Source organism: Hemiscyllium ocellatum, chromosome 28, assembly GCF_020745735.1.
Source record: "Hemiscyllium ocellatum isolate sHemOce1 chromosome 28, sHemOce1.pat.X.cur, whole genome shotgun sequence".
NCBI lineage: Eukaryota > Metazoa > Chordata > Chondrichthyes > Orectolobiformes > Hemiscylliidae > Hemiscyllium > Hemiscyllium ocellatum.
The window spans coordinates 610,964-899,321 of NC_083428.1; the positions used below are offsets into that span (position 1 = coordinate 610,964).

The window sequence follows — 288,358 nt, forward strand, 5'->3', positions numbered from 1 at the left end:
GTCTTGCCTCTGGCCTGTGTGTGGGAGGATCATCTCAAGCGTTAGGGTCAATTTGTCATGCTGGGTGGGTTTTGTTTTGTTTTGTTTTACACAGGATCTGAGTAATTTTGAATTTATAAAGAACAACAGGACCAAAGGATCTTGGGTTTCCATGCTGTTAAGCTCTGACTTAGGTCAGCTTTAACTGGAATATTGTCTAATTTTGGGCACCACACTTTAGTAAGAATATAAATGCATTATAGAGGGTGCAGAAAAGATTTTCAAAAATAGTTCTCCCAACCATTGAGGTTCCCTGCCTCAGCTAACCCTCCCTGCCTCAGCTAACCCTCCCTGGTAGTGCATTTCTGAAGCCTTTCCAATCTCTGGATGAAAAGCCATTCCCTCAAATCCCCTTTAAACCTCCTGCCTTTCATCTTAAAGTTCTTACTGACCCTTCAACTAAAGGGATCAGCTGCTTTCTATCATCCTGCTCATGTCTTTCATAATCTTATACCACTTCCAATGGCTTCCTTGTCAACCTTCTGTGCTCCAAATAAACCTGAACTCTCTAGCCTCATAGCTGAAGTGCTCCATCTACATCAATTTACCCGTGAGTCTCCTATGCACCTTCTCCATTGCAAACACATCCTTTCTATCTTGTGGCAACGAGAAGTGCACAGATATTCCAACTGTTCTGTAAACTCCAACATGACTTGCCTGCTCTTCTACCCCTAAATGCAAGTACTCCGTTTGCTTCCTTAACTATTTATTAACTTGCCCTGCCACCTTCAGGTATTTGTGAATAAGCTTGCAGAAGGTCCAGAGGGAATTTAACAGAGCTGTGCAAAATCTTGAGCTTGATGAGAGTATGAGGAGAGTGTTTCCATTGGCAAAAGGATTTATTCACAGCTAATTAGACAGATGTTGATTTCCGTGGAGATTTGCTGGAAGGCTTGACAGAGATAGGAGCGAAGGCCATCCATGATCTGACTGAATAGCACAACAGGTTTGAGGGACTGAATGGCCATACTCTTTCTCCTATTCCTTATGAAGCAGGTAAGGTTGATTTGTGGTGATTATCTTATTTGACAGTTAAAAATCACACAACACCAGGTTATAGTCCAACAGGTTTAATTGGAAGCGCACTCGCTCTCGGAGCGACGCTGTCTTATTTGACAGTGGTGACATGCAGAAAAGGGTTTTTTTTTGTGTTGCTTCTGGTTAGGATCCAGAAATCTCTGTCGTAGAGAAGTGTTGATGCGGATTCAGCAGTGGCTTTCAAAAAGAGTTGGATTATTTTCTTGAGAGAGAAAGGTTTGCAGGGCTACAAGAAAAGGCAGTAGAGTTGACAGATGGTGGGATTTGAATTCAGAAAATATCTGGAATTAAGAGAATAATGATGACTGTGAATCCATTGTTGACTGTCAGAAAAATCCATTTGGTTTGCTAATGTCCTTTAAGGGAAGAAACTGCCATCCTTACCTGGTCTGACCTACATGTTACTCCAGACCCACAGCAAGATGGTTGACTCAATTGCTGTCAGGGATGGGCAATAAATGCAGGTCTGGCCAGCGATGCCCTCATCCTGTGAATGAAAAGGTTGAACTGGTTTGAGGTATGCTTGCAGAGAGTCAGCATAGGTCAAATGGGCTGAATGGCATCCATCTTTCCTGTAAGTGTTCTCTGATTCACACTTTAACATGAACAGGAATATCGAGAGAACAGCTGAACAGAGTGCAGAGTTAAAGTCAGCAACTCAGCTGGATTTACTATCCAAATGCTGGACACCAATCTTGAGGAAGGATGTCGGGGTTCTGAAAATAGTACAGAGAAAATTCACTAGGTAGGGGAATAAAAAATAAAACTGACTTGAAATACTCCCAGGTCTGGCTACATCTATTGATGATAGAAACCATGCTAACATTTCAGGTCTGTAACCTTTATGAGAACCCATGTTCTGTTTTGATTTCCCACAATTGCAGTATTTTGCTTTTGTACGGGGTGCAGAATGTCAGTTATGTACACGACATTTGAGAAACCTGGATTTTCTCTATGGAGCATAAATTAAACAGAGTTAATTAGTTGTAATGCAGGAAATCTGTAGCCAGTTTGTACACAGTAGGATCACACATGACCATTGTGATAAGGACAAGATAATCCGTCTATTTGATTCCTGTGTTTCTTCCATCTCTAGGGCAATGTTCACCGGGGGAATGCGGGAAGCAGGCCAGGATATCATTGAGTTGAAGGGTGTGTCTGCCAGGGGCCTGAAACACATCATTGATTTTGCATATAGTGCTGAGGTAACCTTGGACCTTGACTGTATTCAGGATGTGCTGGGAGCTGCAGTCTTCCTGCAGATTGTGCCTGTGGTGGAATTGTGTGAGCAGTTCTTGAAGTCAGCTATAAGTGTGGAGACTTGCCTTAACATTGGACAGATGGCCACCACTTTCAGCCTGTCCTCTCTGAAAGAATCAGTGGACGTTTTCACTTTTGCTCACTTCCTGCAAATTGCTCAGGAGGAGGATTTCCTACAGCTGCCCCTTGAAAGACTCATCTTCTTTCTGAAAAGCAACAAACTGAAAAATTGCAATGAAGTTGACCTGTTCCATGCTGCCATCAGATGGTTGCAGTATGATGAGTCTCGACGAGCCAATGCCCACCTGGTTCTGTCTCATATCCGCTTTCCCCTGATGAAATCCTCTGAACTAGTGGACAATGTCCAGATGCAGGCTGTGATGGTGGAAGATCCTTTGTGTCGTCGCTACCTGTTAGAAGCCTTCAACTACCAGGTCCTGCCATTCCGCCAGCATGAGATGCAGTCAGCTCGGACCAGAATCCGCTCAGACACTGTCTCCCTTGTTGCCTTTGGTGGCACTCCATACACTGACAATGATCGGACAGTGAGCCGCAAAGTCTTTGCTCTTGCTGATGGGAATGCACGTCAGTTCACAGAGAGACCAGAGATGGAGATAGGCTGTAGTCATGCCTGCATTGCTGTCTTGGATAACTTTGTATATGTGGTGGGAGGTCAGCATCTGCAGTACAGGAGTGGGGAAGGAGCAGTCAGCTGGTGTTTCCGTTACGATCCCCATCTCAATTACTGGCTACGGATTCGGTCTATGCAGGAAGGTCGCATTCAGTTCCAACTGGATGTGCTGCAGGGAATGTTATTTGCCACTGGGGGCCGTAATCGATCCGGGAGCCTGTCCACAGTCGAGCGTTACTCCCCACGACGAAATGAATGGACAAATGTGTGTTGCTTGAAACGGCGGACTTGGGGACATGCGGGAACATCCAGTGGGGGCAAACTCTATATCTCTGGAGGCTATGGTATCACCATTGAGGATAAGAAATCTCTTCTCTGCTACACTCCTGAGACTGACCTCTGGGAATTCAAAACCCCAATGAATGAGCCACGGGTCCTTCATTCAATGGTTGGAGCGAATGGACGGATTTACGCAATCGGTGGCCGTATGGACCATGTTGACCACTGTTTTGATGTCCTAGCAGTTGAATATTACATTCCTGAAACTGATCAGTGGACAAGTGTCAGTCCAATGAGGACCGGCCAGTCTGAAGCTGGTTGCTGTGTGTTGCAAAGAAAGATTTATGTGGTGGGAGGATATAACTGGCACTTGAACAATGTGACCAGTATTGTGCAAGTCTATAATATTGGCACAGATGAGTGGGAGAGGGACCTGCATTTCCCTGAATCATTGGCTGGTGTTGCCTGTGCCCCCCTTGTTCTCCCATAGCTCATAGGGCAATGATAGCAGAGACACTGCTGCAGGACAGAATGGAGGTGCCAGGGACCTTCACTGGTGGCTATTCAAGTAACCATACAGTGACCTGTTTGATTTAAAACATATTTGAACTCATCCATTCAACTGTGTTCCATACAGCTGTACTAAAAACCTATGTTGACGCTTAAATATTTGAATCCTCTCCATATGGCTTCAAATAGTGAAAGCAAAATGAAGCATATCAGAATTGCAGATAAAAGACTCCAGCCAGCTTTCATTCTGCATGCAGTATGGTCCCCCCCATTCCAAACCATTGGTCCCATATGTGTACAGTATTCCAGTACCCCTGTTGTCATGCATGGATCTAATAATCAAGCCTTGATACGAGTTTCTTGCCTTCACTGCTAAAACTGGCAACAGTACAGTGTACTGAGTTGCTGAGCATTGGAATCTTTTGTAAAAGCAAACCCTCCCAAGATCCATGAGACATTCAGTTCCAACAATGATTCTGTTGAATGTGCATTGAAAGCAAAGCTGACTTTTCACGCTCAGCATATGATGAACTCTTCAAGTCAGGACAGTAGCAAAATGCAGATGCTGGAAATCCTGAATTTAAAGCAAAATTGCTAGGATACCAACAAGGTCAGACAGCATCAATGGAAGGAAACAGTTAAGGTTTCAGGTCAAAGACCATTCATCAGACATGCACCGCCTTTCAATCTTTCTTTCTGCAATTAAGTTTAAAGTGATCACTGTATTCCTAAATGTTATTTCTGCATGAAGCCTCTGTGATGAACATTGCCGAAAGCACCACCATTGGTTACAGCCATCCTCAAGAAAACATGCTTGGACCCCAACTATTCACAATATACATGATTTAGATAAGGCAACTAAATTTTGTTTCCACATTTGCAGACAGTACAAAGCTGGGGGGGTGAACAATGAGGAATTTGCTTGAGTGTGATTTGGACAGGTTGAGTGGGTAGACAGGCGCATGGTAGATGGGTATAATGTGGATAACAGTGAGCTTATTCACTTTGGTAGCAAAAACAGGAAAGCAGATTATCTGATTATAATAGATTGGGAAAGAGGGAGATGCAATGAGACCTGGGTGTCCTTGTACATCAGTGGCACGCAAGTGGTACATTGGTCTGCATAGGGAGAGGAATTGAGTACAGGAGCAATTGTACATGGCCTGAGTGAGACCACACCTGGAGAATTCTTGTACAGTTTTGGTTGCCTTATTTTACCAACCAATGAATTATCGATTTTCCTGTGACGTCACAATTTGTTTTGTGCTAGGCCCTTCTACCTGGTCTTCAATTTATCCTGTTAAAAAGACAACCAAAACTAAGCCAAAAAAAAGCAAGCAGAAAGCATTGCTTCTCATGTTGCCCTTTAAAGTCCCTGACCTATATATTCACTTGTGCCATGTCTCATTTCCAGATGTGATCTTTCCTTTGCTTACTGATTGTGAGCTTTCAACAAGCCCTCTCTTAAATAGAGCTGAGATGACCCACATTAGTTAAGTAATCAACACCTATTGAAACTCTGTTCTGTTTTCAAGTGATTGACTGATGACTGTCCCTCAGCCAGCTGAGTCAGTTATCTTTACTGCCCTTTTAGCTAGACCTCTGAATTTTAAACTTTTAAAATAGAAAAAGAAAAGAAAGATTTACTGTTCTCTTCCATACTGCGTCCAAAGTCCCCAAGGTATGTACTCAAGCTGTGTCTAACTCTGGATGTGATCTCCTCTCCCTGACTGTGCAAAGCTTACTGATTCAAATGGAACTAGACAGGGTAAACACAGAAAAAATGTTCCTGAAGACTGGGGAATCCAGAACCTGGAGCTCACAGTTCAAGGATATGGGGATTAAAAAAATTCTTCACCCAGACACCAGTGAACCTGTGGAATTCTCTGCACAGATAGCAGCTGAGTCTGAAACAGCCACTTCTAAATCTACAGCAGAAGAATGAGAGGTATTCAACAAGAAATCAGGGAGACCACATGACCCCATTAGAGTGAAATGTAGGAGCAACAAGCCAAGAGAATCCTGAATGTCAAGGAATATTCCACACTGGATAAAAAGGAAGAGATAGGTAAAGAACAAGGACAAAGGGGTCGAATCAACGGAGGCCCTTGTGGGGGATAGGAAGTGGCGGGGGAGGGGTTGGATTCTTAAGAAATCCACAAGGAGTGCAAAGAGGAAAATTGGAAAAAAAACATTGGCAGGAAAGATTAGGGAGAATCCTGAGATGTTCCCTTTCCCTTTGTATACTTGTAGAATAAGGGGAAAGGAGGGACCAAGGGGAAAATTTGTACATGGAGCCAGATGAATTTGATAGTGTTATGGATCAGACCAAACCCCCTCAAAATATATTCAGAAGATGGTCTAGACACCAACCTTTTCTTTTCTTAAAGATAACTGTAAGGTGTTGCATTCCAGATTGAATTCAATTGGTCAAACTACTTGATGTTAAGCAAACCACATTTCATTTTTGCACTACGGTTAAAATACAAACAAAAATACCGAAATGCTTAACAAAATAATAGATATATTAACTACTAATTAACTGTTCCAATATAGTAACATCTTATAAACATTCTTGGCAAAGGCAAATTCAATAAAACTGATTTATCTCATTTGTAATTCTAGCAGCAGGAGGAGAACCCCAGATTTCAGCTGTAATAGAGAGAGGAGTAACAGCTTCCACATTCAACTTCAAGACTTCAGCACTTGCTACTGAGAAAATAAATCTAAAAGGCCTAGTTCTGTGGGAACTTGATCCCACCCATTCAGGCTGCTTCTTTGTTCTAACTTTTAAAAAAAAACCCAAAGTGCCTTAAGCTGTCTATTGGATTCAAATAGGCAATTTGGTACCTCTGCCTTAAAACCTTCCTTCAAAAAAGCCAGGACAAAACATGGTCACACTTCACATTCCTCCCTCCCCCCACCCCCCTCAAAAAAAACTTTCACCAATGTACAAAAATGGATTCATTTTTGAAAACCTTGAGTCTTATGCTATTATTTCACTACAATTCATTACATTGATGCTCAGCGTGAAAACATCACTGCTACAGTCCATTTCAGTCAGTATTTTTCTGCCACCAAACCCCTTTATCTTCCTTCATCAAAGTCATGATAATGCATCAGCAATTATGTTTTCTCGTCCTACCACATGTATAATTTTCAAATTGGCTGTAATAATAAGCTCCATCTAAACAGTAGAATTTTTGTCCTTAAATTTCTCCAGAAACTTTAGTGGGTTATGATCAGTATATACAGTTGTCTCAGACCCATTGCTGGCAATATAACGTTGAAATATTGTAACACCATCACCAAGCTCAAAGTCTCCTTCTCAACTTGGAAAAATTACCCAGTAGGTCTTTCGATCTTCTCGCCTTCTTGCAAGAGTACAGCACCGTCACCCACATCACTAGCATCAACAGCCACCTTGAGTGGTTTTGCATGATTAATTGTGGCTAACATTGGAGCAGTGGTTAGCGCAGCTTTCATGCTGTCAAGTGACTTCTGACAATCTTGCATCCACTGAAATTTTCTGTACTTCTACAATCAGTCAGTAGTGCAACCATACTGCTAAAATCTGGTATGCACTTCTGATAAAAGCCACTCAATCCTAGAGTGCTAGTACTTCCCTCTTCGTCAGTAGTATAGGAAACTCCCAATAACCTTTGTTTTCAAATTATGGGGCTACCTTTCCATTTTCAATGAAATGGCCCAGGAGCATAATTAGGCTTTTGTGAACTCACTCTTAGCCAGGTTTATCACAAAGCTCAACTCCTGAAGTTGATCAAATATTTCTGACAGATGCTTCAAATGTTCCTTACATGTGTGACGAAAATCACCAAGTCATTGATGTACACCATACCATTGGGTAATCTCAAAATGACTTTATTGGTTAGTCTTTGAAATGTGTCTGGCCCATTTTTCATACCAAATGGCATGACTTTGAATGTTACGGTCCATTCAGTATTGCAAAAGTGGAAATTTTCTTCATTCTTTCGGATAAAGGTACCTGCCAGTATCCTTTTGAATAAGTCCACAATGAAATATAAGTTTCTTCTCCCCCCTTCTCAATGCAGTCTTCCAAACGCGGAATAAGGTATGAATCAGACTTTGTAACTGCATTGACTTTGCAATCATCTGCACGTAATCATTGGGTACCTCCAGGCTTGGCAACTTTCCTATGAGTGAGTTCCATCTGCTGTAACTCACTTCAATTATATTGTCTTTGAATACGTGTTCTAATTTTTTTTAAACTATGCTAAATTTACAGGGTTAAGTCTATAAGGATGTCGCTTAATTAGAACAGCATTTCTTACATGTACATAATGCATAACCAGTACTTTCCAGCTTATTCCCACATATCTCCCCATGTAATTGTAATATTTCTTTCAGGTCATTTTGATTTTTCTCTGGAAGGTAAATCAATATTTTATTCAAATTTTTGAGATATTCCTCATTGTCCAATTTAATTGGAAGAATGCCTGGTTCAGAATCATGAGCTTGGTTCTTTACTCTGTTACTATCAGAAACACATTCTCCATTTACTTTCCTTCCCTATCAAAATACCTTTTGAGTATATTCATATGACACTGAGAGATTTCTTTCTATCTGGCGCTCTGAACAAATAGTTTACCTCACTCAATTTTCTTTTGATTTGATAAGGCCCACTAAACTTCACCTTTAAAGGTTCACCTGCCATTGGAAGTAGCACTAACACTTTATCTCCACTAGCAAAAGTACGATTATTTTGATTTCTTGTCAGCTTCCTGTTTTATCACCTGCTGTGCTACTTTCAGACTATTCGGTAGGACAGACAGGAATGTAAGGAAGGTGGTATAGCTCTCGCATTCAAGGACGACATCAGGACAATGCTGAGAGATGACAGGTTCTATGGAGCACGAAGTCGAATCCATCTGGGTGGAAATTAGGAATTCCAAAAAGAAAAATCACTGATAGATGTAGTTTATAGGCCACCAAATAATAACATCACATTGGGACAGGCAATAAACGAGGAAATAATTAATGCCTACAAAACTGGTACGGCTGTTATCATGAGGTATTCTAATCTGCATGTAGATTGGTCGAACCAACTCGGTCAGGATAGCCTTGAGGAGTTTGTTGAGTGTATACATGATAGTTTTCTTCAACAGTATGTAATAGAACTGACACGGGACCAAACTGTCCTAGATCTGGTCCTGTGTAGTGAGACAGGAATAATTACTGGCCTCATAGTCAGGGATCCTTGGAAGGAGTGTCATAGTTTGGTTGAATTTAAAATACAGCTGGATAGTGTGAAGAAAAATCCAATACCAGGGTCCTGTGCTTGAATAAGGGGGACTATGTTAGAATGAGGGAGAATGAGGGTCCTGTGCTTGAATAAGGGGGACTATGTTAGAATGAGGGAGGCCCGGCCTAAAGTAGACTGGAAACAGAGACTTTATGGTGCGACAGTTAATGAGCAGTGGAGGACCTTCAAAAATATTTTTCAAAGTGCTCAGCAAAAGTATATTCCGCTGAGAAGGAAGGACTGTAAGAGGAGGGGTAATCTGCCATGGGTGTCGAAGGAAATAAGGCAAGCTATCAAAGTGAAAAAGAAAGTTACAAAGTGGCCAAAAACAGCAGGAATCTAGAAGATTGGGAAAACTTTAAAGGTCAACAGAAAGCCACAAAAAGACCTATGAAGGAAAGTATATAGATAGAATATCAGAAAAAAACCAGCACAGAATATAAAGGAAGCAAAAGTTTCTATAAATATATAAAATGAAGAAGAGTGGCTAAAGTAAATGTTAGTCCTTTAGAGGATGAGAAAGGACAGTTAGTTATGGGATATGGTGAAATGGCTGGGGCATGGAACAGGTACATTGCATCTTCACAGTGGAGGATACTAAGAGACAAAGATAGGTGAGGACCTCGAAACAATTATGATAACAGAAGAGATAGTGTTGGGTAAACTAATGGAGCTAAGGATAAATAAGTCTCCTGGCCCTGATGGAATGCATCCCAGGGTACTAAAAGAAATGGCGGGAGAAATAGCAGGTGGACTGGTGATAATTTTCAAAATTCACTGGACTCTGGGGCAGTCCTAGCACATTGGAAAAAAGCAAATGTGACAGCGCTGATTAAAAAGTGAAGTAGACAAAAAATGTGGAGTTATAGACCAGTTAACCTCTGTAGTAGGGACAATGCTCGAGTCTATTATCAAGGAAGAAACAGCAGGGCATCTCAAGTGAAATTGTCCCGTTGTACAGACACAGCATGGGTTCATGAAGGGCAGGTCATGCTTCACAATATTTTTGGAATTTTATGAAGACATTTAAAGCAAGGTTGACAATGGAGACCCACAGTGGATGTGGTTCACCTAGATTTCCAAAAGGCCTTCGAACAAGGTGCCGCACATGAGGCTGCTGCATACGATAAGGATGCATGGTGTTAGGGGTAAAGTATTAGCATGGATAGATGATTGGTTGACTTAACAGGAAGTAAAGAGTGGGGATAAATAAGTGCTATTCTGGCAATCGGTGATTAGTGGTGTGCCTCAGGGATAGGTGTTGGGATCGCAATTACAGTAGTGCCTTGACATACGAATAATTCCGTTCACGAACAAATTAGTTTACGAACAGGATTGTAAGTAAAATTTTGCTTCAAAGTATGTACGAAATGCAAGGTATGAATGAAGGTACGAACACACAAAGCCCGTGGTTTCATTGTCATCGTTCTGCTTTTCTACGCGCGCTTTGAATGCAAAAGCTCTTGGACCTCATTCAGTTCGTCTCATCCAACCCATGGACCGGAATGTCATTGCAAATTTCAAAAAATTATACATGAAGGCTCTGTTCGCCAGGTGTTTCCAGGTCACCAACGACACAGATTTGATCCTTGGTCAGTACTGGAAGGACCACTTCAATATCCTCCACTACATAATGGTCATTTAAGCGGGCATTGGATAGGCATTTGGAAGTTATTGGGCTAGTATAGGTTAGGTAGGATTCAGTCGGCGCAACATCGAGGGCCGAAGGGCCTGTACTGCGCTGTATCCTTCTATATGTTCTATAAGTCTCTTTCCATACGTTGCAGTCAGTCTGGGGGAAACTTTGGCCAGAGTGTGTACCTGAGAGAGACTTCGAGGGGTTTGAGGAGGAGACATCAATAATTGTAGTGAACGAGATAGTGACCCTGGGCCAATATATGGGCTTGGAGGTCGATGAGGATGATGTGGCGGAGCTGGTGGAGGACCACAGACAAGAACTCAGCACAGAAGATCTTGTTGAATTGCAACAGGAGCAGGTGAAGGTTATGCAGCAGGAGCATTCTGGGGAGGTGGAAGATGAGAGGGAAGATGTATCAAGTTCAAATCAAAGACATTTGTAGCAAATGGAGTGAAATGCAGGCTTTGTTGAGAGGCATCACCCTAACAAAACTGTGACCAACAGAGCAGTGAACATTTTAAATGACAATGTGATGTCTCATTTTCGGAAAATTCTGCATCAAAGGAAAAAACAAGTTTCTCTGGATCGTTTTCTTGTGGCATCACCAACCTCCAAGAGACAAAAAGAGAAAAGACTCCGAAAATATCCGAACAATGGGAAAATTGATTCAGTTCGCGAACTGGGTCCCGGAACGGATTAAGTTCGTAAGTTGAGGCGCTACTGTATTAACAATTTATATAGATGATTTGGAGTTGAGTACCATGTCAAAGTTTGCAGATGGTACTAAGATGAGTGGCAGAGCAAAGTGGGCATTGGACTGTGAAACTGCAGAGGAACATAGATAATTTGAGTGAGTGATGGAATACAATGGTAATAAATGGGAAGTCATCCATTTTGGTAGGAGTAATAGTAAAAAGGATTATTACTTGAATGGTAAAAGGTTGCAGCATGCTGCTATACAGAGGGACCTGGGTGTCCTTGTGCATGAATCGCAGAAGGTTGGTCTACAGGTACAAGTAATTAGGAAGCAAATGGAGTTTTGTCCTTCATTGTTAAAGGGATTTAATTTATCAGCAGGGAGGTTATGTTACAGCTGTACAAGGTGCCGATGAGGCCACATCTGGAGTCCTGTGTGCAGTTTTGGTCTCCTTACTTGAGAAAGGATGGACTGGCCCTGGAGGGGATACAGAGGAAGGTCACTAGGTTGATTTCGGAGTTGAGGGGGTTGACTTATGAGGAGAGACTGAATAGATTGGGATAATATTCATTGGAATTCAGAAGAATGAGGGAGGGTCTTACAGGAACATATAAAATTATGAAGGGAATAGATCAGATAGACATAGAGAGGATGTTTCCACTGACAGCTGAAGCTAGGGTAAAAGGGCATAGCTCCAAGATTAGAGGGAGCAGATTTAGGACTGAATTGAGAAGGAACAACTTCATCCTGAGGGTTGTTAATCTATGGAATTCCTGCCCAGTGAAGTAGTTGACACTACTTCAGTAAACATTTTTAAAGCAAAGATAGAGTTTTTTTGAAAAATAAAGCAACTTAGGGATACAATTAGAGCGTGGGTAGGTGGATCTGAGTCCACGAAAAGATCAATCATGATCTTATTAAATGGTGGAATAGGCTTGAAGGGCCGGAGAACTGACTCCTTCTCTGAGTTCTTATGTTCATCTCCAGCTCCAACATTTTAAGTTGACTTTTAGTTTTCAGTTCCATCCTCTGATATTCAAAAACTCTTTCTTTGTCCCTTTCTTCTGCTAGGGGCTTCCTTTCCTTTCACTTTATTCCTCTCTGTTTTTAATCATATTACAAACTTTTCTATTTTTTTATTCCACCAGGAATATTCTTTCTTTTTCTTTTGCCATTGCCTGTAATTCAAGTTACTTCATTTGCAATTGAATTTTAGCCATTTTCAAAGATTCTGATGGTATTCCTGGCAATTATAATTGCTGTGCAATTACCAAATTATCTACCCTTTCCTTACAGACATAGGCAACCCCAACTCCAACTTGTTTGCTAATTCCGAAAGGTTTGCTTTGCTTAATTTCAGTAAAACTCCTGTTTTGACTTCTTCCACACACCCGCCACCCCCCCCCCCCCCCCCCCCCACACACACCAAGGAAACTCTTAGTTACTGAAAGGACAATAATTACATAGGGCATACCCTGTTTAAACCAACCAAATTCAACACCTAAAATAATAAAGACCAACATTCACCACTCACTGCTTTTGAGTCCAACAATGCTAAACCGAACCCAGAATATTAGTGATTTTGATCCTGAAAAGAAACTCCAGTTTGTTGTGGACTGGACCAAAACCACTCAAAATATATTCAGAAGATGGTGTAGATCCTGTTTTTCTTTCCTATTTTAAAGGTAAACGTAAAGTGTTGTGATTTGATTGATCAAACTTCTCAACATTAAGCAAACACACTTTATTTTTGTGATGTGGGGATAATAGACAATAGGTGCAGGAGTAGGCCATTCTGCCCTTCGAGCCTGTACCACCATTCAATATGATCATGGCTGATCATCCTTAATCAGTATCCTGTTCCTGCCTTATCTCCATAACCCTTGATTCCACAATCCTTGAGAGCTCTATCCAACTCTTTCTTAAATGAATCCAGAGACTGGGCCTCCACTGCCCTCTGGGACAGAGCATTCCACACAGCCACCACTCCAGCCCAGTCGTTCCAGTCTTTCAATGTAAGGTAGTCCCACCGTTCCAGGAATTGACCGCGTGAGCCTACGCTGCACTCCCTTAAAAGCCAGAATGTCTTTCCTCAGATTTCGAGACCAGAACTGCACACAGTACTCCAGGTGTGGCCTCACCAGGCCCCTGTACAGCTGCAGAAGCACCTCTTTGCTTCTATATTCAATCCCTCTTGTTATGAAGGACAGCATGCTATTAGCCTTCTTCACTACCTGCTGTACCTGCATGCTTACCTTCATTGACTGGTGTACAAGAACACCCAGATCTCTGTTTACAGTCCCTTTACCCAAATTGATTCCATTGAGGTAGTATTCTGCCTTCCTGTTCTTGCCACCAAAGTGAATAACCATACATTTATCCACATTAAACTGCATCTGCCATGCATCTGACCACTCACCTAACCTGTCCAGGTCACCCTAAAATCTCCTAATACCATCTTCTATATCATTAACATATATTGTAAAAAGCTGCAGTCCCAGCACGGATCCCTGCGATATCCCACTTGTCACTGCCTGAAATTCCAAAATGGAGCTGTTTATCACTACCCTTTGTTTCCTATCAGCCAACCAATTTTCAATCCAATCTAGTACTTTGCCCCCAATACCATGCACCCCTAATTTTACTCTCTAACCTGTGTGGGACTTTATCAAAACCTTTCTGAAAGTCCAGGTACACTACACCTACTGGATCTCCCTTGTCCATCTTCAGGGTTACATCCTCAAAAAATTCCAGAAGATTAGTCAAACATGATTTCCCCTTCATAAATCCATGCTGACTGACCTATCCTGTTACTACTATCCAGATGTGTCGTAATTTCATCCTTTATAATAGACTCCAGCATCTTTCGATGTGATAGGTGCCAGAGAACTGGAGGACAGCTAACACGTTTTCACTTTTTGAGAAAGGTGTTGAGAGATAAACTAGGGAATTACAAATCATTGAGTCTCACATCAATAGAAGGGAAACTTCAAGAAGATTCTTCATTTTTTTTCAATTCTTCAATTAATTTTCATTTAGAGAGGCAAGGATTGATGAGAGATTGCATGGTTTTGTCATTGGGAATCACCTGAATTTTTTTCATAGAGATGAACAAGTGCATAGATGAGAGTATGAAGTTGAGTAGTTTACAAATATTTCAACAAGGTCCCACATGGGAAACTGATAAAAAAAAGTGAAAGCACATAGGATCCAGGGTAACTTGAATTGAATTTATTGTCACGTGTACCGAGGCACGGTGAAAAGCTTTGTCTTGCGAGCAATGCAAGTGGATCACAGAGTTAAGTAGCATAGCTAAGTAAATAATAGGTAAACAGCAGCAGAAACAAAAACACAGGTACAGATGCATGTTAAGAGTTTGAGAGTCCATTCAGTATTCTAGCAAGTTAGCAAGTTGGATGCAAAATTGGCTTTCAGAGAATGTTGTGTGACTGGAAGTCAGTGTCTAGTGGCATTCCATGGGGATCAGTGCTGAGTCCCACAATATAGAGAATTTTTCGTCATGGTTGTGGTGGGGAGGTTGGTGGGAATATGACTAAGTTTGCCACTGACACAAAGTTGGTGGCCAGGTGGTTGACGGGAAGGAGGTCTTGAGTTACAGGAGGATATATCTGATCATGTAGACAGATCAGTGGCAGTTATAATCATAGAGATGTACAGCATGGAAACAGACCCTTCAGTCCAACCTGTCCATGCCGACCAGATATCCCAACCCAATCTAGTCCCAACTGCCAGCACCTGGCCCATATCCCTCCAAACCCTTCCTACTCATATACCCATCCAAATGCCTCTTAAATGTTGCAATTGTACTAGCCTCCACCACTTTCTCTGGCAGCTCATTCCATACACATACTGTGCGAAAATGTTGTCCCTTAGGTCTCTTTTATATCTTTCTCCTCTCACACCCTAAACCTATGCCCTCTAGTTCTGAACTCCTCAACCCCAGGGAAAAGACTTTGTCTGTTTACCCTATCCAAGCCCCTCATAATTTTGTAAACCTCTATACGGTCACACCTCAGCCTCTGATGCTCCAGGGAAAACAGCTCCAGCCTATTCAGCCTCTCCCCATAGCTCAAATCCTCCAACCCTGGCAACATCCTTGTAAATCTTTTCCGAATCCTTTCAAGTTTCACAACATCTTTCTGATAGGAAGGAGACCAGAATTGCACGCATTATTCCAACAGTGGCCTAACCAATGTCTTGCACAGCCGCAACATGACGTTCCAACTCCTGTACTCAATACTCTGACCATTAAAGGAAAGCATACCAAATGCCTTCTTCACTATCCTATCTACCTGCGACTCCACTTTCAAGGAGCTATGAACCTGCACTCCAAGGTCTCTTTGTTCAGCAACACTCCCTAGGACCTACCATTAGTGTATACGTCCTGCTAAGGTTTACTTTCCCAAAATGCAGCACTTCACATTTATCTGAATTAAACTCCATCTGCCACTTCTCTGCCCATTGGCCCATCTGGTCAAGATCCTGTTGTAATCTGAGGTAACTCTCTTTGCTGTCCACTACACCTCCAATTTTGGTGTCATCTGCAAACTTACTAACTGTACCTCTTATGCTCACATCCAAATCATTTATGTAAATGACAAAAAGTAGAGTACCCAGCACCGATCCTTGTGGCACTCCACTGGTCACAGGCCTCCAGTCTGAAAAGCTACCCTACACCACCGCCACTCTCTGTCTTCTGCCTTTGAGCCAGTTCTGTATCAAAATGGTTAGTTCTCCCTGTACTCCATGAAATCTAACCTTGCTAATCAGTCTTCCATAGAGAACCTTGTCGAATGCCTTACTGAAGTCCATATAGATCACATCTACTGTTCTGCCCTCATCAATCCTCTTCGTTACTTCCTCAAAAAACTCAATCAAGTTTGTGAGACATGATTTCCCACGCACAAAGCCATGTTGACTATCCCTAATCAATCGTTGTCTTTCCAAATACATATACATTCTGTCCCTCAGGATTCCCTCCTAGAACTTGCCCACTACCGACGTCAGGCTCACTGGTCTATAGTTCCCTGGCTTGTCATTACCACCCTTCTTAAACAGTGGCACCACGTTAGCCAACCTCCAGTCTTCCGGCACCTCACCTGTGACTATCGATGATACAAATATCTCAGCAAGAGGTCCAGCAATCACTTCTCTAGCTTCCCACAGAGTTCTCGGGTACTCCTGATCAGGTCCTGGGGATTTATCCACCTTTATGCATTTCAAGACATCCAGCACTTCCTCCTCTATAATTTGGACATTTTGCAGGGTGTCACCATCTATTTCCCTACAGTCTATATCTTCCATATCCTTTTCGACAGTAAATACTGATGCAAAATACTCGTTTAGTATCTCTCCCACTTTGTGTGTCTCCACACATAGGCTGCCTTGCTGATCTTTGAGGGGCCCTATTTTCTCCCTAGTTACCCTTTTGTCCTTAACATATTTGTAAAAACCCTTTGGATTCTCCTTAATTCTATTTGTCAAAGCTATCTCATGTCCCCTTTTTGCCCTCCTGATTTCCATCTTAAGTATACTCCTCCTGCCTTTATACTCTTCTAAGGATTCACTCAATCTATCCTGTCTATGCCTTACGTATGCTTCCTTCTTTTTCTTATTTTCTTTAGTCATCCAGCATTCACTATACCTACTAGCCTTTCCTTTCACACTAACAGGAATATACTTTCTCTGGATTCTCGTTATCTCATTTCTGAAGGCTTCCCATTTTTCAGCCATCTCTTTACCTGCGAACATCTGCCCCCAATCAACTTTCGAAAGTTCTTGCCTAATACCGTAAATACCAGAAACTTGGCTGTTCGTGCTATGTTCCCCTGAGAATCCATCACCCCCTACATTTTCCAAAACAGCATACTTGTTTGAAATGGGTATATCCACAAAAGACTCCTGCACTAGCTGCCTACCTCTCTTACCCTTCCTGGAGTTAACCCATCTATGTGACTGTATCTGAGACTTTCACCCCTTCCTTTTACTGCCATCTATCACAAACTGTTGTAGTTGCAAATTCTTCATTGCATCTAACTGTCTCTCTAACCGATCCAATCAATCTGATAAGATTTGCAACCAACAGTATTTATGGCAGATATAATCCACTGTAATCCTTAAACTCTCTTTAAACTCCCACATCTGACAAGAAGCACATATCACTCTACTAAAGGCCATTTTTGCTTCTTCACAATCTACAGATCCAGAAAATAACACTGTCTTATTCCTCTACAAACACTGCCCCAGGTTAAATTAATAGTTATGGCTTATATTTTAAGTTTAATCAAGAGACATATCTCCAAAAACATATAATCAAGAAAGAACCCACTCTCAACTCACTACTGCAGACTTTCTGTAGTTCACTCTTAAAACAACAATATACTTATCTGCTTCTGAGCTGTGAATTTTACCCAACAGTTCCTCCAAGATCAGTTGTGAATTTCACTTTTTCAATTTTCCCTGATGCACTCCAATGTCCATGAATTCAAACAGCCAAGGCAGTGTCAGTTTTTTTCTTTCTCTCTCTCCTGCACTGTCCTCACCATTTGCTTCATTTGTCTGCTCTTCTCCCTTTTAAAACTGCTGTTGTTTTGACTTGTTTCCCCAAAGTTCCAAAACAATGCAACAGTAATTGTTGCTCGTGGAATTCAAGGAAATTACCTCCAGCACCTAAAATACCTCAAAAAAGGAACAGCCTGTTACAGCCAGAAATTTTTCCCATCCTCCATCTTGGATTACCCAGAATCCAACTTAACCCTGATAAGTAAGAGGTGATGTACTTTGAAATAAGTAACAAGACCAGGGTAGGAATGGTAAGACATTTGGTAGCTTAGGAGAACAGAGGGACCTTGGGGTGCTTGTCCACAAATCACTGAAGATGGTAGGGCAGGTTAATGAAAAGCATATGCTTGAAATGTCGACTCTCCTGCTCTTTGGATGCTGCCTGACTGGCTCTTTTATCCATGCTCCTCAAACTTTGTTCCAGTGCACCCCATCCTGTGTGATAGCTGCAACAGCCAACTGCCTGACAGTTTTGGCGGCACAGACTCCATGGACTAAAGGGCCTTTTCTGGACTGTAAGATTCCAGATTAGAGGCGCAAAGTCTGTAGAGTGCTAATAATACCGCACTTTAACACCCACTCTAACACAACTTGGGATAGCAAGGCTGTGCAGAGCAGAAAAAGGAAAACAGCTTAAATATGATCATAGAAACTAGAAGATTGGAGCAGAAGGAGGCCATTTGGCCCATTCATCACGATCATGACTGATTGTCCGAACTCAATAGCCTAATCCTGCTTTCTCCCATAACCTTTGGTCTCTTTCGCCCCAAGTGCTATATCTAGCCACCCCTTGAATGCATTCAGTTGGCATCAACTGCTTTCTGCGGTAATGAATTCCACAGGCCCACCACTCCTTGGATGAAGAAATGTCCCCTCATTTTCATCCTAAATGGTCCACCTGAAACCTCAGAGTGTGATCCCTAGTTCTGGAAGCACCAACCATCTGGAACATCCTCCCTGCATCTTCTCTGTCTAGTTTTACAAATGTATTCAGGAGAATTTTTCAGAAGTTTTTTTCTGACCAATGAGGAAGGAGACATTGCTGGATCTGATTCTGAGGAGTGATATGATCAGGTGTCAGTAGGGGAATATCTAGTTGGGGGCAGTGATCAATGCATCCTAAGGTTTTATATTTTCTATGGAAAAGAACAAGAAGTATTTCAGAGTGATATTGTTAATTGGGAGATGGTAATTTCAATGGGGTGAGAATAGATCTGTCCCAGTTAGATTACCATCAAACATTGGTAGATGAACCTCTCCTGGTATAATGGATAGCATTTAGAGGGGAGACAGTTTATTACAGTCGAGGCATATTCTCACAAATGGGAAAGGTAAGGGAAGCAAAACCAGAGCAACCTGCAGGAAAGGGATGAGGCAGGAAAGAGGACACATATGACAAGAGAAAATACTTGAAATTCTCAGGTCTGACGGCGCGTGAAGAAAAGCAGAGTTAACTTTTTGTGTTTGTGACTTTTCATCAGAAAAGGTGTCCAATCTGAAACATAGTGCAGTTTCTCTCTACACTGACGGTACCTAGCCTGAATATTTCTGCCATTTTCTAGTTTGATTTCAGTTTGACAATATCTGCAATCACATTAGTACTGGTATATGTCTGATTCCAGTTTGATAAAACAATTAATCAAGCTGAACAATGAAAGTTCATAGTAATAAAAAGGCAAACAAGAGGATCAAAGAGTAGATTAGAAGGTAAATGGAATCCAAAAGTCTTCTGTAGCTAAGAAGGGAGGCAGGAAGCAGGAGGATGGAGTCAAATAAGGACCAAATTGAGATTTACACATCGAGGCAGATGGACATGACTGAACAATCAAATGAATACTTTGCATCGTTTTTTTACCAAGGAAACAGATGCTGTTGAAGTGTTTGTGAAAGAGGAGGTAGTTGAAATACTAAATGGACCAAAATTTATAATAGGGTAGTAGTATTAGCCTCAATCCCAAGGATCTGTAAGGCTGCTTTTTCATTAAAAATAGATGTGGTGAATTTAAACTGAGGGTCACCAAGCCTTAGGCAAGATCGAGAAAGCCTCAACTGATGCGAGAATTGAACCCATGCTTTGGCACTACTCTGCATCATAAATTAACTGTCTAGGCAACTGAACATTGATAAGTCATCAGGAGTGGGTCAAAAATCCAAGGATACTGACATAGGAAAGGGTGAAAATTGCAAATTACACTGGTGGTAATCTTCCAATCCTTGAATACAGGAATGGTGCAAAAGGTCTGAGTAATTATAAATGTTACATCCTTGAGGAAATAAAACAGTTACTAATATAAATCCAGCAACTGCAGACCAGTCTGTTTAACCTCAGTACTGAAAAAGCTTTTAGAGATGATATTTCAGTAAACAATTAACTTCTTGGAAACTCTGGATTAATTAAAGGAAACCAGTACAAATTTGAGTGCAAGTTGTGTTGAATTTGATTTAGGTTGTTTGAGGTAGCAGAGGAGTTCATATAGATAATATGGTTGATGAGATGTACATGTTTAATGAAGTGCTAAAATGCTGCATAATTGGCAAAAGTGGTAGGAGAGTGGCATTGCTAATTAGGGATAGTGTCACAACTGCAGAAAGGGAGGTCATCGAGAAAAGTTTGTCGACAGAGTCCGTATGGGTGGGAGTCAGAAACAGGAAAGGACAGTCACTTTATTTGGCGTTTTCTACAGACCCCCCAATAGCAACAGAGACACAGAGGGGCAGATTTGGAAATGTGCAGAAATAACAGGGTTGTTGTCATGGGTAACTTTAACTTCCCTAATATTGATTGGAACCTCTTTAGTTCAAATAGTTTGGATGGAGCAGTTTTTGTCAGGTGTCCAGGAAGGATTCCTGACTCAATATGTAGATAGACCAGCTAGAGGATATGCCATACTGGATTTGGTGCTTGGGTCCGGACCAGGCTAGGTGTCAATGGGAGAGCATTTCAGTAATAGTGATCACAACTTCCTGACCTTTACTATATTAGGGAGAGGGATAGGAGCAGAGTTTATGGGAAAGTGGATGTAAGTTTGCTCGCTGAGCTGGAAGTTTCATTTTCAAACATTTCATCACCATACTAGGTAATATCATCAGTGAAGTACTGGTGTTAGTGACCCACTTTCTATTTATGTGTTTATGTATAGGCATATATATTTCACATAAATATGTAAGCATATTAATCGAAAGCGGGTCACTAACACCATTGCTTCACTGAAGGCCTGCTGATGATTTACCCAGTATGGTGACGCAACGTTTGAAAATGAACCTTCCATCTCAGTAAGCAAACTTACATCCAGAACCTCAAACTGAGCTATAAATCTTCTCAAAATTCAGTATGGAAAGTATTTAATTGGGGGAGGAGGAATTGAAGTGCTTTTAAGCAGGAATTGGGGCATCTAAATTGGGAACAGATGTTCTCAGGAAAGTGCATGACAGAAATATGGAGGTTGTTTAGGGAGCACTTGCTGATAGTGCTGGGTAGGTTTGTCCCTCTGATGCAAGGAAGCGATGTTGGGGTGAAGGAACCTTGGGTGACAAGGGATGTAGAACATCTAGTCAAGAGGAAGAAGGAAGGGTGAGGAAGCAAGGATCAGACAGGGCACTAGAAAATTACAAGGTAGCCAGGAAGGAACTGAAGAATGGACTTAGGAAAGGAAGCAGGCATTAAAAAGCTTTGGTTGGTAAGATTGAGGAAGACCCTAAGGCATTCTACACATATGTGAGGAACAGGAGGATGCCCAGAATAAGGATAGGAACGATCAGGGAAAGTGGAGGGAACTTGTGTCTGGAGTCGGAAGAGGTAGGGGGGAGATCCTTAATGAATACTTTGCTTCAGTATTCAATAGTGAGAGAGACCTTTGTTGTTTGTGAGGACAGCATGAAACAGGCTGAAACGTGCAAATAGGTTGATGTTAAGAAGGAGGATGTGCTGGAAATTTTGAAAAATGTAAGGATAGATAAGTCCCCTGGGCCAGAAGGGATATACATCAAACATTACAGCGCAGTACAGGCCTTCAGCCTTCAATGTTGCACCGTCCTGTGGGACTAATCTGAAGCCGAAATATACTACACTATTCCATTTTCATCCATATGTTTATCCAATGACCATTTAATTCTTTGAGGAGGTGACAAAGTTGATTGATGGGGGAAGGGCTGTTGATGTCATGGACTTTCAGTAAGGCATTTGAGAAGGTTCCCCATAGGCTGACAGAGAAGGTGAAGTCGCAAAGGGTCCAGGGTGTTTTAGCTAGACAGGTAGAGAACTGGCTGGGCCACAGGAGACAGTGAATAGTAGTGGAAGGGAGTTTCTCAAAATGGAGACCTGTGACCAGTAGTGTACCACAGGGATCCGTGCTGGGACCACTGTTGTTTGTGATATATATTAATGATTTGGAGGAAGGTATCAGTTGTCTGAATAGCAAATTTGCAGATGACACTAAGATTGGTGGAGTAACAGATAGTGAAGGGACTGTCAGAGTATACAGCAGAATATAGATAGATTGGTGAGATGCTCGCTGCTGAAAATGTGTTGCTGGTCAAAGCACAGCAGGCCAGGCAGCATCTCAGGAATAGAGAATTCGACGTTTCGAGCATAAGCCCTTCATCAGGACTGATGAAGGGCTTATGCTCGAAACGTCGAATTCTCTATTCCTGTGATGCTGCCTGGCCTGCTGTGCTTTGACCAGCAACACATTTTCAGCAGTGATCTCCAGCATCTGCAGACCTCATTTTTTACTCAAAGATTGGTGAGATGGGCAGAGAAACGGCAGATGGAGTTCAATCCAGGCAAATGCAAGGTAATGCATTTTGGAAGATCCAATTCAAGAGTGAACTATACAGTAAATGGAAAAGTCCTGGGAAAATTGACATACAGAGAGTTCTGGTCCATTGTTCCCTGAAGGTAGCAACGCAGGTCAGTAAAGTGGTCAAGAAGGGATAAGGCATGCTTTCCTTCATTGGACGGGGTATTGAGTATAAAAGTTGGCAGGTCATGTTGCAATTGTATGGGACTTTGGTTCGGCTGCATTTGGAATGCTGCATACAATTCTGGTCGTCACATTACCAAAAGGATGTGGATGCTTTGGAGGTTCACCAGGATATTGCCTGGTATGGAGGGCACGAGCTATGAACAGTGGTTGAATAGATTAGGATTATTTTCATTAGATGGACCTTGAGGGGGGACCTGATTGAGGACTACAAAATTATGAGCGGTATAGACAGGATGGATAGCGAGAAGCTTTTTTCCCAGAGTACGGAAGTCAATTACGAGGGGTCACAAGTTGAAATTGAGAAGGGAAAGGTTTAGGGGAGATACGCATAGAAAGTTCTTTCCGCAAAGGGTCGTAGGGGCCTGGAACGCATTGCCAGTGGAGGTAGAAGAGGTGGGAATGAATGGGCAGGGAGCAAAGGGATACAGATCCTTAGAAAATAGGCAGCAGGTTTGGATAGAAGATTTGGATCGGCGCAGGCTTGGAGGACGGAAGGGCCTATTCTGTGCTGTAACTTTCTTTGTTCTTTGTTAAATGCCCTTAAAGTTGGCAAGTCTACTACTATTGCAGGCAGGGTATTCCATGCCCCGAATACTCTCTGATTAAATAAACTACCACTGACATCTGTCCTATATCTATCACCCCTCAATTTAAAGCTATGTCCCCTCATGTTAGCCGTCACCATCTGAAGATAAAGGCTCTCAAAGTCCAACCTATCTAAACCTCTGATTATCTTATATGTCTCAATTAAGTCACCTCTAAACCTTCTTCTCTCTAACGGAAACAGCCCCAAGTCCCTCAGCCTTTCCTCATAATACCTTCCCTTCATACCAGGCAACATCTAGTCAATCGCCTATGAACCCTTTCCAAAGTTTCCACATCCTTCCGATAATGCAATGACCAGAACTCAATGCAATACTTCAAGTGCAGCTGCACCAGAGTTCTATATGGCAGCAACATGAAAACAAATACCCAAGGTTTCTCCAGGAAGTGAGGGAAGAGATTGCTCCCCTTTGGTGATGATCCTTTTTTCATTCATTTATGGGACTTGGGTGTCGCTGGCTGGCCAGCATGGATAGCCCATCCCTATTTGCCCTTGAGAAGGTGGGGGTGAGCTGCCTTCTTGAATTGCTGCAATCCACTTGCTGTGGGTTGACCCACAATGCCGGTAGGAAGGGAATTCCAGGATTTTGATCTAACGACTATGAAGGAACAGTGGGATATCTCCAAGTTAGGGTGGTGAGTGGCTTGGAGGGGAACTTGCAGGTGGTGGTGTTCCCAAGATGGAAGTGGTTGTGGGTTTGGAAGGTGCTGTTGAAGTATCTTTGGTGAATTTCTGCAGTGCATCTTGTAGATAGTACACACTACTGCTACTGAGCACCGGTGGTGGAGGGGTTGAATGTTTGTAGATGTGGTGCCAATCAAGCAGGTTGCTTTGTCCTGGATGGTGTCAAGCTTCTTGAATGTTGTTGGAGCTGCAACCATCCAGGCAAGTGGGGAGTATTCCATCACACTCCTGACTTGTGCCTTGTAGATGGTGGATAGACTCTGGGATGTCAGAAGGTGAGTTACTTGCCGTAGTATCCCTAGTCTCTGGCCTGCTCTCATAGCCACTGTGTTTATGTGATAAGTCTAGTCGAGTTTCTGGTCAATGGTAACCCCAAGGATGTTGATAGTGGGGAATTCAGTGATGATAATATGGTGGTTAGAATGCCTCTTATTGGTCATGGTCATTATCTGGCATTTCTGTGGTGCAAATGTTACTTGCCACTTGTCGGCCCAAGCCTGGATATTGTCCAGGTCTTGTTGCATTTGAGCACAAACTGCTTCAGTATTGGAGTAGTTACAAATGGTGCTGAACACTGTGCAATCATCATCGAACATCCCTACTTCTGACATTATATCAGAGGGAAGGTCATTGATGAAGCAGCTGAAGATGGTTGGTCCTAGGACACTACCCTGAGGGACTCCTTCAGAGATGTCCTGGAGCTGAGATGACGCAATCTCCACAACCACAACTATCTTCCTTTGTCCCAGGCATGACTCTAATCATAGAACATAGAACATTACAGCGCAGTACAGGCCCTTTGGCCCTCGATGTTGCGCCGCCCTGTCATAACAATCTGAAGCCCATCTAACCTACACTATTCCATGTACGTCCATATACTTGTCCAATGACGACTTAAATGCACTTAAACTTAGTGAACCTACTGTCGTTGCAGGCAAAGCATTCCATACCCTTACTGCTCACTGAGTAAAGAAACTACCTCTGACATCTGTCTTATACCGATCTCCCCTCCCTTTAAAGTTGTGTCCCCTCGAGTTTGCTGTTCCCATACTTGGAAAAAGGCTCTCCCTGTCCACCCAATCTAACCCTCGGATTATCTTGTATGACTCTAACCAGTGGAGTGTTTCCCCTTGATACCCATTGATTCCAGTTTTTCCAGGGCTCCTTGGTGCCATACTCAATCAAATGTAGCCTTGATGTGAAGGGCTGTCCCTCTCCCTCCCCTCTGGTATTCAGCTCTTTTGTCCATGTTTGAACCAAGGCTGTGATGAGATCAGGAGCTGAGTGACCCTGGCGAAACCCAAACTGGGCGTCACTGAGCATCTTCACTGTCCACTGGAGTAGTACCAGATGATTGAGGGTGGCAAATATTATTCCCTTGTTCAAGAAAGAGAATAGGATAATCCTGGGAATTTAAGACCAGTCAGTCTTACATCGGTGGTGGTTAAATTATTGGAAAGGATTCTGAGAGACAGGATTAATGATTATTTGATTGGAGATAGTCAGCATGGCTTTGTGAGGGGCAGGTCATGCCTCACAAGCCTTATTGAATTCTTTGAGGATGTCACAAAGCACATTGATGAAGGTAGAGCAGTGGATGTGGTGTACATTGATTTTAGCAAGCTGTTTGAGACGGTTTCCCTTGGTAGGCTCATTCAGCAAGTAAGGAGGCATGGGATACAGGGACATTTGGCTGCCTGGATACAGACTTGATGTGGAGGCGCTGGTGTTGGACTGGGGTGGGCAAAGTTAAAAATCACAACACCAGGTTGTAGTCCAACAGGTTGGTCCATAGCAGACAGAGGGTTATAGTGAATGGAACGCCTTCAGCCTGGAGCTCAGTGGCCAGTGGTGTTTCGCAGGGATCTGCTGTTGGACCCCTGTTCTTTGTGATTTTTACAAATGATTTGGATGAGGAAGTAGAAGGGTGAGTTAGTAATTTTGCCGATGACATGAAGGTTGGTGGAGTTGTGGATAGTGTGGAGGGCTGTTGGAGGTTGCAACAGGACATTGACAAGATGCAGAACTGGGCTGAGAAGTGGTAGATGGAGTTCAACCGGGAAAAGTGTGAAGCGATTCATTTTGTAAGGTCAAATTTGAATGCAGAATACAGGGTTAAAGGCAGGGTTCTTGGCAGTGTGGAGAAACAGAGGGATGTTGGGGTCCATGACAATAGATCCATCCAAGTTGCCACCCAGGTTGATAGGGTTGTTAAGACGACGTATGGTGTGTTGTCTTTCATTATCAGGGGGATTGAGTTTAAAAGCTGCGAGGTTATGCTGCAGTTCTACAGAGCCCTGTTTAGACCACACTTGGTATATTATGTCCAGTTCTGGTTGCCTCATTATAGGAAGAATATGGAATCTTTAGAGAGGGTCCAGTGGAGATTTACCAAGCTGCTGCCTGGACTGGAGGGCATGTCTTATGAAGAAAGGTTGAGGGAATGAGGGTTTTTCTCATTGGAGCAATGAAGAGTGAGAGACAACTTAATAGAGGTGTACAGGATGATGAGAGGCATAGATAAAGTGAGTAGTCAGAGACATTTTCCCATGGCAGAACTGTCTATCACAAGGGTACATAATTTTAAGGTGATAGGAGGGAGGTTTAGAAGAGATGTCAGAGATCAGTTCTTTACGCAGAGAGTGGTGGGTGTGTGGAATGCACTCCTCGCAATGGTAATAGAGTCAGATGCATTAGGGACATTTAAGCAACTCTTGGATAGGCCACATAGATGATGGTAAAATGAAGGGTATGTAGATTAGTTTGATCTTGGAGTAGGATAAAAGGTTGCTACAACATTGAGGGCTGAAGGGCCTGTACTGTTCTGTGATCTTACAAGCAAAGTTGAATCTCGGAGTTAAGTGACATCACGTAGCCATCTCTGTATCCAGGCTGAGAAAGAGGAGTGGCGAACAGTTTATTTTCCAACTGGAGGAAAGCATAGAGCAGGGTTCCACAGGATTTGATATGAGGACCATATTTTTGTTTACAAAATGAGCAGATCTCAACTGGAATGTACTGTCTGATTATATGAAGGAAGCCAATTCAATCTTGACTTTCAAAAGAGCACTGAAGGACAAGTACTGAGAAAAATGTGCAGGGTTATAGGGAAAGACCTGGCACCTGTCATTATTTAGAGCCAGCACAGACACAGTGGGCTGAATGCCCAGCTCTGTTTTCTATACATTCTATGGTTCCTTTATATATGACCATAATTTTGGATTCCTCAGAATTAGAAACCTTTTCTCTGCATCGCCCATTTCAAACCCCATATAATTTAAAAGATTTCTATCGGGTTTCCCTGGAAAAATTGAGTTGTGGTGTCACTATCAAAGCCAATATTTTTATCTCCCATCTGTGATTTGCCTTGAGAAGATGTTAGTAAGCTGCTTTCTTTTACCAGTTGTATGTGGTGAAGAATCTCCACACTTGTTATGGAGGGAGTTACATGTTTTTGCCTTGGAAATTAACTAAAAACAGCATTTTTATCTTCTCCAAGTCTGCTACTCTTATTATTCTAGATGATAGAAGTCACAGATCCTGAAGGTGCTATCAAAGAAGCCTTGCTGATTTTCTGCAGTGCATCTTTAATTTAGTGCACACTGCGGTCACTGAGCAGTGATGGTGAAGGGAATGAACATTTAAGGTGATGGATGGGTTACCAATCAAGTGAGGCTGCTTTATTTTGTATAGTTTCAAATGTCTTGAGTGTTTTTGGTACTGAGATTACCAAGACAGTAGAGGAAATATACCATTTAGAGGATTAGGAGGTGACTTAATCACCACTGAATTTCCAATGTCTGACCTTTTCTGATAGCCATATGTGACTAGTCCAGTCATGTTTATAGGGAACAATAACTCCGAAGATTTTGATGGTGGATGCTGTTAATTGTCAAGGGACTTTCTTTGGCGATGGTGTCACCTTCCATTTGTGTGATGTGATTGTGGCTTGCTGTTGTAAATCCAAGCCTGACTAGGGATCTTAATAGGAAATAATATCATGATCCTGATGGGAGTAAAGTTTGTTGGTAATCAAGCCTCACGATTCCACAAGACATGTCACACATGTATAAATAACTAATTGAGTCACTAAGAAGGTTAATTTGACAGATTTAGATCACTATGATAAAAGCAACTCACCAGGTTTTAATCCATAAACAAAATTTATTTTAAAAAACTAATCTTAAACAGGGAGCAAAACATTATTATCTGCTACTATATAAATTATATTCTCATGAAATCCAAAGACGCATGTATTCATTCACAAACAAGATAAACAAGACACAATTCTGCAGTGATAGAACGCATGTAAAACAGGCAAAAAGGAACAAATTCAGTGGAACAACAGTCAAAACTGTGAAGGTGAAATTGGGTGATCTTCTCCAACTTTTGCCAATCATACTTTTTGGCAACTACAGAAGATACTCAATATCGCACTTGGTCAGTTGAACCTTCGCCTTTGTTTGAAGTCAGGAGTTTTAAAATATTTGTTAGATTCCAGTCATCAGCGGGATGGGGTCTGTGTGTGGGGGGGAGGGTGGGGGATGCAGAATCGGCTTGCAACCTCACTGAAGATTGGGGTATAATTGCTGCCTTTCAGATCTGTGAAAACTGCAACTTAAAATTCAATATTGTTGCTGGACACTTTTTCACCCTAAAATTGTTGGTGTTTGCTTGTCTCAAGAGTATCAAATCTAGTTTCACTAAAAGTTACAGGATCTTGAGTAACCATTAACTGGAAATCTCACAGTTCAACTTTGGACCATTCACCTTCTTGGCAACATGATGCCCAAACTTCTGTTTTCCCAGTAAATATTTGCTATGGGAGATATAACCATATAACACTTGTTTAAAAAAAACAAGGACAACAATGTAAAATGTCAATGGGAAACATTTTAAGTAGTATTCAGGAGCATGGTAGAAAAAATATGTCCTGTCAAAGGGAAATTACAATCTAAATATGAGTGAATCTCTGTAGCTAATAAAGAGATCATGGAAGAATTGAGGGTTCGGAAAGAGACAAATGTTAAACACAAGCAGCAGCAGACGCTGCGATCAGAGAAAATATAAATTGAAAAATAGTTATGACAAAGAGGAAGAATGAAAATTATCAGAAATAAAATGAAATAGTACATTTTACAGGCGTGCCAACCAATAAAAGGTTGGAAGAGGAATAGGACTGTAAATGGTTTATATCACAAGTAATGAGAGCAAGTAGAAATATTTAAACTTATTTGCTTTGGCATTTCTGGGTGATTAGTAGACATGACATTAAATAATAATTGCCTTAAATAATATACGTTTGAGAGAGAATCTTAGATTGAAGGATCAAAAGTAGATGCAGTTTGAGTGGAGCATCCGAGGAGCAGGAGAGTCGACGTTTCGAACATATGCTCTTCATTCAGGAATGAGGGAGGTGTCTGAGGGAGTTGCCTAAGGGAACTGAGAGATAAATGGAAATGGGCGGGGTTAGGGGGAAAAGTAGGTGGCAAGAGGATTGGTAAGTGGTGGTGGGTGAAGGTAAGAGGTTGGAAAGAAGGGTGAAGTGGATAGGTGGGAAGGAAGATGGACAGGTAAGACAGTTCAAGAGGGCAGTGCCAAGTTGGAGGGTTGGAACTGGGAGGGGGAGGTTAAAGTGCTCGGCCACAGGGCAGTGGGGTTGTTTAGTGCGTGTGTCCCAGAGATGTTCTCTGAAACATTCCGCAAGTTGTCCTATCTCCCCAATGTAGAGGAGACCACATTGGGAGCAACAGACACTGTAGATGATGTGTGTGGAAGTACAGGTAATTTTCTGTCGGATGTGGGAGGATACTTTGGGGCCTTGGACGGAGGTGAGGGAGTAGGTGTGGGCGCAGGTTTTGCACTTCTTGCGGTGGCAGGACAAGGTGCCGGGATGAAGGGTAGATTGGTAGGGGCCATGGACCTAACAAAGGAGTCACAGAGGAAATAGTCTCTGCAGAACCTGGTAGATGTGGGAGGAAAATATATCACTGGTAATGGGGTCTGTTTGTAGATGGTGGAAATGGCAGAGGATGATGCTTTGTATGTGGGGGTCGGAAGGTGAGGACCAGGAGGATTCTGTCCTTATTGCAATTGGAGGGGTGGGATTCAAAGGCAGAGGTGTGGGAAGTGGAGGAGATGCGCTGGAAAGCATCATCAATTATGTGGGAGGGGAATTGCGGCCTTGAAGAAGAAGCCATCTGGAATGTTCTGTGGTGGAATAGCTGTGGGAGTTGGTGGATTTGAAGTAGATTTCCGTGTTGAGTCTGTCATCGGAAATGTAGGTGGAAAGGTCCAGGAAGAGGAGGGAGGTGTCCAAGACTGTCAAGATGAACTTGAGGTGGGGGGTGGAGGTGTTGGTGAAGTTGATGAACTATTCAACCTCCTTGCAGGAGCATGAGCTGACACTGACACAGTCATCAATGTAGTGGAGGAGAAGGTGCCAGTATAGCTGCGGTAGATGGATTGTTCCAAATAACTGATGAAGAAGCAAGCGGAACTAGAGCCCGTGTGGGTGCTGATGGCTATCCCTTTTGTCTAGAGGATGCTGGAGGATTTGAAGGAGAAATTGTTGAGGGCGAGGATCAGTTCAGCCAATCAAATGAGCTTGTCATTGGGGCAGGAAGAAGTGGAGGACTTGGAGGCTTTTGTCATGGTGGATGAATGTGTACAGAGATTGGATGTCCATGGTGAAAATGAGGTATTGGGGGCCAGGGAAACGAAAGTCATGGAGGACAATTTTGTACATTGTCGAATAGATGTCAGTGTTAGAACTGTACTGGTTCATACTTTTCACTCCCGGCGCCATTCCTTACCGCTGCAATAGGTGTAAAACCTGCATCCACGCCTGCCCACTTAACCCCCGTCTCAGGTCCCAAAGGATCCTTCTACATCTGACAGAGATTCTTCCTGCACATCAAAACACCTCGAGTAAAAAATGAGGTCTGCAGATGCTGGAGATCACAGCTGCAAATGTGTTGCTGGTCAAAGCACAGCAGGCCAGGCAGCATCTCAGGAATAGAGAATTCGACGTTTCGAGCATAAGCCCTTCATCAGGAATAAGAGAGAGAGAGAGCCAAGCAGGCTAAGATAAAGGGTAGGGAGGAGGGACTAGGGGGAGGGGCGATGGAGGTGGGATAGGTGGAAGGAGGTCAAGGTGAGGGTGATAGGCCGGAGTGGGGTGGGGGCGGAGAGGTCAGGAAGAGGATTGCAGGTTAGGAGGGCGGTGCTGAGTTGAGGGAACCGACTGAGACAAGGTGGGGGGAGGGGAAATGAGGAAACTGGAGAAATCTGAATTCATACCTTGTGGTTGGAGGGTTCCCAGGCGGAAGATGAGGCGCTCCTCCTCCAGCCGTCGTGTTGTGTTCTGCCGGTGGAGGAGTCCAAGGACCTGCATGTCCTCGGTGGAGTGGGAGGGAGAGTTAAAGTGTTGAGCCACGGGGTGATTGGGTTGGTTGGTTCGGGCGGCCCGGAGGTGTTCTCTTGCGGAACGCTTCAGAGAACACCTCCGGGCCGCCCGAACCAACCAACCCAATCACCCCGTGGCTCAACACTTTAACGCTCCCTCCCACTCCACCGAGGACATGCAGGTCCTTGGACTCCTCCACCGGCAGAACACAACAACACGACGGCTGGAGGAGGAGCGCCTCATCTTCCGCCTGGGAACCCTCCAACCACAAGGTATGAATTCAGATTTCTCCAGCTTCCTCATTTCCCCTCCCCCCACCTTGTCTCAGTCGGTTCCCTCAACTCAGCACCGCCCTCCTAACCTGCAATCCTCTTCCTGACCTCTCCGCCCCCACCCCACTCCGGCCTATCACCCTCACCTTGACCTCCTTCCACCTATCCCACCTCCATCGCCCCTCCCCCTAGTCCCTCCTCCCTACCCTTTATCTTAGCCTGCTTGGCTCTCTCTCTCTCTTATTCCTGATGAAGGGCTTATGCTTGAAACGTCGAATTCTCTATTCCTGAGATGCTGCCTGGCCTGCTGTGCTTTGACCAGCAACACATTTGCAGCATCAAAACACCTCATCAACTGTGTCTGTGGCTCTCGATATGGTCTCCTATCGCCAACTTGCAGAAAGTTTCTGGGAAAACACTGGAACAGGGGTGATGTTTTTGTATGGCTTGTGAATTAATCAAGAGATGGAAATAAACAGGTTATTCTCACGGGGGCTGGCTGTAAGTCATGGGGCAGAAGTGGGTACTGCAAATGCTGGAAATCAGAGTCAAGATTAGAGTGTTGCTGGAAAAGCTCGGCAGGTCAGGCAGCATCCGAGGAGCAGAAAAAAGTCCTTCATCAGGACTGAATCGTCGATTCCCCTGCCCCTCGGATGCTGCCTGACTTGCTGTGCCTTTCCAGCACCACTCTGATCTAGACTGTAACTCATGGGGTACCACCAGAAACAGAATGTCAACAATCTGCATAAATCATCTTGATGCAGGAACCAATTGTAATATTTCCAAATCTGAGTTTGACAAAACTAGTCGGGAGCGTGAATTGTGAGGAGGGTTTGGACAGAGAACATCATCTGGGAATAACGTGGATCGATACATTGGCGGGGGCGGGGGCGGGGGCGGGGCTGACGGCCCGGTGATTGCGTGCACACGTACGCAGTGTGCGCGATGACGTAGGGTGAAGGAGGCGCTGCAGGAAAATGGCGGCATCGAATAACCCGCGGAAATTCAGCGAAAAGATCGCGCTCCACACCCAGAAACAGGCCGAGGAGACGGCCGCCTTCGAGGAGGTGATGAAGGACCTGAGTATCACCCGGGCAGCAAGGGTGAGTCAGCGCCTCCGCTGGGCTGCACCGGGCCGGCTGCAGCTGTCAGCTTGGGATGCAGCGGGGACTCCAGGCTCAGGCTCCAGGCTCCGGCTCCAGGCTCCGAGCCGTGTTTACAGGCAGCAAGGGCCCGCGCTTCTGAAGGTGTTCAGCCGCAGTGGAAAAGCCTGGGCCCTTTCCTGAGAGCTGTGGCGGGATTGAGTCTAGCGGCCCTCCAGCCAGAGCTCGTCCCCTTCATCTCCCTCCGGGAGCTGGGCTCTCTGCTGCCCTGGCCCTGGCCCTGGCCCTGGCACTCCGCTCTGGAATGGGCTTTAAAAACCTCTCCGTGTTTCAGTGCTCCTTAAAGCGACTCCTTACACCAGCATCAATATTTCTTTGTGGATCTCTGTCAAACCTGATCTCTGTATTTGACATCCTGTGAAGCGCGTTGGGCAGTGTTGGAGTTTGCAGGATGATTGTACGAATGAGTTACTGATCCCGTTTTCAGGGCTGTTTCATTCAGAGGTTCCGTATGTGTCTGCACCAAGGGTCTGCATTGTAATTCGCTCACTCTAACAAAAGGGCCTCACTTTGCTGATAGTTATGCTATTTTTCTGAAGTTAAATTTCTTGTTTTTATATTCTAAACTCGTTATTAAAATGATTGTAACTAATGCATTTGGATTTCTAGGTATGGTCATTGGTTTGTTTGATTGTATTGAACGAAACAGGTTGCTTTATCTCCAGATGGAAGGATACAATAAGATGTGTAAACACAGTCTCGGATCTAGTGATTGGTAGAGTTTGTTGACAGTGAAAGAGATTGTACTGTTTTCCTGCAAACCTGCCACCCAGTGAGATAACAGATTTTGTTTGTGTCAAGCATTAGTTCGATTTTTGGCTTTGCGTTTTCAGAACTTCCACATTTCTGAATGGTCGTTTGTATTTCATCAACAAACAAAGTTTGCATTATAATAATTGATTTTGAGCGTGTAATGTATCCAGTATGATCATAGATGATTAGTTTATCAGTCCTAATGATAAACCATGATGGGTGTAGAGAATGGAATAGGCAGAGTGGGTCTTATTCGTTCTGTGAACGGGCATTGACAAGCCACATTTTAGGATAAGTGCCCGAAGAATGTCAGGGACAGGTGGAGGAGGCCATTCAACTCTTCAAACTTTTCTTTTTGTTTACATGGATCGCAACTGATCTAAACTCAACACTGTTAATCTGTCAAGCTCAATCAGTATATTTTTAATCAACTCCAAGCAGAAGTTTATAAGATTGTAAATGGCATGGATAGAGTGGAAAGTATGAAGCTTTTTTCCAAGGTGGAGAGATCAATTATTAGCGGACACAGATTCAGTGCATGGGTGGAAGGCGATGTGTAGAAGGCAAATTTTTCAAATGAGGTGATGAGTGCCTGGAACATTCTTCCCGAGGATGTGGTGGAAGTAGGCACAACAGCAGATTCAAGAAGCAGAATGGACGAATACTTGAATAGGAAGGGAATAGAAGGATACGGATCCAGTAAGTGAAGACGGTTTTAGTATAGAAGCGCAGGCTTGGAGGCTGAAAGGTCTGTTCCTGTGCTTTCTTTTGTTCCAAACCTCAACAGATTTTTGTGGAGTGAATTGGAGATTTCCAATCCAATTTGTTTGAAGAAATCCTTCCTGACAACACCTCAGAAAGGCCTACCTCTAATTTTACTATTTTACATCTGACCCCTTGACGAAATTGTGTTCGTCACTCCTTTAAGAGTCTTAACACCTCAACTGTTCAACGCGAATAGGCCATTCCGCCTATCAAGACTCTTGTCTATCAGTGAGAGAAAATCCTACAGTAGTATAATACAAGAAACCATTTGACCCATTGTGATTGTGCCGATTCTTTTGTATAGTTATCCATATTTATCCAGTGAATCTCACTCTTTGCCCCATTGTCCTATAAAGTTTTAAGCTTCGTGTGTTTCTGCAATTCAATTTTCAAAGTTACTATTAAAACTGCTTCTACTGTCTTTTCAAGTAATAAATTCCAGACCTCAGCCTTCTATCCATTTTTTAAAAAAAGCTTTAATTAAGTTGTATCTGGGTTTTTTTGCCGATAACATAAATCTGCCAAACCTTCTACCATGAGAGAATATTTCTTCCTATTAACATTATCAAAATGTTAGGTGACTATGAGCGCTTTTATTAAGTCTCTGACCATTTCTATTCTAGGTAACCTTGACATATACAGTGCTTCAACATAACTGCAGTCTCTCATCATTGGTGTCATTCTAGTAATTTTTTTTTGCTGCATCTTCTCTGAGGCCTTGACAGCTTTGGTAAAATCTGTGTCAATTCATTATTGAACATAGTCCTCCAACTGAGGCCGAACCAGTGATTTATAAATATTTTGCATAACCACCTTTTTGTTGTCTAATCCTGTATTAATAAAGCCTTCTCAGCTGGTCTCCTGCTACCTTGAAATATTTATTTATAATTCCTCCAGTTTCTGGATCCCCATTAGAACTATAATATTTAGTTTTGAATAAAATAAAAATTGCTTGAACTACTCAACAGGCCTTGTATCGTTTGTGGAGAGAGATTGTTTCAATCAGTGATCTTTCGACAAAACCTGCTGAGCATTTTCTGGTCTTAATTTTAAATCTCCCACACTTGTATTTGTTTTAACCAGTTATACAACCAATCCTTATTCCGACTGTTTCATAATCCTTGCATTAAATTCATCTTCTATGCTTTATACTCTGTCTACTTTCTAAGATATGATAGGAGCAGAAATTAGGCCATTCAGCCCATTGAGTTGATTCCACCATTCAATCATAGCTGATAAGTTTCTCAGGAGAAAGTGAGAACTGCAGATGCTGAAGATCAGAGTTGAGAATATGTTGCTGGAAAAGTACAGCAGGTAAGACAGCATCTGAGGAGCAGAAAAATCGACGTTTCGGGCACAAGCCTTTCATTTTCCTGTTCCTCGATGCTGCCTGACCTGCTGTGCTTTTCCAGCAACATAGTCTCAACTCTGATAAGTTTTTCAACTTCATTCTCCTGCCTTCTTCCCCTAACCCTTGATCCCTTTGACAATCAAGAACCTATCTATCTCCGTCTTGAATATACTCAATGACCTGGCCTCCACAGCCTTCTGTGGCAGTGAATTCCATATACTCACCACTCTCTGGCTGAAGATGTTTCTCCATCTCCATTCTAAAAGATCTTCTCTTTACTCTAAGGCTGTGCTGTTGGATCCTGGTCTCTTCTACCAGTGGAAACATCTTCCCAATGTCAACTCTCCAGGCCATTCAGTATTCTGTAAGTTTCAATTAGAACCCCGCCCAATCCTTCTAATATCCATTAAGACCCAGAGTCCTCAAATGTTCCTCATCTATTAAGCTTTTCATTCCTGGCACCATTATCATGAACCTCCCCTAAACTTCAGGGCCAGTGCGTCCTTCCTGAGATATGGGCTCCAAAAATGTTTACTGTACTTGAAATGTGGTCTGACTAGAGCCTTATAGACACTCAGAAGTACATCCCTGCCTTTATATTCAAGTCCTCTCAAAATAAATGCCGACATTGCATTTACCTTCCTAAATACTGACTCACCTGTAGGTTTACCTTGAGTGAATCCTGGACTAGAATTTCCAAATCTCTTTGCACTTCAGGCTTCTAAATTTTCTCCCCATTTAGAAAATTGTCCATGCTTCTTTTCCTCTTAGCAAATTGCATGACCTGTCACTCTTACCGATTGTACTCATTCTGTCGCTTCTTTGCCCACTCTCCTAACCTATCCAAATTCTTCTGCAGCCTCCCCGCGTCCTCAGTTCTATTCAATGTTATTTAGTCCTGAGACTGTTGTTTTCCTTATTGTCTGCTATATTTGAGTTTCTTTAGAATTCACAAACTTTGAAATTATATTATGTCCTATATAAGAAATAGGCTCACTCCTGATCCTAATCAGCCCATCAAGCCTGCACCACCATTCAACAAGATCATGGCTAATTACCCAGGCCTCAAATCCTGTTTCACACCAGTTCATAGCAGCTGTTAAATCACAGATATTTCAAATATTTGTCTACCTCCTCTTTAAATATTTGTATAGATCTAAACCCCATTACATCAGGAATTCTAGATATTCAGTATTCTCAGTGAGAAGAAATTTCTTTTAACTGTAGTTTTAGCTCCTTATTCTCTAATAATATCCCCTAGATTGGGATTACAACACTAATGGAAACATCATCTCAACATCTACCCTGTCAAGCCTCTCACAATCTTATATGTTTTAATAATATCATACCTCATTCTGCTAAACCCTAATAATGAAAGTTTAACAAATTCCTCATAAATCATCTCCTTTAACCTAGCTTAGTGATTCTAGATTAGATTACATTACAGTGTGGAAACAGGCCCTTCGGCCCAACAAGTCCACACTGACCCGCCGAAGCGCAACCCACCCATACCCCTACATTTACGCCTTACTTAACACTACGGGCAATTTAGCATGGCCAATTCACCTGACTGCACATCTTTGGACTGCGGGAGGAAACTGGAGCACCAGGAGGAAACCAGAGCACCCGGAGGAAACCCACGCAGACACGGGGAGAACGTGCAAACTCCACGCAGTCAGTCGCCTGAGGCAGGAATTGAACTCGGGTCTCAGGCGCTGTGAGGCAGCAGTGCTAACCACTGTGCCACCGTGCCGCCCACGATTCTCTTTTGAACTGTCTCAAATGACAGTATGTTCTTTCTTAAATACAAAGTCCCAAGCTGTTCACAGTTCTCCAGTTGTGACCTTACCCTGTACATTTTTAGCAAGGCTTCCTATTTTTAAACTGCAACCTCCTAGTAATTCTATTTGCCTTAATTACTTGCTGAACCTGAATGCTAACATTTTGTGATTCATTAATAAGAACACCCAGACTCTACTGCGCTGCACCTTATAGGAGTCTCTCCACCTAAATATTGGTCACCCTGTTGTTCTACCAGAGTGCATGATCTTTCTTTCCTGTGGTATACTCTGTCAGCCAATATTTCTGCCCACTCACTCAACCTATCCATAACCTCTTTCAGTTTCCTACATCTTCATTGCCACATGCCTTCCCACCTATTTTTGTTAGCATCATACTTTGCACTCTGTCCCCTCCTCCAAGTTGAGTGAGTGGTGCTGGAAAAGCACAACAGGTCAGGCAGCATCCGAGGAGCAAGAGAATCGATGTTTTGGGCATAAGTCCTTCATCAGGAATCTTTCTCTTCCCCCCAACCCCCCCCCCCCCACCCCAAAGTTACTAAATAATTGAGGCCCAGGACAGATCCTTGTAAACAAGTGGAGCCACATCTTTTTCAGTTCTCTCTTTTGTGTGTATTTACCAGTCCTCAATCCATGTTAATGTTGTTCCCAGTACCTGTTTTGTGCAAAACCTTTTATGTGGCACTTTATCAAATGCTTTCTGTAAATCCAAATACATTACATCTATTGGTTTCCCCTTTACCAACCCTGCTTGTTATATTCTCAAAGGACTCCAGCAAATTTGTCAAGCATGGTTTCCATTCCACAAGCCGTGTTGATTTTGATTGTGTTAAACTTATCTAAACATTCTGCTATTTCTTACTTAACCGTGGACTGTAGCAATCTTCAATGACTGATATTAGGCTAACTGGCCTATCGTTATGAAGTACGTTATCCTCGTGACAGATGTCGTTTCAAGATCTTTCCTCTCATGAGCATTTTGCAAAGCTGTTATCTTTGGGTGTTCATTGTGACCTCTACCATGAAGACTGATGCAACATATTAGTTTAAAGTATCTCCCATACAAATCCAGTCTAATAATTATATCAAGGAAGAGCAGACATCAACCGCTGGGGAACACCACTTGCCTGAAGCCTGACAAACAACCAGTTACTGCTGGTTACCATCTCTGGTAATTTTGGAAGTCAGAATCTTTTACAATTTCTACCCTAACTTCTGTGAATAATTAAAGGTGTCACCCTTCTGGACCCAGTAACTTTTATACTTTGCCTACCATTTTATGTTCCTCAACTTTCATATATTTTTATCCTACTTGATTTTTGTACTGCTTCTTTCTTTACAACTACTTCTGGAATTCCTTTACACATGAGTCACTCATCTATTCTCATGCTTTCTCTTTGACACTGTTTCTTCAGCTTAGCACTGTATTGAATTATGAATTATGTTATACATTGTCCGTATCTATCATGGATTGGCCAGAAACTGAACAGGACTAGCTGTTTCAATACTCTGACTACAAGAGCCAGTCAAAAGTTAAAAATTCTGCAACAAGTAACTTGTCTCCTGACTTTGCAAAGCCTGTCCAGCATCTACAAAGCACAAGTCAAGAGAGTGATGGAATACTATCCACTTAGAGTCATAGAGCACAGAAACAGACCTTTGGTCCACCTTGTCAGAGCTGACTAGGCATCCCAATCTGACGTAGTCCTGTTTTCCACCATTTGGCCCATATCCCTCGAAACCCTCCTTATATACAGTATATAAGCATCCAGATGCCTTTTAAATGTTGTAATTGTACACACCTCCACCACTTCCTCTCGCTGCTTGTTCCATACATGCACCATTCTCTGTGTGAAAAGGTTACTCCTCAGGTCACTTTTTAAATCTTTCCCCTCACCTTAAATTTATGCCCTCTAATTTTGGACTCCCCCACTTTGGCAAAAAAATAATATGGCTGTTCACCCAGTCCATGCCTTTCATAATTTAAGGTCACCCCTCAGCCTCTGACACTCTGGGGAAAAAAGCTGTAGCCTGTCCTTGTAAATCAAGCCTTCCAGTCCTGGCAACATTCTTCTAAATCTTTCTGCAGCCTCCACAGAAGGGCAACGCAGTAACTCAGTGGTTAGCACTGCTGCCTCACAGTACCAAGGACACAGATTCGATTCCAGCCTCTGACAACTGTCTGTGTGGAGTTTGCATATTCTCCCCATATTTGTGTTGGTTGCCTCCAGGTGCTGTGGTTCCCTCCCACAGTCCAAAGATGTGCAGGTGAGGTGAATTGGCCATGCTAAATTGCCTGTGGTGTTTGGTGCAGTAGTCAGGGCTAAATGTCAGGAAATGGATCTGGGTGTGTTACTGTTCGGAAGGTTGGTGTGAACTTGTTGGGTCAAATGGACTGTCCCAAACTGTAGGGAATCTAATCTAGATTAGAATTTATATTAGAATTGAAAGCAATATTCTAACAGTAGCCTCACCACTGTCCTGTAGAGCTGCAACATGCCATACTAACTCCTGTGCTCAGTCTTCTGACCAATGAAGGCAAGCATGCCAAATACCTTTGCCACCCTGTCTACCAGCTTCTCCACTTTCAATGATCTATGCACCTGTGCCCAAAGGTCTCTTTGTTCAGCACACTCCCCAGGGCCTGAATGGTATAGTTCCAAGAACACTCAAGAAACTACGGGTTGTCTAGGGCAAAGCAGTCATTTGATTGGCAGCCGATCCACCACTTGAAGATTTCTTTCCTTCACTACCAATGTACACTGTACCATCTACAATATTAAATGCAGCAGCCCTGCAAAAGTCTTCCAGCCTACAACCTCTACCATCAAGAAGAAATGAGAATCAGATACATGATAACTCTTCCTGTAAGCTGCCCTCCAAGCTACATACCATCTGTCTTAGAACTGTAACACTGTTCCTTCGCTGTCACTAGGTCAAAATCCTGGAGCTCCCTTCCTTTAGCATATTTCGTGGTCTAACCCCCAAAGACTATTGGATTCAAGAAGGCGGCTCATCATCATCTTCTCAAGGACAGTTAGGGATGAGGAAATAAATGCTGATTTAGCCAGTGATACTCATTTATCATAAATTAATAAATAAAAGTTGATTTAAACACATGTATATCAATACTCATCTAGGGCGCTGCAGCTTTTTTTACAATTAGAATCCCTACATTGTGAAAACAGGCCCTTTAGCCCAGCAAGTCTACATCGACCCTCCGAAGAGTAACCCACCCAGATCCATTCCCCTGCCCTATGTTTACCCCTGACTAATGCATTAAACGTACACATCCCTGAACTCTATGGGTAATTTAACATGGCCAATTCACCTAACCTACACATTTTGGATTGTGGGAAGAAACCGGAGCACCCAGAGGAAACCCACGCAGACACTGGGAGAATATGCAAACTCCGCACTGACAGTCGCCTAAGGCTGGAATTGAACCCGGGTCCTGGCTAACCATTGAGCCACCGTGCCAACCCCCTTTTGATGCTTGCCTTTGCACTTCATGGTAATATGTCAACTTTATACCAAAATTGTCGACTTTTAATTCTTCTATTCATCAGTTTCTGGGTTTGCTTACCAATTTTTGATATCCATCTGTAACTATTCTAAATCTGGTACCTAGTCCATATTTCAAACATGTTTCAATCATCTGTGCTACTTAACTCTGGCTGAAATTGAAAATGCTCCACTATGAGTAGTTGCTTATGCCCTGCACTCTGTAATTCTTTCCACCTTCCTTGCAACTCTGTACTTTTCTTCCTATTCCACATGTTAAAATAAGTCTTACTGCATAAAGACAGACTGCTTTATTATCTGAGGTGTCATTAGTGGTGCTAAATGTTGTGCAGTCATCAGCAAATATCCTCTCTTTAGATGAACAATGGGTTGTTGATGCAACAGGTGAAGACAGCTGGAACTAGCCACTACCCTGAGGAACTCCTGAAATGATGTCCTGGCACTGAAGTGATTGACCTCCAGAAATCACTGCCATCTTTCTTTGTCCTTATGAATCTAATATTTGGAGAGCTTTGTCCCTGATGCCCCAGGACTCCAGTCTTGCTGGGATTCCTTGATACTGTATTCAGTCAAATTCTGCCCTGATGTCAAGGGAAGTCACTCTCACCTCTGCTAGAGTTCAGCACTCTTGTCCAAGAGACAGTTGGATGAAGGACAGTTACTGCCTTGCTGATACCTTTTTATAGCACTGTTTGCAACCTCTTCTGTCACTTTGATCGCGAGCAGGCTAAGTAATTGGTCAGGTTGGATTTATACATTCTGTAACTTAGTATGCTGTATTTGCTGATTGTAATAGGATTTATGGTATACTAGGGAGATGAAAAACAGGTTGGATGGCCACTTTGTGATCCCAAACTTCCAGTGGTATGACATTTTAATGCAGCACTTCACTGTCCCAATGACTCCTCTGTTGTTAGTCTGCTGCACGTTTTCGATGCAGATTTGAGTATTTGCACCTCATTTTTATTTTGCTTAGGGACTTTGCAGTCTTCCAGATTCAACATTGAATTCAACAATTTCAGACCATCACCTCGATCTGCAATTTGTTTCTCTTCCCTTTGACAATTATAAATTTATCTTTCCTTTTCTTTTGGTTTGACTTCTGGGTGGCAATTGTTTATTATTTTGCGTTCACATCTCTTCGGATGTGCATTTTGCTTCTTTACTTTCCTTTAATTTCAACCTTTTCTATTTCTGATGCAGGTATAATCAATCTGAAATATTAACTCTGTTTCTTTTTCCATACATGTTGAGTACTTAGAGCATTTGCACTTTTTATTTGATTTCCAATGCCAGTGGTTTGCTTTTACTGGAAAATTTACTTTGCAGTAAAAGTGTTCTGGCTGTTAATTTAATGCTTCTTTGAGGAAGGAAAAATATGCAGGACTAAGTTGAAATGGTGAGGACAGGGGATGAACTGATTTGTATCTACAGAGCGCTAGCATAAAACGTGATGTGCTAAATGGTCACCTCCTAACTAAAGAAAACTGAACTGGATGATGTTTGCAGACTCCAGGATAATATATATCAGCAGTTCACAGTCCAGTACGACAGAATCCTACACTGGTTGGAAATATTGCAAAGTGAAAGCAAAGACCTTTGGAAAAAATTTTGATGTGTGTCACTGTGAACCAAAAGACATTTTTCTCCTTGCTGGTGAGCAAACTCACTAGTGTAGGTCTTTGACTTGAAGCATGAACTCTTTTTTTTCTCTAAAGCTGCTGCCAGATCTGCTGAATAGTTCCCAAGTTTTCTGTTTTATTTCTAATGTTCCATTATCTCCAGTATTTTCCTTGTATTTTAGAAACTTAACTTTTCTATAAGCTGTAGAACATTTGTCAAAAACATTGCATTTTCAAATAATCTTTTGTAGCACATCAGAAACACGCAAAAGTAGCTGTGAGTTTAGGGAGCCAGTTATTGTTTACGTGGGCATAATAAGGGACTTGAGTGTTTTTAATTGATAGAGAACTACATTTTAAGATGGCCATTTCAAAAAAAAATGCCAAGAACTATTGTTGCTGGTAACTGGAAAAGTCTGGCAGGATCTATAGATTTCATAAGTACTTAGGTGTACACTTGCAACACCAAGGCATACAAGGCTATGCGCCAAATGCTAGAAAATGGGGTTGCAATAGCTGGGTGGTTATTTTTTGACTAACACAGACTTGATGGGCCTTTTTCTGTGCTCTAGATCTCTATGATCCTGTGGTAGTAATTAAAGTGAAGCTGCATCTACTGGCAAGCTGATGGGACACTACTGTCTGTAAACCCAGACTTTGAAATAGTTTCCAAAACTAAAATGAGTTGAAAGAGGGGAAGAAATTGTATGCATAGCAAGTTATCATCTGTATTGCAATAGCCTAAAAGGATAATGGAAGTTAATGTAAAATCCTTCAAAAAAGAGCAGGATATATCCTTGGAAAGGAAAATTTGCAGTATTGCAGAAGAGCGGGTAGAGCAAATTGGATAGTTTTTTTTCAAAGAGCTGGAACAGGTATGATTTACAGAAAAGCCTGCTGTGTTATGTGATTCTGTGTTGGCATCACTGTATAGTTTTTCATCAACTTCACCAACACATTCCACTCTGACCTTAAATTTACCTGGACTATCTCTGACACCTTCCTCCGCTTCCTGGACCCCTCCATCTCCATTAATGATGGCCAACTTGACACCGACATTTTTTACAAACCCACCGACTCCCACAGCTACCTGGATTACGCCTCTTCCCACCCTACCTCCTGCAAAAATGTCATCCCATATTCTCAATTCCTCTGCCTCCGTGGTATCTGCTCCCAGGAGGACCAGTTCCACCATAGAACACACCAGATGGCCCCCTTCGTTAGAGACTGCAATTTCCCTTCCCATGTCGTCAAAGATGTCCTCCAGTGCATCTCATCCACATCCCGCACCTCTGCCCTCAGACCCCACCCCTCCAACTGTAACAAGGACAGAACGACACCCCCCCCCCCCCTGTGCTCACCTTCCACCCTACCAACCTTCGCATAAACCAAATCATCTGACAACATTTCTGCCACCTCCAAACAGACCCCACCACCAGGTATATATTTCCCTCCCCACCCGTTTCCGCCTTCTGCAAAGACCGTTCCCTCCGTGACTACCTGGTCAGGTCCACACCCCCCAACAACCCACCCTCCCATCCTGGCACCTACCCCTGCCACCACAGGAATTGCAAAACCTGCATCCACACCTCTTCCCTCACCTCCATCCAAGGCCTCAAAGGAGCCTTCCACATCCATCAAAGTTTCACCTGCACATCAACCAATATCATGTATTGTATCCATTGCCCCCGATGTGGTCTCCTCTACATTGGGGAGACTGGACGCCTCCTAGCAGAGCGCTTTAGGGAGCATCTCTGGGATACCCGCACCAATCAACCCCACCGCCCTGTGTCTCAACATTTCAACTCTTTCCCCCCCCCAACCCCCCACTCAAAGTGTATATTTAGTTGGTCAATCGTTTCTTTGTTCTCCATTATAAATTTCTCTGTTTCTGACTGTAAGGGTATTACATTTGGCTTTACCAATCCTTTTTCTCTTCACATACCTATGAAAATTTGCCATGTTCCCTGCAAGCTTATTGTATATTGTATATTCCCTTTTTTAATTAATCATTTTGTCCTAATTTGCTGAACTTCAATCTGTCCCCACTCCTCAGGTCTCTTTTTTGGGGCCAATTTATATGCCTCTTCCTTGGATCTAATACTCATTCTAAAATCCTTTGTAAGCCATGTTTGGCTATCTTTCCTGCTTTACTTTTGTGCCAGATAGAAATGAATAAGTAAAAATTGAAAGAACTGCAGATGCAGCAAATCCAAATCGAAAATAGAAATTTCTGGAAATGTTTAGCAGGTCCAGCAGCCATCTGTGGAGAGAAATCAGAGTTAACGTTTCTGGTTGAGTGACCCTTCCTCAGAACCTGGTTGTACATTCTCTCCATGTTTGAGTGTGTTTCCTCCAGATGCTCTGATTTCCTTCTATAGTCCAAAGATGTGCAGATTTGATAGATTGGCCATGCTAAATTGCCCATAGTATTCAGGGATGTGGGCCAACCATAGGAGATGCAGGGTTACAGGGATAGCAAGGGGAGTGTATCTGGTTGAGATGCTCTTCAGAGGGCCATTGTGGACTCACTGGACCAAATGGCCTTTTTCCACACTGCAGGGATTTTATGACACCACTGATTTTAGTACTTTCTGGGTTTCACCATTTATGGTGTAATCCCCTGCCATGTTAGCTCTCCTTTTTATTGTGTATTACCTCTCATTTTACTGTATTGAGTTCTATTTGGCAATGCTGTGCCCACCTGACCAGTCTACGAATATGGTCTTGCAGATTACAGTTATCCCCCTCACTGTTTACTACCATACTAATTTCCAAGTGTTTTGTTCACTTCTCAATCAAACTCCCTACATTTAAGTTCAAATCGTTATTGGACATCACAAGCATCTGTGGCCTCTGCACCAAGTCCTGCATAACCCCACATTGCTTTTTAATTCACTCATGGGGCATGGATGAATGGGCCAACATTTAGTGCCCGACCTGCTCACCACTTTCTTAAACAATTGCAGTCTATGTACTGTTGTACGTTGAAACACAAGCTGTTAGGAAACAAATTCCAGGATTTTGACCCAGTGACATTAAAGCAATAGTGATATATTTCCAAGTCAGAATGGTGAGTGGCTGGAGGGGAGCTTGTAGCTGGTGCTCTCTTGCATCTGCTGTCTTTGTTCTTCCAGATGGGAAGTGGTCATGACTGAGGGTATTGTTCAAAGATCTTTGGTGAAAATCTGCAGTGCACCTTTTAGATAGCACACACTCCTGCACAGTGTGGAGTGACTAAATGTTTTGTGGATATGGTGCTAGTGAAATGGCCTTCTTTGTCCTGGACATTGTCAAGCTTCTTGAGTTTTGTTGAAGCTGAACCTATCTAGGCAAGTGAGGAACATTTACACACTCCTGCCTTGTACCTTGTAGATCGTGGATAAGCTATAGGGAGTCAGATACTGACTGCAGTATTCCTAACCACGGACCTGCTCTGATAGCCATTTTATTCCTATGACTAGTTCAGTTTCTGGTCAATGGTATCACACACATTCTCCCCCCTCCCCCCAAAAGGCAGGTGGATTGAATGATGGTGATGCCATTGTGTGTCAAGTAGCAATGGTGGTTGTATAGTCTCTTATTGGAGGTGATCATTGCTCTGCATATGTGTGGCATGAACTTTTCAGCACATACCTGGATATTGTCCAGATCTTGCTGAATTTCACCATGGATTTCTTCCGTATCTGAGGAGTCATGAATGGAGCTGAACATTGTGCAATCGTCAGTGAGTATTCCCACTTCTTACTTTATGATGGAGGGCAGGTCATTAATGTGAAGATAGTTGATCCTAGGATGTTACCCTGATGAACTCCTGCAGAAATATCCTGGAGCTGAGATGACTGACCTCTAATAACCACAACAGTCTTTCTTATGTGCCAGGTATGTGTCTCAGCTGTCAGAGAGTTTGTCTCTGATTCCCATTGATTGTCGTTTTGCTAGTGCTCCTTGATGTCCCACTGGGTCAAATATGGCCTTGATATCGAGCGCTGTTACTCTCACCTCATCTCTGGGATTTAGCTCTTTCATCCACAGTTGAGCCAAGGCTCTAATTAGACCAGAACCAGAGTGGCTCTGGCAGAACCCAAACTGGGTGTTGATGAGTATTGATTAGATTACTTACAGTGTGGAAACAGGCCCTTTGGCCCAACAAGTCCACACCGAACCGCCAAAGCGCAACCCACCCAGACCCATTCCCCTACATTTACCCCTTCACCTAACTCTACGGGCAATTTAACATGGCCAATTCACCTAACCTGCACGTTTTTGGACTGTGGGAGGAAACCGGAGCACCCGGGGGAAACCCATGCAGACAGGGGGAGAATGTGCAAACTCCACACAGTCGCCTGAGGTGGGAATTGAACCCTATTGCTGAGTAGATCCTGCTTAACAGCACTGTTGATGATATCTTCCATTGCTTTACTGATGATCAAGAGTAGACTGATGGGATGATAACTGGCCAGGCTGGAATTGTTCTCCTATTTTGCATGCATGACATATCTGGACAATGTTCCATATTTTTGCTAGATGCTACTCTTGTAGTTGTACTGAAATAGATTAGGTAGGTTGGTATCAACGAGGGCCCACAAGGTATGGTATGAATTCAGATTTCTCCAGCTTCCTCATTTCCCCTCCCCCCACCTTGTCTCAGTCGGTTCCCTCAACTCAGCACCGCCCTCCTAACCTGCAATCCTCTTCCTGACCTCTCCGCCCCCACCCCACTCCGGCCTATCACCCTCACCTTGACCTCTTTCCACCTATCCCACCTCCATCGCCCCTCCCCCTAGTCCCTCCTCCCTACCTTTTATCTCAGCCTGCTTGGCTCTCTCTCTCTTATTCCTGATGAAGGGCTTATGCTCGAAACGTCGAATTCTCTATTCCTGAGATGCTGCCTAACCTGCTGTGCTTTGACCAGCAACACATTTGCAGCTAGTATCAACGAGGTAAAAACAAAGACTGCAGATGCTGGAAACCAGATTCTGGATTAGCGGTGCTAGAAGAGACAGCAGTTCAGGCAGCATCCAAAGTGCACTGGAATTGACGTTTCAGGCAAAAGCCCTTTATCAGGAATGTGAAGGACTTTTGCCCGAAACATCGATTTCGCTGCACTTTGGCTGCTGCCTGAACTGCTGTGCTCTTCCAGCACCATTAATCCAGAATTAGGTAGGTTAGTGGCAAGTTCTGGAGCGCAAGTTTTCAATAGTAGTGCTGAAATATTGGCAGGACTTGTAGCATTTGCCGCATTCAGTGCCTCCAGTCATTTGTTGATATCATATTCAGTAAGTTGAATTGGCTGAAGATTGATTTGGAGATGCCGGTGTTGGACTGGGGTGTACAAAGTTAAAAATCACACAATGCCAGCTTATAGTCCAACAGGTTTAATTGGAAGCACACTAGCTTTCGGAACGTTGCACCACGTGATGAAGGAGCGACGCTCCGAAAGCTAGTGTGCTTCCAGTTAAACCTGTTGGACTATAACCTAGTGTTGTGTGATTTTTAACTTTGGCTGAAGATTAACATCTGATTCTGGGAACTTTAGGACAGCGCTTAAAAATGTGTTGCTGGAAAAGCGCAGCAGATCAGGCAGCATCAAAGGAGCAGGAGAATCGACGTTTCGGCAGCAACACATTTTTAAGCTCTGATTTCCAGCATTTGCAGTCCTCACTTTCTCCCAACTTTAGAACAGCGCCTAGATGATCATCCATTTGGCACTTCTGGCTGAAGATGAATGTGAATGCTTTAGCCTTACCTTTGGACATACGTGCTACACTCTCCCATTATTGAGAATGGGGATATTTGTGGATCCTCCTCCTCCTTGTAGTTGTTTAACTGTTCTCCACCATTGACAGGATGTGACAGGACTGCAGGGCTTAGACCTGTTCCATTGGTTGTGGGATTGATCAGTTCTGCCCATCACTTAATTGCTGCTTGTGTTGTTTGGCAGTCAAGTAGTCCTGCTTTGTAACTGGAAATAGCCATCTCCCTCTTCATGCTTCCCAGTCAATTTTGGTTTGAACATGCCATTTTTTTTTTGGATCCCTTGGACCCTTACTTTCTTGACGAACATTCCTTGAGTGACCTTATCAAAAGCTACGCATTTCTGCTCTTTAATTACAAAGTCTAATGTTCCACTATCCTTCCTGGTTTTTTTTTCTGTAACTGTTGCATTTTAATGAGCTGTGTCAGACATCTTTGAATCTATTTGGGCATTCACTGCCGAGCTTTTCACAAATTAAGTACTTTGAGTTTTGTCCAAAATAGATGAGCCATACTTGCCTGTGCTGAAAGTCAGCTGCCTCATCTTTTCATTTTTGTTTGCTTTTTGGCTGTAAGTATCACTTGCAAACCCAGCACTTAATGACTTCCCTAAATGCTGAAAAGGAGTGACATCCAAGATTTCACCCAGTGAAGGAACAGCAATATATTTTCTCATCCGGATGGTGAGTGGCTTAAAGGCAAATTTGCAGGTGATGCATCTAATGCCCTTGCCCTTTTAGTTGGTGCAGTTTACAATTGCTGAACAATGTGTTGCTGCAAAAGTGCAGCAGGTCAGGCAGCCTCCAAGCAGCAGGAGAATCGACATTTCGGGCATAAGCCCTTCTTCAGGAATGCAGATTGAAGAAGGGCTTATGCCTGAAACGTCGATTCTCCTGCACCTTGGATGATGCCTGACCTGCTGCGCTTTTCCAGCAACACATTTTTCAGCTCTGATCTCCAGCATCTGCAGTCCTCACTTTCTCGCAGTTTACAATTGGAAGAGCTGTCAGACGAGCCTTGGAATGTTGCTGCGGATTTTGCAAATCCTGTATCTTCTAGGTGCTGTAACTGCTGTCACTCTGTGCAGGCCATGGATGGAATGGCATTTAAGTTTTTTAAATTCATTCATGGGATGAGGGCCTCGCTAGCTAGGCTAACATTTATTGCCATCCCTAATTGTCTACAACGCAGTTAAGAGCGAACTATATTGCTGTGGATCGGGAGGCACATGTCGGCCAGACCAGGAAAGGGATGGCCTAAAGAACATTTGTGAGCCTGATGTTTTTTTTCTGACAATTGACAATGGAGTCATAGTCATCATCAGACTCTTAATGCCAGATTTTATAAAATTGAAGTTGCATTACTCCAGCTGCCAAGGTCTGTGGGTTAGCAGTCCAATGATAATATCAGTAGGCCATAACCTCCCCTTCTTAATTAGTCCACTTTATGTTGGATGTTGTTGGACTTGTATCCATCCAGGCAAGCAGATAGTATTCCATTACGTTTCTGTTTTTTTTTGTCTTGAAGGTAATAGATAGACTTTGGATAATCTGGAGATGAATTACTTGCTGTAGAATTCTTAGCTTCTGACCTTCATCTCTGGCCACAGTATTTATATGGCTGGTCGAGTTCTGTTTCTAGTCCACAATGCACCCCAAGATATTGACAGTAGGCCATTAAGTGATGGTAATTATGTTGAATGTCAAAGGGCAATGATGGTTAGATTCTTTCTTGTTGGAAATGGTTGGCACCAGAGTAGTGTGTATGTTTCTTGCCACTTAGCAGTTTGAGCTTAAATGCCTTATTGCTTTCAAGTACGTTACTGCATTAATATTTGGGATTGAAATGGTTCTGAACACTGCAGTCATTGGTAACTATTCTTGCCTCTAATGTTGACTTGGAAGAAACGTTATTGAATAAAGGTTTGAAATACTCAAAGTGAGGTTCTGGAGCTGAGGATTTTCTTCATGAGTCTTCTTTTAAGCTAGTTATGAATGTAACCAGTGAGGAGTTTTCTTTCCTGATTTCCAGTGACTTAATTTTTCCTTGGGCCACTTCGAAACCATATAACCATAGAAGTGATACAACACACAAGGAAGTCATAGAGTCATTGAGATGTACAGCATGGAAACAGACCCTTTGGTCCAACCCGTCCATGCCTACCATATATACCAACCCAATCTAGTCCCACATGCCAGCACCCAGCCCATATCCCTCCAAACCCTTCCTATTCACATACCCATCCAAATACCTCTTAAAAGTTGCAGTTGTACCAGCCTCCACCACATCCTCTGGCAGCTCATTCCATACACATACCACCCTCTGCGTGGAAAAAGTTGCCCCTTAAGTCTCTTTTATATCTTTTCCCTCTCACCCTAAACCTATGCCCTCTAGCTTTGGACTCCCCGACCCCAGGGAAAAGACTTTGACTATTTATCCTATCCATGTCCCTGTTCAGCCTCTCCCTGTAGCTCAGATCCTCCAACCCTGGCAACATCCTTGTAAATCTTTTCTGAACCCTATCAAGTTTCACAACATCTTTCCGATAGGAAGGAGACCAGAATTGCACGCAATATTCAAACAGTGGCCTAACAATGTCCTGTACAGCCGCAACATGACCTCCCAACTCCTGTACTCCATACTCTGACCAATAAAGGAAACATACCAAATGCCGCCTTCACTATCCTATCTACCTGCGGCTCCACTTTCAAGGAGCTATGAACCTGCACTCCAAGGTCTCTTTGTTCAGCAACTCTCCTGAGGACCTTACCATTAAGTGTATAAGTCCTGCTAAGATTTGCTTTCCCAAAATGCAGTACCTTGCATTTATCTGAATTAAACTCCATCTGCCACTTCTCAGCCTATTAGCCCATCTGGTCCAGATCCTGTTGTAATCTGAGGTAAACCTCTTCGCTATCCACTACACCTCCAATTTTGGTGTCATCTACAAACTGTATGCTAATGCTCTTATGCTCACATCCAAATCATTTATGTAAATGGCAAAAAGTAGAGGCCCCAGCACCGATCCTTGTGGCAATCCACTGGTCACAGGCCTCCAGTCTGAAAAACAACCCTCCACCACCACCCTCTGTCTTCTACCTTTGAGCCAGTTCTGTATCCAAATGGCTAGTTCTCTCTGTACACATGAGATCTAACCTTGCTAATCAGTCTCCCATGAGGAACCTTGTCGTACGCCTTACTGAAGTCCATATAGATCACATCTACTGCTCTGCCCTCATCAACCATCTTTGTTACTTCTTCAAAAACTCAATCAAGTTTGTGAGACATGATTTCCCACGCTCAAAGCCATGTTGACTGTCCCGAATCAGTCTTTGCCTTTCCAAATACATGTACATCCTGTCCCTCAGGATTCCCTCCAACAACTTGCCCACCACCAAGGTCAGGCTCACTGGTCTATAGTTCCCTGGCTTGTCTTTACCACCCTTCTTAAACAGTGGCACCACGTTTGCCAACCCCCAGTCTTCTGGCACCTCACCTGTGACTATCGATGATACAAATATCTCCGCAAAAGGCCCAGCAATCTCTTCTCTAGCTTCCCACAGACTTCTCAGGTACACGTGATCAGGTCCTGGCAATTTATCCACCTTCAACTGTTTCAAGACGTCCAGCACTTCCTCCTCTGTAATCTGGACATTTTGAAAGATGTCGCCATCTATTTCCCTACAGTCTATATCTTCCATATCCTTTTCCACAGTAAATACTGATGCAAAATATTCATTTAGTATCTCCCCCCTTTCCTGTGGCTCCATACAAAGGTAGCCTTGCTGATCTTTGAGGGGCCCTATTTTCTCCCTAGTTACTCTTTTGTCCTTAACATGTTTGTAAAAACCCTTTGGATTCTCCTTAATTCTATTTGCCAAAGCTATCTCATTTAGCATATATGAACTCAAAGATATCCAGACATTCTTTCTAATCCAATTTTCCTGTACATGGCCCATAACACTGCAGCTTAGAGCACTTAAGGTGTAGATGCTGAAACTAATTAAGAGTTTAGGGTATATGCCTCCACCACAACTCGGGCAGTGAATTCCAGATACCCACTATCTTCTCCTCGAAAATATTTTTCTTCACATCCCCTCTAATCCTTCTGCCATTCACAGTCGTAAAGATATACAGCACAGAAACAAATCCTTTGGCCCATATCCCTCTTAAGCCCTTCCTATTCATATATCCATGCAGATGCCTTTTAAATGTTTTAATTGTACCAGACTCCACTTCCTCTGGCAGTACATTTCCATAAATCCTTGTAAGTCTTGTCTGAACCCTTTCACAACATCCTTCCTTTAGGAGGGAAACCAACATTGCACACAATATTCCAAAAGTGGCCTGACCTAGCTTGAATCTGTCATCCCTGATTTTGAACTCTCTGCTGAAGGAAGCATGCTCTTCCTGTTTACTCTGTCTCTGCCCATCATAATGTTGTGTACTTTAATGTCACTTCTCTATTCCAAGGAAAACAACCCAAGCCCTTCAATCTTTCCTCGTAGCTACAAGTCTTCAGCCTTGGAAATGTTCTGGTAAATCATCTCTGCATTCTCTCCAGACCACTTGCGTCCTTCCACTGCGTATTGCGGTGACCGAAATTGCACACAACACTCCAGTTGTGACCTGATAACATCTTGTATAATTTCATCATTACCTCCCTACTTTTGTATTTTACACCACTGCCAGTGAAGGGGAACGGTCTGAAGTCACATGACATCCGACTTCACCTGATGAAGAAGTAGTTTTGCATTTCACATGGAGGCGCCCACACCTCCCCCCTTACTTCCCTCCAAGACCCCAAGCGATCCTTCCATATCCACTACAAATTCACCTGCACCTCCACACACATCATTTACTGCATCCGCTGCACCCGATGTGGCCTCCTCTATATTGGGGAGACAGGTCGCCTACTTGCAGAACGTTACAGAGAACACCTCTGGGACACCCGGACCAACCAACCCAACCACCCTGTGGCTCAACACTTCAACTCCCCCTCCCACTCCACCAAGGACATGCAGGTCCTTGGACTCCTCCATCGCCAGACCATAGCAACACGACGGCTGGAGGAAGAGCACGTCATCTTCCGCCTGGGAACCCTCCAAAGACAAGGGATGAACTCAGATTTCTCCAGTTGCCTCATTTCCCCTCCCTCCACCTTGTCTCAGTCAAATCCCTCAAACTCAGCACCGCCTTCCTAACCTGCAATCTTCTTCCTGACCTCTCCACCCCCACCCCACTCCGGCCTATTACTCTCACATAGAACATAGAAAGATACAGCGCAGTACAGGCCCTTCGGCCCTCGATGTTGCACCGACCGAATCCTACCTAACCTACACTAGCCCAATAACTTCCAAATGCCTACCCAATGCCCGCTTAAATGACCATAAAGAAGGAGAGTTCACCACTGCTACTGGCAGGGCATTCCATGAACTCACAACCCGCTGTGTAAAGAATCTACCCCTAACATCTGTCCTATACCTACCACCCCTTAATTTAAAGCTGTGTCCCCTAGTAACACCTGACTCCATTAGCGGTAAAAGGTTCTCAGTGTCGACCCTATCTAAACCCCTAATCATCTTATACACCTCTATCAAATCTCCCCTAAACCTTCTCTTCTCCAATGAGAACAGCCCCAAGTGCCTCAGCCTTTCCTCATAAGATTTTCCTACCATTCCAGGCAACATCCTGGTAAACCTCCTCTGCACTCGTTCCAATGCCTCCACATCCTTCCTATAGTATGGCGACCAAAACTGCACACAATACTCCAGATGAGGCCGCACCAGAGTCTTATACAGTTGCAACATGACCTCAGGACTCCGGAACTCAATTCCTCTACCAATAAAGCCCAGTACACCATATGCCTTCCTCACAGCACTATTTACCTGGGTGGCAACTTTCAGAGATCTGTGTACATGGACACCAAGATCCCTCTGCTCATCCACACTACCAAGTAGCCTACCATTAGCCCAGTAATCCATCTTCTTGTTACTCCTACCAAAGTGAATGACTTCACACTTAGCTACATTGAATTCCATTTGCCACATTTCTGCCCAGCTCTGCAACTTATCTATATCCCGCTGTAACCTACCACTTCCTTCCTCACTATCCACAACTCCACCGACTTTTGTGTCATCCGCAAACTTGCTTACCCAGCTTTCAAGCCCTTCCTCTAGATCATTTATAAAGATAACAAAAAGCAATGGTCCCAAAACAGATCCTTGTGGTACACAGCTAGTAACTGCACTCCAAGATGAACATAGTCCATCAACTACTACCCTCTGTCTCCTTCCAGCCAGCCAATTCCTAATCCAAACCTCTAATGTATCCTCAATGCCAAACCTCTAATGTATCCTCACCTTGACCTCCTTCCACCTATCGCATTTCTAATGCCCCTCCCTCAGGTCCCTCCTCCCTCCCTTTTATCTTAGCCTGCTGGACACACTTTCCTCATTCCTGAAGAAGGGCTCATGCCCGAAACGTCGACTCTCCTGCTCCTTGGATGCTGCCTGACCTGCTGCGCTTTTCCAGCAACACATTTTCAGCCCTTGACCATGACCCCACCTCCCACCACCAAACCATCATCTCTCAGATCATCCATAACCTCATCACCTCAGGGGATCTCCCATCCAATTCCTCCAACCTTATAGTCCCACAACCCCGCACCGCCCGTTTCTACCTCCTGCTGACCCGTTGTCTCAGCCTGCTCCTGCCCCATCGAACCCATCTCTACATACCTTGACACGGTCCTGTTCCCCTTAGTCCAAGAACTCCCCACCTACGTTCGGGACACCACCCACGCCCTCCATCTCCTCCATGATTTTCGCTTCCCCGGCCCCCAACGCCTTGTCTTCGCCACGGACATCCAGTCCCTATACACCTCCATCCCCCATCACGAAGGCCTCAAAGACCACCGCTTCTTCCTTTCCTGCCAACCCAACCAGTACCCTTCCACTGACACCCTCTTCGACTGACTGAACTGGTCCTCACTCTGGACAACTTCTCTTTCCAATCCTCCCACTTCCTCCAAACCAAAGGAGTAGCCATGGGCACCCACATGGGCCCCAGCTATGCCTGACTCTTCGTCGGATATGTGGAACAGTCCATCTTCTGCAGGTACACTGGCACCGCTCTCACCTTTTCCTCCGCTACATCGATGACTGTATTGACGCTACCTCGTGCTCCCACGAGGAGGTTAAACAGTTCATCCACTTTACCAACACCTTCCACCCCAACCTCAAATTTACCTGGTACATCTCAGACTCCTCCCTCCCCTTCCTAGACCCCTCCATTTCTATCTCGGGCAACCGACTCAACACGGACATTTACTGTAAACCGACTGACTCCCACAGCTACCTAGATTACACCTCCCACCGTGCCGCCTGTAAAAACGCCATCCCATATTCCCAATTCCTTCGCCTCTGCCGCATCTGCTCCCAGGAGGACCAATTCCAATACCGAACAACCCAGATGGCCACCTCCTTCAAAGACTGCAATTTCCCCTCAGACGTGGTTGACGATGCTCTCCACCGCATCTCCTCCACTTCCCGCTCCTCTGCCCTTGAACCCCACCCCTCCTATTACCACAAGGACAGAACCCCACTGGTCCTCACCGACCACCCCACCAACCTCCAGATACATCGTATCATCCTTCATTTCCACCACCTCCAAACAGACTCCACCACCAGGGATATATTTCCCTCCCTTCCCCTATCAGCGTTCCGGAAAGACCACTCCCTCTGCGACTCCCTTGTCAGGTCCACACTCCCCACCATTCCCGGCACCTTCCCCTGCAACCGCAAGAAATGCAAAACTTCCTTCCATGGCCCCAAGGGATCCTTCCATATCCGTCACAAATTCATCTGCTCCTCCACACACACCATTTACTGCATCCGCTGGACCTGATGTGGCCTCCTCTACATTTGGGAGACAGGCCACCTACTTGCGGAACGTTTCAGAGAACACCTATGGGACACCCGCACCAACCAACTCAACCGCCCCGTGGCTGAACACTTTAACTCCCCCTCCCACTCCGCCACGGATATGCTGGTCCTTGGCCTCCTCCATCACCTGACCATGGCAACACGACACCTGGAGGAAGAGCGCCTCATTGTCTGCCTAGGAACCCTCCAAAGACAAGGGATGAATGCAGATTTCTCCAGTTTCCTCATTTCCCCTCCCCCCACCTTATATCAGTCCCAACCCTCGGACTCAGCACCGCCTTCTTGACCTGCAATCTTCTTCCCAACCTCTCCGCCCCCACCCCCTCTCCGAACTATCACCCTCACCTTAACTTCCTTCCACCTATTGCATTCCCAGTGCCCCTCCTCCCTACTTTTGATCTTAGCCTGCTTGGCACACCTTCCTCATTCCTGAAGAAGGGCTTATGCCTGAAACGTCAATTCTCCTGCTCCTTGGATTCTGCCTGACCTACTGCGCTTTTCCAGCAACACGTTTTTCAGCTACCATCGCAACAGCCAATTTAACAGCAGAATGGGAGCAGAGGTAGCAATGAATGCTGCATACACCTAGCCTGCTGCTGCTGCTGTACTGCACACTCAGATGTGCTGGTAGCCTCCATCTGAAGCATCTCCAGAAGGCGGCACGGTGGCACAGTGGTTAGCACTGCTGCCTCACAGCGCCTGTAGACCCGGGTTCAATTCCCGACTCAGGCGACTGACTGTGTGGAGTTTGCACGTTCTCCCCGTGTCTGCGTGGGTTTCCTCCGGGTGCTCCGGTTTCCTCCCACGGTCACAAAGATGTGCGGGTCAGGTGAATTGGCCGAGCTAAATTGCCCATAGTGTTAGGTAAGGGGTAAATGTAGGGGTAGGGGTATGGGTGGGTTGCGCTTCGGCGGGTCGGTGTGGACTTGTTGGGCCGAAGGGCCTGTTTCCACACTGTAAGTCTAAGTCTAAGTCTAAGGCTGGAAGTCTCATCAGTTTTGAGAAGCACTTAACTGCCCTTATCGAAGATTTCAGATTTCTCTGTGGAGTGATGTGCAAGGACAGACTGGGTTTTGTTTTCAATTGGCCTTGACTGAAGGAGATTTTGGAGAACTGGCTCACTTCCACTCGACTTGGCGGGGATGGAGTGGTCACTGAGGACCGTGGATTTAAGAACTTTACTGATGGTTTTTCTTACACATGAGGATTCTTCAAATTCTGTTTACTGTAACGGACTAGTTTGCTTTGTTATAATCATTGTATGCAGTGTGTCAATAACTTGCTTAAATACTGGCTGTCAGTCTTATGAAAGCTGGTAGTGCCATTGGTTATCATGAAATGATAAAAGAAGGGAATGAGAATGTGTATAGGGTATAAGCAGGCAGGGAAAGAGTTAAGTTCTGAGTTTTGTGAAACAAGAGGTTCAGTTGAGCATAACTCCGATCAGGTAAGAACTTAATGGGTATGGAGGCAAGGGTAATGGGTTAACACAGTGGAAAAACATTTATTATGTAGAGCCATTTAACAATATTGGAAGCATTCAGTATGTGAGGTGAGTTTAACAGGGTGAAAATTATTCATTATGTGAAGCCGGTTATTCATTGTGTAACGGCAGATGACTTAATCTTGACTATTGACACTCGCTGATTGTAATGGGCACCCAATCAATATGAATGCTGCCATATCTGGATGCTCCTCCCTGTAAAATGAATCAATAATTCATGAAGAAACTACTGTTCCAGAGAAGACCGAGAACTCATGTCTCTGTGCACATGGGCGATCGTTCTCTCTCCCTGCAGGGATTGGAATAAAGATGAAGGAGGTAAAACTACACTGTCTCTCTGAGCGTTTTGCTTCCACTGAATGGGTTAGGGTTGGGGGAGGGGGCAGGACAACAGCTGGAGAGGACTGTTTGCTCCTTAACTCCTTGGTCCATGCCTTGAGCATCACAACACTGCTTCTCCTTCATGCAGCACTTCCCCATGCAGACAATGCACTGTCTGCTCCTTATTCCCCTTGTCCCTTTCTTGCTGTTGCAGGATCCCAAAAATACCTTCCATGTGAAACTTAATTTAGCTGTATTTTCAATTTGATCTGCTGTATTCACTGCTAATAATGTGGTCTGTATGTTAGGGAAACCAAACACAGATTGGCTGACTGCTTCATGGAAGATAGATGTGCTTCCAATTGCCTGTCATTTTAATTGTCTTCCTCATTCCTGTTTTGATCTCTTTCTCCTTCGCTTCCTAAACTTTCCCAGTGAAACTCCATGTAAGCTCAAAAGACATGGAGCTTTCAGTTGTCAACATCTTTCCTGTTAAAGACTGATAGATCTCTTAGTGCTCCTAGTTGTGATGAAAAGCCATCATGCTGGAAGACTAACCCCTGTTTTCCTTCTCAGTGGATCCTGCTGGTTGATTGTTTCCAACATTTTCTATTTCAATCTAGTCCCTATAATCTGTCCCCATAATTTTAAGCTTTTGACCAGTTTCTTTCCTAGTCTCTGTGCTGTTCAAAATGATAACTTTTTATCCAATTTTAGTGTGAGACATCAGCAGCTGAAGGCATTGGTATGTGATGACGATTGCCCTGGTATTGTTAGAGAGGTTCCAGAAGGTTCTGTGGCAGGTGTCTCAACTCCAGTTTGTTTGTAACAGGCCTGTTTTTCTTTGTTCTCAGTTACAGTTGCAGAAATCTCAGTATTTACAGTTGGGACAGGGTCGGGGTCAGTACTATGGAGGCTCCCTTCCCAACGTCAACCAGATTGGGAGCACCACTCTGGACCTCCCTTTTCAGGTGAGTTTGTCTCTAGGTTAAAAAAGAAAATCGCTATAAACAGGATGAAACAAGGATTAAAGTAAACATGCAACAGATCCCTTAATATTGTGAAGGAGATAGTACAAAGAGCTGAATACTTCACAAATTGTTGTCCTGATTATTTGTGCCATATCATCTGAGCTTAGACTGTGATCAGAATTCACATATAATTAGATTAGATTAGATTAGATTACTTACAGTGTGGAAACAGGCCCTTGCGGCCCAACAAGTCCACACCGACCCACCGAAGCGCAACCCACCCATACCCCTATATTTACCCCTTACCTAACACTATGGGCAATTTAGCATGGCCAATTCACCTGACCCGCACATCTTTGGACTGTGGGAGGAAACCGGAGCACCCGGAGGAAACCCACGCAGACATGGGGAGAATGTGCAAACTCCACACAGACAGTTGCCTGAGGCGGGAATTGAACCCGGGTCTCAGGCGCTGTGAGGCAGCAGTGCTAACCACTGTGCCACCGTGCCGCCCATTATTTATGTGGTAAATAATGTGATTAAGATTAGTGCTTTATTTTTAATGGTTATAAATGCTAACTAGAGAATTGACTACAGTGTCTTATTCACTTAGTGTTAAAACAAGAGGAATTAGGGTTGGGATAATCCTGTTTATAATTCCTACTGATCTCTGACAGATACAATGTGTCTCAGAAAAATGAGAGTTGGTGTTGTTAGGCTTCAGGTGCCACTATCCTGGATTACTTTTAGCTTTGTACCCTTCTGTGGCCAAGTGGATCATGAGCATCAGCAAGTTACAGAGATGTCTGTTTGACCATTTGTAAGGAACTGCCAACGTGAATGTTGTTTCTCATAACATGTATTGTCTATGATAAGTTCTATCCTTAGTGATAAGAAAAATGATTTTATTAAGAATTAACAAACTGTTCACTGTACATTTTAATGGATACAAGTGTATTGAGGAGCTGGCTCATTCTCTGCTAGCTGTTAGCTATGTGCATGTCTCCCAGTTTCCTCTCTGGTAAAGCAGCAGAATAAGAAGAAATGAAGAAATATACAATTTTTATTGGGGTGGGAGGTCAGGTTGTGGGGGGAACGCGGATTCTGTCCAATATTGTTTTTTTGTCTCCTGCTCAACATGCTATTGTTTAATTTGCTGCACTGTTACCTATTGGATAAATTAAATCAGGTCTTGGTGAGCGTTGCTGTAGATCACGTTGAGAATCTTGGATTCTCAGGCACTGAGAACAGTGTTCCTACCTACAGGCTTGATATTTCTCTGCTTGGTGTCTCTCCTGAGATTGTGTTTAGTGGTATGTAGAATAGGGTTATTCATGCATCAAGATATTGTGTTGCTCAGGCTGAACTGATAATTGCTCATGAATTCTATATTCTGACCAACACATTGATGCCTGCTAAAATCACCCATTTCCAAGTTTCAGTTCTGAGACAGAATTTGTATTTCTATTCAGTAATACACAAACATGAGATCAGAGTGAAGTTAGTGTTGTGAAACACTAAGTGAATTTCTCTGTACAGAGATTACTTGTAAGTAGCTTGCTTTTTATCCTAGTCAATTGCCTGTATTTCTTCACTTGTTTCCTGGGCCGCTCAGCTGTCAGTACCATTGCAGGGCATCATCATCGCACTCTCAACAGACGATGCCTCAAGTTTATGCTGTCTTTTTGTGCTTGTAAGAATTAATTTTTTTTTACATTTGATCTCTCAGTCACAAGGTAGGGACACTTGCCTTTTCTCTGAAAGAAAGACTATACAGCAGGAGTCAGTTCATTAATATTATTGAGTAGAGATATTGTTGAAGACCAGGAACAGCAAGAAATGGTCCTGTTAATATTGGATATATATTTGGCAGAGTTGACATGTAAATAAGTTGATCAACTACAGTGCAAGTAAAATACAATGGATGCTGAAAGTTTGAAATACGTGCACTCAGCGAGAAACACTCAGCAGGCAAGGCAAGATCTTCATAGAAAAAAAGCGTTAATGTTTTATATCAGTGAGCTTACCTGCAATTAAGACTTGGATTTAAATTGAAAATCCTTCATTACATCTTAGTGATTCTCAATTTCTTCTTCAATTTCCCCTCTTGACCAGACATCAATATAGCAGGCAGGGGTCTCAGTCCAGTTACATGCTATGTCCAAATACTGGCAATCTGCTTACTTTTTACAGAAACTTTGCCATGAGTTTATCTCATGCCATTGAAAACTTTGTAGCTTTTGTTCAATCGATTGCAATGTAAGCAGGTTAAGAAATGAGAAAACGTCATTATTTCTGTCACTAATCATGATGCGTTGGTCTACCTGTCTATCTCTCCTGATGGACTTAAATGTGTACCGTACACAGCCCAACACTGACTGAGGATGTGCTGCAGGAATCTAATTAGTCTGTAGTAAGCTTTTGGGTTAAAGTAAAAGTTTTCCTCATTTATAGTTAACTGTTAACTAGATTAAATAAACTCCAGTCTTTGGCAATGAATCCCATGATAAGCCTAAAACTAGTTGCCAAGGGGCAAATTTCAGGCAAAATATATGATCTAAATCCTTCACTTAGTCCTTTAAATAAGGAGGAAACTAAAAAGCAATTCAAATTTAAATGTAGTGCAGAATACTGAAGGACTCCCCTGCATTTATGTTGCAGACTCCGTTCCAGTCCTCTACCTTGGATACTAGTAGATCAACCAGGCATCACGGCTTGGTTGACCGGGTCTACAGGGATCGAAATCGACTGGGATCACCACACCGCCGTGCCATTCCTATTGACAAACATGGGCGCCAGATATCCTTCCTCTGTCAATGTGGGTGTGGACACTGAAATATTATCCAGAACATGAAGGATTGAGGACAATGACCTTTGGTGAGGATCTCTCACCAGTACTGCCAGGTAAAATCATGTTGCTTTGATATGTTTGGGTCTAGTGCTGAAGATCTCTTTGATAGGTGCTGTCCTAGCTCTGGATCATTGAGAAATTAGTTATTCAACAGGGAATGTTTTCATGAGAAGTACTTATGCTTTGTCATACCATAATTTTGCTCTCAAAGAAACACAAGCGGTCTTTTTGCTCAGTTATTACGCACTAATTAGGAAGTATTTTATTGTATGTAACACCTTGATATGCATTGTTTTTCTTAGAAAATATTAATCTTGTTTTCTGTTAAATATATAATGTCGCTACCCACATGAAATTAACGCAGTGTTCACATTTAATGAGTATTGGTTTGATAATATTTATGATTATAGTTATACTGCATGGAAATAGACTCTTCGGTCCAACTCATCCACGCTGCCCAAGTTTTCCAAACTAAACTTGCCCCATTTCCCTGAGTTTGGCCCATATCCCTCCTAAATCTTTCCTATTTACCTACCTGTCAGATTTCTTTTAAGTGTTGTAATTGTACCTTTCCCGCACTTGGTCTGATAGTTCATTTCACATACAAACCACCCTCGTGTGAAAAAGTTACCCATTAGGTACTTTTAAATCTGTCTTCTGTCATCTTAAAATTATGCCCTCTATGGAAAAAGGCCATTGCTATTTACCTTACCCATATCCCTCATAATTTTATAAACCTCTCTTAGGTCACCTCTCAATCTCCTATGCTCTAGTGAGAAAAGTCCCAGTCTTTTCAGCCTCTCCTTATAGCTCAAACCTTCCAGTTCTGGTAATGTGCTTGTAAATCTTTTCTGCACCCTCCCCAATCAATAATATCCTTCCTATAGCAGGGCACCCAGAACTGTACATAGTACTGTACATCGATTCCTGAAGAAGGGCTTATGCCCGAAACGTCGATTCTCCTGTTCCTTGGATGCTGCCAGACCTGCTGTGCTTTTCCAGCAGCACATTTTCAGCTCTGTACATAGTACTCCAAAAGTAACATCACCAATGTCCTGTGCAACCCCAACATGTCGTCCCAACTCCTATAAAGTGTGTGTGTGTGTGTGTGTGCGCGCGCACGCGCATGCATGCATGTACGTACACTAGATGAACAGCAATAATTTGAGAAGGCAGCTCACCATCACCACCTCGGGAACAGTTAGCGATTGGTATCAGATGGTCACCTATCAGTGATGCAAACATTCTAAGACAGACAATTTTAAATAAATAAAGATTCTCAACTTGACATCGTCAAAAACTTGCCTTTATTGTATCGTAGGGTAGGAACACAGCTGGAATAGGCCATTTAGTCCCTTGAACCTACTCCATCATTCTAAAGCATGACTGATCATCTAACTCAGCGTCGTATTCCCGTATTGTCCTCTTTAGAACCATAGAATCTCCATAGTGTGGAAACAGGCCCTTCAGCCCAACAGGTCCCTTTTGTGTCATTGGAGGTCTAACAATCTATCTTAATTTGCCAAATAACTGAGCTTCCTTGGTCCTGAGTTAGAGAATTCAAATGACGCTCTAGCTCTTCCTCATGTGAGACCTAAATGATTTGGTTTTTATTCCGGGCTGTCATCTGGTTCTAGACCCTATAGCCAGGAAAAACATATTTTCTACGTCAACTCTGTCTATACCTTTCTGAATTTTGTAAGTTTCTGTGATCAGGGAATACAGGCCCAGTCTCCTCACTCTCCTTAGAGGACAGTTTCACCATCAGACAATGGCCTAAGCAAAGGAATTGACAATGGCAAACTGAGCCTTGTCAACCTTGCAGGAGATTCTTATTAACATCTGGAAGCTTGTGCCAAAATTAGAACAGCTGTCTCCGACTAGTTGAATAGTAGTTTACGGATAAGACACGACCATCACTTCTGGGTGTAACTTGCCCCACCAATAAACCAGACCCAGCAGAGTTGATGGTGGCAGAGTTGGGAGGGGTGTTGACCTGAGAGTCCTTGACATTGATATCTCATGAAGTCAAGACAAATATTGGCAAAAAATGATTCTTTTGATTACTATGTAAGACCCCAGCTAATAAATCAGTACTCCTCAATGCTAAATCCATCTTAGAGGAAGCAGTGAAGGTGACAAGGGTGCAGAATATAATCTGGTGTGAAAATTTGATCTTTATTACCAAGGCAGCACCATGATTTACGTAGCTATTGTATATTGCTATTTTGTGTCTGGGGTAGCTTATCAGGGAACCAACGAGGGGTAAAAAGATACTCCATTTTATTTGCAGCAGGTAGGCTGGTGAGGGTGCATCTTTTTATGATAATGCTGGTAAGAGTGTCACAAATCTTTTGCAAATGTGAATACGCCACGTTGACAGGCTCCACCTTTTCGATCTGATCACCTCATTCTCAAAAACTAAATCAAACATGATTTCCCCTTTGAGTCCCCATGTTGATGCTGTCCAATCAGACAGTACTTCTTAACTATCCAGTAATGGCAGCATTTACAATAAGTGCTAGTATTTTCCCTTCTAACATCACATTACCAGGCCTATAGTTCTCTGGTTCTCTCTCACTCTTTGCTTGAACAATGGGGTTACATGTGTAACCTTCCGATCTGTGGACATCATTGCAGAATTAACAGAATTTTGAAATCTCTTTCAGAACTTCAGGGTTAAGGCTATTGGGTCTGGTGGATCTGTCAACTTTCAGTCCCACTAATTTCTCAGTACTACTTGTATACTGCTACTAACAATACTGTCAATTTTCCTGTTGTGTGTTGTCCCTTAAAGGAATTGTGTTTTTTTTCAAAACCAAGCAGTAATTCTTTGGTACCTGATGTCATTTGTCTATCTTTGAATCATTAATGCATTTTTTAAATCAACAGCAGCCACCTTTCTTTTCATAACTTCATAATGTTCTTGTTAAGATTCAACACCCTGGTTTCAAATTGATCACGTATTTTCAAACATTGGGAAATCGTAATGCTATGGCCACTAATGATGTTTTTTACAGCAAGTTTATTAATTAGCCTTTTCTCCTGATGGTCTACTGTGTGGGCGGCACAGTGGTTAGCACTACTGCCTCACAGCAACAGAGACCTGAGTTCATTTCCCGCCTCAGGTCTGTGGAGTTTGCACATTCTCCCCATATCTGCGTGGGTTTCCTCTGGGTGCTCCGGTTTCCTCCCACAGTCTAAAAAATGTGCAGGTTAGGTGAATTGGCCATGCTAAATTGCCCATAGTGTTAGTTGAAGAGGTAAGTATAGGGGAATGGGTCTGGGTGGGTTGCTCTTTGGAGGGTTGGTGTGGTTTTGTTGGCTAAGGGGCCTGTTTCCACACTGTAAGTAATCTAATTTAATCTAGGTCTAGAGTAACCTATACCAAACTTGGCTTGTCAACAGGTTGCTTGAAAATAGTGCCTGAATACATTGCAGGAATTCTTTGCCCACAGTACTGGTGGTCTTTAAAATTCTCCAATTCATAGCAAAATTGAAATCATCCATAATTATTGCATTCCCTTCTGCTATAAGCACTTCTAATTTCCTGATTTATACCATGACCTATGTAACCACTACTGTTTAGATCATAGAACAATACAGCGCAGGAACAGACCCTTTGGCCCACCATGTCTGTGCGGCTCACAACGCCATTTTAAACTAATCCCATCTGGCTGCATGTGGTCTGCATCCCTATATTCCCTGCTTGTCACGTATCTGTCTAAATGCCTCTTAAACTTTACTAACATATCTGCTTCTACCACCTTTCTGGCAGTGGATTCCAGGCACTTGCCATCAACTGTGTTAAAAAAAAGCTTTCCTCGCATCACTCCCTTAAATTTGTCCCCTTTCCACTAAAACCTATGCTCCCTGGTATTTTACTTGAAAAAGATTCCGACATCCACAATAGCCACGCATCTCATAATTTTGTATACTTCTATCAGGTTATCTGTCAGCCTCCAACACTCTTGTGAAAACAATCCAAATTTGTCCAGTCTCTCCTTATAATGCGCTCTTATCCAGGTATCATCTGGTAAACCTCTTTTACAACCTCTCTAAAGTCTCATCATCATTCCTATAGCGTGGGGACCAGAACCCCACACAATAAAAATGTTATCCAACTAAAGTCTTAGCTGCAAAATGATTTGCCAACTTTTATCCTCAACGCCCTGACCAATGAAGGCAAGCATGTTGCGTGCCTTCTTTATCACCTTATTCACTTGTGTTGTCATTTTCAGGGAGCTATGGACTTGCACCCCAAGATCCATTTGTATGTCAGTGCTATTCAGTCCTGCAATTAACTGTACACTTTCTTCTTGCATTTGACCTCCTAAAATGCATCACCTTACAGTTTCCTAGATTAAACTCCATCTGCCATTTTTCCACACAACTTTCCAACTGATTTATGTCCTGCTGTAATTTTGATAATCACCATTATCCATATCTTCACCAATTTCTGTGTCATCTGCAAACTTACTAATCGGATAACCTACATTTTCATCTGAGTCATTTTTATATATATACCAGCACTGATCCTGGTGGAACATGACTTTCAGTCAGAAAAGCATCCATCCAGAGCTACCTTCTGTCTCATATTTGTCTATTGCGTATCCAGTTTGCCAACTTAGCATGGATCCCATGTGACTTAATCTTCTGGACCAGCCTATTATTAGACCTTGCCCAATGCTTTAGTAAAGTCCATGAAGGCAACATCCACTGCCTTACCCTCCCCTAATCATATTCATCACTTTCTCAAAAACGAAAATCAAATTTGAGAGACAAGATCTCTCCCTCATAAAGCCAGGCTGACTATCCCTAATAAATCCATTCTTTTCCAAATGCAAATAAACAGTGTCCTTAAAAATCTTTCCCAATAACGTTCCTACCACTGATGTGTGGCCTATAATTTCCTGGATTATTCCTGTTGCATATCTTAAACAAACGATCAGCACTAGCTATTCTCCTCCCTTGCTCCTTCACTATTCAGGGATTGATCTCATCTGACCCCTAATCGACTTTAATATTTTTCAAGATGCCCAAAACTACCTCCTCTTTAATATCAGCATGCCCGAGAATAGCAACAAATAGCATCATTCATGTCCTTCTCCTTTGTGAATACCGATGCAAAGTACTCATTAAGGACCTCATCAGCTTCCCCTGGTTCCACGTATATATTCCCTCCTTTGTCCTTGAGTGGACCTACCCTTTCGCTAGTTATCTCTTGCTCCTAATGTATGTATAAAATGCCTTGGGATTTTCCTTAATGCTACTTGCCAGGACATTATTGGCCTTTCTAGCCCTCCCAATTTCTTATTTTAAGTTATTTTCTGTTGCCTTTATATTTCACAAGAGTCTTGTTTGATTTCAGTGCAATGAGTGCTACCTTTCTCATTGACACAACTTTCTCAATATCTCTTGTTGTCCAAGATTCCTGAATCTTACTATCCTTCTCTTTTATCCTCACAGTAACTTGCTGGTTCTGAATTCTGAGCAATGGCCTTTAGAAGACTCTCATATGTCAGATGTGGATTTACCCACAAAACATCCACCCCAATCTAATTTCTCCAATTTAGCACTTTCACCTGAGGACCAGTCTTATCCTTATACATAATTATCTTAAACTTTAAGACAATTATGATCACTGTTCCCAAAATGCTCCCCCACTGACACTTCAATCTCTGAGCCAGGCTCATTCCCCTGTAAAAAGTCTATGATCCCATACCTAGTTGGACTATCTACATATTGTTTGAAGAAACCCTCCTGGATGCATTTGTAAACAACAACTTCCAAATTTTCCTACTCCTTGCTGTTTCTTAGACTTGCCCAGACTGTACACTTCTTTCCAATCTGAGTGTCTTTCTCTAATCCACTAATCCCATCCCTCCTTATCAGTACCTCCTTTTTTACCTACCCTCCTAAATGTTGAATATCCTTTTATATACAGTTCCTAGTTTTGATCACCCTGCAGTCACCTCTCCACAATGGGAACAAAATCATGTTTATTTTGTTGTAAAGCATGCAAACAGGATTTAACTGTAGAAACTGAGCAGATCTGACAACATCTGTGGAAAGAAGGCAGAGTTAACATTTCAAGTCCAGTGATCCTTCAGAGCTGATAGCATCTAGTTAAAGGTACTATTTATGCTGATGACAAGGATTGAGAGACAAAGGACTGAACAGCTGGGGGAAAGGGAGCCAGAAAAAGCAGGGGTGGGGTGATGGGGGGTGGAGGATATGGTTGGGGGGGGGCAGTGAGTGAGGTGGACAAAGGGATGAAGATGGTGAGCCCTAGTAGAAAAGAATCTTGATTGGTGATAATGCCTGAATAGGTGAAAATGAGTTGGCTGTTGGATCTAAGAAACCCATTTCATTGGCAGACTCTAAGATGTAGGGGTGGGTAATAGACATGATCCAGCTTTGGAAAGGTCCTGAAGAAGGGTTACTGGATTCCGTGTTCACTCTGGTTTCTCTCTGCAGATGCAGCTAGACCTTCTGAATTTTTCCAGCAATTTTCGTTTTTGTTTCAGATTTCCACCATCCACAGTTCTGATTTTATTTTACTGATACATAAATGTTGGCCAGAGTACATAGTGGTATGTTGAAGTGGCAGGCAACTAAAAGTTCAGGTTGTTTTTAACAGCAAAGTGCAGAAAGCCACAAAGTATTCACCCACTCTCCCTTTCATCTTCCGAATATAGAGGATGTACAAAGTTAAAAATCACACAACGCCAGGTTATAGTCCAACAGATTTATTTGGAAGCACTAGTTTTCAGAGCGCTGCTCCTTCATCAAGTGGTTGTGGAGTATAAGATCGTAAGACACGGTGAGCTGCACAATAGTTCAGTGGTTAGCACTACTGCTTCATGGTGCCAGGGACCCGGGTTCAATTCACCCCTCCCACAGTCCAAAGATGTGCAGGTTAGGTGAATTGGCCATGCTAAATTGCACATAGCGTTAGGTGCATTAGTCAGGGGTAAATGTAAGGCAATGGGTCTGGGTGAGCTGCTCTTCAGAGGGTCGGTGTGGACCTGTTGGGCCGAAGGGCCTGTTTCCACACAGTAGGGAATCTAATCTAATCTAATCAGAATTCATAGCAACATTTACAGTGATGTAACTGAAATTATATGTTGAAAAAGACCTGAATTATTTATAAAGTCTCTCATCGTTTGGAATAAACATGTTGGTTTCAGTTCTTTCATGTGTAAATGGCAGAACTTTTTTAAAGTTACATTCTCGAGTGAACTTAAACAATTGGTGTCTTGTCGTCCCAGATAATGCATTGAAGGTGTGAGGTGCCCTGTGTGAGACTGTCTGTGCCAAATGTTCATATTCTAATCTAAGAAAACAGATTTACAGAATCTTACATGGATTCATGCAGTATTGTGAACAATGAATAGACTAAATTAGGTGAAGTACATTCTATTGAGCTATTGAACTGACCGAAATACAAAATGGCAAACCCACTTTTGATTAAGTGGTATCTCAAGGTATTCACAGGAGGATTCCAAACAACTTTTGACACCAAGTCACAAAAAGATATTGCCACAGGGAGATAATGAAAAATTAATTTAACAAAGCTGGTTATAAAAACATTTTGATTGTAGAAAGGAGATGGTGAGATTTCAGGAGAGAATTCCAGAACCTATGCCCTAGGCGGTTGCATTCATGGTCCTGATGTCAGAGGGTTGTGGGATAGATTGCGCTTATAAAAATAAGTATTGGTAAGGCCATCGATTTTTGAACATAAATATTTTAAAATTGCAGAGTTGCCAGATTAGGAGCCAATTTGGACTAACTGAGTGGTGAATGATTTTAAGAAATAAGGATTCTTCTGCTGCCAGAAGAAACAGAATTGATGTTTGTGGCGAAATCTGTAAAGGAAATAAGACAGATTACAAAAGCAATTAATTAAGCAAAGAGGATCCTTGGCTTTATAAATTGAGGGATGGTGTGTGAAAGCCAGAAATTTGCAGTAAGCCTGCATAAAACTCACTTGAGGAGAAAGTGAGGACTGTAGATGCTGGAGATCGGACCCGAAAATGTGTTGCTGGAAAAGTGCAGCAGGTCAGGCAGCATCCAAGGACCAGGAGAATCGACATTTCAGGCATGAGCCCTTCTTCTTCAGGAATCCATTCCTGAAGAAGGGCTCATACCCGAAATGTCGATCCTCCTGCTCCTTGGATGCTGCCTGACCTGCTGCACTTTTCCAGCAACACATTTTCAGCTAAAACTCACTTTAGTCCCAGTTAGTGTTGTGCGTATTTTTGAACACCATGCTTAAAGAAGTAAGTTAAGGTACTGAAAAGAATTTCTAAAATAGTTCCAGAAATGAGAACTTACACTTAAGGTGGATAGGCTGGACAAGCTGGGGGTACAGTCCTTAGAGTAAAATGTCAAAGGGGACAAGGGTTTTGGCAGAAGAATCAGAGCTGACATGAAGAAAGCAAAGTTTGCAAACTCGAGTCAGAGTTGGGATGTGATGCTGGCTCAGGTGATGGAAGCAGGTTCAGTAGTCGTCTTCAAAGGGTTCTTGGAGGAAAATAATTTCAGGGTTGTGGGAACAAAATGGGACAAATGTTCTGACATGCTTGCTGTTTGAAAGAGTGTAGAATCTCGCTGGGCCCCTTCAGGGCTGTTTATTCCATGATTTCAGAGATAACAACGGCATGAATTAGGATCTGAGCAGCATATGCACTGAGGCAGTGACAGAGTTGAGTGATGCTAAGGAGATTGAAACAGGGTTGCTTGGTGAGGGAAGGTTTTAATTGGGTTATTATTGCAGTAAGTATTGCTCCAAAGGAGAGGAGCTCTGTGTAAAATGTTTAATTTTCTGCGCAGTGAACAGTTTGTTGCAGAATTCGTTCTGTTCTCTGAAGTTTCCTTGACTCCACAGCACGCAGACAGCTGTCCATATGGTTCGGTCTATCTGTCGCCCCCAGCTGACACCAGCTGGCGAAGGTGAGTGACACTTTTCCTAAATTAAACTTCCAATCTCCAGTCTATCTGTTGCAAATGATGTTATATTGATGAAAAGTTCATGTGATCTGAGCTTAGAGTTTAATACCTTGCTATATTTAGACTTTAACACCAACTGCAAAGATGGGGGTAGTTAGGCTGTTCCCAGGGACAATGAGAAAAAGTGGAAGAGTCGCTCCCATTTCAGGGGAACAAAAGCAGGTGGATCATCAAATACAGGTAGGAGGAGATAGAGGGGACAGAGAAAAGCCATTGGGACAAGTGGGGTGATAAGAGGGAAAAACTGGCAACTGTGTGCAGAAAGATCAGATGTATTTTATTATTGACTTTACAAGCATGTAGATACTTGGATGTGTAGTGCTTTATACAGTATCTCATTCACCTTTTCATTGTCTCATCTGTTCTGAGCATTAAACTGATCTGCATTCCTCCTCCCAGAAAGCAAGACTGAATGACATTTTGTAGGATGTCGACAAAGAATTAAAAATGATGGCAGGACTGTTGCTGTCCTGCAAAACGTGGACTATACAGAAGTTTCTCCTTTTTAGAATTAAGCTTTTTAAACCAACATTCACTGTTGTTTTCTAATCTTTCTGGTTTACTCAATCTGTCACACTTGCAGCTGATTGTCACAAATGATCCATATATTTTAATTTCAGGACCAATTCAGATTCTGCTCTGCACCAGAGCACGATGAATCCCACTGCACAGGATCCATTTAATGGGGGTTCCCAAGAAACACAAGAGCAGCACAAGCGAGGTGAGGTCATGTTCAAATGAGGGTGCTGACCCTCCAATCATAGGCCTTTCATACAGAAAATTAATATTTCTAACAATTTTTCTCGAATGCACACACTGACAACACAAACTTGCAGGCTCTTCATTCAAAGCCTCAAACTCTTGAGAGTGGCACCTTTTGAGGAAGGAGAAATGGCCCAGTAATATTGCGGATATTACTGCTGTGTTTTTGTCTATTTTAATGTATGAGTAGCAGAGTCAGATGTCATATCACTTTTTATACCCTGCTAGGAGCAATAACGAGCTTATTCCATAGAAAATTGTCTTGCTAAAGTTTGAATTATACTAAATATAGACTTTTCTAGAAAGCTGGTTGATCGAGGCACTGGTGAAACCCAAACTGAGCATGTGAGCAGGTTATTGCTGAGTAATGCTGTTTGATATCACTGTGATGAATACGCTGTATCACTTTGTTGATAAGTGAGTGTGTTATGTTCTTTTTTCCTGAGATTCTTACACACTTGATGCAACTGCAACACGCCAACTTCTGTGAACAACCAAAAGTCTATTAAGCACAGTACAGTACAAGCTTTCTGGAGAAACCCTTTAACGCACTTCACAGGGCTTATGGATCCGTGTCAAAGGATCTCTCTGAACAAAGGAACCTGTTCTTCCTTTATATAAAATCTTTACTTCACAGTCAGTAATGCCCACAAGACAAACCCCAGCCACTCCCCCACAGTCAAGACACACTGACCTGATCATCTCCAGAAACAATGTACTATAAATCATCCCTCAATGGCTAAATTTGTTGAGAATTTTTTTTAAACTGCAGGGAGTAGTCAAAATTCCAACTGCAATGTTACTGTTGATTTCTGAATGGGAGATGATAATGTAATTCCTTTACTCTGAATAATTGGGAAATGGCCATGCAAATTGCTCTGAATGGCAAGGGATGGGAATGTAAATTTCTTACATTCTACCTGTAAGACAGAGACATCCCACCCTAGCCTCAGGACATCCAATTTCCTGCAGGTCAGCAGAGCAAATTAAATCTAATATCTAAAGTGGGCTGATCAGCTGATAATTGACTAACTTGAATTTATCCTGCTTTTTAGGACCAGGCACATTATCAGGTTGATACCAAATTTGCAGCTGTGCTGGAGCAACTTGCCTACAAGAATGACAAGTTCTACATAAGTCTTTAGCATGAAGCAAGGATGTCATCAGGGCCCCATAACCATTTCTGTTTGCTGTGTACTAAGCCATATCTTGATATCGTGGGGTAAATCAAATTGGCTGAAGGTTAGCATCTGAACTGGGATCTCAGAAGGCTAAGTGAATCATCCACGTGACTGGCTGAAGGTGGTTGCAAATATTTGCATCTTGTCTGTTACATTGTTGGGTTCCTACGTCATTCAAGATGATGATGTTTATGGAGCCTGTTCTTCCATTGCCAACCATTAATCACAACAAGGTTTGCGAAGACTGTAGACTTGATCTGATCTGTTGTATGTTAGAATACATACTTCTGTTAGTAGCATGCTTCTTCTGTTTGCTATGTAATGCTAGAAAACAGAACGAATTGCAAGGTTGGTTCCTCTCATACCTCAGTTTTATGTATGCCTGACACTGTTGCAGGCATGGTCATCTACACAGACCGTAAGATAGAGGAGCTGAGAGCACCATACATCCCCCTGAGGTTACTCTGTTATTCAGCTGGTTATGGCTAATCTTCTAACTCAACATTTTTGTGTCTGTTCCTTATATTCTTTAATTCACTGAGTAAGCAAAAATCTGCCTATTTTAGCTTTAAGCTTATTTAATCATGAAGCATCCTCAACCTTCTATGGGAGCGAATTCCAGCCATTCATATCCTATTGAATGAAGTCAATTCTCTTCATCATAGTCCTAAATAATCAGCCCTTGACCCTGAGACAGTGCCATCATGTTCAGTATTCCCCAGCCAAAGGAAACCAACACTGTGTCTAACTTGTCAAGCCATTTCACCAACTTATGTTTCAATGAGCCCACCATCGTTTTAAACTTGAGTGTATCTAGACCCAATTTATTCGGGTTCTCATCCTAAGATAACTCCTTCATCTCAGGAACAAATCCAGTGAAGGTTTGCTGTTTTGCCTCTAATGCTAGGATATCATTACTCTGGTATGGAGCACAAAACTGCTGGTGTGTTCTCATCAAAGTCCTATGCAACTGTAACAAGGCATACACTTGTACTCTAATCCTTTGAAATCAAGGCTTTTCTAATTGTTTGTTTGACGCACCTCCATGCTAACTTTGTGATCCTTCTATATTTAGATCCAAGTCTGCAATAAGAGTGGCTCAGTGGTTTGATTTGACCCTTGGCAGACTGCACATTTTTGAGTTCCCCTGTGTGGGTCTTTTCCAGGTGCTCCAATTTCCTTCCACACTCCAAAGGTGTGCAGGTTTGGTGAACTGGCCATGCTAAATTATCCATAGTGTCCAGGAATGTGCAGGCTAGGTGGATTAGCCAGAGGAAATGCAGGTTTACAGGGATTAGCATAGAGTGGTGGATCTGAGTGGGATGTTGTTCAGAGGGTTGGTATGGACTAATTGGGCTGAATGGCCTGCTTTCACACCAGAGTGACCTCTGATTCAAAGAACAATATTTAAGAGTTTAACATCTTTTTACAATATTTGCCACCAATTTGAGTAAGCTCTCAATTCCCCACATTACACTCCATCTGTTTTGTTTCTCAGTCAATTAGCCTATGTCTATATCTCTTTGCAGCCTCTTTGTGTGCTCCTTACAAATGTAATTCTTTTGTATGAATAACAGACATTGATGTACTAGTTTCAGTTGTAAACAAAAGGCGCGATCAGTGTTGGAAACACATCTTAATATAATGTTTCTGTTGGGAACTGGAGATCTCCTTTCGATAATCCAATATTCAGATAATTGATATTTGGATAATCGAGGTTCCTCTGAATACTACATCTGATTCCTGTTTATAAAGAATAATACAGCACAGGAACAGGCCTTTCGACCCTCCAAGCCTGCACTGACATAATATGCCCTTCCATATTAAAACTGACTTTCTTTATAGAATCCATATCCCTCTATTCCTTTCTTGTTCATAGACTCATAGAATTAGAATCCCTAGAGTGTGGAAACAGACCCTTCAGCCCAGCAAGTCCACACTGACCCTCTGAAGAGTATCTCACAAACCTATTCCCCTCCTCCAATACTCTACATTTACCCCTAACTAATACATGCCTGAACACTACAGGCAATTAAGCATGTCCAGTTCACCTAACCTGCATATCTTTGGATTGTGGGAAGAAACTGAGGCACCTGGAGGAAACCCATGCAGACACAGGGAGAATGTGCAAACTCTACACAGACAGTCGCCTGAGGCTGGAATCGATCCCAGGTTCCTGGCACTTTGAGGCAGTAGTGCTAACCACTGAGTCACCGTGCTGCCATATCTTCGTCCAGGTGCTTCTTGAAAGCTGCTTTAGTGTCTGCTTCCACCACCACCTCTGGCATTGTGTTCCTGGACTTTCCACCCTTTGTGTGAAAACATACCTCGCACATTTCTTTCAGAACCTCCCCCCCCCCCCCACACACACACACACACACATTGAACCTGGCCACCTTGAGGAAAAAAGCCTTAGATTTTACACTCTATTTATGCCATTTACAATCTTACAAACTTCTATTAGGCCGGTCCTCAACCTCCTGAGTTCCAGTGAAAATAAACCCAGTCAATCCAACCTTTCTTCACAGCTAAATCCCACAAACCAGGCAATGTCCTGGTAAACCTTTTCTGTACCCTCTCCAAAGTGCCCACGTCCTTTGGGTAGTGTGGTTACCAGAACTGTAAGCAACATTCCGAGTGTGGTCTTACAAAAGTTCTATAAAGCTGCAGCATAACTTATCTATCCTTATACACAATGCCACTCTCAATGAAAGCAAGCATGCCATAGGCCTTTTTAATTACTTTATCTACTTGCGCTACCACCTTCAGTGATCTCTGGAACCGCACACCCAGATATCTCTGCATATCAATCCATCTAAAGGTTCTGCCATTCACTCTATAATTTCCATTGCACTTGATTTTCCAAAAAGCATCACTTCACATTTGTCTGGATTAAACTCTATCTGCCATTTTTCTGTCCATGCCCCCAATTGATCTATATCCTGCTGTATCTTCTGACAGTCTTTCTTGCTATCCACTTCTCCACCAAGCTTTGTATCATCCGCAAACTTACTAATTAGGTCAGCTACATTTTCTTCCATATCATTTATGTAGACTACAAGCAGCAGAGGTCCCAGCACTGATCCCTGTGGAACACCACTAGTCACAGCCCTCCATTCTGAGAAGTATTCGCCCACCGCTATCCTTTGTCTCCTATGACTGAGCTAATTATGTATTCATCTTGTCAGCTCACTCCTGATACCATGTGTCCTCGTCTTTTGTACCATGTGGGACCTTGTCCAAGGCTTTACTGAAGTCCATATAGACAGTGTCAACCGCTTTTCCCTCATTAATCATCTTTGTCACCTCAAAAAACTCAGTCAGGTTAGTGAGGCATGACCTCCCCCGGACAAAACCATGCTAATCAGTCCACTTGCTTCTAAATGCTTATACAGGGGCACCTCGATTACCCAAACGAGATAGGCGGGCTCTATTTCGTTTGGATAATTGATTATTCGGTTAATCAAGTCAATGCCTTTCCTCTGGGGCTCGGAGTTTTCTATTAAGTCTGCTCCCTGTTCAGAGTAGGCAGCAGCACACTGCACGTGAGCCTCTGCCCGCTCCCAATACCCCCAACCCTTTCAACATCCCCCCACCAAGACCGCCCCCCGACACCCATAACAAGACTGCTACTGCCTTTTGGTGGGGGTGAGTCTCTCGCGTGCACAACTTTTTACTGCAACTTTTTGATAGGTTCCACCTTTGCCCTGTGCAGGACCATGTTTGAGAGATTATCTGGGGAAGGGGGATTTAGGGTACACCGTTGTTTAGAACTCCATGGAATGTTTGGGAAGTGAGAGAGTGCAGGTGGGAGGTTTGTCATTTAGAGACATTGCCTGTTCTCTCATCAGTCCAGACTGTTCTCGGCAGCACTTTTAATCACTGTAAACAAAAGATGCGATCAGTGTTGGACACACATCTTTGAGATGATGTTTCTGTCAGAACCTCGAGATCTCCTTCGGATAATCTGATTTTTGGATAACCGGTATTCGCATTATTGAGGTTCCCCTATAAATCTGCTCCCTGAGAATCTTTTCCAATAATTTCCCTACCACTGATGTGAAGCTCTCAGGCCTGGAATTTGCTGGATTATCCCTCTTATCCTTTTTAAACAATGGGACAACATTGGTTCTTCTCCAGTCCACTAGCCAATGAAGATACAAAGATCTCTGTCAGTGTTCCAGCAAGTCGTTCTCTTGCCTTCCTCAATGTTCTGAGATAGATCCCATTAAGACCCGGGGATTTAATTATCTTAATATTTATTAAGATGCTCGATACCCCTTCATTTTTAATAGCAATTTGGCTTAGAAATTCGACCTTTCCCTGAGATCGTTCTCCACCAATTCCTTCTGTTTGGTGAATACTGACACCCAAAAGTATTTGTTAAGGATCTTGCCTTCCTCTCCGGGCTCCCCACTTGGATTCCCACCTTTGTCCTTGAGTGGGTCAGCCCTTTCCCTGGCTACCCTCTTGCTTTTTATATTTGTATAAAAAGCCTTGGGATTCTCCTTAATCTTGTTTACTAATAACTTTTCATGACCCCTTTTAGCCCTTGTAATTCTTTGCTTAAGTTCTTTCCTACTTATATACTGCACAGGCCTTGTCAGTTCCCATCCTCCTCAACCTTATATATGTTCCTTTATCTTTTTGACCAAAATCATAACATCCTTGGTCATCCAAGGTTCATGTAATTTACCATACCTATCCTTCTCGCAGAACATGCCACTCCTGAGCTCTTATCAACTGCCGTTTGAAATCTATCTACATTGCTAGAAAAATCCTCAACAAAATCTTAATTGTTTAAACAGATTTTACCCTTGTAAATCTATGTTGATGTTGATCATGCTGTAAATTTTAAATATGCCTTAATAATCTCAGGTTTTGCATTTTTTCCGGTTGCAGGGGAAGGTACCTTGGGGTGGGGGGGGAGTGGGTGTGTGGGTGAGTGGGGAGAGCGGTTGATGGGGACAATGTTGCAAACCAAGGACTGTAGTAGGGAACAGTCCTTGTGGAAGGCAAAGAACCCCCAGGTACCTTCCTTTGCAACCGGAAAAGATGCAAGACCTGCCAGTATGCTGACCCCTCACCTCAATCTGGGGCCCCAAACAGTCCTTCCAAGTGAGACAGAGGTTCACTTGCCTTGCTTCCGGTCTGGTTTACTGCTTCAGGTGCTCCCGATGTGGTCTTCTCTACATCGGGGAGACCTAATGTAAACGTAGGGAACAGTTCACCGAGCATTGTAGCCAGGCCTGTAGAGAGCTGACTGGACCTCCCAGTCACCGCCTGTTTCACTTCCCCATCTCACTCTTTTCAACATGACCATTCTTGGCCTCCTCCATTGCCACAGCGAACCACACTGCAAATTGGAGGAACATCTCATTTTCCACTTGGGCAGCCTACAGTCTGAAAGACTCAACATTGCATTCTCTAATTTCAGATAACTTCCCTCCCCATCCCGACTCTGTTCCTAGCCCCTCCTCGACCCCTTTCACTCCTTACCACCAGCTGGATTCGTTTCTCCCATTGACCAATCGGGTTGTACCCTCTACCTGTCTTCATGTATCTCCAGCTGAAAATGTGTTGCTGGAAAAGCGCAGCAGGTCAGGCAGCATCAAAGGAGCAGGAGAATCGACGGTTCGGGCATGAGCCCTTCTTCAGGAATGAGGAGAGTGTGCCAAGCAGGCTAAGATAAAAGGTAGGGAGGAGGGACTAGGGGGAGGGGCGTTGGAAATGTGGTAGGTGGAAGGAGGTTAAGGTGGAGGTTCATGTATCTCCACCTCACCACCCTGCCCCCACCACCCCCTTTATCTGCAGCTCCTCTACACCCACCCCCAGTCCAGAAGAAGAGTTACACCCCAAACGTCGACTTCTCCACCTTCTGATGCTGCCAGGCTTCCTGTGTTCTTCCAGCCTCCTTCCTGTCTATTTTGGATTCCAGCATCAACAGTTTTTTTTGTCTCGAGTCAACACCCATGTGTCATACACTCTGAGGAATTTAGTAATTTTCAGAGAAGTCACCTCTGATTCTTTTGAAACTCTTGAGAATAACTGTCTGGTTTTCTCAGTTTCTCCTGTTATGAGATGTTCTTCCCGTCCCAGAGATTCATCTGGTGAATCTCTACTGTAGGCCCTCTATTCAAATATTTATTTCCTGAGAGAAGAAGACCAAAATTGTACACAATATTCAGGTGCAGTCTCACCAATAAACAGATGCTGCAGGGCTCTTTTCTTATATAGTCAAATTCTTTGCCCTGAAGATCTACACACCTTGTAATTTTTGTGTAATCTGTTCAAGGACCACTTTCAGATTTATACATATCTTTTCTCTGTAACAACTTTTCGGTTGTTCTTTTGCTAGGTTATCTTCTTCTAAATCTTAGGGTTCCTACTTTCCTCTGTGGAAAAGTTAAAGCCTGTTTTAATCTATTATTTATATTAATTTCCTTAAAGTACAGATGAACCAGTCACTCGGTTTTTGTTTTTTTTTATTTTGATATCTTGTTGTTTGAATATTTTGACTTGCTTTTGCTTCTTTAAATGTTTACCACTGTTTATTTTCTAACATTCCTTTAGTTTGTTTACCCCCCCAGCCCTAGTTGACTTTTCCCTCATACACATGTAATTTTGTTTCATTGTAGGTTTCTTGCCTTCGTCTGGAGAATGTTACTCTGAAATATGAAATTTACTTGTATTGTAATTGGCTTCACATTCAATAAGACTTGGTCCCTGGTTTCATGATAATAGAGTGAGGAATACCCTAGGTCATTATTTTTCTTTATTCGCTTGTGAGATGTGGTTAGATTGTCTTTTAATGGAGGTGGTCATTGCCTGGCATTTGTGTGGCACAAATCGTACTTGTCACTTTTGAGGCAAAGTCTGAATATTGTCCAGATCGCTTTGCATTTGATCATGGACTGCTTCAGTAACAGGTGTTGTGAATGGCTTTGAACATTGTGTAATCATTGGTGAATGCCACTCAGTAGGCCAGCATTTGTTGCCAGGCTCTAGTTGCCTTTGTGGAGATGATGGTGATATATTTCCAACTGAGGATAGTGAGTGGCTTGGATGGAAGTTTGCAGGTGGTGATGTTTCCATGTATCTGCTACCCTTGTCCATCAAGACAAAAGCAGTTGTGGATTTGGAAGGTACTATCTAAAGAACCTTGGTGAATTTCTCCAGTCCATCTTGAGCTGTGAATGGTATAGCTAACTAGTTGAAACAACATAATTACTGGTTGTGAAGTTTCCATTTCGGCAGTGTGCTGGTCGATCTGTCTCACTATTGCTACAGGGTGATGAAGATTTTGCATTCTCAGTTACACACATTTGCCTGCTAAAATCATTTTGTTTCTGCTGAGTAGTGCTGTACAGAGTGGCTTTTTGTAAATGTGATGCCATTCAAGCGGGCTGCTTTGTCCTAGATGGTGTCATGCAGCTTGAGTGTTGTGTGGACCATTCCATGACTCTCCTGACTTGTGCTTTGGCAATGGTGGACAGCCTTTGAAAGTCAGGAGGCGAGTTACTCACTGCAATATTTCTTTCCCCTGACGTTCTCTAAGAGCTATGCCACTTATATGGCTAGTCCAGTTCATTTCTGGTCAATGGTTATACCTGGTTTTTGGTACTCAATGGTTCAGCACTGGTAACGCCATTCAATTTCAAGGAATGGTGGTTAGATTGTCTTTTAATGGAGATGGTCCTTGCCTGGCATTTGTGTGGCACAAATAGTACTTGCCACTTTTGAGGCAAAGTCTGAATATTGTCCAGATCGTGTTGCATTTGATCATGGACTGCTTCAGTAACTGAGGTGTCGTGAATGGTTTTGGACATTGTGTAATCATTGGTGAACATCCCCACTTGGAGGGAATGTCATTGATGAAACAGCAGAAGATGGCTGGGCCTAGAACACTACTCTGAGGAACTCCCGCAGAGACTGGAGCTGAGATGACTGAATTCCAACAACCATGACCACCTTCCTATGTACCAGATAAGATTCCAGCACTGGAGAGGTTTCCCCCCAGTTCCTATTGACTGCAGGCTGCTAGAACCCCTTTATGCCACACTTGATATGAAGGACTGTCACTATCTCCTCCCCTCTGAAATTCACCTTATTTGTTCATGTTTGAAACAAGGCTGTAATGAGGTCAGGAGCTGAGTAGCCCTGGTCGAACCCAAAATGGGCATCACTGAGCAAGTTATTGCTGAGCAGGTGCAGTTTAGTAGTAAGTCCTGGCCATGATTTGGCATGGCTCCCTACACTCTTCTTTGAACCAGGCTTGCTCCCCTTGCTTGATGGTAATCTTGACTTGGGGGATATATCAGGTCATGAAGATTTATAGTATATTGGATTGTGACTCTGCTGTTACTGGTGGCCCACAGCACCTCATGGATACCCACCTCATGAGGTGCAGGATCCATTTTGAATTTCTCCCTTTTAACACACTGTTGCTAAATAAAAATGAGAGATTGTTGATGACACCTTCTATCATTTTCCTGATGATCAAGAGTGGACTGATGGAGTGGTAATTGACCAGCTTGGATATGACCTGGTTGTGTGTGCAGTGCACTCCTCGGCAAAGTTCCAGTAGGTCTACAGAAACAACTTGACTGGCGCGTGCAGGTAGTTCTGGAGCACAAGTCTTCTTCATTACTGTTGCTGGAATAAGAGCAGAATTAGACCATTTGGCCCATCAAGTCTGCTCCACCATTCAGTCATGGCTGATATGTTTCTCAACCCATTCTCCTACCTTCTACCCTTAACCTTGGATCCCCCTACTAAACAAGAATCTATCTCTGCCTTAAAGGCACTCAATGACTTGACCTTCACAACGATCTGCAGCAACAAGTTGCACAGATCACTATCCTTTGGCTGAAATAATTTTTCCTTCTCACCTATCCAGCACTGCAGAGTTTAGGTCTGATCCATTTGATTATGGAATCACTATTTTCTGTCTATCACTTGATGCTTATGCTATTTGGTGCACAGGTTGTCATGTTTTGTGCCTTCACCAATTGATACCTAATTTTTAGATATGTCTGGTGCTGATTTGGCATGGCCTCCTACACTTTTCATTGAACCAGGCTTGCTCCTCTTGCTTGATGGTAATCATGGTTTGGGGGTTATATCAGGTCGTGAAAATTTATATTGTGTTGGACCGCGACTCTGCTGTTACTAGTGGCACACAGCACCTCATGAATACCTACCTCATGAGCTGCAGGATCTATTCTGAATTTCTCCCTTTTAGCACACTAATGTTGCTAAATAAAGATGAGAGATTTGCTTAATGTTTCCACAAAAACTTTGCAGTGGTCATTCCTGCCAGTATAGTTGGATATATGTATCTGTTAAAAGTAGGTCAGTGAGGATGACTGAGCTGAGGTTGGCTGATTTACCATGGAGCAGATAATGATCAATTGTTTAGCGCCTGCCTGAGGTAGGTATTGATCAGATGAGCAGATATTGATGAGGTTCTTAAGACAATATTATCCGTATAGCATGTATTGTGTACACTTCATTATTTTAATCATTGCTGTGGTGAAGTTGTCGGATTGACACCTGCTGTTTTGTTGAAAATGGAGTCATGATGGGCTTGTTCCTGATGGTGTAAATGCAATATTAACATCATGTTGAATGTTCTTCAGTATGCAACTGTCCATTGTGTCTTTGGAAGAACTTAAAGTTAGATCTGTTTGGATTTCCCATCTGAAATTCAGGAGTACTGGCTCTTGAATTGTACCTGGATTCATTGGTGAACTTGATGCAAATCTAAATAACATTGTATACTTTTCCCTATCGGCCTTTGTGTCCCACCTTCAAAAGTCTGGTATTTAAGTAGTTGTGAAGAAGAGCTGAACTCAGTCATTGAGCCTGGTCTGTGCATGCATGTAGCCTTTATGGCTCTACACTTAATCTCAACACTCTATCCCTCGGAAGGGAGGAAATTCAAACCTTATCCCTGTTTGTCAGCAATGCTGAAAAAGTGCATGAGAAGATCAGATTGTTTAGGTTGAAGGGAGAATTAGAAAAGAGGTGAAAGGAGAAGAATTCTTATACTACAGTTGTCAGGAGCCAGGCGCAGGATATTGAAGAAACATGAAACCAATGCGACCACTAAATGGGTTATAAAAGATCAAGTTCTCATTTTGTGCTTAACAGGTGGCTCAGGTTTTCTGAATGATTATTTCATCTAGAACACTCCTCACTACAGTGTTTGACTCTTCACTTTAAGGTATCTTGCTTCAAATCAGTCCCAACTGATTTTGTTGGCATTTGGTTAATCAATTACCACGAGCCTCACTCTGTTACCAATGTCCACCCCTTGACTAAGAGCAGCCAGAGATGAACAGAAGTCCCAGAAAACATCTGACAGTATTGAATAGTCTTAATGTGCATAAGAGACACAGGTGATAGTGAGAACAGTGTTTTATTTTGTGTCTTGTCCAGTTCTTCAATCATTTATTGTGTACATATCTCTTTTTATTCCTCTCTCTCTTTCTTTCTTTCTTTCTTTCTCTCTCTCTCTCTCTCTCTCTCTCTCACACCGCTCAGTGTTATTACTAACGGTTCCTGGGATGGAAGAGACTACGTCTGAGACTGATAAATCACTATCCAAACCGCTGTGGGACAACAAAAAGGTACTGTAGGATATTTAATGTTTAATTTGTTTGAGGGGAATTTGGAATTCCTGAAAATGAGTCAGATTACCCATCTCAAATTAATTGAGAGTCCGTTACATACTCCAATTCTATTTTGATACTTCACCTTTCATTAGTGTCAGCAGCAAGTTCTCTTCCTTTCTTAAGCCTTTCTTGCTTTCTTATTATTTGTGATGCTTATCAATCTTCTTCATATTTTTGTGGAAATTTTAAATGAAAAAAGCTCAATGTTCTCCCTTTTCACAAAGTGCTGCTGGCTGCACTGGGTTGTGCTTCAGGAAGGAAGAAAACACTCCTATTTTTACAATGCCTTTCACGCCTAAAAGGCATCTCAATGTTTCACCTCCATTGCTTAATTTTAAATTTATGGTTCGTATTAGTAATGGTTAGGTAAACACATCAGCCAGTTTTATCACCACAAGATCCTCAAATAGCTAGATAACGTATTAAAATGTTTTAATGTTCCTATAACACCTGTTTGGAGGATTCACGTGCACACAACGTGAGGATAGGACTGGGCTGGGCTGAGACTGGGGCTATTATTGAACAGTCTACTTTTGCCAGTTTTTTCAGTAAGGAAAGCCAATCAGGTGACTACTGCCCATCAGTTGTGGCTTAGTGGTCTCACTCTGCCCTCCAGTTAGAAGGTCGTATTTTCAACTTCCATCAAGAGACTGAAGCTCAGAAACCTGGTGAATGTTTTGGTGTGGGACCAAAAGCATGTTGCATTGCTGGAGATGCTATCCTTTAGATCCCAAGGTGAAGTGGCTGATCCTGAAAATAATGTCTTAAATCTGAGCAAAGAAAACAAAGGGTCACTCGATGCAAAATGTTAACTCTGATTTCTCTATGCAACTGCTCTTGGCTTGTTGAGCTTTTCCAGCAATTTCTATTTTTAAGTAGTTAGCACTGCTGCTTCACAGCACCATGGACCCGGATTCAATTCCAACCTCAGGAGACTGTCTGTATGGAAATTTCACCTGACCTGCGCATTTTTGGACTGTGGGAGGAAACTGGAGCACCCAGAGGAAACCCACGCAGATACGAGGAGAACGTGCAAACTCCAGACAGACAGCCGCCCAAGGCTGGAATTGAACACGCGTCCCTGGCACTGTGAGGCAACAGTACTAACCACTGAACCACCGTGTCTCCCTGGACTGCTCTGGTCTCTTCTCTCAATCTAGAGACATGTTAGGTGGATTGTCCATTGTAACCAGGGGTGTGAATGGGAAATGCCAGGTTACAGAAATAGGGTAACGGGATGGGTACGGTGGGATGCTTTTCGGCAGGTTGGTATGACTCACTGGACCGAATGGTCTGCTTCCACACTGAAGCGATTCTATGATTTTAATTATTTAGTTTCTCTGCAGTTTGCTCAATTCTCCTTGTAAATTCACCTGACTCTGAACATAGGACATAACAGTACAGTACAGCCCCTTCGGCCCTCGAAGTTGCGCCAACCAGTGGAACCAATCAGAAGTCTATCTAACCTACTCTATTCTGGTTTCATCCATATGTTTGTTCAATGCCTATTTAAACATCCTTAAAGTTAGCAAGTCTACTGTTGTAGGCAGTGCATCCTACACCCCAACGACTTCTGAGTAAAGAAACTACCTCTGACATCTGTCCTATATCTATCACGCCTCAATTTAAAAACTATGTCCCCTTGTGCTAGCTATCGCCATCTGAGAAAAAAGGCTCTCACTGTCCACCGTATCTAACCCTCTGATTATCTTATATATCTCAAAGTCACCTCTCAACCTTCTTTTGTCTAACAAAAACAGCCTCAAGTCCCTCAGCCTTTCCTCATAAGACCTTCTCTCCATACCAGGTAACATCCCAGTAAAACTCCTCTGAACCTTTTCCAAAGATTCCACATCTTTCCTATAATGCTGTGACCAGAACTGTAGACAATACTCCCAAGTGCAGCCATACCAGAGTTTTGTACAACTGCAACATAACCTCATGGCTCTGAAACTCAATCCCTTTGCCAATAAAAGTTTACACGCCGCATGCCTTCTTTACAACCCTATCAACCTGGGTGGCAACTTTCAGGGATCTATGTACATGGACACCAAGGTGTCTCTGCTCATCTACACTACCAAGAATCTTACCATTAGCCCAGTACTTGTATTCCTGTTACTCCTTCTAAAGGGCATCACCTCGCACTTTTTATCATTAAACTCCACTTGCCACCCCTCAGCCCAGCTCTGCAGCTTATCTAAGTCCCTCTGAATTTGCAACATCCTTCGGCATGGTTCACAACTCCACCGACCATCATGTCATCCGAATCTTTACTAATCTGTCCGACTCCCAATGACTCTATACTCCCTAATCAGGTAATTTATAAAAATGACAAGCAGCCAGTGACCCCAAAACAGACTTTGCGGTACACCACTAGTAACTGAACTCCAGGATGAACATTTCCTATCATCTACCACCCTCTTTGCTCTTTCAGCTAGCCAATTTCTGATCCAAAGTGCTAAATCACCCTCAATCCCATGCCTCTGTATTTTGTGCAATAGCCTACCGTGGGAACCTTATCAGACAACTTACTGAAATCCATATACAACACATCAACTGCTTTACCCTCATTCACCTGTTGTCCAAGAACTTGTCCAAGTACCTCAAATTTGGTGGTTTACCTACTAAACCAGTTCTCCAGCTACCTTTTTGAATTATCAATCCTCCTCTTATTTTCACGAACCGCACTGCACTGGGAATAATCCTAAGATTTATATTTTCGAGATCCTGCATTTTAATTTCCTTCCTATTGTTCCTCCATTCTTCTCCACTCTCCATCTGCCTACTACTGAAATGCCGTTGGAAGCCATGGCCTTTTACTGCATTCCCCTGAGGAGCAATCGCCTTCACTAGTTTCCACAATGTGCACTACTTGCCTGGTTTTCTTAGAATTACCAAGTTTTCCCTCTGCCTAATGCTTCTAATCTGCAGTGTGATTACCTACTTATCTCTTTATATCCAGCACTGAACCCAGCTGTTGCTCAAATTTTGAAACCCAGAGTTCCAGCTTCTGCAGCTGGTGATTCTTCCTGCAGATGTTGTGTCTGGGCCACGTGGTGTGTCCATAACTTCACACATACTGAAAGGTGTGTATTTCACTTACATGCTGTAACTGTGAAAACTATTTGTCATCTTTAGATTAAGTTTAACCTTAGTTCAAAAAGCTTCACTTACATGAACTTTATTTTCATCAATTTTACTTTATTATTTTGTTTTACTTTGACTTGATTTAGTTTTCTATCTCTTTTGCTGGAGTTCATACTTTGAGTAGCTGCTGCTGATTTATAAATCATATGATTTGCATTTAGTCTAAAGCTATTTAGACTCCCTCCCCAAAACCAGATTTTCACCAAAAAATTGAGATTTCCTCTGACATCACTGTGCATTGTTTTTTGCACTCAGCCCCTCTCTTGACGCCATGTTCGGAGCGAAGCCACTGCTTGATCTCCAGTTTCTTTTTAAATTTGTTGAGTGCTCTCTTGGCACTCTGTTCAGAATCATGAATGATGTGAGGCTTGATTGAATAGCACTATATTCACTGGAGTTTCAAAGAATTGGAGAGGATCTAACAAACCTGTAAAATTCTAACAGGACAAGAAAGGGGAAATGCTTCATCCAGAGAGCGGTGAGCCTGTGGAATTCCCTGTGACAAAAAACAGCGAAGGTCAAAACATTAAGCATTTAAAAGTTGTCACATTTGGAATATTGTGTACAGTTCTGATTTCCTCATGACGAAAAGGATATGGAACCGTTAGAAAGGATACAAAAACATTTTACCAGATGGTGTCTGGTTTGAAGCGTAAGGGTATAAAAGAGAGATTGGACAAACTTGGTTTGTTTTCAGTTGAACATCGCGGGACCAGGGGCGACCTAATCAAAGTTATCAAAATTGAGGCATGGATAGGTGGAGCATAGGACAATACTGTGCAGTAGAGGTCTTCGATGTTGCACCGATCTGAAGCCCATCTAACCTACACTATTCCATTATCATCCATATATTTATCCACTAACCATTTAAATACGCTTAAAGTTGGCAAGTCGACTACTATTGCATTCCACACCCTTACTACTACCTCTATCTGTCCTATATCTATCACCCCTCAATTTAAACCTATGTCCCCTCACACTAGTCATCACTATCCAAGGAAAAAGGCTGTCACTGTCCACCCTATATAATCCTCTCATCATTTTGTATATCTGTATTAAGTCACCTCTTCACCACCACCTCTCTAAGAAAAACAGCGTCAAGTCCCTCAGCCTTTCCTCATCAGACCTTCCCTCCATACCAGGCAACTTCCTGGTAAAACTCTTCTGCACCTGTTCAAAAGCTTCCACATTCTTCCTGTCATGTGGAACGAATGCACTACACCAATTGCGGCCACACCAGAGTTTTGTACAGCTGCAGCATGACCTCATGGCTTTGAAACTCAATCCCTCTACCAATAAAAGCTAACACACTGTACGCCACCTTAACAACCCAATCAACCTGGGTGGCAACTTTCAGGGATCTATGTACATGGACAACGAGATCTCTCTGCTCATCTACACTACCAAGAATCTTATCATTAGCCCAGTACTCTTTATTCCTGTTGCTCCTTCCAAAGTGCATCACCTCACACTTTTCTGCATTAAACTCCATTTGCCACCTCTCAGCCCAGCTCTGCAGCTTATCTATGTCTCTCTATAACCTACAACATTCTTCAGCACTATTCACAACTTCATCGACCTTAGTGCCATCCGCAAATTTACGAACCCAGCCTTCTATGTCCTCATCCAAGTCATTTATAAAAATGACAAACAGCCAGTGGCCCCAAAACAGACCCTTGTGGTACACCACTAGTAACTGAGCTCCAGGCTGAACATTTCCCATCACCCACCACCCTCTTTCTTCTTTCAGCTAGGCAATTTCTGATCCAAATTGCTAAATCACCCTCGATTCCATCCCTCTGTATTTTGTGCAATTGGGCAACCTTATCAAATGCCTTAATGAAATCCACATCCACCACATCAACCGCTTTACCCTTATCCACCTGTACGGTCATCTTCTCAAAGAACTCAATAAGGTTTGTGACTGCCTACCCTTCACAAAACCGAGTTGACTATCCCTAAGCAAGTTATTCCTTTCTCAATGATTATAAATCCTATCTCTTAGAGTCATGGAGAAGAACAGCACGGAAACAGACCCTTCAGTCCAACCTGTCCATGCCTACCAGATATCCCAACCCAATCCAGTCCCACCTGCCAGCACCCAGCCCATATCCCTCCAAACCCTTCCTATTCATATACCCATCCAAATGCCTCTTAAATGTTGCAGTTGTACCAGCCTCCACCACATCCTCTGGCAGCTCATTCCTTACCACCTTCTGTGTGAAAAAGTTGCCCCTTAGATCTCTCTTATGACTTTCCCTTCTCATACCCTAAACCTGTGCCCTCTAGTTCTGGACTCTCCGACCCCAGGGAAAAGACTTTGTCTATTTACCCTATCCATGCCCTTCATTATTCTGTAAACCTCTATAAAGTCACCCCTCAGCCTCCGACGCTCCAGGGAAAACAGCCCCAGCCTGTTCAGCCTCTCCCTATAGCTCAAATCCTCCAACCCTGGCAATATCATTGTAAATCATTTCTGAACCCTTTCAAGTTTCCCAACATCTTTCCGATAGGAAGGAGACCAGAATTGCAAGCAATATTCCAACAGTGGCCTAACCAATGTCCTTTACAGCTCCTAACTCCTGTCCTCAGTACTTTGACCAATAAAAGAAAGCATACTAAATGCCTCTTTCACTATCTAGCTACCTGCAACTCCACTTTCAAGTAGCTATGAACCTGCACTCCAAGGTCTCTTTGTTTAACAACACTCCCTTGGATCTTACTATTATAATCCTTTACAACACTTGACCCACAACCAAAGTAAGGCTCACAGGTCTATAATTACCACGATTGTCTCTACTCCCCTTCTTGAACAGGGAAACCACATTTGCTATCCTCCAGTCTTCTGGCACTATTCCTGTAAACAATAATGACATAAAGATCAAAGCCAAAGGCTGTGCACTCTCCTCCATATTTTCCCAGAGAATCTTAGGATAAATCCCTTCCAGCCCAGGGGATTTATCTATTTTCACACTTTCCAGGATTGCTAACTCCACCTCCTTATGAACCTCAATCCCGTCTAGTCTAATAGCCTCTACCTCTGTATTCCCCTTGACAACATTGTCTTTCTCCTGTGTAAATCCTCACGAAAAATATTCATTTAATGCCTCTCCTATCTCCTCTGACTCCTCGCACAACTTCCCACTACTGTCCTTGATAGGCCCTAATCTTACTCTCGTCATTCTAGGGTTTTAGAACAAAGAACAATACAGTGCAGAACAAGCCCTTTGGCTGTCAATGTTGTGCCAACCTGTGAACTATTCTCAGCCCGTCCTCCTACACTATCCCATCATCATCCATGTGCTTATCCAAGGATTGTTCAAATCCCCCTAATGTGTCTGAGGTAACTACATTGGCAGGTAGGGCATTCCACGCCCTTACCACTCTCTGAGTAAAGAACCTGCCTCTGACATCTGTCTTAAATCTATCACCCCACAATTTGTAGTTATGCCCCCTCGTGCAATCTGATGTCATCAACCTAGGAAAAAGACTTTCACTGTCTACCATATCTAATCCTCTGATCATCTTGTATGTCTCTATCAAATCCCCTCTTAGCCGCGGCCTTTCCAATGAGAACAGATTCACGTCTCTCGGCCTTTCCTCATAAGACCTTCCCTCCAGACCAGGCAACATTCTGATAAACCTCCTCTGCACCTTTTCCAATGCGTCCACATCCTTCCCAAAATATGGCGACCAGAACTGTACACAATATTCCAAGTGTGGCTGCACTAGCATTTTGTATAGTTGCAGCATGATATTACGGTTCCAGAATTCAGTTCCTCTACCAGTGAAAACTAACACACCGTATGCCTTCTTAACAGCACTATCCACCTGGGTGGCAACTTTCAGGGATCTATGCACATGGACTCCCAAGATCCCTCTGCACATCCACACTACCAAGAATCTTTCCATTAATCCAGTATTCTGCCTTCCTGTTATTCTTCCCAAAGCATCACCTCACATTTAGTTGCGTTCAACTCATTTGCCACCTCTCAGCCCATTCTGCAGTTTATCTAACTCCTCCCGCAACCTGTAATATTCTTCCAAACTATCCACAACATCACTGACTTTATTGTCATCAGCAAATTTACTAATCCATCCACCTATGCCTGCGTCTAAATCATTTATAAAAATGACAAACAGCAGCAGTGGTCCCAAGGCAGATCCTTGTGGCACACCACTAGTAACTGGACTCTAGGCTGAATATTTTGCATCAACCACCACTCGCTGCCTTCTTTCTGAAAGCCAGTTTCTAATCCAAACTATTAAATCACCCTCAATCCCATGCCTCTGAATTTTTTCCAATAGCCTACCATGTGGAACCTTATCAAAGGCTTTACTGAAGTCCATATATACCACATCAACTGTCCCACCCTCATCTACATGCTTAGTCACCTTCTCAAAAAATCAATGAGGTTTGTAAGACACGACTTGCGCTTGACAAAACCATGTTGACTATCTGAAATCAGATTGTTGCTTGTTAGATGATTATAAATCTTATCTCTTCTAATCTTTTCCAAAACCTTTCCTACAACAGAAACAAGGCTCACTGGTCTATAATTACCTGCGACAAGGGCACAACATTTGCAATCGTCCAGTCCTCCGGTACTAAACCTGTAGACAATGATGACTCTCATATCAAAGCCAAAAGCTCTGCGATCTCCTCCGTAGCTTCCCAGAGAATCCTCTGATAAATCCCATCCGGCCCAGGGGACTTGTCTACTTTCACTCCTTCTAGAATTGATAACACCTCTTTGTAAATAACCTTGATCCTTTCTAGTCTAATATCACATAGCTCATTCTTCTCGTCTACAATATTCTCCTTTTCCTGAGTGAAATCTGATGAGAAATGTTTCTTTAGCACTTCTCCGATTTCCACAGGATCCATACTCAACTTCCCACTTCTGTCTTTGATTGGCCCTATTCCTACCCTAGTCATCCTTTTATTCCTCACATACCTATAGAAAGGTTCTCCTTTATTCTATTTGCTAAAGGTTGCTCAAGTCCTCTTTTTGTTCTTCTTAACTCTCTCTTTAAATCCTTCCTAGCTGACCTGTAACTCTCCATCCCCTCATCTGAACCATCTTACCTCATCAGCACATAAACAACCTTCCGCTTAACAAAAGATGCAGTTTCTGTCGTAAACCACGGTTCCCTTACCTAATCACTTCGTCCCTGCCTGACGGGACATACCTATCAAGGGCACGCAATATCTGTTCCTTAAACCAGCTCCACATTTCCGTTGTCTGCATCCCCTGCATTTTGCTACCCCATTCTGCGCATCCTAATTCTTGCCTAATCGCATTATAATTGCCCCTGCCCAGTCAATAACTCTTGTCTTGTGGCATGTACCTATCCCTTTCCATCGCTAAACTAAACGTAACTGAATTATGGTCACTCTCTCCAAAGTGCTCACCCACAACTAAATCATTACCAAGCACCAGATCCAGTGTGGCCTCCCCTCTTGTTGGCCCTTCTTGATGAAGGGCTTATGCCCGAAACGTCGAATTTCCTGTTCCTTGGATGCTGCCTGACCTGCTGCGCTTTTCCAGCAACACATTTTCAACCTTCAACATACTGTGTCAGGAAACCCTCCTGTGCACATTAGACAAAAACTGATCCATCCAATGTACTAGAGTTATAGCATTTCCAACTTGATCGTACCTGCCAATGACTTCTAATATCTCCTCCTGACTCTTCTCAGCTCTCTTTTTCCATCCTTCCTGGCTAGCTTGTAACACTCAAGCATCCTAACTGAGCCTTCACGGCTCATATTTACATAAGCCTCCTCCTTCCTCTTGACAAGAATTTCAACTTTTTCAACCACTTCTTGCCTACCTGACAGGTACATACTTATCGAGGATCTGCAGTAGCTGTTAGCTCCACATTTCAATTGTGCCCATCCCTGCAGTTTCTTTTCCCATCCTACGTATCCCAAATCTTGCTTAATTGCATCAAAATTGTCTTTTCCCCCAACTGTAACTCTTGCCTTGTGATATATGTCTATCCCTTTCCATCAGTAGTCTTTTTCCCAGGGTAAAAATATCAGTAACTTCGGGACAAGGATTTAACATTCACTGGTAAGTTTAAAGGAGATGTGAGAGGCATTTGTTTTTAAACACAGAGGGTGGTAAGCACCTGATATGTGCTGCCAGAGGAGACGGTGATGACGGATACAATAGCAACATTAAAAAGGCATCTTGAATGATGTATGAATCTGTAGGGAATAGAGGGATACGGACTGTGAGGCTGCAAAAGGTTTTTAATTTAGAAAGGTGTCATGTGTCAGCACAGGCTTGGGCTGAAGGGCTGTTTCTGTGCTGTTTTGTTCTTTGTTTTCAGGAAAGAGATAGGTATAGTTTGTACTGAGTTGGATGATCAGCCATGATCACATTGAATCTCAGCGCAGGCTCGAATGGCCTACTCTTCCTATTTTCTCAGTTTTAAATGAAGCCACACCTTGCTCTTAATATACATTTGAAACTTGTTGCGTCCTCTCTCAGTGCTTTGTTCAGGATGAAGCCACTTCCTGCTTGCTCTGCTTTTAAAATCTTGCTGCCTCCTCTCTGTGTTGCCATTTGAAAGCAGGTGGGCAATAGCGAGGCAAATGTGAGGACTGCAGTTGCTGGAAATCAGAGTCTAGATGAGAGTAGTGCTAGAAAAGAGTCCTGATGAAGGCTTTTGCCCGAAATGTCGATTTTCCTCCTCCTCGGATGCTGCCTGATCAGCTGTGCTTTTCCAGCACCACTCTAATCTGGGTAATAGCTAGGATTTAAAGAAACACTACTAGATCTACAGCAAATAAACATTTGTCTAAGGAACAAACACGCAAATAGAAAGGTGAAGCTCGTGGAGGAAGGATTGTATTAGATCAAAGGAAGTGGCTTAGAAGAATACCTGAAAGTGTTAAGGGGAGCAATTTAGAGCCCAGCAAAGGAGGACAAAGGAACTAATCAGGGAAAAGAGAGTGTGAGCTGAAAATGTGTTGCTGAAAAAGCGCAGCAGGTAAGGCAGCATCCAGGGAACAGGAGATTCGACGTTTCGGGCTTAAGCCCTTCTTCAGGAATGAGGAAGGTGTGTCCAGCAGGCTAAGATAAAAGGTAGGGAGGAGGAACTTGGGGGAGGGGTGATGGAGATGTGATCGGTGGAAGGAGGTCAAGGTGAGGGTGATAGGCCGGAGTGGGGTGGGGCGGAGAGGTCAGGAAGAAGATTGCAGGTTAGGAAGGCGGCCTCCAACCTCATAGTCCCACAATCCCGCACCGCCCATTTCTACCTCCTGCCCAAAATCCACAAACCTGACTGCTCCGGCCGACCCATTGTCTCAGCCTGCTCCTGCCCCACCGAACTCGCCTCCGCGTACCTCGACACGGTCCTGTCCCCCTTAGTCCAAGAACTCCCCACCTACGTTCGGGATACCACCCACGCCCTCCACCTCCTCCATGATTTTCGCTTCCCCAGTCCCCAACGCCTTATCTTCACCATGGACATCCAGTCCCTGTACACCTCCATCCCCCATCATGAAGGACTCAAAGCCCTCCGCTTATTCCTTTCCCACCGTGCCAACCAGTACCCTTCCACTGACACCCTCCTTCGACTGACTGATCTGGTCCTCACTCTGAACACTCGAACTCAGCACCGCCTTCCTAACCTGCGATCTTCTTCCTGACCTCTCCACCCCCACCCCACTCCGGCCTATCACCCTCACCTTGACTTCCTTCCACCTATCACATCTCCGTCGCCCCTCCCCCAAGTTCCTCCTCCCTACCTTTTATCTTAGCCTGCTGGACACACTTTCCTCATTCCTGAAGAAGGGCTTATGCCTGACACGTCGAATCCCCTGTTCCCTGGATGCTGCCTGACCTGCTGCGCTTTTTCAGCAAAACATTTTCAGCTCTGATCTCCAGCACCTGCAGACCTCACTTTCTCCTCAAAGAGAGTGAGAGTACAAGGTACTGGGGTAATAAAGACTAGACAGTGTAAATTTTTTTCTCCGTGTGTAAGGGAAAAAGCTCGCAAGGGTAAGTGTGAGCTGATCTAGAGTGGGTATAGGAGAATTTATCGTGGAGCACATAGAAATGGTAGAGAAACTAAACAGTTACTTTGTATCTTTCTTCATGGAAAAAGATACAGAAAAATCTACCAGAAATGTTAGTCAGCCGAAGAACTTAAAACTGAGGAACAAAAAAAATTAGCATTATTTATGAGCTATTACCTGAAAACGTAGGTTTTCTGCAGAGTTGTGAATGCATGGAATGCGTTTCCATCAGCGGTGGTGGTGGTGGAAGCAGAGTCATTAAGGACATTTAAGCGACTGCTGGACATGCAGATGGATAGCAGTGAATTTAGGAGTGTGTAGTTAGATTATCCTATTTTAGATTAGGAATAATCCTTGGCACAGCATCGTGAGCCGAAGGGCCTGTTCTGTACTGTACTTTTCTATGTTCTGTGTTCTAAAAATTTGCTAAATTGAGGGTTGATCAGTTTGTACTCAATGACCTTCATTTTAGGGTATTGAAGGAAATAGCTATAGATATGGTCAATACATTCCTGGCTATCTTTTATAATTCTACAGATTCTGGAAAGATTTCTGTAATCTGTTAATGTTTGAATGTGGGGAAGAAATTATAATCATTCCAAATTTGCTGATGACAACAAAATGGGTGTGAAGGTAAACTGTGAGGAGACTGCAAGTGGGCTTCAAAAGGATTTGGATGCACTAAGTGAATGGGGTAGAATATGGCAAGTGAAATGTATTGTGAATAAATTTGAAGCTACTCACTTTGTTAGAAAAACCAGAATGGCAAAATATTTCTTAAGTGTAATCTAGGTGTCCTTCTCTGGAAGTCACTAAAAAACAGAATGCAGCGTAACAAGAAATTAAGGTGGCAAATGGCATGTTAATTTCAAAGGGATTCGCCAGTCTAACCTAAGGAATGTTATGATTGTATCATGAGCAGAGATTGACAAAAGAATGAAAGCTGATCACATTGAAATGTACTAACTGCTCCGGTCTTGACAGGCTGCTGAGTCTAGAACCAGGCAGCATAGCCTCTTTATGATCAATAAGATGGAATTTCTCCATGTCAATTTTATTTGCCCACTTACAAGAACGAAGAACATTACAGCATAGGAACAGGCACTTCGGCCCTCCAAGCTTGTGCCAATCCAGATCCTCTATCTAAACCTATTTAGTAAGGATCTGTATCCCTCTGCTCCCTGTTCATTCATATCTACATACATCTTAAATGACGCTATCATCCTTGCCTCTTCCATCTTTGCTGGCAATGCATTCCAGGCACCCACCACCTCGGTAAAGAACTTTCCATGCGTATCTCCTTTAAACTTTTCCCCTCTCACCTTGGATTTGTGACCCCTAGTAATTGAGTCCTCCACTCTGGGGGGGGTTTCTTGCTATCCAACCTGTCTATACCTCACATGATTTTGTACATCTCAAACAGGTCTCCCTCAACCTCCATCTTTCTAATGAAAATAATCCTAATCTACGTAACTGCTCCTCATAGCTAGCACCCTCCATACTGGGCAACATCCTGGTAAACCTCCTCTCCCCCCTCTCCAAGCACCCATATTGACTCTGCCTGATGGTGTTACGATTTTCTGAACCACCCTGATACTACCCCTTCGGTAGATGTGAGATTAATTTGGGGTATAATTTCCTGCTTTCTGTCTCCTTTCTTGAATAGTGGTGTTATATTTGCATTTTTCAAATGAACTGAGATTTATGGTAGATTATAACCAAGGCATTTGCTATCTCTGCTGTCATTACTTTTAATACCCTAGAAAACAGACTATCAGGTCCAGGGACTGGTTGACTTTAAATTCCATTAAATTTTCTTTCATAATTGTTTTAAGTTTCTCCCTCCCTTTTGCAATATGATTCTCTACTATTCTTAGAGTGCTTCTTATATCTTCTCCCGTGAAGACGGATACTCCATACTTTTTCAAAGCCTTTGCCATTACCTGATTTATTATTGTTAATTCTCCTATCTGAATTTCTAAGGGACCAGTGCTCACTTTAGCTCCTCTTTTCCTCTTTATGTACTTGAAGAAGCTTTTATTGTCACTTTATATATTGTGCTAATTTTTGCCTCGTGATCCAGAATTAAGTGAAATCCCAAAATTGCTGCTGCTCCCTCAGATCAGCTGAGTAGTGCAAGAATAGAACCTGGTTCTTCCTTTGATTCTCTGTATGATCTTGGCTGCTGCTGGCTTGTTGTGTTCTTCCAGCCTCCTGCTTATCTACACCTGTAGGTATTGAGGCAATGAAAGCCATAGAGTTTAATCACACTTTAAAGATTTAAATGCTGTTTTGCTTAGGCAATGTGGATGAGTCCAGAAAGAATAAAAAAATCAATTCCATAATATAGATTAATTATGTCAGACCTCATATCCTCATAGGAAAGCAATAGGCATCACATGGAATAAAATAAATGGATTGAACTACAAAAATAGTTTTTTGGAATTATTTGTTAAAGAGGAAATCCAATACTCTGTCCAACTCGTTATACTGAGAATAAACCATAGACTAGGCATTATTTAGCATTCAAGTGTTGACATAATCTTTGAGAGGTATTTGAGGGAAAAACAATGGGAATACACCAAACACAGTTTAAATACTGGAGGAATAGCGGTTAATGGGTTTCATGCTTTGCTTATCTCATTTTTAAGGTGCTTCTCATTTTATTTGTTTTCTTCACAGTCTGTATCCTCACGGCCTAAATCATGTGAAGTCCCAGGGATCAAGTGAGTAGACTTTCTGGGCTTCAGCTGTGTATGTGAGAGAGATGTCTGTGAGTTAGTGTTTAGATGTTGGTGGGAAGGTGTGGGCAGGGACTTTAACATTTGTAATCTGATGATTTCAAAACGGCTGATCTCCTACACAAGTATCTGTTTAAGATTAAGATAAGACATGTGATGTTCTCAGGTGGCTGTACCTCCATAATGGAAGTTGAAAGCCTGATTTTGTTTTTCTTTTATTTTAACAGTATTTTCCCATCTGCAGACCAGGAAAGTACCACAACACTGATGCCTGTTGCTCATAACACTGGAGGATCCCTGCCAGATCTCACAACCATTCATTTCCCACCACCTCTTCCTACTCCACTAGATCCAGAGGAGTCTACGTTTCCACCCTTGAGCAGTGCAAACAGCACTGGAAATCTGGCAGCAAATATGAACCATCTAGGCCTCAATAGCAGCAGCCAGGGTATGTGAGGGGACATTTGCACCAATAGCCAGTGTACATGGAAAGGCATAGGATGTAGAGACTAGATATTAGAGAACATCATTATGTAGAACCAAGGCTCAACAGGGTGGTTATTGTGGAAGAATAATACCTGCAATTCATTTTCTGGCAGAACAACCGGAGAAACTTTGTGACAGATACAACTGTAGGAAAGGTAGATTCCGTGTTGGAGTAGTTCAAATGACCCTTTCAGTTTTAGGTAATAATTATTTGTAAACTTTACAAATGCAAAGATGTCTGGGACCTGATTTATGTCCCCTAACAAACTGCTGAGTTAGGGCCAGTGATTTTCACCCTGTAGAAGAGGGCCAATTGGTCAACTTACTTCAATCCGAGTAGCATCTGGGGACAAGAACAGATCCCCACAAATAGGACTGATCACTTAATCAATTTTCCAATCTTGCTGACATCTTGCATTGTTTGCAGGTCTGACATCATCACAGGGGTCACTGACAGGGTCTCTCCAGAACCGGCAATCAACCGTGACACCCCTCTCTTTACCAGTCAGCACAGACTCACGGAGACAACAGCAACAACTTCAGCTATCACCAGCTCTCTCCCCACTCTCTCCAATCACACAGGTATAGTCTGCAAGGAATAAATTATATGCTTGAAGTGTAATGTGCTTTTAAAATATAACCTGTTAACAGGAGAATTAGACTTCAATTTGAGCAGCATTCAAACTAACCAGAAACTTAATTGAACACTGTTCAAATAGAAGCTAAGTTGAAGCTTTCCATCTTGCATTCATCAGGACTGGTATGTAAGAAATCAAACTGCTGATTTATACAGCATGATAATAGGGTACTGATTGGTTAGAGTATGGATGGTGTGGAGATGCAGTTGGAACAGTTAAATGTCAATCTTAGTTGAAAATCCTGACCAGGCAGGCAGGCTGTCATTGTTCAGGCTGTTGCCATCGGGAACGCAATCTCCGTAACTCTTTTCACAATGAAAGAGTACACTGTGCAATGAATTCCTTTTGCCTAAATAGAACAGGGTTCTATGTGTTTAATATAAGAAACTGTTAGGGTATGTAAATACATATTACTGAGAGCCCAATTGATCTTCACATTTGTTTCCAGTATAATTCTTGACACACTGGGGATTTCAGCATAAGCAGTCTAATATGGAATCACACAGAGTCCCACAGCAGGGGCACAAGTTCTTCAGCCCAAACTGGTCCATGCCGGCCCAAATGTCCATCGACACTAAGTGCTTATTTCTGCACTTGGCCCATATCCTTCTAAACCTTTTCCAACCATGTATTTGTCCAAATGCCTTTTAAATGTTGTTAATGTACCCACCTCAACCACTTCAGTTGGCAGCTCATTCCACATGCACACCAGTCTCTGTTTAAAAACAAAAGTTGTCCCTCAGATTCCCTTCTATTTTTTCCCCCTCTAACCTTAAACTGATGTCCTCCAGTTCTTGATTCTCCAACCCTGGGAAAAAATACAGAGTGCATTCACCCTATCCATGCCTCTTATGCTCTTCTATAAGATCCCCCTCAGTCTCCTACACTCTAAAGAAAAAAAAGTCCTAGCTTGTCCAACCTCTCCCTATAACTCAGACTAATGAGTCCTGCAACATCTTTGTAAATTCCTTCTGCATTCTTCCCAGTTTAATAACATCCTTCCTATAGCAAAGTGACCAAAACTGAACACAATAATCAAAGTGCTACCTCACCAACGTCCCATACAACTGCAACCCATATTCCTAACTGTTCTACTCAGTGCCCTGACTGATGCAGGCCATGTCAAAAGTGTTCACTGCCCTGTCTATCTGTAATTCCACTTTCAGAGAGCAGTGCACCTGCACGCCAAGATCCCTGTGTTCCACTACACTCATTAAGGCCCCACCATTCACCATGAAACTCCTGCTTTGATTAGACTTCCCAAAACCTCTCATTTGTCTATAGTAAACTCCATTTGCCATTTTTCGGCCCATTCCCCCAGCTGATCAACATTCTGCTATAATTTCCGATGACCATTCTCACTGCTCACAATGCCTCCTATTTTAGTAGCACCTCCAAACTTACTAATCATGCCTTGTACATTCTCATCCAAATCATTGATGTAGATAACAAACAGTAATGGGCCCAGCACCGACCCCTGAGGCACTCCACTAGTCACAGGGCTCCAGTCCAACAAACATCCTTCCACTATTACCCTCTGCTTCCTACCATCAAGCCAACTGTATAGCCAATTTGTCATCTCCCCATGGAATCTAACCTTCGAGAGCAGCCTACCATATGGAATCTTATCAAAGGCCTTTTTGAAATGAATTTAGACTGTGTCTACTGACCTGCCTTTGACAACCTTCCTGGTCACTTCATCAAAGAACTCCAGCAAATTTGTCAGGCATGATCTGATGTTGAATGTGATTTCATGAGATTTGCAAGCACAGACTAGTTGAGCACAATTGGCTTGCTGAGAACAGTCTGGGGAAGTGAGTTGGTACAATCCACCAATTGTTGAAATGTATGACATTCCCTTTTCAGTTTGGTTTCTTGGATCAGTCCTGATGGGTGCATGATAAAAACTCAATCTTATTTTAGCAATGTCTAAGATCTGTACTAAGCAATTATTTAAAATTAATTAATTTAATCTCATGAGGAAAGTCATTTTCGGGTCAGTGTAACGCACCTATTCATACTTGCTCCTAACACCCTGTTATAACACAGTGGAGAATTGGTACCCACACTCAAATGGGTGCTTGTCTGTGATTTAGTTGGTATGTTGTATTTTACCTCAGCAGAATATTGCGCAGAATAAATGATCATGTTCTGGCCTCTCCAAACGTGTTGTCCCTAAGTCACCAACCTAATCCCTCTCCTTGATTACCATCTCAATCTGATTTGAAATTTAATGACTATTTGGCTTGAATTGAGTTCCCAGTTCTGTAAGTGCTCTACTACAAAGATCACCTACTTCTCCCTCTAACATCACCCATGTCTGCTTCTGCCTGTGCTCATCTGTTTGTGAAGCCTTCAGCCTTTCCTTTATCACTTATAGATTCATGTACTATAGCATATTTGTGTCCAGGTTTCCACATTATGCATTGTATAAGTTTTTTTCCAAAATTCTGCTTCCTGCATCTTTATTGCACAAAACCTTGTTCACCCATCATTAGTACTCTCAGATTTGCATCAGGTTTAATCTAATGATACATCAAATTAAAAATTTTGATCCTTATATTTAAATCCCTCCATTACCTTATCTTTCATATCTCTGGCCCCCTCTAGTCCTCCATCTTTCCTCCTCCCCGCAAGGATGTGGCAGTGGCAGAATGATCTTAACAGGGATTTTATCTTTCATATAGATTAGATTGAGCAGCCTGCTCATTTCAAACAGATATTGCATTGTATAAGTCAGTCTGGGTTGGGTTTCTGTAATATATTCTACAGCTCACAAAAGGAGCTCAGATTAATTTAATAAAGAGCTAATTTTAGGAAGCAGCATTAGGCAGGTGAAACTTTATCAAATCACTATTATAAAGAGGTTTTGTTTGCTCTGGTGTTCGAAAAATTTGTAAAGTAAATTTAAACAATGTCATAAGGAGACTATAAAGGGACATAGATGGTTCGAGCTAAGAGAAAGGAGGATGCTTGCTTAAGATTGAGGTGGCATGAATCAGACAGGGCTTTAGAGGGTTATAAGGTAGCTAGGAAGGAACTGAGGAATGCACTTTAGGAGCGTTAGAAAGGGGCTGGGGGCTTGGAAAAGCTTCAGTGGGTAAAGTTAAGGAAATACCTCAGGCATTCTACACTTATGTGAGGAGCAACAGGATGGCCAGAGTGAGGGTAGGGCCAACCAGGGATAGTGGAGGACACGTGCGCCTGGAGTCGGAGTATCCTTAATGAATACTTTGCTTCAGTATTCACTACAGAGAGGGACCTTGACATTTCTGAGGACAGCATGAAACAGACTGATATGCTCGAACAGGTTGATATTAAGAAGCGGGGGGGAGGGGGTGTGCTGAAAATTTTAAAAAACTTAAGGATAGATCAATTCCATGGGCCAGATGGGATATACCCTAGGTTACTACAGGAAGCAAGGGAAGAGATTGCTGCGTCTTTGGTGATGAGCTTTACATCCTTCCTGATGAAGGGATTTTGCCCAAAACGTCAATTTTCCTGTTCCTCGGATGCTGCCTGATTTGCTGTGCTTCTCCAGCACCACACTATCAACCCTAATCTCCAGCATCTGCAGTGCTGAATTTCGTCTTTGCATCCTCACTGTCCACTGGAGTAGCGACAGATAATTGGAGGGTGACAAATGTTATTCCCTTGTTCAAGAAAGGGAATAGGGGCAATCCTGGGAATTGTAGACCAGTCAGTCTGCAATTGGTCAGTGGTGGGCAAAGGATTGAAGAAGATTCTGAAAGACTGGATTTATAATTACTTGGAAAATCATAGTTTGATTAGAGATAGTCAGCGTGGCTTCGTGAGGGGCAGGTCGTGCCTTAGAAACCTTATTAAATTCTTTGAGGATATGACAAAACATGTGGATGAAGGCTGTAGTGGAGGCAATGGATGTGGTGTCCTTGAATTTTAGCAAGGCGTTTGATAAGGTTCCTCATCGTAGGCGTATTCACAAAGTAAGGAGGCATGGGTTACAGGGAAGTCTAGCTGTCTGGATGCAAATTGGCTGGCCCATAAAAGACAGAAGATAGTGGAACATATTCAGCCTGGAGCTTGGTGACCAGTGGTATTCCGCACGGATCTGTTCTGGGACCTCTGCTCTTTGTGACTTTTATAAATGACTTGGATGAGGAAGTGGAAGGGTTGGGTAGTAAGTTTGCTGATGACACGAAGGATGGTAGAGTTGTGAATAGTGTAGAGGGTTGTTGTAGGTTGTAACGAGACATTGACAAGATGCCGAACTGGGCTGAGAAGTGGCAGATGGAGTTCAACCTGGAAAAATTTGAAGTGATTCATTTTGGAAGGTCAAACTTGAATGCAGAATACAGGGTTAAAGGCAGGATTCATGATAGTGTGGAGGAACAGAGGGATCTTGGGGTCCATGTCCACAGATCCCTCAAAGTTGCCACCCAGGTTGATAGGGTTGTTAAGTAGGGATATGGCGTGTTGTCTTTCATTAGCGGGGGATTGAGTTTAAGAGCCGTGAGGTTATGCTGCAGCTTCATAAAGCCCTGATTTGACCATGGTTGGAATATTGTATTCAGTTCTGGTTGCCTCATTATAGGAAAGATATTGAAGCTTTAAGAGAGGGTCCAGAAGAGATTTACCAGGATGCTATCTGTACTGGAGGGCATGTCTTATGAAGAAATGTTGAGGGAGCTAGGGCTTTTCTCATTGGAGTGAAGAACAGTGGGAGGTGACTTGATAGAGGTGTACAAGATGTTGAGAGGCATTGATAAAGTGAATAGCCAGAGACTTTTTCCCAGGGTAGAAATGTCTATCACAAGGGAGCATAATTTTAACGTAATTGAAGAAAGGTTTAGGGGAAATGTCAGAACTAAGTTCTTTACTCAGAGTGGTGGGTGCATGGAATGCACTGGCAGCAGTGATAGTAGAGTCAGATACATTAGGGGCATTTAAGCAAATCTTGGATAAGCACATGGAGAATAGTACAACTAAGGGTATGCAGGTTAATCTGATCTTAGTGTAGGATAAAAGGCTGGCACAGCTTCGAGGGCTGAAGGGCCTGTACTGTGCTGTACTGTTCTGTGTTCTAAGTGAGTGGGTACAAATGTGACAGATGGACTATAATGTGCGAAAGCGTGAATTTGTCAACTTTGCCTGGAAGAATAGAGAATTATATTTAAATGGAAAAAGATTGCAGAACTGTGAGATACAAGGGATCTGAGTGTTCTAACGCATGACCAGCATAAAGTTTGTATGCAAATGACAAAATTGTTTATTGTAATATGTAAGTAAAGATGTTTTCTGCCATCATGCAGGGCATTGGTGAGGCCACATCGAGAGTATTGTGTGCAGTTTTTGTCTCCATTTTTTGAGAAAGGATATAATAGCTTCAAAGCAGTTCAGAAAAGATTCGGTCATCTGATTCCTGGGATGGAGGGGTTAATTTATGATGAAAGGTTAAACAGCGTAGGCCTATAGCCTTTGGAATAAAAAGTAGAAAGTGCCGAAGTGCAAGTCTGGCATATTAAATAGGTGACTTGAATTTTGTATTATTTTTAATAAGGATGGGTTGCGCCTAAATTGGAGAGGCACTGATATCCAGGCAGGGAGGTTTGCTCATGTCACTGGAGAGAATTTAAAGCAGTGTGCCGGTGGGGTGGGGACCAGAGCAATAGGACAGCAAGTGAAATGACTGAGGAGTTAGAGACCAAGACCAGTAAGGCGAACAGGAAGGACAAGCAGGGAGTGGTTTCCAAACATGACAGGACTCCCTGTCTGTATTTGTTTTAACATGAATATAATAGGTAAGGCAGATGAACTTAGAGCTTGGATTAATACACAACAATGATATTGTAGCTTTTACAGAGCCTTGATTGAGAGAGTGACCAAGTGGCAGTTTAACATTCTAGGACTTAGATGTTTCAAGAGTATGAGAGGGCAGTGTAATGGAGGTGGGAAGTTGTGTTACTGTTTAGGGAGAATGTCACCCCTCTACTGAGGGAGGGCATCATGGAGGGTTCATTCATAGTGGGCAAATGGGTGGAGTTCAGAAATAGGAAGGGTGCAGTCAGTTTTGGGGGTGTAGTAAAGGTCTCTCATCAGCCAGCAGGAGATGAAGGAACAGAGATATGGAATAAAGTAGAAACACCAGGATTGTTGAGATGGGTAGTTTTGATGGGAACTCCCTTAGGGCTTGGTGGTTGAGGTTTGGAATCCGTTAAGCACATCCCAGGTGGGTTTCTTGAAGCAATATGTATGCAGTCCAACTGGGAAGGGGCATTATAGACTTGGAATTGGGGAATCGAAGTTTCAGTGGGGAGCAATTCAAGAACAGTGACTATGATTCTGTAAGTTTTCAGTTACCTTATGGGTAAGCATAACAGTGTTCCTCGAGTGAAAGTACTACATTGGGGAAGGTTAACTATGACAATATTAAGCAGAAACTGAGGAACGTAAATTGAGACCAACAATTTGAGAGTAAATCTACATCTGGCATGTGGGGACTCTGGTGCTGACTTTGAATGGTACTCTTATCATTCAAATGTGAGCATAGTCAAAAAGAAAAAAAGGAGGCATACGTAACGTTTAGGGAACTGAAGACAGACAAAGTCCTCAAAGAATATAAAGAAAGCAGGAAAGGACCTAAACAAGGATTTACGAAGGTTAAAAGGGACCATGATATGTCCTTGGTATCCAGAATTAAGGAAAATCCCAAAGCATTTTATACATGCATAAGAGGATAGCTCGGGAAAGAGTAGGCCCCATCAAGGACAAAAGGAGGGAATTAATGTTTGAAGCAGGAGCAAGTGGGTGAAGCCCTTAACAAATACTTTGAATCAGTATTCACAAAGGAAAAGGACATTGTGGATGATGCAATCCTTAATTAGTTCTGTAGTTCGTTTGCCACTAAGAGTCACAGAGCTGTACAGAATGGAAACAAACCCTTTTGGTCCAACTCATCCATGCTGACCAGATATCCCAAATTAATCTAATCCCATTAACCAGCATTTGGCCCATATCACTCTAAACCCACCCTATTCATATATCCATCCTGCTGCCTTTTAAATGTTGTAATGTACCAGTCTCTGCCACTTCCTCTGGCAGCTCATTTCACACATGCACCAACCTCTGAAAAGGTTTCCACTTAGGTACCTTTTATATCTTTTCCCCTTCACCTTAAAACCCCTCTTTTCCCCACACACCCTCCCAGCCCCCTCTCAAAACCTCAGGGAAAATACATTGTCTATTTATCCTATCCATGCCCCTTATGATTTTATAAACCTTTATAAGGTCACCCCTCAGCTTCCGATGCTTCAGGGAAATTAGCCTCAGCCTATTCAGCGCCTTCCTATAGCTCAAGCCCTCCAACCTTGGCAATATCCTTGTAAATCTTTTCTGCATCCTCTCAAGTTTTACAACAGCCTTTTTATTAGCATGAAGACCAGAATTGAATGCCATATTTCACAAGTGGCCTAACCAATGTCTGTACAGCAGCAATATGACCTCCCTGCTGTTGTAGTCAATGCACTGACCAATAGAAGCAAGCATACCAAACTCCGCCTTCACTATCCTGACCACTTGTGACTCCAACTTCAAGGAATTCTGAATCTGCACTCTCTAGGACCTTACCATTCAGTATACAAATCCAGTCCTGATTGGCCTCAGCAAAATTCATCACCTCACAGTTATCTAAATTAAACTCCATTTGCCATTCCTGGGCCCATTGACCCATCTGATCAAGATCCCATGTACTCTGAGGTTATCTTCTTTGGTGCCCATTACACCTCCCAATTTTGGTGTCATCTGTAAACTTTCTAACCATATCTCTTATGTTCACATCCAAATCATTTACATAAATGACAAAAAGCAGGAGATCCAGCACCAAGCCTTGTGGCACACCACAGGTCACAGGCATCCAGTCTGAAAAGGAATCATCCTCCGTCTTTTACAGTTGAGCCAGTTCTACGTCCAAATGGCTAGTTCTCCCTATGTTCCATGTGATCTAACCTTGGTAGTCTTGTTGAATGAGGAACCTTATCGAATGCTTTCCTGAAGTCCATATAGCTCACATTTACCACTGTGGCATCATCAGTCCTCTTCATTGCTGCTTCAAAAAACTCAATCAAGTCAGTGAAACATGATTTCCCATGCACAAAGCAATGTTGGCTACCTTAATCAGTCCTTGCCTTTCCAAATGCATGTAAATCCTATCCCTCAGGGTTCTCTCCAACAACTTGCCAACCACCGATGTCAGGCTTACTGGTCTATAGTTCCCTGGCTTTTCCTTACCACCTTTTTTAAATACTGGTGCCACATTTGCCAACCTCCAGCCTTTTGGCACCTCACCTGTGACTACTGACAGTACAAAAATCTTAGCGGGGGGTCCAGCAATCACTTTCCTAGCTTTCCACAAAGTTCTAGGGTACACCTGATCAGATCCCAGGGATTTATCCATCTTTATGCAATTTAGTATGTCCAGTACCACTGTCTCTGTATTCTGGACATTTTTTTCAAGGTGTTGCTAATAATTTCCCCACATTCTCTAACTTCCATATCCACCTTCACAGTAAACACTGATGCAGAATACTTGTTTACTATCTTTCCTATCTCCTGAAGCCATGCTGATCTTCAAGAGGCCGTATTTCTCCCTATTTACTCTTTTACCCTTGATGTACTTGTAGAATCTCTTTGGATTCTCTTTAACCCACTTTGTCAGAGCCATCTTATGTCCCCTTTTTGCCCCCCCCGATTTTCTTCTTCAGTATACTCCTTTATACTTGTCTGGGAATTCATACAATACATGCTATCTATATCTGACATATGTTTCCTTCTTATTCTTGACCCAAAATGTCAATTATTTTAGTCATCCAGGAATACCTCCACCTATCAGCACTGCTCTTCACCCTAACAGGGATACTGTCTCTAGACTCTTGTTGTCATATTTTTGAAGACTTCCCATTTTCTAACCATTCTTTTACCTGCCACATCTCCACACATACACATACCACCACCACCACCCCCCACCCCCCAGTAAGAGCAGTTTGAGGCAGCAGATATATAGTAATACTAATAATATCCACCTCGGTTGCTGTTGTTGTGAGCAGTTGTTGGTGGGTAACTGTCTCCAGGACAATGGCGCTTTATTCAAGGCAACAGAAGCCGCTGCCTTGCATGCGCGCGCCCTCCCTCCCAGACTCAGTCCATGAGCCTTCCAACCGCCTCATAGCAGGAAGCAGGCCATCAGCGTCCTCACACACAGCACTCAGCGTCCTCACACACAGCACTCTGATCACCTTTTGATCCTTGCATGATTTAAGCAGGCCTTGTGTGTGAATTCTGCCTGGTGCCTGCTTTTTGTTTTGTTTTCTGACATTAATTATCCTAATCTGTGTGTAGCATGGACCTCTCTCTTCTCGACCTTCCTCTGTCCTCTGTCTCCAGCTTTGCACCACAGTCAGTTATTCAAATAATCAGTTATCCAAACAAAATACATGTACTCCCCGCCCGTCTCGTTCTGATAATCGAGGTTGATCTGTACATCCACATACTGAATCAGAAAATTTTCTTGTACACAATTAATATATTTCTCTCCATCCAAGCCCTGAATACTATGGCAGTCCCAGTCTATGTTTGAAAAGTTAAAATCCCCTGCCATAACTACCCTATTATTCTGACAGGTAACTGAGATCTCCTGACAGATTTGTTTCTCAATTTCCTGCTGACTAGGTTGGGGCGGAGGGAGCTTCTATAGTACTGTACCAATAAGGTGATCATCCCTTTGTTATTTCTCAGTTCTATCCAAATAACAGCCTTTGGGCATATTCCCCAGAATGTTCTCTCTAAGTACAGTTGTAATGTTAACCCTAAAAAAAAGCCACTCCCCCCTCTTTTGCAACCTCCTTCCTGTAGCGTCTATACTTTGAAACAGTAAACTGCCAATCCAGTTCATCTATGTCCCAAATATCTCTAATTGCTATGATATTCTCCCACCCTTGCTAGTTTAAATCCACCCCCCCCCCCCCCCCCCCCCCCCGCCCCCAAACAGTGCTTTCAAATCTCCCCTTCCAATTCAGGTGCAATACAGGTCACTTCTACCACAGAAAAGATTCCAATGATCCAAAAATGCAAATCCTCCTTTCCCTCCACCAGCTCCTCAGCCATGCATTCATCTGCTCTATCCTTCTATTTCTACCCTCACTAGCTTGTGGCACTGAGAGTAATGTAGATGATATTACCATTGATGATCTGCTTTTTAAATTCCTGGCTAACTTCCTAAATTCTCTCCTCAGAATCTCGTTCTTTTCTCTCCTTATGTCATTAGGTCCAATGTGTACAACGACCTCCTGATCCCATTCCTCTTTGAAAATATCCTGCACCCTGTCTAAGGTATTCTTGGTCTTGGCATCAGGGGACAACACCAATCTGATATCTTATTATCGGCTATGTGTCCTCTGACTACTAAGCCTTTCATCAATAGTTTTGATTCATTTATCAAAAAAATCCATGAAAATTCTTATTAGTGTTAGAAATGCAGGTTCTTTTAAAGATTCTCTAAATGAGTTGATCAACAAATAAGGATCCTAGTGCAGCGGTAGTGTCACTCCCTCTGGACCAGGAGACCAAGTATCAAGTCCCCCTTGCTCCAGAGATGTGTAATATAATCTCTGAATAGGTTGATTAGAAAATATCAAAGCTGTGTCTTTGTGAGGGCTCTGTGTGACACTAGTAGTATCAGCAGGCCTGTGTTTGGGTTCCACCTGCTTTAGCAGCATGTCGTAACACTTCTGAACAGATAGATTTTTTTTTAAATCAAAAGCCTGGTTGATCAGAAAATAAATTTAAGCTGGGTTCTTGGTATTTTTGTTGCTAAGTTGTAGTGTCCTATGTCTGGGTCAGGAATTTAGAGTTCTAGTCCCACTTACGTTGGAGACGTGAAATTACATCTTTGAACAGATTGATTTAAAATACATGCAAAAAGGATGCTTTTGGCTCTGCAGTAATGTCCCTGCCTCTGAGCTGGAATGTATTGGTTCAAGTCCAGCCTGTTTCCCGAAGGTGTGTCATAACACGTATGAAGAGGTTGAATTTGTTTTTAAAAATCAGGAGAGATGGTGTAGTAGTAATCCAGAACCCCGAACAAAAGTTCTGAGAACGTGGGTTTGAATCCTACCATGGCTGGTTATGAAATATAAATTCAATAAAACCATGCAATAAAATAACTCGTATAATGGTAATCATTCTTGTATGTTGTTACAAAATTATCTGTTCACTAATTCTGGTAGAGAAGGAAATCTGCCATCCTTGCCTGGTCTGACTTAAATGTGGTTCCAGATACAGCAGTGTGATTTGACCCTTCACTTATGGGGAAGTGGTGGGGTAGCGGTAATGTCACAGGACTAATAATCCAAAAGCAAACAGAAGTACACATTACTGAAGAAACTCAGCAGGTCTGGCAGCATCTGTGGAGAGAAAGCAGAGTTCAGTGACCCTTGGTCAGAGCAGAGTTCTCTTCACAGATGTGAAGAGGTCGACATATGCTTTCTCTCCACAGATGCTGCCAGACTTGCTGAGTTTCTCCAGTTTTTGTATTTGCTTGTTTCAGATCTCCATTATCTGCAGTTCTTTGCTTTATATTAATAATCCAAAACACCAGGCTGAGGTTCAGGAAGTCTGACTGTGGAGGATGGCGACATTTGAATGCAACAGGAAGCTATTGTTGTGGTAATGTCAGTGGACTAGTAGTCCATAATCCTCGGCTTTTGAAGTATAATCATTGTCATAAAGGAAGTTTGGCAGCCAATTTCAATGCAATAAGTTCCCATAAATAGCAAAGAGCTGATTTCTTGAGAGCACTTATGGCACATTAGTAGTATCCATCCAAGCCAGAATGAGTTGTAGCATCTCTGAAGAGGTTAATTTAAAGAAGATATCAGGGGATGTAGTACCTTGTGGTACTGTCATTGGATTAGTAATCTAGGACGTCTGTTGTTCTGGTGACATAGGTTTGAATCCTACCACGAGTGGTGGTGAAATTTGAAAGGCTCTTTTAGAACAGTAGTGTAATCTACCCAGACAGCCTGGATTCAAGTCCCACCTGCACCAGAGATGTGTCACAATATATCTGAACATGTTGATCTAAAATATTTAAGGGCTGAGGTCTTCCTCAGGGTAGGTTGCCTCCTGGATAGGGAAAGGATCTAAAATAAAAGGTGAAAACTGATATTTGCTAAACTATAAGTTTACAGTAAAGCCTTTGTTTATCTCAAATTCTTTTGCTACCTAATTCATCATATGGGCATTAGTCTGTTAAACATCTCATTCTTCATTTCTAAGAAGAACCCCAGTTTTTCCGTTCTTCTCGTGCTACTAAAGATTGTTGTCCAAAATATAATTCGCATAAATCTCAACTCCACGATCTCCAAGCCTTGGCAGCCTTCCAAAAATGTGGTACCCAGAACTGAGCAGGCTATTTCAACTCACCTGACATTTACATCTGTAACTTCAAACAGGAGTCTCTCAATTGGTTAGGTCTTGGGCAGCAATCCTGGCTTATTTTTCTTTATTTCGTCAAAGACCCTGGAATCCATGAGATCAGCTGTCCCATCACAGGCCAGAATTTATAACCATTCTGGTATATGACTAGGGCTGAAAATGTGTTGCTGGAAAAGTGCAGCAGGTCAGGCAGCATCCAAGGAACAGGAGAATCGACGTTTTGGGCATAAGCCCTTCTTCAGGATTTCCTGAAACGTCGATTCTCCTGTTCCTTGGATGCTGCCTGACCTGCTGCGCTTTTCCAGCAACACATTTTCAGCTCTGATCTCCAGCATCTGCAGTCCTCACTTTCTCCTGGTCTATACTAGCTTGCATTTTCAGACTTTGGGCTACCTTGTAAAAGCTGCACCTTGTGTTTTATTATGTATGTGGTAGGCTGTGCAAAGTGTTACTAGCTAACAGAGGTGTCATTTTTATTGTAGGCAGTTGCTATGGATGCATTGGCATTGGAGCAGCAACTTCCTGCATATCGATTTTTCACGCAGCAGACTACACAGCCACAGTCTCAGAGTTCCAGTAACCTAGCTCAGAGCTCACAGTCACAGCAGCAAAGTTCTGGCCAACAACAGACAGCTACAATGCCACAATCCCCTCCAATGAACCAAACGCAGGCACCAATAGGAATGGATATTAACACGGTAAGTAGATGAGTGACATGATGGAGTCAGTAAAATCATTATCTCAGAATATTTATTTAATTAATTTAGATGTATGTAGAAAAGTGCTTCAACAAGAGCTGGAGACTTAAAACAAGTCAAAACTCAAATTTTAGGTGTATCTGCATTGTTTCCTTGAAGAGTAGATAGTAAATTGCTGTTGTGAAACTTCTTGTGAAGTTCTTTCATTTCAAGGCACTGCAATAAATCCAAGTAGTTTTTATACGTGGCGATGGTAAATTTGTATGAAAATGTTGTTAGACTACTTGAAGAGACCATGTCCTAGACAGGCCATGATAGATGGGATATAAAACCAAAGAAAGCAGTTATGGTAGTTTCATCAGGACAACACCAGAAATGGAAATAGAAGTTATAAGTTTGTAAAATAGTTTTAGGAATTGATTCCCTAGAGTATGGATGTTCTAATCACTTTGTATTTTTCCTGTTGAGTCAATGACGAAGAGTTATTAATTTAAAATTGAAGAACTTAAAAAGCAAGATAAAAATTGAGTTATTAGTTGCCTCCTTTTGTGCTGTAAACTTGTGTGTTTCTTTCCTCTTCCTGGCCTGCCCCTCCATATCTCGACCTCTACACCCGCCCTCTTTCAACCACTATTCTCTACTTTTTCTCTCTGTTATACGTTCTCTCCATTCTGTTTGCACCTTGGTGTATGGTTTAACATCCAAATGCTTTGCTGCATCATTGGTTTCTTGTTTAAAAATTACAATTGAGACGGATGTTTTGTATAATTACCTTATATTGATTACATAGAATTAGAATTAAATTGCAAATTATATTGAATTGATGAAAGTGTAGCTGCTGCCATACCATAAACCAGCTGATGGTGGCTCTATAAAAGCAATCACCTGTAATAACCTTCAATAGGAGCTTTGCTGCAGGTCTGTGAATTATGATTTCCATTGTTGGCATTCCTCAATGTTTGTCATTTGTTGAGTGGGGCTTTATGTGATCTCTTACTGTGCAGATGGTTTATTTAGAAAGGAATTTAAACTGCTGATGAGACTAAGGTAGTATTGGCTTTCAAGAGGTCAGTGCACTAGTTTATCTATGATTGTAACTATTGTGCCCATCAGATGCTGCGCTGAATATTATGAAGGTTATTGAATTCTCATGCGTAAAACTTCTGATAGTTCTTCATGATTATTTGTCCTTGGAAATCTAGTTTAAAAAGGCTTTTTTTTTTGTTTTATAATATGTAAGCATTGCTGTATCCCAAAATGACTTTAAGAAGTTGCTGATGACTCACTTGGAACTGCTTACACTGTGCACTGGATGGAAACAGAACTGAAATAGTCCAGTTTGTTTCTTTTGTGTTGAAAGCTTGAAATACTGTGAGACTTTAACTGGTGCTTTTCAGGCTGTTGTTTACATTTGAAATCTTCCATTTGTATAACTTCCTTCGTACCCTCAGGATGTATGAAAGCTCTTTGCAAACAACTTGGAAAGAAATAAAAACTTGTGTTTGCCCAGACTCTTCACAGCAATCAGGCATTGTGTGGGCAATTAAGATAATTTGTAGTTACTGTTGTAATATAAAAAATGTGGCAGCCAATTTGTGCTGCAAGATCCCACAGTAATCCAGAAAATAACCAGATAACCTATTTCAATGAAGATGGTTGAGTGTTAAATTTGGCTTAAGCCAGATCTCTCCTGCTCTTCGTGGAATAAAGTCCTTATGTTGCAAGAAAGTGATACGAAGAATGAGCAGGAAAGCCAAAGCAAAGAATGTGAGCAGATAGAATTTTGAGCCGTGGATAGGAAATAAATTCAGGTGACCATCTGGAAGTAGGGGGCTGGCGGTTAGACTCTAAAGGAGATGTAAGCTGGGAAATGAACAGCAATGAGAGATGGATGCACTAAAAGCACAACTGAGAGAGAATGAAAGGAAGGGAGCAAGAGAAAATAAGGAAGAGCCTGTGGTGAGAGCAGGGGTAGGCAAACAGAACGTTGGAGGGAATAACAGTGAACAGGGAAGTCATAGACCTGTCCAATTTGGAAACAGATCCTTCGGTCCAACTCACCTATGCCAGCCAGATATCCTAAATTAATCTAGTCCCATTTGCCAGCATCTGGCCATTATCCCTCAAAGATCTTTTAATTCATATACCCAGTCAGTTGCCTTTTAAATGTTGAAATTGTACCAGCCTCCGTCTCTTCCTTTGGCAGTTCATTCCATATGCTCACCACCCTCTGCGAGAAAAAGTTGCCCTACCGGTCTCTCTTAAATATTTCCCCTCTCATTTTCAACCTATGCACTGTAGTTTTCGTCTGCCCCACCCCAGGGAAAATACTTTGGTTATTAATAAAGGCAAACATACTAAACGCTGCCTTCACTACCCTGTCTACTAGGGATTCCATTTTCAAGGAACTGTAAACCTGTACTGAAAATGTGTTGCTGGAAAAGCGCAGCAGGTCAGGCAGCATCCAAGGAACAGGAGATTCAACGTTTTGGGCATAAGCCCTTCGTAAACCTGTACTCCAAGGTCTTTGGTCAGCAGCACACAAACCCCCCCCCCAAGGATCTTACCTGTATAAGTCATGCCCTGATCTGCCTTTCCAAAACGCAGCATCTCATGTTTATTTTAAAACCTCCATTTGCAAACCCACAACCCATTGGCCCATTTGATCAAGGTCCCATTATGTTCTGAGGTAACCTCCTTCGTTGTCCACAAATCCTTCAATTTTGGTGTCATCTGCAAACTTGCTAACCATACCTTTTTAAAGTTCACATCAAAATTCATTATATAAATGACGAAAAGCAATGGTTCTCAGCCCAGTCCTTGTGACACAGGCCTCCAGTGTGAAAAGCCATCCTCTGTCTTCTACCTTTAAGCCAGATCTGTATCCAAATGGCTAGTTTTCCTTGTATTCCATGTGATCTAACCTTGCTCACCAGCCTACGCTGAGGAACCTTGTTGAGCGCCTTACTGTATAGACCACGTACGTTGCTCTGTCCTCCTCATTCATTAGAGTTTAGAGGGTTGAAGGGAGATCTAATAGAAACTTACAAAATAGTGTAAGAGCGGGTGGACGCTGGAAAGTTGTTTTGGTTTAGCGGGGAGACTAGGACCTGTGAGTATAGCTGTAGAATTAAAGGGTGTCAATTTAGAATGGAAATGAGGAGACATTTCTTCAGCCAGAGTGTAGTGGGCCTGTGGAATTCATTGCCACTGAGCTCAGTGGAGGCCAGGATGTTGGGTGTCTTCAAGGCAGAGATTGCTAAATACTTGATCTCACAAAGAATTAAGGGCTATGTGGGGAGTGCAAGTACGTGGAGTTGAAATGCCCTTCAGTCAGGATTAAATGGTGGAGTGGACTCGATGGGCCGAATGGCCTGCCTTCCACTCCTAAGTCTTGGGTATCGATCCTCTTTGTTACTTTTTCAGAAAACTCAAGTCAGTGAGATACAATTTCCCATGTACAAAGCTATAATGACTATCCCTAAAAAGTACTTGCCTTTCCAAATACATGTGAACCCTGTCCCTCAGGATTCCCTCCAAAAATTTGCCCACCAACGATGTCAGGCCCACCGGTCTATAATTCCCTGGCTTTTCCTTACCACCTTTCTTAAATAATGGCACCACATTAGCCAACCTCCAGTCTTCTAGCACCTCACTCATGGCTAATGATGATACAAATATCTGAGCAAGGGGCCCAGTAATCATTTATCTAGCTTCCCACAGAGTTCAAGGGTACATCTGATCAGGTCATGTGGCTTTATCCACCTTTATGCATTTAAAGACATTCACTGCTACCTCCAGTATAATATGGACATTTTTCAAGATGTTGCTGTTCATTCACCCATGTTCTCTTTCGTCCATATCTTTCTCCACAGTAAACACTGATGCAAAACACTTGTTTAGTATCTCCCCCACCTCTTGGTGTCCTTGCTGATATTTAAGGGGCTCTATACTTTCCCTAGTTATTCTTTTATCCTTAATGTATTTGTAGCATCCCTTTGGATTCTCCTTCAGCTTATTTGCCAAAGCTATCACATCTTCTTTTTGCCCTCCTGATTTCCCTAAGTATACTCCTACTGTCTTTACATTCTTCCAGGGAATCACCCGATCTCTGCTATCTATACCTTCCAGGGAATCACCCGATCTCTGCTGTCTATACCTGACCTGTGCTTCCTGATTTTTGACCAAAACCTCAATTTCTCTGGTCATCAAGCATTCCCTACATCCACCAGCCTTGCCCTTCTCCCTAACAGGAACATACTATCTCTGGACTCTCATCTCATTTTTGAAGGCCTCCCATTTTCCAGCTGTTCATTTATAGTGGAAACTCAATTATCTGAACGAGATGGGCGGGCAGTATTTCGTTCAGATAATCGATTATTCGGAAAATCGATTAAATGCCTTTTTCTCTGGGACTGGGAGTTTTTAAAGTCTGCTCCCCATTCACGTGAGATGCCACTGCCCCCCCCCCCCCGTTCTCTCGTTTTTTTTCTCTCTCTCTCTCTCTCTCTCTCTTCCCTCCCTGCCCCCCCTCCATGTTGAAGGTATATTGTCTAGCTATCACCATTGTTAACAGCTAACCCGAGAATGCAACTTCTTAAAAAAAAGGTTTTGTGATTTACACATGAAAGAAGTGAAACTATCACTGTATTCTAACAGATGAAAGGCTTAACAGATAGTCAGTTTTTCGATGCATAATTTCAGTTACATCACACTGCAAATTTTTGCTATAAATTCTGTGTTACAATCGAGCCCTCCACAATCACCTGATGAAGGAGCGTCGCTCCGAAAGCTAGTGTGCTTCCATTTAAACCTGTTGGACTATAGCCTGGTGTTGTGTGATTTTTAACTTTGTACACCCCAGTCCAACACCGGTATCTCCAAATCATGAATAGAACATGTGAATGAAGAAGAATGCCAGCAGGGCCAGTGCGAGAGAGGGTGATGGGCGCAAGCTGAGGAGAGAGAGCTCTGCATCATTGTACCACTTTGTTCCTCAGAGTCTCTTACTGCAGTGTTAATTGGAACCAATCTCTAACACTTTCACATAAAAAAGGATGGAATCCCCAAAACTCTTGGTTGATATTTTGATTCGTTGTTTGTCTCAGATAGCTGTGAACTAATTTTAATGGAAACAAGGACGTGAAAATAGTTATAGTAGCATATTTTCTTGCACCCACTCAGCCCAAGTTGTTATACTCTGCTTGCTCAGCAGTCGCTCTTAACTCTGTGTTGTTCTGTAGGCTTCCCTCCATCAGTACCGCAGTAATGCTGGATCTCCAGCCAACCAGTCTCCCACCTCCCCTGGATCCAATCAAGGCTTCTCTCCAGGCAGCTCCCCTCAAGTAAGGGAACCTTTGCTTCCAGAGCTTAAATGTTGTGACTAATTAATGATTGCAATGAAGCTGTCCCATCTTTGCCCATGTCACAATTTGCTTTGTCACTATCCATCACCATGTGGCTGTTTACCATGGACTGTTTCTGAGCATTTTTAATGTTCCCATTGCCACCTGTTTTGGTGTGTATGTGACTATATGACTCTACACATCTGCATGATTCTGTGTGCATGCATGTCATATGCATGTATGTGAATTATTCGATCAGCCTGTTACATTGACTTTTGGGTTTATGGAAGAATGTCCCGGTTTCTTGAAATCAAAAGATGGTTCCGACAGAATGAATGACTAGGAGCCTGAAATTTATTTTCAGTTAAAGCTTCACAGCTGAGGGAACATGCCCTGGGAAGAGAGAGCTTGAGCAGGTGAATATATGAGGCATCCACGACAGAAGCGTGATGGTAAACTTGAGCAAGCACAAGCTCTCTGCTCTAGGAGAGAGTTGTGAAACAAGAATGGGTATGGTCACACAATTAATGGATATTCTCTGTGCCTCCAAATAGTGAGACAGAAATAGAGGCGCAAATGTACATGGAAATCATGGAGATTTGTAAGAAATAGAGAGAGATGATCTTGTAGGACATTAATACTCCATATATCACGTGAAGGAGGAGGACGCTTTTCTGAACCTATTTTGAAATCCCCTGATCTTTATGTTCTTGGTTTAACTCGGGAGGCATTTTGGAACCTGATGCTGAGAATGAGATGGACTAAATGGACCAAATGTCTGTAGAGGAACAATTGGGTAAGAGTATTTTTAAGGACCAGGCCAGAACCCCTCAGAACATTTTACGGGAGCCCAGATGCTAACTTTTTTCGTTGTTTTTGGCAGATGTAAGGTGGATATTCCAAACGTGATGCTGCTGGTCAGACGACTTGGCTTCAAATAATACAGCATTTATTTACACACCACCAAGTAAAACACAAGCAAAAGAAAACAGAATTTAGAATAACAACTACTTGAAAACCCAACCAACACAATATCCCCACAATGTAACAAAAGAGCTGTCCCAATTTCCTGCAACATCTCCATAAACACACCCCTTGGCAAAAAGGTAAATTCAAATATAGGTTCTTACAGGAGAAATGTTAGAGAATCAGCCAGAAACATCTGTTGAATCAGGGAACTTTTTTAACCCAGCAGCTTTCTTTGACCAGCTTTGAACAGACTGCTTGCTAAAACCAAACCAGGAAAAACACTGAACTGGGAGAACTAGCCACTCCTCTTTCATTGGACAAGTGTTTTCCCTATTGTTGCCTTACACAGGAGATGTGGACTTTGTTGCTAGGCCAGTATTTATTTTCAGTTCCTGATTATATCTGGGGACGATGGTAGCACTGAAGTCGATTTGGTCTGACTGCACCCACTGTGTAATTGGGGCAGGTCTTCCAGGATTTTGAACGTTCAGCATTGAATAAGTGACGCCATATTTCCAACTCAGCATGGTATGTGCTTGGAGAGGAACTTGTCCTTCTAGGTGAAAGCGGTGATGGGTTTGCTGCATGAAGAGCCTTTGTGAGTTTCTGCAGTGCATCTTGCAGATGGTACACACTGTTAGTACTCCATGTCAGTGTTGTTGGGAGGGAATGTTTGTGGATGTGGTGCCAATCAAGTAGACTGCTTTGTTCTCTAAGCTGTCAATTGTGTTGAGTGTTGTTGAAGCTGCACTCATCTAGGCAATTGGGGAGTATTTCATCACACTTAACTTGATGCAGTTCTTGCAGCTACAGTATTTATGTGGCAGTCCGGTTTAGTCTTGTGGTAACCATCAGGGTATTAATAGTGCAGGATTCAGCAATTGTAATACCATTGAACATCATGGAGCAATGACTATATTCTCTCTTGTTGGAGATGGTCATTGTCTGTCATTTGTGTGATGTGAAAGTTAACTGCCACTTGTCAGCCCAAGCCTGTATAGGGACTTCCATTGTAGAGGAATCCGACCAGTGATTCCACAGTCAATGTCTCTTCAAGGCTTTTGCCTCCCTGATGCCAGGGTGTTAGAATGACTGCAAGACAGCCTTCAGGGGGGAGTATGATCAACATTGGTACCAATTACTTAGCTAGCAATGGAAATGAAATCAGAAAGCACATTGCAGAGGTCTATGCAGAAGGTTGTGAGAATGAGGTTGGAAAGCAGATTTCATCAGGCTAGCAGGGATAATAGACAATAGGTGCAGGAGTAGGCCATTCTATTCTTCGAGCCTGCACCACCATTCAGTATGATCATGACTGATCATCCTTAATCAGCATCCTGTTCCTGCCTTATTTCCATAACCCTTGATTCCACTATCCTTGAGAGCTCTATCCAACTCTTAGATAATGGCCTTCTGGTATTTTCGCTATACTGTTAAACCAGAGATCCAAACAATGCTTTTGTGACTCGGGTTCAAATCCTGCCATGGCAGCTGATAGAATTTGAATTCAATAATAATCTGGAAATAAGAGCCCAGTAATGATCATTAAACCATTATCAATTTTTGGAAAAATCCATGTAGCTCACTAAAGAAAAGGAAAATTGCATTTTTTTTTTCAGCTTTGCCCTACATGTGACTCCAGACCTGCAGAAATGTGGTCAACTCTTAAGTACCCTCTGGGCAATTAAGAATGTGCAACAAATGCTGGTCTAGCCAGTAATGCCCACATTCCTTGAATGACTTTAAAAGAAGATTGTGGGGACAAGGTCTGAAAGTAGATTTCAGGGTTTTGATAGGAGATTGAAAGAAATTTCGAGATTGATACTCACTGGCATGGAAAGACAAAAGAGGAGAGTGGAGTGATTGCTGGAAACCTACTTAAGAAGGGTGGTAATTTCTGGGGCACTGGGACTGGTTTTAGGGAAACTGGAACCTATATGACCAGATGGTCTATATATGACAGGGCCAAGATAAATATCTCTGCAGAGAGATTGGTTAGAACAGTTGAGAGTTTAAGCAAGATTGGCAGGGAGGTGGGAACCTAAGGGCAAGTTCAGAGCATGGAATAAGATGCAGAAATTTAGCGAATATCTCTGCTGCTTCTGCTTTTCGGGAGTGAAAGGCTATAAAGTGCAGGAACTCGGCAGTATCAAAATGCACATTTGTGATGCAAGGAGTATACAAAAACTGAGGGCATAGGTCAATGCATAACTTGATAGCAGAGCTGCACCAAAGGGGAGGCGAGGAAGACAGCTCATTATTACTGGATTTCAAGTTTTCAGGTGGATAGAGAAGGGGATTTAAAAACTGTGATGTATTATACTAAAAGATCCTGGTGAATGATGCTAAACAAAAAGACCTTGGAGTGCACATTCACAGTTCCTTGAAAGTAGAGTCACAAGTAGCCAGAATAGTGAAGGTGGTGTTTGGGTATGCTTGCCTTTATTGGTCAGTGCATTGAGTATAGAGCTGGGAGGTCATGTTGTGGCTGTGCAAGACATTGGTTAGGCCACTTGTGGAATACTGCATTCAATTTTAGTCTCCCTCCGATAGGAAGGATGTTGCGAAACTTGAAAAGGTGAATAGCCATGGTCTTTTCTCCTAGGATAGCAGGGCATATGTTTAAGGTGAGAGGGGAAAGATTTAAAAGGGACTTAAGGGGCAACTTTTTCACACACACACTGTTTGGAATGAACTGCCAGAGGAAGTGATAGAGACTGGTACAATTAGAACATGAAAAGGCAACTGAAATGGGTACATTAATAGGGAGGGTTTAGATGGATAGGGCCAAATGCTGGCAGATGGGACTAGATTGACTTTGAGGTGTAATGAACAGCGAAGGTTACCTTGGATTACAACGGGATTTTGATCAGATGGGCCAATGGCTGAGGCAGAAACCCATCCCAGTCTCTTCCCTGGGGTGGGGAAAGTCCAGAACTAGAGGGCATAAGGTTAAGGTCAGAGAGGAAGGCTTTAAAAGAGACCTAAGGGGCAACTGTTTCTCACACATGGTGGTGAGTGTGTGGAATGGGCTGCCAAAGGAAATGGTGGAGGCCAGTACAATTACCTTATTCCGCCAATTAGGATGTTGGTTTGAAATGTATGTACTTGAATGCTACGAGCATCCAGAATAAGGTGAGTGAACTTGCAGCAGGGTTGGTACCTGGGATTTCAATGTTGTGGCCATTTCAAAAACATGGCTAGAGGAGGAACAGGAATGGTTGTTGCAGATTCCGGGATTTAGATGTTTCAGCAAGAATAAACAAGATGGTAAAAGAGGCGGGGGTGTGGTATTGTTAATCAACGGTAGTAATACAGCAGCTGAGATAACGTTTGAGGACTCATTCACTGAGGTAGTTTGGGCTGAGGTTAGAAACAGAAAGGAGAGGTCACCCTGTTGGGAGTTTTCTCTCGGCCCCTGAATTGTTCCAGGGATGTAAAGGAAAGGATAGCAAAGCTGATTCTCAAAAGGAGCAAGAGTAACAGGGTAGTTGTTATGGGGGACTTTAACATCCCCAATATTGACTGGGAATATATAGTTCAAAGTAGTTTAGATGGGTCAGTTTTTGTTCAATGTGTGCAAGAGGGTTTTCTAACGCAGTATGTAGACAGGCCAGCAAGGGGAGATTTGGTACTGAGGAATGAACTCAGTCAGGTGTTAGGTTTGAGGCAGGTGAACATATTGGCGATAGTGACCACAATTCGGTTATGTTTACTTTAGCGATGGAAAGGGACAAGTTATAGTGGGGGAAAGGCAATTATGATGTAATTAGGCAAAATTTAGGATGGGGAAGGAAACTGCAGGGGATGGACACACTTGAAATGTAGACCTTATTCAAGGAAGAGCTACTGCGGGTCCTTGATAAGTATCTATCTATCAGGCAGGGAGGTAGTTGTCGAAAGAGAGAGAGAGAGACAGCCGTGGTTTACTAAAGAGGTTGAAGCTCTTGTCAAGACAAAGAGGAAAGCTTATGTGAGGATGAGGCGTGAAGACTCAGTTAGGGGGCTCAAGGTTTATAAGTTAGCCAGAAAAGATCTTAAGAAAGGGCTAGAAGAGCCAAGAGGAAACATGAGAAGTTGTTGGTGGATAGGATCAAGGAAAACCCTAAGGCCTTCTATAGGTATATCAGGAATAAATGAATGACTAGAGTAAGATTCGGGCCAAAGATAATCGTAGAAACTTGTGTAGGCAATCTGTGGGCGTAATAGAAGTGTTAAATAAATACTTTTTGTCAGTATTCACTTTGGAAAAGGGCAATGTTAGTGAGAATACAGAGATACGGGCTACAGGATTAGATAGGATTGCAGTTGACAAAGAGGAGGTTTTAGCAATTTTGGAAGATCTGAAAATAGATAAGACTCCTGGGCCTGATGGGATTTGTCCTCGGATTCTCGGGGAGGTTAGGGAGGAGATTGCAGAACCTTTGGATTTGATCTTTATGTCATCATTGTCGACAGGAGTAGTGACGGAAGACTGGAAGATAGCAAATGTTGTTCCCTTGTTCAAGAAGGGGAGTCGGGACAACCCTTGTAATTATAGACCAGTGAGCCGTACTTCAGTTGTGGGTAAGGTGTTGGAAAAGGTTATAAAAGATAGGATTTATAATCATCTGGAAAGGAATAATTTGTTTGGGGATAGTCAACATGGTTTTGTGAAGAGAAGGTCATTCCTCACTAACGTTGAGCACTTTGAGAAGGCGACAAAACAGGTGGATGAAGGTAAACTGGTTGATGTGGTGTATATGGACCTCAGTAAGGCGTTTGATAAGGTTCCACATAGTGGGCTATTGCACAAAATACAAAGTTTCAGGATTGAAGGTGATTTAGCGGTTTGGATCAGAAATTGGCTGAAAGAAGACACAGGGTGGTGATTAATGGGAGATATCCATCTTGGAGTTCAGTTACGAGTGGCATACCGCGAGTATCTGTTTTGGGGCCACATGATCTGGATGTGGGTGTAGAAGGATGGGTTAGTAAATTCTAGTGTAATCTGCAAAGTTACTAACGGTACCACTTGTGCTCACGTCCAAATCTTTTATGTGAGTGACGAAAAGTAGTGGACCCAGCCCCGATCCTTGTGGCACTCCTCTGGTCACAGGCTTCCAGTCTGAAAAACAACCCTCCACCACCACCCTCTGTATTCTACCTTTGAGCCAGTTCTGTATCCAATTGGCTAGTCCTCCCTGTATTCCATGAGATCTAATCTTGCTCACCAGTCTCCCATGGGGAACGCCTTACTGATGTCTATGTAAATCACATCTACTGCTGTGCCTTTATTAATCCTCTTTGTTACTACTTCAAAAAAACTTCAAAAGTTTCTGAGACATGATTTCCCACGCACAAAGCCATGTTGATAATCCCGAATCAGTCCTTGCCTTTCCAAATACATGTACATCCTGTCCCTCAGGATTCCCTCCAACAACTTGCCCACCACCGAGGTCAGGCTCACCAGTCTATAGTTCCCTTACCGCACTTCCTAAACAGCGGCACCACGTTTGCCAACCTCCAGTCTTCCAGCACCTCACCTGTGCAAATATCTCAGCAAGAGGCCCAGCAATCTCTTCTCTAGCTTCCCACAGAGTTCTAGGGTACGCCTGATTAGTTCCTGGGGATTTATCCACCTTTACCTGTTTCAAGACATCCAGCACTTCCTCCTCTGTAATCTGAACATTTTGCAAGGTGTCACCATCTATTTCCCTGCAGTCTATATCTTCCATATCCTTTTCCCCAGTAAATACTGATGCAAAATGCTCATTTAGTATCTCCCCCATTTTCTGTGCCTCCACACAAAGGCCACCTTGCTGATCTTTGAGGGGCCCTTTTCTCTCCCTAGTTACTCTTTTGTCCTTCATGTATTTGTAAAACCCTTTGGATTCTCCTTAATTCTATTTGCCAAAGCTATCTCATGTCCTCTTTTTGACCTCCTGATTTTCCTCTTAAGTATACTCCTACATCCTTTACACTCTTCTAAGGATTCACTTGATCTATCCTGTCTATACCTTACATATGCTTCCTTCTTTTTCTTAACCAAACCCTCAATTTCTTTAGTCATCCAGCATTTCCTATACCAACCAGCCTTCCCATTCACCCTGACTCCTCTGGCAGCTCATTCCATTCACTCACCACCCTCTGAATGAAAAGGTTGTCCCTCAGGTCCCTTTTATATCTTTCCCCTCTTGCCATAAACTTATGCCCTTAATTTTGGACTCTTCCCCACCCTACGAAAAAGACCTTGGATATTCAGCCTATCCTTGCCCCTTTAAGGTCATCCCTTAGCCTCCAGTGCTCCAGAGAAAATAGCCCAGCCTGTTCAGCCTCTCCCTACAGCTCAAACCTCTAACCCTGGCAACATTGTTGTAAATCTTTTCTGCACTGTCTTAAGTTTAGCGACATTCTTCCTGTGGAAGGGTAACCAGAATTGTATGCCATAATGACGTCCTAGCTCATATACTCAATGTTCTACCTGTGACTTCACTTTCACGGAACATTGCGCCTGTACCCCTAGGCATTTTTGTTCAGCAACACTCTCCACGGCCCTATCAAGAACTGTCCAGGTTTGCCTTACCAAAATGCAGAACCTCGCATCTAAATTGAAGACCATCTGCTACTCTTCAGCCCATTGGCCCATCTAATCAAAGTTCCTTTGTACTTTGAGGTAATGTCCTTCACTAATCACTGCTTTGGTGTCATCTGCAAATTACTAACCATTCCTCCTATATTCACATCCAAATCATTTATATAAATGACAAAAAACAATGGACCTAGCACCAATCTTTATGGCACAATGCTGGTCACAGGTCTCTAATCTGAAAAAACACCCTCTACTATTACCCCTTGGCTCCTACCTTCGAGCCAATTTTGTATCTAGTTGGCTAATTTGCTTACCTATCCACCATGCCGAAACTTGTCAAATGCTTTGCTGAAGTCCAACTAGACAGCATTGACTGCTCTGCCCTCATCAATCCTCTTTGTTACTTCTTCAAAAAACTCAATCAAGTTAGTGAGACACAACTTTCCATGCACAAAGCTATGTTGACTGTCCCTAATCAGTCCTTGCCTTTCCAAATACATGTAAATCCTGTTCCTCAGAATTCCTTCCAACAGCATAGCCGCCACTGACATAAGGCTCACCAATCTCCAATTCCCTTTTTTTTTCTTAGCACTTTTCTTAAATAATGAGGCCACATTAACCAACTTCCAGTCTTCTGGCACCTCACATGTGGCTGTCGATGATATAAATATCTCAGCAAGGAGCCCAGTAATCTCTTCCCTAGCTTACCACAAAGTTCTGGAAAATACCTGATCGGGTTGCAGAAATTTATCTACATTTATGCGTTTTAAGACACCCAGCACCACCTCTTCTGTAATATGAACTCTTTTCAAGACAGGACTGTTTATTTCCCCAAGTTCCCTAGCTTCTATGTCCTGCTAGGTAAATACTGATGTGAAATTTTGGTTTAGTATCTCCCCCATCTCTTCTGTTTCCACACATGGATGGCCATGTTGATCTTTAGGTAAAAAATGAGGTTAAAATTCCTATTCCTTGGATCTCCATTGCCCCTCCCCCAAGTCCCTCCTCCCTACCTTTTATCTTAGCCTGCTTGGCACACTCTCCTCATTCCTGATGAAGGGCTTATGCCCGAAACGTCGAATTTCCTATTCCTTGGATGCTGCCTAACCTGCTGTGCTTTAACCAGCAACACATTTTCAGCTGTGATCTCCAGCATCTGCAGACCTCATTTTTTACCCCATGTTGATCTTTAAGCAACCCTATTCTCTCCTTAGTTATTCGTGCCCTTATTGTATTTACAGAAACTCTGGATTCTCTGTAACTCTACTTACCAAAGCTATCTCATGTCCCCTTTTTGCTCTCTTAATTTCTCTCAATTGTAATCCTTTTGCCAATACAGTCCTCAAGGATTCACTCAATCTCAACTCTCTAGCGCTGACATATGCCTCTTTTTATTTTCTTGATCAGAGCCTCAATTTCTCTAGTCATCAAGCATTTCCTACACCTACCAGCCTTGTCCTTCAATCTAACAGGAACATATTGTTTCTGAACTCTCGTTATCTCATTTCTAAAGGCTGCCCACTTCCCAACCATCCTTAACCTACCCCAATCAACTTTCGAAAGTTCTTGTCTAATACCATCAGAGTCAAAACTTTACATTTAAAACTTTAATTTTTTGATCAGTTCTATCCGTTTCCATAACTATTTTAAAATTAACAAAATTACGATAACTGGCCCCAAGTGCTCACCTGCTGACACCTCAGACGTTTCCCCTGCCTTATTTCCCAACAGAAGGTCAAGTATTGCTCACATTGAATAAGAAAGTTTTTTTGTATACACTTAATAAATCCCTCCTCATCCAAGCCCTTAACATTCTGACAGTCCCAGTCTATGTTTGAAAAGTTAAAATCCAGTACTATTGCAATTCTATTATTCTTGCAGGTAACCGAGATATCCCTGCATTTTGTTCTCAATTTCTCATTGACTATTGAGAGGCCTATAATGCAATCCCAACAACGTGATCATCCCTTTCTTATTTCTCAGTTCCACCAGTATAACCTCACTGGAAGATCTCCCAGGAATTCTCTCTTTCCTCCCCTCCCTCCGGTATAGTTAAAATGTTATCCTGAACCAAAAATGCCACCCTCCTTGCTCTCTTGCCACCATTTCCATCCTTCCAATAGCATCTTTAACCCAGTACATTAAACTGCCAATCTTGTCCATCCCTGAGCCATGTCTCTAGTTGCTATAATATCCCAGTCCCATATTTCTCATTATGCCCTAAGTTCATCTGCCTTACCTCTTTATCAGTCTTACATTGTTCTCATCCTTGCTCTTTTCTGCCTTGACTATTTGATTTGTGCCCTTTAACTACTGTACCAGCCTCAGCCTTTTCTCTTTTCTCACTATTGCTTTGGTCCCCACCTCCCCCCCTCGTTACTAGTTTTAAGCCTTCCAAGTAGCATTAGCAAATTTCCCCACAAGGATATTGGTCCCCTTCCAATTCAGGTGGGCACCCATCCCTGTATTACAGGTCATTTCTATCCCTGAAGAGTCCCAGTGATCCAAAAATGTGATTTCTTGTCCCCTGCACAGCAGCTCAGCTACTCATTCATCTGATCTATCCTACTGTTCCTATTCTCCCGAACATATGACACCAGTTCAGATATTACTCACCTTGAAAACCTACTTTTTAACCTCCTGCCTAGTTTCCAATATTCTCTCTTCAGAACCTCACTCTTTTCTTACCTGTGTCATTGAAACTACTATGCACAGCAACCTCCTGCTGGTGACACTCCCCCACATTGCTCTTGTCAATTCCTTGTTACCTGTAACTGCCACTCCAACTGATTCATTTAGTCCAATACAAACCGCAACGAAACATGACATAATCTTCAGGAGCATTCAAATTCTCCCTGTTTACCCATAGCTGACAGGAGAAGTACATCACCCTACTAAAAGCCATTTCTGCCCCTTTAACAAGCTGCTGATCTAGAAATTGCCAAAAAGCAAATACAACACATTTTTCTCAAAATTGCAGTGTTAGCACATTCTTACTGCTCAGAAACACTGCTCTGGGATAACAATGCTAAACCTTAATATTAAAAGTCAGTCGAGACAGATCCCAATCTAAACATGACCAAAACAAAACCTCGCCATACTAATTTTGTAGAATCCCTCTGGTGTGGAAGCAGGCCATTGGGCCGATTGAGTCCAGACACACCCTCCAATGAACACATCTCCCTTCCTATCACCATAATCCTGCATTTTCCTTAGCTAATCCATCTAGCCTTCAGATCGCTTGATTTAATGGGCAATTTGGCATGGCCAATCCACCTAACCTGCACATTGTTGAACTCTGGGAGAAACTGGAGCACCCAGAGGAAACCCTCTGCAGACACAGAGAGAATGTTCAAACTCCATATAAACAGTTTGGAATCGAATCCAGATCCCTGGTTCTGTGAGGCTGCAGTGCTAGCAACTGAGCCACCATGCCACCCGAGGAGAAGTTTTTAAGAAGTTTTGTAAGTTGTAAAATTAAACACTTAGCCAATCTGGCTCAAAACCCAAAGATTGTCCTCTTCGGCGGGAGTTTCAGGCAGTTAACTAGAGATAACTAGAGATTGTCTTCTTCGGTGGGAGTTCCAGGCAGTTAACTAGAGAATGTCAACTAGAGATAACTAGAGATTGTCTTCTTTGGCGGGAGTTCCAGGCAGTTAACTAGAGAATGATTGTAGAACTCATTGGCAAGAGAAATCTCTGCTCTGGTATATCAGTATTATATAGGTACGGCTAATAATTAAAAAGCAAATGGAGTGTTGGCATTTATTGTAAGGGAAGTAGAATACACAAGTTGGACAGTTTTACTGCTGCTGTATTGGACATCGGTGAGAATGCATCAGGAATGCTGTATATAGTTTGGTCTCTGTGTTTGAAAATACATATTTGTGTCAGAACAGTTCACTTTGTTCATATTAGGGATGAACTTTATCGTATAAAGAAAGGTTGAGCATGTTGTGTCTGTGTCTATTGGAGTTTAGAAGAATAAGAGCTGATGTTATTTAAACATTGGATTCTAAGGAGACTGGATAGGAAGGATAACTGGAGGATATTTCCCCTGAGAGAGAATAGAACGAGAGATGTGGCATAAGAAAAAAAGTGAATATTTTAAAGTGGAGATATAGAAAATTATTTTTCTTCTAGACTCCTAGATGTTTACAATGCAGGTTGTTCTGCTAAAAATGTAACAGTTGTGTTCCTCTGCAACCTCGCATTATAGAACGTCCTATTGTAGAGTATCCCTATTGTAGAGTATCACTAATAGAAAATCACTATACCCATTCAGTAGAGCATTTGCATTATCCAAACAGCATCCTCAATTTGTCAATTGTATTATAGCCAATTCATGCTAACAAAATGTGCATTATAGCAGAACGAACTGTGTAGGAGGCTATTTGACCCATCATGTCAATGCCAGTCATGCTACACCTATCCTGTTTTCCAGCTTTTTGCCTATAGGATACTATGACAATGCAACTGAGTCTCTAAATACTACTTAAATGTTCCAAAAATATCTGACTCAATCATCTTTTCATACAGTGAGTGCCTGACTCCCACTGCGTGTGAATATTTTTCCTCAACTGTCCTCTTAGCATGTTACTTTTTACCTTAAATCTATGCCCCTAATCATGAATTCCTCTACTGAGGGAAAAAGTGCCTTCCTACCCAATCTGTGCCTTTCATAATCTTACATACCTCTGATGTTTCCCCTTTCAACCTTTGCTGTTCCAAGGAAATCAAGCCTAGCCTATCGAATCAGTCCTCATTGTTTGGATCTACTAGCCCAAACAACATCCTGGGTGACTCCTCTGCTCCTCTTTAGTGTCATTGCATCCTCCTCGTAACTTGTGGGGGTTAAGAGTTGTTAGCATGTGGAATTCTCTTCCCCACAAGACAGAAGAGGCTGGGTCTTTGAATTTATCTAAGGCAGAGTTTTGATAGTCCAGAGTTATGGGATGAGATGGGCAAATGGAATTGAGACCACAACCAGATTAGCTGTGGTCCTGTTGAATAGTATGGCAGTTTTTGAATAGTCTACTGTTGCTGTTAAGTTCTATCCTCTCTGAATTGCTTCCAGTGTAAGTATATCCCCCTTTCAGTGAGGAGAAGAAACCACACAAAATACTCAGTGTAATCTCATTAGTGCCCTGTACAGATGAAGCGTGATTTTATTACTTCACAAACTCAACTCTTATTAATGTAAAGGCCCCATTCCTTTTACCTCCTGGATTAAATGCTGTCCATGCGTGCTGACAACTTGCAATTCGTGCACAAGTATAATCAAATCCCTCCACACTGCAGCATTCTGCACCCCTCTCTATATGAATAATAACCTTTTCTGCCAAAGTGGAAAACAAAATATTTTCTTCCATTGCACTCACTCTGTAAAATTTTTGCCCACACGCTTAGTCCATCTTTATGGCTTTTCAAACTCTTTGTATCCTCTTCCTAACTTCCTTCCCACCAATTTTGTATCATCAGTAAATTGGGCTACAATACAGTCAAGTTCCTTATCCAAGTCATCGATATAACTTGTAAATAATTGAAGCCCCTGCTCTGATCCTTGTGGGTCTTCAGCTGGAGGATGGTAAATCTGTGGAACTAATTGCTTTGGAGGTTAAGTCATTGAGTGTATTTAAGTCAGATGTAGGTTCTTGATTAGTAAGGGGATCAAAACTTATGGGGAGAAGACAAGAGAAGAGGTTGAGAAATATCTCAGCTGCAAGCGAATGGCAGAGCAAACACAATGGGCGTAATGGCCTAACTCTACTCTGGTGAGCCTGTGGAATTCAAAACTAGAGGGTATAGGTTTAAGTTGAAAAGGAAAAGATTCAAAAGGGACCTGACGGGCAACTTTTTCATGCAGAGGATGGTGGCTATATGGAATGAGTTGTCAGAGGAAGCAGTGGAAACTAGAATATTGAAAAGGCATTTGGATGGGTATATGAACAGGCAGGTTGAGAGATATGGACTAAATGCTGGCAAATGGAGCTAGATTAATTTAGAATATCTGGTTGGCGTGGACATGTTGGACTGAAGGGTCTGTTTCTGTGTTTTATATCTCTATGACTGTATGGATAGAGTTTTGAACACTAAAGGAGTTAAGGGTTATGGTGAGCGCATGTGTCAGTGGAGCTGAGTCCACGAAAAGATCAGCCATGATCTTATTGAATGGTGGAGCAGGCTGGACCAGCCAGATGACCTACTCCTGCTCCTGCTTCTTATGTTCTTATAATTAGAGCTGTTACCTTTACAGATTTTTGATTAATCCACTGGGACTTATCCAGAACCTAAAGAATTTTAGAAGAATACAATCATCATGTCCACTGTCTTTGTTACCATTTCCATGAAGGTCCCACATTCTCAATCTTGACCTCGCCTGAGGCATGGTGACCCTCAGTTTAGACCATCACTAGTTGTCTTACTAAGTAGTATTATGGCAAGTTCAGCTTACTCTTACTAATCATTTCCTTTAAGACCTTAAGATGCAGGCCTTGACATTCAGAGGACGTGTCATCCTCATATCCTGTTAGATTTCCTCATACTACTTTCTAATGATCATGAACATTTTAAGTACCTTCCTCTGAAGTTTCCTCAAGCCACAAACACTTCAATGTTCTGCACATAGCTATCAGCATGAATCACAGCACTGACTTCCAGTTCCAGAAGTCACTGTCCCACACACAGGTCTACGCAGACAAAAACAAAATTAGAGAAAACACTGCCTTAGTCTCTTGACATTTCCTGGTTTTATCTTATTAATTCCCCAGTCTTGTCATCTATTGGATGAATTATTACGTTTCCTTTTCTATGCGCTTGCAGAAGCATTTACTGTCTGATCTGATATTTCCTTGTTGGATTTCTCTCAACTTCCAATTTCTCCTTTTTTTTTATTATTCTTTTCGTCATTCATACTTTTTTGAGCATTCTCAATCTTCTGGTCTGCCAATTATCTTCACAAACCTTTTCTTTAATACAATTTAACAGCCTTAGCTATAAATGGTATACCCTTTTCAGTGTTTCTTTTTTAATATGATATTAGTTGGTGAAAGTCATAAATTATCTCCTCGCATGTCTGCCATTGCTTCTCTACTATATTAACTTTATAATCTATTTTCCTATTCCATTGTCGCCAGCTCTAACTTCATAGTCTTGGATTTGCATTCATTTAAACTCTACTTCCAGACCCATATTTCTCACATTAATGTGTGATTCTACCATGATATTATCATTCTTCCATGAAATTGCTTTACTATGAGCTTATCTGTCCGCAATGCCCTTTTGTCTCTTCCGCAATATATTTATCTGCCTATATTGGCATCTGCAGATTTGCTTCCCTGATATAAGTGAGGGTGGTGCATGTATGGAATGAGCTGCCAGAGGAAATGGTGGACTCTGGTACAGTTACAACATTTAAAAGGCATCTGGATGGATATATAAATAGGAAGGGTTTGGAGGGATATGGGCTAAGTACTGACAAATGGGACTAGATTAGGTTGGGATATCTGGGTCAGCATAGACGAGTTGCACCGAAGGGTCTGTTTCCGTGCTATACATCTCTATGACTCTAAGTCATTGAGGATTGTAAAAAGTTGAAGCCTCAACCTAGATCTTGTGGAACTCCATTTGTTACATTCAGGAAATTAGTAAGACCCATTTATGTATACTCACAAGGAGTATGGTGGCATTATTGCTTAGTTCAGAGCCCCAGGCTAATGTTCTGGGGACCAGGGTTTGAATCCTTCCATGGCAGATGATGGAATTTGAATTCAGTAAAAATTATTAAGATGACCATGAAATTGTTGTGGATTGTCCAAACAAAAGCCATAAGTTCTCTAATGTCCTTCAGGGCAGAAAGCTGCTGTCATTACTTGGTCTGTCCTGCCTGTAACTCCAGACCCACCACAATGTGGTTGATCCTTGACTCCCCTCTAAGCAAATAGGGATGGGGAATAAATACTAGTCTGGCCAGGGTTGCCCATGTACTGTGAATGGGAAAAAAAATACTACTACTCCCAACTCAGCTAGCACAATTTTCCAGCTTCCATGCGAATGTTGTTCCTCCATGTTAACAGAAAAGCATAGAAAATGGAGCAGGAGTATGCCATTTTAGACCCCCCCACCCCACCATTCAGTATACTCATGGTTGATCATGCAATCTCAATATCCTATTCCCACATTCTCTCTCTACCCGTTGATCCCTTTAGCTGCAAGACCACGTCCAGCTCCCTCTTGAATATATCTGAGGAACTGGCCCCAACAGCTTACTGTGGGAGAGATTTCCACAGGTTCACAACTCTGAGCGAAGACATTCTTCCTTATCTCAATACTGAATATCCCCTTATTCTTAGATTGTGTATCCTAGTTCTTGACTTACCCAACATCAGGAACATTCTCCTGTCCAGTCCCATCTGGATTTTATATACTTCTGTGTGATTTCCCCCCTCATTCTTCTAAATTCCAGCAAATACGAGTTCCGTCGTTACAGTCTTTCCTTGTGTGACAGTCCTGCCATCCCGGGAATCTTCACTAGATTCTCTCAATGGCAAGAGTGTCCTTAGTCAGACTAGGAGATCAAAACTGCACACAGTACTCAGTGTGGCCACACCAAAGCTCTGTATAACTGAAGCAAGACATTCTTACTCTGATGCTCTCATCCTCTCACTATGAAAGCTAGCATGCCATTAGCTTTCCTCACTGCCTGCCAACCTTCAGAGCCTGTGTTGTGGTTGTGTTCGCCGAGCTTGGAATTTGTGTTGCAGACATTTCGTCCCCTGTCTAGGTGACATCCTCAGTGCTTGGGAGCCTCCTGTGAAGCGCTTCTGTGATGTTTCTTCATATGACCCCATATATCGGCCACTACAGCGGACAGCTGGAACTGACAACCGGAATGGCAGATACAAATCACTATAAATGCCCGAGGAAACATCACAGAAGCGCTTCACAGGAGGCTCCCAAGCACTGAGGATGTCACCTAGACAGGGGACAAAACGCCTGCAGCACAAATTCCCAGCTTGGCGAACAGAACCAAAACAACGAGCACCCGAGCTACAAATCTTCTCCCAAACTTTGAACTTCAGAACCTGTTTCATCATGGCAGCCAGGTGCCATTGCACCTCACCTTTTCCTAAGCTGCCACCATTCAGGCAATAATCCACCTTACTGTTTTTGCAACCAAAATCGATAACCTCCCATTTATCCACATCATATTGCATTTGTCAAATATTTGCCTACTCAGTTGGTCTGTCCAAGTCATCCTGCAGCCTCCTCACAGCACACGCTGCCACTCAGTCTGCAAATTTGGACATATTGCATTCAGTTCCTTACTCCAAATCGTTAATGCATATTGTGAACAGCTGAGATCCCAGCACTGAACCTTGGGGCACCCTATTTGACAATGCCTGCCACCCTGAGAAGGACCTGTTTATTGCAACTCTCTGCTTCCTATCTTCCAACCAGTTTTCTATCCATGTCAATACATTGCCTCTGATACCATGAGCTTTAATTTTCTTTACTCATCTTTACTGTGTGGAACCTTGTCGAAAGCCTTTTGAAAGTCCAGATATATAACATCTTCTGATTCACCCTTGTCCACTCTACTGGTCACATCCTCAAAAGATTCCAGGTTTGTCAAGCACAAATTCCCTTTAGTGAAATTCTGTCACCGCTTTCCAAATATTCACTAATTACATCCTTAAGAATTGACTCCAACATTTTCCCCACGCCAATTTCAGGCTAACCATTCAGTAATTCCCCATTTTCTCTCTCTCTTCTTTTTTTAAAGAGTGGAGTTACATAAGCTACCCTCCAGTCCATTGGAACACTTCAGTTATGAGTTTATTTTATTGTCTTTTATCATCTTTGTGCTATCTTATTAAATGCTTTCTCAAAATCAAAGGACACTATGTGTGAACTCCTCTTCTACACAACTGCTTCAAAGAATTCCAATAACTGAAAAACTGGCTTTTTCCTGCAAATGATTTGTTTCCTCTCCTCATAGGAATTCTCTATGCCCCTTTCCTGTTTCTCTACTTTCTCTTTGTGTCTGCCTCTGTTCTCTGTTGGCCTTCACCCTCTAGCCTCCAGCTTTCCTTTGTGTTTAGCAGCATGTGGCTTCTTCCCTAATTTCCTTCCTGTTGGAACTGCTCGCATTATTTTTATTATTTAGGAACATAGAAATTAGGTGTGGGAGTAGGCAATTCAGTTCTTTGAGCCTGCTCTGCCATTTAACATGATCATGGCTGATCTTACCCTGGTCTGAACTCCATTCTCCTGCCTGCTCCCTTCAGCCCTTTATCCTACTTTTCATCAGCAGCATATCTATTTCTTTCTTGAATCTTTTGATTGATTCTGCCTCTACTGCACTTGGGGCAGAGTGTTCCTCAGATTCACAACCCTCTGAGTGAAGTAGTTTCTCCTCTTCTCAGTTTTCAACCTACCTCCCCTCTCTCTATATCTATGACCTCTTGTCCTCTCTGCCATTTTATTTAGCTCAGGCAGATACCCCCATTCTTCTGAACTCCAGCAAGTACCAGCCCAAGCTATTTAACCGCTCCTCGTATGACAACCCTTTCATACCTGCTGAACTTCCTGAACTGTTTCCAGTGCCACTACATCCTTCCTAAAGTAAGGAGACCAAAACCGGACACACTACTCCTAGTTTTGTCTCACTGATGCCTTATATAATTGTAACAACACTTCTTCACTTTTATAATCCAGTCCTTTTCTAATAAATGCCAAGATTTCATTTGCCTGCCTTGTGTGCTGCACCTGCATGCCCACTTTCTGTGATTCATGCACAGACACCCAGGTCCCTCTGATGCACTTTAAATTTGTTCCCCATTTAAATAATAATGTGCCCTTTTAAATTTCCAGCCAAAGGGATAACCTCACACTTAACTACATGAAACTCCACCTGCCAGATTCTGGCCAATTCTCCCAGCCGATCAATATCCATCTGCAAATTCTTTATCTCCTTATCGCATCCTGTTTTCCCTTTTATTTTAATATCACCCATGAAATTTGCTGTGTTACACTCTGTCACTGCTTGCTGATCATTTATATAGTGTTATAGTTGAGATCCGGGAACTGAACCCTGCAGCACTCCACTAGTTACAGTTTGCCATCCATAGAAGAGCCCATTTATCTGGACCCTCCACTTTCTGTCAGTCAACCATCCTCTGTCCAAGCCAATACTCTACCATTAACCTGTGGGATCTAACTTTCTGGATCAGTCTTTAATGCAGCACCTTGTCAAATACCTCCTAGAAGTCTAGATATGCACATTCACCATTTCTCCCTTATCCATCTTGCAAGTTACATCCTCAGAAAACTCCAACTTTGTCAAGCACACCTTGCTCTTCATGAAACCATGCTGACATTTATGAATTTCTTATTATTAAATTACAACTAATCCCTTTGCAATTAATGAAAACTCTTAAGTTATTTTCATGCATTCTTAAATATGTTTGTTGATTCCACAAATCTTTTGAAGAATCAGAAGCTTGCTCTTACATAAAAATTGGAAGAGCTATGGATGCTGTCACATTCTTAAATTAAAACATTTGCTAATTACTTTCTCAACATGTTATGGCAACCAATGACCTGGAAGCAGTATACTAAGCAAAATCTTTCAAAAATAAAAATTGCTGGAAAAGCTCAGCAGGTATAGCCGCACCTGTAGAGAGAAATCAGAGTTAACGTTTTGGGTTGAGTGAGAAATTGGATCAGCACTAAGCAATAAACTTTTAGTGTTGAAAGTATACAGTAAGAAGGGTTAATACCCGACACATTGACTTCTCCACCTCCTGATGCTGGGATGTGTTCTTCCTGCCTCATGTTTTTCTACTTTGGATTGCAGCATCTGCAGTTTTGTTTTGTTTCTAAACTTTTAATGTTAATTGAATAAACTGTGAAACTTCTGCTGACTGGATTACTCTGCTGTGATTCTTTTTGCTGAACAGGGAGGAGAGGAGGACAGATGTAGGTAGGGAGAATAGGAGCTTCTGATGCAGCATTGTAGAAATACATACAAGTTAAAATATGGAATTAGGCCTTTCTTTGTCTAATCCATTTTGGCATTTACTTTCACATGAAGGTCTAGTTCCCATCACATTTGTTTTTCCTGTTTCTATTCAATCCAGCATTTTAAATGTACAGGGAATGGGGCAGAAATGAATATCTACAGAACACCTCGAAGAACTGCTCTCTACATTGTGGATGAGACCTGAAACTGGCTGTAGGTTAGATTGGCTTGGTTTGCCAAGCACAGAACACTAGTTGTTGTGAAAAGAGTTCTGAGTCTCCTTTTTAGTGTTTCTTGCCCACAGATTACATTTTAGACGATTAAATTAAACAGTCTCAGAAGAAACTAAAGTGTGTGTGTACATGGTGAGTGCCAGTTGCAGGAAAACTAATGTACACTAAATGTCCTATTTGTAAGCGATAAACTCTCTGCCCTCTTTTTGACAGACATCCATACTTGGCAGTGTTTTTGGAGATTATTATGATCAGCAGCTTACAAACAGACAGGCCAACTCCCTGTCTCATCAGGTAAGGATCTACACCAGTTCCTTGTCACCATGGGCAGGTTAGGTGAAGGACTTGTCAGTTGCAAATCTTTAGAAATTGGGGAGGTGATCACCTACTGGTATTATCACTAAACTAATAATCTAGAAACTCAGCTAATATTCTGGGGGCCCAGGCTTGAATTCCGCCACAGCAGATGATAAAATTTGAATTAAGTAAGAAAATATCTGGAATTAAGAATCCACTGATCATGAAAGCATTGTTGATTGTTGGAAAAATCCATGTAGTTCACTAATGTCCTTCAGGGAAGGAAATCCGCCATCCTCGCTTGATCTGGCCTACATGTGACTCCAGACTCACAGCAATGTTGTTGATTCTAATTTGCCCTCTGAAATGGCCTAACAAGACATTCAGTTGTATTAATTGCTACAAAGTCTAAAAGAAATGAAATCAGGTGGATCACCTGGCAACAACCTAGTGAGGGCATGTCAAGAGTAGCAGACATATCTGAACATGAGGTGTCAACCTGGTGAAGATCCCAAAAAGGGCTACTTGCATTTGAAACAGCTGAAGCAGCAAGTGATAGACGGAGTTAAGTCATCCCACAACCAAAGGATCATTTCTAAACTCTGCAGTCCTGCCACATCCAGTTGTGAATGGCGGTGAACAATTAAACAACTCACTGGAGGAGGTGGCTCCACAAATATCCCCATTCTCAATGAAGGAAGAGCCCAGCATATTAGTGCAAAATATGAGGCTGAAACACTCGCAGTAATCTTCCAGAAGTGCTGACTGGCTGATTCACTTCTGTCTCCTGGAATGGTCCCAGCTTCACAGATACCAGTTTTCAGCCAATTCTATTCAATCCATGTGATATCAAGAAATAGTTGGAGGCTGCAAAAGCTATGGGCCCTGACAATATTTCGGCAATATTACTGAAGACTTAGATTAGATTACCTACAGTATGGAAACAGGCCCTTCGGCCCAACAAGTCCACACCGACCCGTCGAAGCGCAACCCACCCATACCCCTACATATACCCCTTACCTAACACTAGGGGCAATTTAGCATGGCCAATTCACCTGGCCTGCACATCTTTGGACTGTGGGAGGAAACCCACGCAGACACGGGGAGAACGTGCAAACTCCACACAGTCGCCTGAGGCAGGAATTGAACCCAGGTCCCTGGCGCTGTGAGGCAGCAGTGCTAACCACTGTGCCACAGTGCCACTTGTGCTCCAGAACTTGCCAAGCCAGCTCTTCCAGTACAGTAACAACGTTGACAACCACCTGACAGTGGGAAATTGGCCACATATGTCAAAAAACAGGACAAATTCAACCCAGCCAATTACTGCCCCCAACAGTGTACTCTTGATCAATAAAGCAGTGGACAGTGTCATCAACAGTGCTAGCAAGCAGCATCTGCTCAATGACGCTCAGTTTGTTTTCCACCAGGGCTACTCAGCTGGTGTCCTACCCTAACCCTAACCCTAACCTGCAATTTTCTTCCTGACCTCTCCGCCCCCACCCCACTCCGGCCTATCACCCTCACCTTGACCTCCTTCCACCTATCACATCTCCATCGCCCCTCCCCCAAGTCCCTCCTCCCTACCTTTTATCTTAGCCTGCCTGGCCCACTCTCCTCATTCCTGATGAAGGGCTCTGGCCCGAAACGTCGAATTTCCTGTTCCTTGGATGCTGCCTGACCTGCTGTGCTTTAACCAGCAACACATTTTCAGCGGTGTCCTCCTTACAGCCTTGTTTCAAACATGGACAAAGCAGTTGAACTCCACAGATGAACTGAGAGTGACAGCCCTTTATGTCAAGGAGCCCGAACAAAACTGGAATCAGTGGGTATCAAGGGCAAACTCTCCACTGGTTGGAGTAGTAGCTGGCACAGAGGAAGGTGTTCATGGTTAATGGATGTAGAGTTGCTGATGTTGGGCTGGGGTGGACAAAGTAAAAAATCTCACAACTCTGCGTTATAGTCCAAAAAGATTTATTTGAAACTGCAAGCTTTCAGAACCCCCGCTCCTTCCTCAGGCAGCTAGTGAGAGATAATACATCGAACATGGAATTTATAAGTAAAAGATCATCTGATCATACAACTTATGCAAATATATTAAACAAACCTAGATGGCTATTAAGTCTCAAACAGCAGTGTAGATTCCTCTTGATTAATATGAAAATCCCAGAATTTCTTTCCACTCATTGCCCCAAGATAACTTCAGGTTTTATCAGAATAATGCTGACAATGTACTTTAGCCTCGTCCATCTGGAAGGATGAGGGCAGCAGATATGTGGAAACACCACCCACTGCAAGTTCCCCTTCAAGCCACTCGCCATCCATACTTGAAAATATATTGCCATTCCTTCAGTGTTGCTGGGTCGAAATCCTGGAACTCCCTGTCTATCAGCATTGTGGGTCAACCCACAGCAGGTGGTCTGTAGCAGTTTAAGAAGGCAACTCACCACCATTTTCTCAAGGGCAGGTAGGAATGGACAATAAATCCTGGTTCATCCAGTAACCCCGCATAACACAAATGAAATTAAATTGATTCATTGCTTGAAACTTCTGTTTTCTAATTTTATCCTTTAATTTGAATATCACTGAAAGGAAAAGCATGTTGACAAAGCTTTTCCTCTTCCACTCATCAGGATAATTGCAAGAATGCCAAATTTCAAAACAATTAACAATTTTAAGATTTGCAGCTCAGGTTGAGGTTCTGGATGTAAGTTTGCTTGCTGAGCTAGAAGGTTCATTTTCATACGTTTAGTCACCATACTAGGTAGCATCTTCAGTGAGCCTCTGGTGAAGTGCTGGTGTTAGTGACCCGCTTTCTATTTGTGTTTAGGATTCCTTGCGTTGGGGATGCCATTTGCTGTTTTTCTCAGAGGGTGGTAAATGGGGTCCAACTCGGTGTGTTTGTTGATGGAGTTCTGGTTGGAATGCCAAGCTTCTAGGAATTCTCGTGTATGCCTCTGTTTGTCTTGTCCTAGGATGGTTGTGTTGTCCCAGTCGAAATGGTGTCCTCCCTCATGTGTATGTAAAGATACTAGTGCGAAAGACACACACACACCCCAAACACCACCAACTTCAACACCAAGGACAACATCATCAAGCTAGTGGATCTATGCCTTACCACCCACTTCACTTTCAATAACAAAACCTATAGACAAATCAACGAAACACCCATGGCATCTCCAATATCAGGGTTCTTAGCAGAGGCAGTAATGCAGAAGCTCTAACAAACAACTCCGCCAACTACTTTGCGTTTTTACATGCATGACACCTTTTGTTTTCACTAAGCAAAACAAATTAGAGGACACTTTCAAGATCAACAATAATACCCTTACTGGCATAAAATTCACTAAAAAGGAGGAAAACAACAACAAACTGCCATTCCTAGATGTCATAGTAGAGCAAACAGCCAATGGGGAACTTCAAAACAGTGTTTACAGGAAAACAATACATGTACCAAATAAAGAATTACAGATGTAATCATCCCAACACCCACAAACAAAGCTGCATTAGAACATTATTTCAACGAGTTAACACACTGCAGAATAGAGAAACTACGAAGAACAGAGGAAAATCACCTATACAACATCTTCAAAAAGAATGGGCACCCAATGAACACAGTCTGCCGATTTCTCAGCAACAAACCCAACCAAGCAGACAAAATGTGTCCAGAAACCCTAGCGGCATTCCCCTACATCAAAGACATCTCGGAAATGACTGCCACACTACTGGATGCTGCCTGACCTGCTGTGCTTTTCCAGCAACACATCTTTCAGCTCTGATCTCCAGCATTTGCAGTCCTCACTTGCTCCTGCCACACTACTCAGACCTCTTGGCATCATGGTAGCCCACAAATCCACCAACACACTAAAACCTGATGTTATGTGATTTTTTAACTTTGTACACTAAAACAGCAGCTAATGAACTTGAAGACCCCATACAGACACCAAGCAAAATTAATGTCATTTACAAAATACCTTGCAAGAACAGTAACAAACACTACATTGGACAAACAGGCAGAAAACTTGCCACCAGGATACATGACCATCAACTAACCACAAAAAGACACAACCCACTCACTAGTATCCTTACATACAGATGAGGAAGGACACCACTTTGGAACAATACATCCATCCTAGGACAAGCCAAACCGAGACACGCACGAGAATTCTTAGAAGCATGGCATTCCAACCAGAACGCAATCATCAAACACAATATCTTGGACCCATTTACTGTATTCTGAGGAAAAGAACAGGAAATGACATCACCAACCTAAGGAAACCTAAACTCATAAATAGAAAGTGGGTCACTAATACTAGTGCTTCATCAGAGGCTCATTGATGATGTTTCCTAGAATGGTGACAAAACATCTGAAAGCAAACCTTCCAGCTCAGTGAGCAAATCTGCATCCAGAATCACAGCAATTTATATTAAAGAAAAATCGGGTGCAGATTGAAGAAAGCAGTGGGAGCAATAACTTATAGTAATTAAAGATAATTCTAGGTTTGAGTGTATTCCATTTATTTGAAGAATGTGATGTCTGGCATGTGAATTAGCAAGTATAAATAAGCTCCACTCTGAACTTTTTATTAAGTCATGGGATGTCCATTTGCAGGCAGGGGAGTATTTAGTGCCCACCACATGGTGGTGTTCACATGCATCTGCTGCCCTTGTCCATCTAGTTGAGAAGTGATCATGGGTTTAGAAGGAGTTACCTCAGGATTTTGGTGAATTTCTGTGGTGCGTCTTGTAGGTTGTACACATTACCACTACTGAGCATCAGTGGTGGAGAGAATGGACGTATAAGAGTTTAAATGAAAGCAAAAACCTGTAAATGCTGGAAATAAGAAAATAACAATTCTGGAGAAACTCAGCAGGTCTGGCAGCATTGTAGAGAGAAAGTTAACATTTCTAGTCTGACATGACCCTCCTTCAGAACTGTCACATTGGACTCAAAACAAAGAGTCATACAGCACGGAGGCACGTCCTTTGACCCAAACTGGTCCATGCTGACCAAAATGTCCGTCCACGCAAACCTCATTTCCCGTATCCTTCTCATCCTTTTCTATCCATTAATTTGTCCAAATGCCTTTTTAAGTTAATGTACTTGCCTGAACCACTTCTGCTGGCAGCTTATTCCATATGCATACCACATTAACTCTGCTGTCTGCAAATGCTCATTGATCTGAACGTCTCCAGCATTTTCTATTTGTTTTACATTGCGAGCTTCACTGATTATGTTAAATTGGTTGTCGTGAAGCTATTAGTGTGACATGACTGGTATTTTCCACTGACATGGTGCTGCCTTCAGTACAAAAAATGTTCTGATCAAATCAAACAGCATATTCAGAAGGCACAGCACAGACTGTAAGCATATGCTTGCAAAACTCAAAACATCTACACCCCATGTGATTCTGCGATTGGGAAGCATGTAATGAAGAACCGAACGCTCTAATGATTTCCTTCACAACATTTACCCTTGAACCAACACATGCTTGTATGCTAGAACACATTCTGTGCAAATAGAAGGAATGTGTTAAGTCCTGTACCTTTTTTTAATTACCTGAGATCTTAGAGAGCCTGTTATTCCCCACTGCTTTCTCCATTGGTAATGTTTCAGTAAATCATAGTCAACATACCAATCAGTCTATGTTTCTTTTTCTCTTATATAAGTAAATTGTTGAGATTGTTTGTAATTTGACATTTTCATCTATCTTGATGAGTGTAAGATTAAAAACTTCAGCAACATGTCTTTCTCTTCATCAGTATTTAATCCTTCAGTTTTGTTTTGTATTTGATATTTATATCTTTCATTTTAATGTTGTCATTAATTACAACTGAACTGGAGGGTATGATGTATGGGTGTGTTTTGCTGTTAGAATCTTACTGATTCTGGATTGATCTGAAGTTAGAGTTACCTGGGCTTAAGGTGGACAAGGGGTATTATCATGTATAGTTTGCATTTTCTCTCACTCGCACGTGTTTTAGGGATAGGGGGTGCCCTCACCCAGGAAATTGGGACTGCTGCCCCACAGGATAGATCCTGAGCAAAATACTAACTGTTACATTCTTTATTTTAGCTTGAACAATTCAATATGATTGAGAGCCCGAGCAGCACCAATAGCTTGTACAGCCAAATCTCAACTTTGAACTACTCGCAAGCAGCAATGATGGGGCTGACGGGGAGTCATGGAAGTCTGCAGGACTCACAGCTCAGTTATACCAATCACGGAAATATCCCCAACATCATTCTGACTGGTGAGTAGTGCTCAATTCCGCTGGAGCAAAGCTTTCCTAATACTTTTTATCTCACCTGCTCATTAGGCAATCGTGGAACAAGAATCACAATTGGTGCAAGAACTTTGCAAATATGACACAGGCACAGTGGGCCAAATTATTATCTGTAATTTGCTGTTCTGCTGGTCACATTCTGAGAATAACAGCAGAAAACTGGAATGGGACATTGAAGCCATCTGGGCTTGTTTGGAGTTAAGACACCCTACTGAAGCAATAGAGAGAGAGCAGGATTCCCATGTTCCAGTCATGCCATCTCACTATGCCATCCTGCTACCGTCATTCCTGATTTCTGTTCTTCAGTATAACACCTACGCACTGGTGTAAAATATTGTTGCACCAGTACATGATACGGCAGCCGTTTTTGATTGCATTATAATCTGCCTTTAATGGAGCAAAACATTTAAAGGAACATTGAGAAAGGCAGGGTTGGCGGTCCACTTTCTGAATACAGGATTTTTTTTAGTGGAGATGAGGGAATTTAAAAAAGCTGGGATTCATATATTCACAATATTAATTAATGAATCAAAACTTCCAAGGAATGATTATGTAAAAGAACAAGTGAATCAAGGCAGAAAATACTGGAAATACTAAGCACATCTGGCAACCTCTGTGGAACAAAGAAGCAAGTTAATGTTTTATTTTGACACCTCGTTAAAACCGAAAAGAGTTTGAGGAGATAAGCTTTTAAATAAATACAAAAACTAGGAAAGGGTGGTGCAGGAGAATAAAAGAGAAGATGTATCATTGGTGGAAAGCAGAAATAATTAAATGACTAAAGGAATGATGGTATAAGGTAGAGGACAGTGATAACGGGTAGGCAGTCTGGAGGGGATATTAAAAGGCAAAGCAGAATCATAACAATAGTTGCCAAAGGCAAAAGTAATGGTAGAAGTTAAGATTGGAAATTGTAACATCAAGGTACAATATAGAAAGCTGTTAAGCACCCACTCAGAAGTTGAATTGTTCTTCTCACTTAGGTTGAGCTTCTTTGGATCACTTTCGGAGACTGAGTAGTTCATTGAGTGATAGAATCCTTACAGTGTGGAAGCAGGCCATTCACTCTAAGTGTACTCCGAAGAGCCCCAGACTGAATTTTCCCCCCATCCCTGTAACCCTGCATTTTCCATGACTAATGCACCGAACCTGCACTTCCCTGGCCATTATAGGCAATTTAAATGGACAGTCCACCTAACCTGCACATCTTTGGATGCTGAGAGGAAACCGGAGCAGCAAGAGGAAACCTAAACACATGAGAATGTGCAGATTCCTCACAGTCGCCTGAGGGTGGAATTGAACCTGGGTCCCTGTTGCTGTGAGGCAGGTGTTCTAACCACTGAGCCACTGCGCTGCCCTGCCCATTGATTAATGTGTGTACTTTGTTACAGGGAGTAACTGTACCTTGATGAACTGAGGGCGCAGCTGGAAAGTGTTACTGAGACACAACTTAAAGAAGGGCAGGCATAGCAGCTAAATATAACTGGTTTATAGGGTTTTCAAATGAGTTTTTTTTAAGAAAGGTGTGGAGGGTTCATAATGCCAGTTAATGACAATTGATGAGGTGACCATCTATCTGCTTGAGCAATCATAGTAGAACCATTCTCCCACTCTTTCCATATAACTCTTAAGTTATTTCTGTTAAAACAATCCAGTGCTTTCTTGGATTTCTCAATTTAACTTGCCTTTATCAAACTTACATGGTGGTGCTTTCTAGACCAGTAAGACCATAAGACAGAGGAGTGGAAGCAAGGCCATTCAGCCCATCGGGTCCTCTCTGCCATTTATGACACAAAGATTGGTGGAGTAGCAGAAAGCATAGGGGACTGGCAAAGAATACAGGAGGATACAGATAGACTGGAGAGTGGGGCGGAGAAGTGGAAGATGGAGTTCAGGTAAATGTGAAGTGATGCATTTTGGGAAGTCTTATTCCAGAGCGAATCATACAGTAAACGGAAGAGCCTTGGGAAATGTTGAAGTGCAGAGAGATCTCGGAGTTCAGGTCCATTGTGGACTGAAGGTGGCTGCACAGGTGGATAGAGTGGTCAAGAAGGCATATGGTATACTTGTCTTCATTGGATGGGTATTGAATATAAGATACTTAGGAATCGGGTGACAGGTTTAGACAGTACATTTGGATCAGCTCAGGCTTGGAGAGCTGAAGGGCTTGTTCCTGGGCTGTAAATTTTCTTTGTTCTTATTTAATCATGGCTGATGGGCGTTTCAATTCCACGTACCCACATGTTCCCCATAGCCCTTAATTCCTTGCAAGATCAAGAATTTATCAATCTCTGTCTTGAAGACATGCAACATCTTGGCCTCCACTGCGCTCCGTAACAATGAATTCCACGGGCCCACCACTGTCTGGCTGAAGAAATGTCGTCTCATTTCCGTTCTGAATTAACCCCCTCTAATTTTAAGGCTATGCCCACAGGTCCTAGTCTCCCTGTCTAGCGGGAACGACTTCCCAGTGTCCACCCTTTCTAAGCCATGCATTATCTTGTAAATTTCTATTAGCTCTCCCCTCAACTTTCTAAACTCTGAAGAATACAGTCCCAGAATCTTCAGCTCTTCATCATACATTAGGCCTACCATTCCAGGGATCATGCGTGTGAATTTCCGCTGGACACGCTCCAGTGCCAGTATGTCCTTCCTGAGGTGTGGGACCTAAAATTCTAAATGGGGCCTGACTAGAGCTTTATAAAGTCTCAAAAGCACGTCACTGCTTTTATATTCCAACCTTCTTGAGACAAATTATAACATTGCATTTGCTTTCTTAACCATGGACTCAACCTGCGAATCAACCTTTACAGAATCCTAGACTAGCACTCCCAGATCCCTTTGTACTTTAGCTTTATGAATTTTCTCACAGTTTAAAAAAAAATAGTCCTTGCCTGTATTCTTCTTTCCAAAGTGCACGACCTCGCACTTGCTCAGGTTGAATATCATCAGCCATTTCCTGGACCACTCTCCTAAATTGTCTAAATCTTTCTGCAGCCTCCACACCACCTCAGTACTACCTGCCTGTCTGCCTAACTTCGTATCATTGGCGAACTTTGCCAGAATGCCCCAGTCCCTTCATCCAGATCATTAATAAATAAAGTGAACAGCTGCGGCCCCCAACCCTGAATCCTGCAGGACCCCACTTGTCATCAGCTGCCATTCTGAAAACGAATCTTTTATCCCAACTCTGTGCCTTCTGTCAGACAGCCAATCCTCAATCTCCATGCCAGTAGGTCACCTCAAACACCATGGGCCCTCACCTTACTCAGCAGCCTCCTGTGAGTCGCCTTATCAAAGGCCTTTTGGAAGTCTAGGTAACATCAACTGGGTTTCTCTGGGTCTAACCTACTTGTTACCTCTTCAAAGAATTCTAACAGATTTTTTAGACACAACCTCCCCTTACTAAATCCATGCTGACTTGTTCTAATCCGACCCTGCACTTGCACGAATTTAGAAATCTCATCCTTAATGATGGATTCTAAAATCGTAACTACAACTGAGGTTAGGCTAATTGACCTATAATTTTCCATCTTTTGTCTTGATCCTGTCTTGAACAAGAGGGTTACAACAGTGATTTTCTAATCATCTCGGACTTTCCCTGACTCAAGTGATTTTTGAAAGATCACAGTCAGTGCCTCTGTTATTTCCTCAACCACCTCCCTCAGAGGTGGGCCAGGATATTTATCGATTATTTGGCCTTTTAGCTTTTCTAGGCACTTTCTCTTTTGTAATGACTACCATACTCAACTCTGCCCCTTGACTCTTCTTAATTGTTGGGAGATTACTGGGAATTGTTGGGAGTTCTATAGCTATTTCCTTATCTCCCATCACTAGCCTTCCAGCATCCATTTGGAGCGGCCCAATTTCTACTTTTGCCTTTCATTTGTTTCTTATGTGTTGAAATAAACTTTTGCTATCATTTCTAATATTACTGGCTAGCTTACATTCATATTTGATCCTTCCTTATTTCTCTCTTTGTTATCTTCTGTTTATTTTTGTAGTCTTCCCAATCTTCTGATTTCTCAGTGCTCTTTGCCACTTTATAGGCTGTATCTTTTTCTTTAATACATTTCCTGACTTCCTTTGTCAGCCATGGCTGTCTAACTCCTCCCTGGATAATCTTTCTTTACTTTGGGATGAAATTCTATACTGTATCCTCAATTACACCCAGAAACTCCTGCCATTGTTGCTCTACTGTTTTCCCCACTAGGCTCTGCTTCCAGTCGGTTTTCATCAGTTCCTCTCTCTCGCCCCTGTAATTACCTTTATTTAACTATAACATCATTACATCTGATTTGGCCTTCTCTCATTCAAACTGCAAACTGAGCTCTATCATATTGTGATCGCTGCCTCCTCAGTGTTCCTTTACTTTAAGATCTTTTATAAAGTCTGACTCTGAATAGCCTGCTCCCTTGTGGTCCCCTTCACAAGCTGTTCCAAAAAGCATCCTGTAAGCATTCCATGAATTCCCTTTGTTTGGATCCACTGGCAGCATTATTCACCCAGTCCACCTGCATATTGAAGTCCCCCACGATCACCTTGATCTTGCCTTTCTGACATGCCCTTTCTATTTCCCCGGTACGTCTTTCCTGGACCCGATCCACTGGTTACATGAAAAACTTTTCTTTGACATTGCATTTATTACCTTTTAAAACCACATTAAACCTGAGCCCCCTCCTCCTCAATACTTCTACAAGTGCAAACAGTTTCAAGTATATAAACAGCTGAGACAAGGAAGAATACATTCAGTCATCGATGAGGTCATGTTGGTTGAACTGAGGGTTGGAAAAGGAGCAGTCACACTGGTGGGAGAATACTACAGACTGTTAACAGATAGGGGGATGGATGAGCAAATATGTGGGCAAGTTGCTGGGACTTCTAAACAATAGGAAACTAATTATAGGAGATTTCAATTATTCGAACATTAACTGAGATAAAATTAGTGCAACAGTTATAGAAGCCACAGAGTTCATAAAATATATTCAGTCTAACTATTTAAAGTCAGTAAAGAACAAGTACAACAAGTGAAAAGCTATTTGTTGATCAAGTTAATAAAGTGTTAAGACGGACCCGCAGGGTCCCGTCTTTGTGTGTTCTTTTGGAAGGAGAGACCCACACTGGCAACTTTAGTTTGGCGCAGACTGCCGTTTATTCACAGAATCTTAACTGATACAACGAATTCTCAAGCATGCATTCGTTGGAGAAGGCGTTCTGCCCCCTCGTTCGGACTTGTCATAGTTATACTTCGCGCTGCCTGGAGTCCCCGGTTAGATTTTCCTTGTCCGCCTTCCTCATTGGCCGCATCAAGGTGCCTGTCCAGCTCCCGCTGTGCTTGACAATGGCATAGACGTCCTGGGGCCAGCGGTTCCGATCCCGTAATCAATAGTTCATTGTTTAGAGAATCAACTCTCATCACTATGCGTCTGACAGGCTAGCCGTTTTCTGAGATTTAATCAATAATTCCAGTAAGTAAATTAACAGGTACTTCTATCAACTATGAGTTCCGATAGAGCAATTCACACTGTCTGACAGTTACCGGTTCCTTTATTAACTATGAGTTCCGATAGAGCAATTCACACTGTCTGACAGTTACCGGTTCCTTTATTAACTTTGAGTTCCGAAGGAGCAATTCACACTGTCTGACAGTTACAGGTTTCTTTATTAATCATGAGTTTCGATGGAACAATTGACACTGGCTGGTAGTTACAGGCTCCATGATTTAATTAACAAAATGTATATTAATTACGAGCTCCAGACAGGTAGTCATGCAGTTGCCAGCACCAGCCCGCATGGCTGTTATTAACCGTTTCAGGGCTGGAACTAGAAGTGTCTGTTGCAGAAATAGTATTACTCTCCCTAGCCCTACATTAAACACCCTAGTAGTGTAATCACCCCAACAGAAGCTAGAAAAGTATCTCAGAATATCAGTGGCAGTAATCATAACTTGTTTAGATTTGGCACTGTAATGCAAAAATAGCCCAAGAATAAAAGTGGTACTTCAGAGAGGGACTGATTTTTACTAAAGTGTGTTTACCTTAATGACAATTGCTGCCAGAAGGTGAATTTATATTAGAATATTGAGGTTTTTTACGAGATGGAGAGCCTGCTGTTTAAGCACTATATTTTTTATTTTCTTTATTGTGAAGGGAACAGGAAATGGACTTTTGCAACAAAGGACTGAGAGAAGCATCATTGTACTTTTAAAAAGCAAAACCCGTTTTGGATTGTATTTATACAATTGCTTTGCAAGTAATGGGGGAAAACAAAGAAGAGTCAGCACAGTTTCGGAATGTGTACACAAATTGAGATTTGGTTGACAGCGGTTTGCTGATTGATTGGTTTATGGAATTGTAATTTGTTATGGATACCACAAGGCATCAGTCTCATGACTCTCAAAGTGGTTCCTGAGTAGCTGAGCAGTCAGTGGGTGTGAACAGTACAATGAGAAACCTTCTGACTACTGAAAGGGTGGGGGGTAGTGTACTGTCTCTTGCACGCTCCACATCGCACCACCACCAGCCCCCCAATTCCAAAGCATTAAACAAAAAACCTACTTGTCATAAACTGTTGGTTTTACCAAATAAATCAAAGACGTTATAATTTGTGAACCACCCTAATGTCCTAATGCACAGAGGGTAAGATTAAACGAAAGAAGAAAGCTTATGATATTCAAAGTTTGAGAGAAGATTTGTAGCTCGGGTGCTCGTTGTTGTGGTTCTGTTCGCCAAGCTGGGAATTTGTGTTGCAGACGTTTTGTCCCCTGTCTAGGTGACATCCTCAGTGCTTGGGAGCCTCCTGTGAAGCGCTTCTGTGATCTTACAATCCACTATAAATAGCGGAGGAATCTGCCACGTCCGGTTGTCAGTTTCAGCTGTCCGCTGCAGTGATCGGTATATTGGGTCCAGGTCGATGTGCTTATTGATTGAATCTGTGGATGAGTGCCACGCCTCTAGGAATTCCCTGGCTGTTCTCTGTTTGGCTTGTCCTATAATAGTAGTGTTGTCCCAGTCGAGCTCATGTTGCTTGTCATCTGCGTGTGTGGCTACTAAGGATAGCTGGTCGTATCGTTTCGTGGCTAGTTGGTGTTCATGGATGCGGATCGTTAGCTGTCTTCCTGTTTGTCCTACGTAGTGTTTTGTGCAGTCCTTGCATGGGATTTTGTACAGTACATTGGTTTTGCTCATGCTGGGTATCAGGTCCTTCCTCCTGGTGAATTGTTGTCTGAGAGTGGCTGTTGGTTTGTGTGCTGTTATGGGACCTAGTGGTCGCAGTAGTCTAGCTGTCAGTTCGGAAATGCTCTTGATGTATGGTAGTGTGGCTAGTCCTTCGGGTTGTGACATGTCCTCGTTCCGTAGGCTTTCCCTTAGGCATCTGTTGATGACATTGCGCAGGTATCCGTTTTTGGTGAATACATTGTATCGGTGTTCTTCTTCTTTTTGCAGTTCTGCTGTACTGCAGTGTGTTGTGGCCCTTTTGAACAGTGTCTTGATGCAACACAAAAGAAGTTGCATCAAGACACTGTTCAAAAGAGCCACAACACACTGCAGTGGACAGCTGGAACTGACAACTGGAAGCGGCAGAGACAAACCACTATAAATGCCGGAGGAAACATCACAGAAGCGCTTCACAGGAGGCTCCCAAGCACTGAGGATGTCACCTAGACAGGGGACGAAACATCTGCAACACAAATTCCCAGCTCAGCGAACAAAACCACAACAAAGCTTATGATAGTCGGCACAGTGGCTCAGTGGTTAGCACTGCTGCCTCACAGCACCAAGGACCCAGGTTCGATTCCAGCTTTGGGTGACTGTCTGTGTAGAGTTTTCACAGTCTCCCCGTATCTGCGTAGGTTTCCTCCCGCAGTCCAAAGATGTGCAGGCAAGGTGAATTGGCCACGCTAAATTGCCCATAGTGCTAGGTGCATTAGTCAGAGGGAAATGGGTCTGGGTGGGTTACTCTTCGGAGGGTCAGTGTGGACTTGTTGGGCTGGGGTGCCTGTTTCCACACTTTAGGGAATCTAATCTCATCCATTGTACCCTGAAGGTGGCTGCACAGGTGGATAGAGTGGTCAAGAAGGCATATGGTATGCTTGCCTTCATTGATGGGATATTGAGTATAAGAGCTGGCAGGTCATGCTAAAATTGTACAAGACTTTGGTTCGGCCGCATTTAGAATATGGTATACAGTTCTGGTTGCCACATTACCAAAAGGATGTGGATGCTTTGGAGAGGGTGCAGAGAGGTTTACCAGGATGGTTGCCTGGTATGGAAGGTGCTAGCTATGAAGAGAGGTTGAGTAGGTTAGGTTTGTTTTCATTAGTAAAAAGGAGAATCAGGGAGACCTGATTGAGGTACAAAATCATGAAGGGTACAGACAGGGGGGATAGAGATAAGCTCTTACTCCAGAGTGAAGGATTCAATAACGAGAGGTCATGCGTTCAAGGTAAGAGGAGAAAAGTTTAAGGGGATGCACGCGGCAAGTACGTTACACAGAGAGTGGTAGGTACCTGGAACCTGTTGCCAGTAGAGGCAGGCACAGGAGATTCATTTAAGGTGCATCTGGACGGATGCATGAGTAGGTGGGGAGCAGAGGGATACAGATCCTTAGGAATTGGGCGATAAGTTTAAGACAGTGGATTTGGATCAGGACAGGCTTGGAGGGCTGAAGGGCCTGTTCCTTGGCTGTAAATTTTCTTTGTTGATTTGGAAACATTAGCTTTTGGAGCACCGCTCCTTCATCGACTACTTTGCACATTCTCAGTGTGTCTGCGTGGGTTTCCTCCGGGTGTTCCGGTTTCCTCTCTCAATCCAAAGATGTGCAGGTCACGTGAATTGGCCATGCTAAATTGCCCATAGTTTTAGGTACATTAGTCAGAGGGAGATAGATCTGGATGGGTTACTCTTCGGAGGATTGGTGTGGACTGGTTGGGGGCCGAAGGGCCTGTTTCCACACTGTAGGGAATCTAATCTTAATTTAAAAAAAGAACTCAGTACTGCAGATAGCCTAGAGGAGTACAGAAAGTACAGGGATCAAGTGGCAATAAGGAAATGAAAGAGCATATGACAAAATATTATCAAGCAAGGTCAAGGAAAACCCAATAAAAGTAAATTACTGTGGATGCTGGAATCTGAAGCCAAAAGAGAAAATGCTAGAAAATCTCAGCAGGTCTGGCAGCATCTGTGAGAAGAGAAAAGAGCTGATGTTTCGAGTCTAACTGACCCTTTGTCAAAGCTCAAAGGAAAACCCAAAGATGCTTTACCAGTGCTATATATAAAGAGCAAAAGGATAATTCAACAAAAAGTGGGACCCATCACAGATGAAGAACGGAACTTGTGTGAAGATGCAGAGGATATAGAAAGAATTTTAAATGAGTTCTTTGTCTCCATATTCACAAAGTATAAGGATAGTGTGGGTATAGCAATCCAAGAAGAGCAGTGTGAAATGTTGGATAAAGTAATCAGAATGAGAGAGGAAGATTTAGAGGAGCCAGAATCCTTGAAAGTTGATAAATTGCCAGATCCGGATGAATTGTTCCTTGGGTGCTGGAGGAGGTGGAAATAGCAGGTGCTCTGAGGATTATTTTCAATCTTCACTAGACACAGATAAGGTGCCAGAGACCAGAGGAATGCAAGCGTGGTTCCATCGTTTAAAAAGGATACAAAGGAAATACCAAACAATTATAGGCCAATTAGTCTTAATTTGGTGGTGGCAAATTGTTAGAATCAGTCCTGACTGATCAAATAAACTGTCACTTAGAAAGGCATGGATGAGTTAAAGATAGATTAGATTAGATTACTTACAGTGTGGAAACAGGCCCTTCGGCCCAACAAGTCCACACCGACCTGCCAAAGTGCAACCCACCCATACCCCTACCCCTACATTTACCCCTTATCTAAGGCTACGGGCAATTTAGCAAGGCCAATTCACCTAACCTGCACATTTTTGGACTGTGGGAGGAAACCTGAGCACCCGAAGGAAACCCATGCAGACACGGGGAGAATGTGCAAACTCCACACAGTCAGTCGCCTGAGTCAGGAACTGAACCCAGGTCTCTGGCGCTGTGATGCAGCAGTGCTAACCACTATGCCACCGTGCCACCCTAATGGAATAGTGGAGTGAACAGATAAGTGGCAGATGGAGTTCAGCTCTGAGAAGTGTGATATTTTGTGTTTTATGGAGGTCAAACAGTAAAAAGGAATGCACAATAAACAGGAATATATGGAGATGAGTAGTTGATGTGAGAGTTCTAAGTGTGCAAGTGCACAGGTCCCTAAAGGTAGCGGTACAGGTGGATAAGATTGTAAAGAAGGCATATGGAATGCCTTCCTTCATTGGCAGAGGTTTGGAATACAAAGTAGGAAATAATGATGAAACTGTACAAGATGCTGGTGAGGCCACAACTGGAGTACTGTGTGCATTTCTGGTCACTGCAATACAGGAAAGACTTACTTCCTCTGGAGAGAATGCAGAGAAGATTTACTAAAATGTTGCCAAGGCTGAAGAAATGTAGCTACGTGGAGAGATTGGGGTTGTTTTTCTTGGAACAGAGAAGGCAGAGGGGTGTCATTGAGTGTACAAAATTGAGGGATAGAGAATATGTTTTCCTTGGCAGAGGGTTCATAAACGCTGCTGGTCAAAGCACAGCAGGCCAGGCAGCATCTCAGGAATAGAGAATTCGACGTTTCGAGCATAAGCCCTTCATCAGGCTTATGCTCGAAACGTCGAATTCTCTATTCCTGAGATGCTGCCTGGCCTGCTGTGCTTTGACCAGCAACACATTTGCAGCTGTGATCTCCAGCATCTGCAGACCTCACTTTTTACTCAGAGAGTTCATAAACCAGAGGTCGTAGATTCAAGCTAAGTAGCTGAAGGATTAGAGGGTGGTGGGTGTCTGGAATTTGCTACCTGAGTTGGTGGCGGAGTCAGAGACCCTTAAACCCTTTTTTAAAAAGTGTATCTGGTTTTCCATCATAAGTGTTGTAAGCTACAGAGCTATGGGCCTTGTGCAGGAAGATGGGATTGGATGGGGCATCTGGGTGTCTTTGGGTCAGCATGGACAAGATGGGACAAATAGTCCCTTCTGCACTGTGTTGTTTCTATGGTTTCTTGTTTAAAAAAAATTAAACAACCTGAAGGAGGGAAAAAATGAGAACTGAATGTCTTGAGAAACAAAAGGAACACGCTGTCATATCCTGAGGGCTCGTACCATTGATTCATGTCCGGAACATTCTTTTTCTTCTCCTCTATGCATAAGACTATTTTTTTTTGTATTTCAGTGTCTGTTTGCATATATAAGAGCCTACCATGTAAAATTGAACGTGCATGGGATTGGGGGTAGTGTTCTGGCTTGGAGACAGAAATTGTTGGCAGAGAGTTAACAAAGTGTAGGAATAAACAAGTCGTTTTCTGAGTGGGAGTGACTAATTAGATACCACCGAGATCAGTGCTTGAACCCTAGCTAATCACAATATAAATGATTTAGATGTGTGAATTAATGTAATATCTCCACATTTAAAAACAACACAAAGCTGCGCTGCAAGGTGAGCTGTGCGGATGATCGCAGATGCATCAATATGATTTGAACAAGTTGAGAGAGTGGGCAAATGTGTGGTAATGATGTGTGACATGGATAAATGTGGGGTGGGGTTATCCACTTTAGTAGCAAAACATCAAATTATCATCTGAATGGCAACAGATTGATAAAGGAGGGGTGGTTCAGTGAGACCTGGGTGTCCTTGTACACTAGTTGCAGCAAATAAACATGTAGGTGCAGTAGACAGTGAAGAAGGCAAATAAAACTGAAAGAACTGCAGATGCTATAAATCCGAAACAAAACCAGAATGCTGGAGGCTTCAGCAGATCTAGCAGCATCTGTGGAAAGAAATCAGAGTTGACTTTTCAAATTGAGTTGACCCTTCCTCAGAACTGATGGGAGCTAGGAAACATGGTGCATTGCCCTACAGCGCGAGGAAATTCAAGTACAGCAGCAGGATGTCTTGGTTCAGTTATACAGGGCCTTGGTGAGATCACACCTGGAGTATTATGATGTGAAGGACCAGTGTTGCACCAGGTGGACAAAGTTAAACATCACACAACAGGTTTATTTGGAAGCACTAGTAGTTGATGAAGGAGCAGTGCTCCGAAAGTTAATGCTTCCAAATAAACAAAGAAAACTTACAGCCAAGGAACAGGCCCTTCAGCCCTCCAAGCCTGTCCTGATCCAAATCCACTGTCTTAAACTTATCACCCAATTCCTAAGGATCTGTATCCCTCTGCTCCCCACCTACTCATGCATCCGTCCAGACGCACCTTAAATGAATCTCCTGTGCCTGCCTCTACTGGCAACAGGTTCCAGGTACCTACCACTCTCTGTGTAACGTACTTGCCGCGTGCATCCCCTTAAACTTTTCTCCTCTTACCTTGAACGCATGACCTCTCGTTATTGAATCCTTCACTCTGGAGTAAGAGCTTATCTCTATCCCCCCTGTCTGTACCCTTCATGACTTTGTACCTCAATCAGGTCTCCCTGATTCTCCTTTTTACTAATGAAAACAAACCTAACCTACTCAACCTCTCTTCGTAGCTAGCACCTTCCATACCAGGCAAACATCCTGGTAAACCTCTCTGCACCCTCTCCAAAGCATCCACATCCTTTTGGTAATGTGGCAACCAGAACTGTATACCATATTCTAAATGCGGCCAAACCAAAGTCTTGTACAATTTTAGCATGACCTGCCAGCTCTTATACTCAATACCCCATCAATGAAGGCAAGCATACCATATGCCTTCTTGACCACTCTATCCACCTGTGCAGCCACCTTCAGGGTACAATGGATTCCCTAAAGTGTTGAAACAGGCACCCCAGCCCAACAAGTCCACACTGACCGTCCGAAGAGTAACCCACCCAGACGCATTTCCCTCTGACTAATGTACCTAGCACTATGGGCAATTTAGCGTGGCCAATTCACCTTGCCTGCACATCTTTGGACTGCGGGAGGAAACCCACGCAGATACGGGGAGACTGTGAAAACTCTACACAGACAGTCACCCAAAGCTGGAATCGAACCTGGGTCCTTGGTGCTGTGAGGCAGCAGTGCTAACCACTGAGCCACTGTGCCGACTATCATAAGCTTTGTTGTGGTTTTGTTCGCTGAGCTGGGAATTTGTGTTGCAGACGTTTCGTCCCCTGTGGGACATTGGGACTATTACAAATTGGATGGTCTACACCTGAACCAGACTGGAACTAGTGTCTTTGGGGAGTTTTTGCTATTGTTGTTGGGGAGGTTTTAAACTAATGTGGCAGGGGTCTGGGAACCAGAAGAGAAGCCTAGTAGACAGCAAGGTGGAAACTAGAGACAGTAAGGAACAGGATCATGAAGTTAGCATTACTAAGGGGAAGAGTAGGAAGACAGCAGATGAACGCAAAAGAACTGGTGGTCTGAAGGGCATATACTTTAATGCAGGGAGTATAGTGAGTAAGGCAGATGAACTTAGGGCTTGGATTGGTGACTGGGAGTATGATGCAATTGTGATTGCAGAGACTTGGTTGAAGGAAGGGCATGAACGGCAACTAAATGTTCCAGGATAGAGATGATTCAGACAGGACAAGGAGGGAAGTAAAAGGAGGGGGGTGGGGACGGAGTTGCATTGCTGGTCAGGGATGATATCACAGCTGTGCTAAAGGAGGACACTATGGAGGGCTTGAGCATTGAGGCGTTATGGGTGGAGTTGAGAAATAAGAAGGGTGCAGTTACATTGTTGGGGCTGTATTACTGACCTCCCAACAGTGAGCGTGAGGTAGAAGAACAAATAGGTAAACAGATTATGGAAAGATGTCAAGCCAACAGGAGAGTGGTGATGGGAGATTTTAATTTTCTCAACACTGACTGGGATATACTTAGTGTCAGAAGTCTGGATGGGGAAGAATTTGCAAGGAGCATCCAGGCAAGTTTTCTAGAGCAGTATGTCAATAGTCCAACTAGAGAACAGGCCATACTGGACCTGGTGTTGGGGAATGAGCCAGGTGGTGGAAGTTGCAGTGAGCATTACTTTGGGAATTGTGACCACAATTCTGTAAGTTTTAGAATACTCGTAGACAAGGATGAGAGTGGCCCTAAGGGAAGAGTACTAAACTGGGCCAAGGCCAAATATATCAAAATTCAGCAGAAGCTGGGAAATGTGGATTTGAAGGGAAGTCCACATTTTAATATGTTGGAGGTTTTCAAAGATAGGTTGAAGATAGTGCAGGATAAGCATGTCCCTTTGAAAACAAAGCGTAGGAAAGGCAAGATTTGTGAACCGTGGATGACAGGAGAAATCGTGCAAATAGCCAAGAGGAAAAGGGAAACCTACATAAGGTCCAGGCAGCTAAGAACAGAACAGGCTTTGGAGGAATATCGGGAGAGTAGGACCAATGTTAAACCAGGAATCAAGCGGACTAAAAGGTGTCATGAAATAACTTTAGTGAGCAGAATTAAGGAGAATCTCAAGACCTTTTATTCATATATAAGAAGCAAGAAGGTAACTAGAGAAAGGGTTGGTCCACTCAAGGATAAGGAAGCACGATTGTGTGTCGAACCAGAGAGAATGGGTGAGATTCTGAATGATTACTTTACATCAGTGTTCTCTGAGGAGAGGGACATGATGAATGTTGAGATTAGAGATAGAAGTCTGATTACTTTGGATCACGTTGACATAAGGAGGGAGGATGTGTTGAGTAGGCTAAAGGATATTCAGGTTGACAAATCCCCAGGACTGGATGGGATCTATCCCAGGTTGCTGAGGGAGGCGAGAGGGGAAATAGCTGGGGCCCTGACAGATATCTTTGTAGTATCCTTAAACACAGGTCAAGTATCGGAGGACTGGAGAGTTGCTAATGTTGTCACCCTGTTCAAGAAGGGTAGTAGGGATATTCCAGGTAACTAGATCAGTGAGCCTGATGTCAGGGATCAGTGTTCAGGCTAATGCTGCTTGTGATATACATAAATGATCTAGAAGAGAGCATTGGTGGTCTGATCAGTAAGTTTGTAGATGACACGAAGATTGGTGGAGTAACAGAAGCATAGGGACTGTCACAGAATACAGGAGAATATAGATAGACTGGAGAGTTGGGCAGAGAAGTGGCAGATGGAGTTCAATCTGGGCAAATGTGAGGTGATGCGTTTGGGAAGTCTAATTCTACAGCGAACTATACTGGAAGAGCCTTGGGAAAAGTTGATGAGCAGAGAGATCTGGGAGTTCACAACGCGGCATCTCCCCCAGCAGTGTCCAAAGCGATATGCCTATTTTGGAGGGAGATGATAATCTGCAGTGTGACCAATTCACTAAACGTATCGTTCACAACCATTTCAGCATCGCAGATGCTCCACATTAAGTCCATCTGCAGCTCCAGAGCCACCATGCGGTCAAACAAGTGCTGCATCTGGGCACACATTTTGCAAGTATAAGAGTCAGGGGTGTCAGCCACGTCCCTGAACTCCAACATCAAGCAAGAGACACGTGACACGGGTCTGAGGTTATAAGCCTTAGCCGGCACGGTGGCACAGTGGCACTGCTAGCTCATAGCGACAGAGACCCGGGTTCAATTCCCGCCTCAGGTGACTTACTGTGTGGAGTTTGTACATTCTCCCTGTGTCTGCGTGGGTTTCCTCTGGGTGCTCTGGTTTCCTCCCACAGTCCAAAAATGTGCAGGTTAGGTGAATTGGCCATGCTAAATTGCCCGTAGAGTTTGCTGAAGTAGTAAATGTAGGGGAATGGGTCTGGGTGGGTTGCGCTTAGGTGGGTCGGTGTGGACTTGTTGGGCTGAAGGGCCTATTTCCACACTGTAAATAATCTAATCTAATCTAATCTTAATTCGACTAACTATTACCAAACAATGCACTTAAATGTATAAAAGAAAAGAAAAATCCTTACCTTACAGAGTCCTTTGCTTCTGATTAGAGGAGGGGAGCAGGAGGAAGCTACTGCATGTGTAGTATCTTGGGTTTAGCCACTGTCCAAATATATACTAAGTCCTTAGCTTCCTGGCAATCTCCTGATCCCAAGCGTCACTTTCGCTCTGTCTCCTGCTACAACTGGACAGGAAAGACCTGTTGGACTGTAATCTCGTGTTGGGTGATTTTAACTGGAGTATTATGTGCAGTTTTAGTCTCCTTATCTGAGGAAGGATGTTCTGATAAGATATTTTGCAACAAAGACTGATTCCTGGGATGACAGGTTGACATGTGAAGAGAGACTAATTGGTTAAGACTACATTCACTGGAGTTTTGAAAAATGAGGTGGGATCTTTTTAAAAACCTATCGAACATCTTACAGAGCCAGACAGGGTAAATGCAGGAAGGATATTCCCAATGACTCTGGGTTTTGTAACTGGAGTCACAGTTCAAGGATGTGGGGTGAACCATTTTGGTCTGAAATGAGAATGTTCTTCACTCATTTGTGAGCCTGTGGAACTCTCTGGCACAGAAAGCAATTGAGGCTAGAATATTGAATGTTTTCAAGAAGAGGTTCAATATAGTTCTCCAGACTAAAGGAATCAAAAGGTGTGGGAGTCATGTTGAATTGAGGATTAGGTTTAGGGTGGGAGTGGCCTGCTCCTTCTAGTCTATTTGTTTGTTTAGGAAAGTGGTTAGAATCTATTTATTTGTCATAATGGTAGCTTGTATTAAATGCAGAAACCTAGTCCATTGTTTCTGGTGACCCGAGTGTCAGACAGGTCATTTGGATATTCTACAGACTTTAATTTTTAACAAAAAAAAGTAATTTTTGTGACAATTCTGGAAGTGATGAGGCTTAATTTCTAACGTGCTGTCCATGTGAATGGGAGGTTGTTTGGGGTTGATTTTTAAATCAGAAATAATGAGAGGAAATGCTGAAAATTCTCAGCAGGTCTGGCAGCATCTGTAAGGAGAGAAGAGCTGACGTTTCGAGCCTAACTGACCCTTTGTCAAAGCTAAAAGACTTTGATAAAGGATCAGTTAGACTCAGAACATCAGCTCTTTTCTCTCCTTACAGATGCAGCCAGACCTGCTGAGATTTTCCAGTATTTTCTCTTTTGGTTTCAGTTTCAGCGTCTGCAGTAATTTGCTTTTATTCAGAAATAGCAAGGATTTGCAGTGTGGTATTGGTAATTAATGAATGTGATGAAAAGGGCAGGTTAGGTACTGCAGATAATAAATGCCACTGGAAATTCCAAATAATTTCCTGTGGAAGGCCGAGTTGTCCCTGATGGTCTTAAGTGAACTTTCAAAACTCAGGTTGATTGAATTGGTAGGTAAACTGGATGTATTGGTTTGACAGTGCTCAGAAGGTAGAAGTACTTCTAGTACTCACACACCACTCGCATTTAGTGGTAGTGCAAGTAAGATAATCTGATAGTGAAACATTTAAATTAGATACAGGACATTGTTGCTGGGACTGGATTATAGGGGTATAAGGAGAGGCTGAATAAACTGGGGCTATTTTCCCTGGAGTGGTGGAGGTTGAAAGGTGATCTTATAGAGATTTATAAAATTATTAGAGGCATAGTAAAGCGCTGCGTGGCGGAGTCCAAAACTGGAGGGCGTTAGTTTATGGTGAGAGGAGAAAGATTTTACAAGGACCTGAAGGGTAGCTTTTTCATGCAGAGGGTGATACATGTATAGAATGAGCTGGTGGAGGCTAGTACAGTTACAACATTACAGAGGATGTTGGTATATATCTGAATGGGTATATGAATAGGAAGGGATATGGGCTAAATGCTGGTAATTGGGACAAGGTCTGATTGGGATGTCTGGTTGGCATGGACAAGTTGGACCAAAGGATCTGTTTCTGTGCTGTATAACTCTATGACTCTAAATGCTTCCTTTATCCTCTGCTCATTTGAGTGAATTGAGTTGACTTGCGCTTTTCCAAGCTACCCTTTTGTTCCTAATCTACATATGAAATCCCTTGAGATCCTCCTTAATCCTACTTGCCTTGGATATTTCATGATCCTTTTAACCCTCCTGAATTCTTGTTTAAATTTTAGCCTGCTTTTTTTTATTCCTCAAGAGCCTTGTCAGTTTCCAAAACCTTATATATGTTTTCTTTCTCTTTTTTACTAAATTTTCAACATTTCTTGTCATCCAGGGTTCCCAACTCTTGCCTTACCTTTCGTCCTCACAGGAACATGCTAATCCTGAACTCTGATAAGACAGCCACATGTCAGATGTGGATTTACCCTCAAACAGTTGCCACATTCTTAATTTCTCCAGTTCCTGCCTAATACTGTTATAATTAGCCTTACCACAATTTAGCAGCAATCAACAATAGATTTGAGGTTATCATTGCACTCTTAATTCCAGATTTTTTTATTGAGTTAAATTCCACCATCTGCCATGGCAGGATTTGAACCTGGGTGTCCAGATTATTACCTGAATACCTGGATTAATAGTCTAGTGATAATACCACAAGGCCATCAACTTATCTATTCCTCTGTCTCCCACTGGCTTTTGGGAGTCATTTGTATAGTGTCATCAAGGTGATTGAACCTTTCTTATTCCTGAATTTTATCCATATTGCCTCAATGGATGAGTCCTCCAAGATGTCCTTTCTCAGTGCAGTTGTGACATTCTCCTTAATCGGTAATTAAATTTCCCAGATCCTTTTATATCCCTGTATCGCGGCTGGAATATCTGAACTATGGAACATTGAGCTACCATTCTCTGAACTAAATTTCTCTAATTATTGCAACATCATAGTTCCATGTACTAGTCTAGGCTGTAAGCTCACCTGCCTTATCTGTTATACTCCTTGTACTTAAATAATACGTTTCACATTGCTAGTCCCACATGCCCATTAACCTAGTCTTGTCTGTTTTTACCTATTAGACTTTTTGACAACCTCTATTATCTCCTCAGTCTCTGTAAATGATGACTGACTGCTCTGGTTCCCACACCCCCACCACAGTAGTTTAAATCCTCCTCAGTAGCACTAATAAACTTCCCGGCAAGGACTTGCGTGCTGTTCCAGTTTAGGTGCAATCATCCTTCTTGTTAGGTTCCTTCTGCCGTAGAACAGATCTCAAAAGATACAGCTATCTGAAGCCCTCCCTCCTACACCATTTCATTCGCCACATATTCAGTTGTGTTATTTTCCTATTTCTGGCCTCATTAGTCCGTGGCATCGGGGTCATCCCGGGATTACAATCTGAGAGGTCCTGCTTTTCAACTTACCATCCATCTCCCTAAATTCCCTTTACAAGATCTCATCTCTCATCCCAAGTATGCCATTAGTACCAATGTGGACCAGGATATCAGGCTCCAAACCCTCTCCTTTTAGAATATCCTGTGCCCAATCAGATACATCCTTGACCCTTGGATCCAGGGACACAACATACTGTCTTGAATAGTTTTAAAATAGTTATGGGACAGGATAGGCCCAGTCTACAGGTTAAAGTTCTAAATTGGGCAAGGCCAGTTTTGATATCAGACGCACCTTTCAAAAGTTTTTTGAGAGTAAGGGGACATCTGGCAAGTAGGAGGCTTTCAAAAGTGAGATAATGAGTTCAGGGCCAGCATTTTCGTGCTAGGGTGAAGGACAAGGCTGGCAGGAGTAAGGAACTAGAAATATTGAGGCTCTGGTCAAGAACAAGGACGCAAATGCATAAAGTAGATTAAATCGCAGGACCTGATCAAGTGTATCTTAGGGCATTGTGGGAAGCTAAGGAAGAAATTGCAGGGTCACGAGCAGAGACCTTTGTATCATTGACAGCCATGGGTGAGGTGCCTGAAAGCTTGAGCATGCCATTATTTGAGAAAGGCTGCAAGGAAAACCCAGACCAGTGAGCCTTTGTCATTGGTAGCTAAGTTGTTGAAGGGAATTCTGAGACACCGGATCTAAATGGTTAGGGATAGTCCACATGGCTTTGTGCGTGAAAAATAGTGTCTCATAAGTTTGATTTCGTTCCTTTTTTGAAGAGGTGACCCAGAAGATGGATGAAGGCAGGGCAGTAGACTTTGTCTACTTGGACTTTAGCAAGGCCTTCAACAAGAAACCACATGATATGTTGGTTAGTAAAGTTGTATCACATGATATCCAGGGACAGCTAGCCAATTGAATACAAAATTGGCTTAGCAGTAGGAGACAGGGTGGTGGTAGAGGGTTGTTGTTCAGACTGGAAGCCTGTGACCAGTGGTGTGTCATTAGCATCAGTACTGGATCCACTGTTGTTTATCATTTATACAAATGATTTGGATGAGAATGTAGGAGGCATGGTTGGTAAATTTGCAGATGACCGCAAGATTGGTAGTCTCATGGTCAGTGAAGAAGGTTATCTATGATTGCAACAGGATCTTGAACAATTAGGCCAGTGGCTCGAGAAATAGCATGTGGAGTTTAATTCTGATAAATGCAAGATGTTACCTTTTGGGAAGACAAACCAGGACAGGCCTTTTGCATTTAATGGTCGTCCTTGGCGAGTATTGTTGAACAGAGACCATGGGGTGCAGGTGCATAGTTTCTTGAAGGTGGTGTCACAGGTAGACCGTGTGATAAAGAAAGCGTTTGACATGCTTGCCTGCATTGGTCAGTGCATTGAATGCAGGAATTGGGAGGTTGTCTTACTGCTCTGTAAGACATTGGAAAGGCTAGATTTGGAGTAGTACTTACAATTCTGGTTGCCCTGCTTTGGAAGGATGTTTTTAGATGGAAAGGGTGCAAAAATGAATTAAAAGGATTTTACCGAGACTGGAAGATTTGAGTTGCAAGGAGAGTCTGGATCAGCTGGGACTTTTTTCCCATGAAGCATAGGATGCTGAGGGGTGACCTGATAAAAGTTCATAAAATCAGTAGGGTAATAGATAAAGTGATTAGTCAAGGTCTTTTCCCTAGGGCAGGGAAGTCCAAATCTAGAGGATGTAGGTTTAAGGTGAGAGGGGAAGGATTTAAAAAGGACCCGAGGAGTAACCTTTTCATATAGAGGGTGGTGCAGATATGGAATGAGGTGTCAGAGGAGGTTGTAGAGAGGAGAAAGTGAGGTCTGCAGATGCTGGAGTATCAGAGCTGAAAATGTGTTGCTGGAAAAGCGCAGCAGGTCATGCAGCATCCAAGGAACAGGAAATTCGACGTTTCGGGCATAAGCCCTTCATCAGGAATGAATCAGGAGGTTGTAGAGAGGTACAGTTACACCATTTAAAAGATGCTTGGACAGGTACATGCAAAGGAAAGGTTTAGAGAGATATGGGCCAAACGTAGGCAAATGGGGCTAGTTTAGTTTGGGAAACCTGGTTGGCATGGGCAAGTGGACTAAAGGGTTTGTTTTCATGCTGTGTGATTCTATGGCAGATATTGAGAGTTCACATTATAGATAGCAAGGAGGTGCATTGAAACTGCATGGGTGAAATTAAAAATATTAGAAATGCAAAGAAGGAATGGAAAGGTTTTGACAAGTGAAATAAACTGAAATACACAGCGACTTATTATAAATACATAAACATCAAGTGGATAATGGCAAAAAACAAAAAGGGAACTTGGTTTTTGAGATGGAAGATGTGGCATGATTTTAAATGAATACTTCACATGCCTCTTCATTAAGGAGACTGGAGTTGATGATGTACGAGCAGTTCCAGTCATATCCATCCAAATCCCACCATGGAATCTAGGACTCAAATGTAGTTTTTAGTAATAATGACGATGAGATTATTGTTGAATGTTGCTTTTATTAAAAAAAATCTGATTCACTAATGTTCTGCCAACAGATCCTGGTCTGGTGTTATTATGTGTCCAGCCGCACTAATATAACTGGCTCTTAACTGCCCTCTGAAATGGCCTAGCAAGCCACTCTGTTTAAGGACAATTGGAGATGGGAAGCAAGTCCTGGGCTCACTAGTAACACCCACACCTCGTGAAAGAATAAATTAAAAGAAAAAGGAATGTATGCAAATATTATAGTTGAGGAGGAGTAAAAAAAGTTAAATGAACATAAAGCAGAAATATTAAAAGATTTCTTTGAAACTAAATAAATAACCAGACCGGATGAAATGCATTCAAAACTGTTCATAGAAATGAGGAGAAAAATAGCAGAGGCTCTGACCAATGTTTTCCAACCTTCTCTAGCTGCAAAACCATGGAAAAAATTGTTCTATTGTTTAAAAATCAAGTGTGGGTACGAATGAGTGATGTGTCAGTCAGGCTAACCTCAGTAGTCTACATTTGATTAGAAAGGTGGAGTGATTATGATGAAAATCAGCCAGATGGACCTCACAGAATGCATTCCTAGATTGAGGCTTAGAGAACATAGAACAATACAGCGCAGTACAGGCCCTTTGGCCCTCGATGTTGCGCCGATCCAAGCCCACCTAACCTACACTAGCCCACTATTCTCCATCTGCCTATCCAATGCCCGTTTAAATGCCCATAAAGAGGGAGAGCCCACCACTGCTACTGGCAGGGCATTCCATGAGCTCACGACTCGCTGAGTAAAGAATCTATCCCTAACATCTGACCTATAACTACCTCCCCTTAATTTAAAGGTATGCCCCCTCGTAATAGCTGACTCCATACGTGGAAAAAGGTTCTCATTGTCAACCCTATCTAAACCCCTAATCATCTTGTACACCTCTATCAAGTCACCCCTAAACCTTCTTTTCTCCAATGAAAACAGCCCCAAGTGCCTCAGCCTTTCCTCATACGATCTTCCTACCACACCAGGCAGCATCCTGGTAAACCACCTGTGCACCCGTTCCAGTGCCTCCACATCCTTCCTATAGTATGGCGACCAAAACTGCACACAATACTCCAGATGCGGCCTCACCAGTGTCTTATACAACTGCAACATGACCTCAGGACTCTGGAACTCAATTCCTCTACCAATAAAAGCCAGTACGCCATATGCCTTCTTCACAGCACTATTTACCTGGGTGGCAACTTTCAGAGATCTGTGTACATGGACACCAAGATCCCTCTGCTCATCCACACTACCAAGTATCCAACCATTAGCCCAGTACTCCATCTTCTTGTTACTCTTACCAAAGTGAATCACTTCACACTTACCTATATTGAACTCCATTTGCCACCTTTCTGCCCAGCTCTGCAGCTTATCTATATCGCGCTGTAACCTGCCACATCCTTCCTCACTGTCAACAACTCCACCGACTTTCGTATCATCAGCAAACTTGCTCATCCAACCTTCTAGCTCCTCCTTCAGGTCATTTATAAAAATGACAAACAGCAGTGGTCCCAAAAGAGATCCTTGCGGAACTCCGCTAGTAAATGCACTCCAAGATGAACCTTTACCATCAACTACTACCCTCTGTCTTCTTCCAGCCAGCCAGTTCCTAATCCAAACCTCTAATGCACCTTCACTGTCATACCTTCGTATTTTTTGCAGTAGCCTACCATGGGGAACCTTATCAAACGCCTTACTAAAATCCATATACACCACATCTACTGCTTTACCCTCGTCCACCTCCTTAGTCACCTTCTGAAAGAATTCAATAAGGTTTGTGAGGCACGACCTGCCCTTCACAAAATCATGTTGACTATCCTTGATCACATTATTCCTATCCAGATGTTCATAAATCCTATCCCTAAGACTTTGCCCACAACAGAAGTGAGACTCACCGGCCTATAGTTACTAGGGTTATCCCTACTCCCCTTCTTGAACAAGGGAACCACATTTGCTATCCTCCAGTCTTCTGGCACTGTTCCTGTAGACAACGAGGACATAAAAATCAAGGCCAATGGCTCTGCATTCTCCTCCCTTGCTTCCCAGAGAATCCGAGGATAAATGCCATCAGGCCCAGGGGACTTATTTATTTTCACCTTTTCCAGAATTTCCAACACCTCTTCCCTACATACCTCAAAGCCATCCATTCTAATTAATTGTGACTCAATATTCACATCGGCAACAATGTCCTGTTCCTGAGTGAATACTGATGAAAAGTATTCATTCAGTGTCTCTCCAATCTCTTCAGTCTCCACGCACAACTTCCCACTACTATCCTTGACTGGACCGATACCTACCCTAGTCATTCTTTTATTCCTGACATACCTATAGAAAGCCTTTGGGTTTTTCCTAATCCTACCAACCAAGGACTTTTCATGTCCCCTCCTTGCTGCTCTTAGCTCTCTCTTTAGATCCTTCCTGGCTACCTTATAACTCTCAATCACCCCAATTGAACTTTTACGCCTCATCTTTACATAGGCCGCCCTCTTCCCTTTAACAAGGGATTCCAATTCCTTATTAAACCACGGCTCCCTCACACGACCCTTTCCTCCCTGCCTGACAGATACACACTTATCAAGGACACTCAATAGCTGCTCCTTGAACAAGCTCCACATATCGATTGTGTCCTTCCCTTGAAGCCTACTTTTCCAAGCCACACATCTTAAGTCATGCCTCACCACATTATAATTTCCCTGCCCCCAGCTATAACTCTTGCCCTGCCGTGCACACTTATCCCTCTCCATCACTAGAGTAAAAGTCACCGAATTGTGGTCACTGTCCCCAAAGTGCTCACCTACCTCCAATTCTAATACCTTGCCTGGTTCGTTACCCAGAACCAAATCCGGTATGGCCTCACCTCTTGTTGGCCTGTCTACATATTGTGTCAGGAAACCCTCCTGCACACATTGGACAAATACCGACCCATCTATCGTACTCGAGCTATAGCTTTCCCAGTCAATATCTGGAAAGTTAAAGTCCCCCATAACAACCACCCTATTACTTTCACTCTTCTCCTGAATCATCCTCGCAATCCTTTCTTCTACGTCTCTAGGACTATTAGGAGGCCTGTAGAAAACTCCTAACAGGGTGACCTCACCTTTCCTATTTCTAACCTCAGCCCAAACTACCTCAGATGGCGAGTCTTCATCCATCGTCCTTTCCATCGCTGTAATACTATCCTTGACAAGCAATGCCACACCTCCCCCTCTTTTACCCCCACCTCTGACCCTACTAAAACATTTAAACCCTGGAACCTGCAACAGCCAATCCTGTCCCTGTTCTACCTATGTCTCTGTAATAGCCACAACATCGAAATCCCAGGTACCAACCCACTCTGCAAGTTCACCTACCTTATTTCGTATACTTCTCGCATTGAAGTATACGCACTTCAAGCCACCTTCCTGTTTACAGGCACCCTCCTTCAAGATTGATGCCATGTTCCTAACCTCCCTATACTCAAGGTCCTGCACCCTAAAGCTATAGTCTAGGTTCCCATGCCCCTGCAGAGTTAGTTTAAACCCCCCTGAAGAGCACTAGCAAACCTCCCCCCAAGGATACTGGTGCCCCTCAGGTTCAGGTGTAGACCATCCTGTTTATAGAGGTCCCACCTTCCCCAGAAAGAACCCCAGTTATCCAGATACCGGAATCCCTCCCTCCTGCACCATCCCTGTAGCCACGAATTAATTGTTCTCTATCCCTATTCCTCGACTCTCTATCATGTGGTACGGGTAACAAACCAGAGACAACAACTCTATTGTTCTAGCTCTGAGCTTCCAACCTAGCTCCCTGAAAGCCTCATCCCTCTTCCTATCTATGTCGTTGGTGCCAATGTGGACCACGACTTCGGATTGCTCCCCCTCCCCCTTAAGGTCCCGGAAAACACTATCAGAGATGTCACGTACCCTTGCACCCTGGGAGGCAACATACCAATCGTGAGTCTCTCTCGCCCCCGCTTGTCCAGTCAGGGAGCCTGGCTGACAGATATAAACAGGAGTGTCAGAGGTTCTGTTCACTCTGAGAGCCTGCTCTGTGGAGGCTGGACCTACATCAAGTACTTTCACATATAAATAAAGTAATTTGGTGATAGGAGACCAGCCTCTCGAGTCATCTCAGTAGCAACAAGAGTGGGATAATAGTATTGGAGCAAATGAAAAGCAGGGAGTAATTCTCCTGACTCTTTGTGGACCTGCAGTTTTTTCAGTTGTGAGGAACCTAAATTTTCCTGAAGCACCAGATACTAAATCCTTCAACAGTTGACAGATTTCATCAAGGAATATTATGACCCTAAGACGACTCTAATTCTGAGATGAAATTGGTTTTAGTTGGCAGTTCGAGAACCAGGGGAATCTATGTTGGAAGATTTGACAAGGTTAAGAAGGCTGGATGTGACTTTGGTTTAATCATTAACGTGTACTGAGAGACCATTTGGTATGTAGGATTAATGACATAACTAGGCAAAGGGGATGACCATCTGAAGCCCATTTGGACTTTCAACAGGCACCACAACTGGCTTTGTCATTAGAAAATGCAGCAAATGGATCGTGGGAGTTTGAGGGTATGCTAATAGACCTAGACGCCACTTGAGTGAAACTAATTGCGTAGCCTCACTGAGGGCATACCTTGAACAGAGGAGCTCTGGGTCGGCCATAGTAAAAGCCCCAAAACAAAGCCAATCTTCAGCCAAACAAGTTAACATTTTATTCAGGATTTGAGTTGGCAAGCTATTATAGTTGCTGCCAGTATATAAACTCTAGACAGCAATAGACTCCCACTTGGTCTGAATTGTGTAAGAGAACTCAAAGGCCAGTATGCAGAAGAGTGCACACTGTGAAAGCCCACCTACATCTGGCTTGGAACAGTTAAATTGCTGAGCAACGCCCAAGTCAGAGCCAATCAAATTAAATGTCTGGTTAAATGGTCACAGAGAACGGGCCATTATTTACCAGCAGAGAATTTGAGTATTTCTTAAAGTTGAATGGCATTCAGCCTTTAAGGGCAGCTCCATATCATCCATCATCCAGTGATCCGGCAGACTTAAAGAAACCGTCTACAATTTCACTTAATACCAAACTGCCCTGGTTCCTTTTTGATGCAGCACCACCCCTCATGCAACTACAGGGATAACTCCAGCAGACTTGCTAATGGGGAGAAGACTCTGTACCCAGTTAAATTGATCTTCCTGGACCTGGGTGTTGTTGGGGGAGGGTGAAACGACATCAGGAAGGCCAGTGGCAGACACCAGACTCTTCTAAGCAAGAGAATGACTTTACTTGAGGGGATGAAGTTTGGTGCTGAAACCATAGTCAAAGACCCTCCATGGGTCAACAGGCAACGTCAAAGCGAGATCAGGTCCCATGACGTACAAAGTTGGGCAGCTGAGACGGTCCTGAACAAGCATGTAGACCGTATGAAAGCTGCAAACTCACAAATGAAGATGGAGCAAAACATACCCAACCCCTCAGAAGAGCCGAAAAATCTGTCGGAACCTGTGGGTTCTCTCCTTCCGTCTGGTGTCTTAGAAACCTCCGAGTCTGAGATGGACCCAGCGGATACCATAGCCTCAATGCCTTTACCAACTGAAGAAGAGGATGAATTTCCCCCAAGGTCCTCCAGGTACAATATTTGCACTATGTTCTGGTTCACATGGCCCATATCTGAGGCTGAGTTGGAGGAACCACACCCGTTGCAGAAACACCCCAGGAGACGCTACAAGTAAGAGAACCACCTCTGGACTTAGAAGGTGACGGAGGTTGTGATTGTTTCGAGGTCACCCAGATGGATCTCTTAGAATCTGGGTTCCCTGATTAGGGCTGTTAACCTGATCCAATCGGGGGGCCCTGACTGACAAGTCTATGCAGAGTTCTGTTCACTCTAGATCTAGCTCTGAGAAAGCCGGATCAGCATCAAGTACTCTGCCTGTGTAAATCAAAGGTGACTTGGTGATGGGATACCAGCCTATGGAGTTATTTCAAAAGATTTTTGGGTCATGGTGTTTAGAGCAGCACTGATTAATCAAGGTCAGACAGCATGCAGTTATTACAGGGTAAGTCGTGGATGAATAATTTAGTTGGAATTTTTGAGGAGCTAACATAGAACAAATACAGTGCAGAACAGGCTTTTTGGCCCTGGATGAGCATAACAAGAATAATAAATGAAGATGTGCATATGAGGTAGTCTACAGGGATTATAGGAAGACTTTTGAGTTCTCATTTTGGAAGACTAATCAGATTGACAAAAGTCCGTGGAATTGGAGAGAAAATGTCAAAATGGGTCAAAACTGGTTGAATAACATGACCAGAGGATTATAGTCAGTGGATGTTTGTGATTGGGAGACTGGGGATTTTGAAGGTTCTGTACTAGGTTTGTTGCCTTTTCTGACATATATATCAGTGATTTCGAGTTAAATGTCTGGAGCATTCAAGGCATTTGTACATGACACGACAATTGGTACTGTGGCAATTGATAATGAGGATCAAAGCTGTAGACTGCAGGAAGAGATCAATGAAGGAGAGAAATTTTAAAAAAGACATAAGGGGCAAATTGTTTTCACACAGGGTGGTTTGCGTATGGAAAGAATTTCCTGAGAAATTGTTGGATGTGGATACGGTTACCATGTTTAAAAGACATTTGGATAAGTACATGACTAGGAAAGGTTTGGAGGGTTATGGTCTAGGAACAGGCAGATGGGCCTAGATTAGTTTAGGGTTAAGTTTGGCATGGACTGATTGGACCGCAGGGTTTGTTTCTCTGCTATATGACTTCCAGTAGCCAGGTGAGTGGCAAACTCTTTGGTTGATTCCTTTTTAGAATGTGGGCATCTGGCAAGACCAGCATTTATTATCTGTCCCTGCTTGCCCTTGAATGGAGTATCTTGCTTGGCATTTTCTTGTAGAGGACAGTGAGGAGTCAACCACAGTTTTAGCGATCTAGAGTCTGGTCAGACCAGCTAAGAATGGCAGATTCCCAACGCCAAATAGCATTAGTGAAGCAGATGGGTCTTAACTGTTATTGGCATATTACATTGTTTTTGCCTTCACATGGTTAGCATTACTGAGAGTAGCATTACATTTTGGATTTATTAATTGAATTTGGATTGCACCAGTTGCAGGTGAATGCACAGTGAATGGTAGGATGTGAATGTCCGGTCAGAAGCCGAGCAGCGTTGAGGTACATGACTACCAGATTTCTGAAAGCATCATAGAAACATAGAAAACCTGTTCAGTTATTAGGTAATGGAGCTCTTCGGCCCAGTGTCATGGTCCTGAAGACCAAAATGGGTTTTGATACTGCAATGGGCAATGAGATATTTTTGTATCTGACTGCTTCTTTTGTGGTTGCACTAGAGGTTCTTTGAGAAGGGTCATGTGATGTCCACTGGTATGCTTCAGGCCTTGCACGATCTGTAGACACCAAGGAAGCATTTTAATTTAAACTTTTGTAAGTTTTCTTTGAGATTTTTACCTTTGTTACAGTGCCCCTTGTGGGCTGTCAATGCTATTTTTTGTTATCTTCACCATACAAATATTTTTAAATAGAGAAATGTAACTATGCCCAACTTCACAGAGACTGGTATCGCGTCACCAAGTCACCCATTATTTACATGTGCCTCGTCCTTGATGCTGGTCCAACTTCCTCAGAACCATCTGTGAGTGAACAGAGCCTCTGATGCTCTTGTTTATATCTGTCAGCCAGGACTCCCTGACTGGGGTTGTTCACCTGACCAAATTGGGGAACTTACTTTACCATTGCGATTTAATGTGAATGGAGGCTCAGGCAATGCAGAGGTTTCTGATTCAACAGTGTAGAATTTGACAGGGTGTAGAACAGAGAAACTGGTTGTGACGTGACAAAAATAGGCAGCAGCAAATGCTTAAGGTACAGAAGGAGTAGTTCAATAGCAAAAATGTTTTCCTGAGGACTGAAGATTCTGTAGTGATCAGTCACCAGCAATGATGTGGCCTTCCCCAGCAACTGACTCAGCAATCTCCCACCACACTAAACCCCAGCTACTAGACACAAGTTAAAAGTATGCTAGAATACACCCTCTGTGTGATGAATGAAGCTCTAACAACACTCAAACCTCAACATCATCCAAACTAGTTTATTTGATTGTCACCCTATCCACCACCTTGAACATTCAGTCCTCCCATCATCCGTGTACATTTAGTAGCAATGTGAGCCATCTGTTTGATACACAGCAGCAACTTACCAAGAATCCTTGGGCATAACCTGCCCAACCTATGAACTCTACCATCTAGAAGTACAAGAGCAGCAGACCACTTCGCCATCTGTAAGTTCCATCCCAAATCGCATTCCATTCTAACTCGAAATAATTTCTTCATTTCTTTACTGTCAGTGGGTCGGAATTCTGGAACATGCTCCCTAACAGTATTGTGAGTGTACCTAAAACAACAGGGACCACAGTGCTTCAAAAGGTTGTTGTCTGCTCATTTTGTTTAATTGTATGTGGGGATTTAATTTTGTCAGACATAAAGGCTCAAATTGAAACAGTTTGAATGTGAATAGACACTCTAAATAAATGAGCAATGGTCAGCTTACCTTCACCATCTGGTTTTCAAAGTAAAGTACTCACCATCAACTTCTCGAGAGCAATTAGAGATGGCCCTTAAATGCTAACCTTGCCAGCACCTATATCCCATGATTCAACATCAGTAGACTTAACTAAGATCCTTTGGCTCCTACAGTTTCAAGAAGGGAAGTCATTTAAAGCAGCATAAACAATTCACCAAGAAATAGAAATAGTTATTCAAAGTTTGGGAGAAGATTTGTAGCTCAGGTGTTCGTTGCTGTGGTTCTGTTCGCTGAGCTGGGAATTTGTGTTGCAGACGTTTCGTCCCCTGTCTAGGTAACATCTTCAGTGCTTGGGAGCCCCCTGTGAAGCGCTTCTGTGATCTTTCCTCCGGCATTTATAGTGGTTTATCTCTGCCGCTTCAGGTTGTCAGTTTCAGTTGTCCGCTGCAGTGGCCAGTATATTGGGTCCAGGTCAATGTGCTTATTGATTGAATCTGTGGATGAGTGCCTTGCCTCTAGGAATTCTCTGGCTGTTCTCTGTTTGGCTTGTCCTATAATAGCAGGGTTGTCCCAGTCGAACTCATGTTGCTTGTCATCTGCGTGTATGGCTACTAAGGATAGCTGGTCGTGTCGTTTCATGGCTAGTTGGTGTTCATGGATGCAGATTGTTAGCTATCTTCCTGTTTGTCCTATGTAGTGTTTTGTGCAGTCCTTGCATGGAATTTTGTACACTACATTGGTTTTGCTCATGCTGGGTATCGGGTCCTTCGTCCTGGTGAGTTGTTGTCTGAGAGTGGCTTTTAGTTTGTGTGCTGTTATGAGTCCTAGTGGTCGCAGTAGTCTGGCTGTCAGTTCAGCATGAACAAAACCAATGTAGTGTACAAAGTCCCATGCAAGGACTGCACAAAACACTACATAAAACAAACAGGAAGACAGTTAATGATCCGCATCCATGAACACCAACTAGCCACGAAACGGCATGACCAGCTATCCTTAGTAGCCACACACGCAGATGACAAGCAACATGAATTCGACTGGGACAGCACTACTATTATAGGACAAGCCAAACAGAGAACAGCCAGGGAATTCCTAGAGGCATGGCACTCATCCACAGATTCAATCAATAAGCACATCGACTTGGACCCAATATACCGGCCACTGCAGCGGACAGCTGGAACTGACAACCAGAAGTGGCAGATACAAACCACTATAAATGCCGGAGGAAAGATCACAGAAGCTCTTCACAGGAGGCTCCCAAGTACTGAGGGTGTCTCCTAGACAGGGGACGAAACATCTGCAACACAAATTCCCAGCTCGGCGATCAGAACCACAACAAATAATTATTTATAATAAAGCTGGTTTGGTGAAGCCTTGAGTTTGGATTAAAGTTAAGGATGTTTGATACTGATGCTTAGGTCAAGCTGCTGTGTATTTTGCTAACCTGTGCTGTCTTTCTGGCTTTCTCACACAGTGACAGGAGAGTCTCCCCCCAGCCTGTCAAAGGAGCTGACCAATTCGCTTGCAGGTGTTGCAGATGTGACCTTTGACACCGACTCCCAATTTCCTCTTGATGAACTGAAAATTGACCCCTTGACATTGGATGGTCTGCACATGCTGAATGATCCAGACATGGTGCTGACGGACCCTGCTACAGAGGATACTTTCCGCATGGATCGTCTGTAGAAAAGGACTTTGAGACCTAAGAGAAATCGGGGAAGCAGGCCAAAAACCCGCCAGGGAGCGAAAATTAAGTGAATGAGTACAATTAATGGAATGATATTAAAGTGAGAGCGTAACGTGCAATGAATTCCGCTTCTTGTTCCAAGCTTGCAACTCTGCGATCCTGAATGAACCAAGTATAGCGCTTTCAGCTATGTGGCGCACTCCTTCATTGCAGCGTTTCATTGACTCCATCACATCCCCGGGCCTCTTGTTTTATTTTCCGTTCTCCTATTTATATTGTCCTCATGGTAACGGTGGGCTGTCAGTGCATCGTTATTTTTGGCAGGTTTACGTGTAATTTGGAGTCTACGTATGAGGTAACAACTGACAGTAAAACTCGGCAGCTCCAGGCCAGCAGTACGGTGATGTTATTATTTGTCCTGAAGTCACCAGCTCCACTTCTTTCGGTGCGCTGTTGCCATTGTATTTTCTGTGCTGCTTGATTCTTATTTATATTTTTATATTTGTCTGTGATTTCTTTCTCTTGCCCCATTCCTTTTCACTGTGCTTGTGTTCAGCAAAAGCCACTGCCTTGTTGTATGTTGCTAAGAAAGTGAACAAGAGACTGATCTGACACAAGAGCTAAGTGCATGGACAGAAATTGTATTACAGCCAATATTTAGAGGGGCACGCATTCTTGCTCCTGTTTGTGTCCCTTTCATTTATGTTTTTCCATCAGATTTTAAAGAAGAATGTTGACAATGTGTGCCGGTCGGGGAGTAGTTTGCTGCCAGCTCCTTCCACGAGAAACCAAATGTTCTCACCTCCCTCCGATCAGCTGTTCCGGTTCTCAGTCAGTCCCACCACCAATGTCAAACTTCAGATGGCTCTATAAACGCCCTCTCTCCAGCAGACACCTATCCCTTCTCCGCAATGTTTGTGAAGTATATGTGCTGTTATGCTGCTTAAATGCCTCTCCTTATGTGGCATTCATTCATTCTCAGTCCCTACAGCCAGCCATTGTGTGGCCAACAACACACACTATATCTCACAGTTATCTCTGACCACTGAATTGAGAGAGAAGGCAGAAATACTCATTTGATATTCCTTAGGAAGGAAAGACTCAATGCCAGCTGCTGGAGGGATGTGCGATAATCATACTGCCCAACAGTGGACCTGCGTAGTTTTTCACCATCTTTGCTGCCATTTTTAGTCGTAAGTGTAGAGAGAGCGAGCTGTCACTATCACTACATGCTGTGGAATCTGTTCCCAGTGCATCCACTACAAGTCAGGACTCTCAAACCTTACCTGCACAAGTTAATTAACTTTCACAACAGAATCACATTTAAGTTCAAGACACTAAGCTGGTACTGATCTGTGTAGCTGCATGTCATTTCTGGCAAACTTGGTCCCACTAATGTTTTATGAAAAGAACACTAAATGGCTACTGTATCCTACAGACTTCATATAAAGTCCTGAGAATATTTTAGCTGCATTTTCTGATCAGAAGAATGATGTAGCAAGATCTGTCAGTACTAACAACATACTCTGGAGCACATGTTGAACAGCAAGCAATTAGGAATGCAAATTGCAAAGGGATTGGTGTACATATTGAGAAATCTTTGCTGCAATTGTGTAGGGTATTATTAAGGGTATGCCTGGAAAAGTATGCACGGTTTTGGTCGCCATATTAAAAAACAATGTGCTTGCATTGTAGAAAACGTAGAGAAAGTTTACTGTACTGGTTCCTGGATTTGAAAAGTTTGTCCAGTTATGAGAAGCTGAATTGAATGAACTTATTTTCTCTGGAATCTAGAAGCGTGAGAGATGATTTAATTGAAACTTGCGAGATTTTGAAGTTCCTTGATAGGTTTGACTCTGAAAAGTTGTTTCTCCCTGAGTGGGAAAGCTAGAACAGAGGGGAACAGTTTCAGGAAACAATGCTAAACATTTAGGACTTAAATGAGGAATTTCTTCCTGCTGACGGTTGGGGATTTCCAACGGTTGTTGCTTCTCTATTAAATGTGCTCAAGAAGGTAGACAGATTTTTTGAGGATTTGTACATAGGGAGAGAGTGGAAAAGTGGAATTGAGACATAAATTTGGATATGAATCTTGATGGACCATGTGATCTGATGCTGTTCTGACTTGTGACTCCTGCTGTCTTCCTCTGTCCTAGCCCTGATGAAACACATGCATGCACCTCACACATATTTCAACATATTTGTGTTAATCTTCTGTCTCTGTAGTTGCAGCACTCTAGAATACATTCAACCTGCTAAATGGAAGTTATTTTTCTTGAATAACTATATATCCTGTCACGTAGGGAGTTCAGAACTAAACAACAAAAACTCACGAGATAGCCTTACTATTCAGCGTGATGTCAGGAAGCACTTATTCACACGAAGGGGAATGGAAATCTGAAACACTCTCCCCTCAAATCATTTGAAGCTTTCTGGACTGAGGTTGATCTGTAATTGAGCCAGTGTATCAAGATGTCTGGGAAATAGATTTGAGATATTGATCAGCCATTGCTTTTTCCTTACTGGGGTGTAAACAACAGAATAACCTTGAGGGGCTGAATGACCATCTGCTGTTCTAGTGTTCCCACATGAGCACAGGGCAGGTTTTGAAGTTTTGATAGCTGTGCCTGGATCAACATTGTGATAACAAGATTGTTCAGTTGCACCTACGCAACAGCTGATCTCCTGAGAGTCCAGTGCCCTGTGTATTTTGTGTAGAAGCCTTAGTGTATTGAATATTCCTACCTTGAGACAATATCTAGAAACAAACACGGAGCCCATTGGTTTACTACCTTGTTCCAGTCAGGAGAATTTTCCCATCCTGGGTATGAATGTCCAGGCCTCTGCTGGTACCTGCCAACACAATACTGCAGCTGTAGGAGATGGCAGCATGTGCTTCTGTGTGTCTGCATGCTTCCTGGTGCTCGGGCCATCCTTGGAATGTTGAGTGAAGTCTGTAATCACAGCCAGTACTACCCTGAACTTGTTATTGTGCAGAATGTGTATTTTATTTTAGAAGTTTGGTAGTTGCCTCATTTGATATCAGTAAAGTGTTAATTCAGAACTTTGTAATGGGGTAAATCTAAGCAGTCTGTATCATGAGAGATCTTGAACTTACATTTTCTTAGTTAAAATAAATTAGGTTAATAGTTCATTAATCATTTAATATAGCTTATCAATTAATTTAGTTCCACATTTGAAATGTTGGTGGGTCTGCGTTCCCACTTGATGTCCGAAATTAGGAGTATGAGGCATAGGTTAGGGAAAAGATATGAAAAGGTTGATAACATGTTATACAGAAGTAAAGTCTCTAATCTTTATATTTCCTATCATTTCTAACACTGCAAGCCGACCATGTGCATCCCCTTTATGAATTGTATCTGTTCATCTCTTTAATGTTTTCCCACTGTACTTCCCTTGCTACTAAGAGTCTAAATCAGTGAGAGTTGTTGAATATAAAGTTCCTGTTTAATTCACTTCTTTAGAACCAGATTCTCCTTAGTTTTATTTGCAAATGTGTTGACAGCTAGGACAGGTATATCAGGAATACAGTCTTAATGAAGCGCTGCATTACTCATACACCTGTGCATGTTTTATTTGTGGTGTATTTTTGGAAAGCTGTTGGTTGTCTTGCTGGGATTAGTGAGGGTGTTAATCCAGAGTCGTGTATTCTTATTCCTTGATGCTCTTGTGCAAGCAACATACACAAAAACTTGTTTTGATTGCTGCTGCTATAGTAGTCATTTTGGCTCTTGTTCCCTAATTTCTTGCTCCTGCAGATCCTGAGGTTGAGCAGCCTGGAAAGAGAGAGAGATTCCAGACATTTTGCGTATAGTGAGTTGGATTTTGTCTGCAGTGTGTTAGTTATTGATACAGCGCAGAATGGATTTTCTTCTAAGAGAATGTTGCCCATGTGGAGAGGTTGGTCTTGTTTTCACACCTTTTTCTTCTGCCTAAATCCTGAGTTTGGAGAATCTGAGAGATCTTTCCAGAAATGTGAATGTGTTCGAGTGAATGCAAACAAATCATAAGAATTGCGCAAAATCAGAGCCCATTTGTTATGAATAATGAGCTAGTATAGTGCATTTAGGCTGACAGGCTTTTGGTGCAATGGGGAGATGACATACAACTAAGTTGCATAATTCAAAATAATCTTGATGTGCAAAAACTTTTCTCAGAAATTCTTCTTGGTCCATCTTCAGAGAGCGATTTGGTGAGAGTAAAGTCGCTGGTGTTTGTGAAAGATGGCTGAGATTGTGATGTGGAGAAGTTGGAGATTTCCGAAGCCCGTACTGTTAAGGGAGGAGGAAGAACTAGACTTGCAGACTTAATCAGGAGTTAAGAGGTTAATTCAATGGCATTATTGGAGGTATAATATCTATAATCAAAGGGAATATTGTAGTTAATCAAACTGCCATGCACACAGTTGTTGATGTTAAGAAGACCGTAAGGGATAAGAACAGAAATAGGCCATTCAGTCCCTTGAGCCTGTTCTGCTGATCCAACATTCCTCAAGTCCACTTTAATGCATTTTCCCATAACCTTTTTATTTCCCCTTGCTGATCAAGAATTTATGTTGATCTTAAGTAAACAGAAGGACTCTGCACCCACAGCTGTCTGTGGCAAGGGGTTCTAAAGACACACAATCCCCTTACAGAAGAAATTCCACCTCACTTAAGACAAATTGACGCTCTTTTGTTGTGAGACTATGCCCTCTGGTCCTAGACTCTCCCACAAGGGGAAACATCCTCTCAGCATCTACCCTGTAAAGCCACTGAAGAATCAGATATGTTTCAGTGAGATCACCTCTCATTTTTCTAAACTCATTTTCTAAAGTGAGTAGAATCCCAATTTGTTTAACCTTTGCTCAGAAGACAATCCATCTCCATCATGGCCCATCCAAGTGAACCTTCCCTGAACTCCCTCCCTTGAAATGATATCTTTCCTTAAATAATATATTTGGTGTATTCTATACGGGTCTTAACATAAGAGCTAGGGAACAGTAGTGATTGGGGCAGGAGATGTCTGGAGGAGGGTTGAGTAAGAACAGTAACAACGAGCAACTCTGTCTGAAAGTGGTGGAAGCAAAAATGAAGCTATTCCCCAGACCTTTATGTTAATGATTTAGGTGTGCCGTGCATAATTACAAAATTGTAGTTGACATGAAAATCAGAAATGCTGCAAACAATCAGATGGGTAGTAACTGAGGAAGGTGAAATGAGACAACACGTGGCAGATTAAATCCAATGCACAGAAGTATGAAGGAAGAGTGCAAAATAAAGGCCAGAATGTATTTTTACACAATTCTTTAAAGGTGACAGAGCAAGTTTGTTATAGGAAAGAATATCTGGGTCTTTGGCGTTGTTAATAATGGAGCACGGATGCCATGGGGTCATGCTAAAATGATATAAACCAATTGTTAGGCCCTAGTGGGGGGAGCATGTTAGATTTTGGACCCTGCACTTTAGGAAGGATACCTAAACCTTGTCAAGGAATTACAGATGATTTACATGAATGGTACCGGAAATGAGGGACTTCAGTAGTTAATGTGGAGAGACTAGGATTGTGCAGAGGAGATGAGGAGAAGACTTGATATAAATGTTCAAAATTATGAATGATTTGATCAGAGTAAATAAGGAAAAAACTGTATCCAGTGGCAGAAAGAAGCTCACATCACTTTGATAACCAACAACAGTCAACATGAATTTCAAAAGGGAATACTCTTACTAAATGAATTTATTGAGCAAGTCGTAGAGAGTAGATGATGGTAGTCAACGGATTGATTTATCTGGATTTGCAAAAAGTATTTGGTAAGAAACTAATTAATAATTTCCAAACATGTGGACAAGTGGCAGAATAGATTCAGTACAAGCTCAGAGTGGGAGTAACAGGTAATTATTCAAAGTAACATTCGACAAGGATCAGTTCTGAAAGCACTGTTCACAATTTCCATTAACATTTATATCTAGAACTAGGGATCAAAGCTTAAAAATAAGCAGTCAGCCATTTAAGATAGGTGAAGCATTTTTTTCTCAGAGGGCTGAGAGTCTTTGAAAATCCCTTTCCCAAAAGGGAGTGGATGCCGAATGTTTAAATATGTTTGAAGGCATGGATAGGTAGATTCTTGATTCCCAAAAAGATGAAATATTACTGGCAATATGTAAGATTGAGGCTAAAATCAGATCAGCCACAATCTTCTTGGATGGTACAGCACCTCAGATGCTGGAGATAGAGTCGTGTGTGTGTTGCTGGACCACACCAGCACCCCACACTCGAATCAGAAAGTTAAATGGCCTACTCTTGGTCCTTGTTTTGTATGTGAACACTTTGGACTTCGAAATCAAAAATACAACTTCCAGATTTGTGGCTGACTCCAACTAAAAGGAATACTTGGAGGCGGGGGGGGGGTGGTTAAAACATTACATTGGGCTTTAACAAAAATATCAAGTAGGAAATTATTGGCAAATGAAGTTTGTTGCAGTTAAATGATAAGTATATTTTGGTAGGAAGGATTGGGAGGTGACTTATTACTTGGAAGGTGGAAGTCAATGTTGGCAGAGGAACAAAAGATCTTGAAATGCCAAGATACCCGTCACCAAAAGATGGTGCTACAGGGGGCAAGGCTATATTAAAAACGAGTTCCTCTTCTAGAGGATAGAATTGAAAAGTCATGAATTTAATGCTAAATCTATTTTGAACTTAGTTCATCTGAGTGTACTGTGGACAGGTCTGATCACCATGTAATGAAAGCAATACAATGGCATTGTAGAGGTTGCAAAATGGATTTCCAAGCTTGGTGCCAGCAAGTGACATTTTGCAAATCAGGAAAGTATTGACAGTTGGGGTTAAAAGGCCAAGTAGTGACCTAATCGAGGTTTTTGAATGATGAAAGGTTTCGGTGAGTGGATCCAGAGAGAATGTCCCTTCCTATTGGAAATAGGAGCACTGGAGACTGTCAAGTTAAGCAATCTAATAGGGAATGCAGAAGAATCATCACCCAGAGAGTGGAAAGAATGGGGAGCCATTTGAAGCAGTTGTTGAAGCCAATATGGGAAGTTGGACAAACAAATGAAAGATAAAGAAATTGAGTAGGATATATTTAGATGAGAAAAGGTCGGAAGTGACTTGAGTGAAGCTGAAACACAAGCATAGATTGTTTGGGACAAATTATCTGTTTCTGTGACATGTTTAATGTGTAATGTAGAGTAGACAGTAAATGCTAATCTTGCCAGACTTAACTATCGAACTTTTTTTTAAAGAATTGTCAGTAACCAGAGGATATAGATTTGAGGCAAAGAACCAGTGGTGACAATGAGGAAACATCATGCCATGCAACGAATTCAAAAATTAACATGTTAAACATAAAAGGAAATAGATTACAGGGAAAATGGGAAAGAGAAGGAATGGAATTAATCAAAAAGACTGCCAACCAGGTAAGGTGGGCTTAATGGTTTAGTGTGCTGCACCGTGGTCGCAAAATTATCAGGTTGCCTGCTGATGTAGTCCGTGTAATCAGCATTAACTTGCCTATCCCATCCATCAAAGGTAGACTGATATGTCATTCATTCAGGCTTTTCTCAACTCTTACTCCATACCCACCCAGCTATGGCATGTGTACCACACTGCTTCCAGTGACTGGTGTAGTCAGACATTAGCTGGACTTCTGTTTCTTCAAAGCTGTATCATGTTGAGTGAAGGTTTGCTTTTGAGATTGTTGGATGCTACCCAGAAAATTCTAGGTCAAAGATTGCAGTTGTGTATTTTTCTACTTGAGTAATTTCTGTGCATCCACTGCCGGGAATGATACCATATAGCATACATGAAACTGCACTGCCCAGGGTTCTTCTATGCAAGGTACAGTGCCTTACAGTGCATTACCATGCAGTGCAAGAGCTATTACTGGTATGACCCATGCAACACCAGGAAGAGCCAAGTGTGCCTTTAACTTGGAAGCTGTGGATTATACCAGGGTATTCTGTTACAGAAAGTGGTTAATTTCTCACCCTGCCTATGGCATTTTTTGGGTTTGCTTTATATTGCGTTCATGACAAAGCTGATGTATGTCGCTGATTTTTTGTTCAGTTTAAAGCTATTCTTGTATTTCTTTGATCTGAAAGGATCATTGTAAATTAAGGAGCCTTGCCCATGAAACTATTCTTACTACAGTCCTCAGTCACTATTAGAAATCCATAATGCAGTTCTTCACATTGAATACTAAACTATTTTGCTTCAATATGTTGAAATTGGAAAAGATTCTTGTGCTGTAATCCCTCTGAAATTTTCTGGGCGTATTTTAAATCCTGCTTAGAGGATTACACCTAAAGAGTCAGGGTGCAACATTGAACAGAAGAATTAAAATAATTTGGTGTTTCTTTTTGATTGAGTTTTTACGTTAGATTTTGGGCTATGAGGTCATTTACAGTTGGTCTAGACTTGAGAAAGTAAAGTTTTCTCCTCATCTCCATTTCATAAGAAAATGTGGCATTTGTACCAAAATTTCTCTCCAGAAATTCAGATCTTTGTGAATGGATGTTTATGAAAATGGACCGGAAACAGTACAAACCTCACACAGATGCTCAGGTAATAGAAAACAGCTCATTGATGTCAAACTTCTTCGCCTTAACTCTAGTTGTATTCTTTATTTTAACCTTTTTTAACTATCTTTACTTTCAAGAGTCCACATAGTCATTTTTATGCTAAGAAATTTCACAATAAGGTGAATGTTCATTGAGGACCTCCTATAATCTCATCACCCTGAAGTAATTGACCATTGCTGAGAGAAAGAGACCTGCTGTCAAAACTTTTCATTTTGATTTGTGAATGCCAAATTTTTAATAGGAACAATTTATGCTGCATGAGGAAGGGGGCAATCAACAGATTGCTGTGGAGAATGCATTATTATCCCTACACCTTTCCTTAATTTATTAAGAGGTGCAATGCCTAGGTTTGTTCATTTTTCCTGATGAGTACAGGATGAGAAGCTTTGACAGTATGTTGCTTTTTCAACAGTACTTGAGCACTGTATAACAAAGTGATAATTGAACAAAGTGATTATTCAAGTTAGGATACACTTGTTTGACTTGGAGATAACCTCTCCATCTTCCAAATTAGTAGGTATACACACCAAAGCTTGAGCACACACACACTCAAAAAATTAATTGGCAGCAAAGCTTTTCTTTCCATAGAAATGCAGCAAAGCAGCTTCCCCAAGGATGTCATTTTAATCAGATTCAGCCCATGAATCTGTCAACATTTATTTATTTTTCTGATGTCTTGGTTTTTTATAAATAAACTTGGAAATTTTGAAGTGGATTTCAGGTATAATGCAAACCATAACTTGTACTGACTGACCGTCAAAGGATCTTCATTTTAACTTGTAAATGTTTTTTAAAGTTTATGTTTGTGTGAGGCTTCTGTCTTTGTAAATGAAATGTAATTAAAGTTCAACAGTTTTCTGCTCGAAGTCCTTCAAAGTTTAATATGTTTTCACTTCCTTTCTCTTAAAGCTGATTCTGTCTTTACTTTATGGCCATAAATGATGAAGGCTAAAGAACAGCAGGTTTTCAGAACATAAAAGAAGGTTAAAAATCACATGACACCAGGTTATAGTCCAACAGGTCTATTTGGAAGCGCTAGGTTTTGGAGTGCTGCTCCTTCATCAGGTGGTTGTGGAGTATAAGATCATAAGACACAATTTATAGCAAAAGTTTACAGTGTGATGCAACTGAAATTATATTGAAAAAACTTGGATTGCTTGTTAACTCTCTCATCTTTTAAAATGAACTTGTTGGTTTCAGTTCTTTCATATATAAATCTCCGAGCTTTTTATTAAAAGTTACATTCTCAAGTGAACTTTAACAATAAGTACCCTTTGTCGTCCAGTACTTCCCAGGAGCCTAAAAACTATGCCATTTCTTCACAGCTTGCAACACATTATCAATGAGGATGAGCACCTCGCCAAAACCTTCCTCACTCTGCCATTTCTCACCTTTAAACGACCACCAAACCTCAAACAGATCATTGTTCGTAGCAAACTGCCTGGCTTTCAGGACAGCACCATACAACCATGTCATGGCAGACGCTGCAAGTTGTGTCAGAATGTCACCACGGTTACCACCATTGCACGTGGGGACAGCACCCACCATGTATGCGGCAAGTACTCATGTGACTCGGCCAACGTTGTTAAGGCGGCACGGTGGCTCAGTGGTTAGCACTGTTGCCGCACAGTGCCAGGGACCTAGGTTCGATTCCAGTCTTGGGTGACTATCTGTGTGAAGTTTGCACATTCTTGCCATGTCTGTATGGGTTTCCTCCAGGTGCTCCGGTTTCCTCGCACTGTCCAAAGATATGCCAGATAGGTGAATTGGCCATGCTAAATTGCCCATAGTGTTAGATGCATTAGTCAGAGGGAAATGGGTTTGGGTGGGTTGCTCTTTGGAGGGTCGGTGTGGACTTGTTGGGCTGGGGGGCCTGTTTCCACACTGTAGGGAATCTAATCTCTTACGCTGCAGGCAAGGATGCCCTGAGGCATGGTACATCAGTGAGACCAAGCAGAGGTTATGGCAATGGATGAATGGACAATGCACAACAGACAGGAGTGTCCCCTCTCAGTTGGAGAACACTTCAGCAACCTCGGACCTTTGGGTGACCATCCTCCAAGCCAGACTTCGGGACAGGCAGCAACACGAAGTGGCCGAGCAGAGGCTGACAGCTAAGTTCGATACCCATGGGGATAGCCTCAACCGGGACCTTGGGTTCATGTCACCCAATGCAACACACGCATTCTCTCCCTCTCTCTCTCTCTCTCTCTCTCACACACACAGACCCATACACTCATGCAGACTCTCTCACTTACACTCACATGCCCACACTCAGTTACACCCACGCACACACCCACTCACAGACTTAATACTTCTTTACATTCACACCCATACAGATATACACACTCTCTCACATCCACTCATACCCTACCACACATGCACGCACACATATATAAGTTTGAGGGGTGAATTTGTACTTGCAGAATTACATTTTATTTTGCTCAAAAACTGCATGGATCCATGTAAGATTCTGTAAATCTCTTTTTTTAGATGAGAATCAGTCTGAACATTGGGGCACAGACTGCCCCACACAGGGTACCTCACACCTTCAATGCATTATCTGGGCTGACATGGCACCTATTGTTAAAGTTCACTTGAGAATGTAACTTTTTTTTAAAATTTCTGGGATTTACATATGAAAGAACAGAACCAACAAACAATCCAGGTCTTTTTCAATATATAATTTCAGTTGCATCACACTGTAAACGTTTATTATAAATTGTGTCTTATGATCTTATACTCCACAACCACCTGATGAAGGAGCAGCGCTCCAAAAGCTAGTGCTTCCAACTAAACCTGTTGGACTATAACCAGGTTTGTGTGATTTTTAACTTTGTACACCCCAGTCCAACACCAGCTCCTCCAAATCATAAAAAAAGGTCCAAGATATGTTGGTTTCACAATCTGGGTGCAATACCACATGAGACTGAGGAACATTGTTGGGAGATTTTACTTATTTTTTATAATTCACTTGTGGACCTCAGTCTCCTTGACTGACCAGCAGTCGTTACCTGACCCTAGTTGCCCTTGAGACTATGGTGGTGAGCTTCCCCTTGAACCACAGCAGCCCATGTGTTGTAGATTGACCCACAATGTCATTAGAAAGGGAGTTGCAGGATTTTGAACGTGACACTAAAGGAAAGGGATATATTTGAAAGTCAGGATGGTGAGTGGCTTGGAGGGGAACTTGTGGGTGGTGGTGTTGCCTTACATAAAGTTTTACTCTATCTAGTAACTTCATGTTATCCCTTGTCATGGAAGTGTTTGATGGGGATGGTGTGGAGCAAGCTTTATTCTGTCATCAAACCCCATACTGTTCCTGTCATCGGGAGACTTTGATGGGGGCTGATGTAGAGGCATATTAAATATAAGTTAACTGGATTTTTGAGAGTGTTGGCTTTGATCTGGTGGATCTCATTACACACCAACTGTAACTCTTTCAGAATAATAAATATGACAGATATTTGAGTTGTAAAAAATGTGATACATTTTTCTCACTCCTGGAATCGTACATGCAAAAGGCCATCTCATCATGCTAGGTCCTGTATCAAACATTTACGAAGAAATAATCTTGACTCACTAGTTTTTACAAATTCAAGATACATTTTATTCAGACAATCTTTGTATTGAATCAAAATGCTATATATTATTGGTTATATCTGTCAACTTTGGTTTATAGCGTCTATATAGGTTGTGATAGTCAGCTATAAGCAGGATTATTTAGAAATGATGCAATGGTTAAACATTGTCAGTCTGTTGGACAATCCTTGCTCACATGTTCAATTATTGACTATTGTTATTATTCTTGCATGTAATCCTCTACAAATGTAACAAGTGGGTAGGATTGGAATTTGGTTTAAATGATCGTGAATAACTGAAGGCTTGGCAGTATCTTAATGACTTTTTATCTGGGTGCCACATATAAGAAAAATACTAACTTCATCAAAAGCGTGTGGAAAATGTTCACTAAAATTTACCAATAAAGTGGGACTTAAGTTGTTAGACTAGTGACACATTAAGACTGTTCTTGGAGTAAAGAAGGGTTAGAGGTTATCTCTTGTTTGCAAGATGGTGAAAGGCTTTGAAAGTATTAATAAAGGAACTCGAATCTAAATATCAACGACCAAAATAATTGGAAAATAAATCTACTGGGGAAAATAAGGAGAAATGTTTCACCAAGTTGTTACGTCCAGGAGGAACAGATGTTAAGCAGAGAAATAACCCTGGGACTAAGTGTGCCTGTAAGCCAGCACAAATGACAGAATCATTAAAGTACACCTAACTTGCTTATTCAACACTGGCCAAAGCTAATAATCTCAATTTCACAAATTCTTGATCTTCCTTTATACTAAATTGCTCTGATCTAAAATCTACAAATGTCTATTTCCTAAATCCCAAAGACCAAATGACAAGAAACAAATTGCAATGAGTCAGACAATTGATTGGCCATCTTAATACTGACAAGAATTTGTTCAATCCATTGATCACGAAAGGCTTTAAGACCCTGCACTTGCCATCATCCATTGAGGGTCCAGGTGTTTTGGTGGTTGTTTTCATCTAACTTGGTGGGAGAAGTTCTAGCATTGTTTTTGAAAGTTTGAGATGTTGTCACTTGCTAGAGTTGGTAAGTTCTAAAAGCGTTTTCTGGGTTCAGAGTTGAGTGTTCAAAATCGGTTCTGAAGTTGTGTTGGGTGGAAATCTTCTGGAATTGTGTCTGACAAAGACAAAAGCAGAACAATTAACATTTAACCCTGATAAATATGAGTAAGATGTAACAAGATGAGAGTAATTAATGAGTGACAGGATGCTAAGAAGCTCAGACGAACAGCTAGATCTTGTGATGTTTGTCCACAGACTGCTGAAGGTAGCAGGACAAGTGTGATTAAGACATACAGACACAAACCTATAACAGCCATGGAATAGTTATAAGAGCAGGGAGGTCATGTTGGAACTGTACAGAACTTTGATTTGGCCACAGCTGGGGTACTGTGTGCAATTCTGATCACCACAGGATAAGAAGGATGTGGTTCGTATGAGGGGATGCAGCAGCAAATCACCGGGATGTTGCCTGGGATGGAATAGTTTAGTTATGAAGAGAGGCTGGATAAGCTCAGGTTGTCTTCTTTTGGAGCGGAGAAGACTGAGGAGATCTGACTAAAGTGAATAAGATTGAAAGACATGGAAAATAGCATAGAAATCATACAGCACAGAAGGTGTCCATTCAAGGAATAATTTTAAGGTGAAAGGCAGGAGATTTAAAGGGGACTTGAAGCAATTTTTTTTAACCCAGAGAGATGAGAATCTGGAATGCGCAGCCTGGGAAGATAGTTGAGGCAGGAAACCTCAACCTTTGAAACATACTTGGACAAGCACTTGAAATGTCATAAAATTCAAAGCTATGGCTGGTGCAGGAGGGAGGGTTTCAGATAGCTAGATCATTGGGGTACCTTCTGGGGAAGGTGGGACCTGTACATGAAGGACGGGTTGCACCTGAACTGGAGGGGCACAAATGTCCTGGGTGGGAGATTTGTTTGTGTGGTTCAGGAGGGTATAAACTAGATTGGCAGGGAGGTACGGCTTCGCTACATATCTGAGAGGGGGGTAGTTACATATGGGGCAGTGACAGGATGTCAGAGCGGAAGAGTCAGACACCGCACAGAGCCGTGGTAATAGGGGACTCCATCGTGAGAGGAACTGACCAGGGTTTTTGTGGCAGCAGAGGGGATTTAAGGATGGTGTGTTGCCTTCCTGGTGCCAGGGTGAAAGACATCGCGGACAGAGTGCGGGAAATCCTCAAGGACGGGGGTGAAGAGCCAGAGGTGGTGGTACATGTCGGCCCAAATGATGTCAGGAAGAAGAGGAGAAACATACTACAGTGGGACTTCGGAGAACTAGGAAGAAGGCTGAAAAGCAGGACGTTCAGGGTGGTTATCTCCGATTTGTTTCCAGTTCCTCGGGCTGGTGAGGTCAGAAACAGGGAGATAATGGACTTGAACGTGTGGATGGGGAACTGGTGCAGGAAGCAAGGATTTAAGTTCTTGGATCACTGGGGTATATTTTGTGGTAAGCATAAATTCTACAAGAGAGACGGTTTGCACCTTAATAGTTAGGGACCAGCATTCTGGCAGACAGGTTTTCTACTGCAACACAACTACATTTAAACTAAGTAGCGGGGGGGGAGGGGACAAACTGGATGTTTAAAAAGGAAATTGAAGGGAAAGTTAGAACAAGAGAAGTCAAGAAAGACAACTGTATCAGTGAGGCAGAAAACTCGGAAAGGGATCATGCTGTAAGGTTGAGTGAAATAGGGGTTGATGGGAAGGGTGAGAGCAGTAACAAATTAAAAATACTATATATGAATGCACGAAGCATTAGACATAAGATGGATGAGCTTGAGGCTCTTTTGGAAATTGGCAGATACGATATTGTGGGGATAACTGAGACGTGGTTTCAAGTGGACAGGGCCTGGGAAATGAATATTCAAGGCTACACGTGCTATCATAAGGACAGACTGACGGGCAGAGGGGGTGGGTGGCCTTGTTGGTAAGGGATGATATTCAGTCCCTTGCGCGGGGGGACCTGGAGTCAGGGGATGTAGAGTCAGTGTGGGTAGAGCTGAGAAATACTAAGGGTAAAAAGACCTCCTTTGGATCATCTATAGACCCCCAAACAGTAGTCCGGATGTCGGATGTAAGATGAATCAGGAGCTGAAATTGGCCTGTTGCAAAAATGTTACTACAGTTGTTATGGGGGATTTTAACATGCAGGTAGACTGGGAGAATCAGGATGGTATTGGACCTCAAGAAAGAGACTTTGTGGAGTGCCTCAGAGATGGACTCTTAGAGCAGCTGGTGCTGGAGCCGACCAGGGAGAAGGCAATTCTGGATCTAGTATTGTGTAACGAACCAGAATTGGTCAGAGACCTCGAAGTGAAGGAGCCATTGGGAAGTAGTGACCATAATACATTAAGCTTCAATCTGCAATTTGCGAAGGAGAGGGTACAGTCAGAAGTGACAGTACTTCTGTTGAATAAAGGGAACTATGGAGCTATGAGGGAGGAGCTGGCCAAAGTTCAATGGTGCAATACCTTAGCAGGGATGACCGTGGAGGAACAATGGCGGATATTTCTGGTATAATGCAGAAGTTGCAGGATCAGTTCATTCCTAAAAGGAAGAAAGATCCCAGGAGGAGGCATGGGCGGTCATGGCTGACGAGGGAAGTTAAGAAACATATAAAGTTAAAAGAGAAAAAGTATAACATAGCAAAGATAAGTGGGAAAACAGAGGACTGGGAAGCTTTTAAAGAGCAACAGAGGATTACTAAGAAGGAAGAACGCAGAGGACAAATGAGGTACGAAGGTAAACTGGCCAATAATATAAAGGAGGAGAAAGTGAGGTCTGCAGATGCTGGAGATCAGAGCTGAAAATGTGTTGCTGAAAAAGCACAGCAAGTCAGGCAGCATCCAAGGAACAGGAAATTCAACGTTTCGGGCATAAGCCCTTCATCAGGAATGAGGAAAGTGTGTCCAGCAGGCTAAGATAAAAGGTAGGGAGGAGGGACTTGGGGGAGGGGTGATGGAGATGTGATAGGTGGAAGGAAGTCAAGGTGAGGGTGATAGGTCGGAGTGGGGTGGGGGCGGAGAGGTCAGGAAGAAGATTGCAGGTTAGGAAGGCGGTGCTGAGTTGAGGGAACCGACTGAGACAAGGTTGGGGGAGGGGAAATGAGGAAACTGGAGAAGTCTGAGTTCATCCCTTGTGGTTGGAGGGTTCCCAGGCGGAAGATGAGGTGCTCTTCCTCCAACCGTTGTGTTGTTATGGTCTGGCGATGGAGGAGTCCAAGGACTGTAGCGGAGGAAAAGACTCAAAGCCCTCTGCTTCTTCCTTTCCCGCCATATGAACCAGTACCCTTCCACTGACACCCTCCTTCGACTGACTGAACTGGTCCTCACCCTGAACAACTTCTCTTTCCAATCCTCCCACTTCCTCCAAACCAAAGGAGTAGCCATGGGCACCCGCACGGGCCCCAGCTATGCCTGTCTCTTCGTAGGATATGTGGAACAGTCCATCTTCTGCAACTACACTGGCACCACCCCCCACCTTTTCCTCCGCTACATCGATGACTGTATCGGCGCTGCCTCGTGCTCCCACGAGGAGGTTGAACAGTTCATCCACTTTACCACCATCTTCCACCCCGACCTCAAATTCACCTGGACCACCTCAGACTCCTCCCTCCCCTTCCTAGACCTTTCCATTTCTATCTCGGGCGACCGAATCAACACAGACATCTACTATAAACCGACTGACTCTCACAGCTACCTAGACTACACCTCCTCCCACCCTGCCCCCTGTGAAAACGCCATCCCATATTCCCAATTCCTTCCTCTCCGCCGCATCTGCTCCCAGGAGGACCAGTTCCAATACCGTACAGCCCAGATGGCCTCCTCCTTCAAGGACTGCAGATTCCCCCCAGACATGATCGATGATGCCCTCCACTGCATCTCCTCCACTTCCCGCTCCTCCGCCCTTGAGCCCCGCCCCTCCAACTGCCACCAGGACAGAACCCCACTGGTTCTCACCTACCACCCCACTAACCTCCATATACAGCGTATCATCCGCCGTCATTTCCGCCACCTCCAAACGGACTCCACCACCAGGGATATATTTCCCTCCCCTCCCCTATCAGCGTTCCGAAAAGACCACTCCCTCCGTGACTCCCTCGTCAGGTCCACACCCCCCACCGACCCAACCTCCACTCCCAGCACCTTCCCCTGCAACTGCAAGAAATGCAAAACTTGCGCCCACACCTCCTCCCTTACTTCTCTCCAAGGCCCCAAGGGATCCTTCCATATCCGCCACAAATTCACCTGCACCTCCACACACATCATCTATTGCATCTGCTGCACCCGATGTGGCCTCCTCTATATTGGGGAGACAGGCCGCCTACTTGCGGAACGTTTCAGAGAACACCTCTGGGATACCCAAACCAACCAACCAACCCAACCACCCTGTGGCTCAACACTTTAACTCCCCCTCCCACTCCACCAAGGTCATGCAGGTCCTTGGACTCCTCCATCGCCAGAACATAACACGACGGTTGGAGGAAGAGCGCCTCATCTTCCGCCTGGGAACCCTCCAACCACAAGGAATGAACTCAGACTTCTCCAGTTTCCTCATTTCCCCTCCCCCCTCACCTTGTCTCAGTCGAATCTCTCGAACTCAGCACCGCCTTCCTAACCTGCAATCTTCTTCCTGACCTCTCCGCCCCCACCCCACTCCGGCCTATCACCCTCGCCTTGACCTCCTTCCACCTATCACATCTCCATCGCCTCTCCCCCAAGTCCCTCCTCCCTACCTTTTATCTTAGCCTGCTGGACACACTTACCTCATTTCTGATGAAGGGCTTATGCCCGAAATGTCGAATTTCCTGGTCCTTGGATGCTGCCTGACCTGCTGCGCTTTTCCAGCAACACATTTTCAGCAATAATATAAAGGAGGATAGTAAAAGCTTTTTTAAGTATGTGCAAGGCAAAAAAATGGTTAGGACTAAAATTGGGCCCTTGAAGACAGAAACAGGGAAATATATTACGGGGAACAAAGAAATGGCAGAAGAATTAAATGGGTACTTCAGATCTGTGTTCACTGGGGAAGATACAAGCAATCTCCCTGAGGTAACAGTGGCTGAAGGACCTGAACTTAAGGGAATCTATATTTACCAGGATTTGGTGTTGGAGAGACTGTTAGGTCTGAAGGTTGATAAGTCCCCGGGGCCTGATGGTCTACATCCCAAGGTACTGAAGGAGGTGGCTCGGGAAATCATGGATGCATTGGTGATTATTTTCCAGAGTTCAATAGATTCGGGGTCAGTTCCTGAGGATTGGAGGGTGGCTAATGTTATACCACTTTTTAAGAAAGGTGGGAGAGAGAAAGCCGGAAATTATAGACCAGTTAGTCTGACCTCAGTGGTGGGAAAGATGCTGGAATCTATTATAAAGGATGAAATTACGGCACATCTGGATAGTAGTAACAGGATAGGACAGAGTCAGCGTGGATTTATGAAGGGGAAATCATGTTTGACTAATCTTCTGGAATTTTTTGAGGATGTAACACTGAAGATGGACGAGGGAGATCCAGTAGATGTAGTGTACCTGGACTTTCAGAAAGCTTTTGATAAAGTCCCACATAGGAGGTTAGTGAGCAAAATTAGGGCACATGGTATTGGGGGCAAAGTACTAACTTGGATTGAAAGTTGGTTGGCTGACCAGAAACAAAGAGTAGTGATAAACGGCTCTATTTCAGAATGGCAGGCAGTGACCAGTGGGGTACCGCAGGGATCCGTGCTGGGACCGCAGCTTTTTACAATATATATTAATGATATCGAAGATGGTAGTAGTAATAACATTAGCAAATTTGCTGATGATACTAAGCTGGGTGGCAGGGTGAAATGTGAGGAGGATGTTAGGAGATTACAGGGTGACCTAGACAGGTTAGGTGAGTGGTCAGATGCAGTTTAATGTGGATAAATGTATGGTTATCCACTTTGGTGGCAAGAACAGGAAGGCAGATTACTACCGAAATGGAATCAATTTAGATAAAGGGGCAGTACAGAGAGATCTGGGTGTTCTTGTACACCAGTCAATGAAGCATGCAGGTACAGCAGGTAATGAAGAAGGCTAATAGCATGCTGGCCATCATAACAAGAGGGATTGAGTATAGAAGCAAAGAGTTCTTCTGCAGCTGTACAGGGCCCTGGTGAGACCACACCTGGAGTATTGTGTGCAGTTCTGGTCTCCAAATTTGAGGAAAGACATTCTGGCTATTGAGGGACTGCAGCATAGGTTCACGAGGTCAATTCCTGGAATGGCGGGATTACCTTACACTGAAAGACTGAAGTGACTGGGCTTGTATACCCTTGAGTTTAGAAGATCAAGAGGGGATCTGATTGAGACGTATAAGATTATGAAAGGATTGGACGCTCTGGCAGCAGGAAACATGTTTCCGCTGATGGGTGAGTGCCGAAACAGAGGACACAGCTTAAAAATACAGGGTAGACCATTTAGGACAGAGATGAGGAGAAACTTCTTCACCCAGAGAGTGGTGGCTGTGTGGAATGCTCTGCCCCAGAGGGCAGTGGAGGCCCAGTCTCTGGATTCATTTAAGAAAGAGTTGGATAGAGCTCTCAAAGATAGTGGAATCAAGGGTTATGGAGATAAGGCAGGAAGCGGATACTAATTAGGAATGATCAGCCATGATCATATTGAATGGCGGTGCAGGCTCGAAGGGCTGAATGGCCTACTCCTGCACCTATTGTCTATGTAGTGAATCTATCAGGAACGTTTCCCGTGTGATGAAAGAAAGGGATCGGTTAAAGTGTGTCTGCTTTAACGCAAGGAGTATCAGAAATAACAGTGAGGAACTTCGAGGATGGATCGGTATTTGGGACTATGATGTTGTGGCCATAACGGAGACCTGGGTTTCACAGGGGCAGGAATGGTTGCTGGATGCTCCAAGGTTTAGAACGTTTAAAAAGAACAGAGATGGTGGAAAAAGAGGAGGGGGTATAGCATTGCTAATCAGAGAGTGCAACACAGCTACAGAAACTAAGGTTGTTGAGGAAGTTTTTTCTACCGAGTCAGTATGGATGGAAGTTAGGAACAGCAAGGGAACAGCCACCTCATTGGGGGTTTGCTACAGACCCCCTAATAGCAGGAGAGAGATTGAAGATCTCATAGGCCGGCAGATTTTGGCAACATACAGATGTAGCAGGGTTGTTGTTATGGGTGACTTCAACTTTCCCAATATTGGCTGGAACCTCCTTAGTTCAGATGGTTTGGATGGAGCCGTTTTTGTCAGGTGTGTTCAGGAGGGTTTCCTTATTCAGGATGTAGACAGGCCGACAAGGGGAGAGGTTATTTTGGATTTAGTGCTTGGCAATGAGCCAGGACAGGTGTTGGATCTCGTGGTGGGAGAACACTTTGGTGACAGTGATCACAACTGCCTCACATTTACCATAGCCTTGGAGAGGGAAAGGAGCAGTTATCAAGGGAAGATATTTAATTGGGGAAAAGGAAATTATGACGCTATCAGACAGGAGTTGGGAAGTACAGATTGGGAGCAATTGTTCCACAGAAAGGGCACAATAGACATTTGGAGACTATTTAAGGAGCGGTTATTGCGAGTAATGCACAGATTTGTTCCACTGAGACAGATAAGAAGGGGTAAGATTAAGGAGCCTTGGATGATGGGAACAGAGGAGCTTTTCGTCAAAAGGAAGAAGGCAGCTTACGTAAGGTGGAGGAAGCAAGAATATAGCACAGCTTTGGAGGATTATAGGTTTCTAGAAAGGAGCTCAGAAATGGACTGAGGAGAGCCAGGAGGGAGCACGAGAAAGGCCTGGCAGAAAGGATTAGGGAGAGCCCAAAGGCATTTTACTGATACGTGAGGAATAAGAGAATGATCAGGGAGAAGGTAGGGCCGGTCAGGGATAGTGGAGGGAACTTGTGTGGAGTCTGAGCAGATAGGGGAAGCCCTAAATGTGTTTTTTGCTTCTGTTTTCACTAAGGAAAGGGACCTTGTTGTGTTTGAGAACTTTGAGGAGCTAGGATACAGGCTTGACCAGATCAAGATTGATGAAGTTGATGTGCTGGAAATTTTGGCAAACATTAAGATTAGTAAGTCCCCAGGGCCAGACCAGATTTATCCCAGGCTGCTCCAGGAAGCATGAAAGCTAACCCTCTGGTGAAGATCTTTACTTCCTCACTCTCCATGGGAGTTGTACCAGAGAATTTGAGGGAGGCGAATGTTGTTCCTCTTTTCAAGAAGGGCAATAGGGAAATCCCTGGCAATTACAGACCAATCTTACATCTGAGGTCAGCACAGTTTTGGAAAGAATTCTGAGCCAGCCGACCCATTGTCTCAGCATCCTCCTGCCCCACCGAGCTCATCTCTACCCACCTCGACACTGTCCTTTCCTCCCTAGTCCAGGAACTCCCCACATTCGTTCGAGTCACCACCCACGCCCTCCACCTCCTCCAAGACTTGCATTTCCCCAGCCCCAAACGCCTCATCTTCACCATGGATATCCAATCCCTCTACACCTCCATCCACCATGACCAGGGCCTCCAAGCCCTCCGTTTCTTCCTCTCCCGTCGTCCCGAACAGTACCCTTCCACCGACTGGTCCTCACCCTTAACAATTTCTCCTTCGAATCCTCCCAATTCCTCCAGACCATTGGGTAGCCATGGGCACAAGTATGGGCCCCAGCTATGCCTGTCTGTTTGTTGGCTATGTAGAACAGTCCATCTTCTGTAGTAACACCGGCACCACTCCTCACCTCTTCCTCTGCTACATTGATGACTGCATCGGCACCACCTCTTGCTCCCACGAGGAGGTTGAGCAGTTCATCAACTTCAACACATTCCACCCTGGCCTTAAACTCACCTGGACTATCTCTGACACCTCCCTCCCCTTCCTGGACCCCTCCATCTCCATTAATGACGACTGATTTGACACTGACATTTTTTACAAACCCACCAACTCCCACAGCTACCTGGATTACACCTCTTCCCACCCTACCTCCTGCAAAAATGCCATCCCATATTCCCAATTCCTCCACCTCCACTGTATCTGCTCCCAAGAGGACCAGTTCCACCACAGAACACACCAGATGGCCTCCTTCCTTTGAGACCGCAATTTCCCTTCCCACATGGTTAAAGATGCCCTCCAACGCATCTCATCCACATTCAGCCCCTCTGCCCTCAGACCCCAGCCCTCCAACCGTAACAAGGACAGAACCCCCCTGGTGCTCACCTTCCACCCTACCAACCTTCGCATAAACCAAATCATCCACCGACATTTCCGCCACCTCCAAAAAGACCCCACCACCAGGGATATATTTCCATCCCCACCCATTTCCGCCTTCCGCAAAGACCATTCCCTCCGTGACTACCTGGTCAGGTCCACGCCCCCCAACAACCCACCTTCCCCGCCTGGCACCTTCCCCTGCCACTGCAGGAATTGCAAAACCTGAATCCATTCCTCCTCCCTCCCCTCTATCCAAGGCCACAAAGGAGCCTTCCACATCCATCAACGTTTTACCTGCACATCCACTAATATCATTTATTCTATCCCTTGCTCCCGATGCGGTCTCCTCTACATTGGGGAGACTGGGTGCCTCCTAGCAGTGCGCTTTCGGGAACATCTCTGAGACACCCGCATCAATCAACCACACCGCCCTGTGGCCCAACATTTCAACTCCCCCTCCCACCCTGCCGAGGACATGGAAGCCCTGGGCCTCCTTCACCGCCGCTCCCTCACCACCCGACGCCTGAAGGATGAACGCCTCATCTTCTGCCTCGGAACACTTCAATCCCAGGGCATCAATGTGGATTTCACCAGATTCCTCATTTCTCCTTCCCCCACCTCACCCCAGCTCCAACCTTCCAGCTCAGCACCGCCCCCATGACCTGTCCCACCTATCCACTCCACCCTCCTCTCTGACCTTCGTCCCCACTCCCATTCACCCATTGTACTCTTTGCAACAATCCCCCACCCTCCTCTCTGACCTATCACCTCCATCCCCACCCCCCTTCACCTATTATACTTTATGCTACTTTCTCCCCACCCCAACCCCCCTCTCATTTATCTCTCCACTCTGCAGGCACCCTGCCTCTTTCCTGATGAAGGTCTTTTGCCCGAAATGTCAATTTTCCTACTTTTCGGATGCTGTCTGATCTGCTGTGCTTTTCCAGCACCATTCTAATCTAGACTCTTGTTAAGAAATTGTGTGTTTTGGCTTTCATTAAAAGGGGTATCGAGTTTAAGAGCTGCAAGGTTTTTATGCAGCTGTACAAGACCCTGGTGAGACTACACTTGGAATAATGTGTCCAGTTCTGGTTGCCCTATTATAGGGAAGATACAGAGGCTTTGGAGAGGGTGCAAAGAAAGTTTTCCAGGATGCTGTCTGGACTGGAGGGCTTGCCTTATGAAGTGAGGTTTACTAAGCTCGGACTTTTCTCTCTGGAGAGAAGGAGGAAGAGAGGTGACCTGATCGAGGTGTACAAGGTAATGAGAGGCATGGATGGAGTCAATAGCTAAAGACTTTTCCCCAGGGCAGGATTGACTCGCACAAGAGTCATGGTTTTAAGCTATTAGGAAGGTATAGAGGAGACATCAGAGGTAGGTTCTTTATGCAGAGAGTTGTGAATGCATGGAATGCGTTGCCAGCGGCGGTGGTGGAAGCAGAGTCATTAGGGACATTTAAGTGACTGCTGGACATGCAATTGGTAGCAGTGAATTGAGGGGTGCGTAGTTTAAGTTATTTTAGATTAGGAATAATCCTTGGCACAGCGTTTTGGGCTGAAGGGCCTGTTCTGTGCTGTATTTTCTATGTTCTATGGTGTAGTGTTGGAAAGTGGGGGTCGTTAGATTTTGAGTTTCTCTTGTCAGTGCAGACTTGATGGGTAAAAGTCTATTTCTATACTTTAGAATTATTTAATCCAAAAAAAGGCTGGAGTATGAAGAGGGGAAGAAGAGGCAGAGATAGATCTGATGTGTGCTGGGTTTAGTGGTGGGAAGTGGGTAGTGAATGCCTTATGATGGGTGATCTGAGTTATTGCCAACCACGATTGTGTCGTCCTGAACTATTCTACTATGACAGTGAGCAGTTTCCAGTGCAAAATGGAAAGCAAATGAGAAACTCACTTCTCTCAGGGCTCCACATTTGTTTTGGGAGAACTAGACTGTCTCATTGATTAGTAGTGAGTTTAAAAACATGTCCAATGAGTGGGACATTAGACACTGAAATGGCACAGTCTTATGATATTGAGGGGCATTCCCATATTGGAAAGGAGGTTAGGGTTGGTGGGGTGGAAGAATTGGGTGTGGGTTTTGAGTTGAATCCAGTCTAGTTCTGTAGAAGCCCATGGAATTGAGAGCAAATTACTGACATGACTGGGAAATGAGTTGACTGGTAGGCACCATAAAGTCGAAATAACAGTTGCTCAAATTGATAGCTTCCACTTCCTTCCTATAAAGCGGTGACCAGAACCTTACGCAATACTCCAGGTGCAGCTGCACCAGAGCTTTGTACAGCTGTAATATGACCCAACTTGGGGACGATGTTGCAGGAACCAGCGATATGAAGTCTTGTCTTTCCACCCAATATTCCTCCGAAACTCAATCCCCCTACCAATAAAAGCTAACACACCATATTCCTTCTTAACAACCCTATCAACCTGGGTGGCAACTTTCAGGGATCTATATAGGTGGACATTGAGATCTCTCTACTTATCTACACTACCAAGAAACTTACCATTAGCCCTGTACTCTTTATTCCGTTGCTCCTTCCGAAGTGAATCATCTCACACTTTTCCAAATTAAACTTCATTTGCCACCTCTCAGCCCAGTTCTGCAGCTTATCTATGTCCCTCTGTAACCTGCAAAATCCTTTGGCACTATCCACAACTCAGTCTACATTAGTGTCATCTGCAAATTTACTAACCCCATCCTTCAAGATCATTTATAAAAATGACAAACAGCAGTGGCCACAAAACAGATCCTTGTGGTACACCACTAGTAACCGAACTCCAGGATGAACAGTTTTCATCCACCACCACCCTCTGTCTTCTTTCAGCTAGCCAATTTCTGATCCATACCACTAAATCACCCTCAATCCCATAACTCTGTATTTTGTGCAATAGCCTACCGTGAGGAACCTTATCAAATGCTTTACTGAAATCCATATCAACTGCTTTACCCTCATCCACCTGTTTGGTCACTTGCTCAAAGAACTCAGTAAGATTTGTGAGGCACAACCTACCCTTCACAAAACTGTGTTGACTATCCCTAATCAATTTATTCCTTTCTAGATGATTATTAATCCTATCTCTTATAACCTTTTTCAACACTTTACCCACAACCAAAGTAAGGCTCACTGGTCTATAATTATCAGGGTTATCTCTACTTTCCTTCTTGAACAAGAGGACAATATTTGCTATCCTTCAGTCTTCTGCCACTATTCCTGTAGACCAGTTCAATCCTGATGAAGGGCTTACACTTAAAGCATCGACCCTCCTGCTCCTTGAAAGCTGCCTGACCAGCTGTGCTTTTCTAGCACCACACTTTTCGCCTCTTATCTCCAGCATTGGCAGTCCTCACTTCCTCCCCTTCCTCACCCCTTCTATCCCCCAACTACTTTGTCCTCACGACACTCTTTTATCAGTCCTCACATCTCATCTCCCATCATCCTTCTAAAGCCTCCACCTTTTCCTTTGAAGTCACTCTCCCCTCATTCCCCAGTCTGCTTCACGCTCTTCCCCCCACCCCTGCCTTACCATTGCAGCGGTAGCGTAGGTTTGCCCAGATGATGTTTTCCTGCGAGAAGCAGAAGACTCCGAGTCTCCCTCCACGCATCGTAGTGTCAATGACTGCCCCTGAATCTGCCACAATCTTTGGTCCTTCATATAGTCGGACTCTGTGGAAACAAAAAGAAGCTCGATGGAGTACAAGAGTTGCGAATGGCAGGAGGTCAGTGAAAGGGTGACCCTGGAGACGAAGCGACAAGAACTGAAAGACTGCACCACATTTGGACCACTCTGTGAAAATGGGTACCGAATAGTACAACCAACCTTTGGTGCTACCCTTGTGAGACTGTGTGGTACAGTCTCCCCTAGCAACCAGTTTCTGATTTGTAATTATGTAAATATCTGCTTGATGGAGGGGATAATGAAACAGAGTTTGGGCTGAGAATCACCCACACCTCCAGCAATGTTCTCCACCCTGAGGCTGTGACTCATTCCCCCAATCCTCCACCCCTCACACTATGACCTACCTGATGTACCCAACTTGGGGACGATGTTGCAGGAACCAGCGATATGAAGTCTTGTCTTTCCACCCAATATTCCTAGGGTCTTTCCACAAAAGGTTGACTTGATTGCTGGTATCTCCTGTGTGCCAGAGGGCATTCCGCAAGTGTTCCCCTGGGCCAGTCTGAGATTTCACTGCCTGTTTAACAAATCAGTTGGTACAAAGGTATCACAGATCCTTTATCTGCCACCAAGACCCGCTCTCCCTTTCCATTACGAGTGGATTGCTGGCAAACTTCATTAAATCAAGTCAGGGATACAGTCAAATGTAGTGTATGAGAAATCAGAATAGATTATAATTCACAGATGCTTATGACTCCCTCAGTAAGTTGATCAGAAGTGCAAGATCTTCCTAACATTTAGGCAGTGTCTTCTGACTTTGTCTGGTTAATGTCCCTTCAACAAACCACCACAATGTGGAGGTGCCGGTGTTGGACTAGGATGGACAGTGTCTGAAGTCACATGACACCAGATTGTAGTTCAATAGGTTTGTTTGAAATCACCAGCTTTCAAAGTATAGCCCCTTCATCAGGTGAAGTGGCTGATGAAGCCCCTGATAAAGAAGCTACACTCTGAAAGATTTCAAATAAATCTGTTGGACTATAACCTGGGTGTCGCATGACTTCTGACTTCTTGACCACCACAATGACAGTGATCTCCTCACAAATGGGAAACATCAGGGACCAGAACAAACTTGTTCATCCACATCACCTCCTGGCAGTCCCTCTTCTGCTTTATAGTATAACTGCATTTCATCGTCTTCTCATGGGCAGTTAGTGAGATTATGTTTCCACTGCCCCAGCTCAGATCCATCACAAAATGATTATAAATCTCTGAATTCTATATTTGAATGTTTTGGGACAGCGCAGTCAGCCAGACTTACAGCTATCATCCATGTTAACAGACGTCAATTACCACAGACCACATGCTCTCAGCAGGTTCACATAGTGTACAATCAGAGTGTGACACAACACTGGAGGAGGCCATTGGCCCATTATTCTTACACTGGCTCTGTGAAATAGCTGCCCAATTAGTCCCACCACTCCTGCTTTTGGCCTGTAAACTTTGTCCTTGCAAAGTGTCTGAGATGCAAATGTAGATGAAGTGTAGAAATCATGAAATACAAACATATAAAGCAATAAATGTATAAAGACAGAACCATTAATCGTGTGAACAAACACCGGAATTTATTTCTATTGAGAGTAAAACAGAACAGCAATGATTGGTTAGAACACGGTCAGAGCTGGCAATACTGAGGAAGAATAAAGTTGTTTGGGGGAAGTGGAGCTTGGGACCAGGAAAGTGAGGGTTATTATGGAGTGGGGGCACAGGAGGGCAGGAGCTACAGAGAGGAGACTGTGACACAGATTGAAAGATGGAAAGGCTGACATGGGAATTAACATGCTGTCAGTGCAGGATCAGCTCACGCTCTGTCGTCTCAGTCCATGGGCTATTCCACCAACATGGAGAGACTTCAGATCCAGAACACTCACTCACCTTGAGCTGGATTCCAGGGTCTGCCACAGCCCTGAAGGGATTAGCTTGCCAATAGGTTTGTTCTGTCTGTTTCCACATAACCACGTAGAAACTGGAGCTGTCTTGATAGCCAAAGATAAACCCAGCATAGTCGTCATCTGTCATTGTGTTAACATGAAATGTTCCTTCAAAATCCACCCCATTAAAGGCTGTGTAACCTGAGCAGAGAGAACAGGATCACTCCAATGAAAGGGTCGATGATACATGAGCAACCGCTTCACATTCTCAATTAGTGAGGGGCGAGAGAAATTTAAAACAGTCTTTGGGAAAGTGGAATATTGTATATCTTGATTCTCAATGCCACAGAATTTCAATGTTAATTTGAGAAGGAACAATACTGGTGTGAGATGGAGGCTGTCACATCCAGCAAGCTTTGAAGCCTTGTTAGAAGTAGCTCTTTCAGTCAGTGTAGGATTAGGTATATTAGTGGCAGGTTGCTTATGCTGTTAAAGGTGGTGAACAGTGTTCACAAGGACAGAGAGTATATCACACTGTGGCACTCCATCTGACTGTCTGCGTGTGGTGTGGAGCTAACTGGCTACTCCTCTACTGTGTCTACATCTGAGTCTAAGACCCCCTGGATAAAGAGCACAAAGTGTCCACCAAAATGATAGAGGCTGACCAAGACCACAGGGGTACCAGAATGGCGAGAGTGCATTTCCAACTCCCAAATCACCTTTTAATGTAAGCTAATAAATTAATGTTTATGGTTTCTTTTTGCTGTATGTCCCATTTAAGGTGCTGAGCATTGGTTAATTTGTTTATTGGTGTATTCAAATAAACATAAAGGAAGTCCATTAGGACACTGTTGGTAATGAGGAGGCAAGAATCTCTAACATGATGTCCCATGTGTAAACCCACCAAGAAGGAAAATGATCCTTGTCTGATTTTGTACTTCATTATCTGTAAGGATCCAGAGTAAAGCTCCCATTACACTGTTCCCCCATCAAATACTCTAGGACAGGGACAGCATGGAGTTAGATACAGAGTAAAGCTTCCTTGACACACTCCCCATTAGCAGGACAGTGTGATATTGATTCTAATTTTATGCAATTTCTGTCATTTTAAAAATATTAAAATCGAGAGAGTGACTTCTCTTACCAACTGCGAGACCTGGGTCACTGTTCATTGTCTGCACAATCTCCATCCCCTGCAATGTCACATTAACCATGAATGATCCAACTGTGAGATACACCTTTGAAATAGCTCGTGAGCAGTTTAGAAATCAAATTTATTACAAATCTGGTATATTTATATCACCATCACAGGTATACAGATTTTAAAGGATTTATGAACAGATTATTCTCATTATGAAGGAGCAGAGGGACCTTCAAGTTCATCTACATAATTCTCTGAAGGTGGCCAGGCAAGTTGAAACAGTTGTTAAGACTTCTACCTTCCTTGGGTTTATAAATAGAGGCATAGAGTGAAAAGGGAGAAAGTGAGGACTGCAAATTTGCAGTGATATGTACTTCTTGTCAGATGTGGGAGTTTAAAGAAAGTTTAAGGGTTACTGCGGATTATATCTGCCATAAATGGTGTTGGATGTGAATTTTATCAGATCGAGTGGAACAGTTGGAGAGACAGATAGAAGCGATGAGGCATTTACAGGAGCAAAGGTATGTGATGGATGGCAGTTATAGGAAGGGGGGAAAGTCTCAGATACAGCCACGTAGATGGGTTAACTCCAGGAAAGGTAAGAGAGGTAGGCAGCTAGTGCAGGAGTCTTTTGTGGATATACCCATTTCAAACAGGTATGCTGTTTTGGAAAATGTAGAGGGTGATGGATTCTCAGGGGAACGTAGCACAAACAGCCAAGTTTCTGGTATTGAGACTGACTCTAATGCAAGAGATTCCAAGAGATCAATTGTGTTAGAGGATTCTGTAGTTAGAGGTACAGACAGATGTTTCTGTGGCCAGCAGAGAAAAAGCAGAATGGTGTGGTGTTTCCCTGGTGCCAGGATCAAGGATGTCTCAGAGAGGGTGCAGAATGTTCTCACAGGGGAGAGGGGTCAGCAGGAGGTCACTGTCCACATTGGAACCACTGACATTGGAAGGGAAAAGATTGAGATTCTGAAGGGAGATTACAGAGAGTTAGGCAGAAATTTAAAAAGGAGGTCCTCAAGGGTAGTAATATCTGGATTACTCCCAGTGCTATGAGCTAGTGAGGACACGAATAGGAGGATAGAGCAGATAAATGCATGGCTGAGGAGCTGGTGTATGGGAGAAGGATTCACTTTTTGGATCATTGGAATCTCTTTTGGGGTAGAAGTGACCTGTACAAGAAGGACGGATTGAATCTAAATTGGAAGGGGACTTATATACTGGCAGGGAAATTTGCTAGAACTGCTTGGAAGGATTTAAACTAGTAAAATGAGGGGGTGGGACCAGGGAGATAGTGAGGAAAGAGATCAACCTGAGACTGGTACAGTTGATAACAGAAGCAATCAGGGCAGGCAGGGACAAGATAGGACTAATAAATTAAACTGCATTTATTTCAATGCAAGGGGCCTAACAGGGAAGGCAGATTAATCAGGGCATGGTTAGGAACATGGGACTGGGATATCATAGCAATAACGGAAACATGGCTCAGGGATGGGCAGGATTGGCAGCTTAATGTTCCAGGATACAAATGCTACAGGAAGGATAGAAAGGGAGGCAAGAGAGGAGGGGGAGTGGCAAATTTTGATAAGGGATAGCATTACAGCTGTGCTGAGGGAGGATATTCCCAGAAATACATCCAGGGAAGTTATTTAGGTGGAACTGAGAAATAAGAAAGGGATGATCACCTTATTGGGATTGTATTATAGACCCCCCAATTGTCAGAGGTAAATTGAGAAACAAACTTGTAAGGAGATCTCAGCTATCTGTAAGAATAATAGGATGGTTATGGTTGGGGATTTTAACTTTCCAAACATCGACTGGGACTGCCATAGTGTTAAAGGTTTAGATGGAGAAGAATTTGTTAAGGGTGTACAAGACAATTTTCTGATTCAGTATGTGGATATACCTACTAGAGAAGGTGCAAAACTTGACCTACTCTTGGGAAATAAGGCAGGGCAGGTGACTGAGGTGTCAGTGGGGGAGCACTTTGGGGCCAGCGACCATAATTCTATTAGATTTAAAATAATGATGGAAAAGGATAGACCAGATCTAAAAGTTGAAGTTCTAAATTGTAGAAAGGCCAATTTTGACGGTATTAGGCAAGAACTTTCGAAAGCTGATTGGAGGCAGATGTTCGCAGGTAAAGGGACGGCTGGAAAATGGGAAGCCTTCAGAAATGAGATAATAAGAATCCAGAGAAAGTATATTCCTGTCAGGGTGAAAGGGAAGGCTGGTAGGTATAGGGAATACTGGATGACTAAAGAAATTGAGGGTTTGGTTAAGAAAAAGAAGGAAGCATATGTCAAGTATAGACGGATAGATCGAGTAAATCCTTAGAAGAGTATAAAGAAAGTAGGAGTATACTTAAGAGGGAAATCAGGAGGGCAAAAAGGGGACATGAGATAGCTTTGGCAAATAAAGTTAAGGAGAATCCAAAGGCTTTTTACAAATATATTAAGGACAAAAAGGTAACTAGAGAGAGAAAAGGGCCCCTCAAAGATCAGCAAAGCAGCCTTTATGTGGAGCCACAGAAAATGGGGGAGATACTAAATGAATATTTTGCATCAGTATTTACTGTGGAAAAGGATATGGAAGATATAGACTGTAGGGAAATAGATGGTGACATCTTGCAAAATGTCCAGATTACAGAGGAGGAAGTGCTGGATGTCTTGAAACTGTTAAAGGTGGATAAATCCCCAGGACCTGATCAGGTGTACCCTAGAACTCCGTGGGAAGCTAGAGAAGTGATTACTGGGCCTCTTGCTGAGATATTTGTATCATCGATAGTCGCAGGTGAGGTGCCGGAAGACTGGAGGTTGGCAAACTGTTTAGGAAGGGTGGTAAAGACAAGCCAGGGAACTGTAGACCGGTGAGCCTGACCTCGGTGGTGGGCAAGTTGTTGGAGGGAATCCTGAGGGACAGGATGTACATGTATTTGGAAAGGCAAGGACTGATTAGGGATAGTCAACATGGCTTTGTGTGTGGGAAATCATGTCTCACAAACTTGATTGAAGTTTTTGAAGAAGTAACAAAGAAGATTGATGAGGCAGAGCGGTAGATGTGATCTATATGGACTTCAGTAAGGCGTTTGACAAGTTCCCCATGGGAGACTGATTGACAAGGTTAGATCTCATGGAATACAGGGTGAACTGTCCATTTGGATACAGAACTGGCTCAAAGGTAGAAGACAGAGGGTGGTGGTGGAGGGTTGTTTTTCAGACTGGAGGCCTGTGACCAGTGGAGTGCCACCAGGATCGGTGCTGCGGCCTCTACTTTTTATCATTTACACAAATGATTTGGATACGAGCATAAGAGGTACAGTTAGTAAGTTTGCAGATGACACCAAAATTGGAGGTGTAGTGGACAGCGAAGAGGGTTACCTCAGATTACAACAGGATCTGGACCAGATGGGCCAATGGGCTGATAAGTGGCAGATGGAGTTTAATTCAGATAAATGTGAGGTGCTGCATTTTGGGAAAGCAAATCTTAGCAGGACTTATACATTATGGAATGTTGCTGAACAAAGAGACCTTGGAGTGCAGGTTCATAGCTCCTTGAAAGTGGAGTTGCAGGTAGATAGGATAGTGAAGAAGGCGTTTGGTATGCTTTCCTTTATTGGTCAGAGTATTGAGTACAGGAGTTGGGAGGTCATGTTGCGGCTGTACAGGACATTGGTTAGGCCACTGTTGGAATATTGCCTGCAATTCTGGTCTCCTTCCTATCAGAATGATGTTGTGAAACCTGAAAGGGTTCAGAAAAGATTTACAAGGATGTTGCCAGGGTCGGAGGATTTGAGCTACAGGGAGAGGCTGAACAGGCTGGGGCTGTTTTCCCTGGAGCGTCAGAGGCTGAGGAGTGACCTTATAGAGGTTTACAAAATTATGAGGGGCATAGATAGGATAAATAGACTAAGTCTTTTCCCTGGGGTTGGGGAGTCCAGAACTAGAGGGCATAGGTTTAGGGGAAAGATATAAAAGAGACCTAAATGGCAACTTTTTCACGCAGAGGGTGATACGTTATGGAATGAGTTGCCAGAAGAAATGGTGGAGGCTGGTACAATTGCAACATTTAAGAGACATTGGATGGGTATATGAATAGGAAGAGTTTGGAGGGATATGGGCCAGGTGCTGGCAGGTGGGACTAGATTGGGTTGGGATATCTGGTCAGCATGGACGGATTGGACCAGAGGGTCTGTTTCCATGCTGTACATCTCTATGACTCTAAATGCTGGAGATTAGAGTTGAGAATGGGATACTGGAAAAGCACAGCAGGTCAGGCAGCATTCAAGGAGCAGGAGAATCGACGTTTCAGACAAAAGCTCTTCAGGAATCAGCATAGAGTATAAAAGCAAGGTAGTGAGGCTACACCTCTACAAACTATTGGTCAGATCCACGTCTGGAGTAATGTGTTCAACTCTGGGCACCTTATTTAAGGAAGGATGTTACAGTCCTGGAGAGAACGCAAAGGAGATTTGCTAGAATAATACCAGGAATGAAGGATTTTAGATTTGGAAAAGATTTTAGAGAGATTGAGTTTATTCTCCTTCGAGCAGAGAAAATGAAGAGGTGACCTTATTGAGGTGTTAAAATTGTTCATCATTTTGAACAGGGTAAAGAAGGATATTCTGTTTCCGCTGGTTGGTATATCAGTAATTAGGGCTCACAACTTCAAGATTGTCAGCAAGAAAGCTAGGAGTGAGATGAGAAACATCTTTACTCAGAGAGTTGTTAGGATTTGGAATGCACTGCCTGGGAGAGGGGTGGAGGCAGATTCCACTGAAGGTTTCAAAACAGAGTTGCATCTTTATTTGAAAGGGATGAAGTTAGAGAGCAATGGAGATAGTGCTGGGGAATGGGATTAGCTGTGTACTTTTTCAGGAGCTAGTACAGACACAATGGGCCGAATGGTGTCTGCTGAACTGTAAAATTCTACAATTCTATCAAGCATTATCATGAAACATCAATGTGTTAGCACAAAATAACTACAGCAGTGAAAATTCAATCAGAAATAAGTTTTCAACTAATGAAGAGGATCCTAAATCTCAGTGAAACCTGCCTGAATAGGACACACCAATGTGTCTCAGTTAAAATTACAGATCAACTGAAACTAATGATTAGTTTAACTCTAGGTATTTCAGAGCTGAGGAAAATAATTGCAATGGAAATATTTATCTGACTTGTGTGCAGAATGTTGTCTCAAAATAAAGTCTAGAGGATTTTATATTGTTTACAGTGGGTACCATAGCCTCATTTGAGGTACACTGTGTGTGCCCAAAACTGTTCAGGTGAGGTACCTGGTTTAAGACAACCCAGTTTGGGTCAATCTGCGCATCTCCCTCTGGATCCAGGATCACCGTCTGATAGGCTCGAAAATCAGTGAGTGCAATCTCAGCATTTTCGGGACAAACGTCGATAACATCAATGACTTTATCATCATCAAAATCTCCTTCACACGCATCTCCCAGCCCATCACCTGTCACATATTTCAAACAAGTTTAACTCAGTAACCTCTGATTAACTTAGTACAGTTCAGCTGGTTTGATCTACTATATCCAAGCAATCCTGAACTAATCCCACTCCCCACATTCTCCCCCCACAGCCTTGAATCAATTCCAAACTAATCCCTCTGCCCCACATTTCTCTCACAGCCCAGTATAAATCCCAAGCCAGTCCCACGTCCACTCTCCCCATAGCCCTGTATCAATCCTAAAGTAATCACTCTCTGTCCCACTTCCTGAGACAAAGACTGAGAAAGACGCAAACAGTTGTCACTCACTATCGTAATCTTCCTGTGTTGGATTAGCTACAAGTCGGCAATTGTCTGGTCCAGGGGAGACATGATCAGGAATTCCATCATTATCATCATCGTCATCACATTCATCACCCACTCCATCCCTGTCTGTGTCTAGCTGGGCACTATTAATGACTGTCGGGCAATTATCTCTGCTGTCCTGGTGCCCATCACCATCGCTGAGGATAGAGAGACAACATTACTATCAACAGTGGATAGAACATAATGAGCAGACACACCTATGTAACATCCCTCACTCACACTTATTCACAAATTCACTTTCTTGTTATGATCAAGGTCCAGATGTGGACAAGGAACTGAATTCCAGGGGTGAAGTGAGAGTGATTTCCTTTGACATCAAGGCTGCATTTGAGCGAGTGTAACATCAAGGACCCCAGCAGTCAATGGCAATCAGAGGGAAAACTGTCCAATGGGCATACCTGACACAGAGTAAGATGGCATGTTGTTTGGAGATAAGTCATCTCAGCTCCAGGACATGTCTGCAGGAGATCCTCAGGCTAGTGTCCTAGGATCAATCATCTTCAGTTGCTTCCTCAATGACATTTCCTTCCATCATAGGGTCTGAAGTGGGGATGTTCGCTGGAGATTGCACAATATTCAGCACCATTCACGACTACCCAGTTACTGAAGCAGTCCATGCCTAAATGCAGTAAGATCTGGACAATATCCAGGTTTGGGCCGACTCGTGGCAAGTAACATTCATGCCACACAAATGCCAGGCTATTGATCATCACCAATAAGAGAGAATCTAACAACCACCCCTTAACATTCAATAATGTTACCATTACTGGATTCCCCCACTATCAGTTTCATTGAGGTTACCATTGACTGGAAACTGAACTGGACTCGCCATATAAACACAGTCGCTACAAAAGCAAGTCAGAAGATAGGAGTCCTATTATTGGATTACTCAACTTCTGACTCCCCAAAGCCTGTCCACCAACCACAAGGCACAAGTTAGGAGTGTGATGGAATACTCCCCACTTGCCTGGATGGGTGTATCTCCAACAACACTCCAGAAGCTTGACACCATCCAGGGCAAAGCAGCCCGCTTGATTGGAACCACATCTACTACCTCCATCACCGATGCGCGGTAGCAACAGTGTTTACCATCTACAAGCTGAACTGCAGAAACTTACCAAAGATCCTTAGACAGCACCTTCCAAAACACTTCCATCTAGAAGGATAATGGCAGCAGATGGGAACACCACCTCCTGCAAGTTCATACACAGATCCATACATGCATTAACCCTCCCCACATATGCCTTCACACACACCACACTCTCTCTCTTTCTCTCCTTCTCGCTTATTTTCTTGAATCTTCATCTGCTGGTTTGACTGAGAGTTCATTTTCAGGATTTTTGTCATATAGTGTGGATAATCCCTCTCAGAACCATTGTGCTTCATTCCACTTGATCCTACCTACTTGTTGACTATAACTTCCTACTGAGTGATAATAAGAAGACCGCAGTGCTCACCTGTCTGTGTTGGTATCACAGGAATCACCTACAAGGTCATTGTCATCATCCAACTGGAAAAGTCAAAATCAACATCAAATTATGACCATTCAATGCAACTCATCCTAGCTCAGTGTGGGCATAGCCCCCCACCCCCAAAGAGACAAGGGAATCTCGCAGAGCAATAGAGGATGCTGCTCCACCCAACCTTGCACACAGAGCCCCAGAACCATCCCTTTCTCCTGTACAATAACCAAAAAATGGTAAAGTCTAAAATTTCCGTGCATCATGAACGAGGCGTTGTGCTGAGCTTTTGAGAGGTGACGAGGAGTAGAAGAGACGGGTTCCCAGGGAGAATGGTCAAGGGTCTCTGGCAGAGGGAGAGGGGGCCCGGTGCCTGATGGATACTCAATGTTAACCTGATCCGGGTTTCTGATGTTGGGGCAGCTGTCACAGGCATCTCCAACCCCATCACTGTCACGGTCCAGCTGATCCTGGTTTGGAACTTGCTCACAGTTATCTAAACTGTTCCTTATTCCTACAATAAGAAAGATTATGTAGATCAAATTAGAAAGAATAATTAACCATCACAATCTCTGCTTGTTCACAGATCCTGCTCTCCCTCTCCAATCTCATGCCTCACTAAGTTCTCAATAGGTCCCTGATATGTGAGGTTTCCACCACAATGACAGACTGGATAAATTTGGTCAATCCTATCTGGAGATTGAAAGAATGAGTAATGATCTCATTGAAACATTTAAGATTCTGAAAAGGCATCACTGCGTAGATAGATTAGATTAGATTAGTGTGGAAACAGGCCTTTTGGCCCAATTAGTCCATACTGACCCTCCGAAGAGTGAGCCACCTAGACCCGTTCTCCTACTCCCTACTAATGCACCTATCACTATGGGCATGGCCAATTCACCCGACCTGCACATCTTTGGACTGTGGGAGGAAACCCACGATGGGAAAAATGTGCAAACTCCATGCAGTCAGTCACCTGAGGCTGGAATCAAACCTGGGACCCTGGCGCTGTGAGGCAGCAGTGCTAAACACTGAGCCACCGTGCCATCTGAAAGGTATATCTGGGGAAGTGAGAACATTTCAGAATAAGGGGTTGATCATTAAGGAATGAAATGAGGAACAATGGCTTTACCCAAATCGTTGTGAATATCTTGAGTTCTCCACCTCAGAAGGTTCTGGCTGCTCAGTTGGTGACACACCAATGTTCGATTTCTCCAGGATTCAAGGGATTTGGAGAGTGGGCAGGAAAAATGCAGTGATGGGTCAAGGTCACCTGCGATCATAGTAATTCAGGGCAAACACCATGGACCATGAAATCACTTAAATAGTGGCTTTTATTTCAGAATTTCTCCAGCATTCACTACCATGCAGCATTCCACTGAGGATAGTCTTCAGGATAATCCTTCGCAAATAGGAGGAGGAACGTGTTTTAATCTTGGCAATTGTTTGCTAAATGTGAAACTGGCTGCTATCTCCTTGTTCAGAATCAAGCTGTCATTCAAAAATGTAATCTGAATTGACTGATTTATAGAAATTTGCATTTTATGGTGAATACAGCATTCTATGCTTATATGAGGAACAAGAGGATGGTCAGAGTGAGGGTAGGCCAATCAGGGACAGTGGAGGGAACTTGTGTCTGGAGCCAGAAGAAGTAGGTAAAGTCCTTAATAAATACTTTGTTTCAGTAATCACTACTGAGAGGGACCTTGTTATTTGTGAGGAGGATGTGCTGGAAAGTTTGAAACACATGAGGATATAAAAGTCCCCTGGGCCAGAGGACTACAGGAGTACAAAGTTACTACAGGAAGTGAGGGAAGTGATTTCTGCACCTTTGGCAATGATCTTTGCGTCCTCTCTGTCCACTGGAGTAGTACCAAATAATTGAAGGATGGCAAATGTTATTTCCTTGTTCATGAAAAACAATAGGGATATTCCTGGGAATTACAGATTAGTCAATCTTACGTTGCTGGTGGGCATTGGAGAGGATTCTGAGAGACAAGATTTATGATTATTTGGAAAAGTATAGTTTAATTAGAGATACTCAGCATGGCTTTGTGAGAGGTAAGTCTACCACAAAAACCCTAGTGAATTCTTTGAGGAGGTGACAAAACGCGTTGATGAAGGTAGAGCAGTGGATGTAGTGTATGTGGATTTTAGAAAGCTGTTTGATAAGGTTCCCCATGATAGGCTCATTCAGAAAGTGAGGAGGCAGGGGATACAGAGAAATTTGGTTATTTGGATACAGAATTGACTGGCCCATAGAAGACAGAGGGTGGATAGGAGATAGAAAGTATTCAGCCTGGAGCTCGGTGAGCAATGGTGTTCCACAGAGATCTGTCCTGGACCTCTGTTCTTTGTGATTTTTATAAATGCCTTGGATGAGGAAGTGGAAGGATGCATTAGTAAGTTTACCAATCACATGAAGGTTGGTGGAGGACTTGTAGGTTGCAATGGGACACTGCCAGGATATAGAGCTGGGCTGAGAAGTGACAGATGGAGTTCAACCTGAAAAAGTGTGAAGTGATTCATTTTGGAAGGTTGAATTTGAATGCAGATTACTTAGTAACAGGCAGGATTCTTGGTAGTGTGGAGGAACAGAGACCTTGGAGTCCACATCTGTAGATCCCTCAAAGTTGCCACCCAAGTTAACAGGGTTGTTAAGAAGGCATATTGTGTGTTGGCTTTCATTAGCAGGGGGACTGAGTTTAAGAGCCATGAGGTTATGCTGCAGCTTTATAAAGCCCTGGTTAGACCACACATGGGTGGCACGGTGGCACAGTGGTTAACACTGCTGCCTCACAGCGCCAGAGACCCGGGTTCAATTCCCGCCTCAGGCGACTCTCTGTGTGGAGTTTGCACATTCTCCCCGTGTCTGCGTGGGTTTCCTCCGGGTGCTCTGGTTTCCTCCCACAGTCCAAAGATGTGCAGGTCAGGTGAATTGGCCATGTTAAATTGCCCGTAGTGTTAGGTGAATGGGTAAATGTATGGGTCTGGGTGGTATACGCTTTGGTGGGTGGGTGTGGACTTGTTGGGCTGAAGGGCCTGTTTCCACACTGTAAGTAATCTAATTGTGTTCAGTTCTGGTCACCTCATTATAGGAAAGATGTGGAAGTTTTAGAGAGGGTGCAGAGGAGATTTACCAGGATGCTGCCTGGACTGGAGGGCATGTCTTATGGGGAAAGGTTGAGGGAATGAGGGCTTTTCTCATTGGAGTGAAGAAGGGTGACAGGTGATAGAGGTGTACAAGATGATGAGAGGCATCAATAGAGTGGATAGCCAGAGACATTTTCCCAGGGCGCAAATCTATATCACGAGGGGGCATCATTTTAAGATGATTGGAGGAAAGTTTAGGGGAGATGTCAGAGGTAGGTTCTTTAAACAGAGAGTGATGGGTGTGTGGAATGCACTGTCAGTAGAGTCAGATACATTAGGAATGTTTAAGTGACTCTTGGATAGGCACATGGATAATAGTAAAATGCAGGGTATGTAGGTAAGTTTGATCTTAGAGTAAGATAAAAGGTCGGCACAACATCGAGGGCTGAAGGGCTGTACTGTTCTATACTGTTCTATGTTCTAATACAGTAAAATACAGTGAAAGTCTTCAACAAGCCACAATCCAGTGCATTTTGAATAGTTTAAGAATAAAAAGAGTAAAAAGATATAGCTGAAAGAGAGTCTATCTTCCTTCTGCTGCCTTCACCATGAGCCATGATCCCTCACCAGATTCACCAACAACACCTGCACCTCCATCACCACACCAACATAAGAGCTACCATTCTCTAGGCACCATTTCCTCGCCCCGGGCCCACCTTGCTGCCGCAGTTGGGGATGCCACACTCACCCTGCAACCAGGACTCCCCAGCTACACTGCTACCACTGCCTCGCTGGGAATCAGGGGCCCCTGCTCTGGGTCTCCTGTGCTCTGGGCCTCCTGCAACCAAGGTCCCTGGCTATGATATCATGCCAGGCCACCACCTGACCAAGAGTCTCTCTCCAGCTGGCCCCCTCCATCTATTGTTGAAGAAACATATCTTTACGTTCTCCGTTTGGCTGATTGCATTCTTCTCCACCAAAATACACTGCCCTGAGATTCAGGCCACTTAGATTAATATGTATCCTAATTGTACTGCCACAAAGTCCCATAGCTTTCAGCATAATTCCTCTTGCTTTGTGATCAGTGAGTGATCACCTGACCCATTTCCTAGATTATTTATACTAGTCAGGAGTGAATTCAGACAACTGACTGCAAAGACTTCATTATCTCCAGGAAACTACACCTTCTATTCTTCTCACTTACCATCTCCATCCATGTCCTGATCACATGCATCTCCTTTTCCATCATTATCAATGTCCTGCTGATTATTATTAATGATGAGTCTACAGTTATCACACACATCTCCAAACATATCCTGATCTGTGTTTCTTTGGTCGATGTTTGGGACCAAAATGCAGTTGTCCTGCGAAAATCAGATGAGAGCGGTTAGTGTCACTGACGGTCATTTGACAGCACCTTCCAAATCCACAAACACTTCAATCTAGAATGACAAGGGCAGCAGGTTCATGGGAACACCATGATCTGCAAGTTCCCTTCAATGCCACTCACCATCCTGACTTGGAAGTATACCACCGTTCCTTCACTGTTGCTGGGTCAAAATCCTGGAATTCCCTCCCTAAGGGCATTGTGGGTCCACGTACAGCACACGGACTGCAGCGGGTCAAGAAGGAACTCACCCCCACCTCCTCAAGGGCAATAAATGCTGGACCCCGCCAGAAACACCCCACGGGTTTAAGTTGCGATATTGAAACTATATTGACTCCAGCTTTCACAACTGTTTCTTTAGATTTTTTTAAAGAAAACTAGCACAGACAAAATTGGCCAAAAGCCTGCTTCAGTCCCTTCAATTTCTACAATTCCAAGAAAACAAGCAAAACTGAATTGAATTTCTATAGCGCCATTCACATCCTCGGATCATCTCAAAATGTTTCATAGCCAAAAATGTCCTTTTAAGGTCGTAAAACAGGAGGTTCATCAGTCAGATTACACTCAGCAAGGTCCCACCAACAATGATGCGGTTATGGGGTATGGCTGACAGGGCAGTTGCATGTTCTTCCTGCAGAATGTGGCAGGTGAGGGACACGACATGTCTCTGCCAACTAGATCGAAGGGAAGTGCACCCAACTCCAGCTCCTTGAAAACTGAGTTAGGGAACTGGAGCTGGAGCTGGATGAACTGTGGGTCATCCAGGAAGCTGAGGGAGAAATTGAGAGGATGTACAGGGAGGTGGTCACTCCCCAGACACAGGATAAGGACAGCTGGGTTACAGTCAGGGGGAGGAAAGGGAACCGACAGATAGAACAAGGATCCCCTGTGGCCGTTGCCCTCAGCAACAAGTATACCGTTTTAGATACTGCTGGTGGGGTCAGCCTAACAGAGGAACCCCATAGTTGTCAGGTCTCTGGCACTGAGGCTCAGAAGAGAAGGGGGGAAATAGAAAAACGCCAGTAATAGGGCACTCAATAGTTAGACAGATTGACAGGAGATTTTGTGGTCAGGATCGGGACTCCTGGAAGGTATGTTGCCTCCCTTCCCAGTGCCAGGGTCCGGGATGTCACAGGTCAGGTTTACAGGATTCTGAAGGGGGAGGGTGAGCTGCCAGAAATCGTGGTACATATTGACACCAATGATATAGCCGAGAAAGGGATTGAGGATCTAAAAAGTGACTACAGAGAGCTCGGTTGGAAGCTGAAGAGCTGGATGAGTGGAGTAGTGATCTCAGGTTTGCTACTGGTGCCATGGGATAGTGAGGTGAGGAACAGTCAGCGAGTGCAGCTTAACACGTGGCTGCGAGGCTGGTGCAGGAGGGAGGGCTTCAGATACCTAGACCATTGGGATACCTTCTGGGGATGGTGGGACCTGTACATGAAGGACAGGTTGCACCTGAACTGGAGGGGCACAAATGTCCTGGGTGGGAGGTTTGTTTGTGTGGTTTGGGAGGGTTTAAACTAGATTGGCAGGGAGGTGGGAATCAGAGCTACATATCTGTGAGGGGGGCAGTTACATATTGGGCAGTGACAGGATGTAGTGAATCTATCGGGAAGGTTTCTCACGTCATGAAACAAGGGGATCGGTTAAAGTGTGTCTGCTTTAACGCAAGGAGTATCAGAAATAACAGTGAGGAACTTTGAGCATGGATCAGTATTTGGGACTATAATGTTGTGGCCATAACAGAGACGTGAGTTTCACAGGGGCAGGGATGGTTGCTCGATGCTCCAGGGTTTAAAAAGAACAATGAGGGTGGAAAAAGAGGAGGGGGTGTAGCATTGCTAATCAGAGAGTGCATCACAGCTACAGAAACTAAGATTGTCGAGAAAGGTTTGTCTCCTGAGTCAGTCTGGGTGGAAGTTAGGAACAGCGAGGGAGCAGCCACCTCATTGGGGGTTTGCTACAGACCCCCTAATAGTAGTAGGGAAATTGAAGATCTCATAGGCTGGCAGATTCTGGAAGAATGCAGATGTAGCAGGGTTGTAGTTATGGATGACTTCAACTTTCCCCATATTGACTGGAACCTCCTGAGTGCAGATAGTTTGGATGGAGCCGTTTTTGTCAGGTGTGTTCAGGAGGGTTTCCTTACACAGTATGTAGACAGACCGACAAGGGGAGAAGTTATTTTGGATTTGGTGCTCGGCAATGAGCCAGGATAGGTGTCAGATCTTGTGGTGGGAGAGCACTTTGGTGACAGTGACCACAACTGTCTCACATTTACCATAGTCTTGGAGAGGGAAAGGAGCGGTTACCAAGGGAAGATATTTAATTGGGGAAAAGGAAATTATGACACTATCAGACAGGAGTTCGGAAGTACAGACTGGAAGCAATTGTTCCACAGAAAGGGCACATCAGACATGTGGAGACTGTTTAAGGAGCAGTTGTTGCGAGTGATGCACAAATTTGTTCCTCTGAGACAGGTAAGAAGGGGTAAGATTAAGGAACCTTGGATGACGAGAACAGAGGAGCTTCTCGTCAAAAGGAAGAAGGCAGCTTACATAAGGTGGAGGAAGCAAGAATCAAGTACAACTTTAGAGGATTACAGGTTTTCTAGAAAAGAGCTCAGAAATGGACTGAGGAGAGTCAGGAGGAGACACAAAAAAGGTTTGGCAAGAAGGATTTTTACTCATACGTGAGGAATAAGAGAATGATCAGGGAGAAGGTAGGGCAGATCAGGGATAGCTTAGGAACTTCTGCGTGGAGTCTGGAGCAGATAGGGGAAGCCTTACATGAGTTTCTTTCCTTGTTCTCTAAGGAAAGGGACCTTGTTGTGAATGAGAACTTTGAGGAGCTGGGAAACAGGCTTGACCAGATCAAGATTGATGAAGTTGATGTTTTGGCAAACATTAAGATTAGTAAGTCCCCAGGGCCAGACCAGATTTATCCCAGGCTGCTCCGGGAAGCAAGAAAGCAGGTTGCTAAGCCACTGGCGAAGATCTTTGCTTCCTCACTCTCCACGGGAGTTGTACCAGAGAATTCGAGGGAGGCGAATGTTGTTCCTCTTTTCAAGAAGGACAGTAGGGAAATCTCTGGCAATTACAGACTAGTCAGTCGTATGTCTGTGGTCAGCACAGTTTTGGATAGAATTCTGAGGGATAGGATTTATGACTATTTGGAAAAGCATAGTGTGATTAACGCAGTCAGGATGGCTTTGTGAGGGGCAGGTCATGCCTCACAAATCTTATTGAGTTCTTTGAGGAGGTGATGAAATAGGTCGACAAAGATCGAGCAGTGGATATAGTGTATATGGACTTCAACGAGGCATTTGATAGGGTTCCCCATGGTAGGCTCATTCATAAAGTCAGGAAGTATGGGATACAGGGAGATTTGGCTATCTGGATTCAGAATTGGCTGGCTGACAGAAGGCAGAGAGTGGTTGTAGATGGAAAGTATTCTGTCTGGAGGTCAGTGATGAGTGGGGTCCCGCAGGGCTCTGTTCTTGGGCCTCTGCTCTTTGTAGTTTTTATAAATGACTTGGCTGAGGAGGTTGAGGGGTGGGTTAGTAAATTTACAGATGACACAGAGGTTGGAGGTGCCGTTGATAGTATAGAGGGCTACTACAGGCTGCAGTGTGACATAGACAGGATGCAGAGCTGGGCTGAGAAATGGCAGATGGAGTTCAACCTGGAATAATGTGAAGTGATGCATTTTGGAAGGTCGAACTCGAATGCTGAATATAGGATTAAAGACAGGATTCTTGGCAGTGTGGAGGAACAGAGGGACCTGGGTGGGCAAGTGCATAGATCCTTCAAAGTTGCCACCCAAGTGGATAGGGTTGCTGAGAAAGCATATGGTGTTTTGGCTTTCATTAACAGGGGGATCGAGTTTAAGAGCCACGAGGTTTTGCTGCAGCTCTACAAGTCCCTGGTGAGACCACACTTGGAATATTGTGTCCCGTTTTGGTCGCCCTACGGTAGGAAAGATACAAAGGCTTTGGAGAGGGTGCAAAGAAGGTTTACCAGGATACTGCCTGGAGGGCTTGTCTTAGGAAGAAAGGTTGACCAAGCTGAGACTATTCTCTCTGGAGAGAAGGAGGAAGAGAGGTGACCTGATCGAGGTGTACGAGGTAATGAGAGGCGTGGATAGTGTCAATAGCCAGAGATGTTTCCCCAGGGCAGGATTGACAGGAACGAGGGGTCATGTTTTAAGATATAGAGGAGACTCAGAGGTAGGTTCTTTACACAGAGAGTTGTGAATGCATGGAATGCATTGCCAGTGGTGGTGGTGGAAGCAGTCATTAGGGACATTTAAGCAATTGCTGGCCATGCACATGGACAGCAGTGAGTTGAGGGGTCCGTAAGTTAAGTTATTATATTTAGATTATTATATTTAGATCCTTGGCACAACATCATGGGCCGGAGGACGTGTTCTGTGCTGTATTGTTCTATGTTCTAATAACCAGATAATCTGATTTAGTGCACTCCCTCAGCACTGTCCCTCCAACAGCACACCTTCAGCACTGCCCCTCCAACAGCACTCCCTCAGTACAGCCCCTCCAACACCACTCCCCCAATACTGCTCCTCCATCAATACAGCACATCCCTCAGAACTGTCCCTCCAACAGCACTCCCCCAATACTGCTCCTCCAACAACACAGCACATCCCTCAGTACTGCCCCTCCAACAAGACTCCCTCAGTACTTGTCCCTCCAACAACACTCCCTCACTCCCTCAGTACTGTCCCTCCAACAGCACTTCCACAGCACTGTCCCTCCAACAGCACTCCCTCAGCACTGTCCCTCCAACTACACTCCCTCACTCCCTCAGTACTGTCCCTCCAACAGCACTCCCCCAGTACTGCTCCACCAACAGCACAGCACTCCCTCAGTACTGTCCCTTCAACAGCACTCCCTCAGAACGGTCCATCCAACAACACTCCCTCAGTACTGCACGTCCAACAGCACTCCCCCAATACTGCTCCTCCAACAGCACAGCACTCCCTCAGCACTGTCCCTCCAACAGCACTCCCCCAGTACTGCTCCACCAACAGCACAGCACTCCCTCAGAACTGTCCCTTCAACAGCACACCCTCAGCACTGTCCATCCAACAACACTCCCTCAGCACTGTCCATCCAACAACACTCCCTCAGCACTGTCCCTCCAACAGCACTCCCTCAGCACTGTCCCTCCAACAAGACTCCCTCACTCCCTCAGTTCCGTCCCTTCAACAGCACTCCCTCAGTACTGTCCCTCCAAGAGCACAGCACTCCCTCAACACTGTCCCAGCAACAGCCCTCCCTCAGTACTGTCCATCCAACAGCACACCCTCAGCACTGTCCATCCAACAATACTGCCTCACTCCGTCAGTACTGTCCCTCCAACAGCACTCCCTCAGCACTGTCCCTCCAACAATACTGCCTCACTCCGTCAGTACTGTCCCTCCAACAGCACTCCCCTAGTACTCTCCTCCAACAGCACAGCACTCCCTCAGAACTTTCCCTCCAACAGCACTCCCTCAAACAGCAATCCCTCAGAACTGTCCATCCAACAGCACTCCCTCAGCACTGTCCGTCCAACAGCTCTCCCTCAGCACTGTCCCTCCAACAATACTCCCTCACTCCCTCAGTACTGTCCCTTCAACAGCACGCCCTCAGTACTGTCCCTCCAACAGCTCTCCCTCAGCACTGTCCCTCCAACAATACTCCCTCACTCCCTCAGTACTGTCCCTTCAACAGCACGCCCTCAGTACTGTCCCTCTAAGAGTACAGCACTCCCTCAGCATTGTCCCTCAACAGCACTCCCTCAGTACTGTCCCTCCAACAGCACTCCCTCAAACTGCCTCTCCAACAGCACTCTCTTAGCACTGTCCCTCCAACAACGCTCCCTCAGCACTGCCCCACCAACAGCACTCCCTCAGCACTGTTCCTTCAACACCACTCCCTCAGTACTGCCCCTCCAACTGAACCCCCTCAGTACTGCCCCTCCAACTACTGCCCCTCCAACAGCACTCCCTCAGTACTGCCCCTCCAACAGCACTCCCTCAGCACTGTCCCTCCAACAAGACTCCCTCACTCCCTCAGTTCCGTCCCTCCAACACCACTCCCTCAGTACTGCCCCTCCAACTGAACCCCCTCAGTACTGCCCCTCCAACTACTGCCCCTCCAACAGCACTCCATCAGTACTGTCCCTTCAACAGCACTCCCTCAGCACTGTCCCACAAACAGCACTCCCTCAGTACTGCCCCTCCAACAGCACTCCCTCAGCACTGTCCCTCCAACAAGACTCCCTCACTCCCTCAGTTCCGTCCCTTCAACAGCACTCCCTCAGTACTGTCCCTCCAAGAGCACAGCACTCCCTCAACACTGTCCCAGCAACAGCCCTCCCTCAGTACTGTCCATCCAACAGCACTCCCTCAGCACTGCCCCTCCAACAGCACACCCTCAGCACTGTCCATCCAACAACACTCCCTCAGCACTGTCCCTCCAACAGCACTCCCTCAGCACTGTCCCTCCAACAATACTGCCTCACTCCGTCAGTACTGTCCCTCCAACAGCACTCACCCAGTACTGCTCCTCCAACAGCACAGCACTCCCTCACTTCTGTCCCTTCAACAGCACTCCCTCAGCACTGTCCCTCCAACAGCCCTCCCTCAGCACTGCCCCTCCAACAGCCCTCCCTCAGTACTGTCCATCCAACAGCACTCCCTCAGCACTGCCCCTCCAACAGCACACCCTCAGCACTGTCCCTCCAACAGCACTCCCTCAGCACTGTCCTTCCAACAACACTGCCTCACTCCCTCAGTACTGCCCCTCCAACAGCACTCCCCCAGTACTGCTCCTCCAACAGCACAGCACTCCCTCAGTACTGTCCCTTCAACAGCACTCCCTCAGTACTGTCCCTCCAAGAACACAGCACTCTCTCAGCACTGCCCCTCCAATAGCACTCCCTCAGCACTGCCCCTCCAATAGCACTCCCTCAGCACTGTCCCTCCAACAACACTGCCTCACTCCCTCAGTACTGCCCCTCCAACAGCACTCCCTCAAACAGCGCTCCCTCAGAACTGTCCCTCCAAGAGCACAGCACTCTCTCAGCACTGCCCCTTCAACAGCACTCCCTCAGCACTGTCCATTCAACAACACTCCCTCAGTACTACATGTCCAACGGCACTCCCCCAATATTGCTCCTCCAACAGCACAGCACTCCTTCAGTACTGCCCATCCAACAGCACTCCATCAATACTGTCCCTTCAACAGCACTCCCCCAGTACTGTCCCTCCAAGAGCACAGCACTCTCTCAGCACTGTCCCTCCAACAGCACTCCCTCAGTACTGCCCCTCCAACAGCACTCCCCCAGTACTGCTCCTCCAGCACCACAGCACTCCCTCAGCACAGTCCCTCCAACAGCACTCCCTCAGCACAGCCCCACAAACAGCACTTCCTCAGTACTGACCTTCCAACAGCACTCCCTCAGCACTGTCCCTCCAACTACACTGCCTCACTCCCTCAGTACTGCACATCCAACAGCAGTCCCCCAATACTGCTCCACCAACAGCACAGCACTCCCTCAGAACTGTCCCTCCAACAGCACTCCCTCGGAACTGTCCATCCAACAGCACTCCCTCAGCACTGTCCCTCCAACAACACTCCCTCACTCCCTCAGTACTGCCCCTCCAACAGCACTCACCCAGTACTGCTCCTCCAACAGCACAGCACTCCCTCAGTTCTGTACATTCAACAGCAATCCCTGAGTACTGTCCATCCAACAGCACTCCCTCAGTACTGTCCATCCAACAACACTCCCTCACTCCCTCAGTACTGCCCCTCCAACAGCACTCACCCAGTACTGCTCCTCCAACAGCACAGCACTCCCTCAGTTCTGTACATTCAACAGCACTCCCTCAGCACTGTCCCTCCAACAACACTCCCTCAGCACTGCCCCTCCAACAGCACGCCCTCAGCACTGTCCCTCCAATAGCACTCCCTCAGCACTGTCCTTCCAACAACACTGCCTCACTCCCTCAGAACTGCCCCTCCAACAGCACTCCCCCAGTACTGCTTCTCCAACAGCACAGCACTCCCTCAGCACTGTCCCTTCAACAGCACCCCCGCAGTACTGTCCCTCCAAGAGCACAGCACTCCCTCAGTACTATCCCTCTAACAGCGCTCCCTCAGCACTGCCCCTCCAACAGCACAGCACTCCCTCAGAACTGTCCCTCCAACAGCACTCCCTCAAACAGCAATCCCTCAGAACTGTCCATCCAACAACACTCCCTCAGCACAGTCCCTCCAACAACACTGCCTCACTCCCTCAGTACTGTCCCTTCAACAGCACTCCCCCAGTACTGCCCCTCCAACAGCACAGCACTCCCTCAGTAATACCCCTCCAACAGCACCCCCCAGTACTGCTCCTCCAACAGCACAGCACCCCTCAGTACTGCCCCTCCAACAACACCTCCACAGTACTGTCCCTCTAAGAGCACAGCACTCCCTCAGCATTGCCCCTCCAACAGCACACCCTCAGCACTGTCCATCCAACAACACTCCCTCAATACTGCACGTCCCACAGCACTCGCCCAATACTGCTTCTCCAACAGCACAGCACTCCCTCAGCACTGTCCCTCCAACAGCACTCCCTCAGCACAGTCCCTCCAACAGCACTCCCTCAGCACTGCCCGTTCAACAGCATAGCACTCTCTCAGCACTGTCCATCCAACAACACTCCCTCAGTACTGCACGTCCAATAGCACTCGCCCAATACTGCTCCTCCAACAGCACAGCACTCCCTCAGTACTGCCCATCCAACAGCACTCCCTCAATACTGTCACTTCAACAGCACTCCCTCAGCACTGTCCCTCCAACAGCTCTCCCTCAGCACTGTCCCTCCAACAGCTCTCCCTCAGCACTGTCCCTCCAACAATACTCCCAACTCCCTCAGTACTGTCCCTTCAACAGCACTCCCTCAGCACTGCCCCACCAACAGCACTCCCTCAGCACTGTCCCTCCAACAATACTCCCAACTCCCTCAGCACTGTTCCTTCAACACCACTCCCTCAGTACTGCCCCTCCAACTGAACCCCCTCAGTACTGCCCCTCCAACTACTGCCCCTCCAACAGCACTCCATCAGTACTGTCCCTCCAACAGCACTCCCTCAGTACTGTCCCTTCAACAGCCCTCCCTCAGCACAGTCCCTACAATAGCACTCCCTCAGCACTGTCCCTTCAACAGCACTCCCTCACTCCCTCAGTACTGTTCCTCCAACAGCACTGCCTCACTCCCTCAGTACTGTTCCTCCAACAACACTCCCTCAGCACTGTCCCTCCAACAACACTGCCTCACTCCCTCAGTACTGTTCCTCCAACAACACTCCCTCAGCACTGCCCCTCCAACACCACTCCCCCAATACTGCTCCTCCATCAACACAGCACATCCCTCAGTACTGTCCCTCAAACAGCACTCCCTCAGAACTGCCCCTCCAACAGCACTCCCTCAGTACTGCCCCTCCAACAACACAGCACATCCCTCAGTACTGCCCCACAAACAGCACTCCCTCAGTACTGTCCCTCCAACAGCACTCCCTCAGCACTGTCCCTCCAACAGCACTCCCTCAGTACTGTCCCTCCAACAGCACTCCCTCAGCACTGTCCCTCCAACAACACTCCCTCACTCCCTCAGTACTGCTCCTCCAACAGCACAGCACTCCCTCACTTCTGTCCCTTCAACAGCACTCCCTCAGCACTGTCCCTCCAACAGCCCTCCCTCAGCACTGCCCCTCCAACAGCACAGCACTCCCTCACTTCTGTCCCTTCAACAGCACTCCCTCAGCACTGTCCCTCCAACAGCCCTCCCTCAGTACTGTCCATCCAACAGCACTCCCTCAGCACTGCCCCTCCAACAGCACACCCTCAGCACTGTCCCTCCAACAGCACTCCCTCAGCACTGTCCATCCAACAGCACACCCTCAGCACTGTCCCTCCAACAGCACTCCCTCAGCACTGTCCTTCCAACAACACTGCCTCACTCCCTCAGTACTGCCCCTCCAACAGCACTCCCCCAGTACTGCTCCTCCAACAGCACAGCACTCCCTCAGTACTGTCCCTTCAACAGCACTCCCTCAGTACTGTCCCTCCAAGAACACAGCACTCTCTCAGCACTGCCCCTCCAATAGCACTCCCTCAGCACTGCCCCTCCAATAGCACTCCCTCAGCACTGTCCCTCCAACAACACTGCCTCACTCCCTCAGTACTGCCCCTCCAACAGCACTCCCTCAAACAGCACTCCCTCAGAACTGTCCCTCCAAGAGCACAGCACTCTCTCAGCACTGCCCCTTCAACAGCACTCCCTCAGCACTGTCCATTCAACAACACTCCCTCAGTACTACATGTCCAACGGCACTCCCCCAATATTGCTCCTCCAACAGCACAGCACTCCTGCAGTACTGCCCATCCAACAGCACTCCATCAATACTGTCCCTTCAACAGCACTCCCCCAGTACTGTCCCTCCAAGAGCACAGCACTCTCTCAGCACTGTCCCTCCAACAGCACTCCCTCAGTACTGCCCCTCCAACAGCACTCCCCCAGTACTGCTCCTCCAGCACCACAGCACTCCCTCAGCACAGTCCCTCCAACAGCACTCCCTCAGCACAGCCCCACAAACAGCACTTCCTCAGTACTGACCTTCCAACAGCACTCCCTCAGCACTGTCCCTCCAACTACACTGCCTCACTCCCTCAGTACTGCACATCCAACAGCAGTCCCCCAATACTGCTCCACCAACAGCACAGCACTCCCTCAGAACTGTCCCTCCAACAGCACTCCCTCGGAACTGTCCATCCAACAGCACTCCCTCAGCACTGTCCCTCCAACAACACTCCCTCACTCCCTCAGTACTGCCCCTCCAACAGCACTCACCCAGTACTGCTCCTCCAACAGCACAGCACTCCCTCAGTTCTGTACATTCAACAGCACTCCCTCAGCACTGTCCCTCCAACAGCACTCCCTCAGCACTGTCCTTCCAACAACACTGCCTCACTCCCTCAGAACTGCCCCTCCAACAGCACTCCCCCAGTACTGCTTCTCCAACAGCACAGCACTCCCTCAGCACTGTCCCTTCAACAGCACTCCCTCAAACAGCAATCCCTCAGCACTGTCCCTTCAACAGCACCCCCGCAGTACTGTCCCTCCAAGAGCACAGCACTCCCTCAGTACTATCCCTCTAACAGCGCTCCCTCAGCACTGCCCCTCCAACAGCACAGCACTCCCTCAGAACTGTCCCTCCAACAGCACTCCCTCAAACAGCAATCCCTCAGAACTGTCCATCCAACAACACTCCCTCAGCACAGTCCCTCCAACAACACTGCCTCACTCCCTCAGTACTGTCCCTTCAACAGCACTCCCCCAGTACTGCCCCTCCAACAGCACAGCACTCCCTCAGTAATACCCCTCCAACAGCACCCCCCAGTACTGCTCCTCCAACAGCACAGCACCCCTCAGTACTGCCCCTCCAACAACACCTCCACAGTACTGTACCTCCAAGAGCACAGCACTCCCTCAGCATTGCCCCTCCAACAGCACACCCTCAGCACTGTCCATCCAACAACACTCCCTCAATACTGCACGTCCCACAGCACTCGCCCAATACTGCTTCTCCAACAGCACAGCACTCCCTCAGCACTGTCCCTCCAACAGCACTCCCTCAGCACAGTCCCTCCAACAGCACTCCCTCAGCACTGCCCGTCCAACAGCATAGCACTCTCTCAGCACTGTCCATCCAACAACACTCCCTCAGTACTGCACGAACAACAGCACTCCCTCAGCACTGCCCCACAAACAGCACTCGCTCAATACTGTCCCTCCAACAGCACAGCACTCCCTCAGTATTGCCCCTCCAATAGCACTCCCTCAGCACTGTCCCTCAACAGCACTCCCTCAGTACTGTCCGTCCAATAGCACTCCCTCAGCACTGTCCCTCCAACACCACTCCCTCAGCACTGCCCATCCTACAGCACTCCCTCAGTACTGACCCTCCAACAGCACTCCCACAGCACTGTCCCTCCAACAGCAATCCCTCAGCACTGTCCCTCCAACAGCACTCCCTCAGTACTGTCCCTCCAACAGCACTCTCTCAGCACTGTCCCTCAATAGCACTCCCTCAGCACTGCCCCTCGAACACCAGTCCCTCAGCACTGCCCTTTGAACAGCAGTCCCTCAGTGCTACCCCTCCAACAGCACTCCCTCAGCACTGTCCCTCCAACAGCACTTCCTTAGTATTGCCCGCCAACAGCACTCCCTCAGCACAGTCCCTCAAAAGCACTCCGTCAGCACTGTCCCTCAACAGCACTCCCTCAGTTCTGCCCCTCCAACAGCACTCCCTCAGCACTGTGCCTCAACAGTACTCCCACAGCATTGTCCCTCCAACAGCACTCCCCCAGTACTGCCCCTCCAACAGCACAGCACTCCCTCAGTACTGTCCCTCCAACAGCACAGCACTCCCTCAGTACTGTCCCTCCAACAGCACAGCATCCTCCAATGCTGCCCTTCTGACAACATTCGACTCTGCACTTCTAACTGAACTGCACACTGTCTCTTTTAACAATACATTTTCTGTCTAATGTTCCTCTACAGCACAACACCCCAAGTGCCGCACTGACAGTATCAACCTACATTCCAAGCTCAGGTCTCTGGAGTTGGATTTGAATGTGTCCCCTGCACACAGGGGAAAGTGCTGCTGCTAGCAGAGCTGATAATGAACTGAATCAAATACCAACCTCAAGGTTTGGAACTCCATCTCCATCTGCATCATCATCACAGGCATCTCCAACACCATCTCCATCAGCATCTTCCTGCCCAGAGTTTGGCACTGTCATACAGTTATCCTGGCAGAGGAACAGCATATCCATCAACAAACACTTATTATCTTTCCATCAGTTTCCTCTTTCTCCTTTATTTCTTCCTCCTCTCTCTCTCTTTCCAACTTTTTTCCCCCTTCATTACATTCCAACCGTACCTTGCGGCAGTTTCTTTCAGGACACTCAAGTGTCACGTCCGGAAACCCATCGATATCTGTGTCCTTTGCACATCTGTAGCCATTTCCAGCCCATCCGACTGCACACTGTGGCAAAAATTAAAGACCGTCTTAATTAATACCATGATTAAACATGAAATATAAAAAGTACTCCAACTGATGTGTGCTGGGAGTCTATTGAGAAATAATTTGCTGGATCGAGCCTCTGTACACATCTGGGGCACACCTGGATTTGGATCATTACTCCTCCCCATTAACACTTGGAAACAATTAAAACACTTCCTTTCTCAAATCCCTTCTCCACATTTCCTCACAGGTGTTCTCTTTCAATTCCAGTTTGCTGTTTATCAATATGTACGTCTGTTCATTTTTGTCTATACCGTATATTTGTCTCTATATAGAATTGTAGGTAAGTGTGGGTGAGTGTGGGTGTGTGTGTGGGTGAGTGTGTGGGTGAGTGTGGGTGTGTGCAAGAGTGTGGATGGGTGCATGTATGGGTGTGTGTATGGGTGAGTGTGGATGGGTGTGTTTGTGGTGAGTGTGTGTGTGGATGGGTGAGTGTGAGAGTGTGGATGGGTGTGTGTGAAATTGTGGGTGTGTGTGAGAGTGTGGATGGGTGTGTGTGGGGGTGAGTGTGGGTGAGTGTGAGAGTGTGGATGGGTGTGTGTGGGGGTGAGTGTGGGTGTGTGTGAGAGTGTGGATGGGTGTGTGTGTGTGGATGAGTGTGTATGCGTGTGTGGGTGGGTGTGTGTGTGGCTGAGTGTGGTTGTGTGGCTGAGTGTGGATAGGTGTGTGTGTGGGTGAATGTGTATGTGTGTGTGAGAGAATGTGTGAGAGAGTGTGTGTGTATGAGTGTGGGTGGATGAGTGTGGGTGGGTGTGTGTGTGAGAGTGTGGGTGGGTGTGTGTGTGAGAGTGTGGGTGAGTGGGTGTAGTTGAGATTAGAGAGATTGTGTTTGTGTTCTCTGCAGTTCTAAACAATGAACAATCTCACTGAAACATATGGACATCCTTTTGAGTTTGTCAGGTAGATGCATGGAGGATATTTTCCTTGGCTGGGAGTTTAAAGCTACAGGTACGGTCTCAAAGTAAGGTGGGTCACAAATTTCGGATTATGGGGAGGGATTCTCAATGAGGTGAGAATGATAGCGCTTGACAACTAAGTCACGTGGCATCAAGGAGCCTGAGTATCACTGCAAAAAATGAGGTCTGCAGATGCTGGAGATCACAGCTGCAAATGTGTTGCTGGTCAAAGCACAGCAGGCCAGGCAGCATCTCAGGAATAGAGAATTCGACGTTTCGAGCATAAGCCCTTCATCAGGAATGAGGGCTTATTCCTGATTCCTGATGAAGGGCTTATGCTCGAAACGTCGAATTCTCTATTCCTGAGATGCTGCCTGGCCTGCTGTGCTTTGACCAGCAACACATTTGCAGCTGAGTATCACTGCAGTCAGTGGGATTCAGGGGAAAACTTTCCACTGGTGTCATACCTGGCACATAGGAAGATTGTTCAGCCAGCTAGAGATCAGTCACCTCAGCTCTAAGACATCTCTGTAGCAGATCCTCAGGCCTCTGAGCAAGTCAGACTTGAACCCAAGGCCTCCTGAGCCAGAGGTAGAAATTCGACCACTGTACCACAAGAGGGCTCAGGAGTTCCACAGGATAATATCCTTGGCCCAATCATCTTCAGCTGCTTCGTCAATGACATTCAGTCCATCAGAAGGTCAGAATTGGGGATGTTCGCTAATGATTGCACAATGTTCAGCACCATTCACCACTCCTCAGGTACTGACGTAGTCCATATCCAAATGCAGCAAGACCTGGACAGTACAGGCTGAAAATTGGCATGTATACAAGTGCCAAACAGTGACCATATCTAATAAGAGAGAATCTAACCACTGCCCTTTAACATTCAATAATGTTCAATAATCACTGAATTCACCACTATCAACATCCTGGGGGTTACCATTAACTGGAAACTAAACTGGGCTATAATACAGCGGCCACAACAGCAAGCCAGAGGCCAAGAATTATATTATTGAATAATTCACCTCCTGACTCCCCATAGCCTGTGCACCATCTACAAGGCACAAGTCAGGAATGTGTTGGAATACTCCTCACTTACCTGGATGGGTGCAGCTCCAACAACACACAAGAAGCTTAACACTGTCAGGACAAAACAGCTGCTTGATTGGTACCACATCCACAAACATCTACCCTTTCCATCACTGACGCTCAATAGCAGCAGTATGTACCACCTACAAGATGCAATGCAGAAATTCACCAAAGCTCCTTAGACAGCACCTTTCAAAACCCACAACCACTTCCATCTAGAAGGACAAAGGCAACAATACATGGAAGTATCACTTCCCTGCAAGATCCCCTTCAAACTGCTCACCATCCTGACTTGGAAATATATCAGGGCTGAAAATGTGTTGCTGGAAAAGCGCAGCAGGTCAGGCAGCATCCAAGGAGCAGGAGATTCGACGTTTCGGGCATAAGCCCGACGATTCCTGAAGAAGGGTTTATGCCCGAAACGTCGAATCTCCTGCTCCTTGGATGCTGCCTGACCTGCTGTGCTTTTCCAAAAACACATTTTCAGCCCTGATCTCCAGCATCTGCAGTCCTCACTTTCTCCTTGGAAATATATCACCATTCCTTCAGCATTACTGGGTCAAAATCCTGGAATTCCCTCCCTAAGAGCATTGCGAGTCAACCCTCAGCACATGGGCTGCAGCGGTTTAAGAAGGCAGCTCACCCCCACATTCTCAAGGGGCAACTAGGGACAGGCAATAAATGCTGGACAGCCAGAGACATTGTGTCCCATGAGTGAATTTTTAAAACAGTTGTAAATGGGCAATTATTGAATATTTTATATATTAAATATTTTATGGCTGAGATAGACAGGAATTAAGGAAAATGGGAATACTGTGACGAGATAAGTATCTAGAGTTGTACTGAGTGGTGCAGCAGACTCAAGGGTTTGAATTGTGTCCTCTTGCATGTTGTTTTTATTATTATTGTACTGAAGTGTCCCTTTCTCCTGCCCCCCTCTGTCATACACAGTCCTTATTCCTCACTCCACCCTGGGACCACTTATCCTATTCCCTCCACCATGATGAAGAGCATCCCCTACCCATCTCTCTCCCTATGTCCCTAGCTCCACTTATTTATCCATGTTGCACTCATCCCTTCATTCCTCTCTTCCCCTGTCCCTTGCTCCCCATCCTTCTCTCTCTGTCTCATTTTGTCTAAGCCCTCTCAATTCCCTTCCCTTTATCTTTCTCCTGCTGCTTTTGTCTCTCCCCTTCCTGCTCTTTCTCCCTCCACTTCTCTCTCTGTCCCCATCTATCTTTGACACTTTAACTGCACATCTCTCTGTCACTCCCTCTCTGTTGTTTTCCCTCTGTTCCTCTCTGCTGTTTGACCTTCACTTTCCCATGACTCTCAGTTACTTTCTTCCTGTCCTGCTCTCCTTCTGTGTTCCCTCTCTCCTCCTCTCTTCTCTCTTGCTCTCCCCTCAGAGATTGATGGGTTACATTATGTTCCTTACAACACAAGTAATCTTGTTGTTACGGCTGACAATGCACTCTGCTCTCTCATGGCAGGGGTTTCTCGCTCCATTGGGGCAGCTCCTCTCCAAACGACAGCCCCGGTTCTGATCTCGGACATAGCCAGCCTTACATGGGCCACACCGAAATGATCCCTAGACAAATACAAGGATGGTTGTTGTTAACATCAGAAAACAAACATTCGAGATTTTCTTGCTGAGCTGTTGGTCAGAATTCCAATGTAAGGATAGTTCAACACTTTTTTTTGACACTTTATTATATAGCATCAAGCTCCTCATTTCGTCCCCTCATTCACTCAGTCCCCTCATTCAATCTTTTGCTCACTCAGTCCCTCACTCACAGTCACTTCACTCACTCCCTCTCCAGTTTCATTGCTGTTTCTCTCTCGGTGATGTCCAGGCTGTTTCTCTCTGGGAAAGGAGGTATTGCCTCACTGAAGTGTCTGGTGGGGGGTGGGGGTGGTGGGGAGGGGGGGGGGTGTAATTCTTACCGGAGTGTTGATGCAATCTGAATTTGGGTCACAGCCACCATTGACACTATTCTCACACTCATTGATATCGCGGCAAATCTGAAAAACAAAAAAATGTAAAGAAATCAGGTCCACACATAAACCCCAAACCTCAAACCACCACCTTCTAATGTCCACTCACAGTCCAATGGAAGTGCAGCCCATCTCCATGACATTAGGTCCTGGTCCTATCATAGAGATGCCACCACATGACGATCAGCCATTGCCAGAGCCGGATCCAGGCCCCCTCCCTCGTAGCACACCTTTCTCTCAGCAACCCTCAACCTCTAGCCCCCCAGCACAGCCAAGTACACCTCCAGACACTGCCGGGTTTGGAGAAGTTGCCATATGTTCAGCAGGTCAGACAGCCTTTACTGTCAGTGGGACTGAGACACTTACAGTGATTGCTAAAGGTCAATAGACACAGAGGGAACTGAGAGGAATTTTTGGAATGTTCTGGTGTTGGATCCTTACCTGCCTGTGTGTTCTGGCAAATGTCTCTCCAACTCCCTGGATTCTTGGGCCAGTGTAGCCATCTGGGCAGGGGTCACATTGAAAACCAGGAGACATGTTAATGCATCGGACCCCAGGGTAGCAGGGATGTGTCTGGCACTGGGAAGAAGAAAAAGATTGATTCAGCTGCCTGGTATTCACTGGCAAAATCCAGTACAGTAACTCTGTTTCGATGCATGTATCTGTACTTCCTGGGTCAGGACTGTCACTCAACTCTAGTATTATTTATTTGCTGTTTGAGGAGATTGAGCAAATTAACACAGCATCATCCTGATCTCAAGGCTACATCTCTCCATGTTCTGTTCATTTGTTATCACATTAATTAATCTGGCATCAGTTTTGACAATTTTGAAAAGGAAGCTCAGATCAGAATCACTTCCCATTCCACTTTGCTGCTCCCCTTGCCCCACGCTCTCCTGCCATGCTCACCTCGTCCACATCAGTACAGTGTGTTCCATTCCCTGTGAAGCCACTAGGGCAGGGCCCACAGCGAAATCCATTGAATGTTGTTGAGCATTGAACCCCAGGGAAGCACGGATTGGGATCACACCTCCCAAATGGGTAAACAGTGATTGTCTCGTGCTGCCATTCACTTTGGAGACCTGGGATGAGAAGGAAGAATTGGGACTGGATTGTGAAATGTAGCAAAGTCTTTTCCCCCAGAAACAAAGCAACAAAACATTCAAAACAGATAATGACCTGGCTCAGAGAGAGGGGCCTGGGTCAGAAAGAGGGTCCGGCTCCAGGGGAGGGGTCTGGGTCAATGAGAGGGTCCAGCTCGGGGGAGAGGTTTTGGGTTAGGGAGAGGGTTCTAGGTCAGGAAGACGGTCTGGCACAGTGGGGAGGGGTCTGGTTCCTGGGAGCAGATGCTGCACCATGTTTTCCTGAATTGCAGTAATAACAGTGTGCTGTCATTCAATGTGGAATCCTGACTGTTTTAAAGAACCATCCACAATGTTTATCTTTGCTGTAACCCGGTCAATTCCCCATTGATTTACTCACCACAAAAATTACATTCTGCCAACGTATTCTTCAGAAAGATGATCTCCTTTATCTGTGAGGCAGTAAAGTAAGGTTAGAAAAACAAAGACACACAACATCAAACCACCTCTGTATCTAACCCATGATGTCCCTGTCCTGGGAATTTTGACGGAGGGACAGTAGAGAGGTAGCTTTATTTGTCACACACGGTAGATGGACCATAAATGTAAGAGAAAGACATTTTAGTCTCTCCCTTGACATTAGAATGTTCTGAGTCATGACCAGTTTGAAAGAAAATTTTGAACAAAGGTTCCAGACTCTAACATTCAAAAAGAATAATTCATAGGCAATAAAAATATAAAAACCTTTCTAAGATTCCTGGGTGCTAACTGAAAAAGATCATGGGCAATGAGTCAGGGTAAAGTTCAGCTCGGGGATTTCAGGGTCAGGCTGAGTAAGCAATAGGCTGATTGGCTAACTCCTGCATCCAATGACCTGTTTGTGATGACAAGTTCCCAGCCACATCGGCTCTGCATCAGTAAGTAAAAAGCAAAAACAGAAATTACTGGAGAAACTCAGCAGGTTCAGCAGCTTAATTACTGCAGATGCAGGAATCTGTGCTGAAAGCACCTCGGATAAAGAGTCATCTAGATGCAAAATGTTAGCTTGCTGTGTCTCCATGGATGCTGCCTGAACCACTACAATCTCCAGCGTTTGTTGTTTTCAGGTCGAACAGAATGTGTGGAGATAAGGCAGAATTAACTGGTCAAGACCAGTGACCCTTCTTCAGAGCTGATAGTAGCTGGGGAAAGGTTGATGTAAGTGTTAAAGAAGGGAGGCAGAAAGGGGGGAGGAGTAATCAATAGGTGGAGAAGAAGCCCCAGACAGAGAGAAACAGTCAGGCAGTCAATGGAGTGGGTAAAAATCACCCTGGGGGAATGAATCTGGAGCTCCCCCTACTCCCACATCCAACACTGAAGTAGGGTTATACCCAAAACATTGACTTCTGCACCTCCTGATGCTGCCGGGTTTGCTGTTTGTCTACTGGGGGCATGAATCGCTGCTAATGGGGACCATTAGTGACTAACAATGGGATGGTTGTGGTAACAGCCATGTGATAACAAGACCTGGTGTGTGGGGGTTGGGGTAAGGACGTGGGAGAAGGTGCTCAGGCCCAAAAATGATCAAACCCAGTACTGAGAGCTGAAGCTTGCAGGATTCCCAAGGGGAAAATGAGTTACTGTATGAGCAAATGAGTATGTGAGTAAACCAAGTGTAGTTGCATTATTGATCTCATTACCTGCTGTTTTAGGAGATGCTTGATTTCTGCCAGTTCCTGGTTTGTTTCCCTCATCTGAGTAAGCATTCGTCGCCCAACTTCTTCTCAAGTTTCAGAAGAAAGACACAATATCAGGTTACATCAACCAATGGCACATGTACACATAGTCCCTAATGTTAATCCAGCTCTCTCACACCCCTCTCCGACCTATCACCTTCATCCCGACCTCCATCCATCTATTGCACTCTCAGCTACCTTCTCCCCAGCCCCACCCCCCTCCCATTTATCTCTCCATCCCGGAGTCTCCCAGCCTCATTCCTGATGAAGGGCTTTTGCCCAAAATATCAATTTTCCTGCTAATCGGATTCTGCCTGACCTGCTGTGCTTTTCCAGCATCACTCTAATCTTGACTGTATCTCAACTGATGTTAATTCAGCTCCCTCACACTGTCACTCAGTAACCCCTATCCCCCCCAGGGCCCTGTGTTACTGACAGTATCTCTGCTGATTGAAAGTGAGGACTGCAAATGCTGGAGATCAGAGTGCTGCTGGAAAAGCACAGCAGGTCAGGCAGCATCTGAGGAACTGGAAAATTGATGTTTTGGGCAAAAACCCTTCAGGGTGGAGAGATAAATGGGATGGGGATTGGGGCTGGGGAGGAGGTAGCCAAGAGTACCATAGGTGGATGGAGGTGGATGAAGGTGATAGGTCGGAGAGGAGGATGGAGCGGATAGGTGGGAAGGGAGATTGACAGGTGGGACAGGTCATGAGGACGGTGCTGAGCTGGAAGGTTGGAACTGGGGTAAGGTGGGGGGAGGGGAAATGAGGAAACTGGTGAAGTCCACATTGATGCCCTGGGGTTGAAGTGTTCCGAGGCGGAAGATGAAGCGTTCTTCCTCCAGGCGTCAGGTGGTGAGGGAGCAGAAATGGAGGAGACCCAGGACCTGCATGTCCTCAGAGAGCGTTTTAGGGAACATCTCCGGGACACCCGCACCAATCAGCCACCGTCCCGTGGCCAAACATTTCAAGTCCCCCTCTCATTCTACCGAGGATGTGCAGATCCTGGGCCTCCTCCATCGCCGCTCCCTCACCTCCCGATGCCTCAAGGAAGAACACCTCATCTTCCGCTTCAGAATACTTCAACTCCAGGGCATCAATGTGGACTTCACCAGTTTCCTCATTTCCCCTCACCCCACCTTACCCCAGTTCCAACCTGCCAGCTCAGCACCTTCCTCCTGACCTGGCCTACCTGCCAATCTCCCTTCCCACCTATCCGCTCCACCCTCCTCTCCGACCTATCACCTTCATCCTCACCTCCATCCATCTATTGCACTCTCAGCTACCTTCTCCCCAGCCCCACCCCACCTCCCATTTATCTCTCCACCCGGAGACTCCCGGCCTCATTCCTGATGAAGGGCTTTTGCCCAAAATATCAATTTTCCTGCTCCTCAGATGTGCCTGACCTGCTGTGCTTTTCCAGCACCATTCTAATCTTGACTGTATCCCTATTGATGTTAATCCAGCTCCCTCCCACTGTCACTCAGTAACCCCTCTCCCCCCCCCAGCTTCCTGTTTCATTGACGCAATAATAATTTATAAAGTGAAATCACTTTAACTACACTTATATTCTTACTTCTACATATTGACAGTAAGTGGAAATTCCAAAGACAAGTCCCAAATTCTCCTCCAGGATTTTAGAAACAGGAAATAAGAACACCTGGAGTAAGAGTGTGATGAATTCAAAAGTGAGAGGCTGTAAGTTAAAAGCAATGGAACCAGGAGTGACCGAATGATCAACTGGGGTCTTCCAAAGGACAAAATGAGGATTGCAGATGCTGGAGAGCCAGAGCGGAAAAGTGTCAAAAACCCTAACGAAGGGAAACATCGACTCTCCTCCTTGGATGCTGCCTGACCTGCTGTACTTTTCCAGTGCCACACTTTTCGACTCGGAGTCTCTCTATGCACAGATGCTCATTTGAAAAAGAAATAGCCAACTTAAGTAAAGTGAAATTTGCTACCAAAAAAACATACCAGGAATTCTTCTGATTATGTTTCATGTGTTTTGGAGAACATTCTCTCACAAATATAAGACAATTAATAAAAATGGAATTAGGAGTCTTACCGCCAGTAACCAGTTGCTGACAGGAGCTGTACTGACTCAAAAGGTGCAAAGTTATAATCAATAAAGAAATGGTTGGAATCATTTTTAGTTTGAAGCTTTCAGTTAAAGCGATCTCATTCAGCTTGTTCCAGGTCTTAACTGCTAAATCCAGGAGACAGCGATCACCCAGTTTCTGTATCTGCACCACTTCGTGGTCTCCTGATGTAGACAAGGCAGCTCCTGTCCTCTCTCTGTTCCAGCTCCCACACTCTCTCCAAGCATTTGCTTTGTGGCTGCTGTACTTTCTCCCGTTCTTTTAAATGATTATTTCTGCCAGAGTGACATCATGTGTTGGCACTCTGTCTGAAGTTACTTTCCCAAAACAAAAACAAAAGGAGTTTGAAAGCCTCAGGAATTAGAAAAAAAAACATGAATTTCCTGTCGTTTTCTCACCAGTTCCCGCCTCCATTTCATTAAAGGTTCTCTTCCTGCTCTTTGCTCAAAATGTGGATCTCAAACCCTGACTCAGTGACTTCATTTCTTTCATCCTTTAAAAACAGCAACTATTTCAGAATGTTTACAATTTCTTTTCTGGTAATAATTCTGGGTTTCAAATCCACCTGTCTGTCCACGTATCTCTGTCTTTGTCTCCCTCTATCTCTGTGTATATCTGTGTCTGTCTGCACCTCTCTCTGTCTGTGTCTATCTGCATCTCTCCCTCTGTCTGTGTCTGTCTGCACCTCTCTCTGTCTGTGTCTATCTGCATCTCTCCCTCTGTCTGTGTCTGTCTGCATCTCTCTCTCTGTCTGTGTCTATCTGTAACTCTCTGTCTGTGTCTGTCTGCATCTCTCTCTCTGTCTGTGTCTGTCTGCATCTCTCCCTCTGTCTGTGTCTGTCTGCACCTCTCTCTCTGTCTGTGTCTATCTGCATTTCTCTCTCTGTCTGTGTCTGTCTGCACCTCTCTCTCTGTCTGTGTCTGTCTGTAACTCTCTGTCTGTGTCTGTCTGCACCTCTCTCTGTCTGTGTCTATCTGCATCTCTCCCTCTGTCTGTGTCTGTCTGCATCTCTCTCTCTGTCTGTGTCTATCTGCATCTCTCCCTCTGTCTGTGTCTGTCTGTAACTCTCTGTCTGTGTCTGTCTGCATCTCTCTGTCTGTCTGTGTTTGTCTGCATCTCTCTCTCTGTCTGTGTCTGTCTGTAACTCTCCCTCTGTCTGTGTCTGTCTGCATCTCTCTCTCTGTCTGTGTCTATCTTCATCTCTCCCTCTGTCTGTGTCTATCTGCATCTCTCCCTCTGTCTGTGTCTGTCTGCATCTCTCTCTCTGTCTGTGTCTATCTGCATCTCTCCCTCTGTCTGTGTCTGTCTGCACCTCTCTCTCTGTCTGTGTCTGTCTGTAACTCTCTGTCTGTGTCTGTCTGCACCTCTCTCTGTCTGTGTCTATCTGCATCTCTCCCTCTGTCTGTGTCTGTCTGCATCTCTCTCTCTGTCTGTGTCTATCTGCATCTCTCCCTCTGTCTGTGTCTGTCTGTAACTCTCTGTCTGTGTCTGTCTGCATCTCTCTGTCTGTCTGTGTTTGTCTGCATCTCTCTCTCTGTCTGTGTCTGTCTGTAACTCTCCCTCTGTCTGTGTCTGTCTGCATCTCTCTCTCTGTCTGTGTCTATCTGCATCTCTCCCTCTGTCTGTGTCTGTCTGCACCTCTCTCTCTGTCTGTGTCTGTCTGCATCTCTCCCTCTGTCTGTGTCTGTCTGCACCTCTCTCTCTGTCTGTATCTGTCTGCATCTCTCTCTCTGTCTGTGTCTATCTGCATCTCTCCCTCTGTCTGTGTCTGTCTGCACCTCTCTCTCTGTCTGTGTCTGTCTGCATCTCTCTGTCTGTCTGTGTCTGTCTGCATCTCTCTCTCTGTCTGTGTCTGTCTGTAACTCTCTGTCTGTGTCTGTCTGCATCTCTCTGTCTGTCTGTGTCTGTCTGCATCTCTCCCTCTGTCTGTGTCTGTCTGCACCTCTCTCTCTGTCTGTGTCTGTCTGCATCTCTCTGTCTGTCTGCATCTCTCTCTCTGTCTGTGTCTGTCTGTAACTCTCCCTCTGTCTGTGTCTATCTGCACTTCTCTCTCTGTCTGTGTCTATCTGCATTTCTCTCTCTGTCTGTGTCTGTCTGCACCTCTCTCTCTGTCTGTGTCTGTCTGTAACTCTCCCTCTGTCTGTGTCTATCTGCACTTCTCTCTCTGTCTGTGTCTATCTGCATTTCTCTCTCTGTCTGTGTCTGTCTGCACCTCTCTCTCTGTCTGTGTCTGTCTGTAACTCTCCCTCTGTCTGTGTCTATCTGCACTTCTCTCTCTGTCTGTGTCTATCTGCATTTCTCTCTCTGTCTGTGTCTGTCTGCACCTCTCTCTCTGTCTGTGTCTGTCTGTAACTCTCCCTCTGTCTGTGTCTATCTGCACTTCTCTCTCTGTCTGTGTCTATCTGCATTTCTCTCTCTGTCTGTGTCTGTCTGCACCTCTCTCTCTGTCTGTGTCTGTCTGTAACTCTCCCTCTGTCTGTGTCTGTCTGCATCTCTCTCTCTGTCTGTATCTGTCTGCATCTCTCCCTCTGTCTGTGTCTGTCTGCATCTCTCTCTCTGTCTGTGTCTATCTGCATCTCTCCCTCTGTCTGTGTCTGTCTGCATCTCTCTCTCTGTCTGTATCTGTCTGCATCTCTCCCTCTGTCTGTGTCTGTCTGCATCTCTCCCTCTGTCTGTGTCTGTCTGCACCTCTCTCTCTGTCTGTGTCTGTCTGCATCTACCCCTCTGTCTGTGTCTGTCTGCATCTCTCCCTCTGTCAGTATCTGTCTGCACCTCTATCTCTGCCTGTCTGCCTGTCTCTACATTGGGGAGACAGGACTTCAACTTGTGGAACATTTCAGAGAACATCTCTGGGACACACTCACTAAACAAACCTACTGCCCTGTGGCCGAACACTTTAACTCACCCTCCCGCTCCACCAAGGTCACACAACTTCTGGGTCTCCTCCACCCGATGCCTGGAGGAAGAATGCCTCATCTTTCGCCTTGGGACCCTCCAATCACACGGGATCAATGCTGATTTCACCAGTTTCCTCATCTCCTCTCCCCCACCTTATCCCAGATCTAACCTTCCATCTTGGCACCATCCTCTTGAACTGTTCTACCTGTCCATCTTTCTTCCCACCTATCCACTCCACCCTCCTCTCCGACTTATCACCATTACCCCACCTTCATCTAACTATCGCATTCCCAGTTACCTTGCCTCCAGTCACACCTCCCCTCCCATTTATCTCTCAGGCCCCTTGGGCCACACCCTCAATCCTGATGAAGAGCTTATGCTCGAAATGTCAACTCTCCTGCTCCTCAGATGCTGCCTAACCTGCTGTGCTTTTCCAGCACCACACTCTTCAACTCCGTCTCTACATTTGCCTGTTGCATCTTTCACTCTGTCACCTGTATCTGCCTTTGTCTGTCTGCATCCCCCTTTCTCTGTCTGCCTGAATCTGTCTCTGTCTGCATTATTGTTCTAGTAATTGGATAAATATTTGAAAAGGAAAACCTGATGAAAGTTACTATTGCATTTGCTTCCTCTAATCATGCACGCAATTTAGTCAAACTAAATTCTCTCATGTCAGATATAATTCTAGTGAATTATCTCTGGATCCTCCCCTAGATATTGACATCTTTCCTAAGGTCCAGGTTTGATCTCAGTACTGGGGCCTGCCGAGGGTTTACACAAGCTTACATTAATTTCCCAAATTTTGGAATCAATCTCTTGATTAGTAAAGTCAATGATTCCATATGCTTTGTGAACAATCTTTTCAATTTATTCTGTAATTTCTGTAAATATACCCCAGATATCTTTATTGAATTTTGTTAATTTTCTCCTCACTCATTCTTCCTACTAGAATATTTTATATTATATCTCTATATTAAATTTTATCTTTGACATACCCTCCCATTTCATTGGAAAGAGTTTTATTGATGAATGAACAGAAATTCTGATGTGGGATTCTGTGGATTATTCACAGCCAGAGAGACGCCTTGAATGGAAAGCTGGAAACATACAAGAAATTAAAAATTGAGAATAAGAAAAACAGAAAGTGCTGGAAATATTGGGCAGGTCTGGCAGTATCTGTTGACAGAGTTAACTTTTCAGGTCAATGGCCTTTCTCAGGATTCTGTCAGTTCAGCTGAATATTTCCAGCACTATCTGTTTTAATTTTAAATTTCCTATGTTCAATATTTTACTTTTGGTTTTAGTGTGTTCCAACTGTGCAGTGCCCGGGTCGGGCAGTACGCAATATCCTCACTCTGGGGTCAATAATCCAGGATTTCTTTCTGACAGTAGCTAGAGCAAAGTGTTTGCTGGGTTTGGACTATTCCAGTTCAGTGTTTTTGAAACTAAAGGACAGATCTGAAAGGGATCTGGTCTTCCTCTTTAGTTGGAAGATACTGAAGACCATTATAGCACTGGTTGAGAGGAGTGTTCACAGCACAGGGCAATGCCTGAGCCAAGACCCAGTGTAGCTCAGCTGAGGAGTGAGTCAGACTGAAGGGGAAGTGGGATTGACAAGCTGGGACCAAGGGACTGAAGGTTATAGCGGGAAAATAATTCTGGGTGGGTTGGAGTAGGCAGGGTCTTGAGAAAGCCAATACAAGTCAGTACAGGACCAGGGTCAGTTGCATGGAGGAGGAGCTGAATGGCATAGGACAGGATGAGTGAATGGGTAAGAGCTGATGGAATACAATGTAACAAAAATGTGAGTTTATCCACTTTCATTGTAGAAACAGATGTCCAGATTATTTTATTAAAATGTAAGAGATTAGAAAGTGTGGATGTTCTTGTCGTAAATCCCTGAAGGTTCAGGCAGGTACAGGAAACTTTAAGAAAGCTAATGGATATTAGTCTTCATTGCAAGAGGATTCGAGTGCAGGAGGGAAGTCTTGTTTGAGTGGTACAGGAGCTTAGTTAGACTGCACCTCGAGTATTGCAATGGAAAGAGATTATCACTAGAGAGAATACTGAGAAGGCTCACTTGACTGGTTTCTGGGATGGTGGGACTGTCCTATGAAGAGAGTTTGGACAAACTGAGTCTGTATTCTCCAGAGTTTTGAAGAATAAGAAGTGACCTCACTGAAATGTACAAAATACTGAAAGGGATAGACAGGGTAGATACGGGCGAGATGTTACGCCAACTTGGGGAATCTCAAACCAGAGAGCACAATTTAAAAAGAAAGGGGCTGCCACGTGTGTCCAAGAATGGGAGAATTGTTTTTACTAAAGGGTTGTGAATTTTTGGGATTCTTTACAACAGAGGGCTGTGGTTGCTCAATCTTTGAATATGTTTAAGGCAGAGATTTATAGATTTATGATTCCCAGTGGGGTACGGGAATATGATTAAAGCATTACAGAATGATCATATTGAATGACATATTTAATAGCCTGTTCCTATTGAGAGGGTAATGAGGGAGGGAGGCAGAGAGGGAAAGGCTTAACAAAGGCGAGAGTCGGTAAGCAGTGTGTGAACTGGGAGAGGATGCAAATAGAATAGATTGCTATATAAAGGTAAAGCAGATTTCCCAGGGCTGAACAATTGAGGGCAAGGAAAGGAAGAGGCCTACCTGACTACACACACCGTTCCCAAATTTCCTCCATGTCATTAGTCTTCGGAAATCTATCAAGTTTCATTTTGAACATGTACAATGAGTCAGCATGTGGGGCAGGGAATTTCAAACATGATCTCAGTGAAGAAATTCCTCCTCATTTCTGTCTTCTAAAGCCTGTGTCTTACTCTGAGATTGTCACCTGGTTCTAGATTCACTAGCCAGGGGAAACAGTAGACTAGATTGTGAGAAGTGCAGGTAAAATGTTGCTTCACTAGGAAGGCCCATCCCCAAGCGCCCAAACATATCTTCCAGGTGAAGCAGCACTTTACCTGCACTTCTCACAATTTAGTCAACTGCATTCGCTGCTCATAATATAGTCTTCTTTACATTGTGAAAACTAAGCTTCAAAGAATACCTACATTCTGCCCACAAAAACGACCCTGACCTTCCAGTTGCCTGTCAGTTTAACACACCACCCTATTAACCAGTCAACATCTCTGTCTCAGGTTGACTACAGTGCTCCAGTGAAGCTCAGCACAAGCTAGAAGAACAACACCGCACCTTCTGTTCAGGGATGCAGAAGTCCTCCAGACTCAATACTGAGTTCAATGATTTTGGGGCCTGATCTCTCCCATGTCCTAGCCCCCTACCCCACACACCAGGCCTTGTTATCACATAGTCTGCCATTATACACTAGCTATTGTTAGCCACTAACAGTCTCCATTAACAGCTATTCACCCTCCCAGCCAGATCATTATCTACTCCTATGTCTGTTCAACTATTTTTCTCTCTTTGGACTCTATCCCTTGCTATCATTTACTTCTTAACCTAACCCCCCTCCCCCACACCCTATCTCATGCCTATAAGCCAACATTTTCCTAGCTACCATCAGTTCTGAGGCAGGGTCATTAGACCTAAAACATTAACATTGATTTCTGTTCACAAACGCTACCAGATCTGCTGAGTTTTTCCAGCAACTTCTGTTTTTGACCCTTTATTTACACATTAACCATCATCAGCTCTGGCACAGCCTCATCAGAGTCAGCACCCAGACTGAATAGAACTTCTGTCACTCCTGTTCTTATCTGTTAGCCTGGGCTCCCTGATTGGAGCTGAAAATGTATTGCTGGTTAAAGCGCAGCAGGTCAGGCAGCATCCAAGGAACAGGAAATTCGACGTTTCGGGCAAAAGCCCTTCATCAGGTTCCTGATGAAGGGCTTTTGCCCGAAACGTTGAGTTTCCTGTTCTTTGGATGCTGCTTGACCTGCTGCGCTTTAACCAGCAACACATTTTCAGCTCTGATCTCCAGCATCTACAGACCTCACTTTTTACTCCCTGATTGGACCTCATTATAATTACCACAATCCTGTCCAAGTCCATTTGAGTCAGAAGTCACACACATCAAGTTATAATCCAACAGGTTTATTTAAAATCTCAAACTTTATCAGATGAAGTGGAGGGAGGCTCACAGGAACAGAATGTATACGCAGAGAAATAATGGTAAGGTAATTCCAGATAATCAACAGCACTAGGATCCCAACCCCAGGACCAAGAAATCCAGGTTCACAACCCACCCGCTCCAGAGATATCCTGGAGCTGGAATGTCTGATCTCCAATCTCCCATGTTCAAGTCTCACATAATTTCAATGGTGTATCATAATTTCTTTGAATAAGTTAATTAGAAAATATCTCATTGTGTCTCTGAATAGGGGTCTTGTGACATGGAGATCATGTCTCCATCTCTGAGCCAGCAGACCCATGTTCAAGTCCCTCCTACCCCACAGATGTGTCATAACATCTCTAAATAGATTCATTTGAAAATATCTTTGTTCTGTGTTGGCCTTTTTTGTCAAATCGCTAGCTCCATTCAGGGTCTAGTGGTGCAATGAAAGTGTCCCTACTGTAAGGCCCAAACTTCCTGATTCAAATCCCCTCTAGGGATAGGATCGCCATGGAGACGTATCCTGATATGTTGCTTAAAACATGTTTTTTAGAAACTGGAGGAAATCATGGCTGCTGGGTGGATGCTCGTGATGGTTAAAGACAAAAAAACTGCAGACGCTAGAATCCAAAATAGATAGGCAGGAGGCTGGAAGAACACAGCAAGGCAGGCAGCGTCAGGAGGGAGAGAAGTCAATGTTTCGGGTGGAACCCTTCTTCAAGACTTCAGGATGGAGGTTCATGGCATGTACAGTGTTTCTCAAGAAATAAAAGCTTGGAAATATTGAAAGGTTTGGCCTTAGTTTTCTCCTTCATCATCTAGTTATCTGCATTGTAGCAACTTGTATGGATCTGTATTCAACCTTGGAGGGCATCACAGAAACAGTCAAGGGGGGTCACTGCCAACAAAGGTTGCTTTAAAAATTCAGGACATATTGACCCAGGTTGTCACCTGCTTAACACCTGCATTGGCTGGTTTGCAACCTCAACCTAACTGGGAATGAGGTCTATACTTGTCTCAAAACTTTACTGACACGTAAGAGACTGAAATCAGTTTGTAATATGGACTTTTGGTATGTCTCGGACTAATAACAGTGTAATGTTAATTTCATTGATTATGGTAAATGATATGATGGATATCAAATGTTAGATTTTCATCACCAGTCTTGCCATGGTTAACTGGGTCCAGTCTTGCTGTGATTACCCGGGTCAAGCACTGGGTTAACTGAATCTAGCATTGTGAGTTTAACTAAATCCTATACCTGCACTGCTATTGTTAACTGGGTCCAGCCTTACAAGGCTAACTGGCTCTGACACTGCTGGGGTTAATCAGGTCCCACATTATTAGGGTCGACCATAGAACATTGAACAAACTCATAAAGCCAAAATAGAAAGGGATCTGGGAGTGCTAGTCCAGGATTCTCTAAAGGTTGACTTGCAGGTTGAGTCTGTGGTTAAGAAAGCAAAAGTAATGTTGTCATTTATCTCAAGATGGGTGGAATGTAAAAGCAGTGATACGCTACTGAGACTTTATAAAGCTCTGGTTAGGCCCCATTTGGAGTACTGTGTCCAGTTTTGGGCCCCACACCTCAGGAAGGACATACTGGCACTGGAGCATGTCCAGCGGAGATTCACACAGATGATCCCTGGAATGTTAGGCCTAACATACGATGAACGGCTGAGCATCCTGGGATTGTATTCATTAGAGTTTAGAGATTGAGGGGAGATCTAATAGAAACTTACAAGATAATGCCTGGCTTAGAAAGGGTGGACGCTGGGAATTTGTTTCCATTAGGCGGAGATACTAGGACACATGGGAACAGCCTTAGAATTAGAGGGAGTCAATTTAGAATGGAAATGAGGAGACATTTCTTCAGCCAGAGGATGGTCGGCCTGTGGAATTCACTGCCATGGAACGGAGTGGAGGCCGGGACGTTAAATGTCTTCAAGGCCGAGATTGATAAATTCTTGATCTCAGAAGGAATTAAGGGCTACGGGGACAGTGTGGGTAAGTGGCATTGATATATCCATGAGCCATGACTAAATAGCGGAGTGAACTCGATGGGCTGAATGGCCTTACTTCCACTCCTGTGTCTTTTGGTCTTATGGTCTTAATACAGCGCAGAACAGGCCCTTGATGTTGCACCAACCTGTGAACTCCTCTCAGCCCATCCCCCTACACTATCCCATCATTATCCATGTGCTTAACCAGGATTGTTTAAATGCCCCTAATGAGGCTGAGTTAACTACACTGGCAGGCAGAGCATTCCACGCCCTTACCACTCTCTGTGTAAAGAACCTGCTCTGACATCTGTCTTAGATCTATCACCCCTCAATTTGCAGCTATGCCTCCTCGTACAAGCAGATGTCATCAACCATGTCCAGCATGTGGGGGTTAACTGAATCCGGAATGCTGTGATTGCCAGGGTTAACTGGGGTCCTGTTACACCGACAGTGTGTTGTTATTTCCGGGTTTGGCTTCTAGCTGCTTTCACCCAGTTCCTGGCACTGGCAGAACGGACACAGACTGTCTGGCTCTTCCTGTCCTGGGATTTATCCGTCTCTGGAGCACTGTGCAAGTTGTGAAGCCCACGTAAAGTGGCCACTCGAAATCCCTGAGTGCTTGCCGCAAACTCTTTCCAGAAAATTCTTCAGGAGTCTGGAAAGTTCATTAGCCGAATAAGGCACACACTCTGCATGAGCCAAGAGGCACAGGGCAGAGCAGCCAAGCTCCCAGCTAAACACTCAGGAATCTCAGACACGGACTGGACCAAAATAGATTTCAGGAAGGTTTAACAGATGCATTGGAAGTAGAGCAGCAGATTCTTGCTAACCCCTGTTAACCTGCCAAACCTTTGTTGTTTCTTGCAATCTTTCCACAGCCAAAATTTTATTCATTGACTTCAACCTCCCTCCGTTCCAAAATTTCTGACCAGCTCACTTGATCACTTTAGTTTTTCTTCATAACCTTGACCTGCCATATTGCTGTTGCATAAACACTATTCTCTAAACTCTCCTCTACTTTGTAGCACCACATTCATTCTGTTTCTACTCCCTGTAGCCAGTTCCATCAGTTAAATCAGAAGGACCCATTACTGGTTTCATCACTCATGGGTGAACCAGGATTTGGTATATACTGCAGCAACTTCCTTTATTTTCCTGCCAGATTCCTATTCAAACTCATCCTGGGAGTAAGTACAGCCTTTGCCTTCACATGTCCATAACCAATCAAAGGCTCCACTCTGACCTCCTGTACCAAAGGACCTCATATACTGTTGTCACTAAGATTGCTTCCACCCTTTTACATCCCTCCTTTCAGCATCTTCACATTCTCTGCCAACCACTTTTTCCCCATCTCTTATCACTTTATCCATTTCTCATCCATCTCCTCACCCTGTTGTCCTCTCTTCAATCAGATCCATTGTTTATCTATGTTTGGCAGTTCATTGCAGAAATACTTAGGGTTTGGGCTATTGTAAAGTTTTTTTTAAAAAGTTCATTGATGGAATGTGGACATTGTTCACTAGACCAGCAATAGTTTGGTGTCCCTAATTGCCCTGGAGGAGGTGGTGATCAACTGCTGCCCTAAATCGCTGCCGACCTTGGGGTGTGGGACGCCTATAATGCCAGTAGGAAGGAAAAGCTATAATCTTGACCCAATGACAGTGAAGAAATGACAATATGTTTCCAAGTCAGGGTGGTGAGTGTTCCCATCTATCTGCTGCCCTTGTCCTTTAAGGGGGCGGATGAAGCAGCTGAAGATAGAGTCAGAGTGGGTATAAAGCATAGAAAAAGACCCAGGCCCCTGAACCCACCGAGTTTGCATCAGTCAAAAAAAAAACAACAAACTATTCCAATCCTTTTTTTTGCACTTGGCCCATAGTCTTTTCTACCTTGTTATCAACAAGTGTACATCTAAATACTTATTCAATGTTGAGGGTTTCCATCTCTCACACCCTCACAGGCAGTGAGTTCCAGATTCCCATCCCCTCTGGGTGAAAAATATGTTCCTCACATCTCCTTTAAACCTCCTGCCCTCCCCAATCATTGATTCCTCTATTGCAGGAAAAAGTTCTTTCCTGTCTATCCTGTATATGCCCCTCCTTATTTTATCCATCTCAATCATGTCCCCTTTCAATCTTCTTTGCTCCAAAGAAAATAACCCAGTCTGTCCAATCTCTCTTCACCACAATAACTCTCCAGCCCAGGCACATGCTGGTCAATCAATTCTGCACTTTCTCTAATACAATCACATGCCTCCAAACTGGATTCAGAATTGCACACAATATTCTGGTTGTGACCTAACCAATATTTGATAGAGTTCCAGCATCACCTCCCTGCTCTTAAACTCTAAGCCCCTGCTAATGAAGGCAAAGCATAAGATTAGTTGGGCTAATGTCACTACCCTAAGGATCTCCTAGAGATTGTCTCGAACTGAGGTGACTGACTTCCCACAAACATAAATCCCTGATGAAGGGCTTGTGCCCGAAACGTCGATTTCGCTGCACTTTGGATGCTGCCAGAACTGCTGTGCTCTTCCAGCACCACTAATCCAGAATTCCCACAAACATAAGCATCTTCCTTTATGCTCTGTGTGACTCTGACCAGTGAACAGTTTTCTCTCTATTCCAGTTGACTCTGGTTTTGCTTGGACTCCTTGATGCCACACTCAGTCAACTCACCTCACCTCTGGAACTCAGTTCTGTTGTGCATATTGGGACAAAGGTCATGAAGCCATAAGCTGAGTGGCCCTGGGAGAATCTAAACTGGCTCTCAGTGAGCAGGTTATTGCTGAGTATGTGACACTTGGTATCACTGTTGATCACCTCTCCCACTACTTTAGTAATGATTGAGAGTAGATTGACAAAATAGTCCAGATTGGATTTGTCCTGCTTTGTCCACAGGATATAACAGGTCCATGCTTTCATATTGTCGAGTGACTGCTAGGGTTGTAGCTGTACTGGAATAGCTTGGTTAGGAGTGCAGTGTGTTCTGGAGCATAAGTCTTCAGTCCTATTTCTGGAATGTTGCAGTATCCATTGTCTTCAGCCATTTCTTGATATCAAGTGAAATGAATAGAATTGATTAAGACTAGCATCTAGGACCCTGGGGACATTTGAAGGGGTCAGAGCTAGGTCAGCAAATATGACAGCCTTGTCTCTTACATCGAGGTGCTGACTCCCCCGTCATTGAGACAAAAACAGAGGTTGCTGGAAAAACTCAACAGATCTGGCAGCAACTGTGAAGAGAAATTAGAGTTAATGTTTCGGTTCTGGTGACCTTGCCTCAGAACATTGAGATACCATGAGGATGGGGATATTTGTGAAACCTCTTCTTCCAGTGAGTTGTTTAATTGTCCACCTTCATTCATGACTAGATGTGGGAGGACTTTCGGGCTTATAGCTCATCCACTGGCTGTGGGATTGCTTCGCTCTGTCTATTGCTGCTGCTTACTCTGATTAGCTGGCAAAAAAAATCTTGTGTTGTAACCTGTAGACTATGGCTACTCCTGGCTACTTCTGTACTTTTCATTGAGGCAGTTTTGAACTTTTTACCTATCTCATTCCCTTCTGCCAGTATCATTCACATTCGCAAGTTGTTGTGCTACCCAGGAGCCAATCAGATAGTTGTTGTCAGGCCGATGGCATCCAGAAATGGTCACAACTCTACAAACCATGTAGAAATCATGTTTCACCAACTGTGGGAGTGTTTTAAGTACATTTATTTTACTGGTCGATGTGGTATATTGAGATTTTCAGAAGGGTTTTTGTAAGTTCCCAGGTAAGAGGTTGGTAAATAATATTAGAGTGCATGGATGGGATGTAATATACTGATATGGATTAAAAATTGTTTAAAAGACAAAAAGCATATAGTTGGAATAAATGGGTCATTTTCAGCGTCCTACGCTATTTCCTGGTGGAGTACCATGGAGATCAGTGCTGGGGGTATTGCTGTTCACATTCGAGATTCAAATGATTTAGCTGTTGGAACCAATTGTAACTGTGTTTCCAAATTTGCTGTTGGTAGATAAGAAATGAGAGTTGTGAGCTCAATGTAAGGACGCTTCAAATGGATGCTGTAAGATCTGCTGAGCTTTTCAACAAACTCTGGTTTTGTTTCTGATTTACAGCATTTACTGATATTATTGCTTGTCTGTTAATCCAGAGACCTAGGTAATGTTCTAGAGACCCAGGTTCAAATCCCACCATGGCAGATGGTGGATTAAGTTGGGTTAAAAACAAGGAATTAATGGTCCAATAATGACCACAAGTTAACTGTCAGGAAAAAAAATCCATCTGGTTCACTAATGTCCTTTAGGGAAGGAAACTACCGTCTTTACCGAGTTTGATCTACATGTGACTCCACACCCACAGCAACGTGGCTGACTCATAGCTGCCCCCTGGGTGGTAAATGTTGGTCTAGTTAGTGATGCCCTCTTCCTGTGAGTGATTTTTTAAAAATCGGCAGAGCTATCCAATTTTGAAAAACAAACCAGCATTCCAAACCACAACAACTTGTGGTTAAAGAAATATTTCTGCAAGTTGCCATTGATGTTTTTGCCATTGGTGTTGAATCTATGTCTGAATCTCCTGCCCCTTGAAACACTTTCTCCTTCTTTACTCCACCAGAAAACTTCAATGATTTTGAACATCTCAATTAAATCTCGTCTTAACCTTCACCACATCTGAGGAGAACAACCCCAGCTTCTCCAGTCTCTTAAAATAATCAAAATCTTTGTTGCACCTTCTCCAAAGTCTTGACAGCCTTCCAAACTTGTGCCCAGAATTGGGCTCAACGCTCCATCTGGAGCCAGTGATTTACAAAGATTTAGTGTAACATTTGTACTCTAACCCTCATTCCCGATGAAAGGCTTATACCTGAAACATTGACTTTTCACCTCCTTGGATGCTGCCTGACCTGCTGTGCTTTTCCAGCGTCACTCATTTCAACTCTATTTATACACCCAAGGATCATCTATGGCTTTTTAAAATCTTTCTTACCTTGTCCTGCTACTTTCAATGATTTGTGTAAATACTCCCCCAAGTCTCATTCTTGCCACAACCCTTAAAAATTGTGTCATTTACTTGATTATTCAAGCCAGTATGTATGGTTTATGATTTACAGTCATAGAGTCCTACAGCACGGAGACAGGCCCCCTGGCCCAAACTGGTCCATGCCGACCAAAATGTCCATCTACGCTAACCCATATCCTTCTAAACCTTTCCTATCCGTGTATTTGTTTAAATGCCTTTTAAATGTTCTTAATGTACCTGTCTCAACAACTTCCACTGGCAGCTCATTCCAGGTGTGTACCACCCTCTGTGTAAAAAAGTTGGCCCTCGGGTTCCCTTTTATTCTTTCCTTTTAAGCTTAAACTGATGCCCACTAGTCCTCGATTCTCCAACACTGGGACAAAGCCTGAGTGCATTCGCCCTATCCATGCCTCTCATGATTTTATACACTTCTGTTAGATCCCCTCTTAGTCTCCAATGCTCTAAAAAAACATGCTAGTTTGTCCGACCTCTCCCTATAACTCAGACTATTGAGTCCTGGCAACAACCTTGTAAATTTCTTCTGCACTCTTTCCAGTTTAATAACATTCTTTCTCTACCAAGTTGACCAAAACAGAATACAATACCCAAAATGCAGCCTCACCAATGTCCTGTATAACTGCAATATAACTTCCCAACTTCTATACTCAATGCCCTGACTGATGAAGGCATGTGTGCCAAAAGCCTTCTTCACTGCCCTGTCTACCTGGGACTTCCAGAGAACCATGCACCTGAACTCTAAGGTCCCTCTGTTCCACTACATTCCTTAAGGCCCTACCATTCATCATGAAAGTCCTGCCTTGATGCAAGACCTCACACTTATCGATATTAAACTCCATTTGCCATTTCTGAGCCCACTTCCCCAGCTAATCAAGGTCCTGCTGCAATTTCCGATAACCATTCTCCTTGTCCACAGTACTGCCTATTTTAGTGTCAAATGCAAACTTACTAATCCTGCCTTGTACATTCTCATTCAAATCATTGATCTAGATAACAAACAGCAACGGGCCCAGCAACACTCGAGGCACTCCACTAGTCACAGGCCTCCAGTCCGACAAACATCCTTCCACTATTACCCTCTGCTTCCTACCATCAAGCCAATTGTGTGTCCAATTTGCCAGCTCCCCCTGGATTTCATACGATCTAACTTTCCAGAACAGCCTACCATGTAGAACCTTATTGAAGGCCTTACTGATTTATTTGCACTAAGTTCCAGTTACCACACTTCACCAGTCTTATGTTCTTAAAGCTGGTTTTTTCCTCCTCCTTGTGTACTGCATTTCAGAATTGTTTGTTAGCTACAAACATTCAAACTCTGCATACTCAGGTCCAGGTCATTAACAGACATCAGAAAGAATGGACCCCTGGGCATCATCACTGTATACCCTCCAGCCTGAAAAACAACCGCTCAAAATTAATCTCTGATTTCTGTCATTTAGCCAATTTGGTTTCCATGTAGCTCCTGCCCCTTAATTCCCATGAGCTCCAGCTTTACTGACAGTTTTATGATGTGTTACTGATAAAACAGCTTAGAAAGTCCAAACACAAGATCAATTTGCTCAGGAGAAATAAATAACCGACTGATTATTAGAAGCAAGTAGATCAGCTTTTCCCTCACACTGCTGCTCAAATCTAGCCTTAGATTTCAAACAGCAACAAACCAAAAACATACTTTATTCCATTCCAAACCCATGACAGAGTGTGAGGAGGAAGTGAGTAAGAGTTACAGGTAATTTTCAAATGCTTGTGGTTCTTGAAAGTTGTTTTGCACAATGTCTGATCTCAGCCTCTCCAGAGAATTTTAGAGATTTGGTAACTGTCTCACTTGTAAGTACATTGCGTGCTGGTTTATATTCCACTGGCATCAATATTCCCACTAAAAAGGCAAAGGTTCTGATGGTCTAGTAGACGCAAAGTTCAGCACAATTCCTGAAAGAAAAGGTATTAGATGACATTCACTAACAAATGCCAACTGAGATCTGAAATTGGTACTCTGCTGCAGTACTGAGGGAGCATCACACTGTCAAAGGATCAGTATTGGGGGAGTGCCGCACTGTCAGAGGTCAGTACTGAGGGAGCACAACACTTTTGGAGGGTCAGTACAGGAGAACCACCAGACTGTCGGAGGGTCAGTATTGAGGGAGCACCACACTTTGGGAGGGTCAGTACTGAGGGAACACCACTCTGTTGGAGGGTCAGTACTGAGGGAACACCATTCTGTTGGAGGATCAGTACTGGGGAACCAACAGACTGTTGAAGGGTCAGTATTGAGGGAGTGCCGCAATGTCAGAGTGTCAGTACTGAGGGAGTGCTGTAATGTCAGAGGGTCAGTGCTGAATGAGTGCTGCATTGTCAGAGGTTAAGTGCTGAGGGATTGCCACACTGTCAGAGGATCAGTACTGAGGGCAGGGCCACATTGTTGGACTGTCAGTAGTGAGGGGATCACCACACTGTTGAAGGGTCAGTAATAAAGGTGGCCTTCAAATGACAGAGCATTGATATTGACGGAGCACCACATTCCTCCATGGTCAGTACAGAGGGTGTGTTATAGAAGCTCTGTAGTGAGTGGAGAGATGGTCCTGAAGGGAACAACTGATGTCCTCTAGTTTTAACCTCCTCACAAGAGAAACACTGTCTCAGTCTCCATGCTATCCAATCCCTTCAGGATCTTTGATTCAACAAGAACAACATTCTTCTAAACTGTAATGGGTACAGGTCTAATCTGTTAAATCTTTCTTCACGCGAAAAGCCCTTCATTCCAAGAATAAGTCATGAATCTATTCTGAATGTATCTAAAACAATTATGTCTTTTTTCAAATAAGGAGATTTAAACTGCACATTATTCCAGATGTGATATCACCAACACAGTTGCAATAATACTCTCCTACATCTACATTTCACTCCCCTTACAAATTCCAACTGTTTCCCTAATCACTTGCTGTACCTGCATGCTAACTTTCAGCGTTCATCTGAATTCATCTAACAGGACCACCAGATCCCCCCCTGCATCATCAGGTTCTACAATATTTCTCTGTTAAATAGCAAACTGTTTATTATTTTTCCTGTCCAAATGTTCACATTTATACATGTTATGCTCCTTCTCTAAAATGTTTATCCACTCAATTAACCTATCTATAGCCCCATGCAGACACTCTAATGCTGTTTAACAACTTCACAGAATTACATATTTGTTGCAGTGCTGGGTGCTTGCACCAACGTTTTGAATGAGCGTGATGACTTCCTGCCAATCTTCTGCCTTAGGTGAGCCTGCCTCCACCACATTCTCAGGCAGTGCATTCCAGTTCCTAATTATGTGCTGTGTGAAAAGGTTTTTTTGTCGTGCATTGCTTCTTTTACAAACTCTGTTTTGTCCAGGGAGGAAGAAACAGAGTTAATGTTTTAAATCCAATATGAAATTCTTCAAATCTTCGGAGTTTCTTTCGCATTCTCCATGTTTGTTTCAGATTTCCAGTATCAACTGTATTTTGATTTTATATCATATATTTGTGCTCTCATGTTCTCAAACACTTTATCCCAATTTACCTGTTTCCCCCTACAACTCGTTCCCCTTGATTTACTCTGTCTAGATTCAGGATTTTCAAAACTTTTATAAAATCTCTTCTCAGCTTTCTCCTCTACCAGGTAAAGATTGTCAGCTTCTCCAATCTATCCTCATAACTGAAGTTTCTCAGCCCTGATTTTAACTTATAAACCTCTTTTGCACTCTCTCTAATGATTAATATGGTGCCTAGAACTGTACACAATACCCCAACTAAGGTCTTACTATAAGACCATAAGATGCAAAAGCAGAAATAGACCAGGTGGAAATGGGTACTGCAGATGCTGGAGATTAGAGTCAAGATTAGAGTGGTGCTGGAAAAGCACAGCAGGTCAGGCAGCATCCGAGGAGCAAGAAAATCGATGTTTTGGGCAAAAGCCCTTGATGAAGGGCTTTTACCCGAAACGTCTGATTTCCTGCTCCTCGGATGTTGCCTGACCTGCTGTGCTTTTCCAGCACCACTCTAATCTTGGCAGAAATAGACCAGTCAACCCATTGATCTTCACCCTTCTCTGAAGTCATGGTGAATCTAATAATCCACTTGATGCCTTTTCCCTACCATCATTGATTCCCTCACTGATTAAATATCTGATTATCTCAGCCTTGAATATACTTACTGACCTAACTTTGACAGCTCTCTGCAGTCAAGAATTCCACAGGATCACTATCCTCTGAGAGAAGAAATTCTTTCTCATCTCTGTCTTAAATGTGCAACCTGTTATATTGAGATGATGATCTCTGGTCCTAACTCTCCCACAAGGGGAAACAACCTTTCTGCAAATCCACTAACAAGTCCCTGAAGAATTGTATTTTTCAATATGTTTCTCACCCCACTTAATGCCATACAGGAGGAGCATCATCTACCTCATCGTGAACTCTATAACTTATTTTTCTACCTTAATGTCTTGGCAACTTAGCTCATATATATTTATCTTTGATGTCCAAATCATTGATACAGTTTGCAAACAGACCCATCCTGTTAGCGATCCCATCCTTTAACCATGTGAATATGTTCCCTCCTATTCCACATGCTCTTATTTTGTTCAGCAATCTTTGATGTAGCAATTTCCACAACTACTAGTGCCCTTTTAACCACCCTGGATGTAACTTGGTCAAAAACTCAAACAGATCAGTTAAACATGTGTAGCAGCCTCCGGGCTGCCAAAACATAGACAGACTGCTAACTTGGCCAAACAGCAAGGAATGCTGGGTACATTGGACAAGTAATACTCTGAAGTCACAAAAACCCACACACTAAACACTGTGCAAACACAGCAACTAGATGCTAATGACATTAGCATAATGTAAAAGGCAACAGTTTTCCTGGATAGACGCATTCCCAACAATTTAACCATTAAACAAAGGAGATAGAAAGACAGAAAGGCAGCAGGTTCTGCTACACAAAGAAACAAACACAAGCAAGTTATCTAAATGATTGACACTATTTCAAACTATTAAGTGCATCTTCTTCATTGGTCAGACCTGTAGAAAGTTCCAGAAAATCATCTAAAAAAGTATAAACACAGGGTTCACCTGCAGACCGATCTATTGGAGCCCCTTGGCTCTTCCAGGAGACAGCACAGCCAAAGGCAGAGATCTGCGGACTGTCCGGAGTGAGAGAGGATGAGAGAGAGCAGCTTCACAGTGCTATAGAGAGAGAGAGAGGAAGAGAGAAAGCAACTTCACAGTGCTAGAGAGAGAGAGAGAGAGAGAGAGAGCAGCTTCACAGTGCTATAGAGAGAGAGTGAGAGAGAGCAGCTGCACAGTGCTATAGAGAGAGAGTGAGAGAGAACAGCTTCACAGTGCTATAGAGAGAGAGTGAGACAGAGCAGCTTCACAGTGCTATAGAGAGTGAGAGAGAGCAGCTGCTCAGTGCTATAGAGAGAGAGTGAGAGTGAGCAGATGCTCAGTGCTATAGAGAGAAAGAGAGTGAGAGAGCAGCTGCACAGTGCTATAGAGAGTGAGAGAGAGAGCAGCTTCACACCCATAGAGAGAGTGAGAGAGAGCAGCTGCACAGTGCTATAGAGAGAGAGTGAGAGAGCAGCTGCACAGTGCTATAGAGAGAGAGTGAGATAGAGAGCAGCTTCACAGTGCTATGGAGAGTGGGAGACAGTGAGAGAGAGAGCAGCTGCACAGTGCTATAGAGATAGAGTGAGAGAGAGCAGCTTCACAGTGCTATAGAGAGAGAGTGAGAGAGAGCAGCTGCACAGTGCTTTAGAGATAGAGTGAGAGACAGCAGCTTCACAGTGCCATAGAAAGTGGGAGAGAGAGTGAGAGAGCAGCTGCACAGTGCTATAGAGAGAGTGAGAGAGAGAGCAGCTGCACAGTGCTATAGAGAGAGAGTGAGAGAGAGCAGATGCTCAGTGCTATAGAGAGAATGAGAGAGAGCAACTGCACAGTGCTATAGAGATAGAGTGAGAGACAGCAGCTTCACAGTGCCATAGAAAGGGTGAGAGAGAGAAGATGCACAGTGCTATAGAGAGAGAGAGTGAGAGAGCAGCTGCACAGTGCTATAGAGAGAGAGTGAGAGAGAGCAGTTGCTCAGTGCTATAGAGAGAGAGTGAGAGAGAGTAGCTGCTCAGTGCTATAGACAGAGAGAGAGAGCAGCTGCTCAGTGCTATAGAGAGAGTGAGAGAGAGCAGCTGCTCAGTGCTACAGAGAGAGAATGAGAGAGAGCAGCTGCGCAGTGCTATAGAGAGAGAGTGAGACAGAGCAGCTGCGCAGTGCTATAGAGAGAGAGTAAGAGAGAGCAGCTGCACAGTGCTATAGAGAGAGTGAAAGAGCAGCTTCACAGTGCTATAGAGAGAGCGAGCAGCTGCACAGTGCTATAGAGAGAGAGTGAGAGAGAGCAGCTGCACAGTGCTATAGAGAGAATGAAAGAGCAGCTTCACAGTGCTATAGAGAGATAGAGAGCAGCTGCACAGTGCTATAGAGAGAGAGTGAGAGAGAGTAGCTGCTCAGTGCTATAGACAGAGAGAGAGAGAGAGAGAGCAGCTGCTCAGTACTATAGAGAGAGAGTGCGAGAGCAGCTGCGCAGTGCTGTAGAGAGAGTGAGAGAAAGCAGCTGCTCAGTGCTACAGAGAGAGAGTGAGACAGAGCAGCTGCGCAGTGCTATAGAGAGAGAGTGAGAGAGAGCAGCTTCACAGTGCTATAGAGAGTGAGAGAGAGCAGCTTCACAGTGCTACTGAGAGAGTGAGAGAGTGAGAGAGAGCAGCTGCACAAATCTACAAGAGACTCGCAAAGTTGCATAAACATAAGAGTCTATGTGGGATCTGAGATAGTATTGTTATGTTGTAAAAGCTATTGTAACTTGTTTCTTATAAACTTGGGACTGTTGTTGCATCGGCACTGACTTGTGTTCACAGTGTTTTGACTGCTTCAGTATTGTGGGACGCCTGAGCAAATTCGTTCATAATGTTCTGATTGGAGTTGTCTAATTTGTTTAAAGAGGAACTAGACAACACATGATTCCCCATTCACAAAGAATTGCAACTTACCTACATCCTGATTTTCTAAGTATCCTGCAATATCCTCCTTAGTAATGGATACTAGCGCCTTTCCTGTGACAGGCCTTAGACTAAGTGGTCTATAGTTTCTTTGTGCCTCATAATGTTGTTGAGTTGAGAAAGTGTGGCACAAGAAAAGGAACAGCAGGTCGGCCGCATCCAAACAGCGAGAGAGTTTATGTTTCGGGCAGACCCTTCTTCAGGACCTAGTCCTCACTGGTTCATTAGGCTGTGGTATTGGCTGGTTTCCAATCCACAGGATCCTTCCTGGAGAATCCATGTTTTGGAAGTTTATAAAAAGTGCATCTACCATTTGTACCACTTTTTTATTGCAAAAATATACTTTATTCCTAAAAAATCTTTATGTATCAGGTTACGTTTGCCTGCTGAGCTGGTCAGATTTATTCTCGGATGTTTCATCACCGTGCTCGGTAACATTATCAATGACCCGCTTTCTAATTATCTGTCTTGGCCTGTTGTGGGTGAGATCACTTCTGAGGTTGGTAAATGGGGTCCAAATTGATATGTCTGTTAATGTATACTTTATTAATAAAAATAATAAATATTTTTAATTGCAAAAGTATACTTTATTAATTTAAAAAATCCTTCTGTACATACACACTGACTGAAGCAGTACTGTACAGCCTTTGCACATGAAGAACAAACAAACATTGAAATTTGGCACCATCTTCAGTTCCAAAAAATCATGGCATTTCCTACTGACACCGGACAATATTTACATCTACTGGAGGCACCAGGAGGGTCCAGTAACTGAACGGACCCTTATTGAACTTTGATAGAAAGACTGCGTTCTCTGGCGGCAGCAGCCCCAGGCCTTAATGCCTTAGCATGTAGTCCTGACCTTGGAATGTGCCCGTCTGCAACATTCAGTCAAGGTCAACCCTTTACACTGTAAGATCAAAAGGTTTTAGGCAGACCAACAAATTTCGGGCAGAACAACGAGGGTGCTTCACCATGGTGATCGTCCTAGGCACAGTCATCGAGTCGTAAAGATATACAGTACGGAAACAGACCCTTCAGTCCAACTTGTTCCCATTGGTCAGATATCCTAACCTAATCATTTGCCAGCACTTGGCACATATCCCTCTAAACCCTTCCTATTCATATACCCATCCAGATGCCTTTTAAATGCTGTAATTGTACTGGCCTCTACTACGTCGTCTGGCAGCTCATTCCATACACGAACCAACCTCTGTGTGAAAAAGTTGCCCCTTAGGTCGGTTTTATCTTTCCCTTTTTACCCTAAACCTATGCCCTCTAGTTCTGGACTCCCCCACTCTGGGGAAAAGACCATGTCTATTTACCCTATCCATGCCTCACACGATTTTATTAACCACTATAAGGTCACCCCTTATCCTCCAACACTCCAGGTAAAACAGCCCCAGCCTATTCAGCCTCGCCCTTTGGTTCAAGCCCTCCAACCCTGGCAACATCCTTGTCGATCTTTTCTGAACCCTTTCAAAGTTCAAAACATACTTCCAATAGGACAGATTACAGCTGCAATATGGCCTCCTGATTCCTATACTCAATGCACTGACCAATAAAAGCAAATATCCCAAATGCCTCCTTCACTATCCTGTTTATCTGCGACTTCACTTTCAAGGAACTATGAACCTGCACTCCAAAGTTTCTTTGTTCAGCAACAGTCCCCAGGACCTTCCCAGTAAGTGTATAAGTCCTGCCCTGATTTGCCTTTCCAAAATGTAGCACGTCATTTACCTACAAACTCCATCTGCCACTCCTCGCTCCATTGGCCCATCCGATTGCCCTTACAAATTTCTCCACAAAGGACAGATGATATGAAATGGTCTAACAACTTGGACCATTCTGTAGCATCAAGACCAATCCCATCCTTTGCAACACTGGGGACAGGTAGAACTTCAGTAGGGAGTGATACTTGGTGTTTGTGTGACTGCTGGGGTGTAGAGACTGTCACACATCTCCTACTGGAATATGCCTTTGTAAAGAAGATCCGGAGAAGATGCAGTGGTTATTGTCAAGATCCGTCCCTAACAGCTCCATCATGCAGGACTCTGTATTCTGATGCCCAGGATGCACACCGAGACAAGTAGCAACCTAGTGGTACAGTTAGTAGTACAGGACGACCACCGTATCTGTGGGTCCGGTTACCGCAGCCGGAACATATCGCATGGAACATTTCAGGACGGGGGCTGCCAGGAGATAAATTTCCCATTTAAATAAATGGGTTCGCTACTATCTGCGGTTTTGGGCATTCCCGGTAGGTCTCAGAATGTGTCCCCCGTAAGTATGGGGGGGACGACTGTAGAGTTAGTAAGTTTGCAGATGATAAAATTGGAGGTGTAGTGGACAGCAATGAAGGTTACCTCAGAGTACAACGGGATCTTGATCAAATGGGCCAATGGGCTGTGGAGTAGCAGATGGAGTTTACTTTAGATAAAGGTGAGGTGAAGCATTTTGGAAAAGCACATCAGGGCAGGACTTATACACTTAATAGGAAGGTCCTAGGGAGAGTTGCTGAACAAAGAGACCTTGGAGTGCAGCTTCATAGTTTCTTGAAAGTGGAGTCGCAGGTAGATAGGATAGTGAAGAAGGTGTTTAGTATGTTGCATTTATTGGTCAGTGCATTGAGTATAGGAATTGGGAGGTCATGTTGCAGCTGTAAAGGACATTATTTAGGCCATTTTTGGAATACTGCATTCAATTGTGGTCTTCCTTCTATAGGAAGGATGTTGTGAATCTTGAGAGGGTTCAGAAAAGATTTACAAGGATTTTGCCATGTTTCGAGAGCTATATGGCAAGACTGAATAGACTGAGGCACTTTCTCCTCGAGTGCAGGGTGAGCTTATAGAGGTTTTATAAAATCATGAGGGGCCTGAAAAGGATGAATAGCCAAGGTCTTTTCTCCAGATTGGGGAGTCCAGAACTAGAGGGCATAGGTTTAAGGTGAGAGGGGAAAGATTTAAAAGGGACCTAAGGGGCAATATTTTCACACAGAGGGTGGAGCATATATGGGATGATGAGCTGTGAGAGGAAGTGGTGAAGGCTAGTACAATTACAACATTTAAAAGGCATCTCTTTGGGTTTATAATGAGAAGGATTTAGAGAGACATGGTCCAAATGCTGGCAAATGGGTCTAGATTAATTTAGAATATCCGGTCAGCATGGACAATTTGGACCAAAGAGTCTGTTTCCATGCGTACAGCTCTATGACCACAAGTCCATAAGGAAGTATTGGCACCTCGTGTTGTTATGAAGCTGAGGGTACTGTACCTTTAAGAGAGTTAAAAGCTAGCAGTGACAGCACCAGGTGTTCTCAATAAGATGTGATTTAACATGTGGTCTGCGACAGAGGTAGCTAGGATTGCTAGTTGCCTGAAGACAAAAACAGATTTGAATTAGGCCAATCAGTTTAAATTATACCCGCAAGAAATCACCAAACTGTAATCAAGTTTGAATTTAGTATATTGACAACGTTAAAAGCCAATGACACAATCTGATGCTTTGCAGGGAAAAAACCTGGGGAAAATTGAACAGTTGGAAGGAGAACTGCCAAGCCAACAACATCTGAAAACTGCCCAGAGAATAGCTCTCTTAAAGGTACCTTTATTGATCAGTAACCTGTGAAGCAGAATCCCCAAGAAGAAGAAAAGAAGACGGGAATACAGAGAAGAACGAAAGCTGCCGGGTTGTGAGATGAGAAGTTTTGTTCTGTAAATCTTAATTGGGTGTTTTATTGGACTAGTATTATAGAAGGGGCAGGTAAAAGATAGGTTAGAGGAAGGATTTGTAAATAGTTGTTTGTTAACTATTCTCTGTCATACTTTAAGAAATAAAGTTGTTACTTTTACTTTAACTCTTGGCCTATCGAATTTTCACAGATTACAGCACAGGACAGATCTTTTCTGTGGCTGGGTTAAATTAAGCGGGAGGGTTTACCTCGTGTCGTAACAGAATTGGGAGCTTGTCATCAGGATTTGGACTGGTTTATACAGATTTGAATAGATTTGGAGTTAGGAAAAATCCCAGCAGATTTAAACAGCTGCAGGTTAGTGTCCGAGATCTTTAAATAAAACACGGGTGAGACACTTTGTTTACTTTCGATGACATGTGGCTGATTCAATTACAAGTGAGAGAAATGGCTCTTAAAATTGCTAAAGTGGTTCTGGGATTTGAAGATGATTCTCAAATTTGCCAAGAAAGTTTAGAAGAAAGAAAAAGGCCATACTTTTAGAACTAGCAAATAAGTTAGATTTGGGTTTAACCATGGACAAAGGTCAAGCCGAAATTGTAAGGGAGATACTCAAACACTTAGGTGCATCAGAGAAACAGCCAAGTGCAGGAGAGGCAGGAAAACTTAAATTACAATTGAGGAAAATGGAGTTAAAAGATAAACAAAGGGAGAGAAAGAAAGAGAGAGAGGAAAAAGAGAGAGAAACTTCTTAGCTGAGTAAAAAGAGAGAGAATTTGTACTTGAGAAGTTGTGACTTAGCAAAGTCAATAGGATGGAGATTAAAAGAGAAGGTAGTGATTCCTGATGAAGGGCTTTTGCCCGAAACGTCGAATTTCCTGTTCCTTGGATGCTGCCTGACCTACTGCGCTTTAACCAGCAACACATTTTCAGCTCTGATCACCAGCATCTGCAGACCTCACCTTTTACTCAGTGATATATATATATATATAAATATATATATACACACACACATATATATATATATATATATATGTCAAAACGCTGCCACATTTTGATGAGAAAGATGTTGAAGCCTTCTTTATTTAATTTGAAAAATTGGCTAGGTAGATGGAATGGTCTGAGGACTTATGGGTAATGCTAGTACAGACTAAACTGGTAGGCAGAGCTGGTGAGATATTTGCCACACTATCTGATGAGATGTCAAGAGATTATGAAAAGGTTAAACAGGTACATAAGACAAGCTTCTGGCCAGAATTTCATCCTGTGAGGGTTAGATGTTGGGAGAAGGGGAGATCCTACACTCTGAAACCAAGAATAGAGAGCTCTGGTAATAATTTACCACAGGTTAAAAAAGCAGCCCAAGAGGGTGGACAGGAGGTGAAAGGCCTCAGGTGTTTTCACTGTAATGGAGTGCGACACAGAAAATTACAAAGCCAGTGGTTTCAGATGGGCACTGGGAAAAGATGGTTTCACTGCCAGCAGGTGGGACACATAACGACACAGTGCTGGTCATTGAAGAAAGGCATTGTGGGAAAAGATGTGGTAAAAGAAGCAAAACCAGTGGCATTAATGAAGGGAGTAAAGGAGACCCCAGGAATAGCCAAGGAGCTGCAGGAGAGTGCACAGCCTGGGCAGGGGCTGGGTATGGGGTTTGTACCTGATCTCTACAAAGAATTTGCATCCTTGGAAACATTTTACTCAGAAAGAACAGGGGGAGATGGACAATAAGTTATAATTTTGAGAAATACAGGATCTAACCAGTCGCTGGTAGTAAGAGATGAATGAATTTGCATTCTTTCTGATCTGTTACCCAAGAGTGTGGTAATTTGTGGGATAGATAGACAGAAATTTAGCGTTCCCCTATGTAAGGTCAGGTTGGAGAACCAACTCAAGACTGAGGAAGTTACAGTGGGAGTGATTGACAGGGTGTCAGTTCCAGGAATTCAGTTTGTTCTTGGGAATGATTTGGCAGGATCCAAGGTGGGAGTGACACCCCTTGTTGTGGAGAAACCCAAGGAAGACCAAGAAACTGAGGAATTAAAACAGAAATATCCTGGTATTTTCCCAGACTGTGTGGTAACCAGATCCCACTGTCATAAGTCACAGCACGAAGTGAAAAGTAAAGAGAAAGATGAAGGAGTTGAGGTTCAGTTAGCGGACACCCTGCTTGACGGAATGGTGCAGGAAAAACCAGAACAGGCAGAGGTATTTACTCCTGACAGGCTAAGGGACTTGCAATGGCAAGACAAGACGATAAAAGATATATCTGTGGGTGTGTACTCCGAAAAGGAGGCAGAGAATATCCAGAGGGTTATTATCTGAAAGATAGAATCCTAAGGCAGAAATAGAGGCCATGGTACGTTAATGCAGAGGAGAAATGGGCAGAAGTGCACCAGATTGTGTTGCTGGTAGCACACAGACAGGAAATGTTACGGTAGCACATGAACTACCTGTAGGAGGTCAAATAGCGGTACAAAAGATTCAGGCTAAGGTACAAAACATTTTTATTGGCCTGGAATGCACAAGGATGTGGTTAACTTTTGCCATACATGTAGTACATGCCAAATGGTAGGTAATAAAACCAGCCCCTTTGCTGCCAATTCACACATTTGAAGAACCTTCCACGCGAGTTATAATTGATTCCTGAGAACTAAAAGTGGGAACCAGTCCTGGTTAACCATAATGGATGTGTCTAACAGCTTTCCAGAGGCTATTCCATAATGGATGTGTCTAACAGCTTTCCAGAGGCAATTCCATTATGGAGTATTAAGGCAAAAAGGGTGGCAGGAGTTAGAAGCTTTATCACACGGTATGGGCTACCCAGAGAGATTCAGTCGGACTAAGGGTCAAATTTTACTGCTCGGCTGTTTAAGGAGGTTATGGATAGCTCAGGTATACAGCACTTTAAATCCAATGTGTATCATCCCGAATCCCAGGGAGCTTCAGAAAGTGGCATCAGACCTTGATGACCATGTTGAGAACAAACTGTCAGGATTACCTGAATGATTGGGATAAAGGTAACCCGTTTGTGTTGTTTGCCATTAGAGATACCCCAAATGAATCTACTCAGTTCATTCCCTTAGAGGTAATATTCAGGCATGAAGTGAGAGGCCCTTTGAAACTAATTAAAGAAAAATTCACAGAACCAAAGTCGGAGATCTCACACTTAGATTACGCATCAGAGGTGAGGGAGAGATTAAAATGAGTAGGTGAGTTAGCTAAACAGCACCTAAAGAGGGCACAGTGTTGAAGGATGCAGGTGTCAGATAAAAGCCCTGAGACTCGGACATCTTCCCACGGAGATGACATGTTAGTACTGTTACCTGTGATAGGAGATCCCTTCAAAGCCAGGTTTAGGGGTCCCTATCAAATTGAGAAAAAGTTGAGTCAGGTGAACTATCTAGTAAAGACGCCAGATAGAAAGAAAAAAGGTACTGAGTATGTCATGTGAACATGTTGAAACTGTATCGTACTGGAGAGAAGAAACTGGAGAAACAAGTGTTAGTTACTGCCCTGCAGAGTGAGGAATCAAATCCAGATGATGTGGACTTTGATGTGCCTCAAAATAGAGTAAAAATGAAGAAGTCCTTGAGGAGTGGGATAGGTTAGTGAGCTATCTGTCTCAGGAGCATAGAACACAGTTAAAAGATTTGTTATTGCAGAATAAGGACATATGTAAGAATCAGATGGGGAGGACTAATGTTATTGTACATAAAGTAGACGTAATGAATACTGCTCCAATAAAACAACATCCGTATTGGTTTAATCCTTTCAAAGCCAAACAGGTGTAGAAGGAGGTGGAGGCCGTGCTCGACAAGGATATCATTGAACCACGCCAGAGCGAGTGGAGTTTGTCGATCATCTTAGTTTCCAAACCAGGCAGGACACAACGATTCTGCATGGATTATTAGAATGTCAACACTGTTACAAAATTGGACTGATATCCAATTCCTAGATTGGAGGACTGTATTGAGAAAGTCGGACAAGCCAGTTACATCACCAAGTTAGACTTAATGTGTGATTCCTGGCAGGTACCTTTATCAGAGACGGCGAAAGAAATTTCTGCGTTTGTAACCCCAAATAGACTATATCAGCTTAAAGTGATGCCCTTTGGAATGAAGAATGTACCCGCCACATTCCAAAGACGCATGAACAGAGTTGTGGCTGGGTTAACAAACTGTGCAGTCTGTTTGGACGATGTAGTGATCTTTAGTAAATCCTGGAAAGATCACATGGTACATTTGGCAGAGCTCTTTAAACAACTACAAGAAACAAAACTGGTGATGAACTTAATAAAACTGAATTTGCAAAAGAAGAGGTGACATTCTCGGGACATAACATTGGTCATGGAAGGTTGACTCCATGGAACACAAAGACATAGGGCATTGAGGAATTTCCACGACCATTCTCAGAGAAAGAGGTGCTTTGATTCTTAGGACTCAGCGGGTACTGTTGGAAGTTTTCCCAAACTTCATCAGTGTGGTGGCACTGTTAACTGATTTGCTGAAAAAGAACACAAAGTTTCGGTGGACAGAACAATGCCAGGAGGCATTCGATCATTCGATATTAACCACCAAACCAATTTTACCTTCACCAAACATTTCAAAACCTTTTAAAGTCACCAGGAAAATAAAGATGGGATTGAACTGAGAGTTAGTTACTTTTCAAAGAAGATCTACATCCACCAGAGGAAATAGTCCACAATCAAAAAGGCACTCTTGAGTTTGGTCCTGGCCTTACAACATTGTAATGTGTACGTCATGAACAATGTGTCGGAGATGGTTGTGTACACAGATCACAATCCGCTTACATTCTTAGGACGCTTTAAAGATAAGAATATGAGACTATTTCATTGGAGACTTAAGTTAGAGACTTTTAATTTTAAAATCGTACATGTTGCGGGTCATAAAAATGTAATTGGAGATGAGTTACCGCGGATTTAACTGATAGAGTTTAGATGAGATTTGTATTTATTTAATATTTTATACATATATAGGTATATGGGAAGAAGTTAAGGTGAGTTTATATTAAGGTTATCTGTATGTTAGGCTAATGTATTTAAAAAATAAGAAAAAAATGAAGCCATTTTTTCATTATGATGGCTAATTTTTTCCTAAGGGGAGAGGTGTTATGAAGATGTGGGTGTACTGTACCTTTAAAAGAGTTAAAAGCTAGCAGAACCACCTGACAGAACCAAGAGTTCTCAATAAGATACGATATAACATGTGGTCCAACTATGCGAGGGAGCTAGAGGTGCTAGTTGCCTGGAGACAAAAACAGATTCGAATTAGGCCAATCAGTTTAAATTATACCCCCAAAAAATCAAACTGTAATCAAGTTTGAATTTAATATATTGACAATCTTTAAGGTCAATGACACAATCCTATGCTTTGGGAGGATAAGACCGGGGGAAATTGGACAGCTGAAAGGAGAACTGCCAAGCCAACAATATCTGCAAACTGCCCAGAGAATAGCACTCTTAAAGGTACCTTTACTGATCAGTAACCTGTGAAACAGAATCCCAAGAAGAAGAAAAGACAACAGGAACACAGAGAAGAATGAAAGCTGCCGGGTTGTGAGATTAGAAGTTTTGTTTTGTGAATCTTAATTGGGGGTTTTATCAGATTAGTTTTATAGAAAGTAAAGTAAAAGATAGGTTAGAGGAAGGATTTGTAAATAGTTGTTTGTTAACTACTCTCTGTCATACTTTAAGAAATAAAGTAGTTACTTTTACTTTAACAATTCTTGGCCTATCAAATTTTCACAGATTACAGGACAGATCTTTTCTGTGGCTGGGTTAAATTAAGCAGGAGGGTTTACCTCGTATCGTAACAGTGTCCTCAAGATCCGGCAAGAAAAAGAGAAGGTATATCCTGTCAAGTGATTCCCGAGGCAGACTGTAAAATCATTTGTCAGAATGGCTCAATGGCACATGCCCGGACATATTTTTCATTTTAAAAATATGTTGAGGTTGTACAGGATGTTGGTGAGGCCTCTTTTGAATTACTGCGGGCAGTTCCAGTTATTATAGGAATGACATTATTAAATTGGAATGAGCTCAGCAAAGATTTACCAGGATGTTGCCAGGAATGGAGGGTTGGATTTGTAAAGATAGCTTGGATAGGCTGGGACATTTTTCAGTGGAGCATAAGAGTTTGAGGGATGATCTTATAGAAATTTATAAAATCATGAGGGGCAAAGATAAAGTGAATGACAAAGGTCTTTCCCTAGGTTGGAGGACTCAGAACTCGGGTGAATATTTTTAAGGTGGATGGAGAGAGCTTTAAAAGGGACACGGGGGCAATATTTTTACACAGAGAGTGGTTCATGTGTGGAATGAACTTCCTGAGGAAGTGGTGGGTGCAGGTACAATTACAACATTTAAAAGACATTTGGTTAATACACGATTAGGAAAGGCTTAGAAAGATATAGGCCAAACACAGGCAGGTGGGACTGAAGTGTCTGTTTCTGTTCTGTATGACGAGATTTAGTTTATTCACAAAAGAAAACCTTTATATACATAGATAGTGACAAAAGCAGTTCAGTTCTGCACAGTCTTAGTATGAGGAACAAATGAACATTTCTTTTAAGATCCTAAGATGCAGGCCATCTGATCTTGAGAATTGACAGTCTACAGTCGAATAGTTTTCTGAGCACCCTCTCACTGCTGATGGTGATTGTTTTAAGTTCATCCCTCCTTGTGAAGTCAGAAATAAAATGTCATTTCTTTGTTTTTCATTGTCTATTCCCAGACTATCTCTAGATGACCAATTATCATTAATTATTCTTTTCCTATTCAAAGACTTGGTTTAATATTATTAGCTAGCTTTCTTCATATTCTGGTTTCTATTCTGCTACCTCTTCATTAACTTCTTTGTCATTCTTTGCTGATTCCTATGGTCTGCCCAATCCTGTTGGCACCGACCAAGAATCGTTACAGGTGTCTACACTGTTTCTTTTTAATTTAATACTGATTTAAACTTCCTTTCAAAATAGGGCCTACTTATTTGCCTGATACTGCTTCTTTCATTGCCATGCCTGACAATGTCCTGGAGATCAATCTTTTAGTTCTGCAGCCCAAATCTCACAATGAGAAGCTAATAGTTATAAGGGGTTGGGTGTTGAAGACATGAGGAAGTCCTGACCCAGCTGACTCCCTGGGAATTGCCCTGGAAGTTGAAACTCCCAATTGGAAATTATCTGATATCTGGATGTGTCCAAAAAAGTGCCCAGTCAGGCCAGTTACTTCAGAGGGCTCCCAGGTAACTCAGGAAAAGTTGGAAGTATTAAAACATGTTCTAATCATAGAACATAGAACATTACAGAGCAGTACAGGCCCTTCGCCCCTTGATGTTGTGCCGACCCGTGAAACCAATCTGAAGCCCATCTAACCTACACTATTCCATTTTCATCCATATGTTTATCCAATGACCATTTAAATGCCCTTAAAGTTGGTGACTCTACTACTATTGCAGGCAGGGCGTTCCACGCCTCTACTACTCTCTGAGTAAAGAAACTACCTCTGTCCTATATTTATCACTCCCCAATGTACATCTATGTCCTTCATGCTAGCCACCACCATCTGAGGAAAAAGGCTCTCCCTGTCCACCCAACCTAACTCTCTAATTATCTTATATGTCTCAATTAAGTCACCTCTCAACCTTCTTCTCTCTAATGAAAATAGCCTCAGGTCCCTCAGCTTTTCCTCATAAGACATTCCTGCCTTCCCAGACAACATCCTAGTAAATCGCCTCTGAATCCTTTCCAAACCTTCCACATCCTTCCTATAATGCGGTGACCAGAACTGTATGCAATACTCCAAGTGCGGCTGTACCAGAGTTTTGTACAGCTGCAGCATGATCTCATGGCTCCGAAACTCAATCCCACTACCAATAAAAGGTAATACACTATGTGCCTTCTTAATAACCCTATCAACCTGGGTGGCAACTTTCAGGGATCTATGTACATGGACACCAAGATCTCTTTGTTCATCTACACTACCAAGGATTTTACCAGTACTCTGCATTCCTGTTGCTCCTTCCAAAGTGAATCACCTCGCACTTTTCCACATTAAACTCCATTTGTCACCTCTCAGCCCAGCTCTGAAGCTTATCCATGTCCCTCTGTAACCTGCTACATCCTTTGGCACTATCCATAACTCCACTGACCTTAGTGTCATCCACAAATTTACAAACACAGCCTTCTACGCCCTCATCCAAGTCATTTATAAAAAATAACAAACAGCAGTGGACTCAAAACAGATCCTAGCGGTATACCATTAGTAACTGAGCTCCAGGATGAACATTTCACAGCAACCACTACCCTCTGTTTCTTTCAGCTAGCCAATTTCTGATCCAAACCGCTAAATCACCCTTAATCCCATACCTCTGTATTTTGTGCAATAGATTACCATGGGGAACCATATCGAATGCCTTACTGAAATCCATATACACCACATCAACTGTTTTACCCTCATCCACCGGTTTGTTCACCTTCTCAAAAAACTCAATAAGGTTTGTGAGGTACGACCTACCCTTCACAAAACCATGTTGACTATCCCTAATCAACTTATTCCTTTCTAGATGATTATAAATCCTATCTCTCATAAATTTTTCCAACATTTTAGCCACAACAGAAATAAGGCTCACAGATCTATAATTACCAGGGTTGTCTCTACTCCCCTTCTTGAACAAGGGAACAACATTTGCTATCCTCCAGTCATCTGGCACTATTCCTGTAGACAATGATGACATAAAGATCAAAGCCAAAGGTTCTTCAATTTCCTCCCAGGCTTCCCAGAGAATCCTAGGATAAATCCCATCCAGCCCAGGGGATTTATCTAATTTCACACTTTCCAGAATTGCTAACACCTCCCATCTAGTCTAGTAGCCTGTATCTCAGTACTCTCCTCAACAACATTGCCTTTTTCCAGTGTGAGTACTGATGAAAAATATTGATTTAGCACTTCTCCTATCTCCTCAGACTCCATGCACAACTTCCCACTACTATTCTTGATTGGTCCTAATCTTTCTCCCCAGATGCTGTCTGACCTGCTGTGCTTTTCTAGCAACAAACTCTCAGCTCGGATCTCTAGCATCTGCAGACCTCACTGTCTCCTGGTCCTAATCTTTCTCTCGTCATTCTTTTATTCCTGATATACCTACAGAAAGCTTTAGGGTTTTTTTTTTATCCTATCTGCCATCAACCTCTCATATCCCCTCCTGGTTCATCTTAGCTCTCTCTTTAAGTCTTTTCTGGCTAACTTGTAACTCTCAAGTACCCTAATGGAATCTTCATGTCTCATCCTAACATAAGCCACCTTTTTCCTCTTGACAAGAGATTCAACTTCTTTAGTGAACCATGGCTCCCTCGCTCGACCACTTCTTCCCTGCCTGACACATATATACTTATAAAGGACATGCTGTAGCTGTTCCTTGAATAAGCTCCACATTTCAATTATGCCCATCCCCTGCAGTTTCCTTCTCCATCCTACGCATCCTAAATCTTGCCTTATCGCATCATAACCCCTGTGTAGTTAGTTAACTGAGGTCATGATTCACCACTGACCCCACACTTTGACTCTTGACAGCTAGCGAACATCCTCTGACTCAACAAAGATGAGGACCATGAAGGCGTGAGGGCATAACTGCATTATCGTTAGACTATTAATCTGGAGACCCAGGTAGTGTGCTCAGGACCTGCATTCGAAACTTGTCATGACAAATGGTGAAATGTGAATTCATTATAAACCTTGATTAAAAGTCTAATGATGACTATGAAACTATTGCTGATGATAAGGGAAAAAAAACTCATCTGGTTCACTAAAATCCTTTAAGGAAAAAACTTCTATCCTTACCTGGTCTGGCCTACATGTGACTCTCGACCGAGAACTGCCCTCTGGGCAATTAGGGGTGGGCAATAAATACTGACCTCCATCCCACAAATGAATTTTAAAAATCCAACACCTGATACCTTCTCTGCACCTGACCACCTCCAAGTCCCCATGGAAAAACAGCGAGGAATATAGTAAAGGAAGTGGAAGGGGAAAGAGATGGAAGGAGCTTGGGAGGGGGAACGGAATAGTATTGTTGGGCCTTTTCGCTCCCTGCGTCTGCTCTGCCAGGAAGTATGACGATAGTCGATCTGATATGGCCTTAACTCCACTTTCACATGAGCTCCCCTAACCTTCCCCTCTTCTGTAGATCAGAACTGTTTCTAACTCCATCTTGAATATATTCAATGACCCAAGTTCCACTGCTCGCTGGTGGAAAGAATTCTAAACACTGACAACTCTCTGAAAACATATGCTTCCCTCTTCTCCATTTTAATTCAAAAAACCCTTGCTTTGAAACTGGCTGCCCCAGTTCTAGTTTCCCTTACACAGAAATAATCCTCTCAGCATCAGAATATACATTTCAATAAGATCACCACTAACTGCTCTAAATTCCAACAAGTACAGGCTCAACCTGCACAACTGCTTCTCGAGACAGAGAGAGTGAGAGAGAGAGAGAGAGAGAGAGAGTGAGAGAGAGAGAGTGAGAGAGATCGAGAGAGAGAGAGAGTGAGAGAGAGAGAGAGAGAGAGAGAGAGATGCAAGGTAGGGAAAGAGTAGAAAGATAACTGTACATGTGCGCAGCCACAAAATAATCATGAAATATAAAAGCTTACTACGATGTTTTTCTGCATTCTTAAAGTTGATCTCTGATTCCCTTCCGTTCAAATTAAATATCTTTAGGAACACTGAAAGAACTGTGATTGCTGTAAATCAGAAACAAAACAAAAGCAGCTGGAAAAGCTCAGCAGGTCTGGCAGCACCTGTGAAGAGAAATCAAAGTTAATGTTTTGGGTCTGGTGACCCTTCCTCAGATCGCAAATATCTTTAAGAGTACAGTCACAGAGCAAAAATGTTGGAACTTATGGTCTATTTGTTTTTGGGTGGAAGATAATGAGGGGAGTAGTCTAATCTGAGGGTGATCATCATAATCCTCCGGTCCAGCTTCAGTTTGTTGCTAGGACTGGCAACATAACAAGCTCTGCCCTGCAAACAGCTCAATTGTCTAAAGAGTTCAGATACATTGCAACATAGCAGTTCTGCATAAACACAGGTTTTCAGCATCCTGTCATATACAATACATGAGGAAACAAACTTACACTTAGATACTGCCTGCATCCTCAACCCAAATGCATTCAGCCAAAGAATCGTTCTCAGAATGAATCACCGCTACATTTCAGTGAAATACGTGCAGGTCAGGTGAATTGGCCATGCTAAATTATCCATAGTAAAAGATGCACAAGTCGGGGTAAATGTAAGGTACAAGGGTAGGGGAATGGGTCTGGGTGGGTTCTCCTTTGGAAGGTCAGTGTGGACTTGTTGGGCCAAATGGCCTGTTTCCACACTGTAGGGAATCGTATCTAATCTAATCCAAATACAGCATCAGTTTTGTGCACAGCAACATCCCACAAATAGAAAACATGTGGGCTGGTCCTTTCTTTCGGCTAGGAAGTTGATTGACGGAGGAATATAGCCTGAATACTGAAGATTTCCTGCTCTTCTTCCAGGTAATAGTGGGTTCTTTAATGGCCTCTTGGTAAGACAGACAAATTCTTGGTCACAATATGAAAGACAACACCACTGACGTAGAAACATAATAGTCATAGAGTTGTACAGTACAGAACAGATACTTTGGTCCAACTCATCCACGTAACTAAACATCCTAATCTAGTTCCATTTGCCAGCATTTGGCCACTTTCCCTCTAACCCCTTCCTATTCATGCACCCATTCAGATGCCTTTTAAATGTTGTAATTGTACTAGCCTCCACCACATCCTCTGGCAGCGCATTCCGTACACATACCAGTCTCTGCATGAAAATGATGCCCCATGCCCCTCATGATTTTATATACCTCTATAAGGTCCAAGATGGCGGCAGAGTAAGACGTGTCAGTGTTTCTTTCCCCATTTTATTCTTTTTTTTCTCTCTCTTGGTGTTTCTTCTTTTCTTCACTCCCAGCCTCAGCACAGACCTGGCGAGGTGCCCTCTCTGTTCAACATAGCCTACGGTGGTGTCTCAGCCCAGTGTCTCAGCCTGGCATAGCAACATCTCGGCCTGGTTTTTTGGCAGCCCTGGTGGTGTCCCAGTAGGGTACCTTGGCCCAGTGTCTCGGCCCAGTGTGACAGTATCCTGGCAAGCAAGCGGATCCTGCCAGGCATGTTCCAGAGGCACCAGGAGAAATCGAGGAGGTAGCAACTTCAGCAGCAGTGATGGAATTATGGCCCATTACAGGAGAGTGAGCAATGAGGGAGGTCCCATTGGTATCAGTGGCATCAAGAACAGCAGCTGAGGTCCCCCAGATAATGAGCTATGCAGAGGACTCATCAAAGAACTTTTAACCTTATTTCTTTATTTTTCTAGATTACATTAAGAAGGACTTTAATGTTAAGTATTATTTTATTTCTTTAATTTTTTTAATTTATCCTATGAAGGCAATGATTAACTTTTTAACTTTCTGTACCTAGGTACCTTTGTACCCAAGATGGTGCCATTATACACTTCTCACTGGACTCTTAGATTAGATTAGATTCGATTACTTACCAGTGTGGAAACAGGCCCTTCAGCCCAACAAGTCCACACCAAAGAGCAACCCACCCAAACTCATTCGCCTACATTTACCCCTTCACCTAATATTACAGGCAATTTAGCTTGGCAATTCACCTACAGTACACATCTTTGGACTGTGGGAGGAAACCGGCGTAGACACGGGGAGAATGTGCAAACTTCACACAGTCAGTCGCCTGAGGCGGGAATTGAACCCGGGTCTCTGGCACTGCGAGGCAGCAGTGTGCCACGGTGCCGCCCATAAGTACTTCTGTACTTGAGTACACTCGACAATAAAACCCAAAACCTTAAAACAATCTAAAATCTAATCTAATTAACAACATTTAAAAGGCATTTGGAACGGAAAGGTTTAGAAGGAACTGGGCCAAGTGCGGGGATATGAGGTTAATGTGGATGGACATTTTGGTCAGCATGGACCAGCTTGGGCCAAAGGACCTGTCTCCATGCTGTAGAACTCTATGACTCTAATCACTCCTCAGCAGGTAAAGCTCCAGGGAAAATAGCCACAGCCTCTTCAGCCTCTCCCTATAGCTCAAACGCTCCAACCCTGGCAGCATATTTAGAAAATAGGGACAGGTATAGCCCATTCAGCCCTTTGAGCTGACTCCACTATTCAATGTGATCATGTTGATCACCCAATTTAGTCCCCTGTTCATGCTTTTACCCCATCTCGATACATTTAGCCCTAAAAACTATATGCAACTCCTTCTCAAAAACACTCAATACTTTGGTCTCAACTGCTTTACTGCTTTCTGTGGCAGAGAACTCCACGGGCTCTCTGTTCTCTGGGTAAAGAAATCTCTCTTCATGTCAGTCCTAAATGGCCCACCCTCTATCTTTCGATAGTGACACGTGGTTCTGGACATCCCAGTCATCAAGAATATCCTTCTTGTGTTTTACTCCTTATGGTCCTGTTAGAACTTCACAGCCCCCTCATTGTTCTAAACTCCAGTTACTATAGACATAACCAGTCAGTCTCTTCATACATCCCAGAAAACAGGTTTTCTTGCACTCCCTCCATAGCCAGAACACCCTTCCTCAGAAAAAAAGCCCAGAGCTGCACACAATATTCCAGGTACATTCTCACCAAGGCCCTGTAAAATTGCAGCAAGACACTCTACTCAAATTCTCTCGCTATGGAGGCCAACACATAGTTTGCATTCTTGACTGCCTGCCGTACCTGCACTCTTACTTGCAATGACTGGTACACTAGGATACGTGGATCTTCATGCTCCTCCCCTTTTCTCAATCTATCACCTTCAGATTATCATTTGACTTCCTGTTTATTTGCTGCCAAAATGGATAACCTCATTTTTATTTACATTTTTATTTACATATACTTCAACTTCCACGCATATGCCCACTCACTGAAATTGTTCAAATCACACCGAAGCATCCTCCTCACAGTTCACCCTCCCACACAGATTGTTGTCATCAGCAAATGTGGAGATATAACATTTAATTGCCTCATCTAAATCTTTAATACAGGTAATGAATAGCTGGGGTCCTAGCACTGTTCCCTCCGATAACCCATTAGTCGCTGCCTGACTCTATCTGTCAGCCAGAGTCTATCCATGTACTTTGATTTTACACATTCATCTCTTACATGCAACGATATTGAATGCCTTCTGAAAATCCAACTAAACCACATGCACTGAGCTGTGATCAACTCTATCAGATACATCCTTGAAAGTGGGGGAAAGTGAGGACTGCAGATGCTGGAGATCAGAGTCTAGATTAAAGTGGTGCTGGAAAAGCACAGCAGGTCAGGCAGCATCCGAGGAGCAGGAAAATCAACATTTTGGGCAAAAGCCCTTTATCAGGGTGACATCCTCGAAAGTGACAAGGCAGTGGATCCCTCAGTAACAACACTCACAATGCTTGTCTGGACTGTAAGGTTCGAATGTATAATGAGCATTGAATCTCCACTTTCTAAATCAAAAGGAAGTCTGAACAAATTTTCAAATAATTTTTCATGTTCTAATACTTCTCTGTGAAAAGGATTTTTCCAAAATTCTTATCTTCAGTCCTTGTTACTGTTGGCTAAAAAATGTAAACATTGTACATTAATCACCCTCAGGAAACCTTTCAAAATTCAAAACTCTTTCTTCCCCTTTAAGAGTCCATCTATTCCGGCCGGCTCTGATCATTGAAATAATTCTTTTTGCATGGTCACAGTTTGTAGAGACAATTACTTGTTCAATTCCTACAAGACTTGAAAGGATGTGCGTGGAATTTCATTAAATGCCTCACGGGAGGTAAGATCTCAGGAAATAATAAAACAAAACCACATCAGATGAATTCCCTTCACCAAACGTAATGTTGTGCTATTGTTAAATGAGTGCAATGCTTGGGATGCACCCAATGTCTGAAACTTATAACCGGATCATTAAATACCCAGACAGCTGCAAACATTTTCAACAAAACAGGCAATAAATGCACTCCAATACTAAAGCAGAACTCCAACACAATGTAGATTCATCACCAAACCACACCAACAGTAATCACTGGCAATCACAGCACCGTTTCCACCTCCCCCAGTCTACCTTCATACTGTGTGCAGGTTCCAACTTGTTTTGGAAATCGAGTTAGAAAGGCAGTATACAGATGGACTGTGATTTTACCAGGGGGCGAGGGAAGGAGGCACGCTGTAAGTCACCCTCAGACAGAATGAAGCTCAGACCCCTAGCTGTTGCTTTCCTCAGAAGCACATGCTAACTGCTGAGTCAAGTGAGCTAACCAGCTGGGTATTGCAAAAGCAGCCTCTAGTTTCAGCTGACGAACACAGGGTGACAGTGAAAAACCTAATCGGCAGGAACCCAAATCTTTGTCTACCAGCCTGCATCCTCAGCACATTGCTGTATGTCAGAGAAGCCTGGATAAGTAAGAGGCTCAAAAACTTTCACCTTCACTGGAGAATCACAAAGGTGGAACGGGGAAGAGTTTCTCAATTTTCAGTTGAAGTGCTCTGTTGAGTGAAATTCATAACACCTAGTCTGCCCTTACTCAGAGTGACATTGCTAGATTAGAGTGGTGCTGGAAAAGCACAGCAGTTCAGGCAGCATCCGAGGAGCAGGAAAATCAACGTTTTAGGCAAAAGCCCTTCATCAGGAATACAGGCAGAGAGCCTGAAGGGTGGAGAGATAAATGAGAGGGGGGTGGGGATGGGGAGAAAGTAGCATAGAGTACAGAAGGTGAATGGGGATAGGGATGGAGGTGATAGGACAGGGAGGAGGGTGGAGTGGATAGGTGGAAAGGAAGATAGGCAGGTAGGACAAGTCATGGGGACAGTGCTGAGCTGGAAGTTTGGAACTGGGGTGAGGTGGGGGAAGGGGAAATGAGGAAATTGTTGAAGTCCACATTGATGCCCTGGGGTTGAAGTGTTCCGAGGCAGAAGATGAGGCGTTCTTCCTCCAGGCGTCTGGTGGTGAGGGAGCAGCGGTGAAGGAGGCCCAGGACCTCCATGACCTCGGCAGAGTGGGAGGGGGGAGTTGAAATGTTGGGCCACGGGGCGGTGTGGTTGATTGGTGCGGGTGTCCCAGAGATGTTCCCTAAAGCACTCTGCTAGGAGGCGTCCAATCTCCCCAATGTAGAGGAGACCGCATCGGGAGCAACGGATACAATAAATGATATTAGTGGATGTGCAGGTAAAACTTAGATGGATGTGGAAGGCTCCTTTAGGGCCTTGGATGGAGGTGAGGGAGGAGGTGTGGGCACAGGTTTTACAGTTCCTGCAGTGACAGGGGAAGGTGCCAGGATGGGAAGGTGGGTTGTAGGGGGCCGTGGACCTGACCAGGTAGTCACGGAGGGAACGGTCTTTGCGGAAGGCGGAAAGGGGTGGGGAGGGAAATATATCCCTGGTGGTGGGGTCCGTTTGGAGGTGGCGGAAATGTCGGCGGATGATGTGGTTTATGCGAAGGTTGGTAGGGTGGAAGGTGAGCACCAGGGACATTCTGTCCTTGTTACGGTTGGAGGGATGGGGTCTGAGGGCAGAGGTGCAGGATGTGGACGAGATGCGTTTGAGGGGGTCTTTAACCACGTGGGAAGGGAAATTGCGGTGTCTAAAGAAGGAGGCCATCTGGTGTGTTCTGTGGTGGAACTGGTCCTCCTGGGAGCAGATACACCAGAGGCGGAGGAATTGGGAATATGGGATGGCATTTTTGTAGGAGGTAGGGTGGGAAGAGGTGTAATCCAGGTAGCCGTGGGAGTCGGTGGGTTTGTACAAAACGTCAGTGTCAAGTCGATTGTCATTGATGGAGATGGAGAGGTCCAGGAAGGGCCGGCACCTAACCTCTCTACAGTCAGCTATGCCACACTCTCTGAGGGCTACACTCTCTCAGAATTGCAAAGGACCCCTCCTTTACTATATTCTCAGAAGAATTCATACTCTCAACAAATAGTATTTCCATACCGTCTCAAACATCAAAAACTGTAAGTAAAACAAACTTTTATCTACCCCCCTTCCATAACCAGCGCTCCTCAAACATTCCAGAAGATTCCCCCGGCCTCTGGAATTGCTCGGACGCTATTAGCCATGTGGCTGGTGCAGCTACCATCCCCATGGTGATCGATGACGTCACTTCCACCCCATCATGGCTGCTTCCACAGCCACTTCTGCCCCTCACAATTCCTCATGCAATACACATGACATCACTTCCGCCCCCTCACATCATCGCTGATGTCACACGCTCAGTGACTTCTGCCTCCCCCACTGCCGTGTTTGCCACCACTTCTGCCCCCACCAATCACTTGCATTCTGCTGACTAGCCCCCCACAGATCCCACTGTCACCATCCCTGCCCCCCAGAACCCTGAGGGGAACACCACCCCTGGTCATGACTCCACCCCCATTCCCTCTAACACCACACCCACTCCCAGATCCACACCCACACCAGATCCAGCTCCCAGCCCTGCCCAGCTTTCACTATCCCTCCAGACCTCCCCCTCACTGAGCACAAACAATCAGTCCTCAGCAAAGGACTCACCTTCATCCCGCTCCTCCCACGCATCAATGAATTTAATACACGCCATGACATCGAACACTTCCTCCGCCATCTCCTCCTCTGAGCTTACAATCAGGATTCCCGCCCACCTTCCGAGGACCCCTTCGCCCACCTCCAACACACTGCATCCACCTGGACACCCCGCGCTGGCCTATTACCTGCCCTTGATCTCTTCGTTTCCAACTGCCGCTGGGACATTAACCGCCTCAACCTGTCTCCCCCCCTCCCCCACTCTAACCTCTCACTCTCATGACGCGCAGCCCTCCAATCCCTCTGCTCCAATCCCAACCTCACCATCAATCCAGCGGATAAAGGGGGTGCAGTGGTGGTCTGGCGCACTGACCTCTACACCGCTGAAGCCAAACGCCAACTCGAGGACACCTCTTCCTACTGCCCCCTCGACCATGACCCCACACCCCATCACCAAACCATCATCTCCCAGACCATATAGAACCTCATCACCTCAGGAGATCTCCCACCCACAGCTTTCAACCTCATAGTCCAGGAACCCCGCACTGCCCGGTTCTACCTCCTTCCCAAGATCCATAAGCCTGACCACCCTGGCCGACCCATTGTCTCAGCATGCTCCTGCCCCACTGAACTCATCTCTACCTACCTCGACACTGTCCTATCCCCCCTAGTCCAGGAACTCCCCACATACGTTCAAAACTCCACCCACGCCCTCCACCTCCTCCAAGACTTCCGTTTCCCCGTCCCCCAATGCCTCATCTTCACCATGGATATCCAATCCCTCTATACCTCCATCCGCCATGATCAGGGCCTCCAAGCCCTCCATTTTTTCCTCTCCAGACGTCCCCAACAGTACCCTTCCACCGACACTCTCATTCGTTTGGCCGAACTGGCCCTCACCCTTAACAATTTCTCCTTCGAATCCTCCCACTTTCTCCAGACCAAAGGGGTAGCCATGGGCACACGTATGGGCCCCAGCTATGCCTGTCTCTTTGTTGGCTATGTAGAACAGTCCATTTTCCGTAGTTACACCGGCACCACTCCCCACCTCTTCCTCCGCTACATTGATGACTGCATCGGCGCCACCTCGTGCTCCCGCAACGAAGTTGAGAAATTCATTAACTTCATCAACGCATTCCACCCTGACCTTAAATTTACCTGGACCGTCTCTGACACCTCCCTCCCCTTCCTGGACCCCTCCATCTCCAATAATTACAACTGACTTGACACCGACATTTTTTACAAACCCACCGATTCCCACAGCTACCTGGATTACACCTCTTCCCACCCTACCTTCTGCAAAAATGCCATCCCCTATTCCCAATTCCTCCGCCTCCGCTGTATCTGCTCCCAGGAGGACCAGTTCCACCACAGAACACACCAGATGCCTCCTTCTTTAGAGACCGCAATTTCCCTTCCCACGTGCTCAAAGATGCCCTCCAATGCATTTCGTCCACATCCCGCACCTCCACCCTCAGACCCCACCCCTCCAACCATAACAAGGACAGAACTCCCCCTGGTGCTCACCTTCCACCCTACAAACCTTTGCATAAACCAAATCATCCACCGATATTTCCGGCACCTCCAAAAAGACCCCACCACCAGGGATATATTTCCCTCCCCACCCCTTTCCACCTTCCGCAAAGACCGTTCCCTCCGTGACTACCTGGTCAGGTCCACGCCCCCTATGACCCACCCTCCCATCCTGGCACCTTCCCCTGCCACCACAGGAACTGTAAAACCTGTGCCCACACCTCCTCCCTCACCTCAATCCAAGGCCCTAAAGGAGCCTTCCACATCCATCAAAGATTTACCTGCACATCCACCAATGTCATATATTGTATCCGTTGCTCCCGATGTGGTCTCCTCTACATTGGGGAGACTGGACGCCTCCTAGCAGAGCGCTTTAGGGAACATCTCTGGGATACCTGCACCAATCAACCACACCGCCCTGTGGCCCAACATTTCAACTTCCCCTCCCACTCAGACAAGGACATGGAGGTCCTGGGCCTCCTTCACCGCCGCTCCCTCACCACCTGAAGCCTGGAGGAAGAACACCTCATCTTCCACCTTGGAACACTTCAACCCCAGGGCATCAGTGTGGATTGCACCAGTTTCCTCATTTTCCCTTCCCCCACCTCACTCCAGCTCCAAACTTGCAGCTCAGCACTGTCCCCATGACTTGTCCTACCTGCCTATCTTCCTTTCCACCTATCCACTCCACCCTCCTCTCTGACCTATCACCTCCCTCCCACCCCCATTCACCCATTGTACTCTTTGCTACCTTCCCCCACCCTCCTTCCTGACCTATCACCTCCATCCCCACCCCCATTCACCTATTGTACTCTATGCTACTTTCTCCCACTCTCCTCTCATTTATCTCTCCACCCTTCAGGCTCTCTGCCTCTATTCCTGATGAAGAGCTTTTGTCCGATACGTCAATTTTCCTGCTCCTTGGATGTTGCCTGAACTGCTGTGCTTTTCCAGCACCACCCTAATCTAGAATCTGGTTTCTAGCATCTGTAGCCCTTGTTTTTACCTATCAGAGTGATATTTTACGTACAATCTTCCACACTTCACCTTATTAATTAGTCAGATTCTTGGGGATGTAAGGACTGCTGCAGAGGTCACACCATTAGACCAAGCCAGGCTAGACCTAATTTACAGCATTGGTCAGTGTTGTGTTTCAGGTGAAGTGGACACCCAACAGTACTGGAGAAGAGTCAATGATCTTCTGTGCTACCTCACAGCTACAAGACTCATTCTAACTCTACCATTGTGCATGCATCTCACCAATGCTTATGGAGGGAGTCCAGAATTAGAGAGGTTTAGGGCGAGAGGGGAAAGATATAACAGAAACCTAAGGGACAACCTTTTCAAGCAGAGGGTGGTACGTGTATGGAACGAGCTGCCAGAGGAAGTGGTGGAGGCTGGTATAATTGCAACATTTAAAAGGCATCTGGATGGATCAGTTTTTGTCCAATGTGTACAGGAGGGTTTCCTGACACAGTATGTTGAAGGGCCGACAAGAGGGGAGACCACACTGGATCTGGTGCTTGGTAATGAACCAGGCCAGGTGTTTGATTTAGTTGTAAGTGAGCACTTTGAAGAGAGTGACCATAATTCAGTTATGTTTAGTTTCGTGATGGAAAGGGATAGGTACATGGCACAGGTCAAGAGTTATCGATGGGGCAAGGGCAATTATTATGTGATTAGGCAAGAATAATGATGCACAGAATGGGGTGGCAAAATGCAGAGGATGCAGATGGTGGAAATGTAGAGCTGTATAAAGAACAACAGGAGTTTTAAAAGGGAGAAGAACAGACAAAGGAAGCACATGGTGAGGTTATTGCAGGAGAGAGAGAGAACTTGCACAGTTATTGCCTTTGCTGTTTGAATTCATGTATCGCTGGACATCGGAGTGCATCTGGGAAAATTAACAAACAGTGAAATTTACAACTGATCTTGGAGGAACTGTTGGGCGAAGTTCGCAGCACAGAATCAGATAAGTTAATCGTTGCTTCAAGTGTGGCCTACAGAGAATCTGCAGTAGTGAGTAGAGTGGGTTCTTTCCTGATTTTATGTTTTGGAGATATGTCTCTTGATTAAACTTAAAATATAAGCCATAACTATTAATTCAACCTGGGACAGTGTTTGTAGAGAAATAAGATGATGTTATTTTCTGGGTCTGTAGATTGTGAAGGAGTGATATGTACTTCTTGTCAGATGTGAGAGTTTAAAGAGAGTTTAAGGGTTATTGCGGATTATATCTGCCATAAATGCTGTTGGATTTGAATCTTATCAGATCGAATGGATCAGTTGGAGAGACAGTTAGAAGCGATGAGGAATTTGCAACAGCAACAGTATGTGATGGATGGCAGTTATAGGAAGGGGGAAAGTCTCAAATACAGTCACATAGATGGGCTAACTCCAGGAAAGGTAAGAGAGGTAGGCAGCTAGTGCAGGAGTCTTTTGTGGATATACCCATTTCAAACAGGTACGCTGTTTTGGAAAATGTAGGGGGTGATGGATTCTCAAGGGAACGTAGCATGAACAGCCAAGTTTCTGGTATTGAGACTGGCTCTAATGCAACGAGGGGTACGTCGGCTTCCAAGAGATCAATTGTGTTAGGGGATTCTGTAGTCGGAGGTACAGACAGATGTTTCTGTGGCCAGCAGAGAAAAAGCAGAATGGTGTGTTGCCTCTCTGGTGCCAGGATCAAGGATGTCTCAGAGAGGGTGCAGAATGTTCTCACGGGGGAGAGGGGTCAGCAGGAGGTCATTGTCCACATTGGAACCAACAACATTAAAAGGGAAAAGGTTGAGATTCTGAAGGGAGTTTACAGAGAGTTAGGCAGAAATTTAAAAAGGAGGTCCTCAAGGGTAGTAATATCTGGATTACTCCCCGTGCTACGAGCTAGTGAGGGCAGGAATAGGAGAATAGAGCAGATGAATGCATGGCTGAGGAGCTGGTGTATGGGAGAAGGATTAACATTTTTGGATCATTGGAATTCTCTTTTGGGGTAGAAGTGACCTGTACAAGAAGGACAGATTGCACCTAAATTGGAAGGGGACTAATATACTGGCAGGGAAATTTGCTAGAACTGCTTGGGAGAATTTAAACTAGTAAGGTGGGACCCAGGGAGATAGTGAGGAAAGAGATTAATCTGAGACGGGTACAGCTGAGAACAGAAGTGGGTCAAACAGTCAGGGCAGGCAGGGACAAGGTAGGACTAATAAATAAAATTGCATTTATTTCAATGCAAGAGGCCTAACAGGGAAGGCAGATGAACTCAGGGCACGGTTAAGAACATGGGACTGGGATATCATAGCAATTACAGAAACATGGCTCAGGGATGGGCAGGACTGGCAGCTTAATGTTCCAGGATACAAATGCTACAGGAAGGATAGAAAGGGAGGCAAGAGAGGAGGGGGAATGGCAATTTTGATAAGGGATAGCATTACAGCTGTGCTGAGGGAGGATATTCCCGGAAATACATCCAGGGAAGTTATTTGAGTGGAACTGAGAAAAAATAAAGGGATCATAACCTTATTGGGGTTGTATTATAAACCCCCCAATAGTCAGAGGGAAATTGAGAAACAAACTTGTAAGGAAATCTCAGCTATCTCTAAGAATAATAGGATGGTTATGGTTGGGGATTTTAACTTTCCAAACATCGACTGGGACTGCCATAGTGTTAAAGGTTTAGATGGAGAAGAATTTGTTAAGGGTGTACAAGAAAACTTTCTGATTCAGTATGTGGATGTACCTACTAGAGAAGGTGCAAAACTTGACCTACTCTTGGGAAACAAGGCAGGGCAGGTGACTGAGGTGTCAGTGGAGGAGCACTTTGGGGTCAGCGACTATAATTCTATTAGATTTAAAATAATGATGGAAAAGGATAGACCAGATCTAAAAATTGAAGTTCTAAACTGGAGAAAGGTCAATTTTGACGGTATTAGGCAAGAACTTTCAAAAGCTGATTGGAGGCAGATGTTCGCAGGTAAAGGGACGGCTGGAAAATGGGAAGCCTTCAGAAATGAGATAACAAGAATCCAGAGAAATATATTCCTGTCAGGGTGAAAGGGAAGACTGGTAGGTATAGGGAATGCTGGATGACTAAAGAAATTAAAGGTTTGGTTAAGAAAAAGAAGGAAACATATGTCAGGTACAGACAGGATAGATCGAGTGAATCCTTAGAAGAATAGAAAGTAAGTAGGAGTATACTTAAGATGGAAATCAGGAGGGCAAAAAGGGGACATGAGATAGCTTTGGCAAATAGAATTAAGGAGAATCCAAAGGGTTTTTACAAATACATTAAGAACAAAGGGTAACTAGGGAGTGAATAGGGCCCCTCAAAGATCAGCAAGGTGGCCTTTCTGTGGAGCCAGAGAAAATGGGGGAGATACTAAATGAGTATTTTGCATCAGTATTTACTGTGGAAAAGGATATGGAAGATATAGACTGTAGGGAAATAGATGGTGACATCTTGCAAAATGCCCATATTACAGGGGAGGAAGTGCTGGATGTCTTCAAACGGGTAAAGGTGGATAAATCCCTAGGACTTGATCAGGTGTACCCTAGAACTCTGTGGGAAGCTAGAGAAGTGATTGCTGGGCCTCTTGCTGAGATATTTGTATCATCGATAGTCACAGGTAAGGTGCGTAGGACTGGAGGTTGGCTAACTCTTTAAGAAGGGTAGTAATGACAAGCCAGGGAACTATAGACCAGTGAGCCTGACATTGGTGGTGGGCAAGTTGTTGGAGGGAATCCTGAGGGACAGGATATACATGTATTTGGAAAGGAAAGGACTGATTAGGAATAGTCAACATGGCTTTGTGCATGGGAAATCATGTCTCACAAACTTGATTGAGTTTTTTGAAGAAGTAACAAAGAGGATTGATGAGGGCAGAGCAGTAGATGTGATCTATATGGACTTCAGTAAAGCATTTGACAAGGTTCCCCATGGGAGACTGATTAGCAAGGTTAGATCTCATGGAATATAGGGAGAACTAGCCATTTGGATACAGAACTGGCTCAAAGGTAGAAGACAGAGGGTGGTGGTGGAGGGTTGTTTTTCAGACAGGAGACCTGTGACCAGTGGAGTGCCACAAGGATCGGTGCTGGGACCTCTACTTTTTGTCATTTACATAAATGATTTGGATGCGAGCATAAGAGGTACAGTTAGTAAGTTTGCAGATGACACCAAAATTGGAGGTGTAGTGGACAACGAAGAGGGTTACCTCAGATTACAACAGGATCTTGACCAGTTGGGCCAATGGGCTGAGAAGTGGCAGATGGAGTTTAATTCAGATAATTGCAAGGTGCTGCATTTTGGGAAAGCAAATCTTAGCAGGACTTATACACTTAATGGTAAGGTCCTAGGGAGTGTTGCTGAACAAAGAGATCTTGGAGTGCTGGTTTATAGCTCCTTGAAAGTGGAGTCGCAGGTAGATAGGATAGTGAAGAAGGCGTTTGGTATGCTTTCCTTTATTGGTCAGAGTATAGAGTACAGGAGTTGGGAGGTCATGTTGCAGCTGGGCAGGACATTGGTTTGGCCACTGTTGGAATATTGTGTGCAATTCTGGTCTCCTTCCTATCGGAAAGATGTTGTGAAACTTGAAAGGGTTCAGAAAAGATTTACAAGGATGTTGCCAGGGTTGGAGGATTTGAGCTACAGGGAGAGGCTGAACAGGCTGGGGCTGTTTTCCCTGGAGCGTCAGAGGCTGAGGGGTGACCTTATAGAGGTTTATAAAATTGTGAGGGGTATGGATAGGGTAAATGGACAAAGTCTTTTCCCTGGGGTCGGAGAGTCCAGAACTAGAGGGCATAGGTTTAGGGTGAG

At 43.7% G+C, this 288,358-nt stretch overlaps 3 protein-coding genes across 3 annotated transcripts in view; 2 read left to right on the plus strand and 1 right to left on the minus strand.

Annotated features, from left to right (window-relative positions):
- The window catches only part of klhl26 (kelch-like family member 26), a 7,331-nt gene extending 1,101 nt beyond the window's left edge, over nt 1-6,230 (plus strand). The window contains exon 3 of the mRNA XM_060845984.1: nt 2,174-6,230. Coding sequence (XP_060701967.1) covers nt 2,174-3,737 — 1,564 coding nt within the window. The 3' untranslated portion in view covers nt 3,738-6,230. The remainder of the gene's footprint in view (nt 1-2,173) is intronic.
- A 26,643-nt stretch (nt 6,231-32,873) lies between these two features.
- On the plus strand, nt 32,874-185,166 carry LOC132828794 (CREB-regulated transcription coactivator 1-like). The gene is made up of 14 exons (XM_060845891.1): nt 32,874-33,015; nt 59,273-59,389; nt 62,051-62,188; nt 71,140-71,201; nt 71,879-71,979; nt 83,750-83,835; nt 97,745-97,788; nt 98,031-98,251; nt 98,717-98,871; nt 111,878-112,093; nt 117,337-117,438; nt 137,450-137,530; nt 143,608-143,785; nt 175,510-185,166. The coding sequence occupies exons 1-14, from the start codon at nt 32,890-32,892 to the stop codon at nt 175,719-175,721; spliced, it is 1,839 nt and encodes a 612-aa protein (XP_060701874.1). The 5' UTR covers nt 32,874-32,889; the 3' UTR covers nt 175,722-185,166.
- Nucleotides 185,167-185,939: 773 nt separating this feature from the next.
- Nucleotides 185,940-238,884, minus strand: comp (cartilage oligomeric matrix protein). Its single transcript, XM_060846487.1, has 19 exons — nt 238,591-238,884; nt 236,491-236,570; nt 235,212-235,263; nt 234,639-234,811; nt 234,171-234,308; nt 233,679-233,756; nt 233,170-233,322; nt 229,600-229,704; nt 229,361-229,468; nt 216,412-216,571; nt 212,510-212,628; nt 212,112-212,164; nt 210,598-210,791; nt 210,116-210,294; nt 204,820-204,868; nt 203,680-203,876; nt 202,149-202,321; nt 201,652-201,791; nt 185,940-189,036 (listed from the first exon to the last, which is right to left on the minus strand). Exons 1-19 carry the CDS (start codon nt 238,670-238,672, stop codon nt 188,987-188,989), a joined length of 2,283 nt encoding a protein of 760 aa, XP_060702470.1. The 5' UTR covers nt 238,673-238,884; the 3' UTR covers nt 185,940-188,986.
- Nucleotides 238,885-288,358: the final 49,474 nt, after the last annotated feature.

Bases quoted from the DNA above. Each gene is read 5' to 3' on its own strand.
- comp (XM_060846487.1), bottom strand. From the start codon at position 238,672: ATGATTCCAACCATTTCTTTATTGATTATAACTTTGCACCTTTTGAGT. The intron at 212,629-216,411 runs GTAAGTGAGAAG...TTCTTATTGTAG, and splicing joins TCAGGACATGGATGGAGATG to GAATAAGGAACAGTTTAGAT. The intron at 212,165-212,509 runs GTTAACATTGAG...TGACTTTTCCAG, and splicing joins ACATCAGAAACCCGGATCAG to TTGGATGATGACAATGACCT.
- LOC132828794 (XM_060845891.1), top strand. From the start codon at position 32,890: ATGGCGGCATCGAATAACCCGCGGAAATTCAGCGAAAAGATCGCGCTC. The intron at 83,836-97,744 runs GTACTGTAGGAT...TTTTCTTCACAG, and splicing joins CGCTGTGGGACAACAAAAAG to TCTGTATCCTCACGGCCTAA. The intron at 98,252-98,716 runs GTATGTGAGGGG...CATTGTTTGCAG, and splicing joins CCTCAATAGCAGCAGCCAGG to GTCTGACATCATCACAGGGG.